Source organism: Bufo gargarizans, chromosome 8, assembly GCF_014858855.1.
Source record: "Bufo gargarizans isolate SCDJY-AF-19 chromosome 8, ASM1485885v1, whole genome shotgun sequence".
Classification (NCBI taxonomy): domain Eukaryota; kingdom Metazoa; phylum Chordata; class Amphibia; order Anura; family Bufonidae; genus Bufo; species Bufo gargarizans.
Window position 1 is genome coordinate 93,204,959 of NC_058087.1, and position 288,358 is coordinate 93,493,316.

Below are 288,358 nucleotides of genomic sequence, written 5' to 3' on the forward strand. Positions count from 1 at the left end.
GAGTATATATAGGTAGGCCCAGGCAGGGAAGAGTTAGTGCAATCCAGGTGGCTAGAAGGGAAGCCTAGTCGGCCTGATGTTCCTTAGTCTGTGTTTAGCTCAGAAGAGACACCCCAGTAGAAGAGTTTGCCTCCTGGGAGAAACCTGCAGTACCCTCAAGCGCGTACTGGCAGGTGCCCATGGCCCCAGAAGATCGTGAAAAGACCACTTTCACTACACCTATGGGCCTGTTTGAATTTAATTATATGCCGTTTGGACTGTGTAACGCTCCAGGGACATTCCAGCGGCTGATGGAGTGTTGTTTAGGCCATAGAAATTTTGAGACTGTACTACTATACCTGGATGACGTCATTATATATTCCAAGACGTATGAGGACCATTTAAAACATCTGGCTGAAGTGTTTCAAGTCCTTATTAAATATGGCCTTAAAATCAAGCCGTCCAAGTGCCACCTGCTGAAACCAGCAGTAAAGTACCTAGGGCACGTTGTCAGTGCCGAAGGAGTCAAGCCTGATCCTGATAAACTTGCTGCTGTCCGTAATTGGCCTACTCCCACCACCATGAAAGAGGTGAGAAGTTTCCTCAGCTTTGCAGGATATTATAGGCGCTTCATCCCGCATTTTGCTCAAATTGCAGATCCGATCCAGGAACTCCTAAGGGGGCATCCCAAGAAGAGTCCAAAGACTCCTATCCCTGTTGAATGGAATGAAGAACGGGAGATTGCCTTCCAGCTCCTAAAGAATAAGCTGACTGAACTCCCTGTCCTGGGTTACCCGGATTATCAGAAGCCGTTTCACCTCTACACGGATGCCAGTAAAAGAGGCCTGGGGGCCGTGTTGGCTCAAGTGCAGGACAACAAAGATAGGGTGATTGCCTACGTCAGCAGATCCCTGAAGAGAGCTGAGAAAATCGATCAGAATTATAGTTCCTTTAAGCTGGAGTTCCTTGCCTTAGTGTGGGCTGTGACTGAAAAATGTAAAGACAATCTCGCTGCCACACCGTTTGTTGCCTTCACGGACAATAACCCCCTGGCACATTTGAATACAGCCAAGTTAGGGGCTCTGGAGCAAAGATGGGCCTCCCGCCTTGCCAACTATGAATTCACTGTGAAATACCGGGCAGGCCGCTCCAATGACAATGCTGATGCCCTGTCTCAGCTCCCCACTACAGAAGCCCCAGATGAACCAAAAGACACCTGGGAAGAAGTGGAAATGCTGGCGTTCTACAATAAATTTACCCAGCAGGATAATATCCGCACTGAAAACCTCTCTGCTGCTGATCCTTCCTCATTTGATATTCCTGAGTCCAGGGGCGACCAAGAAAGGTGGATTAAGCTCCAGTCCGAAAGTAGAGTCCTCGTTGAACTGCTCAACTTCCTTACGAGTGGGAGAACTCCTGAGAGAGTCCGCAGGAAGAGTGCAGACCCAGAACTAATGAGACTGTGGAGACATCGCCACCAACTTTTCCTCCAAAAGGGCCTGTTGCTTAGGAGGAGCCTGGATCCAGTTTCCTGTGATAGGATATATCAGATCCTCATACCACGTTGAGATGCCAGTCTGGTGTTAGAAATGTATCACAACCAGTCCGGACACTTCGGCGTGCAGAAGACTGAGGCCACCATTCGCAGGAGATTCTATTGGATGGTGCCGAGAATGCACTGCCTGTGCCGTGGGGTGAAGTGAACGCCATGACCAGAGGGCGCCTCTCCATCCTATCGTGAGTAAAACTCCTTTAGAACTTGTTGCTATTGAGCATGTGAAGTTGGAGCCAAGTCGCTCAGGGTATACTTATGCCATGACCATTATTGATCACTTCACTAAGTTTGTCGTAGCAGTGCCTGTGAAAGACCTGACAGCTAAGACGACAGCAGAGGCGTTCTGGAAGCATTTCCTCCTGCCCTACGGCTGCCCAGAGAGAATCCTCTCGACCAAGGGTCTGCGTTTGAGTCACAGCTGCTCCAAGAGATGTGCCTGCTGCATAATTGCCAGAAAGTCCGGACCACCTCCTATCAGCCGCAAGGTAACAGACTCTGTGAAAAGAAGAATCAAACTCTCATTGAAATGCTGAGAGTAGTACCCCCTGAGACAAGGGGTGATTGGCCTACTCTGTTGCCACAACTCATGTATACCTATAACAACACAATTCACTGCTCCACCGGGTACACACCTTTCTATCTGATGTTCGGCTGTCAAGGGAGGTTGCACATCCCTAGATGTACAAGTGCCTGATGTCATCAATCCACTACCAAAGACTGATTGGGTGGTGGAGCATCAAAGACGTCTCCTCAATGCTAAGGAGATTGTTCAGGAGTGCATGGAGAATGCCTGGGAACGACAGCAAAGAGACTATGACCTGGCTGCTCATGCAGAACCCCTAGCTCTAGGAGACATGGTGTGGTTGAAGAACAACCATCGACCCAGTAAATTGGACAGTAAGTGGGAAAGGATTCCCTATGTCATTTCTGCCATTCCTAATGCTGAGGCTCACATTTACCAAATCACCAGAGAAGGTAAAGGCTCCCAAGTTGTACATAGAAATAGTTTAAAGCCTTGTATAGAAGGAGAACCCGCAGAAGAGGACATTGAGCCGGAGCTTCCTGAGCCCTAATTGCCAGCTCCACCTGTTGATCCTATGAAGGCTGTTGAGAACTTAATACATGACAAAGATCCACTTCATTGGTTTCTCACGCCCTGGTTAAACTTGGTGGTACCAGCTCCGGTTCCTGCTAGTTCTCAACCCCAGGACAACTTCCCAGAGAGCACCTGAAGTAGCCCCAGAGCCTGTGGGTTCCTCTGACCTTCCTGAGCCAAGGCATGAAGAACCTCTGCCAGTAAGGAGATTCATGCGGTCTACTAAGGGGCACCCACCTGTGAGATTTGGGGACTACATTATGGGCCCAGGTGGCCCCTCACAGGAAACCCCTGTTTAACCTTCTACAAGCCGCAGGAACTGACTCAATTTGTTCTTTGAGCCTCCAGGAACGTATGTTATATTTGCATTTTCTATGGACTATTATTATGGACTATCCTGATTTATCCTTGATCCGCTGTGCCAGGTCAGCGCCCCCTGTTCCCTTATACCATCCTGAGAGAAGAGAACGACGCCCCTTTTCACTGCACTTTCCAGTAGAACTGTCGTTTTGTCTTTCAGGTTGCAGTTTCCAGCTGGGAAGACCCCTTTATGTTGCGCCGTGGATGGGCAACGTCATAGCGTGGGGGTATGTAGTGTCCCACTAGGTAAAGGTGGGCACTACACAAGGGTTAATATGTCTATTGTATTAATGTGATGTTTTATGTTAATTTCCCTGTGTTATCTGGGTAACAGGCCTGTTAGGGTGTAGTTCAGCCTCCTAGATGTTAGAGGGAGCTAGAGACCCCTGAGTATATATAGGTAGGCCCAGGCAGGGAAGAGTTAGTGCAGTCCAGGTGGCTAGAAGGGAATCCTAGTCAGCCTGAAGTTCCTGAGTCTGTGTTTAGCTCAGAAGGGACACCCCAGAAGAAGAGTCTGCCTCCTGGGAGAAACCTGCAGTACCCTCAAGCCAAGCAGCGTCAGTGTATCCAGCTAGACGCAAGTAAGCTGAAGGGCAGAAGGATTACAAATATAGTGCAAGGATAAATATGGGAGGAAGATTATTTGCCAAGGATAAAAGCCAGCATTTAGGCGTCCGGGCCTTAGGATAAAAGCCAGACAGGAGTTCTAAGGAACAGTGTACTCTATATCTGAGGAAAAGGTACAGCCTGGTCTGAGTGTGTGTATTATTATTGCCCTCCGAGTAGTTTTCCAAGATTATACCTGCCAGTATTGAAATTAAGCCTGCTTGTGAAGCATTTGATGCAAGGGACTGTATGACCATCATATTGTACAAAGTTGGACTGTTCCAAGTAAAGCAAAGTTTGGTTCACCATACCATATGTGTACCTCACTTATTAAAACTATAAATCAGTGTGCCACAGTTACAGGCACTGGCGTCACGATACTTAAAGGGACCTTGTCCCAGGCACTCAAAACACCTGCAACATGCAGGGCACCTCATCCACCATCAGGCCTGGTCCCTACATACAGAGTGTGCCCCAGAGGAACTTTGTGCCAGCCTCTCCTTCACTGCCACATGCCTGCCCAGGGTTCCCTTACAAACAGTGAGTAACCCTCGATTGCCCATAACCGTGACCTCACTTCGCAATACCCTGCAGGTCTGGCGTGCTGCACATCTTTTGAGGGTGGCCTGAATGGCCACCCTACTTGCCCCCTTAACTGTGACCTCGACAGCACTCCTCTCCCTTAACAGTGTGATCCACAGCGCCCTGCACCTTTAAAGCTGACCTACAGCAGTGAAGAAAAATGGCTGGGGTGTTATGGAAACCCGGTGTAAAACTGTGTGTATGTAGAGACTAAGTGCCTGCAAGCTTCTAGTGGCTGATAAGCAGGGCCATCTCCAGGTTCATGTGGGCCCTTGGCAATAAAGCATCAGTGGGCCCCCTTGTGGCATTTTGTACAACACACGCAGCAATGAAGCTGCATGTGTTATAGATACAATAGCGAGAACACGCCACAGAGCGGATATATGTTTATCAATCCCTATCCCCCTACTTATCTACCCAGTGTTTTAGTTGCCCAGGTCTTCTCAGTATTCTGTTTTTACTATACACCCTCTAAAGAGAAACAAACATTGAATATGAAAAAAAAAATCAATATGAATGCTGATAGCACTATGCTGCTGCCTGTCCCTGTGCCCCCAATGCCCAATAAATATCAATATGATGATATTTTAATTTGGAGGACAGCAGGGCAGGCTGCAGCAGACTACTATCGGCAGTCCAGCAGCCTCATATTTGCATAGGCAGTGTGCAGGAGAATCAGATTAATTTAGTACCTGCACTTTATTGAATACCACAGGGCTATACTGGTAGAGAGTATGGCAGAGAACTACAAAGCTCAGCATGTCCAGCCTGTCATTACTGGTTACCAAAAGACAGTACTGGGAGATAGTATAGCAGAAAACTACAAGACTCAGCATGTCCTTGTCCAGGCTGTCATTACTGATTACCAGAGGACAATACTGGTGGATAGTATAGGAGAGAACTTCTCTGCTTTACTATCCACCAGTACTGTCCTCTGGTAACCAATAATGACAGGCTGGACATGCTGATCCTTGTAGTTCTCTGCTATACTATCCAACAGTACTGTCCTCTGGTAATCAGTAATTTGATTTGATTTGATTTGATTCAACTTTATTGTCCTTACACATGTACAGGTCCTTCTAAAAAAAAATTGCATATTGTGATAAAGTTAATTATTTTCTGTAATGTACTGATAAACATTAGACTTTCATATATTTTAGATTCATTACACACAACTGAAGTAGTTCAAGCCTTTTATTGTTTTAATATTGATGATTTTGGCATACAGCTCATGAAAACCCCAAATTCCTATCTAAACAAATTAGCATATCATGAAAAGGTTCTCTAAACGAGCTATTAACCTAATCATCTGAATCAACTAATTAACTCTAAACACCTGCAAAAGATTCCTGAGGCTTTTAAAAACCTCAAAACCGCAATCATAGGTAAGACTGCCGACCTGACTGCTGTCCAGAAGGCCATCATTGACACCCTCAAGCAATAGGGTAAGACACAGAAATAAATTTTTATGAACGAATAGGCTGTTCCCAGAGTGCTGTATCAAGGCACCTCAGTGGGAAGTCTGTGGGAAGGAAAAGTGTGGCAAAAAACGCTGCACAACGAGAAGAGGTGACCGGACCCTGAGAAAGATTGTGGAGAAGGACCGATTCCAGACCTTGGGGGACCTGCGGAAGCAGTGGACTGAGTCTGGAGTAGAAACATCCAGAGCCACCGTGTACAGGCGTTTGCAGGAAATGGGCTACAGGTGCCGCATTCCCCAGGTCAAGCCACTTTTGAACCAGAAACAGCGGCAGAAGCGCCTGACCTGGGCTACAGAAAAGCAGCACTGGACTGTTGCTCAGTGGTCCAAAGTACTTTTTTCGGATGAAAGCAAATTTTGCATGTCATTCGGAAATCAAGGTGCCAGAGTCTGGAGGAAGACTGGGCAGAGGGAAATGCCAAAATGCCTGAAGTCCAGTGTCAAGTACCCACAGTCAGTGATGGTCTGGGGTGCCATGACAGCTGCTGGTGTTGGTCCACTGTGTTTTATCAAGGGCAGGGTCAATGCAGCTAGCTATCAGGAGATTTTGGAGCACTTCATGCTTCCATCTGCTGAAAAGCTTTATGGAAATGAAGATTTCATTTTTCAGCACGACCTGGCACCTGCTCACAGTGCCAAAACCACTGGTAAATGGTTTACTGACCACGGTATTACTGTGCTCTATTGGCCTGCCAACTCTCCTGACCTGAACCCCATAGAGAATCTGTGGGATATTGGGAAGAGAAAGTTTAGAGACGCAAGACCCAACACTCTGGATGAGCTTAAGGCCGCTATCGAAGCATCCTGTGCCTCCATAACACCTCAGCAGTGCCACAGGCTGATTGCCTCCATGCCTCGCCGCATTGAAGCAGTCATTTCTGCAAAAGGATTCCCGACCAAGTATTCAGTGCATAACTGAACATAATTATTTGAAGGTTGACTTTTTTTGTATTAAAAACACTTTTCTGTTATTGGGTTTTTTAGGGTTTTCATGAGCTGTATGCCAAAATCATCAATATTAAAACAATAAAAGGCTTGAACTACTTCAGTTGTGTGTAATGAACTTTATCACAATATGCAAATTTTTTGAGAAGGACCTGTATAATGTGGTAAGGTGCAGGGTAACGTAATGGATGGCAGATACGTGTCACTGAGGTTCCTGGCCTCGGTGAGGTAGGAGCCATATTTTGTGTGTTAACAGCAGAAGCTGTTGACACCTTTAATACTTAGTATGGCTGCAAAGCCAATCCGGGCCGGCTTTTATTGGGAGTAGGTAAAGAGTTGGGCGAGTGTCTACTCCCTACGTTCCAGAACCAGGTTTTGGAGCTGGGATTTTAATTCCCAGGCAGCAACCCCAGCTGGAAGGAGAAGGAAGGGAAATCACTGAGTCTGGGTGGTTTTTGCAGTGTGTGGAGCTGAGGCCTGGACCCCGGCACAGGCGTACAGAGCACCCAGCATCCTGTGAGAATACTTTATGTGGCTGTGCGATCGGCCAGGACAGGACCCATTCCATTAAAGGAGCCAGGTGAAGCTCTCTGCTATTTTGTGTGTGAACTAACACCGAGTGACTGTTCTGCTTTTTCTGTTTGAGCAAGTGTGAAATAAACGCTCTTTTGCTTCATTACCTGGACTCCATTTGCCTCTACACTGCACCTCTACCCCTCTCTACCAGAGTAATTCCCCACAACAAATACAGTGTAACAAAATATAGTGCAATAAAAATAGGTTATATACAGATAAGTGTAGTGTAGACGGTAGGAATAGTTATGTACAGAGTATACAAGTGTTTATATTGCTATAGAGAGAGCAAATATACAGATGTACTATGGACAAATATACAGATGTACTGATGTATACATACTGTATATACAGATATGCAGATGTGCTAATGTATACGTATATAACAGAGACTTATGCTATGACAGTCTCCCACACTATAGCAGTAACCAATGTGAACATACAGTGAATATTGAGAATGAATGACAGTCATGATCATGGTCATGGGAGAGATGGAGGGGAGGAGAAGTGTAGAGGGTTAAATGAGTGTGGATGGAAAGGTTCATCGGGGGACTGAGTTCATTAGGGGTGACAGTTGTGGGGAAGAAACTGTTCCTAAACCTACTGGTTTTAGTCTGAAGGGTCATGTAGCGCCTTCTAGAAGGAAGGAGCTGGAAGGCAGGATGAGAGCAGTCCCTAAGAATGACGTGTGCTTGGCATAGACATCTCTTCTTGTCAAGATTCTCAATGGAAGGAAGTGGAGTCCCTGTGATCTGTTGGGCAGTTTACACCACCGACTGCAATGCCTTACGTTCAGCCACAGAGCAATTCTCATACCAAACTGCAACACAGTTGGTCAGGATGCTCTCTATCACGTAGCGGTAGAAGTTACCCAGTATGTCTGAGAGAACTACAAGGCTCAACATGTCCAGCCAGGCTGTCAATATTAATTACCAGAGGACAGTACTAGGAAGGAGTATACGGGCAGAGAATTATAAGGCTCAGAAAGGAGAGAACTACAAGTCTGTCTGAAACCAGTTACTCACCACTTCCTTCCCTCACAGCCCAGCTCAGCGCCACACACAGCTAAGCCCCGCCCCTTCATGTGACTGGTCACCTGATCATAATACAACTCCTGCCTTCTTCATCTGCTTTGCTGTTTTCTGCTGATAAGTCCCGCCTCGGCTGTGATCCATCCTCCGTATGTAATTTGTGCCTTGTAAATTACTGCTGATCCCACTCCACTAGTACAGTACAGGCTGTACTCAGGCACCACCCACCTGGACCACCACAATTTTGAAGTAAGGAAACAAGTGGGCCCCGTAAGGAACAGTGGCCCCGGCACTTGCTCAGGTATGCCGGTTGCTGATGCCAGCCCTGCTGATAAGGGTCATGTGACCAGGCTTCTATTGGCTAATGTATATTTTCCGAATATCTCAGGAACGGTACGTGCTAGAGAGTTAAGACCTGGTCTAAAACCTTTCCGGACACCTGATGTACCTGTGTGTCAAATTTTGTGATTGTAAAAGCGGACATACATACACAAATACACTCATCTGTATATATTAGATTTGATGGCCATGGCTTACAGTAATCAGAATTAGAGGAAGTGGACTCATTGAAATTGTACAGAAAAAAGTAAAAAAAATATACAGTAGAGACCAAAAGTTTGGACACGCCTTCTCATTCAAATAGTTTTCTTTATTTTCATGACTATGAAAATTGTAGATTCACACTGAAGGCATCAAAACTATGAATTAACACATGTGGAATTATATACATAACAAAAAAGTGTGAAACATTGGCATTCTCTTGATGAGCTTCAAGAGGTAGTCACCTGAAATGGTCTTCCAACAGTCTTGAAGGAGTTCCCAGAGATGCTTAGCACTTGTTGGCCCTTTTGCCTTCACTCTGTGGTCCAGCTCACCCCAAACCATCTCGATGGGTTCAGGTCCGGTGACTGTGGAGGCCAGGTCATCTGGCGCAGCACCCCATCACTCTCCTTCATGGTCAAATAGCCCTTACACAGCCTGGAGGTGTGTTTGGGGTCATTGTCCTGTTGAAAAATAAATGATGGTCCAACTAAATGCAAACCGGATGGAATAGCATGCCGCTGCAAGATAGTGTGGTAGCCATGCTGGTTCAGTATGCCTTCAATTTTGAATAAATCCCCAACAGTGTCACCAGCAAAGCACCCCCACACCATCACACCTCCTCCTCCATGCTTCACGGTGGGAACCAGTCATGTAGAGTCCAACCGTTCACCTTTTCTGCGTCGCACAAAGACACGGTGGTTGGAACCAAAGATCTCAAATTTGGGCTCATCAGACCAAAGCACTGATTTCCACTGGTCTGATGTCCATTCCTTGTGTTCTTTAGCCCAAACAAGTCTCTTCTGCTTGTTGCCTGTCCTTAGCAGTGGTTTCCTAGCAGATATTCTACCATTAAGGCCTGATTCACACAGTCTCCTCTTAACAGTTGTTCTAGAGATGTGTCTGCTGCTAGAACTCTGTGTGGCATTGACCTGGTCTCTAATCTGAGCTGCTGTTAACCTGCGATTTCTGAGGCTGGTGACTCGGATGAACTTATCCTCCGCAGCAGAGGTGACTCTTGGTCTTCCTTTCCTGGGGCGGTCCGCATGTGAGCCAGTTTCTTTGTAGCGCTTGATGGTTTTTGTGACTGCACTTGGGGACACTTTCAAAGTTTTCCCAATTTTTCGAACTGACTGACCATTTATTTCTTAAAGTAATGATGGCCACTCGTTTTTCTTTACTTAGCTGCTTTTTTCTTGCCATAATACAAATTCTAACAGTCTATTTAGTAGGACTATCAGCTGTGTATCCACCTGACTTCTCCACAACACAACTGATGGTCCCAACCCCATTTATAAGGCAAGAAATCCCACTTATTAAACCTGACAGGGCACACCTGTGAAGTGAAAACCATTTCAGGTGACTACCTTTGAAGCTCATCAAGAGAATGCCAAGAGTGTGCAAAGCAAAGTAAAAGGTGGCTACTTTGAAGAACCTAGAATATGACATATTTTCAGTTGTTTCACACTTTTTTGTTATGTATATAATTTCACATGTGTTAATTCATAATTTTGATGCCTTCAGTGTGAATCTACCATTTTCATAGACATGAAAGAAAAATAAAGAAAACTCTGAATGAGAAGGTGTGTCCAAACTTTTGGTCTGTACTGTATATCTAAAAAAATATAAAAATTCCAATTATCCCTTTTCCCCCCAAAAAAATTAACCATGAAAAAAATTCCATCATAGGCATCGCAAAGTGCAAAAAAATGCTTCTACTATTACAATATTTTAAAGCCATTAAAAAATTCTAAATAAATGCGGTACATATCCACTTGTAAGCTAAAACTCACTGCCCGAAAAAGGATACTAAAACGAAAATGATAAAAACTTTATTTAGACCCTCATAACTTTTTTATAGTTATTTCTATGGCTCATATTTTGTCAGACAATCTGTAGTTTTTGATAATACCATTTTGGGGTGTGTATATGACTTCTTGATCACTTTTTATTAAAAAAATTGCGGAAGTAATGTGATGGAAAATCGGCGAAATGACCATTAAATTTTTTTTTACGTTACGCCATTCAACGTTTGGGATATATATATTTTTAAATATTTTAATAGTACTAAAATGAAAATAAGAAACACTTTATTTAGATAATAGTTAAAAAAAACACTTGTGGGTCTTGCTCCCCTAGGTATCATAGGCATATAACTTGGTGGAATCACAGTCAGGTGTGGAGAGGTCAAGGTAAGTATACCCCCACACCTTATCTTCGATTGGAAATATACCGTAAACCAGTAATGTGCGAATGTACTGGGGTACTGAAATATTAACCCCTAAATGACTGACATTCGGATGCCCCAAGGTATACAAAAAATATACTGGACCTGATCTGGCAAGTCGTGCACCCCCTGTTAGAGCAATGTACATGCAGTGTAACCACACTGGGAACAACAATCTCAGAGTGGTTCATTCTTAGGCCTCCTGCACATGTTTTTTTCCATTTACATTCCGTTTTTTGCGTTACATATATGGAACCATTCATTTCAACGGGTCCGCAAAAAAAAAAAACGGAATGTACTCTGTATGCATTCCGTTTCCGTCTTTCCGGTTTTCCATTCCGTTCAAAGATAGAACATGTCCTATTATTGTCTGCATAACGGCCAAGTATAGTACTGTTCTATTAGGGGCCAGATATTCCGTTCCGCAAAAAACAGAATGCAGACGGATGTCATCCGTATTTTGTGCGGATCCATTTTTTGCAGACTGCAAAAGACTGAAAAAGCCGTACGGTCATGTGCAATAGGCCGTAGGGTGGTGTGGGGATTTGCTCTGGTAGTTGGGATAAGCGGGTGCAGTACAGACGCAAAGTACAAGTTCGTAATTCAAATGTCCGTGTTTATTCACATATAAGTTCAACAAAAGACACTCTTTGCAAAGTTGGTGTTTATTCACACCAAGTAGAAAGTTTGCGCATAACAAAAAAAGTCACCTTGTCAGCTGTTCTGCCTCCAGCAGTAAAAATGCAGGCCTGCTCTCTTAACACACAGGTCTCAGCTTTTCAGCCTAGCACAGTTCCCACATCAGCGATTGCCAGAGCTCTTCTGTCAGAGAGAGGCAAACACTCACAGCTGACACTGCTGGCTGGGTTTATTATAGGCCAGTCAAGACCCGGACTGGAACGTGGGGAGAAGTCACCCACCCATCATTTTGACTACTCCCAGTAAGAGCCATCCCGGATCAGCTATACAGCCCTACTGAAATAGTAAAGTGTCAATCAGAATAAGCTGCCATTGACAACTGAAAATACTGGCTCTTACTCCACTAGAAACCTTGGTGACACATCTCTTCCGTCAACAAAAGACCCTTGCGCCTTCCTACATACCCCCCCTTTGTTCAACCCTGAGGGGGTGAACACCTGCCATACAGTATACTAGGGATAAGGCATCCATTTTTCCCTGTAAGCGGCCTGCCCTGTGTTCCACTGAGAACTTGAAGTTCTGTAATGACAAGAACCATTTGGTGACCCGAGCATTCCTCTCTTTGGCTTGGCTCATCCACTTGAGACGAGAGTGGTCAGTCACCAGACGGAACTTTCTCTCCAAAAGATAATAGCGGAGAGATTCGAGTGCCATTTGATGGCCAGGCACTCTCTCTCCACTATACTGTACCTAGTCTCTGCTAGGGTGAGTTTGCAGCTCAGGAAAACAATGGGATGTTCCTCCATATTGATTTCCTGAGAGAGTACAGCTCTGAGGCCTACTTCAGTGGCATCGGTCTGTACTACAAACTCCCTCTTGAAGTCAGGCGTCAAACCGGTTACCCACACAGGACCGACTTCAACACGGAAAAAGCCTATTCCGCTGGTCACTCCAGCGGACCATCATGGACTTTCAGCCCTTCAAGAGCCCTGTCAACGGAGCTTCCAAAGTGGCAAAATGGGGAATGAACCTCATTTAATAGCGCATCATTACCAGGAACGACTTTACTTGACTAGTGGTGACAGGTCGGGGCCAATTCCAAATCGCCTCTATTTTATTAATTTGGGGTTTGATAACTCCACGTCCAATCTTGCACCCCAGGTACTTATTCTCCTCTAACCCTATTGCGCATTTCTTTGGGTTAGCGGTCATCAAGCCTTCCTAAGGAAGTCCACTACAGCCTGTACCTTGGGTAGATGACTTTCCCAGTCGGTACTGTGGATGACGATATTATCCAGGTAAGCCAACGCATACCGACGATATGGACGATGTACAATGTCCATGAGTCGTTGGAACATGGAGGAGGCACCATGCAGACCAAATGGTAACACTTTATACTGATACAGCCCCTCAGGTTGACAAAGGCAGTTTTCTCTAAGGGCACCTGCCAGTAGCCCTTCGTGTGGTCCAAAACTACCAGGCTTGTCCTAACCTCTCGATAAGCTTATCTACCCGGGGCATGGGATACGCATCGAAATTGGAGATTTTGTTTAGTTTGCGAAAATTGATACAGAACCGTATGGCTTGGGTATTAAGACTATCGGACTGGCGCATACACTTTAGGAAACCTCAATGACGTCTAGTTGCAGAATTAGCTACACTTCCTCCGAGATGGCTTGTCGCTGAGCCTCGGGTACCCGGTATGGTTTTAACTGGAATTTTGCCTGAGGCTCAGTGACAATGTCATGCTAGATTATGGAAGTGTGTCCGAGGAGGTCCAAGAACACATCTGTGTTCCGACTTATGAACTCCCTGGCTTCCTAAGCCTGTTTAGGAGAGGCGTTAAGCAATTTTTACTGTGGCAACTGCTTCTCTTGCATAAGACCATGAAGCCTGAACCTTTTCTCCTACAAAACCTGGCCGCGGGCTGTCTTCAGTAGAGAACTCCCGATCTTTCCATGGTTTTAGTAAATTCAAATGGTACACCTGCTCTGGCTTTCACCGCCCCGGCTGGTGTACTTCATAATTTACCTCTCCCACTCTCTTGGGTACCTTATAGGGCCACTGCCACCTAGATAGGAACTTACTGTCTACAGTTGGTACCAGAACCAAAACCCGATCACCCGGGTTAAATTTCCGGGTCCGAGCCTGCCCATTATAGACCCTACTTTGGGCTCTCTGCACTGCCTCCATATGCTCCCTGACCTGAGATAACACTGTCTCCATCTGTCCTTGCATCTGGGTGACATACTCAATAACACTTTGTGGGTTGTTGTTCCCATGCTTCTTTGGCTAGGTCCAACAGACCCCGAGGTTGTCTGCCATATAGCAGTTCAAAGGGCGAGAACCCAGTAGAGGCCTGGGGCACCTCTCGCACTGCGAACACGAGATAGGGCAGAAGAAGTTCCCATTCCCTCCCGTCCTTAGACACCACTCTTTTTAACATGTTTTTTAATGTATGATTAAATCTCTCTACCGGGCAATCCGTTTGTGGATGATACACGGACGTCCGTAGCTGTTTTATGTGGGGCAACTTACAGAGTTCCCTCATGACCTTGGACATAAAAGGGCTCCCTTGGTCAGTCAGAACCTCTTTAGGTAGTCCCACTCGGGAAAACATCTCCATTAACTCCTTAGCTATGAGTTTGGCTGATGTATGTCGCAGTGGCATCACCTTCAGGCATCGAGTGGCGTAATCGAGGACAACCAAGATGCGTTGGTGCCCTCTGGTGGACTTTGGCACTGGGCCTATGAGATTCATAGAAATTCGCTTGATCGGGAGAGGCACCAGGGGGCTCCGAAAATGTGGCTAAGGGCTATTTATCTGGCAGGTTGGGCAAGACGTACAAAACTCTTCTACCTCTCTGAACACACTGGGCCAGTAAAACCACTGCAGTATCCGGTCCAGCATTTTCTGCCACCCCAAGTGACCCCCAAGAACATGTTGGTGGGCAAGTTCCAATACGAGCTTAAGATACGCCTTGGGTAACACCAGCTGTTCAATATGCTCACCCCGTAGTTGGTTTACCCGATACAGTCATTTTCTGGTGAACGACAAAACTGGGAAACATTCACTCGACCCCAGGTTTTTGTGGTTCACCATCAATTATTACCACATTCTCCCAGGCTCAGGATAAGGTTGGGTCCCGGTGTTGTGCAGTTCCGAAATTTTCACCTGAGACATTGAGGTCTGCCAATTCAGGACCCGGTGGCAAGCTTTCAAAATCTCCTACCAACACACTCAGCGGGGTTGTCTCCCCTTTTTTCACCAAAGTGGCGGTCACACCCAACTGCTGGCCCTTTGGCCTCGGGTTCCCAGGGTTCTGGCCTCCCGCCCAAGCCAGGCCACTCTGCTGAAGTTACCACTGACTCAGGGGCATCAACAACTCTCACATCCGGCCACAGGGCCGCGAAGCCCGGAAAGTCTCTCTCTATTAATAGTTCATAAGGTGAAGTGATGGCAACGGCCACCTTGTGGGTCCACTTGCCGCATCCCGTGAATAGAGACACCAGGGCCACAGGGCCGGGAAGCCTGGAAAGTCTCTCTCTATTAATAGTTCATAAGGTAAAGTGGTGGCAACGGCCACCTCGTGGGTCCACTTGCCGCATCCCGTGAATAGAGACACCAGGGCGGTGGAATAGTACTTTCCATGTATATATACGACCATGATTTTTCGGCCAGTATACTCGTAGCTCTTACCAGGGACACCAGATTCCCTGAGTCCAACAAAGCCACTATCAACAGGTGGTTATTGTCTATAGTGTTGTGGAAATTTTATTATGCAGACAGGATGTGTGTGTGTTTTTATAGATTGTCATCTGTCTCCCTGAGTCGGATTTGGCCAAAGAACTTGGATTGAATCGGGACCAGTGTAAAACTGTCAGTATGAAAATCTTCTCATGGGCTTGGAGATGTGTTCTCAGTGTGTAGGGGGGCTTTTGCCGGTTTGTGAGCACTAAGTGCAATGCACTGGGCTTTTTCCCTTCAAATGTCTATACACATTAGAGACGTGAAGTCTGCATAACAAGAGATAAATATTATACCTCTGCTGCGGCTTTGCTATCCCTTTCTGGATACATATCTGCTTTTAAGACATGCATATCTGCCTTGTCGGTATACTCGTACCATATACTGACAATAGCCGTAGCAATGTCTCCCAGATAATCTCAAACCTATAAGAACCAGTAGAATGATCTTCACTAGATACTGGTCGCTTTGAGCAGTATTGAATGAGGTCCATGCTGACAGTGATGGGGGATGGGCGGCCACCTGGCTGGTCAGACAATGGACCTGACTCCTTCCTTATACAGGGATGGGGTGTGTGCATTGTCTGTCCAGCCACATTGATTCCCTTCCCTGTCCTTTGACATGTCATCACTTCCTGTATGTCATCACTTCCTGTATCCTTGTCTTGGGCCAGCCCCTTTTACACCTTTTGTGAGTAAATAAAAGAAACAGACTGGGCAAGGAGGAGAGGAGTTGCTCAGAATTCAAGATGGTAACACCTGGGTCTGGCTCTGACTGCGGCTGAGGGAAGGGGGGTTTACATTTCCTTACACAAAGATATTGGAGAGCAGATTACAGCTATTAATATTTCTAGAACAATAGTCTCTGGGATACCTCATGCACACAGCTTCCTGGCATACGAGTTGTGGAATCCATAGTTAGTCTCTATGGGTTCGCCCCAATGAGGACAGTCGGCCCTTAAGTGGCCAGGCTCCTGACACTGCCAGCATACTATCAGAGCCGAGTCTACAGAGGGTACACCCCGAGAGGGCTTGGTTGGCACAAGTCTCTGGGTCTGGGATGGAGATTGTTGAGGTTTGGCTGCTCCCCTCCCAAATGCACAACCTTTCAAATCCCTGGTAGCCTCAAAGTGTTCCACCAGATCCACCATCTCAAGGGCATTACCAGGAGACACCTGGCCGATCCAGTGATCCAGTGCTGGAGGGGGTACAGCAAAGCTCTCTAGAACATATCAGCCAACAGACGATCCAACATAGCGGTTGCAGCCATTTTTGTAACAGGTGTAATAGGGTATAATACTGGGGCCTTGCGGGCTTAGCCGGGTTAAACTCCCACTGATGCACCCGCTGGGCCCGGACTTATACATTCACCCCCAGTCTCGCCAGGATCTCACCCTTTACTGTCGGGTAATCAGCCGCTTGATCATCCAGTAAGTTAAAATACACCTGCTGAGGTCCAGACGTCAGGAACGGAGCGACGACCTCAGCCCATTGCTCCCGGGGTAGCTTCTATCTCACGGCTACCTTCTTGAAGATCACCAAAAAGGTCTCGTCGTCTGCGGGGATCACCGCACGGACCGATTTCCAGGCATCGTGGATGCTCTGGGATGCTCCTGCTACTTGTAAAGCCATCACATGTTGTAACAGCAGCTGGTTTGTTTCCTGCTGTTGCTTATTGGCCTTCCGCTGTTGTAGGTTAGCTTCCACAAGGGCTTTCACGACAGTTTCCATTTTGTTGAGGGACACAGGTTGTAATCTCGCTGGTTTGATGTAAGACAACCGTGCCCTGAAAAACTAAAATATTTGGGCTTTCACACTAGCCTTAATGCAATGCCCGCATCCTCCACCAATTGTGGGTATTCGCTCTGGTAGTTGGGATAAGCTGGTGCAGTACAGAGGCAAAGTACAAGTTCGTAATTCAAATGCCCGTGTTTATTCATACATAGGTTCAAACAGAAAACACTCTTTGCAAGGTTGGTGTTTGTTCACACCAAGTAGTAAGTTCTTGCATAACAAAAATATGTCACCTTTTCGGCGGTTCTGCCTCTAGCAGTCAAAATGCAGGCTTTAGATGACCTGCTCTCCCAACACACAGGTCTCAGCTTTTCAGTCTAGAACAGGGCTCAGTTCCCACACCAGTGATTGCCAGAGCTCCTCTTTCAGAGAGAGGTAATCACTCACAGCTGACACTGCTGGCTGGCTTTATTACAGTGTATTGAATATTATATAGTGGCTCACTTCCTAATACCAAAGGACGGGTGCTCTTGCTTGATAGTGATTTCACCCAATCACAAGTATAATGGTATGTGTTTGTCAAGAAAAGCAGGCACTCCTCATCTGGTTTATATAGAGATGTATGGGTATATTCAAGGTCAATGTTTATTTCAACAATATATAAAAACATTAGGTGGGGACATATGGGCAAACAGAACAAAAGCAGTTCAAATGAGGATATTATGAAGGTCCCGGCACCAGTATATAAATAAATAACACTGTAGTAATGAGGCCACATGAAGATAATGAGGCCACATGAAGGCTGGCTAATGTCATGCAAAAGAGGAGGCAGATGTGACCTGCAATGAACCGGGGATGTACGGATGGAGCAGAGTTAACACTCCTTTTTTGAGTTTTCTGAGTTGTGTTACCTAACCTAAGCAAACACCTTCAATTGCTTTTCAATGGCTTTTGTCTCAAGATAACGCGATGAGTTAAGAAATTTGAGTTAAGAGCTGGAGTGCTAAGCATGTAAGAGCTTGTTGTTACCCACTATAGACCCAATTACAAAGCAGGGGGAGCAATGTCCCAATTAACCACCTCACTAAGTAGTGCGGCACCCGGCCTGTCTGGTTTAGTAGGGTACATGCTACTCCCACAGGGGAGGTAATCGGGGGAGGGGGGACAAAATCTACGACGAGAAACTGCCAGATGGCCCTGGCCAGGAGGTCCCATATCCAATCCTAGGCATATGTATGATGAGCTCCAGCAATACATCAGCCAATGCTGGAAAGTAATGATAGGAAGAGCCGTCCACAGAATAACATAAGTGGTAAAGAATAGACAGGAATAGATAAGATCAAACATGTGAACGAAGGCGCAAGGGACCGTCGTTGACGGAAGGTATGTGTCACCGAGGTTTCTGGCCTCGGTGGAGTAAGAGCCAGTTTTCATGTGTCAGCAGCGGTTGCTGTTTGACACCTTGCTATTTAGTATAGCTGTAATAGCTGATCCGGAACAGCTCTTACTGGAAGTAGTCAAAGTGCTAGGTGGGTGACTACTCCCCACGTTCAAGGCCGGGTCTTGACTGGCCTATATAAAAAAGAAAACTGGTGGTAATTACCTCTCTCTCTGACAGAGGAGCTCTGGCAATCGCTGGACTGGGACCTGAGTCGTGTGCTAGGCTGGAGGCCTGAGTTTGGGAGGTCTACTCTGTCCTGAGCAATGCCGATCGGGTGTGAACTAACACCTAGGATAACAGTTAACTCTTTTTCTGTATGAACTGTTTAGGTCTGAACGAACACCAAAACTGCAAATGGACTGTCGTACTGTTTTGTTGCTATAAGTGTGAATAAAACACTGATGTTTTTGAGTTACAAACTGGTCTTTGCCTCTATACTGCATCCACTTGTCCTGTCTACCAGAACGAATCCCCACAATAGGTGGAGGATGCGGGCAAGAGCACTGAGGCTGGCGTGAACGCCTGAATATTTTTTGGTTTGCATTTTTGGGCACGGTTGTATGTCATACATCAAACCAGCGGTATTGAAACCTGTGTCCCACAACAAAATAGATGCTGTTGTTAAGGCCCTCATGGAGGCTAATCTGCTGCAGCGAGAGATTAACCTTCAACAACGGGAGGCTAACAAGCAGCATCAAGAGACCAACCAGCTGCTGCTACAGCATGTGATGGCTTTGCAGACAGGAGCAACCCCGAGCGGTCACGATGCCTGGAAGGCAGTCTGTGCGGCAATTACTGAGATGACACCCCGCAGACGACACCGAAACCTACCTGGCGATGTATGAGATAATGGCCACAAGGGAAAAGCTACCCTGAGACCAGTGGGCTGAGGTCATCGCTAAGCTTCTGGCATCTGATTCCCAGCGGGTGTATTTCGACTTGCCGGACGATCAAGCGGCCGACTACCACAAAGTAAAGGGTGAGATTTTGGCAAGACTGGGGGTGAATGTGTTGGTCTGGGCCCAGCGGGTACATCAGGGGGGGTTTAAGCTGACTGAGCCTGAGAGACCCCAGTATTATGACTTACTCTTACAAAAGTGGCTACAGCCTGATGTGCTGAGTCCCATGGCTATGCTAAACAGAATATTGTCTGATATGTTCTGGAGGGCTTTGCCATCCCCTCTCCAGCAATAGATCGGCCAGGTATCTCCAGGTGATGCACTTGAGATGGTCAACCTGGTGGAACACTATGAGGCTACCCGGAATCTACAGGGGGGTTCTGTTTGGAAGGGGGCAGTCCCATCCCGTAAATCTCCAGACCCGGCGACTTGTGCTAACCAAACCCGCCCAGAATGTAGTCTCCTGGCGTTGTCAAGAGCCTGGCCATGTACGAGCTGACTGTCCACATCAGGTGTAACCCATGGACACGATCTATAGCTTCCATCAGTCATTATATGCCAGGAAGCTGTGTGCAGCAGGTACCCCAGAAACTCTAAATCACTTGTGCCAGGTGAAAGTGGGAGATACTACAGGGGAGGCCCTTCTGGACTCAGGGAGTCTGGTGTCCCTAGTAAGGGCTCCCCTGGTACGGTCCGCTGAGTATACTGGCCGGAAAGTCAGGGGTCATGTGCATTCATGGGGACTTAAAAGACTATCCCACCGCCCTGGTGTCTCTAACCACGGGGCCGGCAGGTGGACACACACGAAGTGGCAGTTGCCACAAACCTACACAACAAACTTATAATTGGGAGAGACTTCCCGGCACTGTGGCCTGCTACAAAAGTGACTGATACCCATAAGACAGGGGTAACCCCAGCAAAGTGGCCTTGCCCCGGGGTGAGGCCATAACCCTGGGAACCCGAGGGCGAAGGGCCAGTGGTAGTGGTGACCGCCACTTCGGTGGAAGAGAGGGAGACAACCCCACTGAGTGTAATGGTGGGAGACGTGGAGGACTTGCCGCCGGGGCCTGAGCTGGCAGACCTTAAAGGGACACTGACAGGCCCGATAAACATATTTAGTTATTCCTATGCAGTCATAGGTCTATTAAAGTGTATTCCAATGATATGAGTAACCCCTGTCCGCATTTTAAACCATGTAAAAACAACTTTATATTCATCTGTCAATCACCTTCCTTTATACCCAAGGGGCGTTTTTCTCCTACCTTTGTGCCCAGCCACGCCCCCATTATTATTCACTGCGCTGGGCAGCTTTTACAGTCCCCTATCCTGCCAAGCCAGCGCATGCCCAATAGAAACGTATGGGCATCGGCCTCACTTGTACCTTCTGCGCGTGCACCTGATAACTTGCCCGGCACCCTCACTCGCACTGCGACTGCGTCCCTTATTTAATGCGGCGGCATCAGCGTCTCCTGCTGCGCCTGTGTCGGCTCGGCAGGATCGGGGACTGTAAAAGCCGCTCAGCGCAGTGAATAATATTGAGCTGGGCGGCGCTAGGAAACGACAGTTGTGGCGTGACTGGGCTTAAAGGTAGGAGAGAAACGCCCCTTGGGCATAAAGGAAGGTGATTGACAGATGAATATAAAATTGTTTTTACATGGTTTAAAATGCGGACAGGGGGTACTCTTATGTGATTGGAATACACTTTAATAGACCTATGACTGCATAGGAATATCTAAATATGTTTATCGGGCCTGTCAGTGTCCCTTTAATGTCTCCGGGGATCATTTTGGTACTGCACAACACCAGGACCCAACCCTATCCCGAGCCTGGGAAAATGTTTTATTAGTAGATGGTGAACCAGAACAACCAGGGGCAGAGTCGGTGTTCCCCAGTTTTGTGGTTCATCAGGATATGTGTCACCACCAGACATCTGAGAAGCTCTGACAGACGTTCTTCAGAACCTCCTGCTTGAGGTTCTTTTGTTTTGCTTTCGTTTTGTCATCTCGTTTCTCTCTGTCAGCTGTCATCTAGTTGCACTGATTGTATCCCTTTAAATACCCTCCCATACTGCATCACTTTGCGGTTTATACAACTTCCTGGAGTGTGTGCATGCTGGATGCTACTACTGATTCTTCTACAGATAAGTTTGTTCATTCTTTTGTGTTTTCCTGTTTGCTGGATCCTAGGTGACCCTGACTCCCTACGTATTAAGTGTAGGGAGCCGGTGGTCGTGTCCCCTCACTATTATAGGGTGTTCAGGTGTCATACAGTCGAGGAACGAGGGTATGCAATCATCTACCATAGAGATTTTTGCATAGGCTGAGCAGTAAGGGAGAGAGCTAGGGCTGTTACAAGGCTTACCTTTTGGTTCCTTAGTTTTGGATCCAGTCAGTCGGATCTTCATTTTGTCTTCTAGTTTTCTGTACACCTTCCATGACAATATGTTGTATCAGGTAAACCAGCTGCAGGGTAAATCCATTGAACAGTTGGTGGTGCTTATCACAAACTCGTGTTAGAGTTAGCCCACTAACATGTTCTCGGGGGTTATCTGGGAATGCAGAAAACATAGGACCGGATACTACAACAGTTTTACTGGCCCAGTGTGTTTAGGGAGGTGGACGAATTCTGTAAGTCTTGCCCGACCTGCCAGGCAACTAGCCCCCAGCACCTTTTCCACAGTCCCTTGTACCTCTCCCAATCATTAAGGTACCGTTTGAGTACCGAAGTCCGCTAGATGACGCCAACATATCTTGGTCGTCCTAGACTACGCCACTCAGTACCCGGAGGCGGTGCCACTGCAACATACATCGGCTAAACTTACACTACATGCAGGATTATTAGGCAAATGAGTATTTTGACCACATCATCCTGTTTATGCATGTTGTCTTACTCCAAGCTGTATAGGCTCGAAAGCCTACTACCAATTAAGCATATTAGGTGATGTGCATCTCTGTAATGAGAAGGGGTGTGGTCTAATGACATCAACACCCTATATCAGGTGTGCATAATTATTAGGCAACTTTCCTTTGGCAAAATGGGTCAAAAGAAGGACTTGACAGGCTCAGAAAAGTCAAAAATAGTGAGATATCTTGCAGAGGGATGCAGCACTCTTAAAATTGCAAAGCTTCTGAAGCGTGATCATCGAACAATCAAGCGTTTCATTCAAAATAGTCAACAGGGTCGCAAGAAGCGTGTGGAAAAACCAAGGCGCAAAATAACTGCCCATGAACTGAGAAAAGTCAAGCGTGCAGCTGCCAAGATGCCACTTGCCACCAGTTTGGCCATATTTCAGAGCTGCAACATCACTGGAGTGCCCAAAAGCACAAGGTGTGCAATACTCAGAGACATGGCCAAGGTAAGAAAGGCTGAAAGACGACCACCACTGAACAAGACACACAAGCTGAAACGTCAAGACTGGGCCAAGAAATATCTCAAGACTGATTTTTCTAAGGTTTTATGGACTGATGAAATGAGAGTGAGTCTTGATGGGCCAGATGGCTGGATTGGTAAAGGGCAGAGAGCTCCAGTCCGACTCAGACGCCAGCAAGGTGGAGGTGGAGTACTGGTTTGGGCTGGTATCATCAAAGATGAGCTTGTGGGGCCTTTTTGGGTTGAGGATGGAGTCAAGCTCAACTCCCAGTCCTACTGCCAGTTTCTGAAAGACACCTTCTTTAAGCAGTGGTACAAGAAGAAGTCTGCAAGGTAAGAAAAACATGATTTTCATGCAGGACAATGCTCCATCACACGCGTCCAAGTACTCCACAACGTGGCTGGCAAGAAAGGGTATAAAAGAAGAAAATCTAATGACATGGCCTCCTTGTTCACCTGATCTGAACCCCATTGAGAACCTGTGGTCCATCATCAAATGTGAGATTTACAAGGAGGGAAAACAGTACACCTCTCTGAACAGTGTCTGGGAGGCTGTGGTTGCTGCTGCACGCAATGTTGATGGTGAACAGATCAAAACACTGACAGAATCCATGGATGGCAGGCTTTCGAGTGTCCTTGCAAAGAAAGGTGGCTATATTGGTCACTGATTTGTTTTTGTTTTGTTTTTGAATGTCAGAAATGTATATTTGTGAATGTTGAGATGTTATATTGGTTTCACTGGTAAAAATAAATAATTGAAATGGGTATATATTTGTTTTTTGTTAAGTTGCCTAATAATTATGTACAGTAATAGTCACCTGCACACACAACTATCCCCCTAAAATAGCTAAAACTAAAAACAAACTAAAAACTACTTCCAAAAATATTCAGCTTTGATATTAATGAGTTTTTTGGGTTCATTGAGAACATGGTTGTTGTTCAATAATAAAATTAATCCTCAAAAATACAACTTATAACTAATAATTCTACACTCCCTGGAGCTAATGGAGATGTTCTCCCGAGTGGGGCTACCTAAAGAGGTTCTGACTGACCAGTGGACCCCTTTTATGTTCAAGGTCCTGAGGGAACTCTTTAAGTTGCTGCATATCAAACAGTTACGGACGTCTGTGTACCATCCGCAAATGGACGGTCTGATTGAAAGGTCTAACTAAACACTAAAAACCATGTTAAAAAGGGTGGTGTCTAAATATGGGAAGGACTGGGACTTTCTTCTGCCCTATCTCATGTTCAAAGTGGAATAGGCAACCCAGGCCTCTACTGGATTCTCGCCCTTTGAAATGCTATATGGCAGACATCCTTGTGGTTTGTTGGACGTAGCTAAAGAGGCATGGGAACAGCAACCCACTCCTCATAAAAGTGTAATTGATTATGTTACCAAGATGCAACAGTGGATAGAGACCATTTTGCCTCTTGTCAGGGAGCATATGGAGCCTGCTCAGCGAGCCCAGAGTCGGATCTATAATCAGCAGGCTCGGGTCCGGATCTTTAACACAGGTGATCGGGTTTTGGTTCTGGTGCCAACCATGGACAGTAAGTTCCTGGCCAGGTGGCAGGGGCCCTACGAGATACTTGAAAAAATTGTAGAGGAGGCGAAAGACAGAGCAGGTGTACCATGTGAATCTACTCAAACCGTGGAAAGATAGCGAAACCTGTACTGAAGACAGCCCACGGCCAGGTTGTCTAGGGGCAGCGGTTTCAGCGCCTCCTTCTGAAGCAAGGGAAGTGGCTGCCACAGTAAGAATTGCTGACAGCTTTTCCTCTAAGCAGGCTCAGGAGGCCTGGGAGTTTATTAGCCAGAACACGGATGTGTTTTTGGACTTCCCTGGACACACTTCCACAATTCGACATGATAGCTGAAACCATATCGGGTACCCGAGGTTTGGCGACAAGCCATCTCAGAGGAAGTGCAGATGATGCTGAGGCTAGACTTCATTGAGGAGTCTAAAAGTTAGTGGGCTAGTCCTATATTGCTAACACCCAAGCTGGATGGGACACTCTGGTTTTGTAACGATTTCAGAAAACTAAACGAGATCTCTAAGTTTGATGCATATCCCATGCCTTGGGTGGATGAGCTTATTGAGAGCTTAGGCTAAGCCCAATATTTTTCTGTTTTGGACCTCACCAAAGGGTACGGGCAGGTACCCTTAATGGAGGCTGCCAAAGAGAAAACTGTCTTCATCACACCAGAGGGGCTGTACCAATATGGTGTTTACCCTTTGGTCTGCATGGCACCCCTGACACTTTTCAACGGCTCATGGACATTGTGTTGCGTCCACATCGTCGGTACGCTTCGGCTTACCTGGACGATATTATCATTCATAGTACCGACTGGGAAAGTAATCTACCGAAAGTGCAGGCTGTAGTGGACTCCCTTAGCAATGCTGGACTAATCTCTAACCCAAAGAAATGTGTGATAGGGTTAGAGGAGACTAAGTACCTGGGGTACATCACGTACGTGGAGTTATCAAACCCCAAGTGAATAAAATAGAAGCGATTTGGAATTTGCCCCGACCTGTCACCGCAAGGCTAGTAAAGTAGTTCCTGGAAATGGTGGGTTATTATATGAGATTTGTTCTCCATTTTGCCACTTTAGCTGATCCGTTGACAGGGCTCTTGAAGGGACGGAAGTCCATGATGGTCTGCTGGAATGATCAGGCGGAAGAGGCTTTTTCCGCGTTGAAGTCGGTCCTGTGTGGGTCACCGGTTTTGGTGACGCCTGCCTTCAAGAGGGAGTTTGTGGTACAGACGGATGCATCTGAAGTAGGCCTCAGAGCTTTACTCTCTCAGGAAATCAATGGGGAGGAACATCCCGTTGTTTTCATGAGCCGCTAACTCACCCCAGCCGAGACCAGGTACAGTATAGTGAAGAGAGAGTGCCTGGCCATCAAGTGGGCACTCGAGTCTCTCCGTTATTATCTGTTGAGGAGAAAGTTCCGTCTGGTGACTGACCACTCCCCTCTCAAGTGGATGTGCCAGGCCAAAGAGAGGCATGCTCAGGTCACCAGATGGTTCTAGTCATTACAGAACCTCAAGTTCTCAGTGGAACACAGGGCAAGCTGCTTGCAGGGAAACGTGGACGCCTTGTCCCGGGTACACCGGAAAGTGTTCACCCCGTCAGGGTTGAACTAAGGGGGAAGGCGCAAGGGACCATCTTTGACAGAAGGTATGTGTCACCGAGGTTCCTGGCCTCGGTGGAGTAAGAACCAGTTTCCATGTGTCAGCAGCAGTTGCTGTTTGACACCTTGCTATTTAGCATAGCTGTAATAGCTGATGCAGGATGGCTCTTACTGGGAGTAGTGAAAGTGCTGGGTGGGTGACTAATCCCCATATTCCAGGCTGGGTCTTGACTGACCTATATAAAAAACCCAGCCAGCAGTGTCAGCTGGTGGTAATTACCTCTCTCTCTGACAGAGGAGCACTGGTTTTAAAAAACCTATTCCACACGTTGAATGGCATAACGGAAAAAAAAAAAATGTAATGGCTGTAATAGACATAACTATATAAAAGTTAAGAGGGTCTTTTTTTCAAATTCCACTCCATTGGAATTTTCTTCCAGCTTGCCACTACATTGTATGCCATATCAAATGGGTAACGTTAGAAAGTACAACTTGTTGTCAAAGGAAATGGTGGTTCACCCTGTCAGTGACTATGGAATAGGTGCTACAAAGCCTTATTGAATCACCCAGTCAATTATGGAAAATGGTTATTGTAGTACAGTTTAAGGCTGATCACTCATCATCTGTAGAACCATATAGTAGAACACAAACCTGGATAATTCAAACACCTGAGTAGTTTATTATTAAATAAATATATATAGACATAGATTTTCACCACTGTGTGGCATCTCCCCTTCTTCTTACAACACTCAACAGACGTCTGGGGACCGAGGAGACCAGTTTCTCAAGTTTAAAAATAGGAATGCTCTCCCATTCGTGTCTAATACAGGCCTCTAACTGTTAAATCGTCTTGGGCCTTCTTTATTGCACCTTCCTCTTTATGATGCGCCAAATGTTCTCTATAGGTGAAAGATCTGGACTGCAGACTGGCCATTTCAGTACCTGGATCCTTCTCCTACGCAGCCATGATGTTGTGATTGATGCAGAATGTGGTCTGGCATTATCTTGTTGAAAAATGCAGGGTCTTCCCTGAAAGAGATGACGTCTGGATGGGAGCATATGTTGTTCTAGAACCTGAATATATTCTTCTGCATTGATGGTGCCTTTCCAGACATGGCAAGCTGCCCATGCCACACACACTCATGCAACCCCATACCATCAGAGATGCAGGCTTCTGAACTGAGTGTTGATAACAAGATAATAGGTTGCATCAGAAGGGGCATAGATTCCCGTGATAAGAACATAGTCCTACCACTTTACAAATCGCTAGTCAGACCACACATGGAGTACTGTGTACAGTTCTGGGCTCCTGTAAACAAGGCAGACATAGCAGAGCTGGAGAAGGTCCAGAGGAGGGCATCTAAAGTAATAACTGGAATGGGGCAACTACAGTACCCTGAAAGATTATCAAAATTAGGGTTATTCACTTTAGAAAAAAGACGACTGAGGGGAGATCTAATTAATATGTATAAATATATCAGGGGTCAGTACAGAGATCTATCCCATCAGCTATTTATCCCCAGGACTGTGACGAGGGGACATCCTCTGCGTCTGGAGGAAAGAAGGTTTGTACACAAACATAGAAAAGGATTCTTTACGGTAAGAGCAGTGAGACTATTGAACTCTCTGCCTGAGGAGGTGGTGATGGTGAGTACAATAAAGGAATTCAAGAGGGGCCTGGACGTATTTCTGGAGCTTAATAATATTACAGGCTATAGCTACTAGAGAGGGGTCGTTGATCCAGGGAGTTATTCTGATTGCCTGATTGGAGTCGGGAAGGAAGTTTATATTCCCCTAAAGTGGAGAAAATTGGCTTCTACCTCACAGGGTTTTTTTTTTTTTTGCCTTCCTCTGGATCAACTTGCAGGATAACAGGCCGAACTGGATGGACAAATGTCTTTTTTCGGCCTTATGTACTATGTTACTAAAAAGAAAAAACTTGGGTTGTCCTTGTCCTCTTTGGTCCAGATGACATGGCGTCCTAGATTTCCAAAAAGAACTTTGAATCGTGACTCGTCTGACCACAGAACAGTCTTCCATTTTGCCACACTCCATTTTAAATGATCCCTGGCCCAGTGAAAATGCCTGAGCTTGTGGATCTTGCTTAGAAATGGCTTCTTCTTTGCACTGTAGAGTTTCAGCTGGCAACGGCGGATGGCACGGTGGATTGTGTTCACTGACAATGGTTTCTGGAAGTATTCCTGAGCCCATTCTGTGATTTCCTTTACAGTAGCATTCCTGTTTGTGGTGCAGTGTCGTTTAAGGGCCCGGAGATCACGGGCATCCAGTATGGTTTTACAGCCTTGACCCTTACGCACAGAGATTGTTCCAGATTCTCTGAATCTTCGGATGATGTTATGCACAGTTGATGATGATAGATGCAAAGTCTTTGCAATTTTTCGCTGGGTAACACCTTTCTGATATTGCTCCACTATCTTTCTGCGCAACATTGTGGGAATTGGTGATCCTCTACCCATCTTGGCTTCTGAGAGACACTGCCACTCTGAGAAGCTCTTTTTATACCCAATCATGTTGCCAATTGACCTAATTAGTGTTAATTGGTCTTCCAGCTCTTCGTTATGCTCAAATTTACTTTTTCTTACTTTTTCCAGCCTCTTATTGCTACTTGTCCCAACTTTTTGGGGATTTGTTGACACCGTGAAATTTTGAATCAACGTATTTTTCCTTTAAAATGATACATTTACTCGGATTAAACGTTTGATCTGTCATCTACGTTCTATTACAAATAAAATAATGACATTTGCCATCTCCACATCATTGCATTCAGTTTTTATTCACAATTTGTTTAGTGTCCAAACTTTTTGGGAATCCGGTTTGTAGATAGTAATATAAAATATATATCCATATATGGCGGTTCTGAGTAGAAAACATGTAGCAACAATAAATAGTAAGCAAAGTAAAGTGCGTTTATGCTAAATTACTGGTTCAGTAAGTATAGAGCAGCGCTGTATTATCCAATGTTAGTTTTCAAATCCTGAAACATAGAGGTTAGATTGTTTCAACACTTGTGGTTAACGAGTATCGCATCTAACAGTCTCATTTGAATCTTCTCCCATATATTAAGAACAGTAATATTGCATCAAGGAACCGGCGTAAATTATGCTGATGGTGATAGTATAGTTGTACTCAACAGTGTAATGTAACACCAACATATTACATGATAGGCGTTTATCCCTGGACTGACTTTATTTCTGGATATATTTGCATGCAGGGTCCATTACAATAAAGACAAGCCTTACCTCCCATTTCACAGACAAGGAACTCTGCGATCCGACTCTTCAGCTTTGCAAGCCATTAAGAGTCATTATTTGAACATTGGTCGGGAACTGACTACAAGGTGAAAGCGGGATATTGAAATGAAAATCCGCCGAGTCAAACGACCACTGGTTCCAGCAGCTTCAGTGGACAACTCACAGTAAGATATCGCTGTCTGAGATACTGCAGCCACGTGGGACGCCACTGTGAGCGCAGATCGTGCAGCACACCACTTATTTCTTACTATATGTTGGTGTTACATTACACTGTTGAGTACAACTATACTATCACCATCAGCATAATTTACGCCGGTTCCTTGATGCAATATTACTGTTCTTAATAATCAACAGCAAAAGAATCACAGGTGGCACTGCTGATATGTCTTCACACTGGTGCGTGCCTGCATAAGTCTCTCGATACCTCCAAACAAAAACCAGCAAGGTGGTGCACAATCCAAAAGATAAAGTCATTAAATTTTGCAAACTGAGATGAAGAAAAAATAGGCAGCACTCACCAATGGTTCATTTGCTTCTTTATTTCAAGCAGACAAGTGCTTCATGCAGCAAGGTACCAGTTACCAAGATTCACATACCAGTGGCGACGGCCGTTTCGCGCACAAGTGATCGCGCTTCCTCAGGCCACTACAGGTGCATGCCCATACGTGCTGACCTCTTATACCCCGGTGTCAGGTTGCCATGGAAATCCACAACAAACAAGCGCCGTGCACACAAGAGTTCATTAATCAACATGTTACAACAAAGAGATACAATATTGCAAAAAACCATTTAAATCATTGCGGTCATTCAGACCAAGCTGACCTGTTGCTCCAGTACAAATGATCCACTTTGCTTCTTTTTGCAAAAGGGTGCGGTGTCTGTCTCCTCCCTGAACTGGGTATGGGACCGTCCCGGAAAACTGCAGTGCTTTCACATTACCTCCATGTACCTTCCTCACATGGTCAATTAGTCTGGTGCAACCTTTTCCCGTCTTTATAGAGTTAAAGTGTTCCCTGATCCTCTCAAATAAACATCTGATGGTCTTTCCCACATAGAAGTGTCCAAAATCACACATTGAAACATATACTACATAAGTACTTCTACAGTTTATGAAACTAGTGATCCTTTTTGTGATGGGATCTATTTTGACTATCTTTTTTGGCAATTATGTTCACATAGCGAACAACTGCCACATTTATAGTTACCAGCCGGCAACCTCTCCTGCAACCAATTAGTCTTTTTTTTCTCCCAAAAATCTGCTTCTCACAATCCTATCATTTATTGTGTGACTACGTCTATACGTGACTAACCGTTTATCATCCACTATGCCTCTCAGACTCCCATCTTTTTTCAGGACATCCCAGTGCTTGAATATGACTGTGCGTATAGAATTAGCCATTGGGCTAAATTTCAATGAAAATACACATCTCTTTTTGTTGTTATTTTTATTTTCCTAATAAAAACGTGCAGAAAGTGACGCACAGGAATGGTGCAAACAGTGGAGGAGGTGCTCTCAGTAGAAAAGGAATCACCCTTCCTTTTGAAAATGAATAGTAAAAGAATAAAATACTGGGCACTCTCCAAAATATATGTACCTCACAGTTTATTGAAAATTAAAAGTTAATAATTAAAAGCTAACAATACATAAAACATACATGATCTTAGAATAGCTGATAAAACATACAGATAAAAATATATATATATATATAAATAGTTAAAAAATATATATCAAGAGTCCTGGGTATTAGTATGATCCAATCTATGGGGATGATAATATTGGAGAAAGTTGTCTATTCCACCTTGGTGGTTATATTCTGTACAGTCTTTGTAGGAAAATGAAATCCACAATGTTAGTATCCTTCGAGTAGGAGACACAGAGGCAGCTGATACAATAGCAGTGAATGCTACGTGCGGCGTCCCGCTGTTACTCACTATTCGGTGCTATGCAAGATTCCGCTGCTGTGCCAAAGCCTTTTAGGATCGGTATTTCCTTCGGTCCTTTCCCCACACTGTCCTTTAACACGCCGCTCTATAGATGTAGGTTCCGGCGCTTGTTGCAATCATCGACTCCTTTTTCAGCGCTGGACGGGCGTCATGCGTCCCTCTGATAAATCAATGTCCGATGCGCCTTGGATCTCCGATTGTGACAGGGTTAACTTGGGGTGTCCGTGGTCTTTAGGCTGGCAGATTCAATGTTCATAGGGGGGTTTTTCTTTACACCAAACGCGTTTCGGGGTCCTTTATCACCCCTTCCTCAGTGGTAGTGAGGCCCCCTTCTGACTTTCTTTTTATAGTGATTGGTGATTGAATTATTGACATCTCCTGTGTGGTTTGGGCTTACTTGGCAAAACTTGGTGTGGATTTCAGAACGCCCATTTTTCCATGTTTTCTCTCTTTATTTACCCCATTGAACTATTTCATGTGTAATGTTCAATGGGGTAAATAAAGAGAGAAAACATGGAAAAATGGGCGTTCTGAAATCCACACCAAGTTTTGCCAAGTAAGCCCAAACCACACAGGAGATGTCAATAATTCAATCACCAATCACTATAAAAAGAAAGTCAGAAGGGGGCCTCACTACCACTGAGGAAGGGGTGATAAAGGACCCCGAAACGCGTTTGGTGTAAAGAAAAACCCCCCTATGAACATTGAATCTGCCAGCCTAAAGACCACGGACACCCCAAGTTAACCCTGTCACAATCGGAGATCCAAGGCGCATCGGACATTGATTTATCAGAGGGACGCATGACGCCCGTCCAGCGCTGAAAAAGGAGTCGATGATTGCAACAAGCGCCGGAACCTACATCTATAGAGCGGCGTGTTAAAGGACAGTGTGGGGAAAGGACCGAAGGAAATACCGATCCTAAAAGGCTTTGGCACAGCAGCGGAATCTTGCATAGCACCGAATAGTGAGTAACAGCGGGACGCCGCACGTAGCATTCACTGCTATTGTATCAGCTGCCTCTGTGTCTCCTACTCGAAGGATACTAACATTGTGGATTTCATTTTCCTACAAAGACTGTACAGAATATAACCACCAAGGTGGAATAGACAACTTTCTCCAATATTATCATCCCCATAGATTGGATCATACTAATACCCAGGACTCTTGATATATATTTTTTAACTATTTATATATATATATATATATTTTTATCTGTATGTTTTATCAGCTATTCTAAGATCATGTATGTTTTATGTATTGTTAGCTTTTAATTATTAACTTTTAATTTTCAATAAACTGTGAGGTACATATATTTTGGAGAGTGCCCAGTATTTTATTCATTTTTATTTTCCTGTTGCCCATTCCTACCACTCCCTCTTTTTCCTGCTAATAACTCATCTTGGGACAATTTCTCAACCTCTTTTATGTTCTTTTTTCTGCTCTGCACTATGCTCGCCAGTTTTCTGAAAGTGGGCGTGTTTTCTTATGTAAATAAATCTCTAGACAGATTTACTATTGGGACTATTTAAAAAGTTGCAAAAAAGTCGCAAAAAATGTGCAATTTCACTCCAGTGAGGACCATGCTTATCTTATGAGACTTTTTATTAGAACATGCAACTTTTTCGTAAGGATGTGCGACTTTTGTAAATCTGCTTACTGACTGATAAACTGCTACCATGAAATCACATTAATTACAGTCTTAAAGGGCCGATCATAAATCTGACTTAGCTAAAACTGACTTTAGCCATATGTGAAAGTGGAGCGAGCTGTCAGAGTAATGATAAATCTGGCCCAATGCCTTTAGGTTTGGAATGGACTGGCATAGACAAAAAATCGCTACTGCAATAGGGATTCCTGTACTTTTGCGAATATGTACCTTGCTAGATTGGAAGATAAATATATTTATATATTTTCAATACCAGTAATCCTTACCCAAAGTACATTAAATTGTTCCTACGGTGTGTGGACGATGTTTTTATAATTTGGTCCGGGACAGAGAACATGTGTAGGGAATTTGTACAGCACCTCAATGAAGAGAATTGTATGGCGTTGAAATTCACAATGAATTTCGGGGGGCCACATTTGGAATTTTTGGATGTGTCTGTCGCGGTTTGTGGCGGAGAGTTGGTCATGGAGGGCTATCGCAAGCCCACGGCGACCAACTCTCTGCTACACCACGACAATTTCCATCCATATCCCATCAAAAAATCGGTGCCTTATGGGCAATTTGTCAGGTTGAGGCGCATAAATAGCAAAGATGAAGGATATATAAAACAAGCACTGCATTTGAAAGAACGGTTATTGCAGAGAGGCTATCCTGAGCATTTATTGGATGAGAATATAAAAGAGGTTGAGAAATTGTCCCAAGATGAGTTATTAGCAGGAAAAAGAGGGAGTGGTAGGAATGGGCAACAGGAAAATAAAAATAACAACAAAAAGAGATGTGTATTTTCATTAAAATTTAGCCCAATGGCTAATTCTATACGCACAGTCATATTTAAGCACTGGGATGTCCTGAAAAAAGATGGGAGTCTTAGAGGCATAGTGGATGATAAACGGTTAGTCACGTATAGACGTAGTCACACAATAAAAAATAGGATTGTGAGAAGCAGATTTTTGGGAGAAAAAAAGACTAATTCAATAGCAGGAGAGGTTGCCGGCTGGTAACTATAAATGTGGCAGTTGTTCGCTATGTGAACAAAATTTCCCAAAAAAGATAGTCAAAATAGGTCCCATCACAAAAAGGATCACTAGTTTCATAAACTGTAGAAGTACTTATGTAGTATATGTTTCAATGTGTGATTGTGGACACTTCTATGTGGGAAAGACCATCAGATGTTTATTTGAGAGGAGCAGGGAACACTTTAACTCTATAAAGACGGGAAAAGGTTGCACCAGACTAATTGACCATGTGAGAAAGGTACATGGAGATAATGTGAAAGCACTGCAGTTTTCCGGGACTGTCCCATACCCAGTTCAGGGAGGAGACAGACACCGCACCCTTTTGCAAAAAGAAGCAAAGTGGATAATTTGTACTGGAGCAACAGGTCAGCTTGGTCTGAATGACCGCAATTATTTAAATGCGTTTTTGTAATATCTCTTTGTTGTAACATGTTGATTAATGAACTCTTGTGTGCACGGCGCCTGTTTGTTGTGGATTTCACTGGCAACCTGACACCGGGGTAGAAGAGGTCAGCACGTATGGGCGTGCACCTGTAGTGCGATCACTCGTGCGTAAAACGGCCGTCGCCACTGGTATGTGAATCTGGCTACCTTGCCGCATGAAGCACTTGTCTGCTTGAAATAAAGAAGCAAATGAACCATTGGTGAGTGCTGCCTATTTTTTCTTCATCTCAGTTTGCAAGAAATACTGTTCATAATATATGGGAGAAGATTCAAATGAGACTGTTAGATGCGATACTCATTAACCACAAGTGTTGAAGCAATCTAACCTCTATGTTTCAGGATTTGAAAACTAACATTGGATAATACAGCGCTGCTCTATACTTACTGAACCAGTGATTTAGCATAAACGCACTTTACTTTGCTTACTATTTATTGTTTCTATATGTTTTCTACTCAGCACCGCCATATATGAATATATATTTCTTATTACTACCTATTTTATGGTCTTATATGTCATCTATGTCTATGTATTTTTTTTATAATAAACTACTCAGGTGTTTGAATTATCCAGGTGTGTGTTCTACTATATGGTTCTACAGATGATGAGTGCTCAGCCTTAAACTGTACAATTACCAGAAAGTACAACTTGTCCAGCAAAAATACAAGCCCTCATATGGCTATTTGAACGGAAAAATAAAAAGTTATGGCTCGGGGAGCAAAAACGCAAAAACGTATGTGGCGAAACCAACCTCGCCACTGGGTTTTGGAGGGGGCTGTTTACCAGCCTCCTGCCTCAGGATTATGGCCCATAGTAACTGTAAAGGAGAAGACAGACCGGCCGCACAGCTTAAATCTGTCTGTAGAATTGTATTTTATGTTATTATGCGTTCGGTTAAATTGTATGTTATGTGAGGGCACCCAGATAGCTAATATTATTGTATTCGTGTATTCTGAGTGCCATTCACCTAATGATATGCACTCAGACTTGAGCTATCTGGGGATATGTTAAATGTCTGTGTTTGCTGTGGGAGTGTGCCATTGTGTGTTTGGGTGGTGATGCCTGTCCTGTTGTCTCCACATGTGTATTGGTGATCTCCCTTTTGTCCTGAGAGATAATTGGATTGTCTTCGGTCGTCTCCGGGACAGAGGGGAGGAAACCATGATGCATTGTGGGGATATGTTGTATCTGCAACAAACTGTAATAAAAACCAGGCTGGGTGTGCCAGCACTTCAGACCACTGTTTGACCCTCAAGACGGAGCCTTGTCTCGTTATTGGGGGGATTCCCTGTATGCTGTTGGAGACTGATTGCCAGGAGTGTAAGCTGACGGATACGCTTTTCCTGTTCGTCTGCCGGCAGCTACTTGCGAGGTTCCAGTTTGAAGTGCTATTTTGTATCCAGTTCGGGAGGTTGGTGTTCTGCAGTAGCTGTGCCTGTCTCTCGGAAAGGGGCATATCGCCTAAACGGATTTTAACCCCTTGTCTGCTGAAACGGTCCGTTACATTGGTGGCAGCAGTGGGATCGTTCCTACAGCCAGAAGGACAGCTACAGGAGACACCATTTCTTTGGATTTTACAATTCAAGGGCAACGCATGTCTCAGTACAGTGACCCTAAAAGCACCAGGATGGAACCAGCAGTGGAGTACAGATACTCTGTGGAGGAATTTGACCGTATGATGTGGTTGCGGCTGAACTTCTTCGGACCCAATCCAGCTGAGAAATACGTGAAGTTCGTGAGGAATCTAGTGTCTACGACCCTACTATACCGGGCAGAAGGTGACGGTCAGCTGCCACGTTGGGTGGACCTCCATCGGAAGTTACGGTTGCGGGACAGTGGGAGCCCAGTCTCCATTCCCCAGCGGCAGTGTGAAGTGCAGGGAGAGGAGAGCAGCGGCCTCCCTCCCCAGCGGCAGGCTGAGTTACAGGGGGCAGAGGTAGTTGTTCCTGCTCCCCAGCAGCAGCATGATTTTTTGGGAATTGGGAGCCTAGTCTCCATTCCCCAGCGGCAGTGTGAAGTGCAGGGAGGGGAGAGCATCGGCCTCCCTCCCCAGCGGCAGGCTGAGTTACAGGGGGCAGAGGTAGTTGTTCCTGCCCCCCAGCAGCAGCATGATTTTTGGGGAATTGGGAGCCAAGTCTCCATTCCCCAGCGGCAGACGGAGTTACAGGGGGCAGAGACAGTCGGTCCTGTCCCCCAGCGGGAGAGTGTCCTACAGGGAATAGAGAGCCCAGTCTCCTTTCCCCAGCAGCAGGACACTGTATTGGGAGCGGAGGCGGTCGGTCGCCCTCCCCAGCGGCTGGAAGTATGTATGGGAGAGGAGCTCGTTACCCCCTCTCCCCAGCGGCAGCTTAACGCACCAGGGGGAGACAGTAAGCCCTACAACTGTGCAGATGGGACCGTGGTCTCTGCACTTACAGCACAGGGGGTAGGGACAGTTGTTCCTGTCCCCCAGCAACAGGGCAGTTTAGCCAAAGGGGAGACAGTCGGTTTCCACCTCCAACAACCAGACTCCAACCAGGCTTCTTCCGTGGTAACGCTGGCACCAGGGCAGAGTACCGCTGATCCCTGCCCACAAAGCAACCTCCACTCCAAGCCAGGGAGCAACTCAGAGACCGGGAGTACCAGCTACAAATATAACCTTGGTGGACTCACTGGACAGAGACAGGCTACGAAATTCAGCAGGTCCAGTATTTTGTTGTGGGTGGGCTGCCAGACTAACTCAGGTACCGACCGGCGTGAGGTCAGGTATCTGGTAAGTCTTCCCTGGGGGGGGGAGATGTGTGGCGAAACCAACCTCGCCACTGGGTTTTGGAGGGGGCTGTTTACCAGCCTCCTGCCTCAGGATTATGGCCCATAGTAACTGTAAAGGAGAAGACAGACCGGCCGCACAGCTTAAATCTGTCTGTAGAATTGTATTTTATGTTATTATGCGTTCGGTTAAATTGTATGTTATGTGAGGGCACCCAGATAGCTAATATTATTGTATTCGTGTATTCTGAGTGCCATTCACCTAATGATATGCACTCAGACTTGAGCTATCTGGGGATATGTTAAATGTCTGTGTTTGCTGTGGGAGTGTGCCATTGTGTGTTTGGGTGGTGATGCCTGTCCTGTTGTCTCCACATGTGTATTGGTGATCTCCCCTTTGTCCTGAGAGATAATTGGATTGTCTTCGGTCGTCTCCGGGACAGAGGGGAGGAAACCATGATGCATTGTGGGGATATGTTGTATCTGCAACAAACTGTAATAAAAACCAGGCTGGGTGTGCCAGCACTTCAGATCACTGCTGACCCTCAAGACGGAGCCTTGTCTCGTTATTGGGGGGATTCCCTGTATGCTGTTGGAGACTGATTGCCAGGAGTGTAAGCTGATTGGATCCTTTTCCTGTTCGTCTGCTGACAGCTATTTGCGAGGTTCCAGTTTGGAGTGCTATTTTGTATCCAGTTCGGGAGGTTGGTGTTCTGTAGTAGCTGTGCCTGTCTCTCGGAAAGGGGCATATCGCCTAAACGGATTTTAACCCCTTGTCTGCTGAAACGGTGCCGTTACAACGTACAATTGCTGCACCTTTCTTTTGTATGTATATTAAACAGCTGTAGAGATATCTTTGTTTTATTCATAATTCATTTTTAGAGTTTTAAGATGGAAGGAAGTTTTTTCTTTCATTAATGTTAAAGCCAGCCTATGTCTTCCCAGGGAAGGCTAGAACCCTGGATTTCATGGGAGAAATGAAGCATGATTTTTCACTGATTAAATGTTTAATCGTTGATACAATTTTTATTTTTTTCAGAGATTTTGTCCACGTTGGCATGAGTGTCCAAAGAAACTTTATTTTTTTTAATAGAATTTGGAAAAAGATTAATAGAAGTCTTGAAACATTTTTGTCAGTCTTGGTGGGTTTTCCTACATACATTGTGAGTTAGAAGGCCTTACTTCTAGTCTATGTTTCAGACATACACTACTAAAAGTTAGGGATATTTGTATTTCAGTGTAATTTATGGAAAATTTTAAAGGTTCATGCTACAGTGATATATCATGAATGTAGGGCATTTAAGTAGAAGCATGCAATGGTGATTTCATCATCTCAATTTATTAAATCAAAGGACAAAAACAGTAGTGGGTATGTCAATGTCTCAATAACTTGTCATGTGGCCTTGAGCATCAATTACAGCTTGACAACGACGTCTCATGCTGTTCACAAGTCGACTGCTAAGGCATGGCCTCCCACTCTTCTTTAAGGGGCGCCCCTCAGGTCATTGAGGTTCAGAGGTACAGAGTTACAAGCTTCTACACGGTGACTAAGCTGATCCCAATGGTTTTCAATGGGATTTAGGTACAGAGAACGTGCAGGCCACTCCATTTGAGGTACCCCAGTCTCCAGCAGCCGTTTTCTAATGATGCAACCTTGAAAATGAAATTAGGCCTGTGTTGTTCTTGCAGAGGCACAATGACTGTATTAAATATGTTATTCAAGTAGTATGGGCTTGTCACTTTACCAATGAGAACGTGTAGGTAAGTTCTGCATTGACTAGACACACCTGCCCACACTGTAAAACCACCACCATTAAAGGCTCGTCTGGTGACAACACTGGCTGATGCGCTCTCCTTGACATCTCCAAAATTGTTGGCGGCAATCATTTTTTCTCAGCGTGAATCAACAGGCCCACTGGTCCTTTGCCCAGCATAGATGCTCCCTGGCCCATGCAAGATGATAACGCCTGTGCCTGGTGGTGTGGTCAGGTACACTTGCAGGTCATCTAGCACATAGACCACGCTGATGTCAGCGGTTTTGAATGGGCTGACGAGACACTTGGGTGTCTCTCACCTCCCTTAAATGTGCCTGGAGTTGTGTGGAATTCATTATCTGGTTCCTGTGGGGCATTGTTTACAATGAAGCAGTTATCAGTGTCGGGTGTGGCCAAAGGATGTCCACTTCTATGCCTTTCTGTGACCTTTCCAGTGTCTCTGGATCTCTGTTGCAACCTGCTGATGACACTCTGTGACACTGTAAGCTTAGTGGCCTTATCCATTTGAGAACATCCTGCTTGAAGCCTCACAATGACGAGTTACTGTTGATCAATTGTTAGGTGTCTTCTTGGTCTCATGATGTCAAAATGTGAAGAGCATGATGAGCAGGACTGTTTGAATACTAATTCTAATTGAAACATGAAACTTATCTGCCGATTCATGGATCAAGCACCTGTCATGAATTTTTCAGTTAAGCTCCTTGCTAGAGAACAGCAAGTTGTGCAAAAAGTACTGAAACATTGGACAGTTGGACATGTGCATTCAAAAGTTTAGCGAAGGTCACATTAAGTTCACCTGTAAATCCTGAAATTTCACCCACAAGCCATGTTTGGGGGCCATCTCCCTTGGGTGACATGGCTTTTGGGAATATACACTCACCTAAAGAATTATTAGGAACACCATACTGATACGCTGTTGGACCCCCTTTTGCCTTCAGAACTGCCTTAATTCTACGTGGCATTGATTCAACAAGATGCTAATAGCATTCTTTCGAAATGTTGGCCCATATTGATAGGATAGCATCTTGCAGTTGATGGAGATTTGAGGGATGCACATCCAGGGCACGAAGCTCCCGTTCCACCACATCCCAAAGATGCTCTATTGGGTTAAGATCTTGTGACTATGGGGGCCATTTTAGTACTGAACTGATTGTCATGTTCAAGAAACCAATTTGAAATGATTTGAGCTTTGTGACATGGTGCATTATCCTACTGGAAGTAGCCATCAGAGGATGGGTACATGGTGGTCATGAAGGGATGGACATGGTCAGAAACAATGCTCAGGTAGCCCGTGGTATTTAAATGATGGCCAATTGGCACTAAGGGGCCTAAAGTGTGCCCAAAAAACATCCCCCACACCATTACACCACCACCACCAGCCTGCACAGTGGTAACAAGGCATGATGGATACATGTTCTCATTCTGTTTACGCCAAATTTGAACTCTACCATTTGAATGTCTTAACAGAAATCGGGACTCATCAGACCAGGCAACATTTTTCCAGTCTTTAACAGTCCAATTTTGGTGAGCTTGTGCAAATTGTAGCCTCTTTTTCCTATTTGTAGTGGAGATGAGTGGTACCCGGTGGGGTCTTCTGCTGTTGTAGCCCATACGCCTCAAGGTTGTGCGTGTTGTGGCTTCACAAATGCTTTGCTGCATACCTTGGTTTTAATGAGTGGTTATTTCAGTCAACGTTGCTCTTCTATCAGCTTGAATCAGTTGGCCCATTCTCCTCTGACCTCTAGCATCAACAAGGCATTTTTTCGCCCACAGGACTGCCGCATACTGGATGTTTTTCCCTTTTCACACCATTCTTTGTAAACCCTAGAAATGGTTGTGAGTGAAAATCCCAGTAACTGAGCAGATTGTGAAATATTCAGACCGACCTGTCTGGCACCAGCAACCATGCCACGCTCAAAATTGCTTAAATCACCTTTCTTTCCCATTCTGACATTCAGTTTGGAGTTCAGGAGATTGTCTTGACCAGGATCACAACCCTACATGCATTGAAGCAACTTCCATGTGATTGGTTGACTAGATAATCGCATTAATGAGAAATAGAACAGGTGTTCCTAATAATTCTTTAGGTGAGTGTAGTTGCCCAGTTCATACTCATTGTACCTAATCTTCTGTTTTGGCTGGTCAAGTGTATTGATCGTGTCTCTTGTTGTCCAGGTTTTGCTGACTGATGCTTAATTATTTGACTATAAATGCCAAAATCTGTTTTCTTTACCCTAATACACAATGCTGCCCAAAAAATTAATTGTTCAGTGTCTTTATTTTAGGTTTAATTCATAATGATTATTTTATGTGGTTGCGATGAGGTCTAAAGTTCCATGCAGTACAGAGTTGATCGGAGCAGAAGTACTTGTTGTGACAAGCTAAGTCAGCTTCAGAGGTTCTAAAAAGATCAATCAGATGAGATTGGGTAACAAACCAGAAGGACAAAATAAATAAATAACACTAAGGCTAGTGTACTGCCATTCTGAATATATCATCCTTAATTCTGCCATGTTTGCACATGGCTACTGGCAACCATGCCAGCCTTGCATCAATACTTAATGTAACAGCAGTGGCAGAGAGTGACAAAGCATAGTCTGGTTGAGGCATGTAAAGGCAATTCCTATATTGCAGGATTCTGTTCTTGTCATCCAGTGAAAAAGATGATGTGACTAACCTGGGCTCCCTTTCTCTTACACCCCCTTAGAAACCTCATGGGCTACCTCTATGATATATAAGCACATACACATTGGAAAGCTGTTTTACAACAGCTATCTCTTCAGACCACCCCACAACCATGCTCACTCAGCTGAGCATGTATGTATCAGGAATTGGTAGAGGGCAGAAATGCATACAAGATGCCTCTGACAGAGGCTTATCTTTCCAGGAACAAATGAATCAGGCAATTGAAATGCAACTGCCCAATCCTTATTTTCACCATCATCTGCAGAAATTGTCAGGTTCAGCCAACATTTATCTATGTGTATGTCCAGCTTCAGAAAAACCAAATGAAACATTGTATATCAATGCAGTAGAGTGGGACATCACTAGCTGCTCCTGTTACACACAGTACAATATAGAGAATACAGTGGCAAGCCAGCCTCTCAATAAACAAAGGTTACAGGCAGCTCACATACGTATATACTTATTAGCTTCAGCAGCCCTAAAAGTCTATAAATCCTAAATTCTGATCAGGAATACAAAAAATAAAAAGTGCATGACAGCATCCATCATACAGAGACAAAGATGAAAAAGTTTGGGCAACCCTTTAAAATGTTGAAAATGTAAAAGCAGAAAATAAAAGGGAATGTGTCATCTTTAACTTTGTCTTTTGTAGATCGTTTAAGTTGAAGAGGAAATGATCTCCAAAAAGGCATAAAGATGCCAAATTCCTTTTGTATTTTATGGAAAAAAAACTTTTTAATTTTCAGATTTTTATATTTTACAATTTCAAAATAACAAAAAAGAAAAAGGGCCTGAAGCAACTGTTTGGGCAAACTGCATTGCACCTGCAACATTGCTACAGTAGTAGCTGCTGTAGTTTTTATCATTTTTTTAATATGTAATATTTAATTGATTTGTAATAAAATTTGCTAATACATTATATATGTGTCTTGGTTTTGGTATTTTTTTCATGTTGTGTTGTACACATTTAATCTTGATAGGTTGTTCAATTGTATCAATTTTGCCAAGTATCACTGCTTGTAAATTATTTTTTTGTAGACAGCCAAGAGTCTTTCAATTGGTGTTTGAGGGATTTTTATCCATACTTCCTTGTAAATGTCTTCCACTTCTGCGAGATTCCTAGGCCGTCTTGCATGGACAACTCTTTTGAGGTCTATCCATAGATTTTCAAGATGTTCAGATCAGGGGACTGTGAGGGCCATGGTAAAACATTCAGCTTGCGTCTTTTGAGGTAGTCTATTCTGGATTTTGAGGTGTGTTTACAATTATTATCCATTTGTATAAGCCATCCTCTTTTCAACTTCAGCTTTTTTACAGTTGGTGTTATGATTGCTTTCATAATTTGCTAGAATTTTATTAAATACATTCTTCCCTCTACCCATGAAATGTTCCCGTGCCATTGGCTGTTACACAACCGCAAAGCATGATTGATCCTCATCCATGCCTAATTGTTGTAGAGGTGTTATTTTCATGAAATTATGTGCCCTTTTTCTGCAAACATACTCATTGTAACCATAGAATTCTATTTTAACCTCATCGGTCCACAGGACTTGTTTCCAAAATGCATTAAGCTTGTATAGATGTTCTTTTCAAACTTCTGGCTCTGAATTCTGTGGTTAGGACGGAGGAGAGGTTTTCTTCTTATGACTCTTCCATGAAGGCCATTTTTGTGCAGTTGTTGCTGAACAATAGAACAATGTACCACAACTCCAGAGTGTGATAAATCTTCCTGAATATCTTTTGATTAGCCTTTTTAGCAATCCTACGAGCAGTTGTCTTGAATTTTTTCTTGGTCTTCCAGGCCTTCTCTTGACCTCCACTGTTCTTGGTAACTACCATTTCTTTATTACATTTCAAACTGAGGAAATGGCAAACCAAAACTACCTCTGAAGATGCAAGCTGAAGGTTTTACTACATCCCTCGCAGTCCCCTGATCTGAATATAACTTAAAATCTGTGGATAGACCTCAAACGACCAGTGCATGCAAGATAGCCTAGGAATCTAGCAGAACTGGAAGACTTTAGCAAGGAAGAATGGATGAAACCCTCTCAAACAATAATTGAAAGACTATTGGCTGGATACACAAAGCATTTACATGCTGTGATAGGTGATGCTACTAAGTACTAACCTTCATGGCCAAACTTTAGCTTTAGACCATTTTTCTTTTTTGTTATATTGAAAATGTAAAAGATGGAAAAAAAATGTTTTTGCTTAAAATACAAAGGGAATGTGTCATCTGTTATGTAATGTTAAAGCCAGCCTATGTCTTCCCAGGGAAGGCTAGAACCCTGGATTTCATGGGAGAAATGAAGCATGATTTTTCACTGATTAAATGTTTAATCGTTGATACAATTTTTATTTTTTTCAGAGATTTTGTCCACGTTGGCATGAGTGTCCAAAGAAACTTTATTTTTTTTAATAGAATTTGGAAAAAGGTTAATAGAAGTCTTGAAACATTTTTGTCAGTCTTGGTGGGTTTTCCTACAGACATTGTGAGTTAGAAGGCCTTACTTCTAGTCTATGTTTCAGACATACACTACTAAAAGTTAGGGATATTTGTATTTCAGTGTAATCTATGGAAAATTTTAAAGGTTCATGCTACAGTGATATATCATGAATGTAGGGCATTTAAGTAGAAGCATGCAATGGTGATTTCCTCATCTCAATTTATTAAATCAAAGGACAAAAACAGTAGTGGGTATGTCAATGTCTCAATAACTTGTCATGTGGCCTTGAGCATCAATTACAGCTTGACAACGACGTCTCATGCTGTTCACAAGTCGACTGCTAAGGCATGGCCTCCCACTCTTCTTTAAGGGCAAACCAAATGGCAAACCAAAACTACCTCTGAAGATGCAAGCTGAAGGTTTTACTACATCCCTCGCAGTCCCCTGATCTGAATATAACTTAAAATCTGTGGATAGACCTCAAACGACCAGTGCATGCAAGATAGCCTAGGAATCTAGCAGAACTGGAAGACTTTAGCAAGGAAGAATGGATGAAACCCTCTCAAACAATAATTGAAAGACTATTGGCTGGCTACACAAAGCATTTACATGCTGTGATAGGTGATGCTACTAAGTACTAACCTTCATGGCCAAACTTTAGCTTTAGACCATTTTTCTTTTTTGTTATATTGAAAATGTAAAAGATGGAAAAAAAATGTTTTTGCTTAAAATACAAAGGGAATGTGTCATCTTTATGCCTTTTGGAGATCATTATTTCATCTTCAACATGCTTAACTGTTCACGGTAACAGTAATTGAGAACAAAGGTGCCCAAACCTTTGCATACTGCTGTATGCTGACAAATACTCCAGAAAAACTGTGCTTTTTATCTGCATGGATGCTAGAACACTTTTTATTCCTGGAATTACAAACCAGTCATGATTAGTTGTCAGTAGACCATCCTTCTTTGGGAATACTATGTTGTACATAAATACGAGATTTATAGAAAGAAAGTACAAAGTATGAGGGATATAAATGTAATCATTAGGATGTTTATGGTTTATAAATCTTCAGTCTTATCAGTATTGTCTTCAGATTCAGGTTCAGTTGATATTTCTTCTTGTTCCTGTCCCTACAATAAAACAAAACACAATAATTTACAAACATGTAGATAATGAGTACACATTGCATTAGATAAATTACATGATTGACAATTAGTGACACCACAGCCTTGTGAGTTCACATGTTATAAATTTGTTGGAATCCATACCAAAGTTCAGCAAAAAAGTACAGGATAATGTAAGCAAATAGGGGTTTTAACAGACAGCAATACACATAGCATAAAAATCTGAAGCAGTTTCTGTGGAAATGCTATGGATTTCCATGGTAATACATGCATAGTTTAACAGTGCATTTTTTATCCTCTATTAAGCTCAGGCCCTTAGGCCTCTTGCACGCGAACGCGTGCGCACCGTAGCCGTATTACGGACCGCATTTGCGGATCCGCAATACATAGGTGCCGTTTCATGGACATTCCGCATGCGGATGTGGACCCATTCACTTGAAATCCGGAGATGCAGAATGGTGCAGAACAGAAGCACGTAACAGAACACTACGGAAGCACTACGGAGTGCTTCTGTGGGTTTTTGTCCCATACTTCCGTTCCGCAAAAATATAGAACATGTTCTATCTTTTTGCGGAACGGGCGGATTGTGGACCCATTAAAGTGAATGGGTCCGCGATCCGCTGCGGCTGCCCCGCGGTCGGTGTTTGTGCATTGCAATGCGGGCCGCAGCACGGCCACGGGGCGCACACGTTCGTGTGCAGGAGGCCTTACAGTGATTATAATGGCAATCATGTTTTGCTCCCTGCCTTCCCAGAGCCATAACTTTTTTATATAGGTTGTACTTTCTAATGCCACCATTAATATTGCATAGGATGTAGTGAGAAGCAGGAAAAAAAATTCCAAATGGGATGGAATTGAAAAAGCAATCCTGCCAAAGTTTTACAGGTGTTTTCAGCATTTACTATGTGGTAAAACTAGTAGGTAACCTCCGTATAAGGGAATACAAACAGCAAGTGAATAATGGCTAGATTTTATTAATCCTATAAACAAGCCAATGCATCAAACAATAACAATGTTAAAAACATCCATAAAATGTGATAAAATGCATAAAATAAAATGAATACCCAATGGAAAAGGGCCCTGAGAAACATTAGTCAGACAAGCATGAAAGTCCACAAATTCGTATTTGCGAATAATCAGCAGTCCCCACATTAGAAATAATCGCACCGGGTCTTTATACACTTCGAAAATTCCTAACTCAAGCATGTATCAGGTTCCAAATGGATCGCATGCACGATCTGACTATGTCAGAAAAATCATATTCTGTACTGTCCGATTTAAATCCTCCAGTATATTTGAATAGTCAGATCTATCAATAATCGTGAAGAGAATCTCTTACCCAGTTCCGTCACTGGCTCGATATAATGGATCGCAAACACAGCCGATCTTACCCAAACGCGGCGTCCCACGTGGTATGGAGTTTCGAACGTCACGTCTGACGTGACTCCTCGGCTGGAATAGTAGTAAGACAATCAATCCTTCTTAAAGATGCAGCCTCTAGTTCGAGACAGGGTAGTGCTCCAGATGCGAAAGTCACCCCGATTATGGTTATTTCCCCCTCGTAAATCTTGATTTCTTGGGGAACGGCTCACTGTCCCAACTGGCCCAGACGCGTTTCAGGGTATACACCCCTTCCTCAGTGGTAAAGACAGTGAGCACTTTGCAACATTTATACCTTCCCAAGAGACCAGCCATGGGTGGGACTGATCTAATTGGAACATCATGAAAACCTGACATGGAATCCTATTGCCTTTTATATCTCTATAGGAGCCATAGTCTTAAAGCAAAAGTCACTTTCAGCTCCTGAATTATATCATTAGTCCATAGAGTATTCCAATATGCAATATAACACCATGTGAACAAAAATAATAATACAAACATGTTAAAAACATATAAATAACAATCAGGATGTAATAATTATAAGAAACGCACAAAAAACGCACATGCGGTCACATGTGTTTCTGATGCGTTTTCGATGCGTTTTTTTTTAAAAATGTTACAATCCTCCACCTAAGGAGTCCAGATAGCATATCGGTGAGTTTACCTTCATTTTAACAAGATTTTACCATAAATTCCTGCCAAAATTCTTCTACAGCCTAGCATCAGTTGAAAAGGGAAAGAAGAAAAGGGAAGGAGAGCCGGGCAGGGAGGAAGGAACAGAGTGCTGATAAACAGCCCGACTCTGGATCTGCATCACCACCCGGCTCGCCCCCCATCCCTCAGAGGAATCCAAATAGTTCCCATTCAGCGATCAGACCCCTAGGGATCAGGGATTCAAATTGAAAAATACGGCGGGAGAGATGGGGGGCGAGCCGGGTGGTGATGCAGATCCGAGTCGGGCTGTTTATCAGCACTCTGTTCCTTCCTCCCTGCCCGGCTCTCCTTCCCTTTTCTTCTTTCCCTTTTCAACTGATGCTAGGCTGTAGAAGAATTTTTGGGATGGACAATAAGTGCCGTGGTTTCTTCCTATTTCAAATTGATTATTTCCACTGAGCACTAACAGCTACACAAGGAGTGCCTCCACTATAATTATTTCATACGTAAGTGGAACATAACTTGCAATAATCAGACTACAACCTGTAAAGAATAAGGGATTTTGCTACAGTATTCTGTACAGAAATCACTAAACCCCAGTTCAGTGCTGCCAGCCTGAACTAGGATATACTAATGAGCCTGAAAGCCGGCTCATTAGTAGAACAGGGCAATTTCCCCGATCTCCACTGGGGAAAAGCATGCCTGACCCAGACGCACGCATTTCTGGGTTTTAGCCTTCTCAGACGTCATGGTCACATTTGACCATGGCATTTGGGAGGTTAAATGTCCACGGTAGTCATTAACACTGATCATGGACATTAGCTGCGTGTGCCTATTGTGCGAAACTGCAGGCACCCGGCAACTACGTCGCTCGCTCTGGAGCAGGCGCCATCTTTAACGACCCGAAATCTGCCATACATGTAAAGCAGATGTCGGGAAGGAGTTAATGTCCATTACAAAATAGTGTGTCTCTTAAACAAAATATTATTTGACTATTTTGATTCTCTGCCCATATATACAAAGGCAGTGTCACGGCCGGCCCTGGGAGAGATCTTAGAAGTTCAGATAGACGGAAGACTCAGGAATCTATCTGACAGATCTCTCTTGTTTTCATTGTTGCTGACAGGTTTCCACACCTTTGCAGATGCTGCTCATTATCAGTCAGGTGTCTCTTTATATGTTCCGCCTCTCACTTGTTTCCCTGCGGCTAATAGTTCTTCTGTGAGTGCTCTGCTTGTGTTGTGGTTCTCCTGTTGCATCTCAAGCTAAGTCATTTTCCCTTTTCTTGACTATGCCTTCAGTTTGGAAGAAGCCGGTTGCCTCCTTTCCCTGTTCCCTAAGCTGAGGGTTTGGTGCAGTGTTTCAGCAGTCTCAGGTTCCGGTGCATGTGCATTTCTACCTTTCAGATTTGCACATGTTGTTAGCAGCTTAGGGAGAGATATTCAGAGATTGCTAGGAGGTGACCTCTTTTCCCTAGGTTTGGGGCCTAGTCTGTTGTTGTTTAGTTGTGATTCCCTTTGGTTGTCTTTCCTTCCACGTACTACCAGTGACAGGCAGTCATTTATTAACCAGAAATATGCTTATATGGCATATTTAATGGGCGGGGAAGGGGACGGGCCATCAGGCCAGTATCATTTACCATTTTCTACACCTGGTTTAGGTATAGAAAATGGTCTAAATGTAAGACAGCTAGGAAGCTGTCTTACATTTAGAAGTGGTGGTGGATCCTCCGAAGTTATGAAGTGGTCTTCTCTCAGCTGTTCCTAGGCCAGTGAGGACACGTCCATCAGTCAAGTGGCCTTGGCGTAGCTTAGCCCTATTGAAGTGAATGGGGTTGAGTGTGATATCGAGCACAGTCGCTATACAATGTACGGTGCTGTGCTTTGTAAGCACCGAGAAGGCTGCGGCATAAATTTTTTTCTATGGCATTCAGGTGAGGGGGTAAATCACGTGATATTTTTATAGAGCTGGTCGTTAAGGACGCGGCAATACGCAATATGTCTGTTTTTCATTTTTTGTTCAATTTTTTTTCAATTTTATGTGTTTTATTTTGTGAAAGAGGCTTTTTTTTACTTGAAACTTTATTTATTTTTATTATGAAAAACACTTTAAATTTACTTTTTGTCCCACTCTGGGACTTCAACTTCTGGGGTCTAATCCCCTCTGCAATGCATTATAATACATCCTGTATTTTAATGCATTGACTGTAAGCTTTTATGCTGACAGCCTGCCTGTGAGACCCAGCCTAAGGGGTCACAGTCTTCCATAGAAGGCAAGCCCTGATGCCTATGGAAGGCATCGGGCTGCCTTCTCTGCCATCAGGTCCCCATCACTGCAGTTCGTGGATCTGATGGAGATGCGGAGGGAACCCAAACCCTCCGCAAACCCCCTACATTCTGCGGTCAGCTTTCACCGTGGCATACAAGGGGTTAATATGCCGGCATCTGTGTTTTCACCGATGCTTGCGTATGCAGCAGGGCCCTGGCTGTCAGTGCCTGCCGGGTCCCTTGCGATGATCGGGCGGGCGCAGCTCCCGTACTCGCCCGATCAGCCTGCCGTACATGTACGGCGCTGGTCCAAAAGTCACGTCCGCCAGCGCCGTACATGTATGGCGGAGGTCCTCTGCGCGTTAAGAACCTGACTATCTTTACACATGGGCGGTCTGTGGGGTATAGAGAGGTGTTTACCAGTTGGGGGAGGGGTGTCCCTACACAGTCTCACTGCCATTGTTAGACTACGCCAGTACACCCCCCAAGTGTTTCACGCCCCTCTGTACCCTTACTGCAGACTGCTAGCCATTTAGTTATGACATCTAGTAGAAATAGTAAAGAAATTACACAATATAGAGCCATAAAACTAGATGCTCCAGAATCGTTATTACATGGGGAATGCATGTAGCTATTAAAACAGACATGTCATTAGTGGTGACAGGTCCTCTTTAAAGTTAAATAAAATGTATAGTTACATTTTGGGGCCAATTCTGCAAAATAAATTTCACAATAAGTGCACAATGTGTGAAATAAGCCTAAGGAGACAAGCTCAAAGAACATCATATACAGTATGTATTTTACTTATGCTTACTACATGCTCAACCGAGTCCAATTCCTGGTCTTGTGTTGATGTAGTTTGATTTCTGTCCGAGGAATTCCACAGTCTGGCACCTGGAAGAGAATAATTGGTATTTAGTAATTATAAACTTTTGTATATTGCTGTCATATTACAACAATCTTGATAGAGGTCTTGGGATGTTGTAGGTAATTTATGTATAGGATAGAAAGTTGTCTTTGGAACTGAAATTAGCATTTACTGTACCTTTCCTTCCCTCAATACCGTAGCCAACAGCAAACACTTTCCATAGACATCCCTATAACAGTTTAGATAAACTGTATGCCAGATCCAGCAGTGATCTTTGAGACTGACTTCTTGGTCGCTACTTTGGGCCTCAGTGACCAAGCAATTTGTTTTCATTTTTGCATTGTCACATTCCAAGAGCCATTTTTGTGTCATCTGACGGCTCATGTGTAGCTCTTATCTCTGATTTCCTGGCCTCATAAACTCTTATTTAAGCCATATTGAGCTATAATGAGTGTTTATGAGGTCTGGAGATCAGAGATAAAAGCTACACATGAGCTGTCAGATAACAGAATTTAAAGAAAAGAGACTGTGATAGCTTGCCAACAACTGATTTTAACTCTTGTATCTTAGACATGCCAGAACATGTTTAATAAAGATCAATTGAAAAAATGATTTTAGTCCAAAATTAGTAAAATGCTTTTATGAAAAAATGTCCCAAAGGTGTCCATAGAGTTCAATATAATTTTCCTCTTTCTCTCTTAGAATATGACATCATCTGCAATAATTTCACATACTTACAGTGTTGCAAAGCATGTTTTGCTGCCTGAGGAGCAGTAAGCATGGCAAATGGATGTAGTGAAATGTTGAAGGGCTGAATCAAGCGTCCCTGTAAAATATTGATGAATAAACGAAAGTCAAAACAATATAAAAATGAATATTAAAATGTTTGATTGTTTTTAAGTTTTTGCATTTCTTAACTCATTTTATTGAAAATCAAATAGACTTGTAGTTACAGTCATAAAGACAGAAGTGATAAAGAACAACACTTCAATTCAACTCTAAACATCACATTACTCAATGATCATCATATACAGTGCAAACAAGTTGGCCGAGGTGGCATAGTGTGCAAGCACGGCCACCACTTCTGGATTGCAGGGTGGTCATGACCTCTGGAAATGAGCAATGTATAATGGGATGAAAAAATGAATCCAGACAGCAAAGGAGGCAATATGGACAATCACAATACATTAGTAAGTGCCTTGTATTAGCTTTCTCTACATGATAAATGCCATTTGCGTGAGAAGTGAGATAGCCCCTTTAACACCTTAAGGACCCGGCTCATTTTCACCTTTTCACCTTAAGGACCAGGCCATTTTTTGCAAATCTGACCAGTGTCACTTTTAAAAGGTGATAACTTTAAACGCTTTAACTTATCCAGGCCATTCTGAGATTGTTTTTTCGGCACATGTTGTACTTCATGACACTGGTAAAATGAAGTAAAAAAAAAAAAAATGTATCTATAAAAAAATACCAAATGTGTTTTTATTATCTTTACTTTTTTCACTTTTTTTTTACATTTTTTGGACCCAGACCCACTTGATTCTTGAAGATCCAGTGGGTCTGATGTCTGTATAATACAGTACAGTACAATATATATTGTACTGTACTGTATTTTACGTACACTGAACAGATCTATGCTTTTAGCATAGATCTGTTCAGCACCATGGACAGCAGGACGCCTGAGAAGGCGTCCTGTTGCCATGGAAACCTTCCCCGTCTGCCACAACTGAGCAGATGGGGAAGGGGAAGGAGGGGAGCTCCCTCCCTCTGTCCCCTCATCCATCTGGGGGCTGCAAAGGCACAGCAGCCCCCCGATGGCAGAGGGGGGGAGCTCCCTGACTTAACCCTTTCCATACTGCGGTCCGTACAGACCGCGGTATGGAAAGGGTGAAACAGCTAAACTCTGGTACAATGTGCTGACACTCTGGTACCACTGGACACCAATGCCGCAACTGCCGCACCGCCCACAAACCGCCCCCCTGCACCCTGCCACATAAATTAATTCAGGGGTGCAGGGGGGTTAAAAAAAATTAGATTTTGGCCATTTTTAGGTTTCTGATCCCTGCGGTCAGGGACCGCAGGGATCAGAAACTACATAAAGCGCTGCAAACCGCAGGTATGAATTGACCTGCGGTTTGCAATGATCGCCGATATGGGGGGGTCACAGGACCCCCCTCGGCATTGAACCAGAGTGCCTGGCTGTAGTTTAATGTCAGGACGAGTATACTCGTCCTGCAGCGCTAAGTACCGTTGCTCCAGGACGAGTATACTCGTCCAAGGTCCTGAAGGGGTTAAACAGAATATGTTCAAAACGTATCATTGAATTAACTAATGGATTTCATTTATTCACAGCTAAGACAATATCCCGTCAGAGGGAAAATATTTACGTGCGGTATGCATACATTTGGTCACAGAGTACCACCTGTTATAAAACTTAGCCTTTAATATTTTGCATATAAATGACAAAATCCCCCAAAATACACACAAAAGGAAAAAAAAGAAAAATGACAATGCATAAGAGGATAAGCATTGGGTATGCTGTTGGAAAGATGTTCCTGATTCTCTCCAAAGTGCTGGAGGAGACCGTTTTCGGGGTAGGGTAGTCACATTTGATTTGGGACCTGTCCCTAATTCTGACCCTTTTCTTAGTAGTCCCTGCCTAAAAAACTGAATAGCCGCCCAAATCCCGTGTTCAGGAACCTCCTATATGCCCTAGATTGACCCTATGGAAAGATGACATAGGCAGAGTCATATGGGGTGCCCAATATAGATTTGTTATGGCCTAATCTAGGTACACAAAAATAATAAATGCTTGGTACACATAGTTGTTATAGTTGGTATTAGATAAATGCTAAGTATACAGTAATAGATTATAAATGAATGCTTAATACACACTGTCGTTTTTCTAGATACAAAAGTAATGATGCTCAGTATATATGGTTATCTTTATGGATATCAAATAACTGCTGAGTACACAATATCATTAATACGATAGAAGATACAACTATCTATCTAGATGCCAAATACACTGTTTGCCGGTTTTTGAATACAATGATATAGGCGCCCAAGCTTGTTGCATTTGGCAACACCACGTTTATAGGCGAGAGTTTGGAACACATCAGACCATCTAAGTAACCTATGGCGGCAGGGTTCGTTTTTGTAAAGAAAAAATATGGGACATTGAGACTGTGTCTAGATTTCTGAGAATTGAATCGCATCACTATCCGTGATTATCCTTATCCCCTTACCCTGATCCCAGATTTGTTCAACCAGCTTGTTGGAGCTAAGGTGTTTTCTAAATTAGATCTAAGAGGGGCACATAATCTGGTAAGAATCAGAAAGGGGGATAAATGGAAGAAAGATTTTAATACTCCTGTGGGTCATTTTGAGAACTTGGTACTGCCTTTTGGTTTGACCAATGCCCCGACAATATTTCAACATTTCATCAATAACATTTTTCATTATTTGGTGGGAAGGTTTGTTGTCGTATACCTGGATGAGAGTCATCAGAATCATTTGAGACAAGTCTTGCTGATCCTCCGGGAGAATAAGTTATATGCCAAGATAGAAAAATGTGTGTTTGCTGTTCAAGAGATTCCTTTTATGGGTTACCTGCTTTCCGCTTCGGGCTTTCGCATGGATCCCAAAAAAGTCTGTGCAGTCTTGGAATGGGATCTGCCCGAGAATCAGAAAGTGCTTATGAGAATTTGGGGGTTTACCAATTACTGCAGAAAATGTATCTTGAATTATTCCACTATTGTCGAACCTCTGACTGACGTGACTAAGAAAGGGGTGTATTTATCTGTCTGGTCGGCGTTGGTCGGCGTTACATGCTTTTTCCACTATAAAGAAATGTTTTTCTTCTGCTCCCATTTTGTTGCAGCCTGATGTGTCTCAGCCATTTATTGTTGAGGTGGACGTATCAGAAGTGGGAGTTGGTGCAGTTCTGTCGCAGGGTCCTTCTCCAGGCAAATGTTGCCTGTGTGCTTTTTTTTTCAAAAAAACGTATGATGTGGCCAATAGAGAGTTGCTGGCCATTAAGTTGGCCTTTGAGGAGTGGCGTCATTGGTTAGAAGGAGTGATTCATCCCATTACTGTATTTACCGATCATAAAAATCTGGCCTACTTGGAGTCGTCTAAACGTTTGAACCCAAGGCAGGCCAGATGGTCTTTGTTTTTTATGTTTTTTATGAGATTTAATTTCGCCCTGGGGTCAAGAATGTCAGAGCAGATGCCTTGTCGCGTAGCTTCCCTCGGGGGGTGATACTGAAGATCCTAAACCAGAGGCAGAGGTGTTGGAAGTTCAGGGAGAGGCACCTGACTCCTGTCCCCCAGGGAGGTTGTTTGTTCCTTCTGAACTTCGCCACAAGATGTTTAAGGAACATCATGATACTGTCCTTGCTGGACACCCTGGGAGCAGATGCACTGTTGATCTTATTTCTCTGAGATTCTGGTGGCCGGGTTTACGTAAGAGTGTTGAGGGCTATGTTGCAGCTTGTGAGACCTGTGCTCGTGCCAAGGTGACTCGTACTCGGCCCTCAGGATCTCTTCTTCCTTTGTCCATCCCATCCCATCCTTGGACGCACTTGTCCATGGACTTTATAACCGATTTGCCCAATTCTTCAGGGATGACAGTGATTTTGGTGGTGGTCGACCTATTGAGTAAGATGGCACACTTTATTCCATTTTCTGGTTTGCCCAATGCCAAAACTCTGGCTCAGACATTTGTTCATAACATTGTGAAATTACATAGCATTCCCTCTAATGTGGTGTCTGATAGAGGGACTCAATTTGTGTCCAGATTCTGGAAGGCTTTCTGTACTCGCCTGGGGATTCATTTGTCCTTCTCTTTGGATTTTCAACCTCAATCGAATGGACAAACTGAACGCACTAACCAGAATCTGGAGACATATTTGAGGTGTTTTGTCGCTGAGAATTAGGAGGAGTGGTCCAAATTTTTGTCTTTGGCTGAATTTCTTCGTCGTCAGGAGTCCACTGATAGGTCACCATTTTTTGGTGCATATGGGTTTCACCCTCGGTTTGATACGTTCTCTGGGAATAGTTCCTCTGGTATACCCGATGAGGAGAGATTTGCTTCTTCCTTGTCATCTATCTGGCAGAAAATTTAAATCAATTTAAAAAAGATGGGTGATAGGTATAAACGCTGATAAGAAACGCGTGTCTGGTCCGGACCTGAATGTGGGTGATTTGGTGTGGTTGTTCACTAAGAACATTAAGTTGAAGGTGCCATCCTGGAAGTTAGGTCCAAGATTTATTGGTCCATACAAGATCTCTGACATTATTGATGCGGCATCTTTTTGCCTTGAACTTCCGCAGGCTTGGAAGATCCATAATGTCTTCCATATATCTTTGTTAAAAAGTTATGTGGAACCTGCTGTACCATCTTCGTTTCCACCTCTACCTGTCATGACAATTTCAAATTTCCAGAGTTGTTGACTCTTGTTTCCTTTGGGGTTCCCTTCAATACTTCGTTCATTGGAAGGGTTATGGTCCAGAGAAGAGAATGTGGGTCCCGGCAACTGATGTGAATGCCAGTCGGCTTCTGAAGGCCTTTCACATAACCTACCCTGATAAAGTTGGTCCTGGGTGCCTGGAGGTCACCCGTAGAAGGGGTGGTACTGTCAACGCCGGCCCTGGGATAGATCTTAGAAGTTCAGATGGATGGAAGACTCAGGAGTCTATCTGACAGATCTCTCATGTTTTCATTGTTGCTGACAGGTTTCCACACCTTCGCAGATGCTGCTCATTATCGGTCAGGTGGCTCTTTATATGTTCCGCCTCTCACTTGTTTCCCTGTGGCTGATAGTTCTTATGTGGAGTGCTCTGCTTGTGTGGTGGTTCTCCTGTTCCAGTTACATCTCAAGCTAAGTCCTTTTCCCTTTTCTTGGTGTGCCTGTCCTGACTAGGACTCATGGAGACACTAGCTCCTTCAGTTTGGAAGGAGCCGGTTACCTCTTTCCCTGTTCCCTAAGCTGAGGGTTTGGTACAGTGTTTCAGATTGAGATTTGCACATATTGTTAGCAGCTTAGGGAGAGTATCAGGGATTGCTAGGAGGTGACCTCTTTATTCCCTATGTTTGTGGTCTAGTCTGTTGTTGTTTAGTTGTGGTTCCCTTTGGTTGTCTTTCCTTCCCCGTACTTCCCGTGACACTATGACACAATTAGTGGATGGGGTCCTACCCATTCTATAAAGTGTTACCAGAATGACATAACTATGATAAGCCAATATTTAAATGAATCAATTTATTATTAGCTGATGGAGATATTACAAGATGTGAGAATGTCACATCAGACCAATCCTTGTCTAACAATGGAGGAATAAGTGTATTCCAATATAAAAATAAAAATAAAAAGTTATATTTCTATAACACAGAAAACGGGTTTTGGAGGGAAGATTTTGCTGGACTAGTTTTCAGGCTAATTTGAAGATGTCCTGAGATATCTACAGAGGAGACCCAAAAAATTACTCCATTTTGAAAATACCCCTCAAGTAATTTTTTGAAAGGCATAGTGAATGCTTTGACCAAGCATTTCATAGTATTTAGAAACACTTGACCGGGAAAATTAAAAATGACATTTTTTACAATAAAATGTTGCTTTAGCTTCATTTTTACAAAGGGTAACATGAGAAAAAGCACTGTTACTTGATGGTTAGATTTTGGCAGACGCTTTGCATAATTTGCCCTATAGTATTGCTTCCATTCTCAGGAATTAATATGTTAAAGAGGTCCTGTAACCTCTCCTGATATTTCTGTTTTAGTAACTACTATGATTCTCTGACATGCCATTCCTTTATTCTTCCTACTAGAAGTTGTGAATGAATTGCTAACAGTTTGCAAAAAAGGTCTAGATATGTGTTACAGGTTGATAGTGTGTCCCTACACCGTCTGACACTGGCAGCACTAATGGAAAAGTATCTAGTCTGTACAAGGACACATCCCCAACTGGTAACCCATAATGAACATTTATTGCAAACTGATAGTGATTCATTCATAACTTAGCAGGAATAAGAAAGGAATCAAGTTCAGGAATAAAATAAAAAAAACTACAGAAAATTAAAGCAGATTGTAAAGAATTTGTGTCAATATCTGGCTTTAACTGGCAGAAAAAAATATATAGTTGACAAAATCCATTTAAAAAGGTTTATTCAAGTTAAATAAAAACACTGGCGTCAACAGAGTGTGTGCTAAAAAAACAAAGAAAGAAGTCACACTTACCAGTTTTCTTCCCTATCACTGCCATCATTATACTCTGGTCTTGCAGCACTGATGTTATCTTCCTGGCTGCAATGGTGACATTCTGTGCACACTATTTCATCCTGCAGCCACCAATCAGTGGCCCCCACAGTATGCTGCACATAAGTGGCCACAGATTGACTGTAGTGGTGACATTGTGTTCACTGGCAGAAATGACAGAGCATTGTGCAGAAAAGTGTTAGTGGAGAACAATGGCATGACTTTGTTTATCATTTGTGGTGACTGCTACAGAAGGACAATGTTTTGTACTTATTTTTCTTTTTTGATTATAGTACAAAATAAAAGTTGCATAGTTTTACAGACTTAGGCCTCATGCACACGACCGTTGTGTGCATCCGTGTCCGTTGTTCTGTTTTCCGTGATTTTCTGCGGACCCGTTGACTTTCAATGGGTCCGTTGAAAACTCGGAAAATGCACCGTTTGTCATCCGCGTCCGTGATCCGTGTTTCCTGTCCGTCAAAAAAATATGACCTGTCCTATTTTTTTGACGGACAATGGTTCACGGAGGCACACAAGATTGTCACCCGCGTCCGTGATCCGTGTCCGCTTTTTTCCTATTATTTTCAAGGCAAACTTGACTTAGATTTGTTTTTTCATTTTTCTGGTCTGGTGATCCTCCAAAAATCAAGGAAGACACACAGAAGAAAAAACGGACACGGATCACGGAACAACGGAACCCAGTTTTGCGGACCGTGAAAAAATACTGTCTTGTGCATGAGGCCTAAGTCACATCCTATTAAATATAAAAAAAGGAGTAGAGAAGAGTAAAAAGAAAAAAGATAAATGTCTAATTGGCAAGAGTTTGACCACTGGTGTGTCTGATATTAAGAACCTAAACAGTATAGCCACCTATATATAGTCCCCTACACTATTTAGGTTCTTAATACAAGAACACAGTCCAAGTGAAAAGTCCAACTGCAGGGGACCTATACACCAGTCCAATTATATATTATATATATATGTATAATGATATTATATCAATATACCTATAGATATCCCTGATATTTCAAGAATATGCTACTAAAATATGGTGCATAATAATATGCACCATATGTAACAAAGTTATGTAAAACATTATCAGGCACTACATACAATTACATTTTTACATACATTCAAAGTAAAAGTTACAACGTTAACCAAGATGTCTGTAACAAAGTTATGTAAAAATGTATGTAGTGTCTGATAATATTTTACATAACTTTGTTACAGACATCTTGGTTAATGTTGTAACTTTTACTTTGAATGTATGTAAAAATGTAATTGTATGTAGTGTCTGATAATGTTTTTATTTGTTTTACATATCCAAAATATTGAGAAAAACAGTACTACACGACAAAAGCTATCGGTTCTTATGGAGTCGCTGAACTTTATTCAGAGAAGTACGAAAACTTGGAATAAGAGAAGACGCTCTGAAAATTGGTGCTGCTCGTGCATTAGGCTAACTATACATTGTGGACTTCTAAATTTGGCAGGTGTTTCTACAGAATGATCGCCAGCTGGCTTATTAGAAGGTAGATAGTAAGATCTTTTAAAGATTCTTAAGAGGTTCGTGCGATTCATACGCTTTTATTAATAACTTCATAGTCTTTTATTAGCTTGGGATTTAATAGCTTCGGGAAAGCTGGGTACTTCAAAGAAACCTGCTAGATAATAGATAAATAGATACCTTGATAGATAGATAGATAGATAGATAGATAGATAGATAGATTGTTAGATGGATGGATAGATAGAAAGAAAGTGGAAAGATAGGCATTTAGATAAATAGATATGTTATAGATAGAAAGATAAATAGATGTTTGATAGTTAGCCATGTTATAGATACAGTGCTCACCATAAATATTCATACCCCTGGCAAATTTTGACTTAAAGTTATTTTTATTCAACCAGCAAGTAATTTTTTGATGACAAATGACATAGGTGTCTCCCAAAAGATAATAAGACGATGTACAAGCGGCATTATTGTGGGGAAAAAAAATTTTCAGCTTTTATTTACATTTGAGCAAAAAGGGTCCAGTTGGCGTAAAAAAGAAGAAGCCTTCAACCCAAAGAACACCATCCCCACTGTCAAACATGGTGATGGAAACCTAATGCTTTGGGGGGGAGGGGTTTCAGCCAAAAGACCAGGGAACCTAGTCACAGTAAACGGCACCATGAAAAAAAGAGCAATACATGAGGATTCTCAACGATAACATCAGGCAGTCTGCAGAGAAACTTGGCCTTGGGCAGCAGTGGACATTTCATCTTGACAATGACCAAAAACACACAGCAAAAGTGGCGACAAAATGGTTAGCAGACAACAACATTAACGTTTTGGAGTGGCCCAGCCAGAGTCTAGACTTGAATCCATTGGGGATTTGTGGAGGGAGCTAAAGATCAGGGTGATGACAAGAAGGCCCTCCAACCTGAAAGATTTGGAGCTCATTGCTTAAGATGAATGGGCAAAAATACCTGTGGAGACATGCAAAAAGCTGGTCTACAATTATAGGAAGCGTTTGATTTCTGTAATAGTCAATAAAGGCTTTTCTATTGATTATTGAGAAGGGTATGAATAATTTTGGACTGGACACTTTTTGCTCAAATGTAAAAGCTGAGAAATGTTTTTTTTTCCCCCACAATAATGCCTCTTGTACATCGTCTAATTATCTTTTGGGAGACACCTATGTCATTTCCCGTCAAAAAATTACTTGCTGGTTGAATAAAAGTAACTTTAAGTTAAAATTTGCCTGGGGTATGAATAATTATGGGCAGCACTGTAGATAGCTAGATAGAAAGATGAGTAGATAGATAGATATTAGAAGATAGATAAATAGCTAGATGAAAGATATGTTTTTAGATATTAGAAGCTTGATAAATATATATACATATACATAAATAAATAGATATATGGGTAAATAGATGGCTAGATAAATAGATATGTGATAGATAGATAGATAGATAGATAGATAGATAGATAGATAGATAGATAGATAGACAAATAGATAAATTGTTATATAGATGGTTAGGTAGATAGAAAGATTGTGGATAGATAGACAGTTGGTTAGAAAGATAACTAGATATGTGATAGATAGATAGAGAGATAGATAGATTAGCTAGATAACTTCATATTCTGTTGATATATTTTTGCTTAACCCCTTAAGAACATAGGGCATACCAGTACGCCCTAATTCCCGAGTCCTTAAGGACTCAGGGCGTACAGGTACGTCCTAACTTTAAATAGATATTCCAGCGCCGCGGGGGTTAATCGTAACGTGATGCCGGCTGAAATCATTTAGCCGACATCCTGTCACAACGCCGGGAGGGGTCAATTCAGACCTGCGGTTTGCTGCGCTTTCTGCAGCTTCTGATCCCCGCGGTCCCTGACCGCGGGGATCAGAAACTTTAAAATGCCCAAAATGCCGATTTTGCACCCCTGCATGATTTAATGCCGGCGGGTGGTACAGGGGGGGTTGTGGGCGGTAAGGGCAGTGCGGGAGGCAGGCAGTGCGGCAGGCGGGATCACGATCCCCCGCCCGCCTCCTCTTGAAAATTTGTTGGCGTCTAGTGGTTATACCAGGGTGTCAGCACATTGCTGACACCCTGGTATAAACGGCTGACATCTGTGCAGATGTATTATTATACAGACATCAGACCCACTGGATCTTCAAGAACCAAGTGGATCTGGGTCAAAAAAATGTAAAAAAAAGTGAAAAAAGTTAAGAAAATTTTTTTTGTTACTCATGTTACTTTCCCCGCACGGTGAACGCCATAAAAAAAAAACTATTTTTGCCCACCTTACTTCCCAAAAAAGGTAATAAAAGTGATCGAAAAAGTCGCATGTATGCCAAAATAGTACCAATCAAACCGTCATCTCATCCCGCAAAAATCATACTCTACCCAAGATAATCGCCGAAAAACTGAAAAAACTATGGCTCTTAGACTATGGAAACACAAAAGCATGATTTTTTTTTTGTTTCTAAAATAAAATCATTGTGGAAAACTTACATAAATAAAAATAAAGTATGCATATTAGGTATCGCCGCGTCCGTATCGACCGTCTCTATAAAAATATCACATGACCTAACCCCTCAGGTAAAAAATAACATTAAAAACGGTGTAAAAAAAGCCATTTTTTGTCATCTTACGTCACAAAAAGTGTAATAGCAAGCGATCAAAAAGTCATATGCACCCCAAAAATGCCAATCAAACCGTCATCTCATCCCGCAAAAAATGAGACCCTACTTAAGTAAATCGCCCAAAAACTGAAAAAACTATGGCTCTTAGACTATGGAGACACTAAAACATTTTTTGGGTTTTAAAAATGAAGTCATTGTATAAAACTTACATAAATAAAAGAAATTGTATACATATTAAGTATCACCGCGTCCGTGACAATCTGCTCTATAAAATTACCACATGAGCTGACCTGTCAGATGAATGTTGTAAATAACAAAAAAAAAAAAGTGTGCCAAAAAAGCTATTTCTTGTTACCTTGCCGCACTAAAAGTGTAATATAGAGCAACCGAAAATCATATGTACCCTAAACTAGTACCAACCAAACTGCCACCCTATCCCGTAGTTTCTAAAATGGGGTAACTTTTTTGGAGTTTCCTACTCTAGGGGTGCATCAGGGGGGGCTTCAAATGGGACATGGTGTAAAAAAAAACAGTCCAGCAAAATCTGCCTTCCAAAAACCGTATGGCATTCCTTTCCTTCTGCGCCCTGCCGTGTGCTCGTACAGCGGTTTACGATCACATATGGGGTGTTTCTGTAAACTACAGAATTAGGGCCATAAATAATGAGTTTTGTTTGGCTGTTAACCCTTGCTTTGTAACTGGAAAAAAATATTAAAATGGAAAATCTGCCAAAAAAGTTAAATTTTGAAATTGTATCTCTATTTTCCATTAAATCTTGTGCAACACCTAAAAGGTTAACAAAGTTTGTAAAATCAGTTTTGAATACCTTGAGGGGTGTAGTTTCTTAGATGGGGTCACTTTTATGGAGTTTCTACTCCAGGGGTGCATCAGGGGGGCTTCAAATGGGACATGGTGTCAAAAAAGCAGTCCAGCAAAATCTGGCTTCCAAAAACCATACGGCACACCTTTCACTCTATGCCCCTCTGTGTGGCCGTACAGTAGTTTACGGCCATATATGAGATGTTTCTGTAAACGGCAGAGTCAGGGCAATAAATATACAGTCTTGTTTGGCTGTGAACCCTTGCTTTGTAAGTGGAAAAAATGGGTTAAAATGGAAAATTAGGCAAAAAAATGAAATTCGCAAATTTCATCCCCATTTGCCAATAACTCTTGTGCAACACCTGAAGGGTTAACAAAGTTTGTAAAATCAGTTTTGAATACCTTGAGGAGTGTAGTTTATAGAATGGGGTCATTTTTGGGCGGTTTCTATTATGTAAGCCTCGCAAAGTGACTTCAGACCTGTAGTGGTCCCTAAAAATTGGGTTTTTGTACATTTCGGAAAAATTCAAGATTTGCTTCTAAACTTCTAAGCATTGTAACATCCCCAAAAAATAAAATATCATTCCCAAAATAATTCAAACATGAAGTAGACATATGGGGAATGTAAAGTCATCACAATTTCTTGGGGTATTACTATGTATTACAGAAGTAGAGAAACTGCAACTTTGAAATTTGCTAATTCTTCAAAATTTTTGGTAAATTAGGTATTTTTTAATGCAAAAAAAATATTTTTTTTTACTTCATCTTACCATTGTCATGAAGTACAATATGTGACGAAAAAAACAGTCTCAGAATGGCCTGGATAAGTCAGTGTTTTAAAGTTATGAGCACTTAAAGTGACACTGGTCAGATTTGCAAAAAATGGCCAAGTCCTTAAGGTTAAATAGGGCTGAGTCCTTAAGGGGTTAAATCACGTACGCCTTTGATTTATTAAACACGATCGTATATAATTAAAAGCAAATTTCAAAGATCACAGGTCCACTAACAAAGGGACTGCTGCCTTGCGGGACCTTCAATGACATCAGGATGGGCGGGGTTGTGGTCGGAGTGGGTTGGGGTCATAGACATCAAAGGTCTTTTAGCTTTTATGAAGATAGAAGGAACAATTAGCTTCTGACAATATTTATAATTAGCCACTGACAATATTTATAATAGCTTAGTAAAAGGTTAATATAAGCTTACTACAAGCTTAATATCATTTTATTTTTAAACATATTAAACTTAATTAAATTACTGACATGTTGGACTGCATCGTATAGTTTGCAGGACCTTCGGTGACATCATCGAAGGTCTATAGATAGACGGATGTGTGATGAATACCACACAAACACCTCCTGTCCACGCTGGCACAGAGAGGCAACAAGCTGAGAGAGCCTTTTCACTGCCGCAGTGAAACAGCGCCTCCTCAGCCCGGGTATCTGCCACCAGTTCTCGTTTGATATAAGCTTTGTCCGCTAACGGAATTATATAGGGTCAGAAACCAACCCATGGTAGCTTATAACTAGGCCAAAACACAGACGTGGGGATTCGTGATAGAGATACAAGATGGCAAAAGATTAAATTATAGATTTAATCGCCGTAAGAGCACGCTAGATTTAACACAATATACACAGAGAATATATACAGTGGTCTGAGGTTACAGATACAGATTAGATGGTTACAACAGGGTAAAGCAGTGTAAAAGTCAGTTACCGGGTAAGATGAAAGTTCCTTTTGGTTGTGAGATGTTCATTGCTTGAGTCCACATGAAGGGCCGTGATCTCAGCTATTTCCTGGGTCCCTCTAAACACATTTGTAGGATGTGACCCCTCTTCAGAGAAAGACACGCCTACTTGCTGGCACCAGACTTTTAACCTGTAGCCAGCCCCTCCCCTCCTGGCTCAGGGAGGGGTCCACTCCCCCTCTTCTGGGCTGGCAGCAAATGACCCACAAAACCCTAAAGGGTTCATAGCTCCAGACCAGAGGGTCACAGGGAGATGGTTCTGGGACCAATGGACCTGCCTGGGTTCCGGCTACAAGTAGAGTCCAAACCTGGTACCGTTATGTGGTTTCTATGGGGAGATATGGATATCTTCCTTCCCTGACCTTGTCCCATTAAACAAAGACCATGGGCACGTACCTTGTGGCCACGGGACACAAATATGTATCCGGTTTGCGCCTGTGATGGCCAGGCGATTCATAATTCCTTATGAAAGGTAGGTGCCAACATGTCTGGGAGGTCTCACTGATCCTGGGCAAAGGCGGATACCCCCATGCTGGGGGTTTTCCTGCAGGATTCAGCTTGGCTCCAAAGTGGTGGACTGAGGTGTGACCTTCTCCTTGAAGCCTGGACCCCCTGGGGCTTTCTTCCTCGCCAACTGACACTCAGATGGCTGGGGGGGTGGAAACTTTTTTTTCCTGTACACTGAACATGCCAAGAGGTGCATCAAATGACAATCTGGGCTGGGGGCTTTGAAGCAGGGCCCTCCTGTGGAGCTCACAACCTCCGCTATCTGTCAGCAAATGGGGGTGTGAGGACATGGCTGACAGTAAATATTAATCCATATTCCTCTCAGGATGAAATAGCTATTGCCAATATAGACGGATAAAATAGCTATTGCCAATAACTTAATAAGATATTGATATAAGCTTAAGCTATAGGCTTAATATCATTTTATTTTTACACATATTAAAACTTAATTGAATTATTGAAGCCTTATCGGGTGGGATTGTGGACGTGGTTATGAGTAGAGTGGTCAGGGTTATGACCAGAAAGAGGCGTGGCCACCTGTCACTTTGTGTTTGATGAGTACTGTAGCCCTATACTACTCACCTAATAGGACTCCTCTGGCACCAGTGCATTTTAACAAAACTATCAAAGACAGAAGTAAGGAAAAGAACCAAGACAAAAATTAGGCTGTGAAATACCTGTGCTCTCTTGGAGACTTCCAGGAAACCGGATTACTGATAAGTCTAAGGGCTCATTCACAACAACCGTATCCATTTTTGCTGTCCGCAAATCATGGATACAGGCCTTGTGCATTCTGTATTTTGCAGAATGCACAGGGCCTGCCTATTCTTGCCCATGATTTCAGACAAGAATAAGACATGCTCTATATTTCTTGCAGGGCCACGGAAATACAGAAGCGTACAGCACTCGGTGTGCCGTCCACATCTTTTGCGGCCCCATTAAAATAAATGGGTCTGCACCCATTCTGTAAAACTGCAGAACGGATGCGGACCCAGAATAAAAATAACACACATTTTAGCCAGGAACCTCCAGCGGAAGCTCCCAGCACCTCTCTGGCTGCCTGTCCTTTGACAGGACAGGAAAATACACTGGTGCTGGGGGTACGGGTGGAGTTTTAAACCTTTCTGTGCTTTTTTCCTGTCCGACCAGGGGAAGGCAGTCTCAGGTGTGCTGTCATGGACACAACTGGGGAATAAGAAATGTTAGCATACATATACATTATATACTGGACGTAGTAAGGGATCATTTAATAAAAAGTAATAGGTCTGCAATATAGAACTGAGCTCAAAATGCATAACCAACTGAATAACATATCATTGGCCGGTGACCAGGGTTTTTATCAGTTTTCCTTTAATGTGTTATACACTTGGCAATTGTCCATTTTAAGTTGCGTACAATATAAGACATTTTTAAAGAGCCTCCATCAGCATGATCAACTCTGTTAAACCAGGTACACTGCCTGGAAGAACCCCTGATTAAAATGATAATTCAGTTAGGTTTCTAAGTATCAGTGTTTCTGAGATATGAGCATTTTATAATTATGCAAATTTACTCTTTCAAGCACCAGGGGCAGACCAAAAGCCTTAGAGCACTGCTATTCTAACACTCATCTCCTCTCTCCTTTGATTGACAGGATTAAACATCTCATTTAGCCCTGTATTCTGGAGCCTGCGCCACCCATTACAATAGTGTATCACCTACATGATATTACACCCTGCAGTCCTTATTCATAGCATACATCCCCAATATCTTTAATATGTAAATGCTTCATGTGCCCCTCCAAAGAAAATGTTGGTGACATAATGGTCTTATAATTATAAAGTCTTTGGAGGTTTAGCGGCTTCGCAGACAACAAGAGCGCAAGTGTTGGGAGGATCGTGAGAGAAATATGCTCTACTTCCCCGTAAACTTGCTCTGCTGCCACTAAGAAATGCCAGGACCCATATAATATAATACACAGCATGTTAGTGAATCATGCATTCACACTGATTACCTCAGAGTCCTGGCACTACTTAGTGGCAGCAGAGGAAGCACTATTGTTAGGCAAGCAAAGCAGGAAAGAGAGGTGGATGTAATTGTCCATCTTGGGACAAATGATCTGGCTTGCAATGAGGCTTCAAAGGTGAAGGAAGCTTTTGACACACTTGGTAATGATATACGGGAGGTTTCATCAACTGTTTTATTCTCTGCAGTTTTGCCTGTGCATAACCTTCAGCATGACAGGAATATGCACATTAATGAATTCAATGTATGGCTTTGTGAATGGTGTCTGAACCAAGGGTTTGGCTTTGTGTCTCATGTTAGCTCTCGTTGGAATGGAAAAGAACTGTACAAGAAAGATGGTTTGCATCTTTCTCTCAAGGAAACAAATGTCCTCAGTGAACAGTTCAAAGTATTTGCTAAGGAGCATTTAAACTAGGAAAGGGGGGGCAAGAGAGTGATAATCCAGCATTCCGACTGCCCCCCGAACAATGCCAGAAGATGCCAGTAGCACATAGGTTATGTCACGGCTGAGGATGTGGAAAACCCTCAGCCGTGCGATGACAGAAGATGGTAGTTGCTGCTTGACCAGGACGACAGAATTAGGGAGCAGGTCACCTCCTAATCGCATCCCTAATCTGACCCTGACTCCTAGCTGTATGAGCCGACCCTGATGGTAGGAGGGCTCATACTCCGGAACCTTGATGTTCCTGCTAGCCCTCAGGGTGGCCCTAAACTAGGAGCAGGGTAAGACGACCTGTTCCTTCTGGACACGGAGGAACAGGAGTCTCACTGGCCAAGCTGCAGTGAAAAGGGGAACACAAACAGTCCTATGGATATGGCAGGTGAACTGAGCTAGTCCCACCTACCTGCCACAGCCTTGCTGACTGGATCCCTGTGCTGGCAAGCTGGTGTCCACACAACATTAAATGAACCCAGCAAACACACATCCACACACAGGAACCCAGATCCATAGCGGCACCAAATAACAAAAGGAAAATATCAACTGAACATCACATAGACATAAACTTATGACCACAAGGGTGGCCCCCACTGGCAGATGGTAAAAACAGGAGGATGTCCCCAGCAACCATGGCTGAAGAACCCCTCAGCTAACTGAAACCAGCAGAGACTTTATAGCCCAAAGTAGCCACAGCCACTCTCAGACACACCCAGTGCCCACACACTAGGAAGGAATTAACCCTTCTCACACCAGGGAAGGGAAAACAACTACTTAAAGGGGAAAATGCACACATAACATGTAACACCCCGTGCACACCGATAAAAGGCACACCTATAAAGAGAGGTTGCCCGGTGCAACCGCATGCACATTGCAGAAAACTGCCTAGCACCAGCTCAGGCTGCTATACTGCCACATACATGATAAAAACATGTTGCCAGCGGCAACCACAAGTGTGGCAACAAATAAGCGGCCACCTACTTCTGGCTGAAACAACCAAACGAGACCGCAGGCAACAGCATGCGGTTCAAGAGTCACGACCATGACCATGATCGTGACAGGTTAAGAAATGACAAGCTCAGAGTCTTGTCTACAAATGCTCACAGTTTAGGGAATAAGATCAATGAACTTGAGTCTATAATGGCATCTGAGAATATAAATTTAGTGGCTTTTACTGAGACATGGTTCAATGGGAGTAATGACTGGGATATAACAATATCAGTGTTCTCTCTATATAGGAAAGACAGAGAAGGCAAGAAAGGGGGAGGATGGCCCTGTATGTGAAAGATAGCATAAAATCTAATTTAATGCAAGTTAGCAAGACCAATTTAGAGTCAGTTTGGGTTACGTTGCAGCTTGATAATCATAAGGTAACTCGTGTAGGTGTGATACATAGACCACCTAGCCAAGTCAAAGAATTAGATGATCTACTAGTTGAGAAAATAGCTAAAGTGACATTGAAAGGGAAAAGTTATCATTATGGGAGACTTTAATCTTCCTGATGTAAACTGGAAAACCAAAATAGCTAGTTCTGCCAGGAGTACAGATATTCTAAATTCCCTACTGGGATAATCTCTTCAGCAAAAAGTTAAGGAGCCAACCCGGAAGGAGGCCATTTTAGATTTAGTATTCACAAATGGGAATTTGGTATCTGATATTACTGTAGGGAAAAGCTTGGGATCTAGTGATCACCAGTCAGTGTGGTTTACTATAAGTAGAGTGACTGAGTCACACCACACAAAAACAAAAGTTTTAGATTTGATAAAAACTGACTTTTCTAAAATTAGATTAGTAGTATACGAGTCCATATCAGATTGGAACAGTTTCAATGGAGTCCAGGAGAAATGGGACTACTTAAATGTGGCACTATTGAAGGCAATAGATAATTGCATTAGGCTTGTCAGTAAAAGCAAACAAGGAAGAGACCACTGTGGTACTCAGCAGAAGTGGCTAAAATCATTAAAGGGTGTCTGTCACCTCCATATGGCCATATACAGTGCTTACATTGTCCTATAGCACACCTATACAGGATTGTAACGGTGCCTTAGTTCTTTTCTTTAGACTTGCACCAGCAGGAAAAACGAAGTTTAATTCATATGCATATGAGCACTTGCAAATGCCCAGGGGAGGAGTTCAGTGTGTAGGTGCCCAGGCTGCTCTGCCTTCTTTTCACTTTACTCCTCCCCAGTCTCTGCCTTTGCCCGCCCTCCAAGTCCAGACCTATCGATGGGGCAAGAGACTTGGAGGGTGGGCAAAGGCAGAGACTGGGGAGGAGTAAAGTGAAAAGAAGGCAGAGCAGCCTGGGCACTTACACACTGAACGCCGCCCCTGGGCACTTGCGGGTGCTCATTTGCATATTAATTAAACTTTGTTTTTCCTGCTCGTGCAAGTCTAAAGAAAAGAACAAAGGCACCGTTACAATCCTGTATAGGTGTGCTACAGAGCCATGTAAGCACTGTATATGGCCATATGGAGGTAAAAGACTCCCTTTAAAAAAAAAAAAAAAAAGATTGCATTTAGTAATTACAAAATAAATAAAAACCGAGGATGACAGGCAAATTTATAAGATTAGGCAGAGAGAGGCCAAGCAAGTTATAAGAGCTTCTAAAGCACAGGCAGAAAAGAAATTAGCTCAGTCAGTAAAAAAAGGCGATAAGACATTCTTTAGATACATAAATGAAAAAAGGAAACTAAAACAAGGAATTGCTAAATTAAAAACAAAAGAAGGAAGGTATATGGAAGAAGATAAAGAACTAGCTGACTGCCTCGATGAATACTTCTGTTTAGTTTTTAGAAAGGAAAATGAAGGAAAAGGACCTCAGTTAGGAATGAAGACTAATGAATCTTTTGAGGTTTTAAGTCAGCTGTCTAAAATTAATACAAATAAGTCACAGGTCCCTGATAGGACCCACCCAAAGCTATTAAAAGAGCTTAGCGGTGAACTAGCAAAACCATTAACAGATTTATTTAACCAATCAATGGTAACAGGAGTCGTCCCTAAAGATTAATGGAAACCATACTTAAGGATAGGATTGTGGAACATCTAAAATCTCATGGATTGAAAGATGAAAAACAGCATGGGTTTACTTCATGTCAAACTAATCTTATTGATTTTTTTGATTGGGTGACTAAAATAATAGATGGCGGAGGTGCAGTAGACATCGCTTCTCTAGACTTTAGTAAGGCTTTTGATACTGTCTCACATAGAAGGCTTGCAATAAATTGCAGTCTTTGTGCTTGGACTCCCATATTGTTGAATGGATTAGGCAGCGGCTGAGGGACAGACAACAGAGGGTTGTAGTCAATGGAGTATATTCAGGCCATGGTCTTGTTACCAGTGGGGTACCTCAGGGATCTGTTCTGGGACCCATATTGTTTAATATCTTTATCAGCGAAATTGTACAAGGCCTCCATGGTAAGGTGTGCCTTTTTGCTGATGACACAAAGATTTGTAACAGGGTTGATGTTCCTGGAGGGATACACCAAATTGAAAAGGATTTAGGAAAACTAGAGGAATGGTAAAAAATCTGGCAACTAAAATGTAATGTTTATAAGTGCAAGATAATGCACTTGGGACGTAAAAACCCAAGACCAGACTATAAAATCAGTGATACAGTCCTAACCTCAGTATCTGAAGAAAAGGATTTAGGGGTAATTATTTCAGAAGACTTAGAGGTAGGCATACAATGTCAAAGAGCAGCAGGAAATGCTAGCAGAATGCTTGGGTGTATAGGGAGAGGCATTAACAGTAGAAAGAGGGAGGTGCTCATGCCGCTCTACAGAGCACTAGTGAGACCTTATTTGGAGTATTGTGCGCAGTACTAGAGACCATATCTCCACAAGGATATTGATACTTTGGAGAGAGTTCAGAGAAGAGCTACTAAACTAGTACATGGATTGCAGGAAACAACTTACCAGGAAAGATTAAAGGACCTTAACATGTATAGCTTGGAAGAAAGACGAGATAGAGGGGATATGATAGAAACTTTCAAATACATAAAGGGAATCAACACGGTAAAAGAGGAGAGAATATTTAAAAGAAGAAAAACTGCTACAAGAGGACATAGTTTTAAATTAGAGGGGCAAAGGTTTAAAAGTAATATCAGGAAATATTCTATGTTTCACTGTATGGGGGAGGAGAGCATATTAAAGAGACAGTGGTAGCATTCAAGGATATGTCCTACTTTGAGTAATTGTGATTTCTATAGCTTAAATGCTTGGACACCTTGGTTGGAGTCTACTCTACGGTCCACCCATTCTCTTTTTTCTTTCTCAGTCCCGGGAATGAATGGGTGGTTGGGTAGAGCAGGGCTTTTCTCTTTCTTTGATACTAAAAACAAGTGATATAAACTCTGGATAGTTATTGATAGAAACTCTGAATTGTTTCTTTTCTAAAGTTATATATTAATAAAGATAATAAAAATTCTACCATCGTATCATAATATTCCCAGGTTGCCAGGAAATGTGTTTGTTTAAGTAATTCTTTCAACTTTTTCTCCTATCATTAAAGAGGTTCTTCAGGAATGATTTAAAGACTGGTTACCTCCACTTGCAGAGCTGCCTTGGGGGCTGACGGGTAGGGCCGTCACTATACTCTATGTTCTGGCACTTGCATAAACTACATATTGGGGAGTTTTCCTGTCAGGTTGCTCAGCCATGATGGCATATCATAGGTAAGATCACCATTACCGTCTTTTGTACAGCAGTGTAGTGAGATCTTGCCTCCACTATTCCTGGGGAGCTCTGAAAGTGGTGGCAAGCAGTCCTGCTCACATTCTAGGACAGATTGCTGGTGGCCATTTTAACTCATTTCCAGCTTAACGCTGCACAACTTTATATGTATAAAAGCACCAGGTTACATTACCATCGGCCGGCGCTCCATTGCGCTTCAGATAATTGTGACCATGCTGTTATTAGAGAGCTTCAGTCACAGTAAGTATGCCCTAGACCAGTCAAAGTGGTCTCCCTGCATGGCATCCATCGCAGTGTAAAGTTAAAAAGTCACCAGGGAAGCTCTCTTCTTGATATGAGAGTGCCCCCTGCTGGCTGTAAAATTTATTGTGAGCCTGTACTCTCTAAATTAGAAAGGAAGGTGACAGGAAGGGGTTAATACACTTTTTTTTTTTTCATTCAAAAAATATGTAGATGGCTATAGTTACTATTATTAGCAAAAGTATAGCAGACTACCTAAACACATTTTCCCCTTTAAAAAAATATATTTATTAGTTTTAGCAATAGTATAAAGGACTTTGTGTGTGTAAAATATACAAATGTGCCCACATTTTTGCTTTTTATTTGCCTTCTTAAAAATATGTAAAAATAAAGGTACGTATTTTTTCATTTGTCCAAATTTCCTTAGGCGGACAATATAAAAAACAAAGTCACTTTGAAGGGACTTCTAATGTTTTGTTGCTGTACAACATCTGTTCCGGCAGTACAGTGCCATAAAAACAGCAATAAAGAAAAATAGGCTGCCAAAATCCAAAATGTGCTGCAGTCTTTTGAAGTTTTGCGGTGTGCTCAACCAGTAGATAAATTATACAAATACCATCCATTTTTAATGTACAAACATACGGTAAAGGTTTTAGAAATGTTTTGTTCTGAAATCTTTTGTAACATGAAAAAAATTGATAAGAAAGGGAAAAAAAAATTTTTCATAATTTTTACAGTTTTTCCTTAAAAATATTTTTACATATTATATCTGCCATCTAATGGAACTAAAGCATTTTTTTTAAACACAATCCCTTCATTTCAGGGGCTCAAAATTCGACTCTACTTCTCCAGCTCTGCTGAGTGAGGGAGCGTCTGCCAAGCGCAGGGACAGGGAGAAGTGCACACAGCCCAGGCACTGTTATCAGCTGCAGAGCGGACCTGGCTTTAATCATTTACTTACAGTCCTGGCTGTTAGTAATCTGACCTTGCACGCTGCCTGCTTCTGCGTGCTCCGTCCATCAACAGATAGACAGACCATGCCTAACAACCATATTTTAAGCACAGGTAAAAGCAGGCAGTACAGGGAACAAAACTGTGGAATTAAGGGGAAATTGAATTCCCAGTGAAAAGTTGAAATAGGGCCACCAAGGAGATATTAATCACCACAATCCAATACTCCCCCCCAAAAAATATACGACTGTTATCCTTTAATAAACTCCTGGGTTGCTTTGGCTTTATGTTTTGGGTCATTATCCATCCATCAGTTTGGCTGCATTTAGCTGGATTTGAGCACACATTATGTCTCTGAAAACCCCAGAATTCATCCGGCTGCTTCTGTCCTGTGTCACATCATCAATAAACACTAGTGGCCCAGTGCCACTGGCAGCCATGCATGCCCAAGCCATCACACTGCCTCCGCCGTATTTTACAGACAATGGTATGCTTTAGATCATGAGCTATACCACGCCCTCGACATACTTTTTTCTTTCCATCATTCTGGTAAAGCTTAATCTTGGTTTCATCTGTCCAAAGAAAGTTCTTCCAGAAGGGTGCTGTTTTTTTTTAGATTTTTTTTTTTTTAGCAAGGTCCAATCTAGCCTTCTTATTCTTCAGGCTTATAAGTGGCTTGCACCATGCAGTGAACCCTCTGTATTTACTTTCATGCAGTCTTCTCTTTATGGTAGATTTGGATATTGATACGCCTATATCCCGGAGAGTGTTGTTCAGAGGTTTCTCTTCACCATGGTAATTATTCTGCGATCATCCACCACTGTTGTCTTCCGTGGGCGTCCAGGTCTTTTTGCATTTTTGAAGTCACCCCAGTTTTTTTTTTCTTTCTCAGATTGTACCAAACTGTAGATTTTGAAACTCCTAATAGTGTTTTTATGTTTTTTTTTCAGTTTTCATAGATGAAGGGTGGCTTGTTTCACCTGCATGGAGAGCTCCTTTAGCCGCATGTTTACTTCTCAGCAAAATCTTCAAAATGCAAGCACCACACCTCAAATCAACTCCAGGCTTTTTATTTGCTTAATTGAGAATTAAATAATAAAGTAATTGCCAACACCTGCCCATGAAACAGCATTTGAGTCAATTGTCCAATTACTTTTGGTCCCTTCAAAAACAGGGTGCCACATGTAAAAGGAACTGAAACTCCAATTTTAATGTGGATACCCTCAAATGAAAGCTAAAAGTCTGGACTTTATGTCCATTATATAACTATAACTTATATATTTTAGTAAACAGGTAATAACTAAATTTGTGTCAGTGTCCAAATATATATGAACCTAACTGTACTGAACATGTAAGTTGGCTCAGGAATTAAATGTTTATTTAAAGTTAGATCGGACCATTGCTAAAACTGAAAACTTGGCCTGAAATGGAAGGAGGTGAAAAACTCAGGTAATCAAGTGGTTAAGAAGATATCTCTCAAAACAAACAGTGTAAGGGCTCTTTCACACGGGTGGATGCCGTGCGTGGAATCCGCTGCATGAAAGAGTGCCAAGCCCTGTTCTGGACAGCAGAGACAAGGAGCATTAATATGATTGATAATGCTCTTTGACTCTCTCTGACCTTTTTACTACGAAATCGCTGTGACAATTTTATCTCTATGATTTTGTAGTAAAAATATCACAGAGAAGCATGGAGCATTATCAATCATGTTACGCAGCGGATTCCATATTATCAGATCAAAGTTACTATAGTAACTTTATAGTTTTGCTATTTTTCCACTGTATATTATTGTTCATTTATTAAAACCTTATATCCTTATTTCTTTGAAGGGAATATGTCACCTATTTTGACCATGCGCCGATCCCAGTGACACTATTGAGGCTGTTGCCTTTTAGAATACGAGAATCCTGCAGGCGAAGGCACTCACCGATACTGCGCCTGCGCGGGATTTCGGAGGACAAGAGGGGAGGAAGGGAGGTCCAGTGCAATGAATAAAATAAATTACGTAATGGGGAGGGGGCAGCGCCGTAGGCCAAGAGAGAAGGAAGGAACGCCCGATGAAGTGAATAAATTAAATGACGCAATCGGGAGGGGGCAGTGCCGTAGGCCAAGAGAGGAGGAATCACGATGGTGCAATGAATACATTAAATGACGTAGTGGGGAGGGGGCGGCGCCGTAGGACAAGAGAGGAGGAAGCACGATGGTGCAATGAATACATTAAATGACGTAGTGGGGAGGGGGCGGCGCCGTTCGGCAAGTATGTGGGAGGACATTTATTTCTTAGGAGGGGTGCTGGGCTTGGAAGAGAGGCGGGCTGGGTACTGCAGAGGGCGTTACTGGGCACTACTGGGCACCTTGGAACCTCATTTGCATATCAGACAAATCGCTTTTTTTATAAGAATGAAAAGCTGTATAAAAGAAAGAAGACACATGTAGGTAAGAAGGTACTTTATTGCACATTGCTATGTAAACGGTTTTATATGGTCAAAATAGGTGACAGATTCCCTTTAAAGGAAACCTGTGACCTCTACTATGCTACCCACAATGAGCATTTCTAAATGTTCATTGTGTTACCCTAAACTTATAAATTACACTTTTCATTTCATTTGCAGACAAATTCAATAAGTATTATGCATTTTTGTACTTCCCGCCTTTTATGAAAATTAACATAAAAGAGTCATATCTTGTGTGACCAGAGAAGAGTCATATTTTCAAGCTCTGACTCATCTCAGGTAATTTGCATATGTATCAATTATTTTTTTTTTTACACAATACAAGCACACAGAGCTATGGGAACTGGGTATTGCGGATGTGCTAGCGGCCATCTAACAACCCATGTCCTCAGCTCTATACACAAAATCCCGGTGACAGGTTCCCTTTAAATTCAGTTTCTGCATTTTGTGGTCCAAAAAACAGATCCACAAGAAATATGGATGCTGTCCGTGTGCATTCTGTATTTTGCGGAGCGGAACAGCTGGCCCCTAATAGAACAGCCCTATCCTTGTCCGTAATGCTCTCAATAATAGGACATGTTCTATTTTTTTTGTGGAACGGACATACGGAAATACGGAAACGGAATGCACACAGAGTAACTTCCAGTTTTTTTGCGGACCCACTGAAATGAATGGTTCCGCATACAGTTATCAAAAAAATCACAACAGGCACGGAAAGAAAATACGTTCATGCGCATGAGCCCTTATCAACGTATATCAACAGATCATCTGTGAATAATGATATTTTTATTTCTTCGCTTGTAATTTTAAATCCTCTCTTCTGAATTCTGCAAAATTCGGATCCGCAAAACACGGACACCGGCCATGTGCGGTCCGCAAAATGCAGAACCCATTTTGCGGACGCGTGAACCATATTTTGTGGATCTGTGCTTTGTGGACTACAAAATGCATACAGTAATGTTCATGAGACCTAAAAGTCATTATACCTGAAGAAAAGAACTCTGCTTCAAAACCTGCTCCAAAAACTGTGTGAACCTACCATAACTGTTATGTAAATACGTTTTAAATGGAATCATGTTGAATAGGTGCCTTGAACATAACCATACCTTTCTTGTGAAAGGTACTTGCTCCTGTACTTCTGAGAAATGCTTCTCTTTAGGTTTAGGCTACTTTCACACTTGCGCTTGATCGGATCCGTTCTGAACGGATCCGATCATATTAATGCAGACGGAGGCTCCGTTCAGTACGGATCCGTCTGCATTAATAACTTAGAAAAAATCACTTAGAAAAGTGTGAAAGCCGCCTGAGCGGATCCGTTCAGACTTTCAATGTAAAGTCAATGGGGGACGGATCCGCTTGAAGATTGAGCCATAGGGTGACATCTTCAAGCGGATCCGTTCCCATTGACTTACATTGTAAGTCTGAACGGATCCGCTCGCCTCCGCACGGCCAGGCGGACAGCTGAACGCTGCAAGCAGCGTTCAGCTGTCCGCCTGTCCGTGCGGAGGCAAGCGGAGCGGAGCCTGAACGCCGCCAGACTGATGCAGTCTGAGCGGATCCGCTCCATTCAGACTGCATCAGGGCTGGACGGAGGCGTTCGGGTCCGCTCGTGAGCCCCTTCAAACAGAGCTCACGAACGGACCCATGAACGCTAGTGTGAAAGTAGCCTTATGCAGCACTTACTATCCATGTTGCTTGGTTTAAAACAGGTTTTAGAGGTGCCAATTCCTTTAAAAGCCCTGGATTTAATAGGTCAGTGGGGGTCTGACACTCAGCATCCCACTGATTATCTGTTTTGATTAGCCATGGCACTGGAAATGATACAGTATACGGACAGAAGCCGCTTTTTGGGCTTATTCAGTATTACATTATGATATACTCTCTTGTGGGCATTCAGATACATAGTTTCTTTTGTTTTCCACAGTCTTCTTTTCATATACACAGTAATAATCTGGGGCATTTCTCTTACTCTGACTTGGCTCCCATTCATTTTAGCCAGTAGTGTAGTGTAGCGGTTTGCAGTAGATCTCCTCTGATGTCTAGAAGTCTGTGTATTATAATTTGGGGCACTGAGATGCTGGAGTGGAGGAGACAGGGGAGATAGCTCTATGAAGGCACAGGCTACTGGACATCCCCTACTGTCAGAATGGTGGTCATTAACATGTTAATGAAAAAAGTTGCAGCATACTGTATGGTCAAGCAAGGAACTCTGTGGAGAAGAGAAAAGCAGCACATGGGCTCGTGTGCAGACCCATTCACTTCAATGGGGCCGCATGTGCTGTCCGCATCTGTTGCTCCATTCCGTGGCCCCGCACAAAAAATATAACATGTCCTATTCTTGTCTGTTTTGTGGACAAGAATAGGCATTTCTACAATGGGCCGCCTGATCCGTTCCGCAAATTGCGGAAGGCACACGGGCTGCTTCAGTGTCTTGCAGATCCGCAATTTGCAGACCGCAAAAAACGGAACGGTCGTGTGCATGAGGCCTAAAGAAGAAACTCCTGAGCTGTATAGATGATTATTCTGCACCTTCATTAACCACTAACTAATGTGAGGTCCTTCAGGACCTACATCCCAAAGAGATTAAAGGTAGCTGATCATAAACTGGCTGACACCACTATGTAAGAGTATGCATAGAACTGTAAAAAAAAAAGCAGAAGGTGGTGTGGAAGCCCTCTCCATCTGTCATATAACTTAGCTGCAGCACTTTGTCTTGGGAAGCAGACAACTCCAATCATGGAAGATGTAACTGCACTGCAATCACTTTTCACAGAAAATGTATCTGAACATTATTTGGTCACTGCATAGTCGGACCTTGCGCTCCTGTTATTCGCCCACTGGCTCCTGGTATTGCCCATATGGCCCTCTCTCAATTTTAACACCAGTTTGAGGGCTTAGTAAGACCGCAGAGTGCACCTGTCTTTGTTTTTGTTGTATTATACAGTCATGTGAAAAAATTAGGACACCCTTTGAAAGCATGTGGTTTTTTGTAACATTTTTAATAAAAGGTTATTTCATCTCCGTTTCAACAATACAGAGAGATTAAAGTAATCCAACTAAACAAAGAAAACTGAAGAAAAGTATTTTCAAGATCTTCTGTAAATGTCATTCTACAAAAATGCCTATTCTAACTGAGGAAAAAGATAGGACACCCTCACATGTATTCCCTCTTAAATTGGCTCAGATCTCACACAGGTATATCACACCAGGTGCACATAATTAGTAGATCGTTACTCTGCATGTTGAATGAGGCTTGCCCTATTTAAACCTCAGACATTTAGTTTGGTGTGCTCCTGACTGTTGAAGTGAGAGTGAGCACCATGGTGAGAGCAAAAGAGCTGTCAGAGGACTTCAGAAAAAAGATTGTAGCAGCCTATGAGTCTGGGAAGGGATTTAAAAAGATCTCAAAAGATTTTGAAATCAGCCATTCCACTGTCCGGAAGATAGTCTACAAGTGGAGGGCTTTCAAAACAACTGCCAACATGCCCAGGACTGGTCGCCCCAGCAAGTTCACCCCAAGAGCAGACCGCAAGATGCTAAAAGAGGTCTCCAAAAACCCTAAAGTGTCATCTCGAGAACTACAGCAGGCTCTGGCTACTGTTGATGTAGAAGTACATGCCTCTACAATCAGAAAGAGACTGTACAAGTTTAACTTGCATGGGAGGTGTGCAAGGAGGAAACCTTTGCTTTCCAAGAGAAACATCGAGGCCAGACTGACATTTGCCAGAGATAAAGTTGACAAAGACCAGGACTTCTGGAATAATGTTCTTTGGACAGATGAGTCCAAAATTGAATTATTTGGACACAACAGCAGAGGACATGTTTGGCGTAAACCAAACACAGCATTCCAAGAAAAGAACCTCATACCAACTGTGAAGCATGGAGGTGGAAGTGTCATGGTTTGGGGCTGCTTTGCTGCAGCAGGACCTGGTCAGCTCACCATCATAGAATCCACGATGAATTCTACTGTGTATCAGAAGGTGCTTGAAGAACATGTGAGACCATCAGTTAGAAAATTAAAGCTGAAGCGGAACTGGACCATGCAACATGACAATGACCCAAAACATACTAGTAAATCAACCAAAGATTGGCTGAAAAAGAAGAAATGGAGAGTCCTGGAATGGCCAAGTCAAAGTCCAGATTTGAATCCCATTGAGATGCTGTGGGGTGACTTGAAAAGGGCTGTACGTGCAAGAAACCCCTCAAACATCTCACAGCTGAAAAAGTTCTGCATTGAGGAGTGGGGTAAAATTTCCTCAGACCGATGTCGAAGACTGGTAGATGGCTACAAGAACCATCTCACTGCAGTTATTTCAGCCAAAGGAGGTAACACTCGCTATTAGGGGCAAGGGTGTCCTATCTTTTTCCTCAGTTAGAATAGGCATTTTTGTAGAATGACATTTACAGAAGATCTTGAAAAGACTTTTCTTCAGTTTTCTTTGTTTAGTTGGATTACTTTAATCTCTCTGTATTGTTGAAACGGAGATGAAATAACCTTTTATTAAAAATGTTACAAAAAACCACATGCTTTCAAAGGGTGTCCTAATTTTTTCACATGACTGTATATACTGTTTATCACATCCACACATTTGCTATCCTGTGTAGGATGTCCATTGTGGTACTTGTGGTCCGCTGCAGGCATCCTCCATTGTATGCATTTTTGCTGGGGATTGCCATTAGCAGCGGACCACAAGTGCAGGATCTGCCCCCTGGTATAGATGCACCACTGCATATGGTGTTGATCACATCCTGCTTTTTAATACCACGCCAATTTATAGTTTGTACACTGCATTATAGAGGTATACTACTATACATATAGCTCAACCACTGTATCGAAACCTGCCGTGTTAGAAAAGTTGTCTTACAGATAGATAACATTATATATATTGTAGGAAGGCGCAGGGGTCCATCATTGACGGAAGGTATGTGTCACCAAGGTTCCTGGCCTCGGTGAGATAAGAGCCAGTAATTTTGTGTGTCAGCGGCAGCTAGTGCTCGCTGACACTGTTTTACTTAGTGTGGCTGTAAAGCCTATCCGGGACGGTTCTTATTGGGAGCAGCCAAAGAGCAGGGTGGGTGCCTGTTCCCCACGTCCAGGCCAGGTTTTAGGTTGGGGTTTAAAAGCTCAACCAGCAGATTAGCTGGGTGTGGAATGAACCTCCAGGTGATAGTGGAGCGCTGTGTTTTGGGAGCCGAGGAGTTCTGCCATACTGCAAGGCTGAGAGATGCATAAGAACTGCCAGCTGGAAGCCAGGCGCCCTAATGCCTGCTGTGGACTGCCAGGTTACGTGTTTCTTTCTGTGAACTTTTGCTGTGTGAATTAACACCAGGGCCCTGCCAAGAATTGTGTTTCTTTTCCGCCTTTTTGTGTGAATAAACACTGACTTTTGCTTTTCAACCGTGGTTTTGCCTCTGTATTGCGTCCGCTTACCCTGCCTACCAGAGTAAATCCCTACAATTGGTGGAGGATGCAGTCAACCGCAGTGAGGCTGGTGTGAACGCCGAAGTATTTTTGGTCTGCACACGGTTGTATGTCATTTGTCAGACCGGCTAGATTCTAACCGGTGTCACGTGACAAAATGGAGGCTGTTATGAAGACACTTGTGGAGGCTAACCTGCAGTAGCACGAGGCTAATAAGCAGCAGCAGGAGACCAACCAGTTGCTGCTACAACACACATAATGGCTTTGCAGACAGCAGAGCAACCCCAAGCGTACACGATGCCCGGAAAGCAGTCCGTGCAGCGATCGCTAAAATGACCCCGGCAGATGACGTAGAGACCTACCTGCCGATATATGAGAAAGTGGCCACCAGGAAAAAGCTGTCCCAAGACCAGTGGGCTAAGGTCGTCGCTCCTTTTCTTACATCAGAGTCCCAGCGGGTGTTTTTCAAATTGCCGGACGATCAAGCGGCCGACTACCCAAAGGTAGAGGGGGAGATTTTGGCAAGACTGGGGGTGAATGTAATGGTCCGAGCCCAGCGGGTGCATCAGTGGGGGTTCAACCCAGCGGAGCCCGTGAGACCCCAGTATTATGACCTGCTCAACCTGTTTCAAAAGTGGCTACAACCTGACGTGCTGAGCCCCACTGCTATATTGGACGGGTTGTTAGCAGACAGGTTCTGGAGGGCTCTGCCACCCCCTATCCAGCAATGGATTGGCCAGGTCTCTCCAGGTATTGCGCTGGAGATGGTCTACCTGGTGGAGCGCTATTAGGCTGCCCGGAACTTACAGGGGTTCTGTTGGGAGGGGGTAGTCAAATCCAGTAACTCTCCATCCTGGACCCAGCAACCGGTGTCCACCAAACCATCTGCTGGCAGTGTCGGGAGCCTGGCCATATTTGAGCGGACTGTCCACGTCAGGGGGAACCCATGGACACTGTAACGGACCGTTTCAGCAGACAAGGGGTTAAAATCCGTTTAGGCGATATGCCCCTTTTTGAGAGACAGGCACAGCTACTGCAGAACACCAAACTCTCGAACTGGATACAAAATAGCACTCCAAACTGGAACCTCGCGAATAGCTGCTAGCAGACGAACAGGAAAAGCATACAATCAGCTTACACTCCTGGCAATCAGTCTCTAACAGCATATAGGGAATCCCCCCAATAACGAGACAAGGCTCCGTGTTGAGGGTCAAGCAGTGGTCTGACGTGCTGGCACACCCAGCCTGGTTTTTATTACAGTTGTTTGCAAATACAGGACAGATACAACACATCCCCACAATGCATCATGGTTTCCTCCTCTCTGTCCCGGAGACAACTGAGGGCAATCCAATTATCTCTCAGGACAAAGGGAGATCGCCAATACACATGTGGAGACAACAGGACAGACATCACCATTTAAACACACAATGGGACAATAGAAACACACCCACACAAAATCCTCCCCTCTGCCGGTGATGATTATTGAACACAATGGTGAATATAATTATCAAAGGCAGAGAAATACAGTTTTATAAAACATATTACAGGAACCCCAAAACATGCAATAACCCCATAACCAATATATCCTCGGAACCGGGGGATCTGGGTGAGCCACATATCCAAAATTCACGCACATCCTTTCAGTAGTTTTGAAGATACAGTTTTATGCCAGTTACACCGAAAATATACAAGTTATACAGAAAATAGTCACTAATAAATGTGTCCCCTGTTTGGTAGCTTCAAACTACTGAATGATGTCTCTGTGCACCAAATACAGGCAAGATAGCACCGTGTTGAAAAGTCAGAACAGTGTCTGTGAGTTAAAATGGCCGCTATCTATTGTTCTCACCATGTGCTTCATCCATTGTTCTCACCATGGGAATAGTAAAATCCAAGCAAGTAAGGCAAATAATGCAATCCAGGGACAGAGGGCTCAGTCCCAAGTGCTTTAAGACCCAATAACTTAAGGGACCATAATCCCAGGGCAGGAGGCTGGCAAACAGCCCCCTCCAAAACACTGTGGTGAGGTTGGTTTCGCCACAGACACAAACTATTGCTTCCATCAATCATTATATGCCAGGAAACTGTGTGCAGTGGGTGCTCCGGAGTCTCTGAACCACCTGTGCCAGGTTGAGGTGGGAGACACTCCAGTGGAGGCTCTGTTGGACTCAGGAAGTCTGGTGACACTGGTAAGGGCTTCCCTGGTACGCTCCGCTGAGTACACCGGCCATAAGGTCAGAGTCATGTGTATATATGGGGACGTAAAAGACTATCCTACTGCTATGGTGTCTCTGTCTACGGTTTCCAGCAGGTGGATCGCAGCCAATCTGCATTATGAACTTATTGTAGGGAGAGACTTCCCGGGTTTCACGGCACTGTGGCCTATTCAGAGAGTGACTGATACGCATGAGACAGATGTAACCCTAGCAAACCCTGGGAACCTGAGTCTGAAGGGCCAGCGGTAGGGGTGACCGCCACTTTGGTGGAAGAGGAGGAGACAACGCCGCTGAGTGTGATTGTGGGAGACATGGAGGACTTGCCGTCGGGCCTGAGCTGGCAGACCTCAATGTCTCTGGGGATAATTTTGGTACCGTGCAACACCTGGATCCAACCTTATCCCGAGCCTTGGATAATTTACTAATAAAAGATGGTGAACCACAACAACCAGGTGCAGAGTCTGTGTTCCCCCGTTTTGTGGTTCATCAGGATATGTTGTATCGGGTAAATCAGCTGGGAGGTGAATCAGTTGAACAGTTGGTGGTGTCCCAGGCTTATCGCAAACTCGTGTTAGAGTTAGCCCACCAGCATGTTCTCGGGGGTTATCTGGGAATGCAGAAAACACAGGACCGGATACTACAACAGTGTTACTGGCCCAGTGTGTTTAAAGAGGTGGACAAGTTCTGTAAGTCTTGCCTGACCTGCCAGGCAACTATCCCCCAGCACCTTTTTCGCAGTCCCTTGGTACCCCTACTGATCATCGAGGTACCGTTTGAGCAAATCGCTATGGACCTGGTAGGTTCTGTACTGAAGTCCGCTAGAGGACACCAACACATTTTGGTTGTCCTTGATTACGCTACTAGGTACCCGGAGGCAGTGCCACTGCGACATACATGGGCGAAACTTATAGCTAAAGAGCTAATGGAGATGTTCTCTTGAGTGGGGCTACCTAAAGAGGTCCTGACTGACCAGGGGACCCCTTTTATGTCCAAGGTGATGAAGGAATTCTGTAAGTTGCTGCACATAAAACCATGGACTTCCGTTTAACCAAACATTAAAAACTATGTTAAAAAGGGTGGTGACCAAAGATGGAAAGGATTGGGACCTTCTTCTGCGCTATCTCATGTTCACAGTGCAAGAGGTGCCCCAGGCCTCTACTGGGTTCTCAACCTTGGAATTGCTATATGGCAGACATCCTCGTGGGTTGTTGGACGTAGCCAAAGAGGCGTGGGAACAACAACCCACTCCGCATGAAAGCGTCCTTGAATATGTTGCCAAAATGCAACAGCAGATAGAGACCATTTTGCCTCTTGTCAGGGAACATATGGAGGCTGCTTAGCGAGCCCAGAGTCGGATCTATAATCAGCAGGCTCGGGTCTGGAACTTTAACCCGGGTGATCGGGTTTTGGTTCTGGTGCCAACCCGCGGCCAGGCTATCTTGGACAGGAGATTCCGGCTCCTATATCTGATGCAAGGGAAGCGGTTGCCACAATAAAAATTGCTGACAACCTCTCCTCTAAACAGACTCAGGAAACCAGGGAGTTCGTTAGTCGGAACACGGATGTGTTCTCAGACCTCCCTGGACGCACTTCCATAATCCAACATGACATTGTCACCGAGTCTCGGGCAAAAATCTGGTTACAGCCATACCGAGTACCCGGGGCTCGGCGAAAAGCCATCTCAGAGGAAGTGCAGCTCATGTTGCGGCTGGACGTCATTGAGGAGTCTAAAAGTGAGTGGGCTAGTCCTATAGTTTTAATTCCCAAGCCAGATGGGACATTACGATTTTGTAATGATTTTTGGAAATTAAACTAAATATCAAAGTTCGATGCATATCCAATGCCTCGAGTAGATTAACTAATTGAGAAATTAGGCCAAGCCAGGTTTTTTTCAGTTTTGGACCTCACCAAAGGGTATTGGCAAGTACCCTTGACGGAGGCTGCCAAATAGAAAACTGCCTTCATTACACCAGAGGGGCTGTACCAGTATAAGGTGTTACCCTTTGGCCTGCATGGCACCCCTGCCACTTTCCAACGTCTAATGGATATCGTACTTCGTCCACATCGTAAGTACTCCTCGGCTTACCTGGACGATATTATCATTCACAGTACCGACTGGGAAAGTCACTTGCCCAAAGTACAGGCCGTAGTGGACTCCCTTCAAAAGGTGGGACTAGCAGCTAACCCAAAGAAATGTGCGATAGGGTTAGAGGAGACTAAATACCTTGGGTATGTCATTGGGCACTGAGTGATTAAACCCCAAGTGAGCAAAATAGAGGCGATACAGAATTGGCTGCGACCTGCCTCCTCTAGACAAGTAAAGCCGTTCCTGGGAATGGTGGGCTATTACATGAGGTTTGTCCCCCATTTTGCCACTTTAGCGGCTCCGTTGACAGGGCTCTTAAAGGGACGGAAGTCCGTGATAGTCCGCTGGAATGACCAGGCGGAAGAGGCTTTCTCCACTTTGAAGTCGGCCTTGTGTGGGTCCCCGGTTTTGGTGACGCCCGACTTCAAGAAGGAATTTGTGGTACAGATTGATGCCTCCGAAGTAGGCCTCGATGCGGTACTGTCTCCGGAAGTCAACGGGGAGGAGCATCTTCCTCAGCCGTAAGCTCACTCCAGCAGAGACCCGGTACAGTATAGTAGAGAGAGAGTGCTTGGCCATCAAGTGGGAACTCGAGTCTCTCCACTATTATCTGTTGGGAAGGAAGTTCCATCTGGTGACCAATCACTCCCCTCTCAAGTGGATGAGCCAGGCCAAAGAGAGGAATGCTCGGGTCACCAGGTGGTCACTGTCTCTGCAAAACTTTAAGTTCACAGTAGAACACAGGGCAGGCCGGTTACAGGGAAACGCAGACTAAGGCCCCATGCACACGGCCGTTGTTCACGGCCGTGTGCGGGCCGTGGGACCGCGGCCTGGATCCCTTCCTGTGAGCTGGAGCGCACGGCGTCACTGGTTGCTATGACGCCGTGCGCTCCCTGCTGCCGCCGCAATACAGTACTACACTGGTATGATCTATACCAGTGTATTACTGTACTGTGCCGGCAGCAGGGGGCGCACGGCGTCATAGCAACCAGTGACGCCGTGCGCTCCAGCTCACAGGAAGGGATCCAGGCCGCGGTTCCACGGCCCGCACACGGCCGTGAACAACGGCCGTGTGCATGGGGCCTTACACAGTACTCCACTATCTAACACAGCGCTCCACTATCACCTGGAGGTTCATTCCACACCCAGCAGATCTGCTGGCTTGGCTTTTAAACCCCAGCCTAAAACCTGGCCTGGACGTGGGGAACAGACACCCACCCTGCTCTTTGGCTGCTCCCAATAAGAACCGTCACGGATTGGATTTACAGCCAAACTAAGTAAAACAGTGTCAGCTAGCACTAGCTGCCGCTGACACACAAAATTACCTGTTCTTATCTCACCGAGGCCAGGAACCTTGGTGACACGTACCTTCCGTCAATGACGGACCCCTGCGCCTTCCTACATACCTCCCCTTTGTTCAACCCTGAGAGGGTGAACACATGCCAGACAGTGAACTGAACATGTTGGATTTGTGCAACCCCGAGCGTCCACAATGCCCGGAAAGCAGTCCGTGCCGTGATTCCTAAGATGACCCCCGCAGATGACATCTAAACCTAACTGGTGATGTACAAGAAAGTGGCCATCAGGAAAAAGCTACCCCGTGACCAGTGGGCTGAGGTCATCACTCCGTTTCTGGCATCATATTCCCAGCAGGTGTATTTAGACTTGCTGGACGATCAAGCGGCAAGATTGGGGGTGAATGTGTTGGTCCAGGCCCAGCGGGTGCATTAGTGTGGTTTCAACCCGGCTGAGGCCTGCAAGACCCCAGTATTATAACTTATATTACCTTTTGCAAAAATGGCTATAGCCTGACGTGCTGAGTCCCACTGCTATACTGGATCGTATGTTAGCCGATATGTTCTGGAGGGCTTTTCCACACCCTCTTCAGCACTGGATCGGTCAGGTATCTCCTGACAATGCCCTTGAGATGGTGGACCTGATGGAATGCTATGAGGCTACCGGGAATGTAAAGGAGGGTTCTGTCAGGGGGGGGGGGGGGTCGACAAACCCCAGAAATATCCACCCCAAGCCTGGAGATTTGAGCCAATAAAACCCGCCCGGGATGTACCCACAGCAGACCTGGCTCCGATAGTCTGCTGGCGGTATCAGAAGCCGGGCCATGTAAGGGCTGACTGTCCCCATCAGGTTGAGCTCATGGACACTAACTATGGCTACTATCAGTCGCTATATGCAAGGAGGCTGTGTGCAACAGGTACCCCAGAGTCTCTAGATCATATGTGCCAGGTGGAAGTGGGAGACACTCCGGAGTCTGGTGACCCTAGTAAGGGCCACCCTGGTGCGATCCCCTGGGTATACTGGCCGGAAAGTGGGGGGTGATCAGAGAGAGAGACTTAAAAGACTACCCCACCGCACTGTTGTCTCTAACTACGGCGGCTGGTAGATGGACCCACGAAGTGACTGTCAGATCAACATTATGAACTTATAAAAGGGAAAGACTTCCCGGGCTTCTTGGCACTGTGGCCTGCTATGAGAGTGACTGACACCCATGAGACAGTGGTAATCCTAGCAGAGGGCCTGGCTCAGGGGATAGATCAGAACCCTGGGAACCTGAGACCGAAGGGCCAGTGGAAGAGGGAGAGACAACCCCAATAAGTGTGATGGTGGGAGACGTGGAGGACTTGCCGCTGGGTCCTGAATTGGCAGACCTCAATGTATCCGGGGATAATTTTGGTATCACCCAACGTCGAGACCCAACCCTATCCTGCGCCTGGGAAAATGTGCTAATAGTAGATGGTGAACCACAACAACCTGGGGCAGTACCAGTGTTTCCCCCGTTTTGTTGTTCATCAGGGTATGTTGTATCGGGTAAACCAACTACGGGGTGAGCCTATTGAACAATTGGTATTCCCCAAGGCTTATCACAAGCTTGTGTTAGATCTAGCCCACCAACACATTCTCGGGCTTCACCTGGGGCTGTAGGAAACTCAGGATCGTATTCTACAGCGGTTTTACTGGCCCAGCATATTTAAATAAGTGGAAGAGTTTTGTAAGTCTTGCCCGACATGCCAGAAAACTAGCCCCCAGCCACATTTACGTAGTCCCCTAGTACCTCTCCCGTTTATCGAAGTACCGTTTGACAGAATAGCTATATACCTCATAGGCCCAGTACCAAAGTCCGCGAGAGGGCATCAACACACCAAGCAAGGTGGCAGGGGCCCTATGAGGTACTTGAGAAAATTGGAGATGTAAACTACAAGGTACACCAGCCAGGGTGGCGAAAGCTGGAGCAGGCTTAACATGTGAATTTACTCAAAGTGGAAAGATAGGAAAACCTGTACAGAAGACAGCCCGAGGCTGGGTTTTCTAAGAGAAGACGTACCGGCCTCTCTGTCTCATGCAAGAGAGGCAGCTGCCACAGTAAAAATTGCTGACAGTACCCTTTTGTGTGATCTAAAACAGACTAAGGAGGTTAGGGAGTTCGTTAGTCGGAACACGAATGTGTTCTCGGACCTCCCTGGACGCACTTCCATAATCCAGCATGACATTGTCACTGAGCCTCAGGCAAAAGTCTGCCAGGTACCCGAGGCTCGGTGACAAGCCATTTCGGAGGAGGTGCAGCTAATGTTGCAGCTAGATGTCATTGAGGAGTCAAAAATTGAGTGGGCCAGTCCTATAGTATTCATACCCAAGCCGGACGGGACATTTCGGTTTTGTAACTACTTTCGAAAACTTAACAAGGTTTCCAAATTTGATGTGCATCCCATGCCCCCAGTGGATGAGCTTATCGAGAGGTTAGGACAAGCCCGGTATTTTTTTGTTTTAGATCACACAAAAAGGGTACTGGTGCCCATAACGGAGACTGCCAAAGAGAAAACTGCCTTCATCATGCCTGAGGGGCTGAATCAATATAAGGTATTACCCTTTAGTCTGCATGACGCCCCCATGTCACGGATGATGTTGCAGATAGCTGGAAGTTATGAATAAACGTCCTACTGGCTTGATCCCAAACTAAGGAGCATATAGGTGACCCCTATACAACCCTAAGAGCTCACCCTGCCTGCTAAGCACATACAAGGGTCTCAAAGGTAGATGATTGTATGCCCCCGTACCTAAGACTGTGTGACACCTGAAAACCCTATAATAGTGAGGGGACACGACCACCGGCTCCCTACACTTCATACGGAGGGAGTGAGGGTCACCTAGAATCAAGCCAGCAAGGAAATACAATACATGAAAGGACTTATCTGAACAAGCAGCAGCAGAAGCCTCCAGCAGTGAACACTTCAATCCAGGAAGTAGTATAAACCACAAAGTGAGGCAGTATGGGAGGGAATATAAAGAGGATTAGTCTAAATAGGTGACACCTGGGAGAAGGAAATGAGATGAGAAAGTGAAACCAAAACAAAGAACATCATGCAAGAGGTAGAGAAGGACGCCTGTCAGAACTTCTCACAGAAGTGGTGGTGACAGTACCCCTCCCTCTACGGGTGGACTCCGGACACTCAGAACCCACCTTCTCAGGATAATACCTATGGAAAGCCTTGATGAGAAGAGTGGCCTTAATGTCCGACACTGGGACCCACATCCTCTCCTCAGGACCATAACCCTCCCAATGAACAAGGTACTGGGGAGAACCGCGGACAATGCGAGAATCCACAATACTAGATTTGGAATTTAAGATTACCATCAACAAAAATCATTGGACATAAGGTTTTAATAGGGACTTATGAAAAACATTATGGATCTTCCAAGTCTGAGAAAGATCAAGACGGAAGGCAACGGGATTGATGACGGACAAGATCTTGTAAGGCCCAATAAACTTAGGACCCAACTTCCGGGAGGGAACCTTCAGTTTGATATTCTTTGAGAACAACCACACCAGATCACCCACATTCAGGTCCAGACCAGGCACACATCTCTTATCCGCCACACGCTTATATCTCTCACTCATCATCTTCAGATTACCCTGAATCGTTTACCAAATAAATGACAAAGACAAGGAAAATCTCTCCTCATCAGGTAAACCAGAAGACCCCTCTCCAGAGAATGTCCCAAACTGTGGATGAAACCCATATGCACCAAAAAATGGTGACTTATCAGAGGACTCCTGGTGACGGTTATTTAAATCAAACTCAGCAAGGGACAAAAAAGAATACCAATCCTACTGATTCTCCGCCACAAAACAGTGCAGATATGTCTCCAGATTCTTATTGACGCGTTCGGTCTGACCATTCGACTGCGTATGAAAAGCAGAAGAAAATGACAACTGAATCCCCAAGCGAGAACATAAGGCCTTCCAGAATCTGGAATCAAATTGTGTGCCTCTATCAGAAACAATGTCTGAAGGAATGCCATGCAATTTAACAATGTGATGAACAAACGCTTGCACCAACGTCTTAGCATTGGGTAACCCAGGAAAGGGAATGAAATGCGCCATTTTGCTAAAAGGACGGGAAGGAATGGGTAATGGGAGGAGAGAACCCGATGGCCGTGAATGAGGGACCTTGGCACGAGAGCAGGTCTCGCAGGCTGCCACAAAAACCCTCAACCGTCTTACGAAGAGCCGGCCACCAGAATCTCCGAGCAACGAGATCTACTGTGGCTCTACTCCCCGGGTGCCCAACAAGGACTGTATCGTGGTGCTCCTTAAAAACCTTGTGTCGTAACGCAAGAGGCACAAACAACCTCCCTGGAGGACAAAGATCAGGAGCCTCTGTCTGGGCTGCCTGAACCACTGCCTCCAAATCAGAATAAAGAGCAGAGACGACGACCAGCCAAAATGGGACCCGGGTCTTCAAAGTTCCCCCCTCCCGGAAAACAACGTGACAGGGCATCCGCCTTCACATTTTTAACCCCATGGCGGAGCGTGACAGCAAAATTAAACCTAGAAAAGAACAAAGACCATCTGGCTCTCTCGGGTTCAGACAATTGGCTGATTCCAAGTAGGCCAGATTCTTATGGTCGGTAAACACGGTAATAGGGTGTCTGGCTCCCTCTAACCAATGGCGCCATTCCTCAAAAGCTAATTTGCTGGCCAACAATTCCCTATCTCCCACATCGCAATTTCTCTCTGGAGAGGATAGTTTCCTTGAGAAAAAGGCACATGGTCGCCATTTGGCAGGAGAGGGACCCTGAGATAAGACCGCACCCACACCCACCTCAGAAGCATCCACCTCAACAATAAAAGGTAGAGAGACATCAGGTTGTACCAAAATGGGAGCGGAAGCAAAACTCTTTGATACTAGAAAAGGCTTTAAGTGCATCTACCAACCAGGAGGAAAAATCTACCCCCTTTTTAGTCATATCAGTGAGTGTCTTAACAACAGAGGAATAATTCAAAATGAACTTTCTGTAATAATTGGCAAAACCCAAAAACCGCATCAGTGCCTTCTGATTCTCAGGAACCTCCCAATCAAGCACAGCGCGGACCTTCTCAGGGTCCATGCGAAAACCAGAAGCGGAGAGAAGAAAACCAAGAAATTGAATCTCCGGAACCGCAAACACACATTTTTCCAGTTTAGTGTACAATTTATTCTCCCGCAGAATGAGCAAGACCTGACATAGGTGGTCCCTATGAGTTTTGAAATCAGGAGAAAAAATCTAAATGTCATCTAGATACACCAGTACAAATTTCCCCATTAAATGATAAAAAATTCTGTTCACAAAATGTTGGACTGCTGGAGCATTCATCAAACCAAAGGGCATAACCAAATTCTCAAAATGACCCTCAGGGGTACTGAAGGCCATTTTCCATTCGTCCCCTTCCCTGACCCTGACTAGGTTGTATGCCCCTCTTAAATCCAACTTAGAAAAAACGGTTCAGCTCCCTGAAATCCAGACAAGGTCTTTTTCTTAACAAAAAAAAAAACTGCGGCAACAGGTGACTTTCTCAGGCTTTCAGAGATATAAGTACGCATAGGTTGGGAGAGATTGTATAAACGTGATTTTGGCAGCTTGGTGCCTGGGAAGAGATTAATAAGGCAATCGTACTCCCGGTGAGGGGGCAACTCCTGGACACCACTTTCGGAAAACACATCCGAAAATCCAGAGAGAAAAGATGGTACAGTCTTGGTAGAAACCTCTGAAAGAGACACCGTGAGGCAATTCTCTCTGCAAAAGTCACTCCAACCATTTATTTGCCTTGCTTGCCAATCAATGTGGGGTTATATTTAGTGAGCCAGGGTAGCCACAACACTAGAGGAGTAGGTAATCCACTTAGGACGAAACATGACATATCCTCAACATGAGCATCACCCACAGTCAAACGGATATTGTGAACTATGCCCTTTAACGATCTTTGAGAAAGTGGAGCGGAATCGATAGCAAAAACAGGTATATCCTTTTCCAAAGTTTATACCTGGAAACCATGCATTATAGCAAATTGATTATCAATGAGATTGACAGCTGCTCCACTATCTACAGAAATCTCACAATGTTCTTGCTGTCTAACGCCACCCTGGCAGGTAGGAGAAAACGTGAACTACAAGCAAACAGCAAACCTTCAATTTCCGCATCAACTTTGCAAATAGTAGCAAATGGAAAGTTTTTAGAGGGTTTTTTCTTTTTGTTTCTTTTATATTACCCTCAGAAAACTCCATGAATCTCCTAGAGGGGCAAACATTAGCCAAATGATTTATACCCCCACAACAGAAACAAACCCTCCTCTGAGAGCGGAATCCTCTACTATCAGAGGCAAGCAAACCCAGCTGCATGGACTCCTGCTTATAATGTCACGGATGATGTTGCATATAGCTGGAAGTTATGAATAAATGTCCGACTGGCTTGATCCCAAACTAAGGAGCATATAGGTGACCCCTATAAAACCCTAAGAGCCCACCCTGCCTGCTAAGCACATACAAGGGTCTCAAAGGTAGACGATTGTATGCCCCACGTACCTAAGACTGTGTGACACCTGAAAACCCTATAATAGTGAGGGGACACGACCACCGGCTCCCTGCACTTCATATGGAGGAGGCAGGGTCACCTAGAATCAAGCCAACAAGGAAACACAATACATGAAAGGACTTATCTGAACAAGCAGCAGCAAAAGCCTCCAGCAGTGAACACTTCAATCCAGGAAGTAGTATAAACCGCAAAGTAAGGCAGTATGGGAGGGAATATAAAGGAAAGAGGATTAGTCTAAATAGGACAGGATTAGACACCTGGGAGATGGAAATGAGATGAGAAAGAGAAAGTGAAACCAAAACAAAGAACATCATGCAAGAGGTAGAGAAGAACATCTGTCAGACCTTCTCACAGAAGTGGCATTGACACCCCGCCACTATTCAGCGACTAATGGACATTGTGCTTCGTCCACATTGTTGGTATGCTTCAGATTACCTGAACGATATTGTCATCCACAGTACCGACTGGGAAAGTCACCTACCCAAAGTGCAGGTTGTAGTGGACTCCCTTCGGAAAGCTGGCCTAACCGCTAACCCAAAAAAATGTGCAATAGAGAGGAGACTAAGTACCTGGGGTATGTCATTGGGTGCAGAGTCAAACCTCAAGTCAACAAAATAGAGGTGATACGGAATTGGCCCCGACCTGTCACCACTAGGCAAATAAAGTAATTCCTGGGAATGATGAGCTATTACATAAGGTTTGTTCTCCACTTTGCTACTCTAGCTGCGCCCTTGACAGGACACTTGAAGGGGCACGAGTCAATGATCGTTCGCTGGGATGATTGGGTGGAAGATACTTTCTCCGCTTTGAAGTCGGCCCTGTGCGGGTCCCCGATTTTAGTGAAGCCCGACTTCAAAAGGGAGTTAGTTCATAGTACAGACCGATGCCTCCGAAGTAGGCCTCGGGGCTGTACTGTCTCAGGAAGTCAACGGGGAGGAGCATCCCGTTGTCTTCATCAACCGGAAGCTCACCCCAGCAGAGACCCAGTATAGTATAGTGGAGAGAGAGTGCATGACTATTAAGTGGGTACTCTCTGCTATTATTTATTGGGGAGAAAATTCCGCCTGGTGACTGACCACTCCCCTCTCAAGTAGATGAGCCAGGCCAAAGACAGAAATGCCTGGGTCACCTGATGGTTTCTCTCCCTACAAAACTTTAAGTTTTTGGTGGGCAGGCCAGGGCAGGCCAGTTACAGGGAAACATGGATGCCCTGTCCCGGGTACACTGTCTGGCGTGTGTTCACCCCCTCAGGGTTGAACAAAGGGGGGGTATGTGACACAGTGAGACGTTTTGTCTGGCAAGGCAGGTATTTTTCACCTAGTATGTGCTGCTGGGCCGATTTACAGCCAGATGAGGTCAAATAGCGGACCAGATTTTAAGTGCCGGTGTGGGTTTTGGCAGCACCTTGCAATCCTTAAATAGGCAGCTGGGCTCAGAAGCGAGGTCTCTGTGTTGGAATCTGGGAGCCGTGTGTCTGGATGAAGGCTTTCTACCTGTATGGTGTGAAAACAGGTTGGTGCTGCTATCAGCAAGGACTCTTTGAGGCAGAATTGCTGCATGGTGTGAATTAACACCAACACCGCAAGGTGACTTTTTGTTTGATTATGACTGCTTGTTTTGTGAAGTGTGAATAAAACACTGTTTGATCCAAAGAACTTGTTGTTGCCTCTATACTGCGTCCGCTAATCCTGTCTACCAGAGCAAAACCCCACAATATACACTCACCTAAAGAATTATTAGGAACACCATGCTAATACAGTGTTGGGCCCCCTTTTGCCTTCAGAACTGCCTTAATTCCACGTGGCATTGATTTAACAAGGTGCATTCTTTAGAAATGTTGGCCCATATTGATAGGATAGCATCTTGCAGTTGATGGAGATTTGAGGGATGCACATCCAGGGCACGAAGCTCCCGTTCCACCACATCCCAAAGATGCTCTATTGGGTTGAGATCTGGTGACTCTGGGGGGGCATTTTAGTACAGTGAACTCATTGTCATGTTCAAGAAACCAATTTGAAATGATTCGAGCTTTGTGACATGGTGCATTATCCTGCTGGAAGTAGCCAGGATGGGTACATGGTCATGAAGAGATGGACATGGTCAGAAACAATGCTCAGGTAGCCCGTGGCATTTAAACGATGGCCAATTGGCACTAAGGGGCCTAAAGTGTGCCCAGAAAACATCCCCACACCATTACACCGCCACCACCAGCCTGCACACCACGCCAAATTCGGACTCTACCATTTGAATGTCTCAACAGAAATCAAGACTCTTCAGACCAGGCAACATTTTTCCAGTCTTCAACAATCCAAGTTTGGTGAGCTTGTGCAAATTGTAGCCTCTTTTTCCTATTTGTAGTGGAGATGAGTGGTACCCGGTGGGGTCTTCTTTCCCATTCTGACATTAAGTTTGGAGTTCAGGAGATTGTCTTGACCAGGACCACAACCCTACATGCATTGAAGCAACTGCCATGTGATTGGTTGACTAGATAATCACATTAATGAGAACTAGAACAGGTGTTCCTAATAATTCTTTAGGATATTGACCAAAAATATAAACAAAACACTTTCAATTTTGCTCCCATTTTGCATGAGCTGAACTCAAAGATCTGAAACATTTTCTACATACACAAAAGACCCATTACTCTCAAATATTGTTCACAAATCTGTGTTAGTGAGCACTTCTCCTTTGCCGAGATAATCCATCCAACCTCACATGTGTGGCATATCAAGGTGCTGATTAGACAGCATGAATATTGCACAGGTGTGCCTTAGACTGCCCACAATAAAAGACCACTCTGAAATATGCACCGTTTTGCCTTACTGGTGGGGGGGGGGGGGGGGGGTCTGAAAACCAGTGGCCACCATTTGCCTCACGCAGTACAACACATCTCCTTCGTATACAGTTGATCTGGTTGTTGATTGTGGCCTGTGGAATGTTGGTCCACTCCTCTTCAATAGCTGTGTGAAGTTGCAGAATATTGGCAGGAACTTGAACACGCTTTCATATATGCCGATCCAGAGCATCCCAAACATGGGTGACATGTCCGGTGCGTATGCTGGCCATGCAAAAACTGGGATGTTTTCAGCTTCCAGGAATTGTGTGCAGATCCTTGCAATATGGGGCCGTGCATTATCATGCTGCAACATGAGGTGCTGGTTGTGGATGAATGGCACAAAAATGGGCCTCAGGATCTCGCCACGGTATCTCCTTGCATTCAAAATGCCATCAATAAAATTCACCTGTGTGATCGTTGTCCATAACATACGCTTGCCCATACCATAACCCCACTGCCACCATGGGCCACTTGATCCAGAGCGTTGACGTCAGCAAACCATTCACCCACACAACTCCACGCACGCTGTCTGCCATCTGCCCTGAACAGTGAAAAACGGGACTCAGAACGCCTCTCCAACGTACCAGACACCATTGAATGTAAGCATTTGCCAACCCAAGTGGGTTACGACGAACTGCAGTCAGGTCCAGACCCCGATGAGGACTACGAGCATGCAAATGAGCTTCCCTGAGACGGTTTCTGACAGTTTGCGCAGAAATTCTTTGGCTATGCAAACCGATTGTTGCTGCTACTGTCCGGGTGGCTGGTCTCAGATGATCATGGAGGTAAACATGCTGGATGTGGAGGTCCTGGGCTGGTGTGGTTACACGTAGTCTGCGGTTGTGAGGCTGGTTGGATGTACTGCCCAATTCTCTGAAACGCCTTTGGAGATGGCTTATGGTAGAGAAATGAACATTCATTGCACGGGCAACAGCTCTGGTAGACATTCCTGCAGTCAGCATGCCAATTGCACCCTCCCTCAAACATTGTGACATCTGTGGAATTGTGTTTTGTGATCAAACTGCACATATTACAGTGGACTTTTATTGTGGCCAGTCTAAGGCACACCTGTTGAATATTCATGCTGTCTAATCAGTACCTTGATATGCCACACCTGTGAGGTGGTATGGATTATCTCGGCAAAGGAGAAGTGCTCACTAACACAGATTTATACATATTTGTGGACAATATTGTCTTTTGTGTATGTAGAAAATGTTTCAGATCTTTGAGTTCAAAGCAAAATCGAAAGTGCTGCAAATATATTTTTGGTTAGTGTATATAAATGTTATATATACACACACACTGCCTATCTCCCCAAAAAAGTCACCACCAAAAAAAAAGTCACACACTCTAATATTTTGTTGGACCGCCTTTAGCTTTAATTATGGCACACATTTGTTGTGGCATTGTTTCGATAAGCTTCTGCAATGTCGCAAGATTTATTTCCATCCAGTGTTGCATTAATTTTTCACCAAGATCTTGCATTGATTATGGTAGAGTCTGACTGCTGCGCAAAGCCTTCTCCAGCACATCACAAAGATTCTCAATGGGGTTAAGGTCTGGACTCTGTGGTGGCCAATCCATGTGTGAAAATGTCTCATGCTCCCTGAACCACTCTTTTACAATTTGAGCCTGATGAATCCTGGCATTGTCATCTTGGAATATGCTCGTGCCATCAGGGAAGAAAAAATCCATTGATGAAATATCCTGGTCATTCAGTATGTTCAGGTAGTCAGCTGACCTGATTCTTGGAGCACATACTGTTGGTGAACCTAGACCTGACCAACTGCAGCAACCCCAGATCATAGAACTGCCCCCACATGCTTGTTCAGTAGGTACTAGACATGACTTCATCTGCCTCTCTTCTTACCCTGATGCACCCATCACTCTGGAACAGGGTAAATCTGGACTCTTCAGACCACTGTCACGCCCTGCCCTGTGAGAGGCCTGAGAAGATCTGACAGACTTGCTACATGTGAGTCTATCTGACAGATTGTTCTGTTTCTCTTTGTTGTGGTTTTGGGCAGGATACCACCTCCCCACAGGTTCTGCTCATTAGCTATTTAGTGGTGCTATTTATACCCACCTCTCACTATAGCCCTTGCGGTTTATATTTGCTTCTGCAGTTCTCAACTGGTGTTTGGTGGATCTCCTGCTCTCCGTATGTCTTAAGCTAAGTCTTACTCCTTCCCTTTTTGTTGTGTGTTCTGGCTAGGCCTCAGGAAGACACTGGTTCCTGCACCTAGCAGTAGGAAGCGTTTGTCTTATCTCCAGTTCCCTAGCTGAGGGTTTGTTTAAGTTAGGCTTAGGTTCCAGCTCATGAGCACTTCCACCCTAAGGATTTGCTCATGTTGTCAGCAGTCAGTGAAAGGCTCAGGGATTGCCAGGTGGTGGTTCAAATTATTTTATTAGTAAGAGCCAATATAAGCACATTACAATGAGAAACAGCCCGATTTCAAGTCGGGGCTGTGTACAATAGTAGTGTACATTCAGGTGATCACATTTAATGTAGGCAAATACATTTATAGACATAGATGTGGAGATATAACACATGATCCCAACTTCCATTGTAAAGGTATCCCATAATCCCAGTTACGGGTGGGGAGGTACAGAAAGCTCCAAAGTAAACTACACAACAATAGAAAACAAACAAGGACAGGACCACATAGGGGAAGGAGGGGAAGGAGGAGGGGAATCCCTGACAAAACAAGTAGAGGTATAAGAGACAATGTAGAATAATTCCCATTAAGGCGTACGGAACGCAGGTGGAATACTCCCTAACTTGGGCACAACTATTGATGGAGGCAAAGAGAGTGGAATTCTACATGGAAGGTGCAGTCTCCCTAGGAACTGGTGACTTCTCTATTCAGCCACGTGATAAAATCAGGAGATCCCTTAAACAGGATCCAAGGAGTCCAAATTTTTTTAAACTTAGTGGAGTCACCCATGTCCTCCGCCCAGAGCTCCTCCATTCTGTAGATTTTTTCAAAAGTGGTAAGCCAGCCCCTAGGGAGAGGGGCGGATGTGGATTTCCAGAATCTAGGGATAACCAGGCATGCTGCTTGAACAAAGAATCTCAGAAGACCCTTTTTCAGAGCAGAGATTGAGCTAGGGAACATGGAGAGTCCATCTGGAGGAGCTACCGCTAACCATGTCATACAGATCATTAATAGCTTCCCAAAAAAGGAGTGATTTTTGCTGCAGAACCACCAGATATGGGACATGTTGCCCTCCTCACGACCACATCTCCAGCAAGAGCTAGGGCAGGAAGGAAAGAAAGAGTGCAGCAGGACTGGGGTCCTGTACCATCTGGACATAATCTTAAAATTCTTCTCCTGGAGGCTGCAGCTTATTGATGACTTATGAGATAACTCGAATGCCTTCTCCCATAGGTCAGAAGGGAAAGATTTCCCTAGTTCTCTTTCCCAGGCCCTTGAACAGCACCTCAAAGGGGGAAAGGTCTCTAGAAAGAGTGTTATTGGGGACTAGAGAGGACAAGAAGTCTCTTAAGCTGATATACTTAAGCCATGCCCCCTTAGATATCCCCCCCTGGAAAGGAGGAAAGCGGCTGAAGGGATCCCCTCACCAGAACCATAGAAACAGTAGGATTATCTGCAAGGACTAAACCCAGAAATGACGAACAACCTATTCCCAAAGGGAAGTCAGGATTGTTGAGAAGGGGGGTCATAGGGCTGGGGGACTGAGTGAGACCTAATGGTATTGCAATTCTATCCCAGATTTTCAGGATACCGAAGGTCAGTAGGGGGAGTCGCGAGGGCCTCTTGGATTTAGAAATCCAGAGTAGATTTTGGGTTGGGTGTCCCACCACCTGTTTCTCGAACTGGACCCATCTTTTAGATTGCCCATTATGGAACCAAACCAATATGTATGAAAGGATTGCCGCTTTATGGTAATTTGGTAAATCCGGAACCCCCGCACCTCCCCTTGACCTGCTGCGCACCAAAAATCTCATCCCCATCCTAGGGGAAGATCCTGCCCAGATAAATTTAAGGATCATAGATCTCAGAGTCCTGAAAAAGGTGTTCGGGAGGGGTATTGGGATGGTGCGGAAAAGGTATAGGATACGAGGGAGAATATTCATTTTAAGTGTGTGTATCCTACCAAACTAAGACAATGGCAACCCCCTCCAGACCTTCAAGTCCCTACGGACCTCCTCAATAAGGGGAATGAAATTCAAGGAGAAGAGATTAGCTAAGTCAGAGGGAATGACCGTGCCTAAATAAGTTATGTGGCCGTGGGCCCAGCGAAAGGGAAAAGAGGACTGTAAACTATTGGCCAATTCCTGGGGCAAAGTAATATTAAGGACCTCAGACTTGTAAAGGTTCACTTTGCTGAGGTCACCAAAGGTTGAGAATTCCTTCAGAATGTTAGGGAAGCTGACTAGCGGATCTGTGCAGTAGACAAGGAGGTCATCTGCATAGATGGCAATCTTTGACTCCAAATCACCTGTGCTTAGGCCCCTGATGGATTCATTGGCCCGTAGAGCTCTAGCTAGAAATTCCATAACCATAATGTATAGCAGAGGGGAAAGTGGACACCCTTGTCTGGTATCATTATGGATACGGAAGGGAGTCGATAATGATCCGTTGACACGGACCTGAGCGCTAGGGTCACGGTACAATGCCAGAATCCTATCAATCATGCCAGGGCCGAAACCGAACGCTTTTAGGGATTCAGATAAAAAGGACCAATTAACTCAATCGAACGCCTTCTCTGCGTCGATCGACAAGAGACACAGAGGAGATCCCATCTTGCTAGCATGGTCAATGATGGCCATGGTACGGATGGTGTTGTCACGTGTTTCCCTCCCCGGCACAAAGCCCGCCTGATCCACATGAATCAAACATGGTATAAGCGGTTTCATGCGATCTGCTAATATTTTTGCGTAGATCTTCACGTCTACGTTGATCAGAGAAATAGGGCGATAATTGCCACACACTAGTGGGTCCTTCCCCGGTTTCAGAATAGCACATATGTGGGCTATCAAAGCATGGGCAGGGAAAGACGAGCCATCCGCCAAGGAATTGCACATTCTAGCAAAGGGGGATGAGATCTCGTTCAGAAAGTTCTTGTAAAAGCGAGGCGTGAAGCCGTCTGGTCCTGGGCTTTTACCGACCGTCAAGCCCTTAATTGTTTTATGAACCTCCATTTCCGTTATCTCCCCTTCTGATTACTCCCTCTGTTCAGCGGATAATGTAGGGCCAAGCAAGGCGGACATATAGTCCCTGATCTTTTTAGTTTTAGCTTCCATGGGTAAATCCGCGAACTTCCCCTTAATGTTATACAATTCTTCATAATAGGAGCGGAATTCCCCGGAGTATGTCCCCTGTCACGTGTATTTTTCCTCCCAGTCTGCGATTCAGGGAAGGAATATAAGAAGCGTTCGATTTGGGCCGCAGCATTCTCGCTAACAGTCTGCCGCTTTTATCACCGTGACCATAGAAGAGTTTTTGTAACCTATCCCTAGTGCCCAGGTACTTTTGATCGATTATTTTCCTGAGAGCTGTGCGAGTCTCAAATAGCTCCTGGAAAGCCTCATTTGAAAGTGACCCCTTATGTTTCTGCTCCAGGTCCACTAGTTTCATCAATAACGATTTAACTTCCCCAGCTCTAATTTTCTTAAGTCTGGAAGCGTGTAGGATGAATCTGCCCCTAATCACACACTTCAGGGCTTCCCACCGAATAGTCGGACTAGAAGGGTCGGATTTGTGGTTTAAGGCAAAGTCAGAGAGGGCAGATCGTATGTCAGCAGCGCAGACAGGGTCTCTAAGTATGTTGTCATTGAGTTTCCAGGAGCCGAATGACCTGGAGGGGTCCCCAACAAGGGCCACCCATGTCATGGAATGGTCTGAAAATAATGCAGGTTCAATCCCTGCGACTGGGCGCGAGTCGAGTAAGGAGTGGGAGATAAATATATAGTCCAGTCGGTGATATGTGTTATGAGATGCAGAAAAGGACGTGTAGACTTTCTTGGTAAAGAATAAAATGCGCCATACGTCTATCAGTTTAAGGGATCGGAGATGTCTCTTAAAGCCACAGGCCACCCCAGGGGAGATAGAGGACCTACCAGAGAAGGCATCCAGGGACACGTCCAGGGGGAAGTTAATATCTTCTCCCAGGATGATCGGCAGACCATCCGCGAAATCAATCAAGGTGGCGAACAACTTGGAGGCAAAACGAGAGTGCCCTGCATTAGGAAAGTAAACGTTAGCAATTAACAGGATTCTTGACGATAGGGAAACCTTAATAAAGAGGAAACGACCAGAAACATCAGAAACGGTGTCGAAAATTTCACAAGGTACTGATTTATGGACAGCAATGGACACGCCCCGAGATTTGGACTCGGAATGTGCACAATGCGACCAGGTCGTATTATATCTATTTTTGCAGGAGGGCAAATGTCCCGTTTTAAAGTGAGTCTCCTGCAAAAGAGCTATCGAGACCTTTTGTTTATGCATGCTATGCAAGATTTGATTGTGCTTAGCAGGTTCATTAAATCCATTCACATTATAGGAACTGATTCTAACAGACGCCATCGAGGGAAGTAGATTTGAGAAACCTAAGTACATCAGTGTCAGGAAAGGAAGGGGGAGGGAAAGAACAGCAAGGGAGACAGGACAAGACAGGGTGGACAATACACAGACTCACAATTGGCATATAAGGCAAAAACCAATGGCAAGTAGCCTGAGAATACGGCATCTCAGGGGAGTCTCTGCCACACTAACTCTACCGGAAGGAGCGGTGGAAGCCTAGGATGAGCTGGCATCCTCCCGCCATTCATAATGAACGTAAAACATGTATAAGGTAAAATATATAGAGTTCGGACCGCGCTTATCATCAAGGCCAGTATGAAAACTATTTTTCTTTCTTCCTTCTTCCTTTTAAAAGAGAGCCGAGGGCTGCAAATATCCTTTATATGGATATCCTGCAAACAGCACTGTGTAAAACCAAGGCGTCTATATAATCCCTCCGTAGCCAGCTGTCTATATTCTATTGGAAATCCACACTCTCATGCAATCCCGCATGTGATTCCTGAACAACCAATAGTCATTTATAAAAAAGCACCCAATTTACTAAATAAATTGGTACATAGTGCCAATCGATTGGAAAACATAAATAAAAAAATAAAAAACAGTTTTAACTGGTGCGGTTTTTGCATTGCTTGCAAAAACAGAAAAAGAACAGAAAGGTTACAAAATAGCACTATAATTAAGAGTACCATCAAAGATAAGCAGTTAGAACTAGTGGGTGAGATGACATGCCACAGTAAAGGGGTTGTATATGTACTGGAGTGCCCTTGTGGCCTCCAGTATGTAGGACGGACCGTTAGACTCCGTAAAGTCCGCATACAGGAGCACATAAGAAACATAAAAAAAGGACTTGAAAGTCACAGTGTATCGGCTCATTACAAAAAATGCCACCCAAAAAATCCAGAGGGTCTAAAGTTTATGGGAGTAGAATCCGTACAAAATCATTGGAGGGGAGGAAGTTTTTTGGAAAAAATTTATAAAAAAGAGAGTAAGTGTATATATACGAACTAGGTACATTACAACCAGGAGGTCTAAATGTAGACTTGGACCTGCAAGCTGTGCTAAATTAGAATATAAAATTGACAGAATAATTATGTTCATGTGAATTGGGACCTAATAGCATCTGGATTAGGTGATACTAGTATAGGGTTAAAGCAGTATAAGACAAGCGGTTTGGAGTAGCACATCTGATGCCTGATTAACTCCAACCGACAAAATAAAAAGAAGGGGGAGGGAAAAATTTAGTGTGCCCCTGACGAAGCTCAAGGAGTGAAACCCGGGTCGGGCAAAAGTGGAAGACGCTCGGATTTTAAATGCCAATTTTAAAGAGTTGTTTGTGAGTATGTATAAATAAAAAACTTTTAACCAAACATCTACGGAGCTTCACTATTGCAGAAGCCACTTGTATTCACAGAAACCTCTAGGAAAAGAAATCAATGAAAATAATTGCAGATTCACCTGGGGTATATCTGATTTTAGTCCGTGTGAGGATCCTGCGGGATTGCATGAGAGTGTGGATTTCCGATAGAATATAGACAACTGGCTACGGAGGGATTATATACACGCCTTGGTTTTACACGGTGCTGTTTGCAGGATATCCATATAAAGGATATTTGCAGCCCTCGGCTCTCTTTTAAAAGGAAGAAGGAAGAAAGAAAAATTGTTTGAATACTGGCCTTGATGATAAGCGCTCTCCGAACGCTATATATTTTACCTGCTTAAAACATGACTGATCCCACAACACCTTTCGGACCTGCTGCATAGCATTATTGCGGACTGGTGATAAATTTCTTTTATATTGTACTTTGGTGGGACAAACACTGAGTCCAGCAATTATGGATATTTTTGATTTTAGAGCAAACATGGTATGTGATGTTGAAAGCATATTTACTGTAAATGAAGAAATGAAGGAGGAAAAAGTTATGGGGGATATGTTTTTAGAGCTAGAAAAAGATCTGTGTAAAGAAATAAGTACCACCTGGGAAGTCTTATCCCTTGAAAGATATTTAGCGGAGGGTAAGATCCCAGAGGGTCTGAGATGGCAGCTCCCCCTTAACACAGAAGATCCCAATGATATGGATGATTGGGAAAAATTAATGGATTTTTGTGGTTTTAAAGCCATGGAATTCATTATAAAAATACGTAGACATAAATTAAAAAACATAGGACAGAATATAGAAAAACTACAAGAAAAATTAAAACCCTTCAAAACAAATAAAGAATATAATAAGTTAAGTTAAAAATGTCAAGTGAACATCACAGTAGTGGATAAAGAAATAAAAGAGAAAAAACAGAAAAAATATCGTAAAACATGTGAAGAATATGAGACAAAAAAAATCTATAAGTGGAGATTTAGGTCAGAAACAAACAGAAAGGCAAACAATTCAGAAATGGGAGAGCAGAGAGGGACCGAGGAAAATAATTATAGTGTTAATAGGAGATCTAACGGTTACCCCAGACACCAGTGGGGGGAATGGGATGCTATAAGAAAAAATGAGTACTATGGGGATTTACCCACTAATACATGGAGCACACAACAGTATAATGGAAACTATAATGGATATGGGAGGAATCCCTACCATTATCAGTGGCCCAGTGCGAGGAGACCATATCAACAATACGGGCGACAAAATAATAACCCATATAAATTTGTAAAAGAGGACCCAATGATTATACAGGGAAATAGGGTGAGACCAACTGAAAAGGGAGATGAACCAAAAGATGCAATGCAGGAAGAGAGGCAGTTAGATCAACAGAATTTTCCACATCAAGCGATCAAGGGTGTACAGAGGGAGGAACAGGAAAAACTCGAGAAATTGCAGGAAAGAAGAAACAAAACCACACCAAACACCAATACACCGCAAAAGAGAAGGTTTATAGAGGAAAAAGAGGGGGGGGGGGGGAACACAAAATCCGTGAACAAAAAAATCAAGGTGTGAATGAAGGGATATTTAATCTCAGCAGACACACCCTGTCAGAATCCGAAAAAGCGGTACTTAGAAAGGGGTTGAAATTTGCGCCATCTAAAAGTTTAAACAAATTTGATGCCTTTGTGGATATCCACAAATATATTATAAAGCTAAATATAGCAAAAAAATTTGTAGGGAAGGAACCAGCTAATAACCAAAATAATGCAGAGCAGAAACAAGAATACATACATACGAAATTAAAAGATAAATAGAAATTTTATCCTAAAAATAAAAATAACGAGTGCATAGATGCCTTCAAAAGAAGTATTCTGAATGAATTGGAAAAAATAGAATTTAAAAAGAAAGGAGGCAATTTAACCAGAAAAGAAAAAGATGCATTAAAAATGTTACAGGATAATCAAGATATAATAATAAAGCCTGCTGATAAGGGGGGGGGGGGGGGGTAGTAATTATGAATGTTGAGGATTATAAAGCGGAGGTCCTGAGACAGCTGAGTGATACCAAGACCTACGCTGTGCTGAAAAAAGACCCCCTCCCAGAATATAAAAATAAATTACAAATTTTGGTTAAATATGGTGGTGACAAAGGCATACTTAATAAAAAGGAAATGGAATATTTGAACATAAAGGAACCGATGACCCCAATTATCTATATACTACCGAAAATTCACAAAAGTGCCACAAATCCCCCCGGTAGACCTATAGTGTCAGGGATTAATTCCCTCACTAGCAGAATTACGGAGTATATAGATAATTTCTTACAAAAATAAAAAATATGTACCAATGGCACCTTCTTACTTGAAGGATAGCGGTAGTGTGGTTAAAATAATAAAAGAACTGCAGGGAATTGGGGAGAACACATGGATGGCTACCATCGACGTGTCCTCCTTGTATACTATCATCTCAAAAAAATTAGGATTACAAGCAATAAGAGAAACCCTACATAACGACCCTGATATGACTAGAACACAAGCCGACTTTATAGTATGCTGTGTTGAATTCTGTTTAGAATATAATTATTTTTGGTTTAAGGGCCAATACTACCTACAGAAGGTTGGAACAGCAATGGAGGCGTAATTCGCCCCCAGTTTTGCAAATATTTTTATGACCATGTGGGAGAAACAATATATTGACCCCGAGATGAAAAAATCTAAAAAAAGTGGGACTCTAAAAACCTGGAAAAGGTATATAGACGACTGCTTGTTGATATGGGAGGGGGAAAGAAACCAGCTGGAGACCTTTATTGCAGGACTGGAAAATAAGAAATGGAACCTAAGTTTTACTAGCGCGGTCAGTGTGGTCTCTGTGGATTTTTTGGACCTGACTATATATGCTGAAGAGGGACAGCTCAAAACTAAGACCTTTTTTAAACCAACAGATGTCAACGGATATATAGATTTAACAAGCTGCCATTATGCCCCATGGTTGTATAATATACCGAAGGGACAGGTCCAGAGAATCCACCGAAACTGCACTGATCTGGCTATTTTTAAAAAAACAGAGTAATGTAATAAAAGAAAGTTTTTTGGAAAAAGATTATGAAAATGACGACTTGGATAGATGTATAAAAGATGTAATCAAACAACGAGAGGGAACCCCGAATAAACCAAAAACACCAAAAAGGACCATGGATTTTCGTTTTTCATTTATAACCCAGTTCACACAGTGCTCTGGGGAATTGAAAAACGCAATAAAAAAAAACTGGTCGATTTTAAAAAATGACCCAGTGCTGGGTCCTGTGATTCCTGAACAACCAATAGTCATCTATAAAAAAGCACCCAATTTACTAAATAAATTGGTACATAGTGCCAATCGATTGGAAAACATAAATAAAAAAATAAAAAACTGTTTTAACTGGTGCGGTTTTTGCATTGCTTGCAAAAACAGAAAAAGAACAGAAAGGTTACAAAATAGCACTATAATTAAGAGTACCATCAAAGATAAGCAGTTAGAACTAGTGGGTGAGATGACATGCCACAGTAAAGGGGTTGTATATGTACTGGAGTGCCCTTGTGGGGTAGAATATAAAATTGACAGAATAATTATGTTCATGTGAATTGGGACCTAATAGCATCCGTTTTTCCCCTGAGGATTAGTTGATACTAGTATAGGGTTAAAGCAGTATAAGACAAGCGGTTTGGAGTAGCACATCTGATGCCTGATTAACTCCAACCGACCAAATAAAAAGAAGGGGGAGGGAAAAATTAAGTGTGCCCCTGACGAAGCTCAAGGAGTGAAACCCGGGTCGGGCAAAAGTGGAAGACGCTGGGATTTAAAATGCCAATTTTAAAGAGTTGTTTGTGAGTATGTATAAATAAAAAAACTTTTAACCAAACATCTACGGAGCTTCACTATTACAGAAGCCACTTGTATTCACAGAAACCTCTAGGAAAAGAAATCGAAGAAAATAACTGCAGATTCACCTGGGGTATATCTCATTTTAGTCCGTGTGTAGATCCTGCGGGATTGCATGAGAGTGTGGATTTCCGATTTCCGGTTTTAAACAGTGCTGTTTGCAGGATATCCATATAAAGGATATTTGCAGCCCTCGGCTCTCTTTTAAAAGGAAGAAGGAAGAAAGAAAAATTGTTTGCATACTGGCCTTGATGATAAGCGCGGTCCAAACTCTATATATTTTACCTGCTTAAAACGTGACTGATCCCACAACACCTTTCGGACCTGCTGCATAGCATTATTGCGGACTGGTGATAAATTTCTTTTATATTGTAAAACATGTATAAAGCTATTATAGTAAACATAGTACTGCCCATGTACTAGCCCCAAAATGGGAGCCAGGGCGCGGCCAGCACTAATAATACTGCAGGAAACACTCGAAGGGGAGTATAAATGAGAACCGAAAACAGTCAGAATAGACTAGCTGGAAAATTGGACAGAAAAACTGAATACGTGGGCCCAAAGAATACAAAACGGGCGTAGAGGCCCACTTAAGAAGTGGACAAAGGACAGTCCAACATAGGAAGAATGGCCGCAGATATCACGGTGTCTTCTTTGGCTTTGCGGACCATGGAGAAAATTGCGTCAACTGTATTCTGTCTGGCAGCTGTGCAGGGGATGGCAACACTGGCCAATCTGGGAGAGAAACCTTGGGCAGCGAGAAAGTCTCAAGGAATTTAGGGAGATCCTTCAGGTCTCAGAACGTCGCCGTCTTGCCGTCCTTCCTGGCATGTAGCTGAAACGGAAATCCCCAGCGGTATATGATGTCCTTCTCTTTCAGCAGGGTAAGAATAGGGCAAACCACGCTACGTAATTGCAGTGTTCTCCTTGATAGGTCAGGCAGGATCTGAATCTGGGCCCCTTGATAGGACAGGTCCTCAGACTGACGCGCTGCCCTCATAATGTCCTCGTTGATTCTGAAAAAATGTACCCGGCACACAATGTCTTGCGGTCTGTTAGGGTCTGCCTATTTAGGCCCTAGGGCCCTATGGACCCGATCCAGCTCGATAGGGGTATCGATTGAGCCCTTTAGCAGGGAGCTGAACAACTCCTGAACAGAGGCCTCCAAGTCAGCTGGCGTTAACAGATTCTGGCAGCCCCCTTATCCGGAGGTTATTTCTCCGGTGACGATTGTCAATGTTGTCAATGTGGGATAAAATCTGGGAGATCTGCAGAGAGTGAGCAAAAAGCACCTGTTGGTGATCTGCAAGGTGCTCAAAGACAGCCTCCTGCGTTTTCTCAGAGGCATCCACCCGGTGACCCAAGTGAACAATCTCCCCCTTCAGTACCTCCATCTCTGATTTGTAGGTCTGCTCGAGGCGGGAGACCGAATGTTCCAAGTCCTCCTTTGTAGGTAAGGCTCGCAGTTGTGCTTGCAGATCCCATCCGATATCGGAGGTGCACGAGGAAGGACTCCTGGAGTCAGTATCTGAGGGGGCCGAGCGGGAGCCGCGATCTGGAAGCGGCGTGGAGGTGCCGGTGGCCATCTTGGGAGCCCCCTGCTGTCCCGCTGTGCTCGACTGGGAAGCGAAGAATTTCTGGATGCCGGCTCTGTCACCCTGCTGGTCGGTGTCCGCAGCTCTTGGCTGTTTTTCTGCCCATGTCGGTCAGGTGAAAGCAGAGTTTATAGCGTGGAAATAGCTGAATATTCTGGAATGGCGGGAGAGCTGCAGCGACGCACGTCTCACTCGGCCATGAGCAAGCCACGCCCCGATTGTCAGGTGGTGACCTTTCCCTGTTCCCTGGCTTTGGGGCCTAGCCTGGTGTTTTGTTGCTTTTGTTGTGTTTGGTTTGCTTCCCTTCCCTCACCTGCCGTGACATTATAAACCGCCCATACCACCTTACTCTGTGCAAAATTGAAGCTGTTGATGCACTGGTGGATGGCATGCAGGAATTATCTTGGGAGGTAGCTGACCTCCGTAATTCTGCTGTACTGTGTCAATGATGCCTGGCGCCTGGCTCCGCTGGTGGGAACCAGGCCAGCCTTGAACCTAAGGTCGCTCTCCCAGATAGGTTTTCTGGGGAAAGTAATAACTTTGTTCGGTTCAGGGAATCTTGTAGATTGTATTTTCGTCTACGTCCGATCTCATCTGGAGACAAAATCAAAGAGCGAGGATTATTATTTCTCTGCTAAAAGGTGATGCTCAGTCTCGGGCCTTTTCTTTGCCGATCGGTTCACAATCCCTCCGATCCGTGGATGAATTTTTCAGAGCCCTGGGCCTGATTTATGATGATCCAGACCGTGTCTCTCTGGCTGAATCTAAGCTGCGTGGCTTGAGTCAGGGAGAATGTTCTGTTGAGTCATATTGTGCAGAATTTAGAAGATGACTGACTCGGAGTGGAATGACCCAGCTCTCCATAGTCAGTTCATTTCAATAATGTGTGTCCTTTTAGGAAGCCTCAAAGTTGAAATGAAAAAAAAAGGGGTTATTTCCAATAAAACTACCCTTGGTAGTGTGAGTGGGGAGTCAGAAAAGGTATATTTGTATTCTACCTGCAGTACCCGATTTCTCCTGCCTGCCATGGTGGCGATAGACTCTAAAAATATTGAGTTAGAAGTATTTGTGGACAGTGGTGCAGGGGTTAACCTTGTTGATTATCAATTTGTTCAGAGTCATAGTTTTATAACAAGCGCATTAAGCAAAGGGATATCAGTATTTGCTATTGATTCCGCTCCTCTCTCGCAAAAGTATCTAACTCATATTGTGCAGGATATTCATTTGAGGGTGGGTGATTCTCATGTTGAATCCATTTCTTGTTTTGTTCTGAAAGGTTTGCCTACTCCTCTGGTACTGGGTTTACCATGGTTGATCAAACATAACCCTACCATTGATTGGCAAACTAGACAAATCAATAATTGAAGTGATTTTTGTATGGACAACTGTCCCGGCACATTTATTTCTGTGGTTTCCACTACGGCGTTACCTTTGTTTTTTTTCAGATTTTGCTGACGTTTTCTCTGAGGGTGGAGATCAGGAGTTGCACCGTCACCGAGAGTATGATTGTCCGATCAATCTTATTCCAGGAGCTAAATTGCCAAAATCTCGGCTATATAATCTTTCTCAACCCAAAAGAGTAGCTATGCGGGAGTATATTGCAGAGAGTTTGACAAAAGGGCATCTAAGTCACCTATGGCATCTGGCTTCTTTTTTGTAAAAAAAAAAATATATATAGTACAGACCAAAAGTTGAAGACACACCTTCTCATTCAAAATGTTTTCTTTATTTTCATGACTATGAAAATTGTAGATTGACACTGAAGGCATCAAAACTATGAATTAACACATGTGGAATTATATACATAACAAAAAGTGTGAAACAACTGAAAATATGTAATATTCTAGGTTCTTCAAAGTAGCCACCTTTTGCTTTTATTACTGCTTTGCATACTCTTGGCATTCTCTTGATGAGCTTCAAGAGGTAGTCACCTGAAATGGTCTTCCAACAGTCTTGAAGAAGTTCCCAGAGATGCTTAGCACTTGTTGGCCCTTTTGCCTTCACTCTGCGGTCCAGCTCACCCCAAACCATCTCGATTGGGTTCAGGTCTGGTGACTGTGGAGGCCAGGTCATCTGGCGCAGCACCCCATCACTATCCTTCATGGTCAAATAGCCCTTACACAGCCTGGAGGTGTGTTTGGGGTCATCCTGTTGAAAAATAAATGATGGTCCAACTAAACGCAAACCGGATGGAATAGCATGCTGCTGCAAGATGCTGTGGTAGCCATGCTGGTTCAGTATGCCTTCAATTTTGAATAAATCCCCAACAGTGTCACCAGCAAAGCGCCCCCACACCATCACACCTCCTCCTCCATGCTTCACGGTGGGAACCAGGCATGTAGAGTCCATACCTTTTCTGCGTCGCACAAAGACACGGTGGTTGGAACCAAATATCTCAAATTTGGGCTCATCAGACCAAAGCACAGATTTCCACTGGTCTAATGTCCATTCCTTGTGTTCTTTAGCCCAAACAAGTCTCTTCTGCTTGTTGCCTGTCCTTAGCAGTTGTTTCCTAGCAGATATTCTACCATTAAGGCCTGATTCACACAGTCTCCTCCTAACAGTTGTTCTAGAGATGTGTCTGCTGCTAGAACTGTGTGTGGCATTGACCTGGTCTCTAATCTGAGCTGCTGTTAACCTGCGATTTCTGAGACTGGTGACTCGGATGAACTTATCCCCCGCAGCAGAGGTGACTCTTGGTCTTCCTTTCCTGGGGCTGTCCGCATGTGAGCCAGTTTCTTTGTAGCGCTTGATGGTTTGTGTAGCTGCACTTGGGGACACTTTCAAAGTTTTCCCAATTTTTCGGACTGACTGACCTTCATTTCTTAAAGTAATGATGGCCACTAGTTTTTCTTTACTTAGCTGCTTTTTTCTTGCCATACTACAAATTCTAACAGTCTATTCAGTAGGACTATCAGCTGTGTATCCACCTGACTTCTCCACAACGCAACTGATGGTCCCAACCCCATTTATAAGGCAAGACATCCCACTTAATAAACCTGACAGGGCACACCTGTGAAGTGAAAACCATTTTAGGTGACTACCTCTTGAAGCTCATCAAGAGAATGCCAAGAGTGTGCAATGCAGTAATCAAAGCAAACAGTGGCTACTTTGAAGAACCTAGAATATGACATATTTTCAGTTGTTTCATACTTTTTTGTTATGTATATAATTCCACATGTGTTAATTCATAGTTTTGATGCCCTCAGTGTGAATCTACAATTTTCATAGTCAATAAAATAAAGAAAACTCTTTAACCCTGGGTTCAGACCTGAGCGTTTCTGAGACGCGCGTTTTACTCGCGTATTTGTCGCGTGTTTTTTGCAATAGTAAACGTGCGTTTGACGCGCGTTTGTGTGATTGACTGCAGTGTTGTCCAATGAGTCTATGGGCCAAAACGTGCGAAAAACGCCCAAGAAAAAGCTCAAGAACTTGTTTATGCGCCGGGCGTTTTACAGCGCGTTCAAACGCGCTGTAAAACGTTCAAGTGTGAACCAGGGCCATAGGGAAGCATTGGTTTTCACGTGTTGAGCGTTTTACAGCGTGTTTGAACGCGCTGTAAAACGCTCAGGTGTGAACTTAGCGTCAATGAGAAGGTGTGTCCAAACTTTTGGTCTGTACTGTATATATACCTGTGAAAACATTCATCTTGGTGCTTAAGACCTCAGCAATGGACTTGTCTACTAGTGCTGCATTGAAGGGTTACTTAAGAGACCCAGTAAAGCTGCAGCTGGTGATCAAAATTGCACTGGGGGCCAAAGCTCAACTTTTCTACCGGGCCATATGATCCTTTAGTTACCTTCCTGGGTTCAACTGCGAAAAAGCATATAACTTGCAGCACTGCCTATAGATATACATTACAGGAAGGAAGTGTGCATCTCCACACCAAAATGTACTTTGAATCCCAGAAAATCAATTTCAGAAAAGAAACTGGTTTCAATTTACAATAAATATAAAAAAAATGTGACATTACCTCCTTAAACTTTTGTGTTGTGTTGGTCTTTTTGGAATTATTCTAAATAAGTTTCACACTGCTGCATTATTGCTGCATTTTATGGTCTGTAAAACTTGGATTGCACAAGGTTCCACTTAACCAAATTTAGATTATCATGGATCTCTACAGTACCTGATAGTGGCCCAAAGCTACACATTAAGTTAAATAAAAACTTGGCCAACAGCAGTAAATGTCATAAAATAACAGCCTCCAGCGTCATGCTGCTGTCCTGCAGCACTGATGTAATCTTCCTTGCTGCAGAGGTGATGTCACACACACCAGCTCACCATGCAGCCAATCACTAGCCTAAGCAGTATGTTGGATGTGACTGCTAATGCCAGTGACTGGCTGAAGCAGTGACGTTATGTGTATGGGACGAGCTCCAGCCAGGAAAACAAACATCAGCCGGGAGGAACATGAGTGGGGTATCACTGTTTCCAAAGTGCCTTTATCTAATCTTAGACAAACAACATTTTGGAACTACTGCACTGCTACTTAGGCCTTAAAGGGGCTGTGCACCTTTAGGTGCGGTTGGAAACCCCCCTCTTGGTCATACTTGTGAATGGAAGCACACTTACCTGCTTCCCGATGTTGGCCCCTCGCTCCTTCCTAATCGCTGGCCACAGGGGAGACCTGCTCCCCTTGTGTCACATGATCATTTGACAGTTTACCACTGCAGCCGTGTCAAAACAGAAGTTTACATTCTGGGAGCGCAGCTGAGTAGCCAAGGACAGGAAGAGAAGGCGCAGAGAATCAGCATCAGGAAGCAAGTAAGTCTGCTTCCCTTTGCAGGTCTGACAAAGAGGGAGGTTTGCCAAAAGGTGCACAACCCCTTTAAAGAGCTTTTCAGGATTATGCATACTGATGGCCTATCCTCAGGATAGACTATTAATATCAGATCGGCAGAGGTCAAATCACCGATCAGCTGCTACAGAGTAGCTGCGGTACCAGAAACCAGTGCTTTTGTCTCATTGACGGAGCTTGTAGCTGCAACACTGCTCCCATTCACTTCAATGAAGAGTCTTCTACTATAAAAAGGACAGAGCTGTGTAGCTTTGGCGCCTTTGCTACTCTGAAAAACCTTAACAGCTGATCATTGGAGTGCGCAGTGTGTCAGATAGAGATGGCCTTGCGCTTCGCACGACTGTTGTTTTGTGGCGAACATTGCTCGTTCGTGATTCGCCGAACGGGCGAACATATGGTGATGTCCACCAGCACCATATTCTTTTACATTATGAAGAACTATGATCCATGACACATCCATCAGGTGGTACAGGACAGTAAATTGAGACATTGGACATACCCCTTACCTTATAAATAAACCTGATCTGGCTGCCATTTTACATTCAGTCTTTTGCCAGTGTAGGGAGAGGTTGCTGTGTGGAGCAGGGACAGGCTGTTAGGGATGCCAAAAACTAGCTAATAGGGTCACAAAAGTCCTTATAAGGACTGGTATAGGTGTACTGTCGATAGGTGTGATACACAGAGGGGTGCGATATACTTATTATATACTTTCTAACATAGAAAGTATATTATAGTGCATTTGTATTGTGCAGCAGTTGTGTGCAGTTCTGCTGTGGTACTGCAGCTATATAGAGGGACAAACTCTATTGGAACAAATCATTTGTACTAGTGTGATATACCAGTTGCCTCCCCAAAAAAGTGATTGAAGCAGGGGTGTTATATACCAATATTATACTTTCTACATAGTACATTTAGGTAGTGCAGCATTTGTTTGCGGCTTTCCTGAGCTACAGTAGCTACAGATGGTGACAAATGCCATAGGAACAAATAATTTCTACTGGTGTGATTTACAAGTTGCCCCACAATTTGTTTTATTGCATCATTGGTGTTATATAACAATAATATACTTTCTATATAGTGCATTTGGGTAGTGCAGCATTTGTTTGCGGTTTTGCTGCGTTACCTCAGCTACAGATAGTGACAAACGCTATTAGAACAAATAATTTCTACTGGTGTGATATACAAGTTGCCCTACAAAAAAAAACAATTGAAGTAGGGGTGTGATATACCAATTACAGGTGAAACTCCAAAAATTTGAATATTGTGCAAAGTTCATTTATTTCAGTAATGCAACTTAAAAAGGTGAAACTAACATATGAGATAGACTCATTACATGCAAAGCGAGATATTTCAAGCCTTTATTTGTTATAATTTGGATGATTATGGTTTACAGCTTATGAAACCCCAAAGTCACCATTTTAAGGTACCCTTTGCTCAGGGGGTATGGATTAATTAGCTGAATAGAGTGTGACACTTTGAGCCTAGAATATTGAACCTTTTTACAAAATTCTAATTTTAAGCTGAATTAATGCAATTCCTTTTTATTTGCATTACTGAAATAAATGGACTTTTGCACGATATTCAAATCTTTCGCGTTTCACTTGTATATACTTTTTATATAGTACATTTGGGTAGTGCAGCATTTGTTTGCAGTTTTGCTGCTTTACCTCAGCTCACAGAGTGACAAACTCTATTGGAACAAATAATTTCTACTGGTGTGATAAACCAGTTGCCCCCCCAAAAAACTGATTGAAGCAGGGTTGCTATATACCAATTATATACTTTCTATATAGTGCATTTTGGTAGTGCAGCATTTGTTTGCAGTTTAGCTGCGTTACCTGAGCTACAGATAATGACAAACGCTATTGCGTGCGATTACGTCAAAAGACGCACCAGAGATGGTTGAGTGGCTCACTCAGCGTTCCGCTTCTGCATCCTCCTCATCCTCTGTATCAGCACCCTCCTCACTCTCTGCTGTGTGCACACCCAAAGACACCACCACCATAGCCCCTCCACTCTAGTCAAAGGAATTATTTTCCTATCAATTTCCAGATCTTAACAATGCCCAGCCATTCTTGGCATCAGATGAGGAAGAGGGGGTAGCAACGGCCACCACCCAGCGGTCTGACGACAGTACCCAGATCATGCCAAGGAGGGTGGTCCCCACTGTTGCTGCCTACTCCGAGATCTCTAATGTCAGTATTGGTGAAGGTGGCAATGATTAAGTGTCGATGGACATTACGTGGATGCCCACAAGAGAGAAAGAGAAGGGGAGTTCAGAGGGAGAGATGGAGCAGCAGATAGGGAGGAGAAGCAGGCAGAACTCGCAGTGCACAGGAGGCAAAAAGCAGACTGCAAATGTATCTGGAGCGAGCCATCCACCATGCACGGTCATATCTGGAGCTCCCAGGACGCCGGCACATGGCTCTGCAGTGTGGGCTTTTTTTAATGTATCAGCTGCTGACAATAGTGTTGCCATCTGCAGCCTGTGCTGTCAACGCATAAGTCATGGTAAGCCCAACACTCACCTATGGATGACCGCCTTAAGAAGGCACTTGGCCTCCCATCACCGAGCCCAGTGGGAGCAATACCGTCAGAACCCACAAAGCCACACTCCTGGCGCTCCACATCCTGCCTCTTCTCCGACTCCTCCCATTTGTCCTCCACCCCACCTTTCCACCTTGCCGTCGTCGCGTTCATTTGGCAAAAGGCAGGCTTCCGTGGCCCAAATGTTCGAACATAAAAAGTTGATGACGCCGGATAACTCTCGGAGCTGCTAGTCCGCCAACTATTGCCATATAAACTTGTGGACTCGGAGGCCTTTAGAAAATTTGTGGCCATTGGCACACCGCAATGGAAGGTCCCCGGAAGGAAATATTTCTCCCAGAAGAGCATCCCAGAGCATCCCAGAGCTTTAAACTTTTCTGGGATCCATGGTGTTGTCTGTGGATGGGGAAGGGAGACCGAGAACGACATTCTCCTGGGCGATGAGCAGAAGCCAGGCCTCTCCAGCGCTTCCAATTTAGTGTAAATGGGGGCCTTCATGCTCCAGTGTTTGAAGAGGGACCCCCGTATAAAAAGCATAAAGTGCAAGGACCAGTACTGGGTGGCAACGTACTTAACATAACATAAAATGGCGGACATGTTACCAGCATCACAGAGGGCTGTCAGAATGCAGCATTTCCAGCATTCTGCTGTTGCGGGCGCTGGCAGAGGAATTTTCACCCACAGAGAAACTGCTGCGAGTACCAATCCTACAGCGCATGCAAGAAGAGGGCGGTTTGATCATTCTTGCAGCCAACCCATCGACAGCTGCCCTCTGGATCCAGCCTCAGGGAACGCTTATACAGACAGGTGTCCGACTACATCAGGTTAGCGGCCGATGTGGACGCTCTGAGAAGCGAGGAACCCTTTGACTACTGGGTGTGCAGGCTTTTCCTGTGGCCAGAGCTGCCACAATTTGCCATGGAACTCTTGGCTTGCCCCTCGTCGAGTGTCCTTTCCGAAAGGATGTTCAGGCAAGCAGTGCCGTCTTTAATATTGATTGGACCCTTGGCAAAAATTTACTTGGGCCCCCTGGATCCCGCCTTCCCACACCTTAGCAGGCAATCACGCCCTCCACCACAACACACACACACACAAAATCCACACATCTGGTAGAGTACAGTGAATGACTGTAAATACTTCCAGTTTTGCAGGAAGGAGACCTGGGCTCGGCCCACCCTAGTGTTACAGTGCACCCCAGCACCCCACAGTATGCAGTATAGCACCCTATAGTATACAGCACCCCACAGTATGCAGTATAGCACCCTATAGTATACAGCACCACACAGTAGGCAGTATAGCACCCCACACTATACAGTACCCCACAGTATATAGTAGAGCAGTATAGCAGCCCACAGTATACAGCACCCCACAGTATACACCTCAAAGTATGCAACACCTCACCGTATACAGCACCCCAAACTATACATGATACAGCCCCCCACACTATACAGTACAGCAGTATAGCACTCCACACTATACTGCACCCACAGTATACAGACCCCCACAGTATACAGTACAGCAGTATAGCACTCCACACTATACAGGCCCCCCCAGAGTATACAGGCTCCCCACACTATACAGGCCCGCCACACTATACAGGTCCCCACACAGTATGCAGCCCCCCACACAGTATACAGCCCCCCACAGTATACAGCCCCCCACACTATACAGGCCCCCCCCCCACAGTATACAGGCCCCCCCACACTATACAGCCCCCCCACAGTATACAGGCTCCCCACACTATACAGGCCCGCCACACTATACAGGTCTCCACACAGTATACAGCCCCCCACACAGAATACAGCCCCCCACAGTATTCAGCCCCCTACACTATACAGGCCCCCGCCCACAGTATACAGGCCCCCCCACACTATACAGGCCCCCCCCACAGTATACAGCACCCTACAGTATACAGGCCCCCACAGTATACAGCCCCCCACACAGTATACAGGCCCCCACACAGGATACAGCCCCCACACAGTATACAGACCCACAGTATACAACACCTCACTGTATACAGCACCCTAAATTATACACGATACAGCCCCCCACACTATACAGTACAGCAGTATAGCACTCCACACTATACCGCACCCACAGTATACAGTATACAGACCCCCACAGTATACAGTACAGCAGTATAGCACTCCACACTATACAGGCCCCCCCACACTATATAGGCCCCCCCACAGTATACAGGCTCCCCACACTATACAGGCCCCCCCACACTATACAGGCCCCCACACAGTATACAGCCCCCCACAGTATACAGCCCCCCACACTATACAGGCCCCCCACAGTATACAGGCCCCTCACACTATACAGGCCCCCCATAGTATACAGCCTCCCAACAGTATACAGGCCCCCACACAGTATACAGCCCCCACACAGTATACAGACCCACAGTATACAACACCTCACTGTATACAGCACCCCAAATTATACACGATACAGCCCCCCACACTATACAGTACAGCAGTATAGCACTCCACACTATACCGCACCCACAGTAAACAGTATACAGACCCCCACAGTATACAGTACAGCAGTATAGCACTCCACACTATACAGGCCCCCCACACTATATAGGCCCCCCACAGTATACAGGGCCCCCCCACACTATACAGGGCCCCCTACACTATACAGGCCCCCCCCCCACACTATACAGGCCCCCAAACAGTATACAGCCCCCCACAGTATACAGCCCCCACACTATACAGGCCCCCCACAGTATACAGGCCACCCCACACTATACAGGCCCCTCCACAGTATACAGCCCCCCACACATTATACAACCCCCCACACTATACAGGCCCCCCCCCACAGTATACAGCCCCCCCACACAGTATACAGACCCCCACAGTATACAGACCCCCACACTATACAGGACCCCCACACTATACAGCCCCCCCCCCCACAGTATACAGGCCCCCCACAGTATATAGGCCCCCACACAGTATACAGCCCACCACACAGTATACAGTCCCACACAGTATACAGCACCCCACTATACAGTAGTTTACAGTATATTAACATAACAGCCCCTGTCACCTTTTTCTGATGTAATCTTCACACAAAAAAGCTCTGCAGTTAACTTCTGCAACACTCCTGGTAGGACCTGTGATGACCTCATAGCCATGTGACCAGTAATTGCTAGGTTACTGGTCACATGGTGATGCTGTCATCTAAGGTCCTAGATCAGTTCACAACTTTAACACAGTACGATGCCTGGACTCAGCTTGACAACCCGGTGCAGTGGCTAACAGGGCTCAAGAGGCAGCTGCCTTGGGCCCCCCAGGAGCAACTGGGCCCGGGGCAGCTGCCCCTTTTGCCCCTTTGTAAAGACGGCCCTGCAGGCAAGCAGGGGGATATCGTGACCAATAAGCGCACTTCCTCATGCCAGCACACACATATCTGCCACCACATTTTTGGGGCCTGTACTCCACTGGCCTGCAGTAAAATTGATATCAAATGACTGTCTAATATGCCTCGAGCCACATAATCACTTGATGTTTTCTGTCCGGTGAATGCCTAATGTTTGGGGCCTGTACTCCCGTGGCCTAAAATATAAAATTTCTAGGCTCCAGCATGGCGCATTTTTGAGAGTTTCCCTTTAAGACGCATAAAATACATATTTTTTGTGGGAATTTTTGCCATTGATCCCCCTCTGGTATGCCACTTAGGGATGAGCGAACTCGAACTGTATAGTTCGGGTTCGTACCGAATTTTGGGGTGTCCGTGACACGGACCCGAACCCGGACATTTTCGTAAAAGTCCGGGTTCGGGTTCGGTGTTCGTCGCTTTCTTCGCGCTTTTGTGACGCTTTCTTGGCGCTTTTTGAAAGGCTGCAAAGCAGCCAATCAACAAGCGTCATACTACTTGCCCCAAGAGGCCATCACAGCCATGCCTACTATTGGCATGGCTGTGATTGGCCAGAGCACCATGTGACCCAGCCTCTATTTAAGCTGGAGTCACATAGCGCCGCCCGTCACTCTGCTCTGATTAGCGTAGGGAGAGGTTGCGGCTGCGACAGTAGGGCGAGATTAGGCAGATTAACTCCTCCAAAGGACTTGATTAACTGATCGATCTGCAGCTGTGGATCATTGAGCTGCTGATCCTCAATTGCTCACTGTTTTTAGGCTGCCCAGACCGTTTGTCAGTCACATTTTTCTGGGGTGATCGGCGGCCATTTTGTGTCTTGTGGTGCGCCAGCACAAGCTGCGACCAAGTGCATTTAACCCTCAATGGTGTGGTTGTTTTTTGGCTAAAGCCTACATCAGGGTGAAGCTGTCACACCAAGTGCATTTAACCAGCAATAGTCTGTTCATTTTTTGGCCATATACAAAATCAGGGGCAAGCTGCGCCTGTCACCAAGTGCATTTAACCCTCAATGGTGTGGTTGTTTTTTGGCTAAAGCCTACATCAGGGTGAAGCTGTCACACCAAGTGCATTTAACCAGCAATAGTCTGTTCATTTTTTGGCCATATACTAAATCAGGGGCAAGCTGCGCCTGTCACCAAGTGCATTTAACCCTCAATGGTGTGGTTGTTTTTTGGCTAAAGCCTACATCAGGGTGAAGCTGTCACACCAAGTGCATTTAACCAGCAATAGTCTGTTTATTTTTTGGCCATATCCCAGTCTAATTCTGTCACTAAATCCATACCGGTCACCCAGCGCCTAAATACTAGGCCTCAAATTTATATCCCGCTAAATCTGTCCTTAGTGCTGTAGCTGGGCGAGTTATTTAGTGTCCGTTCAAGCACATTTCTTGTTCTGGGTTGAAATACAATTCCCAATTTAGCAATTTCATAATTTAGTGGTTTCTGCTATATCAGAGCTATTTGAAATCTATCCCTAAAAGGGTATATAATATTCAAGGTGCACATTGGGTCATTCAGAATAACTTCACACACACCCGCTACTGTGTATTTCCAAGTCTAATTCTGGCACTAAACCCATACCTGTCACCCAGCGCCTAAATACTAGGCCTCAAATTTATATCCCGCTAAATCTGTCCTTAGTGCTGTAGCTGGGCGAGTTATTTAGTGTCCGTTCAAGCACATTTCTTGTTCTGGGTTGAAATACAATTCCCAATTTAGCAATTTCATAATTTAGTGGTTTCTGCTATATCAGAGCTATTTGAAATCTATCCCTAAAAGGGTATATAATATTCAAGGTGCACATTGGGTCATTCAGAATAACTTCACACACACCCGCTACTGTGTATTTCCAAGTCTAATTCTGGCACTAAACCCATACCTGTCACCCAGCGCCTAAATACTAGGCCTCAAATTTATATCCCGCTAAATCTGTCCTTAGTGCTGTAGCTGGGCGAGTTATTTAGTGTCCGTTCAAGCACATTTCTTGTTCTGGGTTGAAATACAATTCCCAATTTAGCAATTTCATAATTTAGTGGTTTCTGCTATATCAGAGCTATTTGAAATCTATCCCTAAAAGGGTATATAATATTCAAGGTGCACATTGGGTCATTCAGAATAACTTCACACACACCCGCTACTGTGTATTTCCAAGTCTAATTCTGGCACTAAACCCATACCTGTCACCCAGCGCCTAAATACTAGGCCTCAAATTTATATCCCGCTAAATCTGTCCCTAGTGCTGTAGCTGGGCGAGTTATTTAGTGTCCGTTCAAGCACATTTCTTGTTCTGGGTTGAAATACAATTCCCAATTTAGCAATTTCATAATTTAGTGGTTTCTGCTATATCAGAGCTATTTGAAATCTATCCCTAAAAGGGTATATAATATTCAAGGTGCACATAGGGTCATTCAGAATAACTTCACACACCCGCTACTGTGCATTTCCAAATCTAATTCTGTCACTAAACCCATACCTGTCACCCAGCGCCTAAATACTAGGCCTCAAATTTATATCCCGCTAAATCTCTCGTTACCGCTGTCCTGTTGTGGCTGGGAAAGTTATTTAGTGTCCGTCAAAGCACATTTTTTGTTCTGGGTTGAAATACAATTCCCAATTTAGCAATTTCATAATTTAGTCGTTTCTGCTATATCAGAGCTATTTGAAATCTATCCCTAAAAGGGTAGATCATATTGAAGGTGCACATAGGGTCATTCAGAATAACTTCACACACACGCTTCTGTGCATTTCCAAGTCTAATTCTGTCACTAAATCCATACCGGTCACCCAGCGCCTAAATACTAGGCCTCAAATTTATATCCCGCTGAATTTGAATACAATACATTGGGCCAAATAATATATTTGTTGTTGTGGTGAACCATAACAATGAGAAAAACATCTAGTAAGGGACGCGGACGTGGACATGGTCGTGGTGGTGTTAGTGGACCCTCTGGTGCTGGGAGAGGACGTGGCCGTTCTGCCACATCCACACGTCCTAGTGTACCAACTACCTCAGGTCCCAGTAGCCGCCAGAATTTACAGCGATATATGGTGGGGCCCAATGCCGTTCTAAGGATGGTAAGGCCTGAGCAGGTACAGGCATTAGTCAATTGGGTGGCCGACAGTGGATCCAGCACGTTCACATTATCTCCCACCCAGTCTTCTGCAGAAAGCGCACAGATGGCGCCTGAAAACCAACCCCATCAGTCTGTCACATCACCCCCATGCATACCAGGGAAACTGTCTCAGCCTCAAGTTATGCAGCAGTCTCTTATGCTGTTTGAAGACTCCGCTGGCAGGGTTTCCCAAGGGCATCCACCTAGCCCTTCCCCAGCGGTGAAAGACATAGAATGCACTGACGCACAACCACTTATGTTTCCTGATGATGAGGACATGGGAATACCACCTCAGCATGTCTCTGATGATGACGAAACACAGGTGCCAACTGCTGCGTCTTTCTGCAGTGTGCAGACTGAACAGGAGGTCAGGGATCAAGACTGGGTGGAAGACGATGCAGGGGACGATGAGGTCCTAGACCCCACATGGAATGAAGGTCGTGCCACTGACTTTCACAGTTCGGAGGAAGAGGCAGTGGTGAGACCGAGCCAACAGCGTAGCAAAAGAGGGAGCAGTGGGCAAAAGCAGAACACCCGCCGCCAAGAGACTCCGCCTGCTACTGACCGCCGCCATCTGGGACCGAGCACCCCAAAGGCAGCTTCAAGGAGTTCCCTGGCATGGCACTTCTTCAAACAATGTGCTGACGACAAGACCCGAGTGGTTTGCACGCTGTGCCATCAGAGCCTGAAGCGAGGCATTAACGTTCTGAACCTGAGCACAACCTGCATGACCAGGCACCTGCATGCAAAGCATGAACTGCAGTGGAGTAAACACCTTAAAACCAAGGAAGTCACTCAGGCTCCCCCTGCTACCTCTTCTGCTGCTGCCGCCTCGGCCTATTCTGCTGCTGCCGCCTCGGCCTCTTCCTCCGCCTCTGGAGGAACGTTGGCACCTGCCGCCCAGCAAACAGGGGATGTACCACCAACACCACCACCACCACCTCCGTCACCAAGCGTCTCAACCATGTCACACGCCAGCGTTCAGCTCTCCATCTCACAAACATTTGATAGAAAGCGTAAATTCCCACCTAGCCACCCTCGATCCCTGGCCCTGAATGCCAGCATTTCTAAACTACTGGCCTATGAAATGCTGTCATTTAGGCTGGTGGACACAGACAGCTTCAAACAGCTCATGTCGCTTGCTGTCCCACAGTATGTTGTTCCCAGCCGGCACTACTTCTCCAAGAGAGCCGTGCCTTCCCTGCACAACCAAGTATCCGATAAAATCAAGTGTGCACTGCGCAACGCCATCTGTGGCAAGGTCCACCTAACCACAGATACGTGGACCAGTAAGCACGGCCAGGGACGCTATATCTCCCTAACTGCACACTGGGTAAATGTAGTGGCAGCTGGGCCCCAGGCGGAGAGCTGTTTGGCGCACGTCCTTCCGCCGCCAAGGATCGCAGGGCAACATTCTTTGCCTCCTGTTGCCACCTCCTCCTTCTCGGCTTCCTCCTCCTCTTCTTCCACCTGCTCATCCAGTCAGCCACACACCTTCACCACCAACTTCAGCACAGCCCGGGGTAAACGTCAGCAGGCCATTCTGAAACTCATATGTTTGGGGGACAGGCCCCACACCGCACAGGAGTTGTGGCGGGGTATAGAACAACAGACCGACGAGTGGTTGCTGCCGGTGAGCCTCAAGCCCAGCCTGGTGGTGTGTGATAATGGGCGAAATCTCGTTGCAGCTCTGGGACTAGCCAATTTGACGCACATCCCTTGCTTGGCGCATGTGCTGAATTTGGTGGTGCAGAAGTTCATTCACAACTACCCCGACATGTCAGAGCTGCTGCATAAAGTGCGGGCCGTCTGTTCGCGCTTCCGGCGTTCACATCCTGCTGCTGCTCGCCTGTCTGCGCTACAGCGTAACTTCGGCCTTCCCGCTCACCGCCTCATATGCGACGTGCCCACCAGGTGGAACTCCACCTTGCACATGCTGGACAGACTGTGCGAGCAGCAGCAGGCCATAGTGGAGTTTCAGCTGCAGCACGCACGGGTCAGTCGCACTACAGAACAGCACCACTTCACCACCAATGACTGGGCCTCCATGCGAGACCTGTGTGCCCTGTTGCGCTGTTTCGAGTACTCCACCAACATGGCCAGTGGCGATGACACCGTTATCAGCGTTACAATACCACTTCTATGTCTCCTTGAGAAAACACTTAGGGCGATGATGGAACAGGAGGTGGCCCAGGAGGAGGAGGAGGAGGAAGAGGGGTCATTTTTAGCACTTTCAGGCCAGTCTCTTCGAAGTGACTCAGAGGGAGGTTTTTGGCAACAGCAGAGGCCAGGTACAAATGTGGCCAGCCAGGGCCCACTACTGGAGGACGAGGAGGACGAGGATGAGGAGGAGGTGGAGGAGGATGAGGATGAAGCATGGTCACAGCGGGGTGGCACCCAACGCAGCTCGGGTCCATCACTGGTGCGTGGCTGGGGGGAAAGGCAGGACGATGACGATACGCCTCCCACAGAGGACAGCTTGTCCTTACCCCTGGGCAGCCTGGCACACATGAGCGACTACATGCTGCAGTGCCTGCGCAACGACAGCAGAGTTGCCCACATTTTAACCTGTGCGGACTACTGGGTTGCCACCCTGCTGGATCCACGCTACAAAGACAATGTGCCCACCTTACTTCCTGCACTGGAGCGTGATAGGAAGATGCGCGAGTACAAGCGCACGTTGGTAGACGCGCTACTGAGAGCATTCCCAAATGTCACAGGGGAACAAGTGGAAGCCCAAGGCCAAGGCAGAGGAGGAGCAAGAGGTCGCCAAGGCAGCTGTGTCACGGCCAGCTCCTCTGAGGGCAGGGTTAGCATGGCAGAGATGTGGAAAACTTTTGTCAACACGCCACAGCTAACTGCACCACCACCTGATACGCAACGTGTTAGCAGGAGGCAACATTTCACTAACATGGTGGAACAGTACGTGTGCACACCCCTCCACGTACTGACTGATGGTTCGGCCCCATTCAACTTCTGGGTCTCTAAATTGTCCACGTGGCCAGAGCTAGCCTTTTATGCCTTGGAGGTGCTGGCCTGCCCGGCAGCCAGCGTTTTGTCTGAACGTGTATTCAGCACGGCAGGGGGCGTCATTACAGACAAACGCAGCCGCCTGTCTACAGCCAATGTGGACAAGCTGACGTTCATAAAAATGAACCAGGCATGGATCCCACAGGACCTGTCCGTCCCTTGTCCAGATTAGACATTAACTACCTCCCCATAACCATATATTATTGGACTCCAGGGCACTTCCTCATTCAATCCTATTTTTATTTTCATTTTACCATTATATTGCGAGGCTACCCAAAGTTGAATGAACCTCTCCTCTGCCTGTGTGCTAGGCCTAAATATATGCCAATGGACTGTTGCAGTGGTGGCTGACGTGAAGCCTCATTCTCTGCTATGACATGCAGACTGATTCTCTGCTGACATGAAGACAGATTCTCTGTTACGGGACCTCCCTCCTCTGCCTGGGTGCTGGGCCTAAATATATGCCAATGGACTGTTGCAGTGGTGGCTGACATGAAGCCTGATTCTCTGCTATGACATGCAGACTAATTCTCTGCTGACATGAAGCCAGATTGTCTGTTACGGGACCTCTCTCCTCTGCCTGGGTGCTGGGCCTAAATTTATGACAATGGACTGTTGCAGTGGTGGCTGACGTGAAGCCTGATTCTCTGCTATGACATGCAGACTGATTCTCTGCTGACATGAAGCCAGATTGTCTGTTACGGGACCTCTCTGCTCTGCCTGTGTGCTAGGCCTAAATATATGCCAATGGACTGTTGCAGTGGTGGCTGACGTGAAGCCTCATTCTCTGCTATGACATGCAGACTGATTCTCTGCTGACATGAAGCCAGATTGTCTGTTACGGGACCTCTCTGCTCTGCCTGTGTGCTAGGCCTAAATATATGCCAATGGACTGTTGCAGTGGTGGCTGACGTGAAGCCTGATTCTCTGCTATGACATGCAGACTGATTCTCTGCTGACATGAAGCCAGATTGTCTGTTACGGGACCTCTCTGCTCTGCCTGTGTGCTAGGCCTAAATATATGCCAATGGACTGTTGCAGTGGTGGGTGACGTGAAGCCTCATTCTCTGCTATGACATGCAGACTGATTCTCTGCTGACATGAAGACAGATTCTCTGTTACGGGACCTCCCTCCTCTGCCTGGGTGCTGGGCCTAAATATATGCCAATGGACTGTTGCAGTGGTGGCTGACATGAAGCCTGATTCTCTGCTATGACATGCAGACTAATTCTCTGCTGACATGAAGCCAGATTGTCTGTTACGGGACCTCTCTCCTCTGCCTGGGTGCTGGGCCTAAATTTATGACAATGGACTGTTGCAGTGGTGGCTGACGTGAAGCCTGATTCTCTGCTATGACATGCAGACTGATTCTCTGCTGACATGAAGCCAGATTGTCTGTTACGGGACCTCTCTGCTCTGCCTGTGTGCTAGGCCTAAATATATGCCAATGGACTGTTGCAGTGGTGGCTGACGTGAAGCCTCATTCTCTGCTATGACATGCAGACTGATTCTCTGCTGACATGAAGCCAGATTGTCTGTTACGGGACCTCTCTGCTCTGCCTGTGTGCTAGGCCTAAATATATGCCAATGGACTGTTGCAGTGGTGGGTGACGTGAAGCCTCATTCTCTGCTATGACATGCAGACTGATTCTCTGCTGACATGAAGCCAGATTCTCTGTTACGGGACCTCTCTCCTCTGCCTGTGTGTGTGCTGGGCCTAAATATATGCCAATGGACTGTTGCAGTGGTGGCTGACGTGAAGCCTGATTCTCTGCTATGACATGCAGACTGATTCTCTGCTGACATGAAGCCAGATTGTCTGTTACGGGACCTCTCTCCTCTGCCTGTGTGTGTGCTGGGCCTAAATATATGCCAATGGACTGTTGCAGTGGTGGCTGACGTGAAGCCTCATTCTCTGCTATGACATGCAGACTAATTCTCTGCTGACATGAAGACAGATTCTCTGTTACGGGACCTCTCTCCTCTGCCTGGGTGCCGGGGCCTAAATATCTGAGAATGGACTGTTCCAGTGGTGGGTGACGGGAAGCCAGATTCTCTGCTATGGAACCTCTCTCCAATTGATTTTGGTTAATTTTTATTTATTTAATTTTTATTTTAATTCATTTCCCTATCCACATTTGTTTGCAGGGGATTTACCTACATGTTGCTGCCTTTTGCAGCCCTCTAGCTCTTTCCTGGGCTGTTTTACAGCCTTTTTAGTGCCGAAAAGTTCGGGTCCCCATTGACTTCAATGGGGTTCGGGTTCGGGACGAAGTTCGGATCGGGTTCGGATCCCGAACCCGAACATTTCCGGGATGTTCGGCCGAACTTCTCGAACCCGAACATCCAGGTGTTCGCTCAACTCTAATGCCACTGTCCATGTTGTGGGATGATTTGTGCACTTATTGTATTTTGTGGCTGCTTTTTCAGGTTCGCCTGCCATTAAAGTGAATGGGGCCCGCCGTGAACTTGCGGTTCACAAACATTTGATCGTCACTAGTGTTGGACCCCCGCCTACCTTTTTTTGATGGCCTATCCTGAGGACAGCCCATCAATATTAAAATACAGGTCGGAATACCACCTAAGACAAATTCTGATTTTTATGAAAGTGAGCAAGTGACTTGAGGTGTATTGTAAATTTACAACATAATTACTACATACTGTATCAGTCTGCAGAGTATTTCTTTATAAACAGCAATATGTACATTGGCTGCATATTCTATACTTTTAAATTATTCAACCATGCTATATGGAATATTTTGGATGTGATTTTCTAAGCGCATACTTTTTTTTTTAATGTTCATCGGAGATATAGTTACAGTATATGTTTAAACACAGAATTAGAGTTTGAACCTACAAGTATTTTTTTTTTTGTATTCATAGCTGCTTAAACACTAAAAAGTCCTAACGATGGCTGTGATAACACCAAGAGCACATGTACATCACAAAGCCCAAAGCACAGACTCTGTACAGTGACACACATCATGGGCTCCACAGTTCTGTAATACAGACTGTCCATGTTCCAATGTGTTGCTTTATGATGTTTCTGTGAGAAGGGATGGATTTGGCATTTCTGAGACCGCAAGGAAAGTTATGTCTGAGGACCACTGAACCCCTGTCACACTGCTATGCTCCACCTCACTGCACTGCTGAGCTCTGCCCTACTCTGTAAGGCCCCTGTGCAGCTAAACTGACTGAACAGGGAGTTTGTCCGCCATTTAGTCATTTTTTAAGCCAACCTCTGTGGCCACCAGGGGTTCCCAGACATTTGTCTTTTGACATTAGAATCCAGCAATAAAGTAACGGCAATAGTGTACTTTTTTTTTTATATTAAAGCCAATTGAAAAATGTATGTTTTGTGTAAGAATTTTAATATTTAATGGTTTCATAGATGTCAATTCTTAAAGCGGACTTGTCTTATGAAAGGTGTAATTAAAAGGGTTGTGTCACCTCAGACCTGCTATCATATGCCCTCAACGTCCGATAGGTGCAGGTCCCACCTCTGCGACCTGCACCTATCTTTAGAAAGGAGCATGCGCGGCCACCCTCCATTCTTTCCTATGGCAGCGCCGAAAATAGCTATTTTCAGCAGTCCCATTGAAATGAATAAGAAGTGCACTGCGTAAGTGTGGCCAGTGCTCCATTCACTTCTATGGAGCTGATGGAAATAACTTGGCTATTTTCGGTGCTCCAACAGGAATGAATTGAGGGCAGCCGCTCATGTGTGGTGCATCCTCCTTCACTTTGCTAGTTCTGTTCAAAAACTGGTGTGGGTCCAGGAGGTGGGAGCCGTATCTATCAGACATTAGGGGCATATCCTAGCGATATGCCCCCAATGTTTGAGGTGAGACAGTCCCTTTAATTTGGTGTATATTTGATATTTTTCTTTATTGTCCTATACATTCTTGCAATTGTAGCATGCAGTAATACTTTAATGTAGGCCTTTTCTCGTTCACTACTCGGTGAATGATACATCCACATCCACCATTGACTCAGCATTCTAGAACAAACCTGAACTATACCATTGGTAATTCGCTAAATAACTATAAAATCTGCTGACCCCATATATGACCCCGACATCTCCCTTTTGTTTTCAAAACCCTAAAAGCGGATTTTGTCTAAGCGTTAACTAAAGAAAGAAAATTCTCCAATAAAGCGTGACAGACTGTGCGAATGAATTGTGTAGGTCTCTTTTGCTGAGTACACAAATTTAGGATTTACACAACTAGCTTGCTGAGTCCGTCCCTGGTCCTACACAGAAGGATATAAGGGATTCCTCACACCCTGTCAAAGCGTCCACTGACAGCTACACAACCAAGATGGGAAAGGTAATGTAGAATTCTATCACACTTTACTTAGGTGATAATCATGTCAGGTATACACAGGAACTTTCTCATGTAGAAATGCTACTGATTAAATGTATTTGGATGGGCAATGCTATAATGTCTATGCCACAGCTAACATTTTTAGAGTTTAATAATAAGGCCAAAAAATACTAGAATGTGAATGGCTGGTATATCGTGCACAGACATACTTTACAGGAATATCAAATACTGTACATCTTGTGAGAATCAACAGCAACATTCAGTATCAGTACCATTAGATTATTCTGAATATAATGTGCAACTATCAATTTCCTCAATGTTACTATGATTATCTAATTTCAGATCATCTTCTACGAGGACAGGAACTTTCAGGGCCGCTCCTATGAGTGCAGCTCTGACTGTTCTGATCTTCAATCTTTTTTCAAGCGCTGCAACTCCATTCGTGTGGAGAATGGTAACTGGATGTTGTATGAGCACCCCAACTATACTGGGCACCAGTACTTCCTGAGGAGGGGAGAATATCCTGACTTCCAGCAGTGGCTAGGCTTCAATGACTCCATCAGGTCTTGCCGTATCATCCCTCAGGTACATCTCCTTTCATTCAGTCCATTTTAAGAAACATACAGTACAAGCATTCTCAAGTCAATCTTATGCATCTTTAGAACAATTGTGCTTTTTATGCACAATGCCCAACAAATTTCTATACATTACACAAATTTGCATAAACCTACCTTGTCATGCATACTTAACATTTTTTTACAGTTGATATTATTTGACTACTTTTTTTAGCGGCTTAACGTGAACTTTTCAGTTGATTTCTGCTGCCCTGTCTAGGAGAGGGAGAAAAGCTGAGCTCTGGGATATATAGGTTTATATGATTTGAATCAGGATATCTGAGTGAAATCTAGGTAAATCCAGAAAGTTCTCCTTGGAGAGATAGTACGAGTCCTGATAACCCCACCCACAAAGGGTAAATGACAGCGTTTTGGGTACACGCACTGATACAAGAGAGTTGTCAATCACTGTCAGTGGGTGAGGTAATCAGGACTCTTATTATCTCCTAGGAGTCTTGTCAGGAATTGCTCTCATATCATATCCTGCCCTCAGATAGGACCACAGAAAACATCTGTCTGTTTCACTTACCGTCCTGTGCCATGCAAAACTGTATTGCTCTCTTTTAATATACAGTGATAAATAATATTGTTGCTTAAGGGACCACTGTATGGTAATTGGTTCCGGGATGACCAATAATTATTGAAACCATCGTAACTTGAGTTGTCAGGGTCCAGCACAGTACATGGTGTACCAGAAAACTAATATGGAGCCGTTCTCACCAGACATTCAAAGGAATAGCTCATCTTGGCCAAGACAGAGGTAATGCAGGATATGTAGTTCCACACTGTGCGATCATATAGGGCTCTTACCTTTTTCTGTGGCTTACCGTAGTTTCTTTAAAAAACACACTTTTATAATAAGTTAATTACCTCTCTACCAGCAAGTAGGGTGGTTGCTTGCTGGTAGCCGCCGCATCCTCCTTTAAAAAAAACGCCCCCTCCTCCTGTTTCTTTAAAAAACACACTTTTATAATAAGTTAATTACCTCGCTACCAGCAAGTAGGGTGGTTGCTTGCTGGTAGCCACCGCATCCTCCTTTAAAAAAAACGCCCCCTCCTCCTGTTTCTTTAAAAAAAAAACTTTTATAATATGTTAATTACCTCGCTACCAGCAAGTAGGGTGGTTGCTTGCTGGTAGCCACCGCATCCTCCTTAAAAAAAAACGCCCCCTCCTCCTGTTGATTGACAGGGCCAGCGAGTGCTCTCCTCCTCCGGCTGGCCCTGTCTGCAATTCAAATCCCACGGCTGCGCCTTACGTGTCTTCATTCGGCGCAGGCGCCCTGAGAGAAGGACGCTCGCTTTCTCAGCACTCCCTCAGTGCGCCTGCACCGAGGACATCACCTCTAAACCCGAAAGAGAAGACGTCATCGGTGCAGGCGCACTGAGGAAGTGCTGAGAAAGCGAGCGTCCTTCTCTCAGAGCGCCTGCACCGAATGAAGACACAAAAGGCGCAGGTGCGAGATTTGAATTGCAGACAGGACCAGCCGGAGGAGGAGAGCACTCGCTGGCCCTGTCAATCAACAGGAGGAGGGGGGGCGTTTTTTTGAAAGGAGGATGCGGCGGCTACCAGCAAGTAGGGCATCAGGCGCCAGGTAATTAACATATTATAAGAGTGTGTTTTTTAAAGAAACTAAGCCACAGAAAAAGGTAAGAGCAATATATATTGAATAATTGCACTATAAGGATTTTAATTAGCCCAAAAATGAAAAATGACTTTTGGGGGGTGACAGAAGCCTTTTAAGTTTTAAATACGACACTACACCATTCAATAATTACCCTCTGAGCGCAGCATTAATTTCTGGTGATTCATCCTCCATTTTATTTTTTTAGAGGTTTTTTGATGGAGCTTAGTTCCACATGGTACTATAAATAGGAGCTATTAGACAACCAGAGAAATGTTGATTGGTTGGATCTGAATCTGAGGTATTGCATGATGAGTCTAGTCAGTAGTGTGCCTAGGTTGTTTGGCACCCAGGGCGGGTCCTTTCTCTGGCACCCCCACCCCCCCAATACTTAAAAAAAAATTGTAAGATGTGTGCCCCCTCACAGTAGTTATGCCCACATTGTGCCCTCTCACAGTAGTTATGCCCTCTTTGTGCCCCTTTCACATTTGTAATGCCTTTTTTGTGCCCCCTTCAAAGTAATCATCCCCATTGTGCCCCTTCACAGTAATACTCCCCATTGTGCCCCCTTCATAGTAATAATCTCCATTGTGCCCCCTTCATATTAATAATCCCCATTGTGCCCCCTTCATAGTAAAAATCCCCATTGTGCCCCCTCTATAGTAATAATGCCGATTGTGCCCCCTTCACAATTAATAATGCCCATTGTGCCCCCTTAATAGTAGTAATGCCCATTATGCTAGTAATGCCCTCTGTGCCCCCTCCATAGTATAAATCCCCATTGTGCCCCCTTCACAGTAATAATGCCCACTATGCCCCATTCACAGTAATAATGCCCTCTGTGCCCCCTTCATTGTAGTAATGCCCTCTGTGCCCCCTTCATTGTAGTAATGCCCTCTGCCTTTGTGAGTCCTCCATAGTAGAAATGCCCATTATGCTCCCTTCACATTAGTAATGCCCTCTGTGCCCTCTCCATAGTAGTAATGCTCTCTGTGCCCCCTCCATAGTAATAAAGTCCTCTGTGCCACCTCCATAGTAATAAAGCCCTCTTTACCTCCTCTTGTCCCGTTCCTGAAGCTCACATATTTCTCTTCCCTGCAGGCACAGATCGCTCTGCAGCACTGTGGGGGCGGAGCATATTCAGATTTCTAGGCTGCAGGCTCTGCCCACACATGCTGACAGCGCGATCTGTGTCTGCAAGATGAATGGTGGAGCGGAGAGAAGTCTTCCTGCTTCACCATTCTGTGCGCCACCGGCCTGAAAGAGGAGAGGAGCACTGGGAGCTGAGCGGTGATGGACAGGACCCAGCTCCCTGCGCTTCAGCAATGAGCTCTTCCATCTGTAATGATGGAAGAGCTAATTGCTTCTGGCACCCCCCTGAGAGGCGACACCCGGGGAGGACCGCCCCCCACCCCCCCTTAGTACGCCACTAAGTCAAGTTTCGACTTTCGATGGTCCAGAAAAACCATTGTAAGTTGAAAATATTGTATACCGAGGCCATTGTATCTTTTGTATCTTGAGGGATCACTGTAATTTTGTATAATTTATGTTTTTATGATTCATTTGAATATTTACAATAACACATATTCTTTTCTTTTCTAGCAATGTGGTTCCTACAGAATAAGGATCTATGAAAGGGAAGACTTCAGAGGGGAGAGTATGGAATTTGTAGATGACTGCCCCTCAGTCTACGACCGTTTTAAGAATCATGACATTTACTCTTGCATTGTCAATGATGGCCACTGGGTTTTTTATGAGCTGCCCAACTACAAGGGACGCCAGTTTTATTTGAGACCAGGTGAATACAGAAGACATACTGACTGGGGCTCTGTTAATGCCAGGGTAGGCTCCTTCAGACGTGTCAGGGAAAATTATTAAATTAGATAAAAATTCAAAGGCTAATAAACCACTCATTATTGAAAGAGTTTGTCTGGCATTTTTTGGTTTATTGTTTCATAGGTATATAAAAAAATTATGATAAATATATGTTATGATGGAGCTCCGTGCCCACTGTTGCACTATCCATGGCAGAAATGGGCAATGCATAAGTCACCTGGCCGCAGTTTCAGGTGATCCATTGGTCAGGACCCACTGGTCCTCCTCTGCCCACAAGCAGTGGACCCAGCCACTGCGCCCGGCCACTGTAAAGGTATGCTGTTCCATTTGTCTGCCTGTGTACTGACCTGGGTGTGATTCCTGAGTCTGATTCTCCACTGCCTGTTTTTAGTGATGACCGACATATTGACAATATTGATACGATTGTTGGCTTATCACAAGTAAAAGAAGGGGAAAGGTTTCCTGAAATGTGTTTGGAGGAAATACTTAGTCCAGACATTAAGCTATGCTGCTAAATATCAGCAGTGCGGACACACAACAATATTAGCTTCACTATCTAATGTAGCTTGCCTATGCACTAATGGGACTCCAAGAACTATTTGGCAGACAATCATTTTGAAAGACCCACACAACCTCCACTAATGCAGATATAACTATTGAGTGGATCGCTATCCTCAGTCTTACAGCAGAGGCGTGGCACATGCGCCCAGCGAATACAGGGATGAGTAAATTAACTATTGCACCACACAGTAGCATCTCTCTTTGTAATGAATTGCTTCAAGTAACGATTAATCCAGAGAACTGATGATAACTAGCCACGATTCATTGAACATATGCTATCAGCCAGTGTTTCTGCTATTAAGGAAATCACTACATGTATGGAATCAATGTACCAACTATACTTATGTTGCAAAAGAAATTGAATGCCTGAGATCACTTGGACATATCAACTAACTATATGAATTTACATCTGGCGACATTTCATTTTTAAACTGACTTTTAAACCGATATACGGCCCATGGGATCATTTCATGTGGCCCCCGGCTCCCAGAGCATATAGTGGAAATGCTAATGACCGCTTTCAATACGGAAGTGGTCATTAGCATGCAAGAGGCACAGAAAGGTGAGAACAGCGCTGCGTTGGCTGTACTCACCTTCCCTTGTCTTCTTCCGGGCCCTGCTCTGTGTCCTGACACATACAGTATCAGGACGTAGAGCATGTAGGTGCACACTATGACCAGGTCACAGTACAGAACAGCAGGCAGAAGACCAGGGAGGGTGAGTAAATCTACCGAGTGGCAGCGCGGTCCAGAGCTGGAGAGTTAAGTTAATTTATTTATTTATATTAAACATCTGATATGAAGTCTGATTGGGGGTCTGATCTGCTTTCTTAATATTTTTTTTTTAAATCAAGGTAATAATTTTAGCTATATTTAGTATGGGGAGCGGGATTCTGTATAAAATGTACACACCCATACGCATGCATATTGTTATAAAAAAAAAGCCCATCTGTTCTGGCAGTACGGTGACACAGAACAAGCAACAGAAAAATGATGCTGCCAAAACTCAAAATGGGTTCAAGTCTGTTGAAGTCTTGCAGTGGGCCAATCCACAATAGATACATTACACAAATGGCATCCACTTACATGTTACAAACATACGGTAATGGTTTTAGAAGTACTTTGTCTTGAAACCTTTTTTTAACAAAATATGACATCTGTCTTATAATGGGGCAAGGTGTCCCATGAGAAATAATATCAAATACATGTAAGGCTACTTTCACATTAGCGTTCGGGGCTCCGCTTGTGAGTCCCGTTTGAAGGCTCTCGCAAGCGGCCCCGAACGCATCCGTCCAGCCCTAATGCATTCTGAGTGGATGCGGATCCGCTCAGAATGCATCAGTCTGGCAGCGTTTGGCCTCCGCTCCGCTCAGCAGGCGGACACCTGAGCGTTCTGGTGTCCGCCTGGCCATGCGGAGGCAAACGGATCCGTCCAGACTTACAATGTAAGTCAATGGGGACGGATCTGTTTGAAATTGTTACTATATGGCTCAATTTTCAAACAGATCCGTCCCCCATTGACTTTCAATGTAAAGTCTGGACGGATCCGTCTGCTGCTACTTTCACACTTAGAATTTTTTCTACAATATAATGCAGACGGATCCGTTCTGAATAGATCCCATCGTCTGCATTATATGAGCGGATCCGTCTGGGCAGACCCCAGACGGATCCGCTCTTAACGCAAGTGTGAAAGTAGCCTAAGCTGGCTCAGACATTAATTAGTTATTTGCCGCTATATAGGCCCATTGGAAAATTGGCCTGGTAAGCCAGCAAATTTCTACATCACTTCATTTAAAACTCCACCTGAAAAAAACTATAAAGTGATAGCCACTAGGGGTCTCACTTCCACCAAATTTCCACTGTTGTCAGGGAAGATCCATGCCTAGTAACAGAGACACAGAACATGGTTTACATGAAGTGGGGGAGTGTCAGAGCATCTGAGCTTCTGAGACTGATAATAGAACTGCTTCTACATTCCTTCTGAAGATCACAGGAGCGTCCTGTGTATCTGTAAGTCTGATTTCCCCCTTCCTATCTGCTCTTTGAGCTCCAGAGCTGAAAACAAAGTTGGAAGTAAGTGAAAGGACATCACAGCAGCACAGTGCTAGCAGATTCCACAGAAGCGAGATGCCTCCTGCATGTGAGAGAAATGCAGCAAGCTGTGCAGCTAAAGAGGGGAATAATTAGCCTGAAAAAGACATTAGAGAATCCCCCAAAAAACCTGTTCCTTCACATTTATAATTGTACAAAGAAACATAGCCATTATGCACACTTTTTTTTAATACTCTGTTATGATATAAGGTCAAAATGTGATGTCTAAGGCTACTTTCCCACTAGCATTTAAGTTTTCCGGTATTGAGTTCTGTCATCGGGTCTCAATTCCGGAAAAAAACGCTTACGTGTTGTGGAACTTTTATTGGGATGTGTATTTAATATATTGTGTATTGTCATCATGTCTCTCAGCGTCAGGGTAAACCATTGGAGTGGATATCTTCCCGTGTATGTCCTGTAAAGGAACGTGCGTTTGTTGTCTCTAGTGCGCCTGATCAGCCACTGGAGATAATGACGTTATCCTGTAAATAAACATGCATGTGGATCATAGTAACTTTATCTGGCATTGATCACTGAGCAAGGCTGGATAAAGTTCGCTCCAGTGGTAATGTTAGATTATTATATACATGTGTTTGTTAGCTGGCTATGTTATTCTAAATAATGGTGTCTTGTCTTCCTATGTCATCACTTCCTGTATGTCATCACTTCCTGCATCCTTGTCTTGGGCCAACCCCTTTTACACCTTTTTGTGAGTAAATAAAAGTGAACACACTGAGCAGGGCGGGGGAGTGCTCAGCAAGAATTCAATCAAGATGGTAGCACCTGGGTCTTTCTCTAACTGCGGCTGATGGAAAATGGATTTACCTTTTCCCTTACACAAACTTTGATGCGAGCTGATTGCAACTATTAATTTTTCTACAACATACGTTTTGTCCCCATTCATTGTCAATGGGGACAAAACTGATCTGAACAGAACTGAATGCTCCAAACTGCATTCTGTTCCATTTAGTTGTGTTCCTAGACTGGAGAGCAAACTGCAACATGCTGTGGTTTGCTTGACGTCCTGGGATGCGGAGCAAGACGGATCCGGCATGACCCCCAATGCAAGTCAAGGGGGTAGGATCCGTTTTCTCTGCCACAATCTGCACAATAGAAAATTGATCCATCCCCCATTGACTTTCAATGGAGTCCATGACGGAATGTTAAAGATAATAAAACTGGATCCGTTCATCCGTATTATCAGTAACGGAAGTGTATTTGCTGAACCCTGCCGGATCCAGCAAGAACGCTAGTGTGAAAGTATCCTAAGACAGGTTAAACTTTGATGTATATGTTTTTTTCCCCAATCTAAATAACTATGTAGCGAATTGATTGCCTTAGACAAAAACTTTAAATTTTTTTACGCTGTTCATAGATGTCTTTAAGAACACAGTTTTATAATTTAGCTATATATATATATATATATATATATATATATATACAGACACACATACACTGTATATTATCACCTTGGGAGCGCTGTAAAAACTTACCTTGGCTGAGTTCTGCAGTCGTGTTGAAGGTTTATTTCCATATATTTCAAATACCTCTTCAACAGGGAAGCTGTTCTATTATAGAATTAGTCATATAACACATCAGTGACATTTTATCCACACAAAAAGATACAGTACACAGGTACTAAAAGCACAGAAAATTATATACAGAATCACAATAATTTTTTAAGAATGCAAGGAAAAGACAAGCAGACAAACATTACAATTAAAAAGCATCAAAAACAGTGAAGTTAATAACCTATAAAACATAGTAAAAGTAACAAATAACCTATTCACTATGCATCTTCAAGTAAAAAAGCATCATTGTGAGATGGATTCTACACATTCATTTAAAGACCTGATTTCCAGATCGCTATCATATTAATGGCCCCTCTCCATTCTGCAACATGCAAGGTGTAACTGAACCCCATAAGCTTTATAGTAATTGTACATTCAGAGACACATATTGTATTGCCAGATACATACAGGTGATGCCGTGCATTTAACAATTCCAGTTCAGTACAGCATTCTTACCATTAGCATGCCTGCAAAGGAGGATAAAATCATAGCTTCTCTTTCCATCCGATTTGGGTATTTATGTTGGTTTAATGTCAATTTACTAAACAAGAAAGAAATACTATTGATCTAGTGATAGTCAAAGAGCTCTTAAATCAAAGTTAGGATGATATTATTTAATTATGCAAATGCTCAAATTCACCGAGGACAGTGACTGGCTGCAGCGCTCACATGTCGTTTTGCAGCACATCGCCGCTGCAGCACGAGAAAAAACAACTGCCACAGAGAACAATGGCGCAGAAAAGGATGTGTACAAGATTTTTTATATTAAGCCATTTTAGGGCTTGTCTAAGATTTTATTATCTCGGACATCCATTTTCAAGGGATTTTCTCTGAGTAGTATATTGATGACCTCTAGGGATGAGTGAACTTGTGTTTTCAAGTTCGGCCTAAAAGGTTCGGGTTATCTAAGAATTCCATTATAGTTTCCGCTACCATGTACTATAAGTTATGGTCTGAGGTAGCGGAATCCATAACAGAATTCTTAGATAACCCGTACTTTTTAGGTCGAACTTAAAAACACAAGTTCACTCAACATTAATGACCTTACCACCCAAATTAATTTTATCTCCTTTTCTTCTCACTAATGGAGCTTTCAATTGGTGGTATTTCATTGCTGCTGACATTTTAACTTTTTTTGTTATTAATCGAAATTTCAGTTGTAAAATTTTTCAAAAAAACGACATCCATATATAAATTTTTCAATAAATTTATTGTTATACATGTCTCTGATAAAAAAAATATGTTTGGGTAACAAAAAAAAAGGGTTTGGGTAAAAGTTATAGCATTTACAAACTATGGTACAAAAATGTGAATTTCTGCTTTTTTGAAGCAGCTCTGACTTTCTGAGCACCTGTCATGTTTCCTGAGGTTCTACGATGCCCAGACAGTAGAAAAACCCCACAAATGACCCAATTTCGAAAGTAGACACCCTAAGGTATTCGCTGATGGGCATAGTGAGTTCATAGAACTTTTTATTTTTTGTTACAAGTTAGCAGAAAATGATGATTTTTTTTTTTCTTACAAAGTCTCATATTCCACTAACTTGTGACAAAAAATAAAAACTTCCATAAACTCACTATGCCCATCATGAAATACCTTGGGGTGTCTTCATTCCAAAATGGGGTCACTTGTTGGGTAGTTAAACTGCCCTGGCATTTTAGGGGCCAAAATGCGTGCAAAGTAGTTTGCAATCAAAATCTGTAAAAAATGGCCTGTGAAATCCGAAAGGTGCTCTTTGGAATGTGGGCCCCTTTCCCCACCTAGGCTGCAAAAAAGTGTCACACATGTGGTATTGCCGTACTCAGGAGAAGTTGGGGAATGTGTTTTTGGGTGTCATTTTACATATACCCATGCTGGGTGCGATAAATATCTTGGTCAAGTGCCAACTTTGTATAAAAAAATGGGAAAAGTTATCTTTTGCTGAGGTATTTCTCTCACCCAGCATGGGTATATGTAAAATGACACCACAAAACATATTCCCCAACTTCTCCTGAGTACGGCGATACCACATGTGTGACACTTTTTTGCAGCCTAGGTGGGCAAAGGGGCCCACATTCCAAAGAGCACCTTTCGGATTTCACCAGTCATTTTTTGCAGATTTTGATTTCAAACTACTTTGCACGCATTTGGGCCCCTAAAATGCCAGGGCAGTATAACTACCCACAAGTGACCCCATTTTGGAAAGAAGACACCCTAAGGTATTTCGTGATGGGCATAGTGAGTTCATGGAAGTTTTTATTTTTTGTCACAAGTTAGTGGAATATGAGACTTTGTAAGAAAAAAAAAATCATAATTTTCCGCTAACTTGTGACAAAAAATAAAAAGTTCTAGGAACTCGCCATGCCGCTCACGGAATACCTTGGGATGTCTTCTTTCCAAAATGGGGTCACTTGTGGGGTAGTTATACTGCCCTAGCATTTTAGGGGCCCAAATGCGTGCAAAGTAGTTTGCAATCAAAATCTGTTAAAAATGGCCTGTGAAATCCGAAAGGTGCTCTTTGGAATGTGGGCTCCTTTGCCCACCTAGGCGGCAAAAAAGTGTCACACGTGTGGTATCACCGTACTCAGGAGAAGTTGGGGAATGTGTTTTGGAGTGTCATTTTACATATACCCATGCTGGGTGAGAGAAATATCTTGGTCAAATGCCACCTTTGTATAAAAAAATGGGAAAAGTTGTCTTTTGCCGAGATATTTCTCTCACCCAGCATGGGTATATGTAAAATGACACCCCAAAACACATTCTTCAACTTCTCCTGAGTACGGCGATACCACACGTGTGACACTTTTTTGCAGCCTAGGTGGGCAAAGGGGCCCACATTCCAAAGAGCACCTTTCGGATTTCACCAGTCATTTTTTGCAGATTTTGATTTCAAACTACTTTGCACGCATTTGGGCCCCTAAAATGCCAGGGCAGTATAACTACCCACAAGTGACCCCATTTTGGAAAGAAGACACCCTAAGGTATTTCGTGATGGGCATAGTGAGTTCATGGAAGTTTTTATTTTTTGTCACAAGTTAGTGGAATATGAGACTTTGTAAGAAAAAAAAAATCATCATTTTCCGCTAACTTGTGACAAAAAATAAAAAATTCTAGGAACTCGCCATGCCGCTCACGGAATACCTTGGGATGTCTTCTTTCCAAAATGGGGTCACTTGTGGGGTAGTTATACTGCCCTAGCATTTTAGGGGCCCAAATGCGTGCAAAGTAGTTTGCAATCAAAATCTGTTAAAAATGGCCTGTGAAATCCGAAAGGTGCTCTTTGGAATGTGGGCTCCTTTGCCCACCTAGGCGGCAAAAAAGTGTCACACGTGTGGTATCACCGTACTCAGGAGAAGTTGGGGAATGTGTTTTGGAGTGTCATTTTACATATACCCATGCTGGGTGAGAGAAATATCTTGGTCAAATGCCACCTTTGAATAAAAAAATGGGAAAAGTTGTCTTTTGCCGAGATATTTCTCTCACCCAGCATGGGTATATGTAAAATGACACCCCAAAACACATTCCCCAACTTCTCCTGAGTACGGCGATACCACACGTGTGAAACTTTTTTGCCACCTAGGTGGGCAAAGGGGCCCACATTCCAAAGAGCACATTTCGGATTTCACAGGCCATTTTTTTACAGATTTTGATTGCAAACTACTTTGCACGCATTTGGGCCCCTAAAATGCCAGGGCAGTATAGCTACCCCACAAGTGACCCCATTTTGGAAAGAAGACACCCCAAGGTATTCCGTGAGGGGCATGGCGAGTTCCTAGAATTTTTTTTTGGTCACAAGTTAGTGGTATATGAGACTTTGTAATAAAAAAAATAAATCATCATTTTCCGCTAACTTGTGACAAAAAATAAAAAAATTGCAGGAACTCGCCATGCCCCTCACAGAATACCTTGGGGTGTCTTCTTTCCAAAATGGGGTCACTTGTGGGGTAGTTATACTGCCCTGACATTTTAGGGGCCCATATGCGTGAGAAGTAGTTTGAAATCAAAATCTGTAAAAAATGCCCTGTGAAATCCGAAAGGTGCTCTTTGGAATGTGGGCCCATTTTCCCACCTAGGCTGCAAAAAAGTGTCACACATGTGGTATCGCCGTACTCAGGAGAAGTTGGGGAATGTGTTTTGGGGTGTCATTTTACATATATCCATGCTGGGTGAGCGAAATATCTCGGCAAAAGACAACTTTTCCCATTTTTTTATACAAAGGTGGTATTTGACCAAGATATTTCTCTCACCCAGCATGGGTATATGTAAAATGACACCCCAAAACACATTCCCCAACTTCTCCTGAGTACGGCGATACCACATGTGTGACACTTTTTTGCAGCCTAGATGCGCAAAGGTGCCCAAATTTCTTTTAGGAGGGCATTTTTAGACATTTGGATCTGTCTTCCCACTGCTCCCCAGGTAGTCAGGGCAACCGACCGGCTCCAGGGTCTGATCTTTTCCCTCATAGATCCGAAATTTGTGGGTATAGCCTGTGGCCCTTTCACAGAGCTTATACAATTTGACCTCATACCGGGCGCGCTTGCTTGGGATGTATTGTTTGAAGCCAAGGCGCCCGGTAAAATGTATTAGGGACTCGTCTAAGCAGATGTTTTGCTCAGGGGTATACAAATCTGCAAATTTCTGGTTGAAGTGGTCTATGAGGGGCCGAATTTTGTGGAGCCGGTCAAAAACTGGATGGCCTCTGGGACGGGAGGTGGTGTTGTCGCTAAAGTGCAGGAAACGCAGGATGGTCTTAAATCGTGTCCTGGACATAGCAGCAGAGAACATGGGCATGTGAAGAATTGGGTTCGTGGACCAATATGACCGCAATTCATGCTTTTTGGTTAGACCCATGTTGAGGAGAAGGCCCAGAAAAATTTTAATTTCGGAAACTTGGACTGGTTTCCACCGGAAAGGCTGGGCATAAAAGCTTCCCGGGTTGGCGGATATAAATTGAGTGGCATACCGATTTGTTTCTGCCACAACTAAGTCCAAGAGCTCCGCAGTCAAGAACCGCTCAAGAAATCCCAGGGCCAAACCGATCTGAGCTGTCTCAACCCGAACTCCAGACTGGGCGGTGAAAGGGGGAACTACAGGTGCGGCTGAAGTTGGGAACTGCCAATCAGGGTTTGCCAGCACCTCAGGGATTCTAGGGGCTCTATGGACCTGTCTGTGTGGTGGCTGCGACAGGGTAACTACTGCACGTGCCACCGTACCAGCTTCAACTGCCCTTCTGGTGCTCGCCACTTCACCATGTTGTACGGCAGTGCTGGTACTAGGTCCAGGATGGGCTTCGCTGCTGGTGTATGCCTCACCACGTAATCCGACAGTCCGAACTTTGAGTCAGAGTGCCACTGCTTTCTACAGGTTCATATTCTGACCCGCTAGATTCATCAGATGAGGGTTCCCATTCCTCATCCGACTGGGTCAGAAGCCTGTAGGCCTCTTCAGAAGAATACCCCCTGTTTGACATTTGGGCTACTAAATTTAGGGGTATTCCCTGAGACTACCCAAGAAAAAAAACAAGCCTGTCTTACAAATGGAAGGCTAGCAAAGTACCGGAGGCTGCTGCGGTTGATAAAAAATATCAAAACGGATTTTTTTATCGCCGCAGCGCTTGTAAAGTGATTGTGCAGTGATCAAAAAAAAAAATTTGGGTCACTGCGGCGGGGCGGGCGTGGGTGAACGCACGTGTGGGCGACCGATCAGGCCTGATCGGGAAAACACTGCGTTTTGGGTGGAGGGCGAACTAAGGTGACACTAATACTATTATAGATCTGACTGTGATCAGTTTCGATCCCTTACAGATACTGTAAAAGTACAAAAGCTGATTAGCGATACGCTAATCAGCGAATAAGTGACTGCGGTGCGGTGGGCTTGGCGCTAAACGATCGCTAAACTACCTAACCAAGGGATCTAAACTAACCCTAAAACCTAACAGTCAATACCAGTGAGAAAAAAAAATTGACAGTTTGCATTGATCACTTTTTTCCCTTTCACTAGTGATTGACAGGGGCAAGAAGGGGTGATCAAGGGGTTAATTGGGGTGCAGGGGGGTGATCTGGGGCTAAGTGTGTGGTGTTTGGTGCTACTCACTGTGATGCCTGCTCCTCTGCTGAGACCAACCGACCAAAAGGACCATCAGAGGAGCAGGGAAGCCATTTAACACATTATATTTACAAATATAATGTGTTAGATGGCTTCTGAATGGAGATTTAAAAAATCGCCAGCCTGCCAGCCACGATCATTGGCTGGCAGGCTGGTGACGATATTGTGCGCGGGCCGGCTCAGACTGAAATCTCGCGTCTCGCGAGATGACGCACGAATATGTCCAGGAGGAATGAATCAACCGCCTCCAGGACGCATCCATGCGTTACGCGGTCCAGAGGAGGTTAAAGATGCTGAGGCGTTTCAGTGAGCACAAAGCACAGTGCCATACATTAAATAGCAGGCCCCCTGCAGCTCCCCTAGAATGACTGGAGCGGCCGGTCACACACGCACACAACGTTCCATGTGTGACTGGCCATTGAGATGCATCATAGGGTCTCAATTCCGGAAAGAATGCTTCCGTTTTGTCCCCATTAATTGTCAATTGGGACAAAACATAACTAAACAGAACATTATGCTCCAAAATGCCTTCCATTCCGTTCTCATACCAGAAAGCAAACCGCAGCATGCTGGGGTTTGCTTTCCGTCCTGAGATGCGGAGCAAAACAGATCTGTCATGACCCACAATCCAAGTCAACGGGGACGTATGAGTTTTATCCATTGACTGTCAGTGGAGTTTATGACGGACCCGTCTTGGCAATGTTACAGATAATACAACCAGATCCGTTCATAACGGATGCAGATGGTTGCCTTATCATTAACGGAAGCGTTTTTGCTGAACCCTGCCGGATCCAGCAAAAACGCTAGTGTGAAAGTAGCCTTAGTCAATTTGTAAAGTGCGCCAGATTTATTAATGACGTGCCAGCGACATTTTTGCACAAAAAAAGGTGTAATATAAGCCATCCCTGGGCTGGCTAAAATGGGTTTTCTAGTTTTCATCTACATCCTTAAAAAAATTGATTTATGAAGTCAGCTATATGTTTGTAATGTATTTCTTTTATCTTAGTTGCTCCTACCTTCCGTTCTAGGCTGTGGTAATATGATCATGTCCATGCAGCTTCTCTTATTTCCATGGGAGTGTCAAAGCAGCAACAGTGATAGGGGCAGTGATAGGGGAGTGTCTATGTAACTAGCTGGTGGGAGGAGCTATAAACTAGCAGGGTGTTGTTAGGGACAGTGATAGGGCAGGGTCTATGTAACTAGCTAGTGGGAGGATCTATAAACTAGCAGGGCGTTGTTAGGGGCAGTGATAGGGGAGTGTCTATGTAACTAGCTGGTGGGAGGAGCTATAAACTAGCAGGGCATTGTTAGGGGTATTGATCGGGGAGTGTCTCTGTAACTAGCTGGTGGGAGGAGCTATAAACTAGCAGGGCGTTGTTATGGGCAGTGATAGGGCAGTGTCTATGTAACTAGCTGGTGGAAGGAGCTATAAACTAGCAGGTCATTGTTAGGGGCAGTGATAGGGCAGTGTCTTTGTAACTAGCTGGGTGGCGGGAGCTATAAACTAGCAGGGCGTTGTTAGGGGCAGTGTCTAGGTAACTAGCTGGTAAGAGGAGCTATAAACTAGCAGGGCGTTGTTAGGGGCAGTGATAGGGAAGTATCTATGTAACTAGCTGGGTAGGAGGAGCTATAAACTAGCAGGGCGTTGTTAGGGGCAGTGATAGGGCAGTGTCTATGTAACTAGCTGGTGGAAGGAGCTATAAACTAGCAGGGCATTGTTAGGGGCAGTGTCTAGGTAACTAGCTGGTGGGAAGAGATATAAACTAGCAGGGCATTGTTAGGGGCAGTGTCTAGGTAACTAGCTGGTGGGAAGAGATATAAACTAGCAGGGCATTGTTAGGGGCAGTGTCTAGGTAACTAGCTGGTGGAAGGAGCTATAAACTAGCAGGGCGTTGTTAGGGGCAGTGATAGAACAGTGTCTTGGTAACTAGCTGGTGGGAGGAGCTATAAACTAGCAGGGCGTTGTTAGGGGCAGTGATAGGGGAGTGTCTATGTAACAAGCTTGTGGGAGGAGCTATAAACTAGCTGGGCATTGTTAGGGGCAGTGATAGGGGAGTGTCTATGTAACTAGCTGGGTGAGAGGAGCTATAAACTAGCAGGGGGCGTTGTTAGGGGTATTGATAGGGAAGTGTCTATGTAACAAGCTGGTGGGAGGAGCTATAAACTAGCTGGGCATTGTTAGGGGCAGTGATAGGCGAGTGTCTATGTAACTAGCTGGGTGGGGGGAGCTAAGAACCAGCTGAGCATTGTTAGGGGCAATGATAGGTGAGTTTTATATATTCTTCAGATATATAAATGAAAAAAGGAAATTAAAACAAGGAATAACTAAATTAAAAACAAAGGACGGAAGGTATGTAGAAGAGAATAAAGGGCTAGCCGACTGCCTTAACGAATACTTCTGTTCAGTTTTTACAAAAGAAAAAGAAGGAGAAGGACCTCCACTAGAAAGGATGACTAATAAATCGTTTGATGCATGTGTCTTTACAGAGGAAGATGTTCTAAGTTTGCTGTCTAAAGTGAAGACAAATAAGTCACAGGGGCCTGATGAGATACACCCAAAATTATTAAAAGAGCTTAGTGGTGAGCTGGCAAAACCGTTAACAGATTTATTTAACCAATCATTAGTAACAGGAGTCGTCCCGGAAGATTGGAAATTGGCAAATGTCATGCCCATTCACAAGAAAGGTAGTAGGGAGGAATCGAGCAACTATAGACCAGTGAGTCTGACATCAATAGTAGGCAAATTAATGGAAACCCTATTAAAGGATAGGATTGTGGAACATCTAAAATCCCATGGATTGCAAGATGAAAAACAGCATGGGTTTACTTCAGGGAGATCATGTCAAACAAATCTTATAGATTTTTTTGACTGGGTGACTAAAATAATAGATGGTGGAGGTGCAGTAGACATCGCTTATCTGGATTTTAGTAAGGCTTTTGACACTGTCCCACATAGAAGACTTATCAATAAACTGCAGTCATTGAGCATGAACTCCAATATTGTTGAGTGGATTAGGCAGTGGCTGAGGGACAGACAACAGAGGGTTGTAGTCAATGGAGAACATTCAAAACAAGGTCATGTTACCAGTGGGATTCCACAGGGATCTGTACTGGGACCAATTTTGTTTAATATCTTCATAAGTGATATTGCAAAAGGCCTCGATGGTAAGGTTTGTCTTTTTGCTGATGACACAAAGATATGTAACAGGGTTGATGTTCCTGGAGGGAAACGCCAAATGGAAAAGGACTTAGGAAAACTAGAAGAATGGTCAGAACTCTGGCAACTGAAATTTAATGTGGATAAGTGCAAGATAATGCACCTGGGGCGTAAAAACCCAAGGGCAGAATATAGAATATTCGACACAGTCCTGACCTCAGTATCTGAGGAAAGGGATTTAGGAGTAATTATTTCAGAAGACTTAAAGGTGGGAAGACAATGTAATAAAGCAGCACGAAATGCAAGCAGAATGCTTGGATGTATAGGGAGAGGTATAAGCAGTAGAAAGAGTGAAGTGCTTATGCCGCTGTACAGAACACTGGTGAGACCTCACTTGGAGTATTGTGCGCAGTACTGGAGGCCATATCTCCAGAAGGATATAGATACTCTAGAGAGAGTTCAGAGAAGAGCTACTAAACTAGTACATGGATTGCAGGATAAAACTTACCAGGAAAGGTTAAAAGACCTTAATATGTATAGCTTGGAAGAAAGAAGAGACCGAGGGGATATGATAGAAACTTTTAAATACATAAAGGGAATCAACTCGGTAAAGGAGGAGAGCATATTTAAAAGAAGAAAAACTACCACAAGAGGACACAGTTTTAAATTAGAGGGGCAAAGGTTTAAAAGTAATATAAGGAAGTATTACTTTACTGAGAGGGTAGTGGATGCATGGAATAGCCTTCCTGCAGAAGTGGTAGCTGCAAATACAGTGAAGGAGTTTAAGCATGCATGGGATAGGCATAAGGCCATCCTTCATATAAGATAGGGCCGGGGCTATTCATAGGATTCAGATATATTGGGCAGACTAGATGGGCCAAATGGTTCTTATCTGCCGACACATTCTATGTTTCTATGGTTGGGAGGAGCTATAAACTAGCTGGGTGTTGTTAGGGGCAGTGATAGGGAAGTGTCTATGTAACTAGCTGTACAAAGTAAGCAACTACATGAGCATATCTGTTAATAACTACTAGCAAGGTGTGATGATTCTGTCACACGACATGCACTAGTTATTTTTGGTGCATCTTGTGACACTATGTCGTCTAGGTTTGTACTTTTTAACCTGTTTCCGACCTCCCCATGTAAATTTACATTAGTGGTCGGGCATTTAAAAATGGTGTCCACTGGCAAGCGTCATGATAATAACGTTGATTGCATACATTCAATCCCTCAGATGCCGTGGTCAAATGTCACCATGGCATCTGGGAAGTTAAAGACCGGGAGTGCGCATTCCCCGCTGTGTACCGCCCCTCCCCTGTAAAAGATCAGCGGAGCCGGATGTAGTGTGCGGCAGCCTCTGTATTCAAGAGGGATACAGGGCTGCCGCATATTAGTTTCCATGGAGCCGCTACCTGTGGCAGGGCTCCATAGGAACTTAGTGTAATTCTCATAAACTCCAATGATAATGCATTGGAGTTTATGAGAAACAAAATATAATGAATGCTTCTTATAGTTCCTTAAGTTAACCATAAAAAAGTGTGAAAATAAAGAAAAAAGTTTAAAAAATATATAAAAATTAAAATTGCCCCCTTTCCTCAAAATTAAAATAAAAAAACAAATAATTAAAAAAAATTAACATCATGGACATAGACGTGTGTGAATATGCCGTTTATCCCAGATAGCAAACGGCAAAGTGGCTGATTCGCTGTTTTCAGTGCTTCACCTTCCACAATTTTTTTTAATAAAAACTGATTGTGACAAAACCAACCTCGCCACTGGGTGGTGGAGAAACCTGGCTACCAGCCTCTTGCCTCAGGATTATGGCCCATACTAACTTTGAAGAAGAAGACCGGCCGCACAGCTTGAATCTGTGGAACTGTTTTGGGCAGGAAAGCTATGCTTGCGGCCGGCCAAATGTGACTTCCATGGAATTCGGGAACCCCTGCTTGAATCTGGGTGATTTTTGGATATGTTGTTCACCGAGATCAGAGCTATCCATGGATGTATACATTATGGGGATATGTGTGGTTTTGAGGTGTTTTCTGTGTTTTGGGAAAAATGTGTGGTTTTTGTCTGTGAGTGATTAAGTTAGCCCATTATGTTGGTAATTGTATTTTGTTGATTGCGTCAAAGACAATGCCAGTGTGTTTGTTAATTGCATCACAGACAATGCCATTGTGTTTGTTGAATAGATAAGTTGTTCTGATCTGAGGTCTGATAAAGATTGGGGGGTCTGATGAAGATTAAGTGGCGGATTTGGGGGTCAGATAAAGATTGAGGCTCTGATCTGAGGTCTGATGAAGATTGCGGGATATTTACAAGGCTATTTATAAGAATCAGGTAACCGTCCTATCAGTGGCGTACATAGAGAAGTAAGGGCCCCGTAGCAAGGATCAGACCGCCCCCCCCCCCCCCCACAGGACAGATGGGTTTCCGCCTAAATGCCTTCCAATCACCTTTGAGCCATTTTCCCACTGCCTTATTTACTAAAAGTTGTAGAGTCCTGACCAAGTGTTCACCTCCAGTAGATGATCCCAACTAAGACCGGGACCCCTCTTGCTCTGGGCCACATAGCAGTCGCATGGTCTGCCGCTATGGTAGTTACGCCCTGCGTCCTATGACTGTCATCAGTCCTGCACGTGGGTCCTAGAACACTTACATTTTTACAGGTACTAACATATCCTCCATACTATGTTATCTGTGCAGATGGGACCTCTAATTGTTTCACTAGTTGAGGTTAACACATCTAATTAGTTGTTAGTAACCATTTATCCAGTATCAGGTTAAAAATAATTCAAATACTTACAGTCTTTCTTTTTTAAGTGATTCATTTCCTTTAGAACTACTAAGCCAATTCAATGCAACACCTATGGCCAGATCATAATGAGCCTAAAAATAAAATACATTTGCATATGAATGAACATATAAATACTGAGTAAACAATAAACTCTGCGCTGGTGTCAATATACACAATGCTAAATTAAAGGGGTTAGCCAAAATAACAAAAAAAATAGATTTTTCTTCCTGGAACAACTCCACTCTAATCTATGTGCTCTGTCTGGTATTGCCACTCAGCTTCCTTCAAGTGAACGTTGCTGGACTACAATACCAGACATAGTCCATAGTCAAGAGTGGCTGTACGTAGTGTATATGTACTATAGCCTTACTAAGCGAATAAACCGTAATATGTGTCCCAGGAGAGACTTTGTTTTTTCCAGTTATTTTTTCTCTCTCTCTCATTAAATCCATAATAGAAGACTATAGCCTTACTATATTGAAAATAGGGTTGTTTAATGCTTAGAAACCTAAAACATTACTGATTAATTTATAGAAACCAGCAATATGTATTAGCTTTCTACAGATAAAAAAAAACATTCTCAATATGATGACTTTTGTTAAGGGTTAAATGAGTGAGAAAAAAAAATATCTAAAGAAAAAAATATCTAAAGGAAAAAAATCTGAATGTGTCTCTCAAGATTCAAGGGCTGACCACTTACCTCCAGGACTGTGTTTTTTCTATACTTAGAAATCTAACACATTTTACTCATGATAGGTAATCAATATTAGCGTTTCTTCCCTTCATACAGCTTATCGAACCCCCACCAATCAGCAGTATCAATTTTAAAAACTGGGAAAACCCTTTTAATAGCAGAAACAGAAAACACTATTACATTGTACATATCAATTAAAGAATTAAAGTGTTAAAATCAAGTCTATTGCTGTGTTAGGTATATGTGATGTAGATTTGTTACCAGATCATCTAAAGATGAGGACTCCCTTCTTCCTTTTGGGTCAAATTCCTTCTCTCGAAGAGTAGTGCTAACATAGTCTCCACTAAAAAACAAACAAACAAGCAAGCAAAGAACATTTATATCTGGATATATTCAATCACTAAAGTAATGCAATAGGCAAGAAAGAAACACTGGTGATTGTTCTATGACAAAATGCTTGAAGATTTGAAGTGCTACAGGTGGATTCCATGCCGGTCTGTGTGGTGACAACAAACAGTGAGGGGGCAGGGAATTACACAGATTTTACAAGCCCCATAGCAAAGCTTAGTACACGTGCACATGTGCGTAAAACACTTCCAGACAATGTGGGGGAAGAAATTTGACTTCTATGTTGGAAGAAATGGAACCAATGCTTCATATGGCGCTCATTCTCCACACCATATTTCTCAATGCTTTTACACCACACAATGACTAGCAATAAAATAATAACCATATGATATCAACATAATAATAAAATCTTTAAAATCCTGTCCCTTATAGGGAACCTGTCACCTAGATTTTGAGTATAGAGCTGAGGATATGGGTTGCTAGATGGCCGCTAGCACATCTGCAATACCCAGTCCCCATAGTTCTGTGTGCTTTTATTGTGTAAAAAAATAACTATTTGATACATATGAAAATTAACCTGAGATGAGTCCTGTCCCTGACTAATCTCAGGAACAGGCCTCATCTCAGGTTAATTTGCATATGTATCAAATCGTTTTTTTACACAATAAAAGCACACAGAGATATGGGGACTGGGTATTGTGGATGTGCTAGTGGCCATCTTGCAACCCATATCCTCAGCACTATGCCCAAAATCCTGGTGACATGTTCCCTTTAATACCATTAACATCAAAGAGAACAAAGTCCGACTTACAGAAGCTTTTCTATCTCTCGCCTCAAAAGTTTTCTTTCCATTATAGATCACACTGTCACGATCACAATATTCATGAAAGGTCCCAGCCCTGTAAGTGAGGGGCTGAAATTAGTATTTGTGCAATGGTAATAAGAAAGTTTGTGATATTTAATGTAAAAATAGAGGGTCTCATTTATCAAACTGGTGTAAAGTAGAACTGGCTTAGTTGCCCATAGCAACCAATCAGATTCCAGCTTTCAGGTCAGGTGGGCGGGATGACGTGAACACAGCACGTCTCGCTCTCCCACGCCGGCCTCTTCCCCTCAGGCTCCCGGCTTATCCATCAGCTGATTAGCCGATGTTGCACAGCTGACGCTGAAGCATTGATGCGCTGAGCGGCGTCTCTGTGCTGGATATGGCTCCTGGATCCTGGTTCACCTTACTTTGCTGCTCATCGGTGCTTGGGTGCTGGACGCGCTGTACGGGACCCTCCGCTGCTCTTCTTGTGCTGTCGGCTCTCCCTCCTGCTTGTGCTTGACTTCAGCTGCTTCGCTGCTCCGGGGACCTCCTTTCTCCTTTCCTCGCTGGCTGGCCCTTGTCTCTTGTCTTCTCCCTGCTTTGGATCCGGTGACCACGCTGCTCTGCCTGCGGCTTCTCCTTTCCTGTCTCCCGGCAACCTGGACTGCTGGCCATTCCTGGACACGTGAGAACACAGCCTTGGTTGACCTTGTTTTTGTATAGCGCTGGTTTCTGTGTTGCCGAGTTGCTGGGAGGACGCATATTCTGTGCCCTGCCTCTTTCCGCTTTCCCTTTGCGGTGCCAGGCGGGGGGGGGGGGGAGGAAGCGGTTAAAAGGGGGAGAATAAGGCGAGAGAGAAGCTATAAGGAGGAAAAAGAAAGAAGCAGTGAGGTGTGAAATTAACAGGGACAAAAGGAAGGAAGAAAAAAGAGAGAAAAAAGGAAAAAAAAAAAGGGGGGGATATAAAGAAACTGGAAAATTAATAAAAAAGGGAGAGAACCAGCCGGAAAAAAAAAAAAAAGGGAAGAGAATGGCCCCAAAGCGACGATCAGTGGACTCCTCGGCAACTAAATTGGGGTCTAAAACACCAGAAAACAAGATTGATAAGTTTTTGAAATCACCCTTCCCTATTGAAAAAAATCCATCTAAAATTAAACCCTCTGCTAATGTGAAGAAAAATGCTAAAACGCCCCAGTTTGAGGAACCCTCTGAGGACGGATCAATGGAGGCAGATCAGGAGACTGTAGAGGAGGGTTGCCCTATACAAACGCGAACAGAATATGATCCATTGGTATTAGATAAGATCCTCTCTGCCGTGGAAAACAACGGCTCCCTGGTACAGGGGATGTCCACTCAATTGGGCTCAGTGCAGAGTGATATCACCCTAATCAGGGAAGATTTAGCAAAGATCCGTGACCGAGTTCTCAATGTGGAAAAAACTGTTGTTATACTGCAAACCGATATAGCCACATTAAAATCTCAAACTTTGCTTCTCGCCTCAGAAAACCAAGTGCTACAACACAGGCTGGAGGACCTTGAGAATAAGTCAAGGCGGAACAATGTTCGTATAATTGGTTTCCCAGAAGGGGCTGAAGGCCGGCAGTTAGAGGAGCAACTCAAAGATGTCATCACACACAATCTAGGCAGCGAGAATTTTTCTTCTATGTTTCAAATAGAAAGAGCTCATCGAATACCAGGAGGAAAACCTATTCCAGGGAGGCCGCCGCGCACAATTTTAATGAAACTTTTATTGTCCGTTGATAGGGATATGATATTAAGAAGAGCTAGAGAATGTACTCCCATTGAATATCAGGGCTCTAGGTTGCTCTTTTTTCCTGACTTTGCTCGTCAGACTCAGGAAAAGAGACGCAATTTTATAGAGATAAAGAAGCGCCTGGCGCTAAAGGATATTAAATATTCTTTACAGTACCCAGCGAAATTAAGAGTGATCTACAATGGGACTTCCTTGTTTTTTGAAACACCACAACAAGCGTCAGACTGGATCGATCAAATAGGCATTTGAAATTGCGTAATGTTATGTTTGAAGGGATGCTGGGGGGTGGGGCTTGGCTGAGGGAGAGTGGCCAGGGGTTAGAGGTTCGCTGAGCAGTTCGGGCGGATCAATGGAGAGGGGGTTGGGAGGGTGGGGGGGGCTGGGAACACACCTTGCAGGCTGTTTTTTTTTTTTTTTTTTTTTTTTTTCTTTTTCTTTTTTCTTCTTGTTTTTGATTGATGTCTATTAGAATTATATCTTGGAATGTTAGAGGGCTTGGGGAAAGGGTTAAAAGGCAAGCTATTATGGATGCAGTAAAAAGATACCTTCCAGCAATTATATGTATAGTAGAAACTCACCTTACTAAAGAAACCCTGCGCCGTCTGACAACGGGATGGCACTCCCAGTCTTACCACTCCACATTTAGTGGATCCTCTAGGGGCGTTTCAGTCCTGATTCATAATTCTGTAGACTTCATCCTTATAAAATCCTATATAGATGATCAGGGTAGATTCATTTTCCTACACGGCAAGCTGTATGGCCACAGTTACATTCTGGCTTTCTTTTATATACCACCTCCATTCTCAATGTACCCCCTGACTCAGCTATTGCTCTTTGCTGAAAATAGACCAGAATGCCGGTTAATCCTGATGGGAGACTTCAATGCGGTTATGGACCCCAACAAGGATAGATTTACTTTAGATGCAGATCGGGGGAGGAACCCCTGTAACTCCTTGTTGCCCCAGTTCTGTTTAGAGGTAGGAGTGGTAGATATATGGGAACATCTTGGCGGAGGAAAGAGAGTATACTCCTGCGTTAGCAGGGGGGGGAGAGCAATGTCTCGGATTGATCTAGCACTCACTAATGAGAGCAATTTGAGTAATATCAGCAAGATTCGATATGGAGTACGAACCGTTTCGGACCACTCACCCGTACTAATTGAGGTTTGCACTGGGGTGAATAAGGCCATAAGGGGGCTAGGATTCAAGTTGAACCCATATTGGCTTGCCGTTATGGAGAATCCTCAGCCTATTACATTATTGATATCCTCCTTTTGGGAGGTAAATTTTCCCTCTGCTAATATCAATGTAGTTTGGGATGCCTTGAAAGCGTATCTAAGAGGGGTCTTTATCAGTGAGATCGCTGCAGCAAGGAGAATATTTAGGTGTAAAGAGGAGGAACTGGTTAAGATCGCTGCCTCTACCAATGAGTGTTTTACCAGTCAACCCACGGAATATAACAGGGAAGAGATGCAGAAGGCTAGCTGTTGCTTGGAAAGGTATTTATTAGAGAAAGCAAATCATAGAGTATTCTTTAAGGGGCTTAAATATTTTTCGGAGTCTGGACGTCCTGGTAAGCTCCTAGCAAGAATAATTACTCAACAAGATAGGAAAAATCAATCCATCACTTTAATTCATAATTTAGAGGGGGAAACCATAACAAATTTAGAGGGGATTAGGGATACCTTCTTACAATATTTTGCTCAGATATATAGACCCTCTTCTGTTACGACACCCGAACTGGCGATGCGATTCCTGGAGAGGATTCCACTTTCTACCTTGAATGAAGCTCAGGTGGAATTTTTGGAGGAGGAGCTTTCCCTTTCTGAGTTAAAGGAGGCTCTGGGGTCTATCTCGGGGAGCTCATCGCCAGGATTGGATGGCCTCCCATATGAAGTTTACCGTAGGCATGGTGAGACGCTCCTCCCCCAGCTACTTGAGGTGTTTTCCCAGGCGATCCAGGGAGGGGGCTTACCATGCTCCATGATGGAGGCTCTTATTGTTCTAATTCCGAAAAAGGATAAAGACCCGGCAGAATTGAGCTCCTATAGACCAATTTCCTTATTAAATACCGATGTTAAGCTACTATCAAAAATTTTGGCTAGGAGGCTCTCGCGGGTTATATCCACTATTATCCATCCAGATCAAAATGGTTTTATGCCAAGAAGGGGCACCCATCATAACTTGCATAGGCTATTTATGAATATCCAGTCCCCGGGGAGTGGCGCCCGCTCCATCCTGTCGTTGGATGCTACTAAAGCCTTCGACAGGGTGGAGTGGACCTTTCTCTGGGAGGTGATGAAAAAAATGGGCTTTGGCCCAAGATTCTTGGCGATGGTACAGCTCCTATATAACTCTCCAGTTGCTAGGATAAGGATCAACGACATGATAACAGAGAGTTTTATATTAGGAAGAGGTACCCGTCAGGGCTGCCCTCTCTCCCCCCTGTTATTTAATATTTACATTGAACCCTTAGCGGCTAGTATTAGGCAGGATCCGAGGGTGGCTGGCTTTGGCACAATGGGGAATCACGATCGAGTATCACTTTATGCAGACGATATCTTGATTTTCATACATCAGACAGACACTACTCTTCCTTGCATAATGGACCTGGTTGGTCTCTTTTCCGGTCCTTCCGGTCTCGAGATCAACTGGGAGAAGACCGTTCTCCTCCCTATAGATGATCTGCGGGGCGAACGGTATAACCAGCTAACGATCTCAGATTCAATAAAGTACCTGGGGATAACAGTTTCTGCCAAACCACAGGAATATCTACAACTTAATTTGCTCCCTCTGTTGATAAAGCTGAGGGTTAAAATAAAGATATGGCAAAAAATTCTGTCGGCAAGAGCCGACAGAATTTCATTAATAAAAATGGTGGTGCTGCCCCAGGTTCTATATATCTTGCGCAACTCGCCTGTATGGATTGTAGATAAGTACTTTAGATTGATAGAGCGGATGCTCAATGATTTAGTATGGGGGAGGAAGCGTGTGAGACTGAAGGTACTCTATTTTTCTATGCCCTATAGTCGGGGAGGTCTTAACCTCCCCTACTTTAGGGGGTACTTTGTGGCCTCTCAACTCTGCCTGTTTAATGAATGGGAAAATAGCCAGTTCTGCAGCAGGGTGGTGAAAGACTCAGGCTTCGCAGATTTTTTTACAGTACTTGAGTCTGACTATTTATTAAATGCATTAAATGGGTATACACTCTTCTGCAGAATGGCCATAAAGTCTTGGCGAAATATAAGGAATTGGTGTGGAGCTGGGGCATCACTTATTTGTACTCCACTATGGCATAACCCAAAGCTCTTGAATTTAAATGACTTGAGCTGCAGCCAGTATTGGAGGACCAAGAATATTCAGTACCTGCATCAAGTGGTCAGTGGTGGACACATTTTGCCCCTTGCGGATTTAAAGCAAGGGGCAAATCTAGGTGAGGTGGCTTGGTATGCATATTTTCAATTAAGGTCAGCACTTTCTAGCACTGCGAATCGCTATCTTCTTATTATAGAAACTCCTGAATTTTTACATGATTTAATTTCTAAGAAAATTGTCACGAGAATTAAAGTATCTCACTGTTATAGACACTTAATGAAAAAGTTTTTTTCTGATGTTCTCTCACCAGGACAGAGAGCCTGGTCATCTTCGCTTTTAGCGACGGGCTCCCCAAACTGGGAGAATATAGGGGAAAGTTTAAAATTGGTTTTGCATAATTTTAATCACATTGTGGTACAATTTAATATTTTGCACAAAATATATGTGACACCTACATGGTTATATAGGAGAGGACTTAGAACCTCCTCTAACTGCCCACGCTGTGATAAATCCGAGGCAGATCATTTACATCTGTTCTGGGACTGTCCAATGGTGAGCAGGTACTGGAGATCGGTTCAAACCAATCTGGCTCGCAGACTCAACATTGTTGTTCCCTTCACTCCCAGGATATGGGTCCTGGGAGATCTATCGGAGGTTAATCACCAACCTACAAATGGTCGATTGTTGATTAAGGTGATGTTTCTGGCTAGGCTTCTTATTTCTAGAGTATGGTTTTGCTCCTCCGCTCCAGATTGTAATAATTGGCTGGGTTTGGTTGAGAAGGTGAAAAGCTACGAGAAGATCTTGTATAAACAACGAGGAGCATACTTAAAGTGGGATAAATTGTGGAAAGACTGGGATACGACCAATTAATTTAACTTTTTTTCTTTTTTTTTCTCTTTTTTTTTTTTTTTTTTTTTTTTTTTTTTTTTTTGTCTGCAAGGTGGCGGGTGGGGGGGGGGGTAAGGTGGGGGATTTTTTGGGGAAGATCCAATTGTCCGGCTTCTTTGTGTATGCAATGTATTAATGCAGAATGTGAAGCCATAATAGAGCATTGGAGCATCTTTAGAAATGCCGGGGGCTGGCAGGACTCACCGGCATTAGATACTGGTTAATTCTTGATCAACTTAAAATATTGACTAACATTCTGGTGAGGGTTCGGGGCTCGGGATTTTGGGGGGTCCGGGCATCGGGTGCGACCCGGGATGCAGCTTTTTCTCTTGGACGTGAGTTTTTACTACGGGCAGTGATTTGACACGGGTGTGGTTTGGGTCCCTCATTTGTTCCTTCTTAATGAACTGGAAGTTGATGCCGGGCTCTGCCCTCCTAATGAGACAGTGCTGGCTGGCTATTTTTCTTTTCTCTCCCCAAGTGCTGGGGATTGTTGAGTGACACTTTGATTTGTGTCCCCTCTCCATGAGATACCGTGGAGCACCCATGCGAGTTATGCTTAAACAAGCCATTAACATTTAATCTAACTATATGGGGATGAGGCAGGAAATCCTGGGAGTGGGTTTTATACCACTGGGATAGAAGACTGCTGGACCCCCCTCCCCTTCTCTTCGGTTTTACGGAAGGGTGCGATCAAAGATCGCTGTGAGCTTGCCCCACACGGGATAGGTGAGCACCAGAGATTCGCCCCACGGGTGTTGGTCCTGTCCGTGGTGCTTGCTTGCGTCTGAGGGAGGCCGTGGGGGGTGCGTGTTCGCTGCTCGGTGGGCCCCCCGGGTCTCGGGCCTATGCTCCCTCTCAGTGTGGAGATAATAATACTAAATAAGATCTCGTTTTTTATCTGTAATGCTAAACCCTTTGATGCCGGGCTGGTCCTGCTTTCCCCCCAGGCAGTGAGACCTTTATTTGATTTTAGTTAATATCTATATAATTATGGGTATTTGCATGAAATCATATTTAACTATGCTTTAAGGACTAGAACTGACGGACTTTTGGATTTTATAGCATTGTAAATGGTATATTGTTATGTATTTTTTTTGTATGAGAATTAAAAAAATAAAAGTTTATATAATAAAAAAAAAGATTCCAGCTTTAATTTTTCACAGTACCTTTGGAAAATTAAAGGTGGATTCTGATTGATTGCTATGGCCTACTAAGTCAGTTCTACTTTACAACAGTTTGATAAATCTCCTCCAAAGTGTATGAAATGCCTGTAAAAGGGATGGTGTCAAGCTGGACAGGATACAAGATACACAGAATACAACCAAACAAGTGTCTAGGCAAGAAGCTGGGGATGAAGGTCACCTCCTGACAAATCCCTACCAGCTCTCCCTAGACTTCTATGCCCACGTTCACACCCTGAAGATGGGAATGAACGTGTCCCCGTGCCTAGGCTGAAGATTGGAGGGGGCAGGCATCTCTCTAACAGCCTAGACAGACAATCACAAGAAAAACAAAACCAACTTATCTTGTATTGAGCAGGAACAGCAAATCCTTCCTTCCTTCCTTCTTCTGAGCAAGACAGAAGCTATAACCCCCACAAGACACTGGGAGTGGGTGTAATTTAAACTCATACCAACGACCCCACCCAGTGCACCTGAAGGGAGGCAGATACAGCTCAACTCCAAAACAATAACAAAAGGCTACACACATGCTTCTAACATGGCAGACCTCCGCACATAACCTGAGCAGGGCATGACAGATGGTTTACATCACTCCAGTCTATACCACTTCACGTCTCACGAATCTTTTCCTATGTCACAGGATGAGTTTGCCACTTGTTAATAGAATAGGCCAATACAATACTGATAACGAGTATTATGAAATAATAGTAATAATTATCTTTATATAACTTATGTGAACTGTATAACAAGTATTTTTCAATGAGCTGCAGCACAACAGGCATATAATGTAAAGGCAATCACCCTGATTTATCAAAACTGGAATCAGGAAAATGAAAAGTGAAATCCGATTGGTTGCTATGGGCAGCAAAGCCAGTTTTCCTTCACACCAGTTTTGATAAATCAGGGCCAATGATTTTTAATTTGGCACTCTCTTCTTATATGATACCTAATGATATATTTGACACACGCCTAGCAGACTTATTAAAGGGATTGTGTTACAAAAATATTCTACATTTTTCAAACTAGCAGCTGGATCTGAATACTTTTGTAATTGGATGTAATAAACATTTTTATATAGCCACTGGGTTATTCCACAAAATGTATCTATATAGCACCACCTGCTTTTTGTTCTATTCCTTATTCTCTGTCCCCCTTGCTGAGGTAGTCGCACATGCTCATTTCCATCTATCAACTGTTACCAGGCATAGCTACAGTTAAAAACGATCACAGTTAGGGCTCATTCACACGACGACCGTGGTTTTGTTCTGCATCAAAGAGGTATTTTTGGCAGTTCGGGTGCGGACCCGTTCACTTCAATGGGGCCGCAAAAGATGCAGACAGCACTCCATGTGCACATAGGCTGCATCTGTGTTTTGTGGATCCGTAATTTGCAAACCAGATAACACGGCACGGTCCTGTGAACAAGCCCTTACAAGGAGCTACAGCAAAAAGGACACACCCATCTGAGCTATGATAGGGAGAGAGCTGCAGCAGAAATGAGATGCCCCCTGAGCTGTGAGAGGGAGAGAGCTACTGCAGAAAGGACACACAACCTGAGCTGTGAGATGGAGAGAGCTACAGCAGAAAGGACACGTCACCTGGGCTTTGAAAGGGAGAAAGCTGCAGCAGAAAGAATGCTCTGCTTGAACTGCCAGCCTGAAGAGAATCTAGTAGAGCAATAACTATTCTCCATTCACCTCCTCCCCCCTCCCGACCTTGTTCTTCACAGCCCGATCCATCGACCCTTGGTATCCACCACACCCCAAGTACTCAGAAGCACTACAGATATCAGCTGGTGACTCGCTCATGCAACTTTCTATCTACTCCCCTATTGTTTTAAGATGGCTGGACAAATTTACAAATCAAGCCCTTTTACCTTTTGTGTCACATCTATCTCCTCATAGATTGTAAGCTATTGTGAGCAAGGCCCTCATTTGTTGCTGTGTAATGTGTGATTCTGTGTGTACATGAACCCCCTGCAGAATATGTTAGCGCTGTATATATAAGGATTATTTTTATTATCTCTGGATCCATGTCAAGTACAGGGCTGGTTCTCTCTTTACATAGTGACATAGTTGATACGGTTGAAAAAAAACGTAAGTCCATCAAGTTCAACCAAGGGATAGGTGGGGACGCGAATCCCAGAAGGAAGTGAGAATTAGATTTCTACACGTTTTCATAAGCATTAATGTTGTTTACTTTTAATAATACATCTAAACTCTTTTTAAAACTATCCACTGTTCCTGCTGTGACCATGTCCTGAGGAAGTCTATTCCACAGATTCTTTCAGTAAAGAAGCTTAGACGCTTCTGGAGACTGAGAAAAGAAAACTGTGCACAAGGTCTGGCTTCAAGCCTCGACCGGTTAATTCCCAAAATTAAAAATGCAAATGGACTGATCCCCTGAGTGGGACCAAAGGGATTAAAACTTAACATTTAATCAAAGATGCTTTAGAATAAGTGGCTCATAAAAAAGGACAATTACAAAACACAAATAGACAAGCCCGGGTGGGCCAAGGACAAAGGCATGGAAAAAATCGTTGGGTATAGAATGTGGGGCTGTCGGCAATTGCTTACCTTCTAAGCGCCACTTTTGAAGGTGAGCACAGCGCTCCATTACCCAGGACACGCCCTCCTAGGTCTCGTGAGGCCGGGTCGGCTCAAACACGTGAACTGCAGGCCTGCGTGCCGTGGAACGCAGCGTGAGGCGGCGCGTGCGCTCCAAGGCACGCCCATGAATCTGTAAAGGTGGTGTGTTCAGCGTAAGGGTCGGGCATGGAACGCAGCGCACGCCGCCGCCGCTAGGTGACACGCACGGCCATGGAGGGACAAGGGTTCAACAAACTGGGGGCGGGCTGGTTACCTTGGCAAACGGGACGCAGTGAGCAATGCCACGGGGAGTCAGCAGCTGCAGGGGAGACCAGCGGGTCAGCGGTCTCAAGTTTACAGCAAACAGATAATGCTGAGCTCACAGAGCTACATATGTACTGGTTAACACAGACAAGAGGCTAGGTTACAAAGATAATAGGACTGATGGTAGAGCTAAAAAAGATAAGGTATGACAAGAGCTAAATAAGTGGACAAGGGCGATCCACATGAACCACAGATAAAGGGGAGGGGAGCGCAGCTATGATCAGAAGATCACAAAAAACTGCTAAAATTAGGCTGTTCATTGAGGCCCAATGTAGTCATGGATTCAAGGTAATAGGATCCAGCGAGTTTCACGCTGCAGGATCGCCTGGTCCCAGTCCCCGCCCCCCCCCCCGACATGGAGGGAAGACTCTGTCAATGCCCATGACAGACACATGGGCAGTGCCATTGTGAAAGTTCTGGATGTGGTTTGCTACTGGTGTGTCCTTGCCCTTGGCTATGTTGTTAAGGTGCCAGCCCACCCGCCTGCGAAACTCGCGGATGGTTTTACCGACATATTCTTTGCCGCATTCGCAGGCAAGACGGTATATCACCCCACGGGTCCTGCAGTTAATGAAATGGTTAATGGTATAGACCTGCCCGGTGTTATTACTGCGGAAAGTCTTACCAGTTTGCAGGTGGCTGCAGGCGACGCAGCCACTGCATCTGTAACAGCCTTTGATATTCGACTGTAACCATGCAGAGCCGGAGGGTACAGGCGGTATGAACTCACTCAAAACCAATCGGAACTTTTTTTCCCCAGTCAGAAGAAGTGCCCCCTTGTCTTTTGAGGGCTTTTTACATGTGTCAGGGATATAATGCAAATGCTTTATATAAAAGAAAGGATCAAAGAAAAAAATTCAAAGGGAATTGATCCTCGAGGTGGACATATAAAACACCTCAAAAATAATTTGTTGTTAATTTAATTATATTGTGCAATCAGTAAAACAAGGTACAAGAGTCTATGCAAAAATATAAATGATTTAATATACAATAATTTAAAATACAAACAAAGCTTAATAGATGTGAAACTCAATAATATGCAATAACACACAGTGATATACAGTACCCAAAATTCGACTACCCGCATTCCATATCACCTCTCAAACATAAAAATGTAATAAAAGCATCTCGACAACAATTAGGAGATACACAATCAATAGTGATGAAGATAGATACAAACCCTTGCTCTGCTTAAACTATGACCAATCTTGGATATCATTATCATCGTTATAAATTATCAAGCCTGATATGACTATGGAATGAATATTCCAATCAGAGATTCCCTCTGTTATCAATATTAGACCTTTTAGACCTGCATCTTTATTGACCTGCATCTTTAAATATCAAGCTAATTAATTAAATCAATACTACACATAATAAAGTTATTCATTACCCGAGAGTGCAGTTGATATGCAGAGTCTAAGGGAAGTCAGCTCTAAGGTCCGTTCTGATCATTGGGATTTTTCTCCTGGGGTCTCTCCTTTCTTTCTTTGTTTCTCTGTGTTCCCTGTGTCTTCTATGACTCCCTGTTGCTGTTCTTCTTTCCCTTCATGTGTGTGTGGTTTATTATCACAAACTTATCAGTTAGACACACCTTCCTAAGTTGGAGTTTTCCAATCATTGTCGGTTAGGCGTGTACATATGATAATGACTGTGATGTCAGTGCATCACCCAGAATGTATTTCAGCTGTTGGTGCAATGTCGCCTATTCATATCTAGGCGGCACTATTGCATAAGCTACTAGCATCATTACTATTAAGGTTTAACTGTACAGATCTGATTTTTCTTACATTCTATACACATAATATATGGAATCCTAAATCAGAGCTAAAGGATTAATTTTGACACAAAAATCAATTAAGGCATAGACTTTATGGTACCATTTAGACTTTTTCCATACTCTCAAATTTATGTACTGATGAGAATATAATGGACCTTGTACTCTCACAGACATGTGTCTCCTCTGTTACTCCAATGGTTGAATGATTGTTAGTTAAAATAACACCATCTTCCCTGAACGAGGACTCAATAACACAGTCTACACTTAAAACTCTTTTCATCATGCTTTAGGACTGTATGCGTTCCTAGTGAGAAATATATAAGATAATAGATGCATTGACTTCCTTCATAATATCCAACAATATTAAATGATACATATGTCCTATTGATTATCTTATACTAAAAACTGAATGTTCATTGTACATATACATCACAGATTTTCTGCTTCATCAATAAGCATTAAACAATAAGGATAATTAGCACCAGATGCGTCTAGAAAATATCCTTATCTCAGTCATACATCTGTAAGGAGACAAGAATGACTCTTCTCAGACTGGTACATCTACAGAGAAAAAAAAATTCATGAACTGTGTCCTTTCCATGAACCTTTTTCGGCCTACTTTAAAATACATACATAATGGTGAATATAACACACATGGACTATTACATATCAAATCCACTATAATTAGGATATTTTGATATACATTTTCTACACCTATAAAAAGACACAACACATGGAACAATAATATATAATAATATATTTGTATAGGTTAATCATGTCCTCCCTTAAACATCTCTTCTCAAGACTAAATAAATTCCTATTTTTAAATCTTTCTTCATAACTAAGATCCTCCATGCACCTTATCAGTTTAGTCGCTCTCCTCTGTACTTTTTCCAGCTGCAGTGCGCCCTTTCTATTGACTGGTGCCCAGAACTGAACTGCATATTCCAGATTACGCCACAAGAACGCTTCGTAAAGTGGTAATATTACATCCCTGCACTGCGAGCCCATGCCTCGTTTAATGCATGACAATATCCTGGTGGCCTTAGAAGCAGCTGATTGGCATTGTATGCTGTTATTTAATCTACCATCTACAAGGAAAAAGGAAAATATATCCAGCTCACCCGTGATTCTCCTGTGGATAGGTGCACGGAACAGACCCCAGTCCTGATGAATATTCATGTACAGAAAAGAAGGATCCAGCACCAACTGTGAAAGATTTTCGGTCCGGTCTTTATTTCACCAAAAGGACATATACAAATTCAGTGACACCTTCTCCCACTCTCCCCCGATTTAAGCGTTTCGAACACTTCTGTTCTTAATCATAATCAAATGTGTCTGTTCCGCCATGAACTTAAATAGGCTCAACCCCCCTCCAACCTGGGGGGGAGGAGGGGGCTTGACCTAATTAATGGCGCATGAGACACCTGTTTAAACATATGCACCCATGATATATAAAATTCAGTAATCTATAAAACCATATGTAGACGGGTCTCAGCACTGATGGACATTAAATATACAGTTGTAACAACCAGACATCTGAGAAGCTCTGACAGATGCCTTTCAGAACCTCCTCCTTGAGCTTTCTTTGTTTTGGTTTTCAGTTCCTCATCTCGTTAGCCTCTCTCAGCTGTCTTGTAGTTGGACTGATTGCATCCCTTTAAATTCCTCCCCATAATGCATTAGTGTGCGGTTTATACAACTTCCTGGAGTGTGTGTGCATGCTGATCCTATTTCCCAGTCTTCTACAAGATAAGTGTTGTACATTCATTTGTTTTTTTATGTTTGCTGGATCCCAGGTGACCCTGACTCCCTCCGTGTCTAGTGTAGGGAGCCGGTGGTCGTGTCCCCTCACTATTGTAGGGTGTTCAGGTGTCATATAGTCGAGGTACGAGGATATGCGATCATCCACCATTGGGGTGTTCGCATAGGCTGAGCAGTCAGGGAGAGTGCCAGGTCTTATGCAGGGGTCTCCCTTTTGTTCCTTAGTTTTGGATCCAGTGAGTCATATATTCATTTTGCATTGTCTTGTTTCCTGTACAACTTCCGCGACATTATAAACCGCCAAAACCGTCTCAAGCATGGATCCGGTTTCACTTTTGACTGAACGCTTCCAGGGTCTTTCATTGGAGGTAGCTGATCTCCGTAAGACTCTTTCTCAGTTTCTAGTGACCGGTTCAGCTTGCGTTCATGGAGTTTGTTCTGAGCCTAAGATCTCGCTCCCGGATACGTTCTCCGGGGGTAGTGAGAATTTTGTGCGTTTCAGAGAGGCTTGCAAACTCCATTTTCGCCTTCTTCCCCATTCCTCTGGTGATGAGGAACGGAGGGTGGGGATCATTATATCGCTGCTCAGGGGTAACGCTCAGTCGTGGGCCTTTTCGCTGCCGGTGGGGGCACGGCCCCTCCGTTCAGTGGATGAATTCTTTTTAGCCCTGGGTCAGATATATGATGATCCGGATCGTGTTGCTTTGGCGAGTCTAGACTACGTCTGTTATGCCAGGGTAAACAATCCGCAGAGATATACTGCTCAGAATTTCGGAGATGGGCAGCTGATACTGGTTGGAATGATGCTGCACTCCGAAGTCAATTTTGCCATGGTCTTTCAGAGGGATTGAAAGATACATTTGCCTTTCATGAGAGGCCTATCTCCTTGGACTCTACTATGTCTCAGGCCGTTCGTATTGACAGGCGTCTTAGAGAGAGAGGAGAGATCTCTCCTTCCTGTCATACTCAGTCCCAGGACAGTGCAGCGGTCTCATTCTGTGCGCAGGGGTCTCAGTCGCTGTCAGCCCCTTCTGAGCAGGACCCCATGCAGCTGGGGTTGATTGCCTCTGACAATAGAAGATTCAGCCCGCATGGGAAGGTTTGTTTTTGTTGTGGAGGCATAAATCATTTGGCAAATGTTTGTCCCTCTAGGAGATTCAGGCAGTTTTCTGGGAGTAATAAAGAAACAAAAAGGAAAAAATATTTTAAAAATGTTCCATCTGTTACTATTGGCAGGGTTGAGGCGGAAATTGAAGGTTTTCCGTTTGCTTGTAGTTCCCGTTTTGTCCTGCCTTCCAGGGTGGCGCTAGAGATCAAGAACATTTTTTGTGAGATTTTGTAGATAGTGGAGCAGCTGTCAATTTCATTGATAATCATTTTGCGATAACTCATGGTTTCCAGGTATGCACTTTGGGAAAGGATATCCCTGTTTTTGCTATTGATTCCGCTCCACTTTCTCAGAAATCATTAAAGGGCATAGTTCACAATATTCGTTTAATTGTGAGTGATGCTCATGTTGAGGATGTGTCATGTTTCGTCATTAGCGGATTACCTACTCCTCTTGTGTTGGGGCTATCCTGGCTCACTAAACATAACCCCACCATTGATTGGCAAGCGAGGCAAATAAATGGTTGGAGTGACTTTTGCAGAGAGAATTGCCTCACGACATCTGTTTCTGAGGTTTCAACTAAGACTGTACCACCTTTTCTCTCTGAATTTTCGGATGTCTTCTCTGAGAGTGGAGTTCAGGATTTGCCCCCGCACAGGGAGTACGATTGCCCTATTAATCTCATCCCAGGCGCCAAGCTGCCTAAATCTCGTTTATACAATCTTTCCCAACCTGAAAGGGTCGCTATGCGTGCTTATATCTCTGAGAGTCTGAGAAAAGGACACATACGACCCTCGAAGTCACCTGTTGCCGCTGTTTTTTTCTTTGTTAAGAAAAAAGATGGTTCTTTAAGACCTTGTCTGGATTTCAGGGAGCTGAACAGTATCACTATTCGTGACCCTTATCTGCTTCCTCTGATCCCGGACCTGTTTAACTAGATTGTTGGGACTAAAGTCTTTTCCAAATTAGATCTAAGAGGGGCATACAACCTGGTCAGGGTCAGAGAAGGAGACGAATGGAAGACGGCCTTCAATACCCCTGAGGGCCATTTTGAGAATTTGGCTATGCCTTTTGGTTTGATGAATGCCCCAGCCGTTTTTCAGCATTTCGTGAACAGCATTTTTTATCATTTAATGGGAAAATTTGTATTAGTGTATTTGGATGACATTTTGATTTTTTCTCCTGATTTCAAAACTCATAAGGAACACCTACGTCAGGTCTTGCTCATCCTGCAGGAAAATAAATTATACGCGAAACTGGAAAAATGTGTGTTTGCGGTTCCAGAAGTTCAATTTCTGGGGTTTCTTCTCTCCACTTCTGGTTTTCGCATGGACCCCGAGAAGGTCCGCGCTGTGCTTGAGTGGGAGCTTCCTGAGAATCAGAAGGCGCTGATGCGTTTTTTGGGCTTTGCCAATTATTACAGGAAGTTTATTTAGAATTATTCCTCTATTGTTAAACCACTCACTGATATGACCAGAAAGGGGGTAGATTTTTCTTCCTGGTCGGTAGAGGCGCATAAGGCCTTTTCTAATATCAAGGCCAGTTTTGCTTCCGCTCCCATCTTGGTACAACCTGATATTTCTCTACCCTTCATAGTTGAGGTTGATGCTTCTGAGGTGGGTGTGGGTGCGGTCTTGTCTCAGGGTTCCTCTCCTGCCAAATGGCGACTGTGTGCCTTTTTCTCGAAGAAACTCTCCTCCGCAGAGAGAAATTACGATGTGGGGGATAGGGAATTGTTGGCCATCAAGTTGGCTTTTGAGGAATGGCGCCATTGGCTAGAGGGAGCCAGACACCCTATTACCGTGTTTACTGACCATAAAAATCTGGCCTACTTGGAGTCAGCCAAGCGTCTGAACCCGAGACAGGCCAGATGGTCTTTGTTCTTTTCAAGGTTTAATTTTGTTGTCACGTTCCGCCCTGGGGTTAAGAATGTGAAGGCAGATGCCCTGTCACGTTGTTTTCCTGGAGGTGGGAATTTTGAAGACCCGGGTCCCATTTTGGCTGAAGGTGTGGTAGTCTCTGCTCTTTTTCCTGAATTGGAGGCAGAGGTGCAGGCAGCCCAGTCAGAGGCTCCTGATCTTTGTCCACCTGGGAGGTTGTTTGTGCCTCTCGCTTTAAGACACAAGATTTTTAAGGAACACCACTATACGGTCCTTGCTGGGCACCCGGGGGCAAGAGCCACAGTGGATCTCATCGCTCGGAGATTCTGGTGGCCTGCGCTTCATAAGTTGGTTTAGGGTTTTGTGGCAGCCTGTGAGACCTGCGCTCGTGCCAAAGTCCCTCATTCACGGCCATCAGGTCCTCTCCTTCCCTTACCCATTCCTTCCCGTCCTTGGACACATCTGTCCATGGACTTCATTACGGACCTGCCTCGTTCCTCGGGGAAGACTGTGATTCTGGTGGTGGTGGACCGTTTTAGCAAAATGGTGCATTTCATCCCTTTTGCTGGTTTGCCCAATGCTAAGACGCTGGCGTAGGCATTTATTGATCACATTGTCAAATTGCATGGTATTCCTTCAGACATAGTCTCTGATAGGGGCACGCAGTTTGTTTCCAGATTCTGGAAGGCTTTCTGTTCTCGCTTGGGGGTTCGGTTGTCATTCTCTTCTGCTTTCCACCCGCAGTCGAATGGCCAGACAGAACACGTCAATCAGAATCTGGAGACATATCTGCGCTGTTTTGTGGCGGAGAATCAGGAGGATTGGTGTTCTTTTTTGTCCCTTGCTGAGTTTGCTTTAAATAACCGTCATCAGGAGTCCTCTGATAAGTCACCATTTTTTGGTGCATATGGGTTTCATCCGCAGTTTGGGACATTCTCGGGAGAGGGGTCTTCTGGTTTACATGATGAGGACAGATTCTCCTCATCTTTGTCATCAATTTGGAAAAAGATTCAGGATAATCTAAAGAGCATGAGTGAGAGATATAAGAGTGTGGCAGATAAGAGATGCGTGCCTTGTCCGGACCTGAATGTTGGTGATCTGGTGTGGTTGTCTACCAAGAATATCAAATTGAAGGTTCCCTCCTGGAAGTTGGGTCCTAAGTTTATTGGGCCTTACAAAATCCTGTCTGTCATCAATCCTGTTTCCTACCGTCTTGATCTTCCTCAGACTTGGAAGATCCATAATGTTTTTCATAAGTCCTCGTTCATTGGGAGGGTTATGGTCCTGAGGAGAGGATGTGGGTCCCAGTGACGGACATTAAGGCCACTCGTCTCATCAGGGCTTTCCATAGGTCTCATCCTGAGAAGGTGGGCTCTGAGTGTCCGGAGTCCACTCGTAGAGGGAGGGGTACTGTCACAACCAGACATCTGAGAAGCTCTGCCTTTCAGAACCTCCTCCTTGAGCTTTCTTTGTTTTGGTTTTCAGTTCCTCATCTCGTTAGCCTCTCTCAGCTGTCTTGTAGTTGGACTGATTGCATCCCTTTAAATTCCTCCCCATAATGCATTAGTGTGCTTTTTATACAACTTCCTGGAGTGTGTGTGCATGCTGATCCTATTTCCCAGTCTTCTGCAAGATAAGTGTTGTACATTCATTTGTTTTTTTATGTTTGCTGGATCCCAGGTGACCCTGACTCCCTCCGTGTCTAGTGTAGGGAGCAGGTGGTCGTGTCCCCTCACTATTGTAGGGTGTTCAGGTGTCATATAGTCGAGGTACGAGGATATGCGATCATCCACCATTGGGGTATTCGCATAGGCTGAGCAGTCAGGGAGAGTGCCAGGTGTTATGCAGGGGTCTCCCTTTTGTTCCTTAGTTTTGGATCCAGTGAGTCATATATTCATTTTGCATTGTCTTGTTTCCTGTACACCTTCCGCGACAACAGTATGTCACATATAAAATGTATATAACATGTTCCTGCACATTGGTTCTTTTGCACACCGCATCGAATCCTAATATATATCAGGCCCCATCTGTGCAGGCTATTCACATGCAATTCGCCAAAAAACGCATAGTGCGAACATTGTCCTCGGAAACTTCAATTCATAGGTCAGATTTCCCTCCGCACATGCTTCAGTGCATAACAAACCCGAAAACATGAAATGATGGTAATATAGTAAAAACAAATTTATATATATATATATATATATATATATATATATATGTATACTGTGTGTGTGTATACAGTCATGTGAAAAAATTAGGACACCCTTTGAAAGCATGTGGTTTTTTGTAACATTTTTAATAAAAGGTTATTTCATCTCCGTTTCAACAATACAGAGAGATTAAAGTAATCCGACTAAACAAAGAAAACTGAAGAAAAGTCTTTTCAAGATCTTCTGTAAATGTCATTCTACAAAAATGCCTATTCTAACTGAGGAAAAAGATAGGACACCCTTGCCCCTAATAGCGAGTGTTACCTCCTTTGGCTGAAATAACTGCAGTGAGACGGTTCTTGTAGCCATCTACCAGTCTTCGACATCGGTCTGAGGAAATTTTACCCCACTCCTCAATGCAGAACTTTTTCAGCTGTGAGATGTTTGAGGGGTTTCTTGCACGTACAGCCCTTTTCAAGTCACCCCACAGCATCTCAATGGGATTCAAATCTGGACTTTGACTTGGCCATTCCAGGACTCTCCATTTCTTCTTTTTCAGCCAATCTTTGGTTGATTTACTAGTATGTTTTGGGTCATTGTCATGTTGCATGGTCCAGTTCCGCTTCAGCTTTAATTTTCTAACTGATGGTCTCACATGTTCTTCAAGCACCTTCTGATACACAGTAGAATTCATCGTGTTCTATGATGGTGAGCTGACCAGGTCCTGCTGCAGCAAAGCAGCCCCAAACCATGACACTTCCACCTCCATGCTTCACAGTTGGTATGAGGTTCTTTTCTTGGAATGCTGTGTTTGGTTTACGCCAAACATGTCCTCTGCTGTTGTGTCCAAATAATTCAATTTTGGACTCATCTGTCCAAAGAACATTATTCCAGAAGTCCTGGTCTTTGTCAACTTTATCTCTGGCAAATGTCAGTCTGGCCTCGATGTTTCTCTTGGAAAGCAAAGGTTTCCTCCTTGCACACCTCCCATGCAAGTTAAACTTGTACAGTCTCTTTCTGATTGTAGAGGCATGTACTTCTACATCAACAGTAGCCAGAGCCTGCTGTAGTTCTCGAGATGACACTTTAGGGTTTTTGGAGACCTCTTTTAGCATCTTGCGGTCTGCTCTTGGGGTGAACTTGCTGGGGCGACCAGTCCTGGGCATGTTGGCAGTTGTTTTGAAAGCCCTCCACTTGTAGACTATCTTCCGGACAGTGGAATGGCTGATTTCAAAATCTTTTGAGATCTTTTTAAATCCCTTCCCAGACTCATAGGCTGCTACAATCTTTTTTCTGAAGTCCTCTGACAGCTCTTTTGCTCTCACCATGGTGCTCACTCTCACTTCAACAGTCAGGAGCACACCAAACTAGATGTCTGAGGTTTAAATAGGGCAAGCCTCATTCAACATGCAGAGTAACGATCTACTAATTATGTGCACCTGGTGTGATATACCTGTGTGAGATCTGAGCCAATTTAAGAGGGAATACATGTGAGGGTGTCCTATCTTTTTCCTCAGTTAGAATAGGCATTTTTGTAGAATGACATTTACAGAAGATCTTGAAAAGACTTTTCTTCAGTTTTCTTTGTTTAGTTGGATTACTTTAATCTCTCTGTATTGTTGAAACGGAGATGAAATAACCTTTTATTTTTGTTTTGTTTTGGAGTCTAGCTAGATCCGCCTCCCTTCAGGTGCACTGGGTCATTGGTTTAAATTACACCCACTCCCAGTGTACCGTGCGAGTTATAGCTTCTGTCTGGCTCTGTGGAAGCAAGGAAGGAAGGATTGGCTTTTCCTGCTCAGAAAAGATAAGTTGCTTGTTGTTTTCTTGTTGTTTGCTGTCTAGGCTGTTGGAGTGACGCCTGTCCCCTCCAGGTTCTGAGGGAGCAGGCTGACTCTATTCCCCTTCACCATCTTAGGGATTTTAGGGTATTTGCAGCCCAGGCACAAGGACACGTTATTCCCACCTTAAGGGTCTGAACATGGGCATAGCAGTATAGGGAGAGCTGGTAGGGAAGTGTCAGGAGGTGACCCTGATCCCCAGCTTCTTGCGTAGATACTTGTTTGTTTATTTTTCTGTGTATCTGATATCCTGTCTGCCGTGACATTATAACCTGCCATAACCTAGACTGCCATTTCACAGCAGCCTTGAGATGGAGTCAATTAATTTGTTGGTTGATCTACTAATTATGTGCACCTGGTGTGATATACCTGTGTGAGATCTGAGCCAATTTAAGAGGGAATACATGTGAGGGTGTCCTATCTTTTTCCTCAGTTAGAATAGGCATTTTTGTAGAATGACATTTACAGAAGATCTTGAAAAGACTTTTCTTCAGTTTTCTTTGTTTAGTTGGATTACTTTAATCTCTCTGTATTGTTGAAACGGAGATGAAATAACCTTTTATTAAAAATGTTACAAAAAACCACATGCTTTCAAAGGGTGTCCTAATTTTTTCACATGACTGTATATATATATATACAGTCGTGGCCAAATGTTTTGAGAATGACACACATATTCATTTTCACAAAGTTTGCTGCTAAACTGCTTTTAGATCTTTGTTTCAGTTGTTTCTGTGATGTAGTGAAATATAATTACACGCACTTCATACGTTTCAAAGGCTTTTATCGACAATTACATGACATTATTGTCCCTTCTTGCAGTGTTGGCCCTTCTTTTTCAGGACCTCTGCAATTCAACTGGGCATGCTCTCAATCAACTTCAGGGCCAATTCCTGACTGATAGCAACCCATTCTTTTATAATCACTTCTTGGAGTTTGTCAGAATTAGTGGGTATTTTTTTGTCCACCCGCCTCTTGAGGATTGACCACAAGTTCTCAATGGGATTAAGATCTGGGGAGTTTCCAGGCCATGGACCCAAAATGTCAACATTTCGGTCCCCGAGCCACTTAGTTATCACTTTTTCCTTATGGCACGGTGCTCCATCTTGCTGGAAAATGCATTGTTCTTCACCAAACTGTTGTTGGATTGTTGGAAGAAGTTGCTGTTGGAGGGTGTTTTGGTACCATTCTTTATTCATGGCTGTGTTTTTGGGCAAAATTGTAAGTGAGCCCACTCCCTTGGATGAGAAGCAACCCCACACATGAATGGTCTCAGGATGCTTTACTGTTGGCATAACAGAGGACTGATGGTAGCGCTCACCTTTTCTTCTCCGAACAAGCCTTTTTCCTGATGCTCCAAACAATCGGAAAGAGGCTTCATCGGAGAATATGACTTTGCCCCTGTCCTCAGCAGTCCATTCACCATATTTTCTGCAGAAGATCAATCTGTCCCTGATGGTTTTTTTTGGAGAGAAGTGGCTTATTTGCTGTCCTTCTTGACACCAGGCCATCTTCCAAAAGTCTTCGCCTTACTGTGCGTGCAGATGCGCTCACACCTGCCTGCTGCCATTCCTGAGCAAGCTCTGCACTGGTGGCACTCCGATCCCGCAGCTGAATCCTCTTTAGGAGACGATCCTGGCGTTTGCTGGACTTTCTTGGACACCCTGAAGCCTTCTTAACAAGAATTGAACCTCTTTCCTTGAAGTTCTTGATGATCCTATAAATTGTTGATTGAGGTGCAATCTTAGTAGCCATAATATTCTTGCCTGTGAAGCCATTTTTATGCAACACAATGATGGCTGCACGCATGTCATGCCCTGCTCAGGCTACGTGCGGCGGTCTGCCAGATTATCAGCACGTGACTAGTCTTTTGTTTTGTTTTGGAGTCTAGCTAGATCCGCCTCCCTTCAGGTGCACTGGGTCATTGGTTTAAATTACACCCACTCCCAGTGTTCCGTGCGAGTTATAGCTTCTGTCTGGCTCTGTGGAAGCAAGGAAGGAAGGATTGGCTTTTCCTGCTCAGAAAAGATAAGTTGCTTGTTGTTTTCTTGTTGTTTGCTGTCTAGGCTGTTGGAGTGACGCCTGTCCCCTCCAGGTTCTGAGGGAGCAGGCTGACTCTATTCCCCTTCACCATCTTAGGGATTTTAGGGTATTTGCAGCCCAGGCACAAGGACACGTTATTCCCACCTTAAGGGTCTGAACATGGGCATAGCAGTATAGGGAGAGCTGGTAGGGAAGTGTCAGGAGGTGACCCTGATCCCCAGCTTCTTGCGTAGATACTTGTTTGTTTATTTTTCTGTGTATCTGATATCCTGTCTGCCGTGACATTATAACCCGCCATAACCTAGACTGCCATTTCACAGCAGCCTTGAGATGGAGTCAATTAATTTGTTGGTTGATCGTATGCACTTTGTCAAAATTGTCTGCTTCATGGCTACGCTGGTGGGAGTCAGTCCAACCTCGAACCTAAGGTTGCTCTTCCTGATCGGTTTTCAGGGGGTGTGGATGACTTTATCCGCTTTAAAGAGTCATGCAAGTAATATTTTCGGCTGCGTCCATCTTCGTCAGGTGATGAAAGTCAGAGGGTTGGCATAATCATTTCTCTGCTTAAAGGGGACGCGCAATCCTGGGCCTTTTCTCTGCCGCCCGGTTCTCTGGCCCTCCGGTCGGTAGAGGAATTTTTTAAAGCCTTGGGATTAATTTATTATGAGGTCCGAGGAAGCGCGATGCAGCGCACAACACCGCCACCGCCTATTCACACCTGGGCCGTCCCACTCCCCAGCCTGTGCAGCTGATGCTATCTTGCTAGCCAGCAATAAAGATTCCATGAAGATTTGACCCTGGTGAGTGCCGCGTATCTTTTACCTACATTCATTGCAATATATTACTCTTGTCACGCTGAGCACCGCAGAGTCTGGGTCCGCTTGTGCAGCCGCAGGTTTAGGAGTTCCGGATTTCAGGAGGCGTGGGTGTTTTCCTTTAAGGAGCAGTGCCGCTGTTTTTTCTGATCTGTCTCCCCACTATTTACTTGAATATGACCGCCACAGCAGAGCACGTTCCGGATGAACTTTCACCTTCTCCAGCCCCACCGGGTAGCTAGACCAAGGACACTGCTTACAATTTGCACAAAGGCAGAGAGGGGGCGGAGGCCTTTTTCACGGTGTGCAACGAAAGGGACCACGTCCTCTCCATGAGCACCCGTTCACTGGAGGCGAACATTTTTTAATTAGCCGACAGGGAGGTGCGCTTGTTCTGGACCATCAAGTCCCTCACCTCTTATAAAGAAAGCAACCACGTACCCCACGGGCTAAGAATATACAAGGAGATACATCAGTATGAAGATGATGAGGAATTTGTGGAGGCGTGGAAACAAATGCATGCTGATTTTTCTCTACAAATACTAAACTCAGTATTAGCACGCAATGACAAAGAATACAAGCAGGTTAGTCATGATCTGGAAAAGGTGCAAGTAGAACTAAAAGTGCGCATGACAGAGCTACAGTATGCGAACTTTGAAAAAAGGTTGAGTAAGAAGTTGACCGTAACTCAAATTGAAATTAAGGAAAGGAAGAGAGACAAGTTTATTCGCGAAAAAAATGATTACGAGAGTGATAGAGTCTTCGATTGGAACAAGAACCGGGGCCGTCCCCACCGCAATCCACGCCGCACTCGCAGTGACTTTTGGACGACCGACTCCGATTCCAGTGAATCCAAAAATGGAGCAGCTGCTGCTCCCCCTTTAGGAAAAGAACCAGAAGGGGGTGAGGACAGCACAAGAGGAAGAAATCCCCAGATCCGCAAGTCCATGAGGAGACGGCGACAAGTTACGTGGAAACAGTAGAAGCATACCAATCACCCCCATTCACACAGGACTTTCCTAGCTTTGTCATCAATTTGACTGCTCACGTGTTGCCCCCGAGCTGTATCTCACTCCTCCATCGAGGATTGGGATACAGCTTAGTGGAACAATTTAACCCTGTCAATTTTGAGGTGGACTTATACAAGGCGATATGCAAATTGTTTCTGAGGAAGATGTTTACAGAACGTAGCCCAACTTGCCCCCAATTGTTACCGGGCGAGATCCCAGCACAAATGACATGCACTGATTTTCACCTCCAGCACTGCTTTGACACTGAGGAGATATCATGTATCCAGTTTCTAGCGGATCTTGACAGTGACAGTGCCCAGGTTTTGGAGCCTCCAGCATCCTTTTCAGGTGGCATCAGGTCCATCTTTCTTCCCCCTATGCAGGTGGGCTCGGCCATTGACCTCTTCCATAAAAGAGTACTTAAGGACGTACGTGCACTGATTTACCCGGTCGCACCCCCTAATATTACTATAGAGGAGAAGGCAGCGTTACGCTGGCTCACCGGCCTTGTCGATGTCGTAATCAAGCCCGCCGACAAGGGGGGAAACGTGGTCCTGATGACCAAGGCCTTTTACTTGGAGGAAGCTTCCAGACAGCTGGGAGACACCAATGTATATGAGAAGTTGGGTGACAACCCTGTTCCATTGATACTAACCAGGGTACAGTCACTCCTTTCCAAACATACAATTTCTCCCCAGGAACATCCTGGACAAATTAATCCCCAAGAACCCAACCTGGTACTTTGTGCCTAAGGTGCACAAATCGCTGTCCCATCCCCCGGGGCAACCAATCGTCTCCAGCATGGGGTCTGCGACCGAACTACTTTCCGAGTATGTAGATTGGTTACTGAGGCCCCTATTAAAAGGTACCCCCACGTATCTAAAGGACACTGGGGACTTCCTCCGTGCCCTCAACTCCGTTGAGTGGAGGGAGGAATTCCACCTTGTGTCCTTAGACGTGGAGAGCCTGTATACCAGGATTCCACATGATGCAGGGCTCAAAGCCGTAGCATCAGTCCTCAGCAGCTCCAACAAAGGCATTGTCTTCTCACAGTTTATACAGGGGTCCCTAGACTTGATACTGTCTAACAACGTCTTCCAGTTTGGAAGTCAGTGGTACCGCCAGATACTAGGGCACCCCAGTGTCATGCACCTTTGCTAACCTGTATCTGGCGGTATTCAAAGAGACTTATGTCTTTTCCATGCAGAACCCCTTTCTTAGGTACGTCCATCTCTACCTGCGGTATGTGGATGATGTGTTCCTGGTCTGGTCGGGCAGCGAAGATCTGTGTAGGCAGTTCGTGGAATATATGAATGAAGTAAATAAAATGAACATTAAGTTCACCCTCAAATTCGGTGGCAATAGTCTAGATTTCCTGGACGTAAAGGTCACCCTGGTTGATGGCACCTTGCAGACCACCGGCTTTCGCAAGCCTACCGCAACCAATTCGCTGCTCCACCAGACCAGTTTCCACCCCCCTACCGTCAAGGAGGCCATTCCCTTTGGGCAGTTTATACGCCTTCGTAGGATCAACAGTACTGAGGAGGACTACTTTAGGCAGGCCCACCAACTCAAGGACAGGTTACTTGAAAGGGGTTACCCTAGAAGGGACGTAATCGATGCGTTACATCGAGCAGCTCTTCGTCCCCGGCATAGTCTCCTCAGTGACCAGGTTCAAAATTACAACAAAGATGGGTTTTCTTTCATCTTTAAATTCAGTCCAGCTGCAGATATTGTAAAACGAGCAGTGCTCAGTAACTGGGACCTTTTGAAAGGTGATCCAGCCTTGGGGGATTTGGTCTCTCAGCGACCTTTAATCAGATTAACTAAGTAGAATAGGTGATATTTACGTACTATCCAAAATATATGTTTACTGCCTAAATAAAGTACGCTAAAAACAGTTTATTATATTATATATTAAAAATCTCCACAAAATTAGGCTTGTTAGGGTGAAAGGGGATGTCTCAGACTGATGATGCTGATCCCTACTAACACTCCTACCACTAGAACTCCAATTAATAAGGAGTATATTGTGTTTGGTATGATTCCTCTACCAGCAATGGGGAAAATGGACATCCAAAAACAGTACACCTGATTGAAACAATATATAGTGTGACAAGTCTCCTAATGACGGGGAGAACATGCACAATATACAGTGTCAGGTTGCACTGTAGGGATGGACCAACCCTAAACTGGTGGCTTTCACACAGGAATGAACCACTGGGCTCCTATAGTATCAGCAAGAGTCAGTCTGCAGTATTATTTACAGAAGTATATTGCTCGATGCGTTTCTCTTATCCAACTCTTTGTTGGTTCATCAGGAGCAAGTTATTAAGTCCACTGCTACCGCTGAATATCACCCCCTCACACTGGGTGTACAGCAGAGCAACAGAGAACTTAGCAACATCTGACTATAAATATGCTGCACGCCACTGATGTCGTGCGTGCAGCACTCAGGAATAAATCCACAAGTCCACTGCTGCCGCTAGATATTATCCCCTCACACTGGGTGCAGCAGTTAACAGGGAACTCAGGATTATCTAACTGAGAATATGCTGCACGCCACTGATGTCGTGCGTGCAGCGATGAGCCTCCGGCATATGTGGCCGTGACCCGCGCATGGCGGGGACTTGTTTAAATGGAGGAAACTCCTCCCATCTGTGAAGCCAACTCACAATGAGTAACCAATCGAGAACAAAGCACGTCATCTGACTGCGCACCAATCCTTCCGCCACAGCCAGATGACGCGCGATCCATCATATGGTCAATCCAGGACTACCAGAAGCCTGGCTCCGCCCACCCGTGAGCGTCACTCATAGGGGAGAGGATGAAATGATGATGAATGCCTTCTCCCTTCACTGTATTATACAATATAACAGGAGGTAGGAATAATAAGAAGTCCGTGACGCACGCTTGAGTTCCACATAGAACGGGGACATTAAAGGTATAAAGATACATGATTATAAAGTCCAAACTCCCTGTGACTATAAGGGAGGATAAAACATATCCCCCATAACAGATGACAAGAAATTACAGACATAATGATACAAGGGAATGACTAGAAATAAGCACCAGAATACCTAAATGGATAAAAAAAAGAAAATTATTACCCAAAGGTATTTAAAGATGTTGGAGATTTAGAGGGAAGCAATAATATCACAAACCAATATATTATATCATATAATGAATTATATAACATAATATAATAAGGAGTGAGATCAATTACTGGAAGTTCATTCAATAAAACAGGCAAATGAAATAGCATCATTGAGGCCACCGGGCTTAACAGTGTTGAGGGTGAATATCCACTGTGCCTCTTTTTTAAGCAACAGTGTATCGATATCACCTCCCCTGGGTGGTGGCCTGACATGTTCTATTCCTTGGAATTTGAAACAATCCAGATTGCCAGGATGACAAGTGGCCACATGTTGTGCCACAGGGGTATCTCCAGAATTTTTAATTTTTAGGAGATGCTCACCTATACGCCTCCTAAATTCACGTTTTGTTTTGCCTGTATATTGTATACCACAGATACAGGTGGCCAAGTAAACCACCCCAACTGTCCTACAATTAATGAAGGACTTGATGAAGTATTCATGTCCTGTGGTAGAGCTCTTAAATTTTGTGCTTTTCCAGATAGCTTTACAAGCTATGCAGTTGCCACACTGATATGTGCCGTTAGGTCTGTTGGCCCCCAGCCAAGTAGCATCCCTGGGGATAGTAAAGGCACTGTGAACCAGTTTGTCCCTAATATTACCCCCACATCTATATGTAATCATGGGGCGACTGCCTACTAGGTGACCAACATCCGGATCCGTTTTTAAAATGTCCCAATTTTCAGTGAGCAACGCACGTATCTCACTACTTGCTGTGTCAAAAGTGCCAATTATTCGTATCTGTGCCTCGTTAGATGTTCTATTCCTAGGGTGCAGAAGTTGTTCTCTATTACATGCTGCTGCATGTTGATATGCTTCCTTCAGAATTGGTTTCGGATAAGCCTTTTCTGTAAACCGTTTTTTAAGGTCATCAGACGAGGCCTTAAAATCCGACCATTGAGAGCAATTGCGTCTCATTCTCAGGTATTGACCCTTAGGAATGCCCCTCTTGAGTGGGTAAGGATGTCCGCTCTCCCATCTCAAGAGGGCATTCATGGCCGTTGGTTTTCGGAACACTTTTGTTTTAATATAACCAGAGGGATCAATCTCAATTGTAAGGTCCAAGAAAGTGATCCATTTCCCATCAATTTCTGATGTGAAAAACAGACCCAGGGAGTTGATGTTCAATCTTGAAACAAAATCCAAGAAACTCTCCTTTGTGCCCTTCCATAGAATGAAAATGTCATCAATGAACCTTATCCATAATAGTATGGATGAGGTCCATTGTTCCATTTCCTCGTTGAAGACAACCTCTCTCTCCCACCAGCCCAGGTAGAGGTTAGCAAAGGTAGGGGCACACGGACTACCCATTACCCCCTTTCCAGTAAGAAAGCATTGGCTGCCTCACAGCCACGCTGATGTGGGATGGAGCCATATAAAGCTTCAACATCCAAACTGGCAAGTAGGGTATCTTTGTCACATCTGATGTCATTTAGTCTTTTGAGAACGTCCATCGAGTCTTTCACAAAAGACGGTAGGCTAGATACAAATGGTCTCAAAATCCTGTCGACATATATGCTTATTCTTTCAGTAAGGCTACCAATACCCGACACTATCGGCCTCCCTTTTAAAGGGTTAGTCCCCTTGTGTATTTTGGGTAGACTATAAAAGGCCGGTAGTGTCGGGTGGGCTGGCAAAAGATAAGCTAGTTCATTAGCACTTATCAATTTGCGGCATTTTGCCCTACTTAGAATTTGGCCTAGTTCCTTTTTATAGGCCTCAAGAGGGTTCTGATCCAATTTAGTATAACAGATGTTGTCGTCAAGAATCCTCTTGCACATCTGAACATAGCAGCCGACATCAAGAACAACTATATTGCCCCCCTTGTCTGAGGGCTTGATTATAACAGTGGAATCTTGTTGTAGTTGCACTAATGCCAACTGCTCCTGCTCAGACAGATTACTTGGATATGGATTCCGGACGTGTAAAGAACGTAATCTGTCCGTGACAACAGTGAGAAAGACATCTAAAGGCGAGTTGTTAGCCAACGGGGGGAACTTTTTAGATACAGGTTTTAGATCGGTAAACGGTCCTTCACCTGTATTTCTATCACTTTCTACCAAGAGATCTGCAAGCAGTCTAACATCAGGAAGATCCTCCTGATCTATACCCAATTTCTCACATTCTTCCTTATCATGGGTGCAAAAAAAACTTCTTCCATTCAAGTTTTCTAATAAATAGATTGATATCTTTCACCCATGTAAAGGGATTGAATCTGCATTCAGGTACGAAAGATAAACCTTTACTCAAGACTGTCATTTCAGCGGTGGTCAGGATACGTTTAGAAACGTTAATAATTTGTGAGGTGTCGACTAGTCCACACCCCTTTATTTGCCTTTTCTGTTCCTGAGTGGATATTCGCTTGTGAACTGAGTCGGTTCCAAGGACCCCAGAGGTGTCCCTAAAAAACCTCCTCGATGTCCTCTCTCACTGTTGCCACGTCCCCTACCACGAGAATATTCTGCACCTCTACCTCTTCCTCTACCTCTACCTCTTCCTCTACCGCGTTTATTCTGGCGTGAGCCAGATCCGGTTTCAAGATCTGTTTCGTATTCAGAGGAGGATAGGTCTGTTTCACTCTCATTCGTATTTTTATCTTTTTGTGAACCGGCAAACTCAAGAATTCTAAATTCTAAAATCGTTGCTGTCCCTCAGAAACGGATTGTGCTTTCTTTCTTTTAGATATCCAGTGAATCTCTCCACTGATTGTTGTAATAGAGTTTCCCTTTTAGAAAAGTACGGTAAAGGAGAGAACTTTTTAGCGGCCTCAATAGTTTCTTTTAGTTCTATCGTATTCTTGGCCAACAATTCTTTCTCTTCATCAAGAAGGAATTTCATCAATCGTAATGATGAATCAATTGATTCCTTCTCCCATTTATTCATCAGAGACTCAGATCTGAACCTAAGGTTGGGTAGAACCAGATTTCTCAGTCCTCTAGGGACAATTTTGTTTTTGAGGTAAATTTCCAGGGTTTGGATCTCCCACCAGGATCTAACCTGATTTTTATACACCCTTGTTAGATTTTTAAACATAACATTAAAGTTGGGTGTGTATGCCTGGGTAGGGAGGTCCTGCTCTGAAAATACTTCTTTAGGGTTACCTAGCCATGTATCTGAAGTGATGTCCCCTGACAGGAAACCCGCCATCACAGTGTTTAACGAATGAAATCTGATTAACTAAGTAGAATAGGTGATATTTATGTACTAACCAAAATATATGTTTACTGCCTAAATAAAGTACGCTAAAAACAGTTTATTGTATTATATATTAAAAATCTCCACAAAATTAGGCTTGGTAGGGTGAAAGGGGATGTCTCAGACTGATGATGCTGATCCCTACTAACACTCCTACCACTAGAACTCCAATTAATAAGGAGTATATTGTGTTTGGTATGATTCCTCTACCAGCAATGGGGAAAATAGACATCCAAAAACAGTACACCTGATTGAAACAATATATAGTGTGACAAGTCTCCTAATGTCAGGTTAGTTCACAGCGTGTTAAGGAAGACCAAACAGCCCAATTGGCTCCAGAGTAGGAGACCCCAGGGCAACTTTAAATGTGGGACGTGTTCTTTCTGTTCCCACAATTCGCAGGGGAAGTTCTTGTCTTTAGGGGGTGTTACACATAGGGTCAATGATTTAATTACGTGTCGCACCTCTCATGTGGTCTATGTCGTATCATGTACCTGTAACAGGTTTTATATTGGCAAAACTATCAGGCCCCTGTTTGAGCGCATACGGGAGCATCTTGGTTCAATAAGGACGGGACGAGGCTCATCCCGCCTGATTGACCATGTCCACTCAACCCACAATGGTGATCCATCCAGCCTCTCTTTTGCTGGGATTGAGGCGGTGGGACCCATCCCACGGGGTGGGGACCGGCACCGCCTTTTGTTGCAGCGGGAGGCTCGATGAATCATCAGAACGGGTGCTATGGGACCACACGGCCTGAACGATAAAAATGACATGGCTGTTTTTCTTTAAGGCCTCTTCCTTCTTCCACGCCAGTATACCTAGGGATTTGCCAGTCCTTACTGTCTGTGCCACAACATGTCTATCTGTTTCCCTTGGTAACCACTTTCCACCTTCCTCCCTGTGCTTTATTTCCCCAATGCACCATATAGCGTAAGGGAAGCAACACTGATGTACCAACCTCACTGTATATTTTTCAGCGTCTCCCTGTATGTCATTGTAACTTGTCTCCTCCATGATTTGATAGAGTGTTGCTGAATGTTCTCTGCAGTGCCCTGCAGCGTGTATGTAACATCGCAATGATCCCTTTCTGTATCTTTCACAGCGCGCACCTGGGGAGCGTCTATGGTCGACATGGTGATGATCTATGATTGCCCTTAAATGTACGTCCATGCGCCTGCACATCAGTAGTGGTCCGAGGAAGCACAATCCAGCGAGAAACGGCCGTCACCGCCTATTCACACCTTGGCCATCCCGCTCCCCAGCCTGTGCAGCTGATGCTATCTTGCTAGCCAGCAATAAAGATTCCATGAAGATTTGACCATGGTGAGTGCCGTGTATCTTTTACCTACATTCCTTGCGATTAATTTATGATGACCCAGATCGGGTCGGTCTCGATGGCGGAATCTAAATTGTGTAATTTATCACAGGGTGAACATACTGCAGAGACTTACTGCGTTGAGTTTAGGAGATGGGCTACCGAGTCAGGGTGGAATGACCCCGCGTTACGTAGTCAGTTTTGTCAGGGGTTATCTGAGAGATTGAAAGATGCCCTTGCTTTTCATGAGTACCCAGATACTTTGGAGAATGCAATGTCTTTGGCAGTACTGTTAGATAGATGTATTAGAGAGAGGTGTAAGGCTTCCTCCGCGCAAGGGATCCATCTGTGAGTGGTTTAGTCCCACCTGCTCCCCAGGGTGATATGAAATAATTAATCAATGGTTAAGGAGGTCAGATCGTGAAATATCTGCCTTCTAGATTATCCGGGATACAATTTTCATTCTGGAGGAATAATCTTTAAAACATAACATTTAATGTCTTTGCTAATAAAAAATCCTTGATACAATGTGCGAAAAAAGAAGAAAAGATGAATATAGTGAGATGAACACGGTGTAGGACCATTAATGGCTTAGGCCCATGGTCATCTCAGTATATTGATATTAAATTTGAGTGCGCGGCGGCACTGAGAGGGTAACCAGTGTGTCCTACCGGTACCCAGGGAAGGATGTAGGCTGCTTCAACACACGATATTCCGGTAGTCGTTCTTCCTGTATGGATGGTCGGATGAATCTGATAGGGAGATAGCAACCGGCTGACAGTCTAACACATGTGTGTAGGGTCCCTAAGGAAATCCTATGGCTGTCTAACCGATACCCTAAAAACTAGAAGTGTGGTAGCAGCCTGACCACAGGGCACTCGTCCTTGAAAGGACGACCCTGTCTGGAACCTTTCCCTAACTCTATTAACTATATGTCCCTAACTATGCATGAGCATTGTCCCTACAAGCATGTTTCACTGCCAGGACATTAGGCAGTTCATCAGGGGAGATGATATAAAGCAGGTCAATCCCAAATGAAATGGTAATACCTGATGACCAAAAATGACACAGTCAGTCAAAGTGGTCAGTAGGTGCACGAGGATGGTCGGCTCCTGTGTGGGCTACCCCATAGATAAGGGGTTAGGAATAATGCAGTAAACCGATGTGTGTAGCTGCATATGGGACGCCAACTAACCTGGCGTTCGTTCCTGATTTAAATAGCCCAGTTCCCGCTTCTGATGACGTCAGTGCCAGACGTCAGGTGGCGCAGCGCTCGCCCGCACGTAGGCGTCGCGCATGCGCACAACACAGAGTTGGAACGAGGCTTGGGGCGCAGGACAAGTGCCTGATGCGAGATGCACTTCTGCGCATGCGCGAACTCGCATAAGATATTACAGCTGCTTTTTGTAGACTGACAGTCTTTGGGGATCTATGCCACCGTCACCACCCCCTTCTTGACAGCAGTTGTACTAGCCACCATCCACTTTTTCTTACCACTTTTTCTTACCATCTTTTGTTATCTTTGAAGTACCTGAGACAATACTTTCTAACTTATGTGTGAGTTTGAACACCCACTTGATAACAACCAATTGTACCTTAACCTTGCAATATCAGGCTATAGGTTATGTACTCATGTTGACCAAGAACCTATATGAGATATTATCTTATCTCCTGTGACCACCTTCTATGACCTGTCGCTGTGCTTTTTTACTGTCCGTCAGCGGTTTCGACCCCACTTGGGAAGAATAGCCCCAAATATCTATAAATAAGAGCCGATTGTGGTTTAATATGCTTAGCTGTACCTATGATTGTCCGATCGTGGGTACAACATATGCAGACTTTGAAGCATCAAATACCCGAGTCGCCTCCAACTTCTCTCGTTGTTGGCATCAGCTTCCGCGATCTCGCGATATCTTATGCGAGTTCGCGCATGCGCAGAAGTGCATCTCGCATCAGGCACTTGTCCTGCGCCCCAAGCCTCGTTCCAACTCTGTGTTGTGCGCATGCGCGACGCCTACGTGCGGGCGAGCGCTGCGCCACCTGACGTCTGGCACTGACGTCATCAGAAGCGGGAACTGGGCTATTTAAATCAGGAACGAACGCCAGGTTAGTTGGCGTCCCATATGCAGCTACACACATCGGTTTACTGCATTATTCCTAACCCCTTATCTATGGGGTAGCCCACACAGGAGCCGACCATCCTCGTGCACCTACTGACCACTTTGACTGACTGTGTCATTTTTGGTCATCAGGTATTACCATTTCATTTGGGATTGACCTGCTTTATATCATCTCCCCTGATGAACTGCCTAATGTCCTGGCAGTGAAACATGCTTGTAGGGACAATGTTCATGCATAGTTAGGGACATATAGTTAATAGAGTTAGGGAAAGGTTCCAGACAGGGTCGTCCTTTCAAGGACGAGTGCCCTGTGGTCAGGCTGCTACCACACTTCTAGTTTTTAGGGTATCGGTTAGACAGCCATAGGATTTCCTTAGGGACCCTACACACATGTGTTAGACTGTCAGCCGGTTGCTATCTCCCTATCAGATTCATCCGACCATCCATACAGGAAGAACGACTACCGGAATATCGTGTGTTGAAGCAGCCTACATCCTTCCCTGGGTACCGGTAGGACACACTGGTTACCCTCTCAGTGCCGCCGCGCACTCAAATTTAATATCAATATACTGAGATGACCATGGGCCTAAGCCATTAATGGTCCTACACCGTGTTCATCTCACTATATTCATCTTTTCTTCTTTTTTCACACATTGTATCAAGGATTTTTTATTAGCAAAGACATTAAATGTTATGTTTTAAAGATTATTCCTCCAGAATGAAGACCAGGGTGATATGACATGTAACTCTAGGGTAAGGGAGGAACCCATGCAGCTGGGTCAGGTGTCTTTCCATTCTGGAAGTAGAGACTTTAGGAGATTGCATAAACTATGTTACTACTGTGGGAAAAGTGGTCATTTTATTTTTGCTTGTCCTTTTGTTAAACTGCATGTTGATGAGAAAGAGAAAAAAAAAAAAACTTCCTGACTCTTGGTAGCGTGAATGGGGTGGTGGAGCAAGCAGGCATGCAAGCTCCCTGTATTACTCGTTTTCTCCTTCCAGCTATGGTGGCGCTAGACTCAAGAATTTTTTTGTTAAAGTATTCATTGACTGTGGTGCTGGGGTAAACCTTATTGATTCTCTTTTTCTTCAAAGTCTGGGGCTAAGTACTTGCACTTTAAAATGAGAGATTCTGGTTTTTGCAATTGATTCTTCCCCTCTTTCTCAAAGGAGTCTCACTCATATTGCTCATGGTATTCAGTTAAGGGTGGGTGATTCACATGTTGAGGTTATGTCTTGTTTTGTCATGAAGGACTTGCCCGCTCCTATAGTCTTAGAGTTACCGTGGTTGACAAAACATAACCCAATTATAGATTGGCAGGCAAGACAGATCACTGGTTGGAGTGAATTTTGTTCGGATAATTGTCTTGGCACATCTATCTCTAGTTTGTCTACTAAAGCTCTACCTCAGCATCTCTCACATTTTGCGGATGTCTTTTGGAGGGTGGGGCTCAGGAATTGCCCCCTCACCGTGACTATGATTGTCCAGTGAATCTCATACCAGGGGCTAAGTTGCTAAGGTCTCGGCTTTACAATCTTTCTCAATCCGAAAGAGAGGTCATTTGGAAGTATATTGCCGAGAGTTTGGCAAAAGGTCATATTAGGCCATCTAAGTCTCCGGTGGCAGTAGGTTTTTTCTTTGTAAAGAAAAAGGATGGATCGCTGAGATCTTGTTTGGATTTCCGGGAATTGAACCGTATTACGGTCCGTGATCCGTATCCCCTTCCTTTGATCTCCGATCTTTTTGATCAGATTGTTGGGGCCAAGGTGTTCTCCAAGTTGGATTTTAGAGGGGCCTACAATCTGATCAGAATCAAGGAGGGGAATGAGTGGAAAACGGCCTTCAAAACGCACAAGGGTCATTTCGAGAATCTGGTTATGCCTTTTGGGTTGACAAACTCACCAGCGGTATTTCAGCGATTCGTCAATTATATTTTTCATCATTTTGTGGGGAGGTTCGTGGTAGTTTATTTAGATGACATTTTAATTTACTCTCCTAATCGGAAGACCCATCAGGATCACGTGAAACAGGTTTTGATGATCCTTCGGGAGAATAAATTATATGCCAAATTGGAGAAATGTGTGTTTTCTGTGCAGGAGCTTCTGTTTCTGGGATATCTGCTTTCTGACTCCGGTTTTCGTATGGACCCCGAAAAGGTTCAGGCAGTTCTGGAATGGGACTGACCGGAGAATCAAAAAGCTTTGATGCGGTTTTTGGGATTTATTAATTATTATAGAAAATTTATTTTGAACTATTCTACCATTGTAAGACCTCTGACCGATATGACTAAGAAGGGCGCCGACGTCTCTGTCCTGTCGGATGAGGCATTGCAGGCCTTTGCCACTATTAAGGAATGTTTTGCGTCTGCTCCCATTCTGGTGCAGCCCGATGTGTCTCAGCCATTCGTGGTGTAGGTTGATACATCAGAAGTGGGGGTTGGAGCAGTGCTGTTGCAGGGTTCATCTCCTGGCAAATGGGTTCCATGCTTTTTTTTCTAAGAAGCTCTTGGTCGCCGAGAGGAATTATGATGTGGGAGATAGAGAATTGCTGGCCATCAAATTGGCCTTTGAGGAATGGCGTCACTAGTTGGAGGGGGCATCGCACCCCGTTACAGTATATACGGATCATAAGAATTTGGCTTACCTGCAATCTGCCAAGCGTCTGAACTCTAGACAGGCCAGATGGTCACAGGTTCAATTTTGTGGTTACTTTTCACCCGGGGGTCAAAAACATCAAAAACTGTCTCCCAGTTTTCCTGGGGGATGTGATTCAGAGGATCCTGCTCCGATTTTGGCTGATGGGGTGATGGTCTCCACCCTGTACCCGAATTGGAGATGGAGGTGTTGGGAGCCCAGGAGGGGGCTCCTGGTTCTTGTCCCCCAGGGCGGTTGTTTGTTCCTGATGGACTGCGATACAAGGTATTCAAGGAACATCACGATACTGTCCTTGCTGGACATCCTGGTGGTAAGTCCACCTTTGATCTTGTGTCCCGGAGGTTCTGGTGGTCCAGGTTACGTAAGAGCATTGAGGATTACGTGGCAGCTTGTGAAACCTGTGCACGGTCAAAGGTTGTTCATACTCGACATGGTTCACTTCTTCCTTTGTCCATTCCGTCTCGTCCTTGGACGCACTTATCTATGGACTTTATTACGGATCTGCCAAGTTCCTCCGGGGAAACAGTAATTTTGGTGGTTGTTGACCATTTTAGTAAAATGGCTCACTTTATATCGTTAGCTAGTCTGCCCAATGCCAAGACTCTTGCGCAGATTTTTGTTGATAATATCGTGAAATTGCAAGTATTCCTTCGGATGTGGTCTCTGATAGGGGCACGCAGTTTGTCTCCAGGTTTTGGAGGGCGTTCTGCTCTCGGCTTGGTATTCAACTTTCTTTCTCTTCGGCTTTTCATCCGCAGTCGAATGGGCAGACAGAGCGTACTAATCAAAACCTGGAGACCTACTTGAGGTGCTTTGTGGCTGAGAATCAGGAGGACTGGTCCTCATTCTTGTCTGTAGCAGAGTTTGCTTTGAATAACCTTAGGCAGGAGTCCACGGGTAAGTCGCCATTTTTTGGCGCATACGGTTTTCATCCTCAGTTTGGTACCTTTTCTGGGACTAGTTCCTCTGGGATGCAAGAGGAGGAGATATTTTCTTCTGCCTTGTCTTCTATCTGGCGGAGGATCCAAGTGAATTTGGAGAAGATGGGTGAGAGGTATAAGCAAATGGCTGACAAGAGACGTGTGACTGGTCCGGACCTGTGTGTGAGTGATCTGGTGTGGTTGTCTACTAAAAATATTAAACTGAGAGTGCTATCTTGGAAACTGGGTCCAAGATTTATTGGACCGCACAAAATATCTGCGGTCGTCAACCCAGTAGCGTTTCGGCTGGATCTTCCGCAGACTTGGAGGATCCATGATGTGTTCCACAGGTCTTAAGTTCTTTGTGGTGCCCTTCAGTACCTGGTACACTGGAAGGGATACGGCCCTGAAGAAAGGATGTGGGTTCCGGCGTTGGATGTCAGTGTCAGCCAACTGGTGAGAGCTTTTCACAGATCCCACCCGGATAACGTTGGTTCCAGGGTGTCCGGAAGTCACCCATAGAAGGGGGGGTACTGTCATGCCCTGCTCAGGCTACGTGCGGAGGTCTGCCAGATTAGCAGCACGTGTCTAATCTTTTGTTTTGTTTTGAAGTCGAGCTAGAGCCGCCTCCCTTCAGGTGCACTGGGTGGGGTCATTGGTTTAAATTAATGTGGGTTATAGCTTCTGTCTGGCTTTGTGGAAGCAAGGAAGGAAGGATTGGCTTTTCCTGCTCAGAAAAGATAAGTTGCTTGTTGTTTTCTGTCTAGGCTGTTGGAGTGACGCCTGTCCCCTCCAGGTTCTGAGGGAGCAGGCTGGCTCTATTCCCCTTCACCATCTCAGGGATTTTAGGGTATTTGCAGCCCAGGCATGAGGACACGTTATTCCCACCTTAAGGGTCTGAACATGGGCATAGCAGTATAGGGAGAGCTGGTAGGGAAGTGTCAGGAGGTGACCCTGATCCCCAGCTTCTTGCCTAGATACTTGTTTGTTTATTTTTCTGTGTATCTGATATCCTGTCTGCCATGACAACGCGTTTCTTTGCAGGTCACCATGGTTAACAATGGAAGAACAATGATTTCAAGCATCACCCTCCTTTTAACAGGTCAAGTCTGCCATTTTAACCCATTCAGCCTGACATAATGATCTCCAGCTTTGTGCTCGTCAACATCCTCACGTGAGTTAACAAGACGATTACTGAAATGATCTCAGCAGGTCCTTTAATGACAGCAATGAAATGCAGTGGAAAGTTTTTGGGGGGATTAAGTAAATTTTCATGGCAAAGGACTATGCAATTCATCTGATCACTCTTCATAACATTCTGGAGTATATGCAAATTGCTATTATAAAAACTTAAGCAGAAACTTTTCCAATTTCCAATATTTATATAATTCTCAAAACTTTTGGCCACAACTGTATATGTATATATATATATATATATATATATATATATACATATATATATATATATATATATATATATATATATAAAACAGATATAAAAACAATGTAAAAGGTTTTGATGTTATCTATATATGAACTCAATATAGGTACATCAATTCTTTTTTCATGTTCAGACCTTGTGGATATAGAGTATTAACCCCTTAAGGACCGGGCTCATTTTCACCTTAAGGACCGGGCCATTTTTTGCAAATCTGACCAGTGTCACTTTAAGTGCTCATAACTTTCAAACGCTTTGACTTACCCAGGCCGTTCTGAGATTGTTTTTTCGTCACATATTGTACTTCATGACACTGCTAAAATTGGGTCAAAAAAGTTATTTTTTTTGCATAAAAAAATACATTTTTTACCAAAAATTTTGAAAAATTAGCAAATTTCAAAGTTTCAGTTTCTCTACTTCTGTAATACATAGTAATACCCCCAAAAATTGTGATGACTTTACATTCCCCATATGTCTACTTCATGTTTGTAGCATTTTGGGAATGATATTTTATTTTTTGGGGATGTTACAAGGCTTAGAAGTTTAGAAGCAAATTTTGAAATTTTTGAGAAATCTTCAAAATCCCACTTTTTATGGACCAGTTCAGGTTTGAAGTCATATTGTGAGGCTTAGATAATAGAAACCTCCCAAAAATGACCCCATTCTAGAAACTACACCCCTCAAGGTATTCAAAACTGTTTTTTCAAACTTTATTAACCCTTTAGGTGTTCCACAAGAGTTAATGGCAGATGGAGAAACAATTTTGAAATTTCTATTTTTTGGAAAATTTTCCAATATAATAAATTTTTTCCAGGAGTAAAATAAGGGTTAACTGCCAAACAACACTCAAAATGGGTTGCCCTGATTCTGTAGTTTGCAAAAACACCCCATATGTGGTCGTAAACTACTGTTTGGCCGAACGGTAGCACATAGAAGGAAGGGAACACCATATGGGTTTTGGAAGGCAGATTTTGCAGGACTGGTTTTGTTTATACCATGTCCCATTTGAAGCCCCCTGTTGCACCCCTAGAATAGAAATTTCAAAAAAGTGACTCCATCTAAGAAAGTACACCCCTCAAGGTATTCAAAACTGGGTTTACAAACTTTGTTAACCCTTTAGGTGTTCCACAAGAGTTAATGGCAGATGGAGAAACAATTATGAAATTTCAATTTTTTGGAAAATTTTCCAATATAATCAATTTTTTCTAGGAGTAAAACAAGGGTTAACTGCCAAACAACACTCAAAATGGGTTGCCCTGATTCTGTAGTTTGCAAAAACACCCCATATGTGGTCGTAAACTACTGTTTGGCCGAACGGTAGCACATAGAAGGAGGGGAACACCATATGGGTTTTGGAAGGCAGATTTTGCAGGACTGGTTTTGTTTATACCATGTCCCATTTGAAGCCCCCTGTTGCACCCCTAGAATAGAAATTTCAAAAAAGTGACTCCATCTAAGAAAGTACACCCCTCAAGGTATTCAAAACTGGGTTTACAAACTTTGTTAACCCTTTAGGTGTTCCACAAGAGTTAATGGCAGATGGAGAAACAATTATGAAATTTCAATTTTTTGGAAAATTTTCCAATATAATCAATTTTTTCTAGGAGTAAAACAAGGGTTAACTGCCAAACAACACTCAAAATGGGTTGCCCTGATTCTGTAGTTTGCAAAAACACCCCATATGTGGTCGTAAACTACTGTTTGGCCGAACGGTAGCACATAGAAGGAGGGGAACACCATATGGGTTTTGGAAGGCAGATTTTGCAGGACTGGTTTTGTTTATACCATGTCCCATTTGAAGCCCCCTGTTGCACCCCTAGAATAGAAATTTCAAAAAAGTGACTCCATCTAAGAAAGTACACCCCTCAAGGTATTCAAAACTGGGTTTACAAACTTTGTTAACCCTTTAGGTGTTCCACAAGAGTTAATGGCAGATGGAGAAACAATTATGAAATTTCAATTTTTTGGAAAATTTTCCAATATAATCAATTTTTTCTAGGAGTAAAACAAGGGTTAACTGCCAAACAACACTCAAAATGGGTTGCCCTGATTCTGTAGTTTGCAGAAACACCCCATATGTGGTGGTAAACTACTATTTGGCTAAACGGCAGGACATAGAAGAAGGGGAACGCCATATGGTTTTTGGAAGGCAGATTTTGCTGGACTGGTTTATTTACACCATGTACCCTTTCAAGCCCCCTGATGCACCCCTAGAGTAGAAACTCCATAAAAGTGACCCCATCTAGGAAACTACGGGATAAGGTGGTTGTTGTTTTGGGACTATTTTTGGGGTAAATTTGATATTTGGTTGCTCTATATTACTCTTTTTTGAGGCAATGTAACAAAAAAATTAAAATCTAAAATTGTTTCTACATTCGCTATTTAGTTTTGTGGAACACCTAAAGGGTTAACATAGTTTGTAAAGTAACTTTTGAATACCTTGAGGGGTGTAGTTTCTTAGATGGGGTCACTTTTTTGGAGTTTCTAGTCTGGGCTACATCAGGGGGGGCTTCTAATGGGACATGGTGTCAAAAAAAAAACTGTCCATCAAAATCTGCCTTCCAGAAACCGTATGGCGTTCCCTTCGTTCTATGCCCTGCCGTGCGGCTATATAGCCATTTACGACCACATATGGGGTGTTTCTGCAAACGACAGAATCGGGGCAATAAATATTTAGTTTTGTTTGGCTGTTAACCCTTGCTTTATTACCGGCAAAATGGATTTAAATTGAAATTTTGCCCAAAAATAGGTGTTTTGGCACCGTTTTTATTTTATATTTTTAACACCGTTCATCCGAGGCGTTTGGTCAAAAGTTATTTTTATAGCAACGACTTTTACGCACGCGACGATGCCCAATATGTATGGCTCTCAGACTTTGGAGACACTAAGCAGGCATCCTAAAACTGCGGCCCTCCAGATGTTGTAAAACTACAATTCCCACCATGCCCTGCTGATGGCTGTAGGTTGTCTGGGCATGCTGGGAGTTATAGTTTTACAACATCTGGAGGGCCGCAGTTTGAGGATGCCTGCACTAAAACTAATATTTTTGGGGGAAAGAAAAATAGTTTTCGTGTCTCCAAAGTCTGAGAGCCATAGTGTTTTATGTTCTCTAGTGAACTGTTGGGGATTATAAAAATTTAGTACTCCATGGAAGTGTGATACTCCCTGAAGCAATCGATAACGCAGAGGCCCGGATGATCGGGGCACGTGTCGCACTGAGTGGTGGTGTCCTTCCGTATCCCCCTCCTGCGACACACTCTGCACTTTTTTTGGGTTCGTCCCTTCTTTCCAGTATGGGGGACCACACCTGGAAAGTGTTGGCCAGGGACGATCCGGGCGCCTCCAGTTCCCGAGGTACTCCGGCCTGCTCTTTCCCGGTCCGAAAAGATCAGGTCCTTGAGGACTGCCTCATAGAATTGGAGGAATGTCCCTGTGCTGCCAGCGCTTCGGGATAGTACAAAAGAGTTGTACATGGCAACCTGCACCAAGTAGACCGCAACTTTTTTGTACCATGCCCGGGTTTTGCGCATGGCGTTATATGGCGTGAGGACTTGATCCGAGAGATCAACTCCTCCCATATACCGATTGTAGTCGACGATACAATCGGGCTTGAGGACCGTTGCCGCGGTACCTCGCACAGGGACTGGGGTGGTGCCGTTACCGTGGATTGTGGACAGCATAAGGACATCCCTCTTGTCCTTATACCTGACCAGCAACAGGTTTCCACTGGTAAGTGCACGGGTCTCACCCCTGGGGATAGGTACCTGGAGGGGGTAGGCAGGGAGGCCGCGCTGATTTTTCCGCACGGTCCCACAAGCGAACGTAGATCTGGCGGCAAGGGACCTGAACAAGGGAATGCTGGTATAAAAGTTATCCACGTACAAGTGGTAACCATTATCCAGCAGTGGGTACATAAGGTCCCACACGAGTTTCCCGCTAACACCCAGAGTGGGGGGACATTCTGGGGGTTGAATACGGGAATCTCGCCCCTCGTACACACGAAATTTGTAAGTGTACCCTGAGGTACTCTCACAAATTTTGTATAGCTTCACGCCATACCTCGCTCGCTTTGTGGGAATATATTGGCGGAAACTGAGTCTCCCCTTGAACGCAATGAGCGACTCATCAACCGCGACCTCCCTTCCAGGTACGTAGGCCTGCTGAAATGTGGCCCCAAAGTGATCGATGACAGGCCGTATCTTATACAGCCGGTCATAGGCAGGATCACCTCGGGGTGGACATGCTGCATTATCGGAATAATGCAGACATTTCCGGATGGCCTCAAACCGGGAGCGTGTCATGACCATACTGTACAGTGGGGTCTGGTACAGGACGTCCCCACTCCAGTATTGCCTGACACTGGGTTTTTGGACTAGACCCATATGCAGCACGAGGCCCCAAAATGTCCTCATTTCGGCTGCACTGACCGGCGTCCAGCCACCGGGTCTAGCCAAAACTGAGCCTGGGTTTTGAGCGACGAACTGTTGGGCGTACAGATTCGTCTGCTCCACCATCAAATTCACCAGTGGGTTACTGAAAAAAAAACTAAAATAGTCAATTTCAGTAAACCCCACTGTGGGAATCTGGATTCCAGGATTGCCAGCGAAATCCGGAATCTCAGGCTCAAAGTCCACTGGGGGACACCAGCTAAGTTCATCGGCAGGGGTCTCCGGTGAACTTATTTGGTGGGCCGGGAAACCAGTACGAACCCCAGGGCGGCTCGTACTAGGGTGGGCCACAGGATCCCTAGCATGTGCGGCCCCTGGCTCCGCCTGGCGGCGTCTCCGCCGCCTTGGTGGCTCATCGTCATCCGATGATGATGAGGAGGATGCTGATGATAAGAGGAATGTGGGGTCATCCTCATCCTCACTGGGGCTCTCGGAGTCGGAGGCAATCTGGGCATATGCCTCCTCGGCCGAGAACACCCGGCGGGCCATGGGTGTGTGTGCGTGTAGGTGTGCGTGTGTGTAAAACTTTATTATATGTGCGTGTGTGTGGGGGCAACGGGTGTTCGCGTACTAAAAAAAGGAAAAAAGGGCAAGTGTTAGGAAAAAAAAAAAGTTGCTGATTAGCGGTACAACGCTGATCAGCGGTGGGGCAGGCGATGCGCTAACAGTGGACGGACGCTAAAAAGTGCCGACCAGTCAGCGAACGCAGAAAAAAAAGTGGTGGTGAGGGGGCTAGTGGTGGTGGTGGGGGGGGGGGGTTGGGGGGAGTGGTGGGGGGATGGGTGGAGGGGGTGGGGGGGCTGGTGGTGGTGGGGGGCTGGTAGGGGGGGGGCAAGTGGCAGGGGGGGGTCTGGGGTCTGATAGATGGATCAAAAAAAAGTTTTGTGTAAAAGTTAAAAGTTTTTTTTTTTTTTTTTTCCTAACTAACTTTTCCCTTCTTTCCCTGCCTAACGATGCCTCTCCCTCACTGACCCTAACCTACCTGGGTGGCGATGGGTGCAGGAGGGTGATGGATGGCGATTAGGGGGACACAGGAGCTGGTGCTGGACGATGCTGCCGGGTGCTCGTGCAGAACAGGAAGAGGAGGGGAGAGAGGAGCGCAGGAAGTTTGAATCTCGCGCCTCTCTCCCCTGCACCAATCAGCACCCTGGACAGCAGTGTTCAGCACCAGGGCCAGCACCGCCTCCTCAAATCCTCGGACTGCGATTGGTGGTGTATAATTACGCCACCGATCGCAGTCTTTTTCCGGTTCATCGGGTCACCGGACACCCGAATGGACCGGAAACGCAGAAAACCGCAGGTCTGAATTGACCTGCGGTTTTCTGCGATCGCCGATACGGGGGGGTCAAATGACCCCCCCCTGCGTTGTTACGGGATGCCGGCTGAATGATTTCAGCCGAAATCCCGTTCCGATTAACCCCCGCGGCGCCGGAATGCCGATTTTAAGTCAGGACGTACCGGTACGCCCTTGGTCCTTAAGGACTCGGGAAATAGGGCGTACCGGTACGCCCTGTGTCCTTAAGGGGTTAAGTCTCCAAATCCAGAAGGCTTCACGCAAAAAAAAAATGTTGTTTAATGTCGCATTCCCTGACCAGGACTGTAACTCTCTCGATTACAAATGTGCTAAATCCATTGAGACTGCGATTATGTATGTTGATAAAATGATTTGCTGCATTAGATACTCCAGTGGTTGTGGGGTTAGAGATGTAATTTAAATGGTCTCCTAATCTTTCCTTATTTTTCCTGCTAGTACTGCCCACGTACATAAGATCGCACAATGTGCATGAGATAATATAAATTACTCCTATGGTATTACAGTTAATAACTCTTCATAGGGAAAATTTCAGTATGTGTCGAATTATGAAATTCTTTTATTATACACGCTACTTTGCATGTTTTGCAAGGATGGATCCCACATTTTGAAAATCCTGTGTATTTTAACCAAGTTGCTGGGGTTTGTTTTTGTGTTGATATGTACAAACCGGATTCCCAAAAAGTTGGGACACTATACAAATCGTGAATAAAAACTGAATGCAGTGATGTGGAGGTGCCAACTTCTAATATTTTATTCAGAATAGAACATAAATCACGGAACAAAAGTTTAAACTGAGAAAATGTACCATTTTAAGGGAAAAATATGTTGAATCAGAATTTCATGGTGTCAACAAATCCCCCAAAAGTTGGGACAAGGCCATTTTCACCACTGTGTGGCATCTCCCCTTCTTCTTACAACACTCAACAGATGTCTGGGGACCGAGGAGACCAGTTTCTCAAGTTTACAAATAGGAATGCTCTCCCATTCTTGTCTAATACAGGTCTCTAACTGTTCAATCGTCTTGGGCCTTCTTTGTTGCACCTTCCTCTTTATGATGCGCCAAATGTTCTCTATAGGTGAAAGATCTGGACTGCAGACTGGCCATTTCAGTACCCGGATCCTTCTCCTACGCAGCCATGATGTTGTGATTGATGCAGAATGTGGTCTGGCATTATATCCCTTCCCTGAAATAGATGACGTCTGGATGGGAGCATATGTTGTTCTAGAACCTGAATATATTTTTCTGCATTGATGGTGCCTTTCCAGACATGCAAGCTGCCCATGCCACACGCACTCATGCAACCCCATACCATCAGAGATGCAGGCTTCTGAACTGAGCGTTGATAACAACTTCGGTTGTCCTTGTCCTCTTTGGTCTGGATGACATGGCGTCCCAGATTTCCAAAAAGAACTTTGAATCGTGACTCGTCGAACAGTCTTCTATTTTGCCACACTCCATTTTAAATGATCCCTGGCCCAGTGAAAACGCCTGAGCTTGTGAATCTTGCTTAGAAATGGCTTCTTCTTTGCACTGTAGAGTTTCAGCTGGCAACGGTGGATGGCACGGTGGATTGTGTTCACTGACAATGCTTTCTGGAAGTATTCCTGAGTATTCCTGTTTGTGGTGCAGTTTCGTTTAAGAGCCCGTAGATCACGGGCATCCAGTATGGTATTACGGCCTTGACCCTAAGGCTCCATTCACACGTCCGCAGAATGTGTCCGCATCCATTCCGCAATTTTGTGGAACGGGTGCGGACCCATTCATTCTCTATTGGGACGGAATGGATGCAGACAGCACACAGCTCTGCAAAAGATAGAACATGTCCTATTCTTGTCCGCAGCTTGCGGACAAGAATAGGCATTTCTATGGGGGTGCCGGGCTGGTGTGTTGCGAACCCGCAATTTGCGGGTCCGCAACACACCACGGACGTGTTAATGGAGCCTTACGCAAAGAGATTGTTCTAGATTCTCTGAATGTTCGGATGATGTTATGCACATTTGATGATGATAGATGCTAAGTCTTTGCAATTTTTCGCTGGGTAACACCTTTCTGATATTGCTCCACTATCTTTCTGCGCAACATTGTGGGAATTGGTGATCCTCTACCCATCTTGGCTTCTGAGAGACACTGCCACTCTGAGAAGCTCATTTTATACCCAATCATGTTGCCAATTGACCTAATTAGTGTTAATTGGTCTTCCAGCTCTTTGTTACGCTCAAATTTACTTTTTCCAGCCTCTTATTGTTACTTGTCCCAACTATTTTGGGATTTGTTGACACCGTGAAAATTTGAATCAACGTATTTTTCCTTTAAAATGATACATTTACTCGGATTAAACGTTTGATCTGTCATCTACGTTCTATTACAGATAAAATATTGACATTTGCCATCTCCACATCATTGCATTCAGTTTTTATTCACAATTTGTTTAGTGTCCCAACTTTTTTGGAATCCGGTTTATACATAGATGGCAAAAATGTTGTGCCCAGAGTTTTTGGTCTTCTGGACACAATCCGACAGCCATCCTTCAATACTTCCCGGAGTATCTTATCCTCATATAAAATGGGGAGACACTACTCAATGACTTTTTTTATTGCAGAAAATTGACGGCTATATGTTAGCACAAGAGTGGGTTTGGACTATCTGTCTTGTTTGATGGTAGGTGTATAACATCCATTATTTACATTTGTTTTTATTATTTTTTATCTATGTTTTTGTTTACACCAGTATTTTTGTTCCTATAATTATTATTTGTATTATAATTTAATGTTTTACTCAAGAGATCTGATCTTAGTTTATTTCTGGCAATATTAAGGCCCCTGGAAAGCATCCAACGGGGATATCCCCTCATTTCCAGACGTTTCCAAATAATTTCACATTCTCTATTAAATGCCAACTCTGTGCTGCAATTTCTGCGGGCACGTACAAATTCTCCCACAGGAATTCCTTTGTAGTGATGTCCCGAACTATTCGCCGGCGAATAGTTCCCGGCGAACATAGCTTGTTCGCCGTGGCGGGCGAACATATGCGATGTTCGGTCCGCCCCCTATACATCATCTTAGAGTAAACTTTGACCCTGTACCTCACAGACAAATTCCAGCCAATCAGCAGCAGACCCTACCTCCCAGACCCTCCCACCTCCTGGACAGCATCCATTTTAGATTCATTCGGAAGCTGCATTCACAGTGAGAGGAGGGACAGTGCTGCTGCTGCTGCTGCTGATTCAATAGGTCAAGGGCACTGTTCTGTGTCCACAGACTCATCTGCTGTAAGGACAGCGTCCTGACAGCACCCCAAAAAGCCCTTTTCAGGGCTGGTACATCAGTCTGCTTTTTTTTAAAAATATATATATATTGCAGTTGCCTGGCTGCCCGTGTGTGAGAGGCTGCAGGCTCAGTCACAGACAGCACGTGCACACCATTCATACAGGGTGTGACAGAAAATACCTTGCAGATAAAAAAAATTATATTTAACATTTTTCTGTGACATAATCACATTTGCAAGCCTGTGTGTGTCAGGCTCACACAGACTGTATTGTGGCCACTGGCTAGTGTCTAGGCCTCCACTCATACCGTTACAGGGTGTCATTCACTCAAATACCTTGCAGATAAAAAATATATATTAAAAAATTTCTGTGATATAATCACATTTGCAAATTGCAAGCCCGTGTGTGTCAGGCCCACATAGACTGTAGTGTGGCCACTGGCTAGGCCTCCACTCATACCGTTGCAGGGTGTCATTCACTCAAATACCTTGCAGATAAAAAAAATTATATTAAAAAATGTTATGCAAATTGCAAGCCCGTGTGTGTCAGGCCCACACAGACTGTACTGTGCCCACTGCCCACAACTTATATAGGGTGGCACAGTACCTTGCACGCATAGTACCACTTATCTAAAAAACAATGTCAGGCAGAGGCAGACCACCCCGCAGGGGCCGTCGTGGTTGTGGTGCTGTGATTTCCACTGGCCCTGGAATAATGCCCAGTGTTCAGAGGCCATGTACCCTGAACCCCAAAAATTTCTGAGAAAATAGTTGACTGGCTTACACAGGACACCCAATCTTCAACAGCTTCCGCTAAGAACCTTGACGCACTATCCTCCTCCAGCTCAGCTTTGGTCACCTCCTCTCAAGATACCACTCTCCCGCCCGCCGCCACCACCACCACTACCACCACAGCCGCTTCACTTGATCCCTCAGAGGAGTTATTTACACATCAGTTGGATGAAATTAGTGATGCGCAACCATTATTGCCAGGGGATGTATATAACAGGGATATGTCTCAGTCAGGCAGCATTACACACAGGGACGTCGTTGTACCCGCTGCTGCTTCCTTTGCTGAGGTGTCAGATACAAGTGAAGTGGTTGATGATGACGATGTGTCTGTGGATGCCATGTGGGTGCCTGCTCAAAGAGAAGAAGAAGAGGGGGAAAGTTCAGAAGGGGAGACAGAGAGAAGGAGGAGACGAGTTGGAAGCAGGGGGAGGTCGTCGCAAGGAGCTAGTGGCACAGTCAGACAGCATGTATCGACACCCGGGGTCAGCCAGACAGCTTGCCAATCAACGCATGCTGTTGCCACCACCAGAATGCCGTCATTGCAAAGCTCAGCAGCTTTTTGTGTGTCTCCCTCTGACAACAGCAATGCCATTTGCGACCTGTGCCAAAAGAAACTGAGTCGTGGGAAATCCAACACCCACCTAGGTACAACTGCTTTGCGAAGGCACATGATCGCACATCACAAACGCCCATGGGATCAACACATGATGACGAGTAGAAGCAGCACACAAGCTCAAAGCCACCATCCTCCTCCTGGTCCAGCATCTTCAGCCACGTCAACCACTGCTGTCCTCCTTGCCCCCTCTCAACCACCCGCCACTCCGCCTCTCACCTTCAGCAGTTCCATCTCATCTGCCCACAGTCAGGTGTCTGTAAAAGAAAATGTTTGAGCTTAAGAAGCCAATGTCACAGAGTCACCCCCTTGCCCAGCATCTGACAGCTGGCTTGACGGAACTCTTAGCCCACCAGCTTTTACCATACCAGCTGGTGGAGTCTGAGGCCTTCAAAAAATTTGTCGCTATTGGGACACCACAGTGGAAGCTACCCGGACGAATTTTCTTTTTCAAATAAGGCAATCCCAAACCTCTACTCAGTGATTGAAAAGGAAGTCATGGCATCTCTGGCATACAGTGTTGGGGCAAAGGTCCATCTGACCACTGATACCTGGTCTGCAAAGCATGGTCAGGGCAGGTACAGTTGCAAGAGAAAGTATGTGAACCCTTTGGAATGATATGGATTTCTGCACAAATCGGTCATAAAATGTGATCTGATCTTGAGGCCATAAAATACTACTTACAGAGTAAAGGAACACAATATTATGAGCACAATAAATTTGTTTTATCTATACTTCACTTTTTATTAACACACAATTATTTTATTTTTGACAGTAAGTATTATTTACAGATCACCGGGACTGCAATGGGGACGACATGTGCACCGAATTTCGCAAATTTATTTTTAGGGTGGTGGGAAGAGAGAATAGTTTTCACAGAAGAATACAATGATTTCACTAGGCACATTTTATTTTGGGGTTGTTTCATAGACGACGTCCTGATTCTATGGGAGGGCACTGAAGCACAATTTAAAAATTTTGTTGACAAACTTATTAACAATATGGTAGGCCTCAAGTTCACAGCAGAGATCAACAGCAACAGGCTAAACTTTTTAGATCTTACTATTGTCTTGGACAGGAATGGCAGCATTGATACTACAATATATAGAAAGCCCACTTCCACAAATAATCTGTTATACTGGGATAGCCATCATCCAACTCCTCTAAAAAGAGGTATTCTGGTAGGACAATACCTCCGGGCAAGGAGAAATTGTTCCACCGATGACGCGTTTGAAGACGAGTGTAAACTTCTATATGGTAGATTTATGGAGAGAGGCTACCCTAAAAAAACATTACATAGGGCCTATAATAAAGCTAAAAAAAAGCAATAGGATTGCATTACTCTCTGAAGTGAAAAATCAACGACAAAATAAAAAAATTGTATGATGCATAGGAAATTATGATAGCCAATATAACAAAATTCAGAATATACTGAGCAAGCATTGGCACATCTTACTCGCAGATGACGAACTTAAAAAAATTATTTCCCCCCCCCACACAGCCATCACCTATAGAAGGGGACCCAATCTTAGAAATAAATTGGTGCCATTATACATTAGAGAAAACATCACGCAAACAAACATGGCTGAGCACTACAGGCTCTTATCCTTGTGGTGGATGCACCTTCTGTGCAAGAATGGTGCCCAAAAAGGACTTTACCAATCCAGTAGATAACAAAAAATATACAATTAGGGAATACATCAACTGTAAATCCACTGGGGTAATTTATGCCATACAATGTGGGTGCCCAAAATTATATATAGGAAAAACTATCCAAGAATTAAGACGGCGTATATCGAAACACCTGAGCACCATTAATATGGAATCTGATACGTCCCTATCAAGACATGTCAAAACAGTTCATAAAGGGAACATAGACACATTGACAGTGTGGGGAATTCAAAAAATGATGATGGGCCAGCGGATGGGAGATTTGGACAGAAAACTTCAGCAAGAAGAAACGAGATGGATACATCGTCTCAAAAGCCTGGCCCCCCCATGGGCTGAATGAGGGGTTCACATTTGTATCCTCCATAGAGGAACTTATACAGTATAATTAATATTGGTCTACTGAACAAGTAATGAAATATACACATTAACATCAACAAAAAAATAAGAGTAACATGCAAATAGGGCGAGACTGATAGCAGCTATATATCAGGGTATCTTTAAAATTATGACTAAAAACACGGAACATAAGGATGTGTTAAAAATAGAGGGTCTACACCCCCCATCTTCTGCCTCCAAATGTAAGTCCACAAAACAGCAGCACACTCACCTAGCTGAGAATCCTCCGACGGATGAAGTATCTTGCAGGTAGAACCAATCTAAAGTGAGCCCCTAGAAATTAAAAATAAAAACAAAAAATAATTAGTAAACATAGAGATTAAAATAAATAAATACAAAAATAATCAACATAAAACAATAAATACAAAACTAACAAAAAGGTAAAAATAAAAAAAATTGCGAAAATAAGAAGGAACAAAATCTAAATAAAGGGAAAAAGAAAAGAAAAAGGTCACTTTATAAATAATGAATAGTCCAGAACCAGTAGGAAAGGACCAGTAGGAAGCATTAAGGTGAATCAAGATGATGAACAGTTACAAGAAGACTCTATATATATATATATATATATATATATATAAAAAAGTGGATCAAGTATTAATAATAAATAATAATTATCAACAGTTAGTAATCAAATCTCAATTAATATTTGTAAAAACAAGTAATCAGATAAAGGCCACTAATAGATTGAGCAGCTATTATATCAAAAATCTAATTACAGATGTCTGAGTAATGGTAGAATCGCAATTAATATCCAATATATAAATTATGTAACCTATGTATATAAGTAATGACTGGTCAAAGAGATTAGTGATGCCAGCCAGATAATGTGCACTTTAGATATCTTCTATAGGTGATGAGTCCTAGATACCGAATCCAGGGAGAATATGCAATAGAGAAACGCAGGCGCATAGCTAGTCCGTCCCCCTCAGGTCCAGTGCATAACGGGAGCGCTGATTCTAAGGTTCGCTGATGCGCAGTAGAGGTCATGAGCAGCCGGCGATACCATAGCAACAGAGGGACGCAGGCGCATAGGAAGTACGTCACCCTCGGATTCAGCGCACAAAGAGAGCGCTGAGCCCAAGTCCTCGCAGATGCGCAGTAGAAGGCACGGCCAGCCGGCGGCACTATAGTAAGTGCATGCGCAAATAGAAAAAGAGACGGAGAAGGCTATTGGACGCAAAAAGTAGGCGGAAACGATGGCAACATAGTAGACGATCCCCGATAGGCCCAAGCAACATGTGGGTCACGAAATGTATCCAGACTGGATACAATCAGCATGACATCATCTTAGGAAGGTTATAAAAGCTTGAGTCACGCCCACTCCAGCAGCAGACTGCCCGATCCCCTGAAGACGCAAAGTTAAATTGGCGAAACATGTCGGGGGGCAGAGTGCTGTAAAGCATGTGTTTTAAACAGCGATAGCCTGCAGTATACTGACTAATAGGAGGAAGTTGAGCAGCAGTCAGATAAGGGAATGTTGGTAAATTGTGCTAAAGCCACTGTCAACAATAGAGAGGAGTGTGTACACACCATCTACTGTGACGACCACATCATTGTGACACAACAGAGCTGGTATAAGCTAGCAACTGTAGCAGCTGCAAAATTCAAAGCAGCCAAACAGGGCTAATTAATCCAAATATTTGGACAGATAGCAGCATTTCCACCAGAATCCCAAGACGCCACCATTACCTCAGAATAATAATAAAAAATCACCACACAGACAGCAGGCTAAAGCTGACAATTTTAAATGTTAGCCCAGTGTGAACATTTTTTATAATCTAAATACAATAAAGGTTATGTTTTAATTTAGAAAATCATCACACGTGTCAACCTAGAGACAGCCATTGGTCTTACGGATCATTTGTAAAATAAAAATAAAATTGTGTCTCAACACGTAGTGAAGGGTCACCCAAAAGTGAAACTGATCTTCATGTAAGTCACAACAATAGACAATCACAGTCTGCTTAAACTGATAACACACAAAGAATTAAATGTTACCATGTTTTTATTGAACACACCATGTAAACATTCACAGTGCAGGTGGAAAAAGTATGTGAACCCCTAGACTAATGACATCTCCAAGAGCTAATTGGAGTGAGGTGTCAGCCAACTGGAGTCCAATCAATGACATAAGATTGAAGAGTTGGTTACAGCTGCCCTGCCCTATTGCCCTATAAAAAACACGCACCAGTTCTGGGTTTGCTTTTCACAAGAAGCATTGCCTGATGTGAATGATGCCTCGCACAAAAGAGCTCTCAGAAGACTTACGATTAAGAATTGTTGACTTGCATAAAGCTGGAAAGGGTTATAAAAGTATCTCCAAAAGCCTTGCTGTTCATCAGTCCACGATAAGACAAATTGTCTATAAATGGAGAAAGTTCAGCACTGCTGCTACTCTCCCTAGGAGTGGCCGTCCTGTAAAAATGACTGCAAGAGCACAGCGCAGACTGCTCAATGAGGTGAAGAAGAATCCTTGAGTGTCAGCTAAATACTTACAAAAGTCTCTGGCACATCCTTGTTAGCGAACCTACGATACGTAAAACACAAAACAAGAATTAATTTCATGGGAGGATACCACAGAGGAAGCCACTGCTGTCCAGAAAAAAACATTGCTGCACGTTTACAGTTTGCACAAGAGCACCTGGATGTTCCACAGCAGTATTGGCAAAATATTCTGTGGACAGATGAAAAAGAGGCACAGCACGCCAACATCAAAACCTCATCCCAACTGTGAAGTATGGTGGTGGGGCATCATGGTTTGGGGCTGCTTTGCTGCATCAGGGCCTGGACGGATTGCTATCATCGAACGAAAACTGAATTCCCAAGTTTATTAAGATATTTTGCAGGAGAACCTAAGGCCATCTGTCCACCAGCTGAAGCTCAACAGAAGATGGATGTTGCAACAGGACAACAACCCAAAGTATAGAAGTAAATCAACAACAGAATGGCTTAAACAGAAGAAAATATGCCTTCTGGAGTGGCCCAGTCAGAGTCCTGACCTCAACCCGATTGAGATGCTGTGGCATGACCTCAAGAAAGCGATTCACACCAGACATCCCAAGAATATTGCTGAACTGAAACAGTTCTGTAAAGAGGAATGGTAAAGAATTACTCCTGACCGTTGTGCACGTCTGATCTGCAACTAAAGGAAACATTTGGTTGAAGTTATTGCTGCCAAAGGAGGGTCAACCAGTTATTGAATCCAAGGGTTCACATACTTTTTTCACCTGCTCTGTGAATGTTTACATGGTGTGTTCAATAAAAACATGGTAACATTTAATTATTTGTGTGTTATTAGTTTAAGCAGACTGTGATTGTCTATTGTTGTGACTTAGCTGAAGATCAGATCACATTTTATGACCAATTTGTGCAGAAATCCATATCATTCCAAAGGGCTCACATACTTTTTCTTGCAACTGTATATAATCTACACAGCGCATTGGGTCAACCTGCTGACAGCTGCCAAGCATGGAATACGTGGCTCTGCAGCGGAGTTGGTGACACCGCCACGACTTGCAGGCAGGCCTACTGCCATCTCCTCTACTCCTCCTACTCCATCCTCTTCCATAACCTCCTTGGCTGAGTCCTCTTCTGCTGCGGCATCTGGCTGCACATGAACTGAATCCCCCCAGCTCCCCAGGGGCTATTCCACATCCCGGATACGACATGTCACGCTGTCTTGGGGTTGACTTGCCTGAAAGCAGAGAGCCACACTAGACCAGCACTCCTGTCCGCCCTGAACGCATAGGTGGATCAGTGGCTGACCCCGCACCAAATGGAGATCGGAAAAGTGGTGTGTGACAATGGAAGCAATTTGTTGGCGACATTGAATTTGGGCAAATTGTCACATGTGCCGTGCATCGCACATGTGTTGAATCTCATCGTACAACGCTTTGTGTCTAAGTACCCAGGCTTACAGGACGTCCTCAAGCAGGCCAGGAAGGTGTGTGGCCATTTCAGGCATTTCTACACTGCCATGGTGCACTTTTCAGACATTCAGCGCCAAAACAACATGCCAGTGAGGCACTTGATTTGTGACAGCCCGACACGTTGGAATTTAACACTCCTAATGTTCGACCGTCTGCTCCAACAAGAAAAAGCCGTCAACGAGTATTTGTATGACCGGGGTGCTAGGACAGCCTCTGCGGAGCTGGGAATTTTTTTGCCACGTTACTGGATGCTCATGCACCATGCATCTTTTTGAGGAGGTGACAAACCTAGTCAGTCGCACCGAAGGCACCATCAGTGACGTCATCCCATTTGTTTTCTTCCTGGAGCGTGCCCTGCTGGATCAGGCTGTAGATGAGCGTGAAGAGGAAGAGTTGTGGTCACCATCACCATCAGAAACAGCCTTGTCATCATCGCTTGCGGATCTGCGGCAACCCTGCAAGAGGACTATGAGGAAGAGGAGTTTTTTTAACCATCTCCCCGTTCGAAAAATCTATTCAATTCACCTTTCGGGGACCCTTGGTGTTGTATATGGCTGGGTGGAGGAAGAAACCTTCAATGACATCAACGGGACATGGCTAGCTTAGTATCCAACCTTGTGCAAATGGGAAGTTTGCTGTTGGGCAAATGGACTGTTTGCGGTTGTTTGCGGTGCATTAAATGGGGAGTTTGGTCTGTCAATGTCTGTGAAGCGGGCATAACCCTTACACTACCAGATCAATACAACATCATACCTGATCGTATACACACACTGGATGTTTTAAACCACATTGTTCAAAAAAAGTTTAGGATTGTTAGGTGATTTATGCCCTTTATGGATTAAAATCCAACTCTGCGTCAACTATGTAATTTTCCATGGGAGTTTTGCTATGGATCCCCCTCCGGTATGCCACAGTCCAGGTGTTAGTCCCCTTGAAACAACTTTTCCATCACTACTGTGGCTAGAAAGAGTCCCTGTTGGTTTTAAAATTCGCCTGCCTATTGAAGTCAATGGCGGTTCGCCCGTTCGCGAACATTTGCAGAAATTCGCGTTCGTCCTCGCGAACGGAACATTTTATGTTTGCGACATCTCTATTCCTTTGATTGTATGGGTGGGATGAGACTGTATTTCCTTGCGGTGTGTTTCGGAATGTATTATTTGGTCTGGGATCCCTATCAACCTTAAATCAAAAAAGTTGACAGTCTCAGTGTCATGTATATGGACTAATTTTAGGTTGTATGTATTGTCATTAACATATGTTATAAAGTCCGGTATGGCAGACACATCGCCACCCCAAATAAGGAGCAGATCGTCAATGTATCTGCCATACCAGACCAGGGACCCAGAGAAGTGATTGTCCACCGAAAAGATGTACCTTTCCTCCCAATAAGCCATAGTAAGGTTGGCTAAAGAAGGGGAGAATTTGGCCCCCATTTATACTCCTGCAGTCTGAACATAGAAAACCCCATCGAATGAAAAGTAATTGTGCGTTAACAGGTATGATGTTATTTCCAAAATAAAATCTATAAACATATGCAAATGTTTACTATACTTATGTAGGTGGCATTCTAATGCTAGAAGGGCAATCACATGGGGAATGGATGGATACAGTGAAACCACATCCAAAGTTAACTATGTGTATTCTCTCTGCCACTTTAAATCATACATGTATCTGAGCACATCAGTGGTGTCTCTGATATTGCCAGGAATTCTTTTAACTAGTGGCTGTAACACTGAATCCAACTATTCACTGATTTTTTTCCATTAAGGATCAAATACTTGATACTATGGGTTGTAATGGGGGAGGATTAATGCCTTTATGTACCTTTGAAAGACCATGTATGATTGGTGTGATTGGTGAGTCGACATTCAGAAATGCATATTGTTTATGGCTGATGAAGCCTCTATCTTTCCCTTTGTCCAAAATGGAAACTAATTCTTCCTTATATTTGGGTAGGGGGTTATGTTTTAATTTTCAGTACGTGGTGTTGTCAGACAAAACCTCCAACATCTGCTGATGGTAGGAAGCCCTGTCCAGCACCACCACCGAACCTCCCTTGTTATAGATTTCTGAATTTTATATATCACAGGTGCATATGTTTGAACAGGTGTCTGATGCGCCAATGATTAGGTCCGGCCCCCTCCTCCCCCCATGTTGGAGGGGGGGTTAAGCCTATTTAAGTTCATGGCAGAACAGACACATTTGATTATGATTAAGAACAGAAGTGTTCGAAACGCGTAAATCGGGGGAGAAGGGGAGGAGGTGTCACTGAATTTGTATATGTCCTTTTGGTGAAATAAAGACCGGACCGAAAATCTTTCACAGTTGGTGCTGGATACTTCTTTTCTGTACATGAACATCTACAAGGACACCCAAATCCTTTTCTATCAGTGACTCACCCAGTGTTACATCCCCTAGGACATATGAAGCACAGAGATTATTACTACCAAGATGCATAACTTTACATTTATCCTCATTGAACCTCATTTGCCAAGTTGATGCCCAATCACTCAGAGTGTTCAAGTCAGCTTTTAGCTTATGGACATCTTCCATAGACTATACAGTACTACATAGCATGGAGTCATCTGCAAAAATATAAATGGTGCTATTAATCCTGTCCTCGACATAATGAATAAATAAATTAAATAATAGAGGGCCCAGCACTGAACCTTGGGGTACACCACTTATAACCCAGGACCTTTCTGAATAGGAATCATTGACCACAAGTCTCTGGACACGGTCCTTCAACCAGTTTTCAATCCAATTACAGACTATACTTTCCAAGCCTATAGGTCTATAATTACCTGTGGAGGACCAATATCCTTTTTTGAATATGGGCACCACATTTGCCTTGTGCCAATTACTTGGCACTGTACCAGTACCTAGAGAATCTTTAAAAATTATAAGCAGGGACACAGCAATGATTGAACTGAGCTCTTTAAGCACTCTTGGATGTAATCCATCTGGATTCGGAGCCTTGTTCACATTTACCTTATTCAACTTATCTTGGACCATATCTAGTTAGCCAATTGAGTATATTACTGGATGTACTAACAACCCCGGCGCCACAGATATCAGCTAATTTCTCTTCTTATGTATATACAAAGCTAAAAAAAAAACATTTAGTAACTCTGCCTTTTCCTTATCTTCAGTGACAAACCCCCCTTTACCATTATTTAGGGGACCTACCTGCTTGGACCTAGGTATTTTAGCATTTATATATTTAAAGAATGTTTTGGGATTTGTTTTGCTCTCTTTTGCAACTTGCTGTTCGTTTTGCATTTTTGCCAATTTTATCTCCTCTTTACAGATTTTATTAAGCCCTTTGTAATCTTCAAACGCTACAGCTGACCCCTCAGATTAGTTTTTTTTGTCTTTTATTGCACTTTTCACAGTAGCTTGCCCTTTTCACAGTAGCTGTAAGTCATGGGGGGGGGGGGTGTAATTTTAGCCATTTATACTTGTTACCTAAAGGAATAATTTTTTTGTGCAATTACTCCATGTGGATTTAACCCCTTAGGGGCACAGCCTCATTTCACCTTAAGGACCAGGCCAGTTTTTTGCAAATCTAACCAGTGTCACTTTAAGTGCTGATAACTTTAAAACGCTTTGACTTATCCAGGCCATTCTGAGATTGTTTTTTTCATCACATATTGTACTTCATGACACTGGTAAAATTAAGTCCCCAAATTTTTTTTTATTTTGGCAATGATATTTTATTTTTGGGTGATGTTACAAGGCTTAGAAGTTTAGAAGCAAATCTTGAAATTTTTCAGAAATGTACAAAAACTCAATTTTTAGGGACCAGTTCAGGTCTGAAGTCACTTTGCGAGGCTTATGTAATAGAAAGCACCCAAAAATTACCCCATCTAAGACACTACACCCCTCAAGGTATTCAAAACTGATTTTACATATGTTGTTAACCCTTTAGGTGCTGCACAAGAGTTATTGGCAAATGGGGATGTAATTTCATTTTTTTGCCTAATTTTTCATTTTAACCCATTTTTTCCACTAATAAAGCAAGGGTTAACAGCCAAACAAGACTGTATCTTTATTGCCCTGACTCTGCCGTTTACAGAAACACCCAATATGTGGCCGTAAAATACTGTACGGCCACACAGCGGGGCGTAGAGTGAAAGGTGCGCCGTTTGGTTTTTGGAGGGTTGATTTTTATGGACCGGTTTATTTACACCATGTCCCATTTGAAGCCCCCTGATGCACCCCTAGAGCAGAAACTCCCTAAAAGTGACCCCATCTAAGAAACTACACCCCTCAAGGTATTCAAAACTGATTTTACATACATCGTTAACCCTTTAGGTGTTGCACAAGAGTTATTGGCAAATGGGGATGAAATTTGATAATTTCATTTTTTTGCCTAATTTTCCATTTTAACCCATTTTTTCCACTAACAAAGCAAGGGTTAACAGCCAAACAAGACTGTATCTTTATTGCCCTGACTCTGCCGTTTACAGAAACACCCAATATGTGGCCGTAAACTACTGTACGGCCACACAGCAGGGCATAGAGTAAAAGGTGCGTCGTTTGGTTTTTGGAAGGCTGATTTTTATGGACCGTTTATTTACACCATGTCATGTTTCAACCCCCCTGATGCACCCTTGGAGTAGAAACTCCCTAAAAGTGACCCCATTTTGGAAACTACAGGATAAGGCGGCATTTTTGGGGGGACTATTTTTAGGGTAAATATGATTTTTGGTTGCTCCATATTACATTTTTGTGAGGCAAGGTTACCAAAAATTGAAATTCTGAAATTACATCTCCATTTGCCATAAATTTGAGGGGTGTAGTTTCTTAGATGGGGTCAATTTTAGGGAGTTTTTACTCTAGGGGGGCATCAGAGGGGCTTCAAAAGGGACATGGTGTCAATAAAAAAGGCCATCAAAATCGGCCTTCCAGAAACCATATCGGTCCTTTCCTTTTGCGGCATGCCTTTTACTGATACAGCAGTTTATGACCACAAATGTGGCATTTCTGTAAACTGCAGTATCAGGGTAATAAATTTTAACTTTTGTTTGGTTGTTAACCCTTGTTTTGTTATTGGGAAAAATGGATTGAAATGGAAAAGTGCAAAAAATAGAGGTTTTGGCACAGTTTTTTTTTTTTTTTTTTTTTTTTTAACCGTGTTAATCTGGGGGGTTAGGTCATGGGATATTTTTATAGAGGAGATTCTTACGGATGTGGCGATACCAAGTGTCATTTATTTATTTTTTTATCCGATTATCTTATGTGGGGGTTTATTTTTGGCGGGATGAGATGACGGTTTTATTGGGGGCTATATTAATTTTTTATCTCTTGCTATTAAACTTTTTGTTATGTAAGGTGACAAAAAATAATTCTTTTTTTGCACCTATTTTTTTATTTTTTTTTGACCGTGTTAATCTGGGGGGTTGGGTCATTGGATATATTTATAGAGGAGATTCTTATGGACGTGGCGATACCTAATAAGTCAGCTTTTTTTACAATTATTTAGTCTTTTGACTATATTATCCTTTTTGATACAATTTTTTTTTTGGGGTATCTCTAAAGTCTAAGTGTCATTTTTTTTTTTTTATTCGATTATCTTATGTGGGGGCTCATTTTTTGCGGGATGAAATTACAGTTTTATTGGCACTATTTTGGGGGCTATATGACTTTTCGATCGCTTGCTATTAAACTTTTTATTATGTAAGGTGACAAAAAAAAACTTCTTTTGCACCTTTATATATTTTTTTTCTGGACCGTGTTAATCTGGGGGGTTTGGTCATGGGGTATTTTTATAGAGGAGATTATTACCGACACGGCGATACCAAATATGTCTACTTTTAATAAATTATTTTAGTTTTTTGGGGTGTCTCAAGTCTGGGAACCAGTTTTTTTTTTTATCCGATGTCAGTGCTAAATTGGGATTCAAATTTAGTACTCCATGGAAGTGTGATACTCCCTGAAGCAACCATCACTGCAGAGGCCCGGATGATCGGGGCACTTGTCGCACTGAGTAGTGGTGTCCTTCCATATCCCCCTCCTGCGACACACTCTGCACTTTTTTGGGGTTTGTCTCTTCTTTCCAGTATGGGGGACCACACCTGGAAAGTGTTGGCCAGGGACGATCCGGGCGCCTACAGTTCCCGAGGTACTCTGGCCTGCTCTTTCCCGGTCCGAAAAGATCAGGGCCTTGAGGACTGCCTCATAGAACTGGAGGAATGTCTCTGTGCTGCCAGCGCTTCGGGATAGTACAAAAGAGTTGTACATGGCAACCTGTACCAAATAGACCGCAACTTTTTTGTACCATGCCCGGGTTTTGCGCATGGCGTTATATGGCTTGATGACTTGATCCGAGAGATCAACTCCTCCCATATACCGATTGTAGTCTACAAAACAATCGGGCTTGAGGACCGTTGCCGCGGTACCTCGCACAGGGACAGGGGTGATGCCGTTACCATGAATTGTGGACAGCATAAGGACATCCCTCTTGTCCTTATACCTGACCAGCAACAGATTTCCAGTGGTAAGGGCACGGGTCTCACCCCTGGGGATAGGTACCTGGAGGGGGTGGGCAGGGAGGCCGCGTAGATTTTTCCGCACGGTCCCACAAGCGGACGTGGATCTGGCGGCAAGGGACTGGAACAAGGGGATACTGGTATAAAAGTTATCCACGTACAGGTGGTAACCCTTATCCAGCAGTGGGTACATAAGGTCCCACACAAGTTTCCCGGTAACACCCAGAGTGAGGGGACATTCTGGGGATTGAATCCGGGAATCTTGCCCCTCGTATACACGAAATATGTCAGTGTATCCTGAGGTACTCTCACAAATTTTGTATAGCTTCACGCCATACCTCGCCCGCTTGGAGGGCACATACTGATGGAAAATGAGTCTGCCCTTGAACGCAATGAGACACTCATCAACCGCGACCTCCCTTCCAGGTACATAGGCCTCCATGAATTTGGCCCCAAAGTGATCGATGACCGGCCGTATCTTATACAGATGGTCATGGGCAGGATCACCTCGGGGGGACATGCTGCATTATCGGAATAATGCAGACATTTCCGGATGGCCTCAAACCGGGAGCGTGTCATGGCCGTACTGTAAAGTGGGGTCTGGTATAGGACGTCCCCACTCCATTACAGCCTGACACTGGGTTTCTTGACCAGGCCCATATGCAGCACGAGGCCCCAAAATGTCCTAATTTCAGCTGCACTGACCGGCGTCCAGCCACTGGGCCTGGCCAAAAAGGAGCTCGGTTGTTGAGCGACGAACTGTTGGGCGTACAGATTCGTCTGCTCCACCATCAGATTTGCCAGTGGGTCACTGAAAAAATAACAAAAAAAAGTAATATTCAGTGTAGCCCACTGTGGAAATCTGGATTCCTGATTGGCCTACAAAATCAGGAATCACGGGCTCGTATCGCTCTGGGCTACACCAGACAAGTTCACCGGCAGGGTGCTCCGGTGGATTTAACTGGTGGGCCGGGAAACCAGTACAAGCCCCAGAGCTGCTCGTACTAGGGTGGGCCACAGGGTCCCTAACATGGCGATCCCCTTGCTCCGCCTGGCGGCGTCTCCCCCGCCTTGGGGGCTATTCATCATCGCTAGATGATGAGGAGGACGCGGATGTCAACAGGAATGTGGGGTCATCCTCATCCTCACTGGGACTCTCGGAGTTGGAGGCAAGCTGGGTGTATGCCTCCTCGGCCGAGAACATCCGGCGGGCCATAGGGGAGTGTGTGTCTGCGTGTATATCTGCGTGTGTGGAAATCTTTATTTGGTGTGTGTGTGTGTGGGGGGGGGCACGGGTGTTCGCGGACTTAACCCTAAAACTAACAGAAAGAAAAAAAACTAAAAAAAAGGGCAAAAAATGTGGGGAAAAAAATTCAAAACCACTGATCAACCGTCCGAAGTTAATCAGCGGTGGGGTGTGCAATGCGCTAACAGTGGCCGGACACTAGGAGTGCCGGCCACAGTCAGCGTACACACAAAAAAAAACTGCACCCCAAAAAAGCAGCAGCACCCCTGCAAGCGGCAGCACCCCTGGGGGGTCTAGGGTCACACAGCTGTGCTGTGGACCCCAGACGCCCTAACTTAGGATGATGCAATAAACTGCAAAAACTAACTTTCCCTTTTTTTTTCCTGCCTAACCCAAACTTTCCCTATGCTTTCCCTATGTACCTGATGGGGGGTGCTGGTGGCACAGATCGGGACCTGGGGTCACAGATCGGGGTGCTGGCAGCAATGGTGGACACACGTGCAGGCAGCTCCTCTCTCCTCGGCTCCGGAACACAAAAGGAGGAGGAGAGGAGTGCCTGCATCTTTTGAATATCCCGCCGGACCGCCCACAGACCAATCAGAAGCGATCCTGAGTGGTGATGTCACCATCACCACTCAGGTTCGCTGGATGGTGATTGGTGGGGTGAAATCACCCCACCATCACCATCCTGTTCCGGATTATCGGGTCTTCAGAGACCCGAATAACCCGGGAACGCAGAAAACCGCAGGTCTGAATTGACCTGCGGTTTTCTGCGATCGCATACATGGGGGGTCACTGGACCCCCCGGCGCATTTGCCCCAAGTGCCTGCTCAATGATTTGAGCAGGCACAGGGCTCCGATCGCCGCCCGCCGCGCGGCGGTGATCGAAAATACACAGGGCGTACAGGTACGCCCTGTGTCCTTAAGTACCAGGACATCAGGGCATACCTGTACGCCCTATGTCCATAAGAGGTTAAAGCTCTCCCATTTATCCTCAGTATTATTATGTGACAGTAGCTGCTCCCAATCTATGCCCTGAAATGCTGCCCTCAACCCAGGGAAATTAGCCTTTTAAAAATGTTGTGTTTTTGCTCTGCCTGACAGAGTTTGATTTTTATAGTTTAGGGGGAATATAATTATATTGTGGTCACTATTACCTAGTGTTTCTCGAACAGTAACATTACCAACAAGCTCTGCATCATTAGAAATTACCCGATCCAACAGAGCATTGCCCCTAGTGGGAGCTTCTACAAACTGGCCGATAAAGTTGTCCTGCAGCAAGTTGAGGAATCTTCTCCCCTTTGCAGTTGAGGCAGAACCATGACCTCAGTCAATGTCTGGAAAGTTAAAATCTCCCATTATGACCACTGTACCAGCCTGTGCGGCCCGCTCTATTTGGTTATACATTTGTATTTCTATTTCCTCTGTGATGTTAGGGGGTCTATAGATTACACTGAGTTTTATTTTTTCATTGTTTATATCACTTCAACTTCCACCCATAAGGTTTCCACATCCTAACCCACAATTGCCTCTTCCACATTTGTCTTCAGATCACTCCTCACATACAGGCACACACCACCACCTTTTCTATTGACCCTGTCTTTCCTTAATAGTGTAAAGCCTTTAATAGTAACAGCCCAGTCATGCGAAGAATCCAACCATGTCTCAGCCACACCAACTACATCTATGTGTTCTTCTAGTACCATAGCATCCAGCTCCCCCATTTTGCTAGCTAGACGTCTGGCATTTGTGAAACTACATTTTAAGTTACTATTACCTGTAAAGTGAATATCTGGGATTTTTGGGTTACGGTATTTTTCGCCCTAAAAGACGCACCTAGGTTTTTGAGAAAAAAATAAGCAAAAAAATATTTTGAACCAAAAGGTGTGCTTTGGTGGGTTTTGAAATAATGGTGGTCTGTGAATGACACTATTATAGGGGATCTGTGGATGACGCACTGTTATGGGTGTATGTGGCTGACACTGTTATGGGGGATCTGTGGATGACACGGTTATGGGGATCTGTGGGTGGCAATGTTATGGGGATCTGTGGATGGCACTGCTATGGGGGCATCTGTGGATGGCATGACACTGCTATGGGGCGATCCACAGATCCCCCCATAACAGTGTCCCTGTGTAGTTAATGACCCCCAATACAGGGGGTGGGGGTCGGCATCTGGTTTTGTAAAACAGTAATTTCCAGCACAATGATTAATGGGCTGCAGGAACTATAGGTACACACAACCACTCTTAAAATACAGAGTATAGTGCTATCGAGTGACTATATGTCCTTACATTGTAAGTGTCAACCAGCAATGTTTTATTAGCCGGAGCTCTATGATACCAGGGGCGGGCTGGGATGGGGGGCAGGGAGGCAATTGCCCCCCAGGCCGCCCAAAAAAGGCTTCCATTGTGGAACCGCTCATCTCCATATTCTAGGGAAGCAGTATTTCGTTTTTAGTTTGAGGTTGGAGAGACAGGGATTATAGATAGGAGATTTACACAGCTAAATACACAGCTGAGATATAGGTATAAGCCAAGCTGGATAGATAAGTAGAAGAAAGGAGGAAATACCTGAGAAGTATCAGGCACCTCCAAAAGAGGCTGTGTATTGGCAAAAGTGAATGTATTTGAAAGCACAAAACACAGAATCCCACTCCATATTTCGAGGAATTTTAATGGTGTTCTTTCCTGATGAAAATAGGATATTTTAATGAGAATCTAATAAAAGTTTAAGTTTTATGTAACTAGTCAGAGAGGAATAAAGAGCCACGTAAGGTCCGAGATACCTTTGAAATTTTTCTATTAATACAATAGCGTGGTCACCTCCTGAGAGACCTAAATGTATGTTGGTCGCATCTTCACAAAAAAAGCTCCACAGTTCTACAGCAACACTCCTGGTAGAAAGGACCTTGGTGACTTCATAGCCATGTGACCAGTGATATTGCTAGGTTACTGGTCACATGATGATGATGTCATCTAAGCTCCGAGAGAATCACAGCTCTCACAGTACGCTGCCTGGAGTGCCGGCAGGCATGGCATGGCAGCGCCCCCTGTGTAGCTGACAGCCTGACTGCCGGGGCAGTGGCTAGCAGGGCTCAAGAGGCAGCTGCCTTGGGCCCCTCAGGAGCAACTGGGTCCAGGGCAACTGCCCCTTTTGCCCCTTGTTAAAGATGGCCCTGATTACTAATATGGGCACTATAGGGGCATTATTACTGCTAAGTGTGCTCTGGCAGAGAATTATTTCTATTGGTGGGATTTTGGGGAGGACTGTTACTTTGGGCACCCTGGCACAGTATCAGTTTAGCACAATTATTGGGGGACATTATCTTTATACTATTAGTGTCTGGGCGCAGTTATTTTTTTAGAGCACTGTGTGCCAATAATTCTTGAAGGGGGCACTAATTGCACACACACAAAAAAAAGAAGTTATTCTGTGTGCATTCCATTTCCGTATGTCCATTCCACATAGATGCCCTATTATTGTCCGCATCACAGACAAGGATAGTACTGTTCTATTAGGGGCCAGCTGTTCCATTCCCATAATACAGAATGCACATGGATCTCATCCATATTTTTTGTGGATCGCAAAATACATACGGTTGTGTGCATGAGCCCTAATTTAGATATTCATACCTCACTAAACAGTTAATAATTAACAGACGCCCTATGTTCATTTTATGTTGGTATGATTGCTATTTTAGAAACTGCACCGCTCAAATGATTCAAAGCTGAAGGCTATTTTCACACTTGCGGCAGTGTGTTCCGGCAAGCAGTTCCATCGTCAGATTCGTCTCACAAATGCATTGCAAGAACAGATCCGTCTCTCCGCTTGTCATGCGGACAGACGGATCCGTCTTTTATTTTCAATCACATTCTTACCGGTCTGCGTAGGTCAGCATTCCGGTATTTTGAATACCCTAATACACTAATACATTTCTATGGGGAAAAATGCTGGATCCAGTCTTCCGTTTTTTTCGCCGGAGATAAAACCGTAGCATGCTGTGGTTTTATCTCTGTCCTGATCAGTCAAAATTACTGAACTGAAGACATCCTGATGCATCCTGAACGGCTTACTCTCCATTCAGAATGCATGGGGATGTGCCTGATCAGTTATTTTCTGGTATAGATCCCCTGTGATGGAACTCTATGCCGGAAAAGAAAAAGGCTAGGGTGAAAGTACCCTTAATCCTTTGTTAATCCTGTGCTCAGTGAGGGCCCCCCTTCCCCCCTGCACCGCCAATTTCCCGAGTACAGACCCTGACCCTGTCTTACCCGCTTGATCGTCCGGCAAGTCGAAATACACCCGCTGAGAATCGGATGCCAGGAACGAAGCGAAGACCTCAGCCCACTGGTCTCGGAGTAGTTTCTCCCTTGTTGCCACCTTCTCGCACGTCTCAAGGTAGGTTTCTACGTCATTTAAGGTTGTCATCTTGGGATTACCGCACAGACCGCTTTCCGGACATCATGGACATTTTGGGATGTTCCTGCCGTCTGTATAGCCATCACGTGTTGTAACAGCAGCTGGTTTGTTTCTTGCTGCTGCCTGTTAGCTTCCCGTTGTTGCAGGTTGGTTTCTCGCTTCTGCTGGTTAGCCTATACAAGAACCTTTATTATGGCCTCCATTCTGTCGAGGGTCACGGGTTGAAATTTAGCGTGTTTAATGCAAGACATACAACCGTGCCCGAAGCAAAAATGAAAAACAACAATAATTCGGCGATCACGCCTACCTCACTGCGCTTGCCCGCATCCTCCAACAATTGTGGGGTTTCACTCTGGTAGCTAGGGTAAGCAGACGCAGTACAGAGGCAAAAGACAAGTTCTTAACGCAAAACTTCAGTGTTTATTCACACTTGAGGCAAATGCACAAAACAATGTGTTACTTAGCAGTCTTGGTGTTTACTTTACACACAATGGAAAGTACATATTGGTGTTACTTCATACAAATTGCAAAGTTCATATAAGACAAGTCACATTGATGTCAGTTCTGCCACCAGCAGTCCATGGCAGGCTTTAGGAGGCCTGTTTCCTCTGCCCAAGGGACTCATCCCTTTAACATGGAACCAAGCCTCAGATCCCAACACAGAAATCCTGCTGCTGAGCCCAGTTGCCTATTTAAGGAGAGCCAGGTGCTGCCATAAATCTGGACCGGCAATTAAAATCCAGTTTGGTATTTATCTGTACTTTCAAACTCAAGAAAATGTACTTTATTTGGTACATAAATGAGTTCCAAAGTGCCCAGCAGGTCATCACCAACCCTTTCAAGACCGCCTCTTCATTTGTAGCATTACCTCCGCTGTATTGTCTACTCCATATTTCTTCTTAGACCTCACTATTTCCCTTCAACTGCATCCATAACGTCAGGTGAAAACTTGCACAGGTGCAGATTGTGAATCTGCCTGAGCCTGTGCACTGCCTTCCCTGCAGTACGCATCGGACTCACTGCAGGTATAGCGCATGAGCTGCTCCTCTAAAGCTGCAGGTAGAGTTTAAGGGAAACAGTGCCATCTAAGAAGAGGGGAAAAGTGGAAACTGGGTAGGTAATGCTAGAGATGAAGAAGCAGTCTTTGGCTCATGCGAGAGGTGGGTTTGGGCGCTTGGAGGAGGCGGTCGTGGGCTCTTGAAACTGCTGGTGACGGCCTGCTGGACACTTTGGACCTTATTTGAATACCAAATACTGTACACTGTCTGGAGTTTTAAAGTACGGATAAAACTAATAAACGATGTTGCGGATCTACATTGCATTGGCGTTGCTTACATATAGTGGAAGTAGCTGACAGATTCTCCTTAAGCAATTTCTCTTAACCCCTTAGGGACCCATGACATACCGGTACAGCATGGATCCTGAATCCTTAAGGACCCATGACGTACCGGTACGTCATGGCTTTAATTTGTGTTTCCGGCGCCGCGGGGGGTAATTGGAACGGGATGCCGGCTGAAATCATTCAACCGGCATCCCGTAACAACGCGGGGGGGTCATTTGACCCCCCCGTATCGGCGATCGCAGAAAACCGCAGGTCAATTCAGACCTGCTGTTTTCTGCATTTCTGGTCCATTCGGGTGTCCTGTGACCCGATGAACCGGAAAAAGACTGCGATCGTGGTGTGATTACACACCACCAATCACAGTACGAAGATTTGAAGAGGCGGTGCTGGCCCTGGTGCTGATTGGTGCAGGGGAGAGAGGTGCAAGATTCAAACTTCCTGCGCTCCTCTCTCCCCTCCTCTTCCTGTCCAGCACCCTCACCGTGCAGCACCGTTTAGCACCAGCTCCTGTCCCCCCCTAATCGTTATCCCTCACCCAGGTAGGTTAGGGTCAGTGAGGGAGAGGCACCATTAGGAAGGGAAAGAAGGGAAAAGTTAGGAAAAAAAATGAACTTTTACCCTAAACTTTCTTTGATCCATCTATCAGACCCCAGACCCCCCCTGCCACTCCTATACCAGACCCCACTGTACAGTATGGCCATGACACGTCCCCCGGTTTGAGGCCATCCGGAAATGACTGCATTATTCCGATAATGCAGCATGTCCCCCCGAGGTGATCCTGCCTATGACCGTCTGTATAAGATACGGCCGGTCATCGATCACTTTGGGGCCAAATTCATAGAGGCCTACGTACCTGGAAGGGAGGTCGCGGTTGATGAGTCTCTCGTTGCGTTCAAGGGGAGACTCAGTTTCCGCCAATATATTCCCACAAAGCGGGTGAGGTATGGAGTGAAGCTATACAAAATTTGTGAGAGTACCTCAGGGTACACTTACAAATTTTGTGTGTACGAAGGGCGAGATTCCCGTATTCAACCCCCAGAATGTCCCCCCACTCTGGGTGTTAGCGGGAAACTCGTGTGGGACCTTATGTACCCACTGCTGGATATCGATTACCACTTGTACGTGGATAACTTCTATACCAGCATTCCCTTGTTCAGGTCCCTTGCCGCCAGATCCATGTTCGCTTGTGGGACCGTGCGGAAAAATCAACGCGGCCTCCCTGCCCACCCCCTCCAGGTACCTATCCCCAGGGGTGAGACCCGTGCCCTTACCACTGGAAACCTGTGGTCCTTATGCTGTCCACAATCCACGGTAACAGCACCACCCCTGATCCTGTGCGAGGTACCGCGGCAACGGTCCTCAAGCCCGATTGTATCGTCAACTACAATTGGTATATGGGAGGAGTTGATCTCTCTGATCAAGTCCTTAAGCCATATAATGCCATGCGCAAAACTCAGGCATGGTACAAAAAAGTTGCGGTTTACTTGGTACAGGTTGCCATGTACAACTCTTTTGTACTATCCCGAAGCGCTGGCAGCACAGGGACATTCCTCCAGTTCTATGAGGCAGTTCTCAAAGACCTGATCTTTTCGGACCGGGAAAGAGCAGGCCGGAGTACCTCGGGAATTGTAGGCGCCCGGATCGTCCCTGGCCAACACTTTCCAGGTGTGGTCCCCCATACTGGAAAGAAGGGATGAACCCAAAAAAGATGCAGAGTGTGTCACAAGAGGGGGATACGGAAGGACACCACCACTCAGTGTGACACGTGCCCCGATCATCCGGGCCTCTGCGTTATCGATTGCTTCAGGGAGTATCACACTTCCATGGAGTACAACATTTTTATAATCCCCAACAGTCCACTAGAGAACATAAAAAACTATGTCTCTCAGACTTTGGAGACACGGAAACAATTTTCTTCCCCCCAAAAAATATTAGTTTTAGATCAGGCATAACTGCGGCCCTCCAGATGTTGTAAAACTATAACTCCCAGCATGCCCAGACAACCTACAGCCATCAGCAGGGCATGGTGGGAATTGTAGTTTTACAACATCTGGAGGGCCGCAGTTTTTAGGATGCCTGCTTAGTGTCTCCAAAGTCTGAGAGCCATACATATTGGGCATCGTCGCGTGCGTAAAAGTCGTCAAATAACTTTTGACCAAACACCTCGGATGAACGGTGTTAAAAATATAAAATATATAGCCACACGGCAGGGCACAGAACGAAGGGAACTCCATACGGTATCTGGAAGGCAGATTTTGATGGACTGTTTTTTTTTTTACACCATGTCCCATTAGAAGCCCCCCCTGATGTAGCCTAGAATAGAAACTCCAAAAAAGTGACCCCATCTAAGAAACTATACCCCTCAAGGTATTCAAAAGTTACTTTACAAACTATGTTAACCCTTTAGGTGTTCCACAAAACTAAATTGCGAATGTAGAAACAATTTTTGAATTAAAATTTTTGGTTACCTTGCCTCAAAAAAGTGTTTTAGAGCAACAAAAAATCATATTTACCCCTAAAATAGTCCCAAAACAACAACCACCTTATCCCGTAGTTTCCTAGATGGGGGTCACTTTTATGGAGTTTCTACTCTAGGGGTGCATCAGGGGGCTTGAAAGGGTACATGGTGTAAATAAACCAGTCCAGCAAAATCTGCCTTCCAAAAACCATATGGCGTTCCCCTTCTTCTATGTCCTGCCGTTTAGCCAAATAGTAGTTTATGACCACATATGGGGTGTTTCTGCAAACTACAGAATCAGGGCAACCCATTTTGAGTTTTGTTTGGCTGTTAACCCATTTTCCAGTAATAAAGTAAGGGTTAAAATGGAAAATTTTCCAAAAAATCGAAATTTCTAAATTGTTTCTCCATGTGCCATTAACTCTTGTGGAACACCTAAAGGGTTAACAAAGTTTGTAAATCCAGTTTTGAATACCTTGAGGGGTGTACTTTCTTAGATGGAGTAACTTTTTTTGAAATTTCTATTCTAGGGGTGCAACAGGGGGCTTCAAATGGGACATGGTATAAACAAAACTAGTCCTGCAAAATCTGCCTTCCAAAACCCATATGGTGTTCCCCTCCTTCTATGTGCTCCCGTTCGGCCAAACAGTAGTTTACGACCACATATGGGGTGTTTCTGCAAACTACAGAATCAGAGCAACCCATATTGAGTTTTGTTTGTCAGTTAACCCTTATTTTACTCCTGGAAAAAATTGATTATAATGGAAAATTTTCCAAAAAATAGAAATTTCGAAATAGTTTCTCCATCTGCCATTAACTCTTGTGGAACACCTAAATGGTTAACAAAGTTTGTAAACCCAGTTTTGAATACCTTGAGGGGTGTACTTTCTTAGATGGAGTCACTTTTTTGAAATTTCTATTCTAGGGGTGCAACAGGGGGCTTCAAATGGGACATGGTATAAACAAAACCAGTCCTGCAAAATCTGCCTTCCAAAACCCTTATGGTGCTCCCCTCCTTCTATGTGCTCCCGTTCGGCCAAAAAGTAGTTTACGATCACATATGGGGTGTTTCTGCAAACTACAGAATCAGGGCAACCCATATTGAGTTTTGTTTGTCAGTTAACCCTTGTTTTACTCCTGGAAAAAATTGATTATATCGGAAAATTTTCAAAAAAATTGAAATTTCGAAATAGTTTCTCTATCTGCCATTAACTCTTGCGGAACACCTAAAGGGTTAACAAAGTTTGTAAATCCAGTTTTGAATACCTTGAGGGGTGTACTTTCTTAGATGGAGTAACTTTTTTTGAAATTTCTATTCTAGGGGTGCAACAGGGGGCTTCAAATGGGACATGGTATAAACAAAACTAGTCCTGCAAAATCTGCCTTCCAAAACCCATATGGTGTTCCCCTCCTTCTATGTGCTCCCGTTCGGCCAAACAGTAGTTTACGACCACATATGGGGTGTTTCTGCAAACTACAGAATCAGAGCAACCCATATTGAGTTTTGTTTGTCAGTTAACCCTTATTTTACTCCTGGAAAAAATTGATTATAATGGAAAATTTTCCAAAAAATAGAAATTTCGAAATAGTTTCTCCATCTGCCATTAACTCTTGTGGAACACCTAAATGGTTAACAAAGTTTGTAAACCCAGTTTTGAATACCTTGAGGGGTGTACTTTCTTAGATGGAGTCACTTTTTTGAAATTTCTATTCTAGGGGTGCAACAGGGGGCTTCAAATGGGACATGGTATAAACAAAACCAGTCCTGCAAAATCTGCCTTCCAAAACCCTTATGGTGCTCCCCTCCTTCTATGTGCTCCCGTTCGGCCAAAAAGTAGTTTACGATCACATATGGGGTGTTTCTGCAAACTACAGAATCAGGGCAACCCATATTGAGTTTTGTTTGTCAGTTAACCCTTGTTTTACTCCTGGAAAAAATTGATTATATCGGAAAATTTTCAAAAAAATTGAAATTTCGAAATAGTTTCTCTATCTGCCATTAACTCTTGCGGAACACCTAAAGGGTTAACAAAGTTTGTAAACCCAGTTTTAAATACCTTGAGGGGTGTACTTTCTTAGATGGAGTCACTTTTTAGAAATTTCTATTTAAGGGGTGCAACAGGGGGCTTCAAATGGGACATGGTATAAACAAAACCAGTCCTGCAAAATCTGCCTTTCAAAACCCATATGGTGTTCCCCTCCTTCTATGTGCTCCCGTTTGGCCAAACAGTAGTTTACGATCACATATGGGGTGTTTTTGCAAACTACAGAATCAGGGCAACCCATATTGAGTTTTGTTTGTCAGTTAACCCTTGTTTTACTCCTGGAAAAAATTGATTATATTGGAAAATTTTCCAAAAAATAGAAATTTCTAAATTGTTTCTCCATCTGCCATTAACTCTTGTGGAACACCTAAAGGGTTAACAAAGTTTGTAAACCCAGTTTTGAATACCTTGAGGGGTGTACTTTCTTAGATGGAGTCACTTTTTTAAAATTTCTATTCTAGGGGCACAACAGGGGGCTTCAAATGGGACATGGTATAAACAAAACCAGTCCTGCAAAATCTGCCTTCCAAAACCCATATGGTGTTCCCCTCCTTCTATATCCTCCCGTTCGGCCAAACAGTAGTTTATGACCACATGTGGGGTGTTTCTACAAACTACAGAATCAGGGCAACCCATTTTGAGTTTTGTTTGGCAGTTAACCCTTGTTTTATTCCTGGAAAAAATTGATTATATTGGAAAATTTTCAAAAAAATAGACATTTCGAAATTGCTTCTCAATCTGCCATTAACTCTTGTGGAAGACCTAAAGGGTTAATAAAGTTTGAAAAAACAGTTTTGAATACCTTGAGGGGTGTAGTTTCTAGAATGGGGTCATTTTTGGGAGGTTTCTATTATCTAAGCCTCACAATATGACTTCAAACCTGAACTGGTCCATAAAAAGTGGGATTTTGAAGATTTCTGAAAAATTTCAAAATTTGCTTCTAAACTTCTAAGCCTTGTAACATCCCCAAAAAATAGGGCTGAGTCCTTAATGGGTTAAACAGTAGTACCCAGTTTGTGGTCTTCAAGCTGCTTGTCTTGGTGGAAAAGAACCAGGAGAAAGGTTGTAAGTATGAGCTTTATAAGATATAGGAATAACACGTTTCAGGGCCCTTTGTCAAAATCGAACCAAGTACAATAATATCTGTCTGGCCGCAAAACTCATTATCCCTCTATCTAATCAAGCTCATACTTACAGCTTTTCTCCTGGTTCTTATCCACCAAGACGAGCAGTGTGAGTAACGCGTTTCCCTTTTCCTGGACTTCTACAATTGGCCCAACCCTGGCACCCGATATTTAAGCGCAGCAGCCGGTGGTGGTTTTCTATGCCCTTCTGAGTGTTGTGCCTCTAGGACAAGACCAACAGGTAAGCCTTCAATCGGGGTTTGCCCTTGTATCCAGTTGTCCTACCTATGTGCGCTCCTCCTTCTTTTGCAGTTTCTAGTTTTAAACAGCTGTAGAAGAGGGTATGTGACAGCACAGTAATCCTTGGCTGCTAGTGCTGCATCGATAGGTCACTTAGAAGACCCAGCGTTCCTGCTAAAAAACAGAGAGGATAAGAAAGAAAAGCCATCACAGCTAAATATAGACAAGACAACCAAGCAGAAGATGAGCAACTCACTCTGATACAGTAACAAAATCAATACCATGGGCTAGAACATCAGGAAATATTCTCCTACCTGTGTCCTCTTCCTATTCTTCACAGTGCTGCTGTCAGCAGCAGAAAATGGTTTGCAGAACGCAGGTGTGCTTTTATTTGTTCTTCTTATGTTGCTATGAAACCTCATAGCTTATCGCAGAGAACACTTGAGCTGACCGTGAGCTGTACAGTCTGCATTGAATTACCTGCTTTATAAAGAAGAGCATTAGGTTTCCACCTCCAAAGGAAATCTGACTCTACAAGGATCAGAAAAGAACAATTGGAGTGTCAAAGAATGGCTATGCATTGCACCTCTGCCTTCAGCTGTCTGTGCCCCATTTACACAGATTATGTTGAATGAACATTTCTACGAACACGCATTCTCGATAATCTGCCAGTCTAAAGCTGTCGCAGACTACTCGATAAATTTCCTTTAATGCAACACTTTAAAACTAAGAAAGACACCACAGAATTAGGGACTGTTCACACTGTTTTTTTGCAGATGATTTTGATGCTTTCTCTAGCTCAAAATCAGCTCCAAAAACACCCAAAATCTGATGATATCCAAGCTTATCTACTCCCTCCTGACCTCTGCACAGGTCACAGAGCATGTCTAGAAACCTCCCCCTTAGAAGTCAATGAGTCAGCTCCTGTTTATTGGGTCTATGGCCCATGGTGGCTGCTGTAAAGTATGGTGGCCATCTATTAGGACCAGTGTTTTAGATGCCGGTCTTAATAACCCCTTATAGAGGCACCTGCCTCTACATAACTTCGGCGCATCCAAATCTACGTCAGCTTCCTTACTGGTGTAGATTTAGAACATTTTCTACGACCAAAACAGGCATAGAAAATGATAATTGAGACAGGTCTGGCAGCCTTCCTCACCCACATCCCCTTTTTTAGACCTGGTGTGAGCAGTGAAACGTCACAGATTGTGGCACAAAGGTTGTTTGTGCCTCAGTCTGCAACAGATATACGCCAGAGAACTGCCGTATATCAGTTCGTAAATGACCCCCTATATCTTAAGAACAGCTCAGGCCGCCCCTATAATCATGTACAGGAAACAGAAAAAAATAAATCTGCAATCAGAAAATAAAAACAGATTAGAAAAAAAGGCGATGTGACACTATCTGGTTTTAACTGGCTGAAAAAATAAATGGTGACATTTCCTCCTTTGCTGGCTTAATTCCATCCCATTATACATTGCTCACTTCCAGGGGTTACAACCACCCTACAATCTAGCAGCCGTGCATACTATAGGAAATAGCATATGTACAGTGTATATGTAGTAACCCCTGCACTGCCAGTCTATATATTTATTTATATATATATATATATATATATATATATATATATATACAGTCCTGATCAAAAGTTGAAGACCACTTGAAAAATGGCAAAAAATCATATTTAGCATGGCTGGATCTTAACAAGGTTCCAAGTAGAGCTTCAACATGAAACAAGAAGAAATGGGAGTGAGACAAAACATTTTTTTGAGCATTCAATTTAATGAAAACAACGAATAAACTGAAACAGGCTGTTTTTCAGCTGATCAAAAGTTTAGGACCACACCTCCCAAAAAAAACTAAACCCCCCAAAACAGAAATCTAACTTCCAAACATGAACTCAGTAATGAGTAGCTCAACCGTTATTGTTTATCACTTAAAAAATTTGTTTTGGCATGCTTGATGCGTTTCCATGAGGTGAGTGGGAACATTTCTCCAAGTGGTGAAGACGGCCGCACGAAGGCCATCTAATGTCTGGAACTGTTGTCCATTTTTGTAAACTTCCCTTGCCATCCATCCCCAAAGGTTCTCTATTGGATTTAGATCAGGGGAATACGCAGGATGGGCCAAAAGAGTGATGTTATTCTCCTAGAAGAATTCCCTTGTCCTGCGGGCATTGTGTACTGTAGCGTTGTCCTGTTGAAAAACCCAGTCGTTACCACACAGAGGAGGGCCCTCAGTCATGAGGAATGCTCTCTGCAACATCTGGACATAGCCAGCGGCCGTTTGACATCCCTGCACTTCCTGAAGCTCCATTGTTCCACTGAAGGAAAAAGCACCCCAGACCATTATGCCGCCCCCTCCACTGTGGCGTGTAGAAAACATCTCAGGTGGGATCTGCTTGTCATGCCAGTAACGTTGGAAACCATCAGGACCATCAAGGTTCAATTTTTTCTCATCAGAGAATAAAACTTTCTTCCACCTTTGAATGTCCCATGTTTGGTGCTCTCTTGCAAAGTCCAAACGAGCAGTTCTGTGGCGTTCAAGGAGACGAGGACTTTGAAGACGTTTTTTGTTTTTGAAGCCCTTCGGTCTCAGATGCCATCTGATGGTTATGGGGCTGCAGTCAGCACCAGTAAGGGCCTTCATTTGGGTCGAGGATCGTCCAGTGTCTTGACAGACAACCAATTGAATCCTCCGGCTTAGTGCTGATGACATTTTTTTGGGTCTTCCACTTGACTTTTTTTTACCATAACCCTCAGGATCATTTAAGAAATTCCAAATGACTGTCTTACTGAATCCCACCTCAGCAGCGATGGTGCGCTGTGAGAGACCCTGCTTATGCAGTTTAACAACCCAACCACGTTCAAAAAGGGAGAGTTTGTTTGCCTTTGCAATCACAACGTGTGACTACCTGACAGAAAATGACAATTAATCCACATCTTTGCACAGATTTTGCCTTTTAAAGGCATGTGGTCCTAAACTTTTGATCAGCTGAAAAACAGCCTGTTTCAGTTTATTCGTTGTTTTCATTAAATTGAATGTTCAAAAAATGTTTTGTCTCACTTCCATTTCTTCTTGTTGCATGTTGAAGCTCTACTTGGAACCTTGTTAAGATCAAGCCATGCTAAATATGATTTTTTGCCATTTTTCAAGTGGTCTTCAACTTTTGATCAGGACTGTATTTGCTAGTATATATATATATATATATATATATATATATATAGGTGAAACTATAAATTTGAATATCGTGCAAAAGTCCATTTATTTCAGTAATGCAAATTAAAAGGAATTGCATTAATGCAGCTTAAAATTAGAATTTTGTGAAAAGGTTCAATATTCTAGGCTCAAAGTGTCACACTCTAGTCACCTAATTAATCCATATCCCCCAAGCAAAGTGTACCTCAAAATTGTGACTATGGGTTTTCATAAGCTATAAGCCATAATCGTCCAAATTATAACAAATAAAGGCTTGAAATATCTTGCTTTGCATGCAATGAGTCTATCTCATATGTTAGTTTCACACTTTTAAGTTGCATTACTGAAATAAATGAACTTTGCACGATATTCTATTTTTTTTCATTTCACCTGTTATATATATATATATATATATATATATATACAGTACAGACCAAAAGTTTGGACACACCTTCTCATTCAAAGAGTTTTCTTTATTTTCATGACTATGAAAATTGTAGATTCACACTGAAGGCATCAAAACTATGAATTAACACATGTGGAATTATATACATAACAATAAAATGTGAAACAACTGAAAATATGTAATATTCTAGGCTCTTCAAAGTAGCCACCTTTTGCTTGGATTACTGCTTTGCAAACTCTTGGCATTCTCTTGATGAGCTTCAAGAGGTAGTCACCTGAAATGGTTTTCACTTCACAGGTGTGCCCTGTCAGGTTTAATAAGTGGGATTTCTTGCCTTATAAATGGGGTTGGGACCATCAGTTGGGTTGTGGAGAAGTCAGGTGGATACACAGCTGATAGTCCTACTGAATAGACTGTTAGAATGTGTATTATGGCAAGAAAAAGCAGCTAAGTAAAGAAAAACTAGTGGCCATCATTACTTTAAGAAATGAAGGTCAGTCAGTCCAAAAAATTGGGAAAACTTTGAAAGTGTCCCCAAGTGCAGTCACAAAAACCATCAAGCGCTACAAAGAAACTGGCTCACATGCAGACTGCCCCAGTCTGCGGAGGATAAGTTCATCCGAGTCACCAGCCCTAGAAATCGCAGGTTAACAGCAGCTCAGATTAGAGACCAGGTCAATGCCACACAGAGTTCTAGCAGCAGACACATCTCTAGAACAACTGTTAAGAGGAGACTGTGTGAATCAGGCAGGCCTTCATGGTAGAATATCTGCTAGAAAACCACTGCTAAGGACGGACAACAAGCAGAAGAGACTTGTTTGGGCTAAAGAACACAAGGAATGGACATTAGACCAGTGGAAATCTGTGCTTTGGTCTGATGAGTCCAAATTTGAGATCTTTGGTTCCAACCACCGTGTCTTTGTGCAAGGCAGAAAAGGTGAACGGATGGACTCTACATGCCTGGTCCCCAGCGTGAAGCATGAAGGAGGAGGTGTGATGGTGTGGGGGTGGTTTGCTGGTGACACTGTTGGGGATTTATTCAAAATTGAAGGCATACTGAACCAGCATGTCTACCCCATCATCTTGCAGCGGCATGCTATTCCATCCGGTTTGCGTTTAGTTTTCAACAGGACAATGACCCCAAACACACCTTCAGGCTGTGTAAGGGCTATTTGACCATGAAGGAGAGTGATGGGGTGCTGTGCCAGATGACCTGGCCTCCACAGTCACCGGACCTGAACCCAATCGAGATAGTTTGGGGTGAGCTGGACCACAGAGTGAAGGCAAAAGGGCCAACAAGTGCTAAGCATCTCTGGGAACTCCTTCAAGACTGTTGGAAGACCATTTTAGGTGACTACCTTTTGAAGCTCATCAAGAGAATGCCAAGAGTGTGCAAAGCAGTAATCAAAGCAAACAGTGGCTACTTTGAAGAACCTAGAATATGACATATTTTCAGTTGTTTCACACTTTTTTGTTATGTATATAATTCCACATGTGTTAATTCATAGTTTTGATGCCTTCAGTGTGAATCTACAATTTTCATAGTCATGAAAATAAAGAAAACTCTTTGAATGAGAAGGTGTGTCCAAACTTTTGGTCTGTACTGTATATATATACATTTATATATATATATATACATATACAGGCCTTTTTTTCTGGCGGAACGCCCCGGAACAACGTTCCGACACCTATTTTTTGCCAACTCGCCCCGCCCCCTTTAGTTACTGGGCCCAGCCGGCCCGCTGCTTAGGCTGCTTACTTACAGTTTACCTGATTGCTCAGTCCCGACTCTCCACTGGCTCAGACACGCCCAGCTCCCGCCCACCACTGACAGCGGCGGAGAGAGTGAGAGAGGAGACGCCGATTCTGTGGCCCCAAATCTCACCCCCAGGCCGACTCCATTGCTGTCTACAGCCCCAGACCCGGGACCCCTGCCTCCGGCTCCACTGACAGGCCCGCCAAGCAGGCAGGGCGGCTGCTGGAGGTGCGAGCGGCAGTTTAGTGTTGTGGGTGTCGGCACGAGCAGAAGTCAGGAGGCAGAGCGGCACTAGGCAGGAAAAGGAAACAAAAGGAAAAAGGAAATTTTTCATTTATTTCATTTTTAAATTAAAAAAGATTGAATTGGCTAATTAGGGGAACAGGGAAGGAAGGGGCCAGGCCAGGTTGCGCTGCCCATGTGTGGACTAGGGCGGTGGCGGCCGTGGGCACTGGCAGCCTGGCTGTCACGACCGTCATTGGCAATTTTACTTGCATCCCTGTTCTCTAAAGGGGCGGCTTTAGGCGGCGGTCCTAGGGGTGGGCAGGGGCGTGGTGTCTGAATATTTATGCTGTCTCCGATTGACAGTCTATATTATTTATGTGAATAAATTAAAATCTGTAATAAAGGAGATTCTAATTTATTATCATAAATATCAAGTTAAAACAAGCTCGTGATCTGCGTTGAATTGAAGACAAAACCCAGTTACAGACAAAATATATATGTAATTTATTAATACAATTTATAGTGCAAAACAATATATAATAAAATTGGTGATCATAAAATTCAATCAATGATATGCAAAATAGTGAGAAAGTCAAAAATAATAGAGAATATATATCTATCTATCTATATATATATATATATAGATATATATATATATATATATACATACACACAATTATGCCTTATTATAATGATACTCCTCAATTATATTTTAAATCAATTAAATACTTGATTTCTCTCAGCTGACGAATGTCTGATTAAACCCAAATCTGGTTTATCTTTTACCTATACAGATATATATATATATATATATATATATATATATATATGTATAATCAACCATACCGGTCTACAATTAAATTCAATTCCTTGGAGATAATACCGTGTTTTCACCAGTATATTTTCAATCTCCCTGTATTGGATTAATTTTCAGGATGATGCTGCAGGTACACCCCAATCTTATTCCAAAACAGATACTATACACAAGGTATGGTTAATTGAATATACATAGATATGTATTATATTAATTAATTATCCTATAAAATATAGGTAAGGTTATACTATACCAAAATGTCAGCTAGCAGAAATCCGTTTCAATGGTTCTAAGATGGCTGCCTCCAATGACTGAAAGGGTGATCAGGGCTGGATCTGGTCTTTTCCCTTGATGATCGTCCCTTGAGGATGGTCTTTCTCAAGATGGTCTTTTGAAGATGGTCAGAGAGAGCTAGAGAGACATCCTTTCTGTCAGCCCATACCATCTTTTTATCCTATCTTAGAGAGGGCTTGACCAAGTTTTATCATTAACTAGTGACCTCACTTTATAATTAATAGAACTTCCCTCTAGTATTTTCCCTCTAGGGAAAATACACCCTAGATCTTTATGTTACCCTAACACTAGATGGCACTAGTATCCATACAAAAGTCGAAGCACTCACTTATTTCTCTTATTCATTCACTAGCAATACATTTTAACTAAGGTTTCAGACAAAACCTTGAGAAAATCTTGAATAGACAATGACTTTTGTATTTAGTCAAACACCTTGTTGTTTATCCTTAAATCTTTTGACCAGACCTAATTAAATCAAGATACACATGACCATTCTTAGGTCATTGTTCTGGGGAAAAGACAGTGTTTGTTTATGATCACCTGTGTCCACATTTCTCCATTCAAGAAACCTATAGGAAAGTGATCATTAACTTTTGTTTTACACTGAGAGAGATTCTAAAAATGACATAGGAAGTTGTACCTAATTTCTAACCTTAAAACTGAATATATCTATAATGATCACACTCTTATATATACAGCACACATATTTAAATTGATGATATAAAAATCAATCTACTCATACACTGATTAATATAAAAATCCCAAAGAAAGATTAGAGTCTTTCTATTCACTGAAAATCATCAAAACTCAGCACATTTCTAATACATTGTCTTATCTAGGCAATTACTTTTCATTAGACCTTGGGACATCTCCTTTTTTCACAAAAACAGACTTGGGTAAACACTTTGGTACATATCGTAAATCTTAGGTTAGTAATTCAGAGTTAAAATCCTGAACTCACCCTGCACTTTTAAAATAAGACAAAATGGTTGTCCTTTAGGCTCATGTCCATACATCTTATATAGGCCTTATAATTATGGACTTTATTTATACCCAATAGTTCTGACAAATCCCCCCCCCCCCTTCTTCCCACGTTAGTCAAGGATCCCCTTAAGACCTAACTGGGAGAAGGTCAGAAGAATTTTCATGTTCATCAATATTTTATCCGAGTCTTTTGTCGCATCATAAAGTCAATCCTGGAAAAGTATATTATCACAGAGATCCTGTGTCCAATGGTTTTAGCATGTAGGAAAATGCTAAATTTGGCACCAATCATGCCATTATTGCTGTGACTTTGTTCCAATGCATAATGTACCAATTTGGTTCCTTTCCTAAACTAAAATGGTGATATCCGGTATCTTCATCCAATTGTCCTTGGATCCAATTTCGCAAAGATTCTTGAAGTAAAATCTTCTTTGCCATCATTCATAATCCTGGGACATCTGAAACACGGCTGTAGATTTGGGTTAATGATTAGTTCCGTCTTCAATTGGACCTCTCGGATCAACACCATCCACACGATATCTGTATCTTTGTTGTCATCATCATCGCCAGGAATCACGTCTGGTTCCGCCCGTCCTTTTTCTATAAAAGAAAATGAAAGTATGAATACATATTCTTTAATCTTTTTAGATATACAGTTTCCCTAGCGTGGCTATGTAAAATGCTTTGTATGGAAACACCAAAATCGGAACATCTGTGAACTGAGAGAAATTAGATTAACGCAATCATTATACATTCTCTTATTCAGCATCATCTTCTATGATTCTCAGTTGTGATCTCGGATGACATACTCGCAATTGATTTACATGGACCCATTTCTCGATGAAACCATCTTTGGTATTAATTTTCACCTTATGAACTACAAGTGATATTTTATCAATTACATCATACGGACCTTTCCATGATGGGAGAAATTTTCTTTCTTTTACCCGATCCCGGGCAAAGTTATAGAGATACACTCTATCTCCTACCTCATATTCCTTTTTGGTAGTTTTTAAGTCATAATAAGTTTTGTTACTTACGGAGGCTTTCTCAAGATTCTACTGTGCGAAAGCAAACGCGTGTTGAAGATACTTACGAAGGTCCTCCACATACTGATGGGTCGTGGCTGCATTGATCAGGTTATGATCTGATGTGCGATACAACAGATGTTGTTCTCCCCGTCATCAGCTCAAAAGGTGACATCTGGGTAGCCATGCTTGGAGTAGCTCTAATGGCCATGAGTACTAATGGTAACCTTATATCCCAGTCTTTACCCGACTCCTTAACATATTTCTTAAGGATGTTGACAATAGACTGGTTATAGCGCTCAACGGATCCGCTAGATGCTGGACGATAAGCAATGTGTAATTTTCTCTTCACACCCAACATCTTCCACATCTTCGCCATTACCTCACTTACAAAGTGTGATCCACGGTCTGAATCAATCCTTAACGGTAACCCAAATCTGGAAAATACATGGTTAATCAACAAAAATGCACAGGTCTCGGCTGTGTTATTGCGGGCCGGTAGACACTCTACCCATTTTGTAAACACACAAGTGACGGTTAACATGTATTTATTTCCTCGGGATGACCGGGTAACAGGACCAATAAAATCGATTTGGATGTCAGACCAGGGTAATGAAAACCCTTTCTTCTGAAGTGGAGCGCGATGTTTAGGACCTTGAGGTTGAAATTGCGCACATACCAAACAACCTTGACAATAAGAATATATTTATAGTATGGTGGCTCACTCCGCATACGGTTGTGGAAATGGGTGCTACTAAGTCTGATATGACTCACCCAGTCATAGGTTGAATAATATATAAGAATGTGTAGGAAGACTGAGCACTCACCAGCTGGACCAATTAGAGAACAAACGGATATATAGCAAAATAATTTATTTAATATTTATATATAGCCCTAAATCTAAAATGCAGCGGAATCAATAATAATATGGTATATAAAAAAAATTGATATTCAAATATAATAAATACACCTATAATAAAATGCAGTCGTATATATATATATAGCTTAAACAATATTATTAAAAAACATAATAAGCCTAGAGAAAAGGGCAATTGTTCACAGTATATAAAAACATATACAAATGGTTGGAATAAATATTTGGTAGACTGCTGATCAGTTCGGGGAGTACGCCAAATAGAGTGTCCAAATCGAAATATTACAATGAATATACGATAAAGCACTGATCAGTACAGTGAATGCGCCAGATATGGTATCCAATAGTCATCAATAGTCAAAAGCAGATTAGTCTCCCTGTGTTTAGAGAGATCGGTTCACTTCGTATGAAATACTTTGATCAATGTGGCTAGGTGGACATATATTTAATGGATATAATACACCTGTTATTCGCCGTCTAATGTGAGTATAGCCGTGGCGTCCCACGAGGCTCACTGTATTAGATTCGGCGGTACCTGAGTCTGGTCGCTTGCTTGAGGTGGTTAAGATGAGCGTGTAGCTCTCGGCATAAGGAGTCTTCTGGTGATATTCCTTATGCCGAGAGCTACACGCTCATCTTAACCACCTCAAGCAAGCGACCAGACTCAGGTACCGCCGAATCTAATACAGTGAGCCTCGTGGGATGCCACGGCTATACTCACATTAGACGGCGAATAACAGGTGTATTATATCCATTAAATATATGTCCACCTAGCCACATTGATCAAAGTATTTCATACGAAGTGAACCGATCTCTCTAAACACAGGGAGACTAATCTGCTTTTGACTATTGATGACTATTGGATACCATATCTGGCGCATTCACTGTACTGATCAGTGCTTTATCGTATATTCATTGTAATATTTCGATTTGGACACTCTATTTGGCGTACTCCACGAACTGATCAGCAGTCTACCAAATATTTATTCCAACCATTTGTATATGTTTTTATATACTGTGAACAATTGCCCCTTTCTCTAGGCTTATTATGTTTTTTAATAATATTGTTTAAGCTATATATATATACGACTGCATTTTATTATAGGTGTATTTATTATATTTGAATATCAATTTTTTTTTATATACCATATTATTATTGATTCCGCTGCATTTTAGATTTAGGGCTATATATAAATATTAAATAAATTATTTTGCTATATATCCGTTTGTTCTCTAATTGGTCCAGCTGGTGAGTGCTCAGTCTTCCTACACATTCTTATATATTATTCAACCTTGACAATAACTCTGGACATTCTTTAACATATGAGGCCAGTAGGCATAATCACGTAATGACTCATATGTAATCTTTTCTCCACGATGACCAGCTGTAGGTGCATCATGGGCATGCTGTAACATTAAACTTCTAAATGTAGTACTACCCACTGCTGAATACCATTTTTAGAGGTTCTCATTAATAACCCATCCTGAATACTAAATTGGGATTTGGATTTCATAAGTAATCGGAGGTCTTTTTTTTGGGTATAATTATCCTCCGATATGGGATTATTATTAGGATCCTCAATATGTTTATAGAAGATTCCCAATATAAGATCTTCCTTCTGGCTTTTGATCAGATCTTCACTAGAAGATTCTTGGCTCCATTGAACTACACTACTTTCAGTTTGGGCCTTAGCCTGTTGTCTAGTGATAGCATCAATGGGAATCATCTCTAGTAAATTATCTATATTCACATGATCACCATTTATAGCTCCTTGTTTGGCCAGTTTATCAGCTAGGTAATTACCCTCTTTATCTTTATTTTGGGTTTTGGAATTACCTTTAGTCTTTTTCCAATAAATGGTTAGATCATTATGTCGGACCAGCTCATCTATGGCACAAAACAACTTGGCGTGTTTCACTGGTTTGTTATTGGACCATAACATGTGATTTCTCTTCCATGTGGGCATATATTCTACAAAACTGTTCTGCACATAATTTGAATCAGTAACTATGATGAATTCTTTTATATTGTGCTCTATAGCAATTTTAACGGTTTGGTAGACAGCTGCTAATTCAGCTACCTGGCTACTCTTAGCACCAATACTGTAACCTATTGAAATACTCGGGCACCCATCTATCCACGTGATACCAATTCCTGCCACTAGTTTTCTTTCGTCCCCTACAATGGTGTGGTAGGCACAACCATCTATGTACGCACAGGGGAGTAGAGAGCAATAGTCGTCTTCATACATTTTGTAAGGGGAAGATTTTTGTTCCTCTAGAAAATCATCTACCAGCTCTTCTGTATGAGAATGAGCGGCGCAATCATGCAGTTCAGCAAGTCCTTGGGCTACTGGACCCTTTTTATTTTGCTTATACCGAACCTCCAACGGCCATCCTTATAAAGACAAGGTCCAAGCAGTGATCCTGCTGTTAGACAAGTTACCATCCTTAATTTTATCACTCTGTAGATATTGTATGGGTTGATGGGCCGTTTCAACAATGATTTTCTCACCCTGTACAAAACTTCTAAAGTTTTGAAGTGCCCAGACTGTGGCTAGTAAAGCTTTTTCACAGTCGCTAAACTTTATTTCTACTGCTGACAGGGATTTACTTGCATAAGCTATAACTTTATGCAATTTATCCTGTTTTTGGCATAGGACAGCACTAATACTAAGATTCGTAAAACCAGTTTCCAGATAAAAGCGTTTACCCCCTTCTGGATAAGCTAGACATGGGGCTTGGGTGAGTCTCCTTTTAAGCTCAGACATAGCTTGTTCCTGATCCTCCCCCCATGTCCAGGGTACACCTTTCTTTAACAATGTCAACAACGGTTTACTGATCTCTGCATAGTTATCAATGAACTTTCGTGAGTAATTCATCATTCCCAGGAATGATCTTAATTCACTGATGTTGGTAGGCGTTTTAGATTTCATCACAGCCTCCACCTTTTTCTTCTGGGGATTCAGGCCTTCACAGGTAACCTCATGTCCAAGGAAATTTACCCTAGTTCGACACCACTGGGCTTTCTGTAAAGAAATTTTCACACCTGCCTCTTTCAACTGATTAAGTACACGCCTAATTTCTTGGCTATGCTGGTCAAATGAAGTACTTTTCATCAAAATGTCATTTACATAAGTTACATTTCCTCTTTCTGTGGCATCAGACATAGCCTTATGTAAAAACACAGCAAATTCATGACCTGAATTTATGTAACCAAACGGTAGTCTAGTCCAGACAAACTGTTCTTTACCAAACGTAAAGGCCAATTTGTATTGGTCTTCATGACTTACTTTGATGGTCCAATATCCCTGAGCACAATCTAAGGTGGTAAAGATCCTAGCGCCTTGCATTTGTACCAAGCATTGGTCTATATATGGCACAGGCCAGCCGGACATATATACACGTTTATTTAGCCGACGAAGATCAGCACATAAACGCCATTGACCATTCGGTTTAAGAATTCCAAGAATAGGATTATTCTAAGAACTGTGCACTGGTCTTATAATACCTCTCTCTTTGAGATTGCGAATTATTTCCGCTAGCGAGCCGTAACAAGCTAGTGGAAGACGATATTGCTTGATATAAACAGGAGGTGCCTCAGGATCAGTCTAAATCCTGGCAATGTGTATGTCAGTCAGACCACAATCAAAGCAAAGATATCCTTGAATTCTAAGAGAACTTCCTTTAGTTGTTGTCACTCTGGGTCATTGGAGCATCCATCAGCTAATGAGATTTGTTGCAGGACCATTTCCATAAACCCTGGGAAAACTTCTGGTTGACCTATTTCATAGGTTTCCTCCAACCTGTCAGTGAGGTCATGATTTGACTTACCTACTTTTTCAGCAAACTCATGATATTCCTGGGCTTCCTGCTCATTTATTGTATGATTTAGGGTCCATTCACACGTCCGTTGTTTCTTTCCTGATCTTTTCCGTTTTTTGCGGAACAGATCTGGACCAGATCTGGACCCATTCATTTTCAATGGGTCCTGAAAAAAATCGGACAGCACAATGTCTGATTTTTTTTCAGGACCCATTGAAAATGAATGGGTACAGATCTGGTCCAGATCTGTTCCGCAAAAAACGGAACAGATCAGGAAAGAAACAACGGACGTGTGAATGGACCCTAAAGGTAAGGGAGGATTCCTCTACCTTACAGGTACCTTCTTCAAGATTAAAAGGATATACTGAACTAATGGTGAACAATCCTTCAGGAGAAGAATAAAGTTTGTTCAACCAATTGTTCTTCTGTTAGATACGATTCAGGTATTAGGCCAATAATTACATTCTGAAACCCAAACATATAATAATCTGAATCTAATGCCATACCAAGGATAGTGTTTTTAAGCAAATGGACTTCATTTGGCATACCATTATTCACAATTACTTGGGTTTTAAAGGTTTGTAAATTCACCATAGAGGTATGATTTACTGAAATACCTAATTGTTGCATTCCGTTCGATAGGCATATCAATGAATCACAATTCTTTAATTTTTGGCCTTTTGACACCTGAATGGGTAACAGGAAATTATTAGTACCTGGAGGGATTATTATATCTCGTGGCACTAATACACTGACTGCATAAGGCAGTATCTGGGATGACTTGAGTGCGTCATGTTCATCCATAAAACCATCAGGATTCCCTTTTAATCTTGTCCACATTGTGGAATTCACTATATCCACATGGATAGCAAAACGATGTAAAATATCGTTGCCAATGTACATGGGATATCTGGGTTCATCAAGCACCAGGAATAAATGAGTAGCCGATTTTTCTGCAATAGAAATGGTTAATATACATTTAGCAATTATATTAGCATTAAAACTTTTTAACTTATACCTGTTAGAAGATACATCCTGCAATTGTTGGAAGTACTTTAAAGATAATAAAGTTGCTTGGCTACCTGTATCTATCAATGCTATTATTGGTGGGAAATTATCAAATAATTCAACTTTCATATAATATCTATTTTCTATTTCCTGTATGGAACAAAGATATTTGGAATGATTATTGAAATTGTTTTCCTGCTTGGCAGTTATACTTGTCCTCGACTCCTCCTCCTTCCTTTTATTAGCAGGATCGCATGCCTTTTGTGTGCTGTAAGACAGAACAAACAGGTTTCCCCTCCCCCTTGCCATGTGGCTTTGTAAGGGTTAAATTCCTTTTAAAGGGGTTGTCCCACTTCATTAAATAGGGTTACATAAAATCATTGCCCCCCACTGAACATTTCTTCTAATACATGTCATTTAAAAAAAAACATAGCATTCAGCCTAAAAACGCTCCTTTCACTCCCCTTTGTTTGTGCTGGTATCCCATGGATACGGCCGCATCTCGCCGGCCGCATCCATGCCGCACCTGCGCACTGGTAACTATTGCGATCCTACAGCCGGCCTCTCACTCACACTGTGAGCGCGCACGTCGCATAGTTCTGCGCATGCGCCGGCACCCGATCATATCAATGTATTACTGTTTTCTTGTAGCAGGAGGGAGCGCACGGCGTCATAGCAACCGAGGACGCCGTGCGCTCCCTCCTGCCGCCGGAATACAGTGATACTCTCTTATAGATCATAGCAGTGTATTACTGTTTTCCGGCAGCAGGAGGGAGCGCACGGCGTCATAGCAACCGAGGACGCCGTGCGCTCCCTCCTGCCGCCGGAATACAGTGATACACTGCTATGATCTATAAGAGATGATGACATGGTGTGCTGCTAATAAACATTGAGTGCGCCCCCCCCCAGTATAATAAACATTGAGTGAGGCCCCCCCAGTATAATAAACATTGAGTGCGGCCCCCCCCAGTATAATAAACATTGAGTGCGGCCCCCCCAGTATAATATACATTGAGTGCGCCCCCCCCCCGTATAATATACATTGAGTGCGGCCCCCCCAGTATAATAAACATTGAGTGCGCCCCCCAGTATAATAAACATTGGTGGCGCAGTGGGAAGTGCCAATGAGGGTTAAAAAAATAAATAAAAAATTAACTCACCTCCACCAATTGATCGCGCAGCTGCCGGTCTCCTGTTCTTGCTTCAGGACCTGTGGTGACGTCACTGAGCTAATCACATGGTCCATTACCATGGTGATGGATCATATGATGTACCATGTGATGACCACAGTGATGTCACCACAGGTCCTTTGACAGGTCCTAAAGAAAGAACAGGAGACCGGCAGCTGCGTGATCAATTGGTGGAGGTGAGTTAATTTTTTATTTATTTTTTTAACCCTCATTGGCACTTCCCACTGCGCCACCAATGTTTATTATACTGGGGGGGCCTCACTCAATGTTTATTATACTGGGGGGGCCGCACTCAATGTTTATTATACTCGGGGGGCCGCACTCAATGTTTATTATACTGGGGGGGCGCACTCAATGTATATTATACTGAGGGGGGCCGCACTCAATGTTTATTATACTGGAGGGGGGCTTTACTCAATGTTTATTATACTGGGGGGGCCGCACTCAATGTTTATTATACTGGGGGGGGGGGCCTCACATACATTGTCGGTTCCAGAAGGATGACTCTCATCCACATGAACGAGCACGCAAGGACTGAGCTCTCAGGGTGAGTCATGAGGAGGCGTGGCCTTCACTCAACCGCCGGAGCCAAACCAGGAAGTTATCAGGACATTTACTGCTGGTAAGATTGAAAAAGCAAAGTGGGACAACCCCTTTAAAGGGAAAGACAATTATGTTAGATTGCTCCACTTTACATACATTTAAGTCATCAACCTCTGCAGCATTTGACATACTTACCTGCTTCTCCCCTTTATATTTGGGGAGGACTCTCTACAGGAGGGGTTACTCCTAAAAAAGGATTTTTAGGGTTAGTAGTGATGGTTTTAGACAATTCCTCCATCCGTTGCATCAACATACCAAACTGATTTTGGATTTGAGCCATTCGATCATATAGGTTACCTCTCTTTCTCCCATAATCTTTGGGAAATTGATTTTGGGACTGATATGATTGTGATCTCCCAGAACCGTCTGAGTCAGAACCACTTTGAGCCCTTTCTGGCCTACGTTGATATCCCCTATAATAATTATTTTGATATCTTTGAAAAGGAGCGAACCGTCTATTTCTAAACTCCTTCTGGTGGTTTGGGTTCTTTTCAGCAACATTTGGACCCTTATTCCCATCTGGCCTAGGCTGAATTTTATTTGGCTGGGAAGGTCTAGGAGTTTTCAACACTTCAGCATAACTCCTTTTAGGGTTTTCACATTTTCCCTGATCTCTTTTTATGTGAGTTTCTGCTATTTCTTCACTCGCTCTTTTAAATTTTCTATCAGGAGACTCATCACAATTTTGTATTGCAGCGTACAGAGTTGTACTCTCAGTGAGTAACCAATCCAGAGTTTTTCTAGGATGGTAATCCCTGGCCAAAATACTTTTTTTTTTTATTGGGCAAAGCGTCATGAAATAACTGGATGAATTCACTACTTTCAAAATTGGGATCTTTTTCAGACAAACTATAGGCATTTTTGAGGACTGACAAAAATTCCCTGGGACTTTGATTAGGTCTACATTTCAGGGTAAATAAGGCCCTCCTTGCAGCAGTAGTGGACTTATAGGGACCAAATTCAGTTTTTATTTCTGCGACCACATCTGACCAAGAATCCCTACCCATATCTCTAAGGCAGGCATGTCCAAACTGCGGCCCTCCAGCTGTTGCAAAACTACAACTCCCAGCATGCCTGGATAGCTTACAGCTATTAGGGCATGCAGGGAGTTGGAGTTTTGCAACAGCTGGAGGGCCGCAGTTTGGACATGCCTGCTCTAAGGGAATTAAAGAAATACCGGTGTTTTGGTTCGAAAACCCAGGTAATAAATTCAAGTTTCTGTATGTCCTGTTCTAAATGTAAAGTTTTCATGGCCTCCTCATATATTTCCAAATGACTTAATATGGAGGGTGATCCCTTTTTAGCAAATTGACCCACAGTTTCCTTGAGAAACTTGATCACTTTAGTAGTGTCTATCATGGGTTGAGAAGATCTCTGTATTCAATTTTTAGAGGACCTAGGAGGTGAAATCTCTCAGAGACATTAGCTCTTCTCCTTTAAAGGGGTTGTCATATTTACTTTCTGCATCTGATTCCCCCCCTGGAATATTTTACCTGCACTCTATTAGAATCCTTAGGCTGTCTGAATTGTAAAGGGTCAAGATCCCTGTTATCTAACTCTGTTTGTAAATTTTTATTGTCCTTATACAACTTTTTACATTCCTCATCTAGATCCACCATAGACAATTGACATTTAGACAGTTCATTAGTAGCTTGACTTAATTTCCATTCCAGAGTTCTTATTACCTCTTGCTGTTGATTGTCTCTGTCATTATATTCTGATAATTTAGCAAACCATTGTGCTAATTCACCAGAAACCGTGGCCGCCTTAATTTCCATTTCAGATAGGTCTTTTTGAAATGTATCAATTTCATATGCCTGTTCATATATTTTGCTTTTTCTAATTGCTTTGCTATTTCAGCAACTAAATATACACATTCAGGCCAAGATTGAAGGATTAATGAATCCTTATCTTTCTTATGTTTAGCTTGGGAAATGTGATAGAGATAATCAGCAAACCGGGATTTATCAGACCAGACATCATCTGCATATTCTACATCTCTCCTTTCCAGTTCAACCCTCCAATCCTTTAACTCTCTCTTAATATCCAACCTGTCATGCATATGACCCATCACAATATGTTCAATTAATTCTTGAGTCTTTCTATCATGCATATCAGTCTTTACCACTGCAGCAGCAGCCTGCATGCCTTGGCTAGCCTCGCTATTGTTCTCAGACATATTTTTACTTGTTGCACTACAAGTACCACAATAACTTTATCAAATATATATTTTGCACCCCAAAATTTTGTTTCTATTACAAGCAGATCTCGGTGGGACCTCCAGATTAATGACGGAATATTTATGCTGTCTCCGATTGACAGTCTATATTATTTATGTGAATAAATTAAAATCTGTAATATAGAAGATTCTAATTTATTATAATAAATATCAAGCTAAAACAAGCTTGTGATCTGCGTTGAATTGAAGACAAAACCCAGTTACAGACAAAATATATATGTAATTTATTAATACAATTTATAGTGCAAACCAATATATAATAAAATTGGTGATAATAAAATTCAATCAATGATATGCAAAATAGTGAGAAAGTAAAAAATAATTGAGAATATATATATATATATATATATATATATATATGTGTCTTATTAAACCCAAATCTGGTTTATATTTTACCTATACAGATATATATATATATATATATATATATATATATATATATATATATATATATAAAATCAACCATACTGGTCTAGAATTAAATTCAATTCCTTGGAGATAATACCGTGTTTTCACCAGTATATTTTCCCTGTATTGGATTAATTTTCAGGATGATGCTGCAGGTACACCCCAATCTTATTCTAAAACAGATACTATACACAAGGTATGGTTAATTGAATATACATAGATATGTATTATATTAATTAATTATCCTATAAAATATAGGTAAGTTTATACTATACCAAAATGTCAGCTAGCAGAATGGTTCTAAGATGGCTGCCTCCAATGACTGAAAAGGTAGTCAGGGCTGGATCTGGTCTTTTCCCTTGATGATCGTCCCTTGAGGATGGTCTTTCTCAAGATGGTCTTTTGAAGATGAATATATAGAGACCACGGCACTCGATAAGTCGTTTTTCAAAATTAATTCATTAATATAATACATATCTATGACGGGAGTCCTAGTAGGACTGAAACGTTGGCCACTTGCAATATAAAAAAGATCATATTTGGGATGGACAACAAATAAATGAATTAATTTTGAAAAACGACTTATCGAGTGCCGTGGTCTCTATATATTCTGACTGACCCCTTCCACTGAGCACCTAACACCATACACCAGGAGTGCCATCCACTATAATTAACACATATACTGGTCTTTTGAAGATGGTCAGAGAGAGCTAGAGAGACCTCCTTTCTGTCAGCCCATACCATCTTTTTATCCTATCTTAGAAAGGGCTTGGCCAAGTTTTATCATTAACTAGTGACCTCACTTTATAATTAATAGAACCTCCCTCTAGTATTTTCCCTCTAGGGAAAATACACCCTAGATCTTTATGTTACCCTAACACTAGATGGCACTAGTACTCCATACAAAAGTCGAAGCACTCGCTTATTTCTCTTATTCATTCACTAGCAATACATTTTAACTAAGGTTTCAGACAAAACCTTGAGAAAATCTTGAATAGACAATGACTTTTGTATTTAGTCAAACACCTTGTTTATCCTTAAATCTTTTGACCAGACCTAATTAAATCAAGATACACATGACCATTCTTAGGTCATTGTTCTGGGGAAAAGGCAGGGTTTGTTTATGATCACCTGTGTCAACATTTCTCCATTCAAGAAACCTATAGGAAAGCGATCATTAACTTGTGTTTTACACTGAGAGAGATTCTAAAAATGACATAAGAAGTTGTAACTCATTTCTAACCTTAAAACTGAATATAGCTATAAGGACCACACTCTTATATATATAGCACACATATTTAGATTGATGATATAAAAATCAATCTACTCATACACTGATTAATATAAATACCCCAAAGAAAGATTAGAGTCTTTCTAGTCACTGAAAATCATAAAAACTCAGCACATTTCTAATACATTGTCTTATCTAGGCAATTACTTTTCATTAGACCTTGGGACATCTCCTTTTCACAAAAACAGACTTGGGTAAACACTTTGGTACATATCGTAAATCTTAGGTTAGTAATTCAGAGTTAAAATCCTGAACTCAGACATGGCAGATGGCAGTCCAGACTACGGGGGACACCTAACATGTGACACCCTCCTCTCTATAGGAGAAAACTTTTGAATCTTCTGTTTCTCCTATATGGCCTGCCCCATCATGGTATCGACCAGGACACAGTAATTATATATATTATTATCCGTTATTTTATCTGTTTCTGTCATCCAGTATGATGTTATCTATTATGTTTTAAACCGACCCCCGATAAACCAAAACATGGGGAAACGCCTCAGGGCTATTTTCAAATAAAGGGATAAAACACTGATACTAACCACACTATAAATTCCCAGTGCACAGGGCTACACAGGGCCAGACAGGGTAGGTACAGGGACAGGGTGACCCCACCATCAGGGATCATCCCTGGGCAGAGGATTATTATAGGCCGGGTACAGGGAGAGAACCATCCCTAATACCCTTATCTATGTGCCCCACTCTCTGCCCAATTCCCAACCTCAATATACAGTTACCAACGCCTTGGGAATTTAGATATACCTTTATTATCTTTAAGCTATCTATTCTCCTTCACCAATTCACGGTGGTAGCTGGGCAACATCTTGTCCTATTATTATTTTGGACACCCGGTTATCAAAGGGTGTTTATATTTATGCTTTTTAGACGAAAATCAATAAAAGTTTTTTTTAAAAAGGGTCCATTTCCAGGTTAAAAATTCACTTATACAGACACTTATACTAATCGTATACTTAATTCTACTATAATTCTTCAAAATCCTGAACTCACCCTGCACTTTTAAAATAAGACAAAATGGTTGTCCTTTAGGCTCATGTCCATACATCTTATATAGGCCTTATAATTATAGACTTTATTTATACCCAATAGTTCTGACAGTGGCCAGGGGAGGGGGGGTGAGTTCCACCACCTTTTCTCTGAGAAAAAAAAGCCCTGTTATATGTATAAATATATATATATGTATATATATATATATATATATATATATATATATACATATATATATATATATATATATAGTATATGAATGTATAATGAAACACGATGGTGGCACTGGACAAAAAGAATGGTGGGTGCTAGGTCCAAGGGTATAGCTGCTTACCTAGTATAATAGACAGGAAACCGGACAACACTCCAGATAAAAAATTATTCATACCCTTCTCAATAATCAATAGAAAAGCCTTTATTGGCTATTACAGCAATCAAACGCTTCCTATAATTGCAGACCAGTTTTTTGCTTGTCTCCACAGGTATTTTTGCCCATTTATCTTTAGCAATGAGCTCCAAATCTTTCAGGTTGGAGGGTCTTCTTGCCATCACCCTGATCTTTGGTTCCCTCCACAGATTCTCAATTGGATTCAAGGCTGGACTCTGGCTGGGCCACTCCAAAACATTAATGTTGTTGTCTGCTAACCATTTCTTCACCACTTTTGCTGTGTGTTTTGGGTCATTGTCATGCTGAAATGTCCACTGATGCCCAAGGCCAAGTTTCTCTGCAGACTGCCTGATGTTGTTGTTGAGAATCCTTATGTATTGCTCTTTCATGGTGCCGTTTACTGTGATTAGGTTCCCTGGTCTATTGGCTGAAAAACACCCCCAAAGCATTAGGTTCCCACCACCATGTTTGACAGTGGGGATGGTATTCTTTGGGTTGAAGGCTTCTTCTTTTTTACGCCAACTGGACCCTTTTTGCTCAAATGTAAATAAAAGCTGAGAAATGTTTTTTTCCCACAATAATGCCTCTTGTACATCGTCGTATTATCTTTTGGGAGACACCTATGTCATTTCCCATCAAAAAATTACTTGCTGGTTGAAGAAAAGTAACTTTAAGTCAAAATTTGCCAGGGGTATGAATAATTATGGGCAGTGCTGTATATACAAACTATATAGTCATGGTATTTTTTTTTTTTTTCAATTTAATTAACAAAAATAAGAAAATCGAGATTCAAATTGAAAATTGTCCATTGGGTTTAAAAAATACATTTTAGATTTTATTTTTTTGACAAAATTGCCCAGACCTAAGTGAGGAATTATGGAAGCAGCTCATAAATATGCAGGAGATTGGGTGGTGGAAGCGCTATGAGCGCTGTTCTTACCCTCCTCTCTATGAACTGACACAGCGGCCAGTCAGGTTACAGTGCAGTACAGGTCAGAGAAGACTGGGAGCTGAGAGAGCCGAGGAGACCTCCAGATCTGCATAGTAGCAGCAGAGCATGAGAAGGAAGTTAATTTATTTATTTCATGGTCTGATCTGATGGCTGAATTTGTGGGTCTAACATGGGGTTCTGATGCGAGGTCTGACATGGGGATTGGGGTCTGACACGGAGGTCTAATGAAGGACTGATATGGAGGAAGTCTGACATGGAGTTCTGATCTGAGGTCTGATGCGGGGGTCTGACATGGAGGTTTAAAAGTGGTCTGATATGGGGGGTGGGTCTGACATGGAGTCCTGATCTGAAGTCTAAAATGGGAGACTCAGATGGAGGTCTAAAGGGGGTCTGATCTGCAGGTCTCACATGGAGGTCTAAAGGGGATCTCATATGGGCGATGGGTATGACATGGAGTCTCGATCTGAGGTCTGATATAGAAGGGGGTCTGACATGGAGGTCGAATGGGGGTCAGATCTGATTTCTAATATAGGGTTTTGACATGGAGGTCTAAAGGGGGTCTGATCTGAGGTCTGATATGAGGGGTCTAACACAAAGGTCTAATGAGAAATCTGATCCAAGGTTTCATGTGGGAATCTGATCTGAGTATATGATATTGGGGTCTGATCTGAGGACATGATATGGGCGTCTGATCTGAGGATGTGATATCGAGGTCTGATCTGAGGTGTGATATGGGTCTATCCTGAGGTCTGATATGGGGGTCTGATCTGAAAGGTATGGTAGTATTTTTGTACTGGCGCACATTGTAAGGGGATATTTGCACAGATAGACATTGTAAGCGGGTAGTTTTTATACTGACGCACATTATAAAGAGGTATTATTTTTACTGGCGCACATTATAAGGGTATTTTTGTACTGTCACACATTATAGGGAGCAGTATTAGTACTGTGTGCACAGTATTGGGGGTGGCAGGATGGGATGATGGAAAAGTAGAAAAATAAGCTGTCCGTCAAAATCTGCAGAGACAAAAGATGGTGGTCAGAAATTATCATGGTGGTCTGGTCTGAATGAAGATGAGGAAAAAGAATATCTACATCAGAGGAGACATCCCGGAATGTAAGAGGTATGTGGCAATTTATTACCATGTATGCTTTGAAGCACTGTATCTAATGTTCCCCAGTATGTCTTTAAAAGTAGGGATGGAGGGAAGGGGTTAGGTTGAGAATTTGGCATGGGGGGTGCTTTTAATTTTTTTTGCCTCAGGCAGCAGAAAGGCTAAGTGCACCCCTGCCCCCTGCCATAAAGGGAAGGAGAGCCCAAGCTGAACTCTTGTACCAGAGCCATGTGCCTTTAGCAACACCCCTGTTTACACTGCCTCCTCCATGGTTAGATAAGCTACAGTTTGAATAAGCAGTCACAAGATCAACTGGTAAACCAGTGTAGCATAGCAGCATAGCTAAGGCTACTTTCACACTCGCGTTTTGGCTTTCCTTTTGTGAGATCCATTCAGGGCTCTCACAAGCGGTCCAAAACGGATCAGTTTTGCGCTAATGCAATCGGAATGGAAAATGATCTGCTCAGAATGCATCACTTTGCCTCAGTTCCGTCTCCATTACGCTTTGGTGTCCGTCTGACGAAACTGAGCCAAACGGATCCGTTCTGACACGCAATATAAGTCAATTATGATGGATCAGTTTTCTATGACAATCTGGCACAAGAGAAAACAGATCCGTCCTCCATTGACTTTCAATGGTACTCAAGACGGATCTGTCTTGGCTATGTTAAAGATAATACAAACTGATCCGTTCTGAACGGATGCAGACGGTTGTATTATCTGAACGGATCCATCTGTGCAGATCCATGACGAATGGGCCCCAAACGCGAGTGTGAAAGTAGCCTGAGAAGACTCCATCTATAGAAAAAGTAACAAGGGTCTATAATGTCAGCAGGGGAGAAGAAGACTGATTCTTCACTTTTTATTCAGTGCTTGCCAAATGTTTTGAAAGTGGGCAGGGTTAAAGGGGTTAACATAGAACCAAAAAAGCCTCACTATAATGCCATGAGATAGGGCAAACGGGAAAGCAACCGTATAAACCTAAAATGTTGTTGAAAAAAACAACCAAAGAATGCCCAATATATTCAAAAAATATATACTTTATTTCATAATAAACAAATCATGATTATTCAGATATAAAAGATAACAAACAAAGTTTAAAAAAGTCAGCAAAAAAAATGGATGCCATAGTCCCCCAGCCGGTGTCTCTGTAGCCCGCCAAAGAGATGGAACAACATGTCAGGAGTATGTATGATATACAGTGGGGTGATTCACAGAGGAGTGGTATATGGTGCTAGCCACAGAAATAATAACTGTGATCAGCACTCTAATGCATAGCCACTAGATGAGTCTTTAGGCATTTGACCCTTAATGATACACCAATGATAACATAAGCAGACTAATAGCTATCTGAAATGCTCAAATAAATAGGGCCCCATGCACCAAACCTTCCAATAAAGGCTATAAACAGAGCTCACCCATAGGCACCTGGTGGAAACTTACAACATACCATGAGACATGATGGAGGGCAGAAACAGCAGGCACAGGACAGGCTGAAAACCTTGACGCGCCTTTCGCCTCAGCTTCGTCAGGAGGTAAATGAAAGTATGGCCATGGTCCCCTATTTATACCCCCCATGTAGCTTCAAGGCATAGACTAATTAAATGTAACAGCTGATACTTACTATCGAGCGCTTCTGCCTGATAATGCACGCAGAGTACATCATGGCGACGCCACATTCATCAGGAGGAGGGGTGGAACGCCAGCTATGCGTTCCAGCCCGCCTCCAAGGGAAACGTAGCGGTGTCCCGTGACTCGGCGTACAGCGCAGCACAGCGCTGCATCAGCCTATCAAGCGTGAGTAACATCCGGCTATGAGTGTATCAAAACCTCATTAGGCATACCGGGCAATATATTTCACATTGAAATAACCACTATACGAAGTCTACATAGGGATATTAACAATATAGGGCATCACTGGACAGCTGAATACATCTGAATATCGAAGGGGGAAAGAGCTGAATACACATCATCATGATTATTACAGAGCTTGATGCATTTACATACATCTAAACATATAAAAAAAACACAGAATTCCACAAGGATAACTGTAAATACAGCACTAGGTATATCACAATCCATCCAAAGTATACAAAGTCCTTATACTCCAATCACAATATACATTATAGATAAATACCATGCATGATTTTATGAACATAGATGACAAAAGAATATATATATAATGGTGCGTAAACAATACATAAAAATACCTAATCACATACTGGTATACTCAAGATGTACATTGTAGATGAGTATCATACATAATGACAAAAATATTACATGTGGACATCCCATAACAATATAATCACAATACATATTATGGGTAAGTGCCGTACATGATTATAGAACCACCTGTGATTACAAATATACATAACAAAAATAAATAATAAATGCCATATTATAGGTAAGTGCCGTGCATGATTCTAGAAACACCTATGATTACAAAAATACATAAAAAATGAATAATAAATGCCATACCTGATAACAAAACCATAAAGGGTATATAATGTATACCATATATCACGTCTATCACCCAACTAAAATATGTCAAGTATGGGCAATCTTTTATAATAACATCACACGAGGATTGCCATGATCCAAAATTGGTGGAGACTAATATACCCGAGTCTGCAGGGACGGCAGGCCACATTGACGACCCAACAAAGTCAGGTATACTGTCACACAACAAAAGTGCTAAGTGCATAAAAGTGATAAACAACAAAGAAAGAGCATGTTTTACCACGGATAATGGAGTGATACAAATTATTGTCTCGCCACAATGACTAAGACAGCCAAGCCTATACATCATAAGTCATGTCGGCTCTCCAGTGACTATACTAACCTAAAAAGACAACTAAACCATACAACTAAACCAACAATACATAAGTGTCATTAAGTGTATTGAGTACAAATCCCATATGTAAAGGTCCATTCCAATATATGCACACGGAAAACTAAGTAAATGAAAAGCTGTTAAAATCACTGAGAAATTCAGTAAATAAGCTAACCTAAATAAAGAATTTGAAACTAAATGCCTCATTCAATCCATGAGGGGTCACAGTGTTGAGCAGAACCATCCACTTTGTTTCCTTTTGGAGGAGACGTTTGATGTTGGAGAATATCCTGCAATTGTCTCCATTGGGCATTGAAGTTAGTAATGAACCTAGGGAAACCATGCTCTCTTTCTTTCTTACGGGGAGGGTGATTTAAAAGGCTATCCCTAGAGGAGTTTTTTGCCCTAGTATAGCCCTTTCTAATAACTTTCTTACTATAACCCCCCTCCCGAAATCTCCTAGATAGATCTTCTGCCTCCCGCTCAAAACTGGCTTCACTGGAACATATCCGCCTAGCCCTACAAAATTGGCCAATGGGTATGGCACGAGAGACCTGTGGATGATACGAGGAAGAGAAGAACAATAATGAATTGGTTGCCGTAGGTTTCCTATGTATGTCAAAACCTAACAGGCCATTATTCTCCACAGTGATCGCAAGATCCAGGAAATCAACACGTTCCCCACTATAGATCCATGTTAGTTTGATGTTCTGGTCATTTAAATTTAGATTGTGCAGGAACCCCTCCAAGTGCGACGTCGAGCCCTGCCAGATGAACAGCACGTCATCTATATATCTCGACCACGAGACTACGGCGTCACGACCCTCCAAATTCATAACGATCTCCCTTTCCCACAGCCCCAGGAACAAATTGGCGTATGAGGGCGCACAAGTCGCCCCCATCGCCGTTCCCTGGAGCTGTAGGAAATAGCGATCCTTAAAAGTAAACGCATTATGTTTCAATGCAAATTCTAGTAGTATCATGATCAAATCAATCAGATCGCTATCCAAATTAGTTGTATTCCAAAACCATATCACTGTCCAAATGCATCCCACCAAGTCTCTTAAAGGGAGTCTGTCACCCCCATATGGCCATATACTGTGCTTACATGGCTCTGTAGCAAACCTATACAGGATTGTAACGGTACCTTTGTCTTTAGACTTGCACCAGCAGGAAAAGCGAAGTTTAATTCATATTCAAATGAGCACTCGCAAGTGCCCAGGGGCGGCGTTCAGTGTGTAGGTGCCCAGGCTGCTCTGCCTTCTTTTCACTTTACTCCTTCCCAGCCTCTGCCTTTGCCCGCCCTCCAAGTCTTTTGCCTCATCGATAAGTTCAGACTTGGAGGCCGGGGAGGAGTAAATTGAAAAGAAGGCAGAGCAGCCTGGGCACCTACACACTGAACGCCACCCCTGGGCACTTGCGAGTGCTCATTTGCATATGAATTAAACTTAGTTTTTCTTGCTGGTGCCTAAAGACAAAGACAAAGGCACCATTACAATCTGTATAGGTGTGCTACAGAGCCATGTAAGCACTGTATATGGCCATATGGAGGTGACAGACTCCCTTTAAGGACATCAGTGGTGTCACGTACAAAAGAAGGCAAGAAGGCAAGGTCCATACGGATTTTTAGAAATCCACAAAGCGCCAGACAGTCTCGCACAGACTCCCAATCCCAGATACTATGGGTCTCCCTGGTGGTGTTTTGGGATCCTTATGTACTTTAGGGAGTAAATAAAATGTGGGAAGTACCGGAAACTCTGTAATCAGGCCCTCCCACATTTTAATACTGATGATACCACTCTCATGTGCATTCCTAAGGATCCCATCCAACTCGCTTTTGTATTGTATCGTGGGATTAGAGTCCAATTTCCGGTAGCAGACACATCCCCCAATTGGCGGAACACCTCCTTTTCATACATTCGCACCGGCCAGACCACAACATTGTCCCCCTTGTCTGCAGGTTTAATAATGACTTTCTTCATGTTCTTAAGTTCTTTCAAAGCAAGCCGTAGCTCCTTACTTAGATTGTCATGTGATCTAATGTTACATAATTTTTCCAAGTCTTGTTTAACTAGTTTTAGAAATATGTCAGCTGCTGAACAAGACGTCGTGGGGGGCCAATGCTGTGACCGGCGGTGCAAATGTATAGGGAACCTAGGCACATCTGATTCATGTTTATCTAGTAGTGATCGGAGGTCATTCAAAGTTTGTACCTCTAAGAGGGAAAGGTCTGAATGATCCCCACCTCTACTGAAATACTTCTTAAAGCATAAATTTCGAAGTCCTTGACCGACAGTAAAAAATCTAATTTTCCCGTCAGTGAAAAAGTCAGACCCCCTCCGCAAGACAGATAGTTGGGGTTGTGTAAGGACAATATCTGACAGGTTTATTAAAAAATAGAAAAATCCAAGGCAGCACACAAATAACGGTGAAAAAAGGGGAATTTATTCCCCCATGTGCAGACAGCAACGTTTCAGCTCTCTCAATGGAGCCTTTGTCAAACCATAACAATCAGTGCAAACTCAGGTGTTAAATAACATACATAATTACTGTGTAAATTACATGATTGTACATAAAATTACATGATTATACAAAAATTCTAACAATAATTCACATTAACAATCCAAGTTCATCACGTGTATTTGTACTGAACGAAATGTACGATAAATATCCGTGTTTACAACTGTGATATAAGACAAAATTCATAAATTGCTTCATTATATTGTGTATACATGATTCAAAGATAATTCCATACAGGTGCCCATGATTGTTAAAAGTAAAAAAAAAAAAAAAAAAAAAATTCAGGAACTCTCACATACTGAAAGCGAGCAGGGGTCATACGGCGTCTGGAAACTGTGAATGCGCATGCGTGGGACTTCACTATTCTCACGAGATTGTCTATGCCGGACGGAGATCCAAGACCCACAATCAAGATGGCCGCACAGAGGCCGGAGCGTAATGCGCATGTCTACTCCCAACTCAGGGCGGAGTCACTGCGGGGGCATAGCGGTCATGTGACCTCTCACCTGATCCAAGCATACCACCACGTCATGGACTATAGTTATTTCCAAAATACACACGCTATAGCGTAATAAAACAGGGGTCCAGCGGTTTCCAATAGAGCAGTGGCACTCACCACCCATGTGTAAAACCACCTCATCCCATTATTCAAAAAACATAAATTTATCTATTTACGTCCATGTGGTTCATGCATATGTGTTGGTATCTCCCATGTCTGCGGTCACCAACCGGGTATCAGTCGGCAACCCCAGGTCTAAACGGCAGCTGTAAAAAGGGACACCAACCATGTCAGAGCATAGTTAGGTGATACCAGGTCACAGCTCCCTCAAGGGAGAATACATCCACGCATCCATTCAGCACAAATCCATGCTACCACCTCCTGTTCAACCACCTGTCAGTCAGGGAGATTCATGCTCATATTCGCCACCAGGCCCTGCCCCATCTATGATTCAGGTCCCCGATCTCCGTCCAACTCTAACAATTATTTTATGAATATCAAAATATCAAGCAATATAAACAATGCCGGTAGAGCCTGTCTTCTTTCAGTATTCTCAGAGACGATCCAGTTGTAGAGCTTAGCTTTATATTGATCTACAAAAAATAGAAAGATAATATTATTATTCAATATTAACAAATTGCACTAAAATGTAGCCTTACACAGAAGGCTAGTAGAATTTCACAGAACCCCACATTGTAAGGACAAAACAAACAAAAAAGAAAGAAAAAGGGAAAGGGAAAAAGCAAAAAAGAGGGAGGAATCACCTACATTCATAGAGTCACAAATAGTGAAACAATGACAATACTGAGACATCAGATTACCCTAAAATCTACATTGAGCCCCATTGGTTTGAGGGTCTTAAGCTCAAAAATCCAATAGAGCTCTCTTCTTTTGAGGCGTATAGTCCTGTCCCCGCCTCGTCTAGCAAGGGCACTTGTTCAAGAATTCTAAATTTAAGATCTCGCTCTACATGACCTGCTTCTGTAAAATGCTTAGGTACAGGTAGATCAAGCCTCTTCTTTCTAATGGTATATCGATGCTGATTTAATCTGGTTTTGACATCCCAGGTTGTTTCCCCAACATACCATAATCCACATAGGCTAGATAAAAGATAAATTGCATATGTAGAGTCACATGTCAGGTATTGTTTAATCTGAACTGTCTTCCCATTAGCTGGATTAATAAAAGACTCTCCCCTCAGCATATATGGGCAATTCACACAGCTGTGACACGGATAACAGCCCTTACGGGTAGAGCCGAAATACGTGCCACAGTCAACCCTCATAGATCCCACATCAGATCTGACTAATTTGTCTCCTATATTCCGACTTCTCCGAAAGGAGCACAGAGGGGGGACTTTAAATTCTTCAATATTGTCAAACCCACTGCTCAAAATCGGACAGTGTTTTCTGACAATAGACGACACATAAGGGCTGCTACTGCAGTAATCAGTAACCAGAGATATTTTAGGTATAGATTTTCTAGATTTTGCTTGGTCTCCATCTCTCATCCTCACCTTCATCTTCTGAATACTATGTCGCACAAGTTTATCAGGATAACCCCTACTTTTAAATTTGATGGCCATTTCTGATAGACGCTGATCCCTCACAGGTCCTTCTTCAACTATCCTGGCTACACGTAACATCTGGCTGAGGGGGAGAGATTCAATCATTGGCCTAGGGTGGTGACTCTCATATCTGACCAAAGTATTTTTGTCCGTAGACTTGACATAGAGGTCGGTGACCAGGGTGTCCCCCCGGATCATCACCTCTGTGTCAAGAAATTGCAGTTTTTCTTTAGAGTACATTACAGTGAATTTGACACTAGGGTCAATATCATTCAAGAATGTGTGGAACGCCATGAGGTCCTCTGTGGCGCCCACCCATATCAAAAACACATCATCTATGTAGCGCCACCACCCCAGCACATGGCTGAAGTGGCGACACCCATAGATGTAGGAGTCCTCCAGATGTGTCATATATATGTTTGCATAGGTGGGCGCCACATTGGACCCCATCGCGGTCCCCCTTAATTGTACATAATAATTGTAATAATAGTTGCCGCTGGACCCCTGTTTTATTACGCTATAGCGTGTGTATTTTGGAAATAACTATAGTCCATGACGTGGTGGTATGCTTGGATCAGGTGAGAGGTCACATGACCGCTATGCCCCCGCAGTGACTCCACCCTGAGTTGGGAGTAGACATGCGCATTACGCTCCGGCCTCTGTGCGGCCATCTTGATTGTGGGTCTTGGATCTCCGTCCGGCATAGACAATCTCGTGAGAATAGTGAAGTCTCGCGCATGCGCATTCACAGTTTCCGGACGCTGTATGACCCCTGCTCGCTTTCAGTATGTGAGAGTTCCTGAATCTTTTAAAAACATTTTTTACTTTTCGCAATCATGTGCACCTGTATGGAATTATCTTTGAATCATGTATACACAATATAATGAAGCAATTTATGAATTTTGTCTTATATCACAGTTGTAAACACGGATATTTATCGTACATTTCGTTCAGTACAAATACACGTGATGAACTTTGATTGTTAATATGAATTATTGTTAGAATTTTTGTATAATCATGTAATTTTATGTACAATCATGTAATTTACACAGTAATTATGTATGCTATTTAACACCTGAGTTTGCACTGATTGTTATGGTTTGACAAAGGCTCCATTGAGAGAGCTGAAACGTTGCTGTCTGCACATGGGGGAATAAATACCCTTTTTTTCACCGTTATTTGTGTGCTGCCTTGGATTTTTCTATTTTTTATACCAATTTGGATCAAGTCCGTGACCTGCTCCAAGGAATTGCACCCCGTCGATGTGTGTGCTGCTCATCTTTTTTTCTTTTTGACAGGTTTATTACCTTTAATATTTCTTTACTCATTTCCCCAAGGAGTAGTTCTGCCTTGTCTTTCGCTTTGTGGATGGGGTTCTTAGGCGGGAGGTTGTCATATATCTTCTATATGAAAGAATCTTTATATAAAAGAGAGGATAAAAAAAATATAAAAATTATATTATCCTCCAGGCGGACATAAAAAAACGCCTCTAAGTTCTTTTATCAAGTGTCTTAATTTGATTTGTGCAAGCAGTCAAACAAAAGGGTCAGTTGTATGTGCAAAAATATATAATCGTTTATTATAAAAACCAAGAATATAAAACAATACAACTGCAAAACCAAAGATGAAGTTACAAGTAACACCCAAAATGTACCACGCGATGGTGTTAACACACCCCTATCTGATCAGCACAGTATGATTTAATGATTTATGACAACCAGTGTCATACTTGTAACAAACGGACTCATATACCAAGAGAAACTTAGGATCTTCTGTTATCAAACAGGCTATAACAATAAAACACGGATTTACAAGAAAATAACTGTTATCCCTTGACTCTGTTTTCCGATGACCAATCAAAAATATATGATATTAATATGATAAAATATTCAGCTCGGCAATCAGACTAATGAAAATAACTTTCCAAGGGTTTAGTCTTCTTTTCAAATAATGTCAGATCTTCCATTAATAATATGCATATTTGCTAAGAGAATAATCAGCATTATGGAGGCCCCTAACACTATATATTCCCACAGTATGGGAACTCTTGGCTATATACCGAGAGAAATATCTTATTAATATCATGAGTAGTAAACAAAATATACGTTACCGGGTCAAAGGTAGACAGAGTTCAGATGGGACCAGTTCTGAAGAACTTTCCTAGTAATCCAAAAAGAATAATCCAAGTTTCTTCTGATAACGTTTTTCTTTTTGATTGAATGAATGGATCAATGGATCTTTTTCCTCTTTCTCTAGTTCTCCTTTGCTACCCCGCACACAAGTAATTATTCCCCCCCTTATCTAAGAATCATCCCCTTTAGATTAGGGATTCCCAATCAGGTAAATTGGGTGTATTTGCATGCTAATAATACCATGATGTCATATCAACACCTAATATGGTCAAGAACAAATAATGAAATAATCTAATATTGTCCATCTGCCTCCAGATGGCACTGCGGTATTGTAAATGAACATCACAACTTTTAAGCATAAAAATTAAATATCTAATAATACGTTCACAAGGTCCAGTTCTCCTCGCTGCCTCCCTCGCCGGATCCCCGGCGCTCGTCTAAAAAATGCTCTCCACATCCTTGGCTATTGGTGGAAGATGTCGACAGAGAAAGAGATGTATTTCATGTACGGCTTCTTGTCATATGCCAGCAATAGACCTTGCTGTTCTGAAAGTCTACCACATCTCTCTGAAATTTTTTCACCTTAAGACCTTGAATTTCTTTCCCCATATCACAAGATCCTCCTCCAATTCACTATCAAATCACTCACAGGCCTCAGCTGGTATAGCCCGCTGGATCTGTCCCCGTATGTTATCAATTTCCTTCTCTACTACTTCCAGTGATTTTCTATCTGCCCCAATCAGGAGCTCAATCAAAGTGCGAGAATACCGGTTTAGGGTATCCTCCCACTTTCCTACAAACGATGGATCATCCACCTCAAATTTAGGAAATAACTGCGGGATAGTTTCCTTCTGGAGGTACTGCTCGAGTGAGGCCTTATTCCACCAGACCTTGATGCGTTTTTTCAAGAGATCTTTTATCTTGAGTTTCAAATCCTTTATATTACTGGACTCTGCCCCAGCTGCCGCTGACACTCCATAAATTGACCCAAGTTGTGTCGCCCAGGTCTTATCTCGTTTTCTGAAATCCATATATTTGGAGGCACTATCTGCAAAAACAGACAATATATTAACATAGAACCAAAAAAGCCTCACTATAATGCCATGAGATAGGGCAAACGTGAAAGCAACCGTATAAACCTAAAATGTTGTTGAAAAAACAACCAAAGAATGCCCAATATATTAAAAAAATATATACTTTATTTCATAATAAACAAATCATGATTATTCAGATATAAAAGATGTAAAGGGGGAATATTGATCACCAATATTATGCGAATATCGATAATTAATATTCCTAAATAGGAGGAGCCGTCTATTGATGACTCCGCCTATTTATACCTTTATATAACAATAACACAATACTTTCGCTATACTTTACACTAATCACTATGCTAGCTGCATGCGCCTAACTAATTCACTACCGCTAACAAGTACACGCTACACAAAGGGTACAAATATAACAGTATTTATTAACACCTGACACACAGGATTTACAGTAAATACACAGCACTACAAATATACAATACTAAACTACACTACACGTTCCCAATTCCACCCATAAACTAACTATACAATACACACTCACACACATATCAGTAACCCACCCATCTGACTGATCACTGTTCCTACGGGGTACAAGGGGTTAAACACAACAGTGGCTCTGCACGGGTTAGTACCTGCAGGCCAAGGAATACAGGGTTAAAGGGTTGTTTGCAGAGCAGGTGCATGCTCTACAGAGAACAGAGCACTGAAGAGGTTAACGCTCTGTACTGTGACAGCAGGGTAGGGGTTAAGGACAGCAGCAATACTGTTGAGGTCTGGGCACTGTAGGGGTTAATGGCAAGGGTATCAGGGAAATCAGGGGCACAGAATAAGGGCCACCAGGGTCACAGACTCAGGGGTGTAAGGGTTAACTCACAGAAATCAGGGGCACAGAACGTTGGTGGGGTAAGGGTTAATAAGGGGGATAGATCAAGGGTTATAGGGTTAAGCAGGGGGTCAGTAAATAAGGGGGTGATACTTAGGGTTCTGCTTGTTGTCAAGGGTGATTCTCTCCAACAGGGGGGAGACCGCTCCGTCCCCCTGAGCGCCGATCGTGTTCCCGACCTGCTTGATCGCAGGATGCGCTCTCCTCAAAGGTGGGGGGGAGTCACGATCCTTCTCTTCCTCCTGAGCGCAGGATGCGCTCGCGTTCAAGGTGGGGGTCCCGACCCTAACTACTTGAGTGCCGGGGCCGCCGGATATTTATCCCTGGCGGCCCGCACTCCCGCGCTGCCCACCCCATCCTAGGAACATGGCCCGGCGCAGTGATATGACGTCACTGCGCCGGCCCGCACGTCGGAGACGCGATATGGGCTAACAGGCGGGAGATGCCTTTGATCTCCCGTCTGTAGCCTCTATCATTCCGGACAGCGAGATGTTAATTTCGCTGCTGGAATGCGCATAATAGAAGGAGGGGAGGCTTCTCCCCTTCTTCTATCATGCATAATTATCTCCAGCAGCGCTGGAGATAATTAGAACAAAGGACTCAGATTCTGTTGAACCTGAGTCCTTTGTAGTCATCAGGATGACCGGACCTTTGTCCGGTCATTCTGATGCAATCAACCAGATTGTATCAGTGTGAATGCTTGGGGCACATTCACACTGATGCACCTGGTTGCAGATATTGGGGCCTATGGATATGGGGGGCATGTATTATTGTAAGGGGGATCTATTATATTATAAAGGGGAATATATATATTATAAGGGGGCACAGCCCTATATATATTAAAAGGGGCACAGCACATATATCCCACAGGGGCCACCATGAGCCCCTGTGGGCCACTAAGGGCAGATGTGCGCAGATGCTGGGAACATCTGCGCACATCCTCCTATAAAGTGATTAATGCATGCATATACATATATGTATATATATGCATGCGTGTCAACCTTTCCTCAACAAAAGATAACAAAAAAGTTTTAAAAAGTCAGCAAAAAACCTGGATGCCATAGTCCCCCAGCCGGTGTCTCTGTAGCCCGCCAAAGAGATGGAACAACATGTCAGGAGTATGTATCATATGCAGTGGGGTGATTCACAGAAGAGTGGTATATGGTGCTAGCTACTGAAATAATAACTGTGATCAGCACTCCAATGCATAGCCGCTAGATTAGTCTTTAGGCATTTGACCCTTAATGATACACCAATGATAACATAAGCAGACTAATAGCTCTCTGAAATGTTCAAATAAATAGGGCCTCATGCACCAAACCTTCCAATAAAGGCTATAAACAGAGCTCACCCATAGGCACCTGATAGAAACTTACAACATACCATGAGACATGATAAAGGGCAGAAACAGCAGGCATACCCATAGTATCAGACCCATAGTATCTGGGATTGGGAGTCTGTGCGAGACTGTCTGCAGCTTTCTGGATTTATACCTACAAAAATGCGTAGAGACCTTGCCTTCTTTTGTACGTGACACCACTGATGTCCTTAAGAGACTTGGTGGGATGCATTTGGACAGTGATATGGTTTTGGTCACGTGCGACGTCGAGTCCCTGTATACGTCTATCTGTCACGACCACGGGCTGCGGGCGTCACGATTCTTTTTGAATACAACAAATTTGGATAGTGGTCTGATTGATTTGATGTCACGGATGGTGTTGCAGAAAACTAGAAGACACAAATGAAGATCCGACTGACTTGATCCAAAACTAAGGAACAAGAGGGTAAGCCCTATAACAGCCCTAGCACTCTCCCTTACTGCTCAGCCTATGCAAAAATCTCTATGGTAGATAATTGCATACCCTCGTTCCTCGACTGTATGACACCTGAACACCCTATAATAGTGAGGGGACACGACCACCGGCTCCCTACACTAAATACGGAGGGAGTCAGGGTCACCTAGGATCAAGACCACAGGAAAACAGAAATAAAGGAACAGACTTATCTTGTGGATGCAGCAGTAGCAGCTTCTAGCATCAGCACAGTCCAGGAAGTTGTATAAACCGCAAGGTGAGGCAATATGGGGAGGAGATATATAGGGAGGCAATCACTGCTAATAGATGACAGCTGGGAGAGGGAGGAGAGATGTCAAAACGAAAGCAAAACAAAAGATCATGCAGGAAGTACTGAAGAACGTCTATCAGAACTTCTCAAAGATCTGGTGGTGACAGTACCCCTCCCTGTACGAGAGGACACCAGACACTCAGGATGGGACCTATGGAATGCCGTGAGAAGACGAGTGGCCTTAATGTCCGCCACTGGAACCCACATCCTCTCCTCAGGACCGTAACCCTCCCAATGAACGAGGTACTGAAGAGAACCGTGGACAATACGAGAGTCCACAATCCTAGAGACCTGGAATTCAAGATTACCATCAACCAGAATCGGAGGAGGAGGCAAAGAGGAGGGCACAGTGGGTTGGACATAAGGTTTTAATAGGACTTGTGAAAAACATTATGGATCTTCCAAATCTGAGGAAGATCAAGACGGTAGGCAACAGGATTGATGACGGACAAGATTTTGTAAGGCCCAATAAACTTAGGACCCAACTTCCAGGAGGGAACCTTCAATTTGATATTCTTAGTAGACAACCATACCAGATCACCAACATTCAGGTCCGGACCAGGCACACGTCTCTTATCCACCACACACTTATATCTATCACTCATGCTCTTTAGATTATCCTGAATCTTTTGCCACATAGATGACAAAAACGAGGAGAATCTCTCCTCATCCGGTAAACCAGAAGCCCCCTCTCCAGAGAATGTCCCAAACTGCGGATGAAACCCATATGCACCAAAAAATTGTGATTTATCAGAGGACTCCTGACGACGGTTATTTAAAGCAAACTCAGCAAGGGAGAGAAAAGAACACCAATCCTCCTGATTCTGCGCCACAAAACAACGCAGATATGTCTCCAGATTCTGATTGACACGCTCTGTCTTGCCATTCGACTGAGGGTGGAAAGCAGAAGAGAATGACAACCGAACCCCCAAGCGAGAACAGAAGGCCTTCCAGAATCTGGAAGCAAACTCTGTGCCCCTATCAGAGACTATGTCTGAAGGGATACCATGCAGTTTGACAATGTGATCAATAAATGCCTGCACCAGCGTTTTAGCATTGGGGAAGCCAGGAAAAGGAACAAAATGCGCCATTTTGCTAAAACGGTCCACCACCACCACCAGAATCACAGTCTTCCTTGAGGAAAGAGACAGGTCCATGATGAAATCCATGGACAGATGTGTCCAAGGACAGGAAGGAATGGGTAACGGAAGGAGAGGACCTAATGGCCGTGAATGAGGGACTTTGGCACGAGCGCAGGTCTCGCAGGCTGCCACAAAACCCTCAACCGACTTACGAAGAGCCGGTCACCAGAATCTCAGAGCAATGAGATCCACTGTGGCTCTACCCCCCGGGTGCCCAGCAAGGACAGTATCGTGGTGCTCCTTAAAAATCTTGTGTCGCAAAGCGAGAGGCACAAACAACCTCCCAGGAGGACAAAGATCAGGAGCCTCTGCCTGGGCTGCCAGAACCTCTGCCGACAATTCAGAATAAAGAGCAGAGACCACCACACCTTCAGCCAAAATGGGACCCGGGTCTTCAAAGTTCCCCCCTCCCAGAAAACAACGTGACAAGGCATCCGCCTAACCTCAGGGCGGAACGTGACAACAAAATTAAACCTTGAAAAGAACAAAGACCATCTGGCCTGTCTCGGGTTCAGACGCTTGGCTCCAAGTAGGCCAGATTCTTATGGTCGGTAAACACGGTAATAGGGTGTCTGGCTCCCTCTAGCCAATGGCACCATTCATCAAAAGCTAACTTGATGGCCAACAACTCCCTATCTCCCACATCGGGAGATTTCGGGAGAGGGGTTATAGTAAGAAAGTGATTAGAAAGGGCTATACTAGGGCAAAGAACTCCTCTAGGGATAGCCTTTTAAATCACCTTCCCCGCAAGAAAGAAAGAGAGCATGGTTTCCCTATGTTCATTACGAACTTCAATGCCCAATGGAGACAATTGCAGGATATTCTCCAAAGGCACTGGCAAGTTCTTCGAACAGACAGGGACCGGAAGAAGGTCATTTCCGAGAGACCACTGGTTACCTGGAAGAAAGCCAAAAATTTGCGAGACATAGTGACCAGGAGCCACTATGTAGCCCCAAACAAAGGTGGCTACATATAAGATAAGGGCCCACAGTGGGGATTCTTTCCCTGTGGGGATTGTACTGCAGGTAAATACATGGCAAGATCAGATAAATTCACCAACATAAATAGGGAGAAGGAGTACAAAATTGTGCACCATATCTCCTGCAAAACAGAGGCAGTGGTCTACTATGCTGAATGCCCCTGTGGCCTGATTTATATTGGAATGACTACAAGGACACTCAAGACAAGAGTTTTGGAGCACATCCGTGACATTAAGGTGGCTGCCAAGATCACTGAGTGTGACAAACTCAGGAAATTAAAACAGTGGCAAAACATTTTAGGGAAGTTCATAACTGCAATCCTAGAGGCATTTCCTTCAAAGGAATAGATCGCGATTGGGAATCAGGGGGGGCAACATCAAACGTTGTCTCATCCAAAAGGAAACAAAGTGGATGGTTCTGCTCAACACTGTGACCCCTCATGGATTGAATGAGGCATTGAGTTTCAAATCCTTTATTTAGGTTAGCACATTTACTGAATTTCTCAGTGATTTTAACTGCTTTTTATTTACTTAGTTTTCCGTGTGGCCATATAAAGTGATGACTGGAGAGTTACGAGGCGAGGGATGATCTTTATGCACGTCGTGAATATGGCGATGGAAATTAAACATACTGTGAATATGGAGATGGACTACCATGCATATATTGGAATGGACCTTTACATATGGGATTTATACTCAATACACTTAATGACACTTATGTATTGTTGGTTTAGTGGTATGGTTTAGTTGTCTTTTTAGGTTAGTATAGTCACTATAGAGCCGACATGACTTATGATGTATAGGCTTGGCTGTCTTAGTCATTGTGGCGAGACAATAATTTCTATCACTCCATTATCCGTGGTAAAACATGCTCTTTCTTTGTTCTTTATCACTTTTACGCACTTAGCACTTTTGTTGTGTGACAGTATACCTGACTTTGTTGGGTCGACAATGTGGCCTGTCGTCCCTGCAGACTCGGGTATATTAGTCTCCACCAATTTTGGATCATGGCAATCCTCGTGTGATGTTATTATAAAAGATTGTCCATACTTGACATATTTTAGTTGGGTGATAGACGTGATATATGGTATACATTATATACCCTTTATGGTTTTGTTATCAGGTATGGCATTTATTATTCATTTTTTTATGTATTTTTGTAATCATAGGTGTTTCTAGAATCATGCACGGCACTTACCTATAATATGGCATTTATTATTTATTTTTGTTATGTATATTTGTAATCACAGGTGGTTCTATAATCATGTACGGCACTTACCCATAATATGTATTGTGATTATATTGTTATGGGATGTCCACATGTAATATTTTTGTCATTATGTATGATACTCATCTACAATGTACATCTTGAGTATACCAGTATGTGATTAGGTATTTTTATGTATTGTTTACGCACCATTATATATATATTCTTTTGTCATCTATGTTCATAAAATCATGCATGGTATTTATCTATAATGTATATTGTGATTGGTGTAGAGCAGGGGTAGGCAACCTCCGACTCCCAGCTTTTGTGAAACTACAATTCCCAGCATGCTCCATTCATTTCTATGAGAGTTCTTAGAAGAGCAGAGCAAGTATGCATACTTGGAGTTGTAGTTTCACAACAGCTGGGAGCCGGAGGTTGCCTACCCCTGGAGTAGAGTATTAGGACTTTGTATACTTTGGATGGATTGTGATATACCTAGTGCTGTATTTACAGTTATCCTTGTGGAATTCTGTGTTTTTGTATATGTTTATATGTATGCAAATGCATCAAGCTCCGTAATAATCATGATGATGTGTATTCAGCTCTTTCCCCCTTCGATATTCAGATGTATTCAGCTGTCCAGTGATGCCCTATATTGTTAATATCCCTATGTAGACTTCGTATAGTGGTTATTTCAATGTGAATTATATTGCCCGTATGCCTAATGAGGTTTTGATATCCGGATGTTACTCACGCTTGATAGGCTGATGCAGCGCTGTGCTGCGCTGTACGCCGAGTCACGTGGGGACACCGCTACGTTTCCTTGGGAGGTGGGCTGGAACGCATAGCTTGTGTTCCACCCCTCCTCCTGATGAATGCGGCGTCGCCATGATGTACTCGGCGTGCATCATCAGGCAGAAGCGCTCGATAGTAAGTATCAGCTGTTACATTTAATTAGTCTATGCCTTGAAGCTACATGGGGGGTATAAATAGGGGACCATGGCCATACTTAAATTTACCTCCTGACGAAGCTGAGGCGAAACGCGCGTCGAGGTTTTCAGCCTGTCCTGTGCCTGCTGTTTCTGCCCTCCATCATGTCTCATGGTATGTTGTAGGGATCGACCGATATTGATTTTTTTTAGGTCCGATACCGATAATTTGTGAACTTTTAGGCCGATAGCTGATCATTTATACCGATATTATGTGAATTTTCATTTTTGAAAAGAAAAAAAAAATTCCTGCTAAAAAAGAATGTTTATTGTTAATATGTATTTTTTTTGTAAATCTTTCTTTTTCATTTATACTTAATATTTTGGTGGGTTTTCTTTTTTACTAACTTTTAGCCCCCTTAGGGACTAGAACCCTTGTCCTATTCACCCTGATAGAGCTCTATCAGGGTGAATAGGACTTCACACTGTCCCTGCAGCTCTGTGCTTTGTGCACACAGCAGCATGGAGCTTACTATGGCAGCCAGGGCTTCAGTAGCGTCCTGGCTGCCATGGTAACCGATCGAAGCCCCAGGCTTACACTGCTGGGACTCCGATCGGAGGAGGAGGGGAGAGGGGATTAATACTGCGGGGGGGGGGGGGGAATGGGGGCGTTGTTAGTTAATACTGGGGTGGGGGGTGATTCTGTAGCCAGGAGGCGAGAGCTGGCTACAGAATCACAATGCCGGCTCCCGACCTCTATGAGCGGTAGCTGCGATCCGCGGCACCTGAGGATTAACTACCGTAGATCGCAGCTACCGCTCATAGAGGTCGGGAGCCGGCATTGTGATTCTGTAGCCAGCTCTCGCCTCCTGTATATGAATGAATGAGAGACTTATCTTCATTGGTGGCGCAGTAGCCATAGCTCCTCCCCTCCTCTTGTTCCCTGTCCTCCCATTGGTGGCAGCGGCAGCAGCAGCACAGGGGGAGGGAGACACTGCTCCTTCTCCCCTGTGCTGCAGAGGGAACATGGAGAGCGCTGTCAGCAACGCGATCTGTGTTCCCCATAAGCTATTGGAATATCGGCAAAACAAATGCCGATACCGATAACAGTTAAAATCCTCAATATCGGCCGATAATATCGGTAATCAGTCGATCCCTAGTATGTTGTAAGTTTCCATCAGGTGCCTATGGGTGAGCTCTGTTTATAGCCTTTATTGGAAGGTTTGGTGCATGGGGCCCTATTTATTTGAGCATTTCAGATAGCTATTACTCTGCTCATGTTATCATTGGTGTATCATTAAGGGTCAAATGCCTAAAGACTCATCTAGTGGCTATGCATTAGAGTGATGATTACAGTTATTATTTCAGTGGTTAGCACCATATACTACTTCTCTGTGAATCACCCCACTGTATATCATACATACTCCTGACATGTGTTCCATCTCTTTGGCGGGCTACAGAAACACCGTCGGGGGACTACGGCATCCATTTTTTTTTGCTGACTTTTTCTAACTTTTTTTGTTATCTTTTATATCTGAGTAATCATGATTTGTTTATTATGAAATAACGTATATATTTTTTGAATATATTGGGCATTCTTTGGTTGTTTTTCAACAACATTTTAGGTTTATAGGGTTAAAGGGGTTGTCTGGGTTCAGAGCTGAATCTGGACATAACCCCTTCTTCCGCAATTCAGCCCCTCTGAGTTGAGCATCAGAGCATACAGCACAAGGCAAGGGCTTTTTCTTAAGATCTAGTGATGTACCAGGCTATGCTAGGCGGAGGCTTTCTCCTTGCAGTGACCCTGTGATGTCACCGGCAATAATTAGCGGTCTTTAGTAAAACAGGGTAGGGCAAACACTAAAGACCTCCCACTGGTGCCAGTGACGTCACCGGGATCACTGCTAGGCGGAAACCTCCACCTAGCAATGTAAAAGGTAAACAGCCCTTGCCCTGTGCGATGCTGATGCTCAACTCAGAAGGACTGAATGGGGGAAGTAGGGGTTATGTCCTTTAAAGTGAGATCACGGAATAACATTTTTTAGAATGTATAAATACTAAAGTAAGAAAGTGGTGCAGGCATTTATTTCATTCTATATGGCCTCCTGCAGACAATTGCATCCATTTTGTGGGCTACAAATTGCGGATCTGCAAAATACGAATGCAATCCTTGTGCATCCCACTCTTTTTGTGGGCCATTTTAGAAATGCCTATTCTTGTCCTCAAAACGGACAAGAATAGGACATGTTCTATAATTTGTGGCACGGCCTTGAAATCTCGCACATTACATACACCAGCAACGGTACTATCGGGGCATGTGTAAAGTGAGAACAACCACTCTGAGGTCTTCACTGTGCTCAAGATTTTAGAGCCAGGCATTGAAGGGGGTGGCAACAGAGGCGGAAGTTAAGACAGTCTCTGATCGCCTCATTTTTATAAAAATAATAGCATAATGGTATATCCATTTGCAGCAATAGAGGTCTTCTATAAGTCATCATGAACAACCCTACCAGGCAGAAGGCCTGGTTTAATAGGGTTGAACTCGGTGAAAGAGGCTCTTTAAAGGGAGTCTATCACCTCCCTCAAACTGACTTCGTATAACTTGTTTTCATGTGTATAGTCCCCTCCCATTCCCCTGCTGTGCAATCGCAAACTGGCACTGATCTTACGCTCAGGAGTCCTCTCTATTATGTATGCACAGCTCTGAACTCCTGGTCATATAAGGGTCTGTAAGAGGGTATTCCCATCTTAGAAATAAGGAAGAATCCTGATAGAACAGGGGTATTTAGACCCCATTTACTGATTTCACTGCTTTTCTGTCTCTAACACTCAGTAGAAAAAACTGTGTGCCAGCATCTAAACTTTCCACTCGACTCAATGTATACAAACATTTTAACCTGAAAAATCTGATGTTCAATATGTCTGTATTAAATAGGATAAAAGTAGCACAGTGGCTCAGTGGTTAACACTGGCGCCTTGCAGACAAGGACATCATCTGCATGGAGGTTGTATGTTTCCCTTGTGTTTGCGTTGGTTACCTCAGGTGCTCCAAGGACCTTCTAATAGAGAATTTAGATTGTGACCCCAACTGGTGACAGCAAGTTATAATGATGTCTATAAAGCGCCGTGGAATATGTCAGCACTATATAAGTAAAATAAATGAATGATATTATAGCAGTGATATCTTTATACCATCTTCATATGTGAGCCTGCTTGATAAAAACTTGCAAATATCACTTTTCTGGTTACATAGTTAATACAGTTGAAAAAAGACATACTGTAAATCCCTCTAGTTCAACCAAGGGATAGGTGGAGATGTACATTTTAGACAATAGGAGTAACACCTACATTTTTACTCATTTTCATAAGCATTAATGTTTTTTATTCTTTTAAGTATTCATCTAAGGCTGGCCTGGGCTCATATAACCGTTAAGCGTTCCGTTCTTCCGATCGAAAAAATAAATAAAATGGATCTTGTATTTTAAGCATCCGTTATGGTCAGTTACGATCATTTTCCATCGGGTTTTGTCATTTCCATCTGAGATCTGTTGTTCACAAACTGAACTGCATGTTCCAGATGAGGCCACACCAAAGCTTGGTAAAGTGGTAACATTACATTCCTGTCCTGCGAGTCCATGCATCGGCTAATACAATATCACAGAAAAAGAGATGTATATAACCAGTGTTCCCTCTAAGCCTGGGAAGCTGCACCATCAAAGGTGGGCGATAGGAAATCCTAATATAATTGTCACATTACAGTGTAACCCCTGCACCATCCTGTACAATAAAGTATAAGGGTACTGTATTTTCCGGCGTATAAGTCAACCCCCAACTTTTCCAGCTAAAATATAGGGTTTGGGCTATACTCGCCGTATAAGACCAGTAAACGCCATTTACTTTGGCATCAAGATCTGCAGGTAATTGTTGTGCAATTTCCGTCTTTTGCCTCGTTACCATATTATGCCTTCCAAGAATCTAGTACACCAGGATACAGTGGCCTTAAATCTGTTGCTGTGATCTGGGTTAGATTTGGCCACTGAAGTGCAAACAAATGTTTTTTATTTCATGTCATTACATAACCGTTTTGGCGATGCTCATTCACCATGTCTGCTACATGTTTTTCGCGTTCTGGCAAATGTAGGGTGCCTCTTCTTAATGCACACTTACCCCTTGGCATACTCTTTAATGCTTTTTCATTTGCTTTCCAGTCCCAAACTATTTTTTGTTACTCCATATTGTCTTGTCACAGCTGTACTGTATGAACCGATACTGGTGCTGTACTGTATGAACCGGTACAGATACTAGTGTTGTACTGTATTCACCACCACATGTATCTGCTCCCCAGATAGACTCTGTTTTTTCACCACAGATAAGATGCACACCAAACTTCATTAGAGATCCGCCGTTCCAACATTAGAATTGGCTGAAGTGCAAATGCTCCTGCTCCCCCCCTGCCTTCCCTCAGAATCACCAATCCAACCCAGTATACAACAACCAGCCAATCACGGCAAACGATGTACCGGTACTTTCTGTGCACACTGCATACAGAGCCTGCTTGGATTGGGTGGGTCAGCTCTCCCTGCCTGCCCAGCCCTCCCTGTCTCCAAGACAATCTGAGCGGTAGCACGCAATGTGATACTGCCGGCATGAGAAAACTAATGAGAGCAGGGAGAGGGGGCTGCTTCAGGAGCGGCTGGCCGGGATACAGCGCACGGTGGCTCAGCTAGAGGGCACCTATCCCTAAAGCTGGAGAAGGACAGCTTCTCCAGTCCGGCTAGGAAGTAAGTTTCAGCACACAGTATATCGGCATATAAAATGACACCCGGCGTATAAGAGGACCCCCGACTTTTGAGAAGATTTTCATGTGTTAAAAAGTAGTCTTATACGCAGGAAAATACAGTATTTTCACATTAGCGGCAGGGATTATACTGTATATTACACAGCATGGTGCAGGGATTATGCTAGTTTCACACTAGCGCCAGGGAACTCCGGGAGGCTGTTCCTGCGGGTGAACAGCCTGTCGGATCCCTCCTGCCGCTAGTTCACGTGTGCCCCCGGACTGCCGCTCTGTCCCCATTGACTATATAACGGCGAGAGGCAACTGGACTAAAAGTACTGCATGCAATGCAATGGGGACGCAGCAGTCCGGGGGCACACGTGAACTAGCGGCAAGACGGATCCGACAGGCTGTTCACCCGCCGGAACAGCCTGCCGGAGTTCCCTGGCGCTAGTGTGAAACTAGCATAATCCCTGCTCCATGCTGTGTAATATACAATATAATCCCTGATCAATGCTGTACAGAATACATTATAATTAGAGATGAGCAAATTTCATGGTATGAAATTCGTTCACGTTTTGTTGGGTGGTAAAAGCAGAACTGCATTATGGATTCCGTTACCACGTACCATAACGCAATTCTATGCAGGAGAAGACTCCCCTGCATAACGTAAACAGAACAGATCCGTTTTGTAGCCCACAGACTTCCATCATGACGGAAGGAATAATGGAATGCCTCTAAAGTAGATGTAGGATTTTAATAATGTTTCTAGCATACATGTACAAAACGGACGGCTACCACATCCTGAGAATGGACGGGACAGACACCATATTGTGCTTAATATTCCCTTGGAGACATATGTTATATCATTCCTTTGAATCAGGTGCTGTAATATGTTTTATTTACTTGCATCCCATATGTATTGTAATGGAAATGTGATTGGAATTGATTGTGGACCAGATGATTAATACTCACTCCAGAAGTGATGGCCATTTTTTAATTTATTATTGTTTAATTTGCAACTCTTTAATTTTCATTTTCAACTCTTTAGACTCAGTCATGTACTAATGATATCATGTATGTCCTTTCTCTGAAATTTTTGATGCAATTTATTCTATCACACTTGCAGTGTCTGACGAAGGCCCATGTGCCGAAAACGTTTACACACGAAATTGCCACATGTCTATATGATTGATGCACAAATAAAAAGCATTTCAACTGAAGTTCAATCGCTCTGATCTTTAAACTAATTGTATACTGGGTGGGAACCCTTTACACAGCAAGACCAACATGGAGTGTGATAGGAATCTCAACGTCCCACTTGGTACCCCTGGCACCAAACTTCTAGTATCGGCTTGGTTTGAGTCTTTTTTCTGACGTCAGGAGAGCGCTTCACTCAGTAGGTAATAAAAGACACAACAGTGATGTACTGAATGAACACTCTGAGGTTTATTGTTAATGCACACAGGTTATATAGAGGGGGCTTTACCCCCTTTATTAGCATATCATCGTAAGTTATGTATTCAACCTATCATATTAACACGCTCTATTCTGCAGACACAAAAAGAGAAACAAAAACGGAACTTCCATATTAGGAATATTGTCCGGGAGTAGTGCCAAAGAGATAAAATCCAGGTTTACAAAGAATAGAAACTTTACAGCAATTAGTTTCACAGCAATCAGAGTTAGTTCCTAACAGAGAAACGAAACTTCAGCAAAAAGCAGAATTGGTTTTGACATAAAAAAGAACATGGATTCCTTTCAAATCAACTGAAATTCGATCGCTCTGATCTTTAAACTAATTGTATACTGGGGTGGGAACCCTTTACACAGCAAGACCAACATGGAGTGCAACAAAGCTCCTATAAATACATTGCACTTAAAATGATGTTAGGTGACAAAAAATGGCTTTTTTGGCCCTGTTTTAATTTTTTTACGGTGTTCACCTGAAGAGTTAGGTCATGTGATATTTTTATAGAGTCGGTAGTTACGGACACGGCAATATCTAACATATCTACTTTTTTAAATTTATTTAACTTTAACACAATAATAGCATTTTTGAAGCAAAAAAAATAATATTTTAGTGTCTCCATTGGCTGAGTCATGATTTTTTTATTTTGACCGATTGTCTTAGTTAGGATCTCATTTTTTGCAGTATGAGGTGACTGTTTGATTGGTACTATTTTGGGGGGCATACGCATATTTGATCGCTTGGTGTTGCAATTTTTGTGATGTAAGGTGACAAAAAATTGAATTTTTTTGGCACGGTTTTTATTCATTTTTACTGTGTTCACCTCGGGTGTTAAGTCATGTGATATTTTTATAGAGCTGGTTGCTACGGATGCAGCGATACCTAATATGTATACTTTTTTGTTTATTTCACTTTAACACAATAAAGTTCTGAGAGCTATATTTTTATTTTATTTTTTTGGGCGATTGTCTTAGGTAGGGGCTCTTTTGCGGGATGAGGTGACTTTTTTTGGTACCATTTTGTGGGGCATACGTCTTTTTGATCGCTTGGTGTTGCACTTTAAATAATGTTTGGTGACAAAAAAATAGCTTCTTTGTGCACAGTTTTTACGGTGTTCACCTGAAGAGTTAGGTCATGTGATATTTTTATAAGCAGGTTGTTACGGACATGGCGATATTTAACATATCAACTTTTTTTTTATTTCACTTTAACACAATAATTGCATTTTTGAAACCCCAAAAAATGATGTTTTAGTGTCTCCATGTTCTAGGGGCGATTTCCTTATGTAGGGGCTCTTTATTTGCGGGATGAGGTGACGGTTTTATTGGTACCATTGTGGGGGGCATACACCTTTTTGATCGCTTGGTGTTGAACTTTTTGTGATGTAAGGTGACAAAAATAGCTTTTTTTAAAGTTTCTATATTTTTTTTTTACTGTGTTACTGTGTTTATCGGACGGGGTGGCTCATGTGATATATTTATAGAGCCGGTTGTTATGGACGTGGTGATACCTAATTTGTGTGTTTTCTTTTTTTTAATATAAAATCAGGGGAAAGGGGCATTTTTTCCTTTTTTTTTACTTGAAACTTTATTTATTTTTTATTAAAAACTATTTTTGGGACTTTTTTTTTAACTTTATTTCTGTTCCACTCTGGGACTTTACTTTTTGGAGTCTGATCCCCTCTGCAATGCATTACCATACATCTGTATTGTAATGCATTGCCTGTTAGTGTATTACACACAGTAATAAACACTGAGTAATACACTAACAGGTTGCCTAGAAGACCCGTAGAAGGCAGGTCCCGATGCCGTGCAAGGCAATAGGCAGCCTCTGCACGGCATCGGGCTGCCTTCTCACCCATCGGGTCCCCGCCACAGCAGCAGCGCGGGGACCCGATGGGCTCCCTCAACTGACGCAAATCCCTTCTATGCCGCAGTCAGCGCTGATGCTTTAACCAAAACCAAAAATGGCTGACTGAGAGGAAGACGCTTGATAGGTTGTAGTGAAGCCGCTCCCAGTGCGCACTAAGACTGGTCACTCTAGCCAGCATTACTGTTAGGGCTCATGCACACAAATGCATTTTCTTTCAGTGCCCGTTCCATTTTTTTTGCGGATCGTATACGGAACCATTCATTTCAATGGGTCTGCCCAAAAAAAGCAGAAGGTACTCCGTGTGCATTCCGTTTCCGCATGTCCGTATTTCCGTTCCGCAAAAAAATAGAACAGGTCCAAATAATGTCAACACGTTTTTCTTTTCCGGCACTGAGTTCCGTCAAAAGGGCTCAATGCCGGAAAAAAACTGATCAGGTATATCCCCATGCATTCTGAATGGAGAGCATTCCGTTCAGGATGCATCAGGATGTCTTCAGTTCAGTCTTTTTGACTGATCACCTCCAGCCAAAAAAACAGAGGACTTGACTGAATGCCGTATCCGGCATTTTTTTCCATGAGAATGTATTAGTATTAGTGTCCTTCTGTTCTGCACAGACCGAAAAAAATAAATGCTGGATCTGTTTTGCCGGATGACATCGGAAAGACGGATCCGGCATTTCAATGCATTTTTCTGACTGATCAGTCATTTGTAAAACTGATCAGGATCCTTACAAATGCCATCAGTTGGCATACGTTTTTCGGTGACGGAACTGCTTGCCGGATCACTCTGAAGCAAGTGTGAAAGTACCCTTACAGACAACGATAGGACTGTTCTATCAGGGGCCAACTGTTCCGTTTCACAAAATAAGGAATGTACACGGATGTCATCCGTATTTTTTGCGGATCTATTTTTGCGGACCACAAAATACATAGTCGTGTGCATGAGGCCTTAGGGTACTTTCACACTAGCGTTTTTGTTTTCCGCTATTGAGTTCCGTTACAGTTTTATCCTAATGCATTCTGAATGGAGGTCATTCCGTTCAGGGTGCATCAGTTCAGTCCCTCTTACGTTTTTGGCCTGAGAAAATACGGAGTCTGTCACCTACCTTACCGGTTTCAAACAGGTGACATTGTTCAGTGGGGCACAAGGACATGACACAGATGTTACCCATGTTTAGTTCTTCAGATGCGTCAAATCACCCAAAAAGTTGTTTTTATCATATGCTAATGAGCCGTTGCAAGTGCCCAGGGGCGGAGAGTTTTCTGAAAGTGTCCAAGTCCCCTCGCCTCACTAGCGCCTCATTCCGCCCCTCAGTAAGCTCTGTGACATCATATTTCCCTATAGGCTGTTCGCGCATCACATGCACCAGTTACTGGCGTGAAATTGGCGCATACGCACTGCAAATCTCTGTGCCTCTGACCACAGCACACTGTGCATGCCCGGCCTGGCAGGGATGCGCGAACAGCCTATAGGGAAATATGATGTCACAGACCTGAGCTTACTGAGGGGCGGAGTGAGCGCTAATGAGGCGGGGGGACTTGGGCAATTGCAACGGCTCATTAGTGTTAAAGATGTGTGAATTTTATTCTATATTTTTGTATATCTAGGATTGTAATGAGTTAACTTTTTCTACTTCCGAGTGCCCACCCACCCCCTCTTTGTTTCAAGACTGGAGAAGAGGGGGGGGGGGGCTGTGCTGTGAGAGGTGTCTGTTTTCTCATCTTTGTACAGGTGTCCCAAGAGTCATATAGACTGTGAAGGAGTGCATAATCATATGGCTCGATGATATGTATATATTATTCACTGCCTATAGAGAAGCACCTCTTTGTGTCACATATGACGTAGGCAGTATTCTTGTTAGGATAAACTCCATTACAAAATGGCGATGGTAACCAGATGTTTACATTAGTTCACATTCCAAAGTAGGACCCAGTGTGCAGAAGCCAAGGTGCTATCTCCTCTCTCTTATCATTAGCATATGATAAAAACGACTTTTTGGGCGATTTGAAGCATCTGAAGAACTAAACACGGGTAACATCTGTGTCATGTCTTTGTGCCCTACTGAACAACCTGTTTGAAACCGGTCAGGTAGGTGACAGACTCCCTTTAATGCCGGATCCGGACACAAGTTTTCGGCATAATGGATCCGGTTTTCTGGTCTGTGCATACCTTTAAAAATGAGAAAAAAAATTAATACCGGATCCATTTTTATAGATGACAACTGGAAAGATGGATCCGGCAGTGCAATGCAGTTGTGAGACGGATCTGCATCAGTCTCACAAATGCATCCGTTTGCGCCCAGATTGCTGGATCGGCAGGCAGTTCTGGCGACGGAAACCTGCCTGCCGGAAACCTCTGCCGCAAGTGTGAAAGTACCTATCATTTCATTGCGTTTCCTTTCCGTTTTATTGGAACAAGATCACTAAACGTTTCCATAAGGCCTTTTTTCTGGTCCGCCTCCGAGCTGCAGTTCTCGCGGCTCGGGTGCGGACCCATCCACTTTAACCACCTCCCGACCGCATAACGCATGGATGCGTCCGGGAGGTGGTTGATTTATTCCTCCTGGACGCATCCGTGCGTCATCTCGCGAGATGCGAGATTTCGGTCACAGCCTGCCCGCGCATGCACATAAACGGGCCGGCATTTCGTAAAGGAGCATTTCGTCAGCAACCTGTCAGCCAATGATCGCGGCTGGAAGGTTGCTGATTTTTAAAAAAAACAATGACAGGCCAGATAGCAGATCATATTTGTAAATATGATCTGTTATATGGCTGGCCTGCTCCTCTGCTGGTCCTTTTCGTCGGTTGGATCCAGAAGAGGAGCAGGCTACACAGTGAGTACACCAAACACCTCATACTAGCCCCAGATCACCCCCCTGAACCCCTATTAACCCTTTGATCACCCCTTTGATCGCCCCTGTCAATCACTAGTGAAAGGAAAAAAGTGATCAGTGCAAACTGTCACTTTTTTTTCCCACTGGTATTGACCGTTAGGTTTTAGGTATAGTTTAGGCCCCTTGGTTAGGTAGTTAGCGATCAGTTAGCGCCCAGCCCACCGCACCGCAGTCCGTTATTCGCATTTGTACTTTTATAGTATCTGGAAGTGATCAAAACTGATCACAGTCAGATCTATAATTGTATTAGTGTCACTTTAGTTCTCCCTCCACCCATAACGCAGTGTTTGCCCGATCAGGCCTGATCGGTCGCCCACACGTGCGTTCACCCACGCCTGCCCCACCGCAGTGACAAAAAATATTTTTTTTTGATCACTGCACATTCACTTTACATGCCCACATGTCTTCTGAAGAGGCCTACAGGCTTCTGAAGTTCTGACCCAGTCGGAATGGGAACCCTCATCTGATGAATATAGCGGGTCAGAATACGAACCTGTAGAAAGCAGTGGCTCTCTGACCCAAAGTTCAGACGAGGAGGCTGAGGTCCCTGATAGCACCAGGCGTACCCGGCCCCGTGTCGCTAGACCGCAGGATCCACTTCAAGAGCAGCAGAGTGGGGCTGGTGCTGTCGGATTACGTGGTGAGGCATACACAGCCCTTCCTGGACCTAGTACCAGCACTGCCGTAGAACATGGTGAAGTAGCGAGCACCAGAAGGGCAGTTGAAGCTGGTACGGTGGCACGTGGAGTAGTGACCCCGTCGCAGCCACCGCAAAGATGTGCCCGTAGAGCCCCTAGAATCCCTGAGGTGCTGGCAAACCCTGATTGGCAGTCCCCAACTTCAGCCACACCTGTAGTTCCCCCTTTCACCTGGAGTTCGGGTTGAGACAGCTCAGATCGGTTCGGCCCTGGGATTTTTTGAGCTGTTCTTGACTGCGGAGCTTAGACTTAGTTGTGGCCAGGGGTCGAGTGGAGGGGGAACGCATGGGAACGGCGTTCCTGCACTTTTTTCATGGCAGGAACGCCGTTCCCTTTCAGCCTCAAGCCAGGAGAACACAGCTGAATCAGATTCACAGGGGGAGACGGAGCGCACTGTGCAGGGCAGGTTAAGGAAAAAAAATATATAAGACTTCTACTGTAGGTAACTTTGCCCACTGTGTATGGATGTAGCAGAGCTGGGTGTGTTGGGGCAGCTGTCATGTGTATGGTTGTACACTAGGTATCAGTACACTAGGTATCAGTAGAAGTATCAGAAAAAAAATAATAATAACACTTTTAGAAAAGTTTGTCCTGGGATTCGAACTCATGACCTCTACACATTACAGGCAAGGCATTTACCCTCACAGGGAGGAGGGGCGGCTTCAGTTGAGAGGAAGCTGTCTGTGCGGTGCCGCTGCCTGCGACTCCTCTCATGGCGCCCCACCCCCTAATGACATCATCTCCTTCACTACGAGATCATTTAGAATGTCTTTTAGAAAAGTTTGTCCTGGGATTCAAACTCACAACCTCTACACATCAGAGGAAGGCATTTACCCTCACAGCCATGAAAGCTGTCTAGGTAGTTGCTTAAAAAAAATAATATAAGACTTCTACTTATACCTAGTGTACTGATACCTAGTGTACAACCATACACATGACAGCTGCCAACTGTGTATGGATGTAGCAGAGCTGGGTGTGTTGGGGCAGCTGTCATGTGTATGGTTGTACACTAGGTATCAGTACACTAGGTATAAGTAGAAGTCTTATTTTTTTATTTTTTTTTTTAAGCAACTACCTCAAGAGCTTTTATGGCTGTGAGGGTAAATGCCTTGCCTGTAATGTGTAGAGGTCATGAGTTCGAATCCCAGGACAAACTTTTCTAAAAGTGTTATTTTTTTTTTCTTTCTGATACTTCTACTGATACCTAGTATACTGATACCTAGTGTACAACCATACACATGACAGCTGCCCCAACACACCCAGCTCTGCTACATCCATACACAGTGGGCAAAGTTACCTACAGTAGAAGTCTTATATATTTTTTTTTTTAAGTAACAAGCTTTCATAGCTGTGAGGGCATATGCCTTGCTTCTGCTGTGTAGAGGTCATGAGATCGAATCCCAGGACAAACTTTTCTAAAAGTGTTATTTTTTTTTTAGTCCGCAGCGACACAAATGACAGCATGCTAGATTTTCTGTGCTTTTTTATTTTTTGGAGGGGGGGGGGTTGCAGTGGATCTTGGGTGAGTTCCCACACTTTTTTTCCCAGGACTTGACCCCTGGTTGTGGCAGAAACAAATCGGTATGCCACACAATTTATAACCGCTAACCCGGGAAGCTTTTATGCCCAGCCTTTCCGGTGGAAACCAGTCCAAGTTTTCGAAAATAAACTTTGGGTCTAACTAAAAAGCATGAATTGCGGTCATATTGGTCCACGAACCCAATTCATCACATGCCCATGTTCTCTGCTGCTATGTCCAGGGCACGATTTGAGGCCATCCTGCGTTTCCTGTACTTTAGCAACAACACCGCCTCCCGTCCCAGAGGCCACCCTGCTTTTGACCGGCTCCACAAAATTCGGCCCCTCATAGACCATTTCAACCTGAAATTTGCAGATTTGCAAAACATCTGCGTAGACGAGTCCCTAATACATTTTACTGGGCACCTTGGCTTCAAACAATACATCCCAAGCAAGCGCGCCCGGTATGGGGTCAAATTGTATAAGCTCTGTGAAAGGGCCACAGGCTATACCCACAAATTTCGTGTCTATGAGGGAAAAGATCAGACCCTGGAGCCGGTCGGTTGCCCTGACTACCTGGGGAGCAGTGGGAAGATAGTCTGGGACTTGGTGTCACCCTTATTCGGCAAGGGGTACCATCTTTATGTGGACAATTTCTACACAAGTGTGGCCCTCTTTAGGCATTTGTTTCTAGAACGGATTGGCGCCTGTGGTACCGCGCGAACTAGTCGCGCGGGCTTCCCCCAACGGCTCGTTAGCACCCGTCTTGCAAGGGGGCAGAGGGCCGCACTGTGTAACAAAGAACTGCTCGCGGTGAAATGGAGAGACAAGCGTGACGTTTACATGCTCTCCTCCATTCACGCAGACACGACAATACTAATTGAGCGAGCAACTAGTGTCATTGAAAAGCCCCTCTCAGTCCACGACTATAACCTTCACATGGGAGGGGTGGACTTCAATGACCAGATGTTGTCTCCATATTTAGTTTCCCGCAGAACCAGACGCTGGTATAAGAAGGTGTCTGTATATTTAATTCAATTGGCTCTGTATAATAGTTTTGTTCTCTACAGTAAGGCTGGGAGAACACGATCCTTCCTCAAATTTCAGGAAGAGATCATCGAGAACCACATCTTTGGGCGATTTGCGCTTTGCACATTGACCCATGGGGAAGGAGTGGTTTGTTCTATAAAGGTATAAAAAAAAAAAAAAAAAAAAAAAAAACACCAGTAAGCAAAAAGGTTAAAGGGAGCCTGTCACCGGGATTTTGTGTATAGAGCTGAGGACATGGGTTGCTAGATGGCCACTAGCACATCCGCAATACCCAGTCCCCATAGCTCTGTGTGCTTTTATTGTGTCAAAAAAACTATTTGATACATATGCAAATTAACCTGAGATGAGTCCTGTCCCTGACTCATCTCACGTACAGGACTCATCTCAGGTTAATTTGCATATATGTCAAATCATTTTTTTGACACAATAAAAGCACACAGAGCTATGGGGACTGGGTATTGCGGATGTGCTAGCGGCCATCTAGCAACCCATGTCCTCAGCTCTATACACAAAATCCCGGTGACAGGTTCCCTTTAATGTTTAGTTCAAAAAGTTTAAGTTTATATGTTCTGTTCCAAAGTTAATAAAATTATTGCGTTGCGGCCTGTTTTATAAAAATTTTTTTTTTTACCTTCCAGGTGGACCAACCGATCGACTAGCTGCGGCACTGATGTGCATTCTGACAGAAGCATTGCGCTGCTGTCAGATTACACACAAGTCGGTGTATGCGGCGCTGCAAGACGACATTTCTACTCTGCAGTAACAGATACGTTTGCCAAGGCATACGAGCTGAGGAGGAGGCGGCGTTCCTATGCTTTGGCAAACACTTTGTATATATAAAAAATAAAATCCCGGCAATGATTTATTCATCCACATCGATTGATGTGAATGGAGAAATCTGGTTTGCCAGGGCATACGAGCTAAGTGGGTATGGATGTTGGGCGGAGCTCCTATGTCCTCATTACCTGTATGCTCAATATAAGGAGAATAGCAGAAACTCCTAATGCTGGCCATACATGTAATGATTGCAGAGACCCTCAAATGCCAGGGCAAGTGACCCCATTTTGTAAAGAAGACACCACAAGGTATTCGCTGAGAGGCATATTGAGTCCATGAAAGATTTAAATTTTTGTCCCAAGTTAGCGGAAAGTGAGACTTTGTGAGAAAAAAAATAAATCAATTTCCGCTAACTTATATACACACAAGAACAATTGGATTGATAGACGTTCCTATAATACTTAGATAATCACAGCCTGATGAACGTTTAAAATTAAAAAACAAAGCTTTATTTAAAGTCTGTTTAAAAAGAGGGTGGGGAAACCCATATGTCACAATTTGTGACCATCAGGCAACTAATCTTTGAAATGTATCCAGAGAGGGGAACACATACCTCTGCACATTAGAAAGATTAGGTTAGGACCCGACTTGCTAGCTGGAATTGCTATGCATATGCAGGCCGGGGTAAAGGGACACTAAGTCAGTGTGAATGGATGCACTATGTGTGTATCGCCGGTGATCCTGTAGGATGTATATACACAGATAAGGTTGTGCCAACTGGTACAGGTATCCTGAAATGCTCAATACATTTGATCGCACTGCCTCTGTCAAATAAAAGTCTCAAAGGACTTACAACCACTAGATGTAGTGCAGATTACAGATCAGTCTTTATTGTGTATGGCTGATGGTATATACCTAGGTCACAGCCCTATATCCGCAGCCAGTGTTGGCTAAATACAATCACTCAGAGCCAATTTGATTTAGCTCCATTCACACACATCAAAGCCAGTATATTTTGGCTCATCCATTCATCACATGCATACTCCAAGGCTAACTAAAAGGTTAATTGCATCTAGTGCAGTCCTGCCTAAAGAGCTGTATCCTGATACAATGTAGTAGCTCTACGCGTTTCTACGTGACCTGTTATTATCACGCATCTTCAGGAGCTTATTTTTACTAATGTCAAAACAGTAAAGCCGCACTGTGGTGTGCTATGGCTATTGGCGCTGTAATGGCCGCGCACGGCCGATAGAACGCCGAATTTATATGGACGAGGCCCCGCCCAACAGGAGGAGTGTACCGGTACCACCTCCAATCAGAAGTAGGGGCGGGCTCTCTGGCTCCGCCCTCTGACCGGCCGATACCGAAAATGATTCTAACACTTCCTGACATAGATTGCGTTTTACGCAGTAACAGGGGGAGTGAGATTCGCGGCCCATATACTGTCATTTGGAACCGGAGCAGATCCATAAAAGGGGTGCCCTCAAGATTAATAAACAGAAAAAGACAGGTACCGCTCCCACCCATGTCGTATGACAACGATGGGGAGGGCTGAATTACAACACTGGTAGACTCAAAAAACATCACTGATACTCGCAGCTCAGGTTTGATATATATATATATATATATATAATATACATCCAGCATGTATGGGTGCACATCAATATATATATATATATATATATATATATGCAAACCCTAATAAACCAAAATGGAAAAACAAGATGCGTCTTACATCATATTTTGATCATATCTGTATTTAAATTCAAATTTAAAGGGCAGCATATGAATGTATGCAGATCAAATTTAAAATTTGAATTTAAAGGGGCAGCACATAAATATATACAACTCCAAAAATCAGACGTACATCTCTAATATAGATGACATATACCATCCCATGTGTATTGGGACTACTATATTAGATGAAACTGGCGAAAGATATGGACTCATTAAGCCCTAATGGTTGAACTGTCTGCAACTTATATGTCCACATCGCTTCTTTTCGTAATAGGGGTATGTCAATATCCCCTCCACGGATTGACATCTTCACTAATTCAATCCCTTGTACTTTTAACACATCGAGGTCGCCGTCATGCATTTCGCATACATGACGTGCGACTGATGTGTCCCGTTTGTTACGGATGTCTGACATATGTTCACCGAATCTGCGTCTCAATTCACGTCTTGTTTTACCGACGTATTGTGACCCACATTGGCAACTGATTAGATATACAACACCCACGGAAGTACACCTGATAAACGCCCGTATCTTGTACCTTTTGCCTGTTGTGTGGCTGGTAAAGAATTCTCCTCTCAGGATATTCCTGCAGATGATACATGAGCCACAGGGAAAGGTACCTTTGAGGGTATTTTTTAACCAGGTCTCAGGTTTGGGTTGTGTATATAAACTCTTCACCAAGTGGTCACGTAGATTTGAACTACGTCGGTACGTGATTGAGGGAAAATCTGGAATAAGCTCCCCAATATCAGGGTCAGATTGCAGAATAGACCAATGATTTTGCAAAATGTCACGAACATTATTGTGAGCCTTATCAAAAGTTGCGACAATTCTGGGCGTAGAGTCCACAGTGTTTCTTGGTTTTGGAACCAGCAGTTGAGTACGATCTGTGCTCATGGAGTGATGGAACGCTTGTTTCAAAGCATATTGTGGGTATCCCCGATTAATAAATCGGCCTCTAAGGTCAGATGCAGTAGCTCTAAAATCACCTAGGCCTGAACAGTTCCTCCTGGCCCTGAGGTACTGTCCCTTCGGGATACCTCTTTTCAGGGCCAGGGGATGACCACTCTGCCAGTGTAGAAGACTGTTAGTCGAAGTTTTTTTCCTAAACAGATTTGTGGTTATCTTTCTGTCAGTACCAATGGTGATCATCAAGTCCAGAAATGCTATCTGTTGCTCTTGTACCTCAGATGTAAAAAATAAACCCATCTGATTCACATTTAGTGCTGCCACAAATGTCGCAAATTGTTCTTGTGTCCCCTTCCACAGGATCAGCACATCGTCGATGTACCTGATCCATAATTGCACCTTCGATGTGTGCTGCTCCATCTCATCGCCGAACACAACTTCCTTCTCCCACCAGCCCAGGTACAAGTTGGAAAAAGTCGGGGCACAGGGACTGCCCATCGCGACGCCCCTGAGCTGGTGGTAAAAGCATTGGTCGAAGATGAAAACATTGTGGGTGAGGACAAAATCTAGCAGCTGTAGCAAGAAGATGTTATGCCGGCGACATTGTTCACCTCTCTGTTGGATGAAGGCCTCGACAGCCCTACACCCAAAACCATGGGGTATAGAGCTGTACAAGGCCTCAACATCCAAACTAGTGAGGAGGACACCTTCCTCACACTGTATTCCATCCAGGCATTGTAGCACATCCATCGTGTCTCGGGCATAGGATGGCAACGACATCACGAATGGACGCAGAATTGTGTCCAAATACGTGCTTACATTGGCAGTAAGGCCACCTATGCCCGAGACAATAGGCCTGCCCTTCAGTACTGAATGTTTACGTTCTTCCTCAGCCAATAATTTTATCAAGCGAATGGAGCCCGCTATAGACTCCTGTTCCCACTTTTTGAGAAATTCGGGAGAGCGCAATCTTGTGACCGGAAGAATGGTGTTTCTCAGGCCCCTTGGCACTATATTATTTTTCAGATAAGTGTCAAGTGTCTGTACTTCCCACCAACATTTAACATGGTTTTTGTACACCCTATTCAGATTCTTAAAGGAAGCAGTGATGCTAGTCTGAATAGACTGTGTGGGTAACTCTTTTTCTGAGAACACCTCACTAGGGTCCCCTAGCCAGGATTCAGAACTCAGGTCATGGGACAAAAAGCCTGCCATTCCCCAAACTAGAATTGATTCAAATTAAATACACACAAGAACAATTGGATTGATAGACGTTCCTATAATACTTAGATAATCACAGCCTGATGAACGTTTAAAATTAAAAAACAAAGCTTTATTTAAAGTCTGTTTAAAAAGAGGGTGGGGAAACCCATATGTCACAATTTGTGACCATCAGGCAACTAATCTTTGAAATGTATCCAGAGAG

The 288,358-nt window shown here is 43.6% G+C and overlaps 2 protein-coding genes across 3 annotated transcripts; one reads left to right on the top strand and one right to left on the bottom strand.

Moving 5' to 3' along the window:
- Positions 1 to 44,995: 44,995 nt before the first annotated feature.
- C8H2orf80 (chromosome 8 C2orf80 homolog) lies at positions 44,996 to 204,735 on the bottom strand. The gene is made up of 10 exons (XM_044304482.1): positions 204,673 to 204,735; positions 152,701 to 152,788; positions 151,803 to 151,884; positions 150,857 to 150,939; positions 139,263 to 139,347; positions 138,725 to 138,803; positions 107,695 to 107,708; positions 50,969 to 51,041; positions 50,177 to 50,256; positions 44,996 to 45,067 (listed from the first exon to the last, which is right to left on the bottom strand). The coding sequence occupies exons 2-10, from the start codon at positions 152,739 to 152,741 to the stop codon at positions 44,996 to 44,998; spliced, it is 609 nt and encodes a 202-aa protein (XP_044160417.1). The 5' UTR covers positions 152,742 to 152,788; positions 204,673 to 204,735.
- LOC122944584 (gamma-crystallin 1-like) lies at positions 130,508 to 135,149 on the top strand. Of its 2 annotated transcripts, XM_044303013.1 has the most exons (4): positions 130,508 to 130,516; positions 130,856 to 131,098; positions 134,351 to 134,608; positions 135,132 to 135,149. In XM_044303013.1, the coding sequence occupies exons 1-4, from the start codon at positions 130,508 to 130,510 to the stop codon at positions 135,147 to 135,149; spliced, it is 528 nt and encodes a 175-aa protein (XP_044158948.1). The 2 variants fall into 2 exon arrangements, with proteins under 2 accessions (XP_044158948.1, XP_044158947.1); XM_044303012.1 differs by lacking the exon at positions 135,132 to 135,149 and having other exon boundaries at positions 134,351 to 134,626.
- Positions 204,736 to 288,358: the final 83,623 nt, after the last annotated feature.

Bases quoted from the DNA above. Each gene is read 5' to 3' on its own strand.
- LOC122944584 (XM_044303013.1), top strand. The intron at 131,099-134,350 runs GTACATCTCCTT...TTTCTTTTCTAG, and splicing joins CTTGCCGTATCATCCCTCAG to CAATGTGGTTCCTACAGAAT.
- C8H2orf80 (XM_044304482.1), bottom strand. From the start codon at position 152,741: ATGGAAAGAAAACTTTTGAGGCGAGAGATAGAAAAGCTTCT. The intron at 139,348-150,856 runs GTAAGTATTTGA...TTTCTTGTTTAG, and splicing joins TCACTTAAAAAAGAAAGACT to TAAATTGACATTAAACCAAC. The intron at 138,804-139,262 runs GTAAGAATGCTG...ATTCTATAATAG, and splicing joins CCTTTGCAGGCATGCTAATG to AACAGCTTCCCTGTTGAAGA.